Source organism: Rattus norvegicus, chromosome 1, assembly GCF_021556685.1.
Source record: "Rattus norvegicus strain SHRSP/BbbUtx chromosome 1, alternate assembly SHRSP_T2T, whole genome shotgun sequence".
NCBI lineage: Eukaryota > Metazoa > Chordata > Mammalia > Rodentia > Muridae > Rattus > Rattus norvegicus.
In genome coordinates this window covers 175,787,128-176,065,000 of record NC_141534.1, presented here as the reverse complement: position 1 = coordinate 176,065,000, position 277,873 = coordinate 175,787,128, and the positions used below count along the sequence as shown (strand labels likewise).

Below are 277,873 nucleotides of genomic sequence, written 5' to 3'. Positions count from 1 at the left end.
CTATATTCTAAGTCCTTTTCTGGAGTCTCTCAGGCCTGTCTACATTCAAGTTTTGCCTTCTGATGCTTGCAAACGAATGTTTGGGCAAGGAGGAAAACCTCTGTGTAAAGGAAGAAGCACCCATTTCAGAGCTGCCAAGTGTACATTTCAGGCTTCTGACCCCATATGGGTGACAGCCAGATGGCCACAACTCCTACCTCTGCCTAGTCTAAACACACCCCACTTCTCAGCGCCCTGCCTTCTGGTCCATCCAGTCAAGACTGCAGATTCCTTGTCTCCAGCTGCTGTATGTGCAAGGAGCAGCTTAATAGCCATCTCCTTGGGTATTTTCCACCACAGGAGCTAGCCCTTCTTCAGAATTCTCATGACATGATTCCCATTCCCCACTAGCAATACCAGTGGTCCACATCTGTATTGGTTACATTCCTGCCACCACGATCACAATGCCGCCAGAAACAACTAGAGGAAGGAAATACTTATTTCAGCCCATGGTTTCAGCCTATCACAGCAGCAAATGCAGTATTATTAAGAGAATGTGACAGTTCACACAGTCAGGAACCAGAGGCCAGGCATCACCTTCAAACAACCAACCCTAAGGACTTACTTACCATACAGATTCCACAGCCTAAAGGCTTCATAGCCTCCCCAATTAGTGCCATCTGAGAAACAGTCACCTAAAACATAAATCCATAAAGAATACTTCAGTTCTGAATGTACCTAATATGTCTGATATGTTTGGTATCATAACAACATCTAATATGCCACAGAGTCCTTCTTCCCAAGAAGCAAGAGAGCTGATGCCCATTCCTCCTAGGTACTACCTACCTACAGGGCACCCGTAGAGAGGGAAAGCATCCTCAGGAAGTGACCGAAGCAGAAAACAGTGAGGTGCTTTGATTCACCCTCCCACTGCTATCCATCCCTCCATCCTGCCTTCCATCCATCTAACCAGTATCTAACACGGATTAAGAGAGATTGCAAAAGATATGGAGCCAGTGAATGCCCTTCCCACAAAAACTGTCACAGAGAGGAGAGTCAGGAACCAGTCCATGGAAACATCATATAGCTCCTTGTTTCAAAACAGAAGCTGCAGGGAGGAGAAGAAGGAAACCAGCAGTCCAGGAGAAGAGAGTTTCTGAGCTCTCAACGCAGGTGGATAAGCATGTGAGGCAGCAGGTAGAGGCACAGAGATGGGGGAGGGGCCCACAGCGTGGCACTCGTGGATGCTGCTAACAGAAGCTCTCCCACCAGGCCAGGGGATAGACCTTCCTCCATCCGCAAGGCAACAGGGGATGTCAACGCTTTTTGTTTTTATTTTTAAATAGAACAGGGACATGATCAGATCTGCACTCTTTGAGAGATCATTCGTGAATGACATCAAGGGCCACTCAGAGGGAATCCAAGGGTGGGGACAGAGCAGACAGCAGCCTTAGAAATATTGCTTCTGCCATTGAAGTAAAGGTGGGAGTTTCATCAATTGCTCTTCATGAGCTCTTGGTGGACATTTTTGTGTTTTGTTTTTCAAAAATAAAATCTGAGGCAAGAGCTCTTCGAATAACTTAGGTGAGTCCAGAACTTGCTCTGTATTTCAGCCTGGCCTTGAACTTTCAACCCAGGGTCTGAGTTCTGGGACAATAAGATGTATCACTCTTTTTTAGAAGGGATGGGGATTTGAGACAAAGTCTCCTGTAGCCAAGACTGGCCTTTAACTAGTTATGTAGCCAAGGATGCTCTTCAACTCCTGATTCTATAGTTTCCACCTCTCAAGTACCAGGAATCTATTAATCTACCCCATGGCCACCTTGATGTACTTTTTTGGTCTTATTTCCATCAAAACCCCTGCTACAACCCTCTTGAGGTGTAGAGGTCAGGTGCTCCTATTCAACCAGAGTTCCCTAGGTCTACTTTGCCTCTGTTTAGATTACCCACCAGGGATTTCAGCCCCTTTTCACTCTTCAGTCACCTCTCACCCCAGAGAATAAAGTTGGGAAAGGTGTTCCTACTGGGCAGACGACTTTCATCAAATGAAATGAGCCATGGGTCTCTTTTCACGACTAAGCAGGGCTTTTAAGACTAAATGAATGTGAGTGGAGAGTGAGGTCAGTATCCCTAAGTGATGAAGATGGGCATCTTCTGGGGATAGCAGATCCAACTGCCATCAAAACAGGGGCAGAAATGAGGAAAATCTGGAGTGATAGCACCTACCTACAATCCTATCACTCAAGAGTCTAAGGCAGGAGGATCATATATTAAAAAAATCCTGGGCTATGCAGAGACACTCTATTGAAAAAAAAGGAAGAAGGGGAGGAGGGAAGGAAAAAAAGAAGGAAGGAAGGGAGGAAGGAAGGAGGGAAGAAAGGAAGGAGGAAGAAGGAAGGAAGCAAACAGTGTAACCATTCCAGGTGGTGTTTATAAGACAACTAGGAGGTCTAAGCATCTCTCTTGAGACCTCATTGCCTGAGAAGAGGAACCATAGATAGCTGGGGCTAGAACCCAGCTGTGGGCCCAGTGCAGTGATCCAGTGGGTCAATTACTAGCCAGAAACCATCTCTAGGCCTGAAGTATCAGTCAGGAGAGGGTGTCAAATGCAGGCCATGGACATGGTATGTCCATCAACTCTCTTTATTCCAAGGTATGGCGTGGCCATCTAGGGATATAGGAGCCATTACATCTGCTTTTACCACATCTTCTGCCTTGAATTCAGGTCCTCTCAATGGTGTTCGTAACCATCGAGCCATCATCTCTCAAGCCCCCACAACATGTTAAGTTTTATGTTCCGTCCTAAAAGTTTGCATACATCCTTATATTCCAGGTTATAATACATAATTTTGTAAGTATAACTTTTATTCAAGTATAACACAAATAAAAATGGTATAATCACCATAGTGATTTCCCAGAATGGCAATACTTAAAGCACCCCAGAAGTTTCCAATGACCACTCCTGGGCTCTACCCATTAAAGGTGACATATATCCTGCCACAATATATGTTGTTCGGAACCTTATGTTCCTTCCCCCTGAGTCAACTGTTGTTAGAGACATCTGTGCCCCTCCGAGCCACTGGCTCATCCCAGCATTGCAGGGCTACCCCAGCTGGAGTAGCACAGAACCTCCTTCTGTTCGGTCTTCTAACAGCTCCATCGAATAGGGGGACTGACATATTACTATCCACACATTACAGTCAAAAAAGTGACTTGTGAGTTGACACACCCCAGCCCCTGTGGGTGAACTGTAGATGTTAGACTTTCCCCAGGGCCTGGTGTTCCCAAGGGGGACAGAGATGTGCTTGCTGGAACCTAGGGTGCCCTCTCTGGGAGAACAATGATTCTAAGAACTGAACCAAAGGGATAAGCAGAGGACTCCAGGTAGCTGGGCTAGGGTGGCTAGTGATCAGTTGATGCCCTTTCCAGGAAGCCAGATCCTGAGAGTCCTCTGAACTGAATATGACTCTTGGCTTCTCAAGCCCATGACTGGACACTCTTCCCTTCTCTGCCCTGGAGGCAGAGACTGGGACAGTCAGATCTCTTAGCGTGGCAAAGTAACTCTGGGCAGGTATCTCTCCACTCTGAGCCCTCACTCTTCTAAGAAACTAGCAAGTCTGAAGATGTGGGTTATGACCCCCAGGAAAGCCAACAGGAGGCTTGACAAGAGGCCTCCTCCTACTGACCAGAGGATGGCTGTAGTTGGTAGCTCACTGTCATCTGAGAAGAGTCTCTCATATGGCCGGCGAGTTATTGATCTCAACTTGACACAAACTAGACTCAACTGGGAAGAGGGAATCTCAGCTCAGAAAATGCCTCCATCAGATTGGCCTGCTGGTAAGACTGTGGCACACTTTCTTGATTAATGATTGAGGTAGGAGCATCCAACCAGCCCTAAGCAGGTGGTCCTGGTTATTATAAGGAGCAAATTGAGGAAGCCATGGAGAGCAAGACAGTAAGCAACGTTCTTCCGTGGTCTCCGCTTTGGTTTCTTTTTCCAGGTTTCTGCTGGAGTTCCTGCCCTGATTTCCCCTCACCATGGACTGTAAGCTGTAAGATGTGGCCCATCAAGACACAAGCTCTTTCTTCCCACAAGTCACTTTTGGTCATGCATTTACCACAGCAATTGGGTGTAGACTAGCATACCTGAGCAGGTTCTGGAGCTGTGAGGAAGCCTACATCTTTGACACCTCAAGAAGGATCAAATTGAGTTATTCAAACATTCTAAGAGTTGGCAAAGAGGATTTGTTTTGCCTTCTTTTCTAAATAGCAAATCTGAAACTTGGGCAGTTTTTCCTGAGTGTGGGCATAAAGTATGGGTGGTCATGGGCTCCCACTGCTCTCCTGCGTAGATCACCCCAGGCCTCTGGAGAGATTCAGGACAGCGAAGATGCTGCATAAGTTCTATCTACTGTATCAGAGCTGCAGCTCCCGGAGGAATGCAGCCTTTGCCCATGGTTTTCCATCAAGGAGCAGAGGGGTCTAAAGTAGGAACTCTAGCATCTGGCAGTCTCTGGAGTGGCTGCTACGGTTTTACATCTTCAAGAGAGTGTCCCTACCTCAAAGAGACAGTAGGAGACTAAAGGAGGTAACAGATCAGAAGTGCCTAAGGCAATGTGTGCTACATAATAGGTTCAAAGTTAACACTCACCTATGTACTATTATCGTTATCACTATTATTAGCAGAGTGACATCACAGAGAGGGAGACTGGGGTTAGAGAAAGTGTGTTCAGGCTCTGTGTAAGGATCTTCAAGATGCTTGTTAGTGAGCAGCCCATTCCTTCAGGTGTTGAAATAGGCACCGAATGACCCTGGTCTCCATCTCTAAAGAACACCATTCGTTCTTAGCTAGATGTTTGATGTCCTTTCTACATCTTTGAAAAGTATAGACTAATAGATGAGAATGGTATTTATGTACCATGCATCACAATGTTTCTGAGGTACACACACGTTGTAAAAGGGAGAAATCCAGCTACTTAGCAAATGTATTACCTCACCTGGTCCCTACCATGCCTTTTGCATCTGGAGGGGGTGTCCACCACAGTCTGTTGGTCTGTTTGTGTGCAGAAAAGGGAGGGAGTGAAGGTAGTACCATGCGCCATCTGCAGTAGAGGACCCCAGAACTATTTCCTGACTCATGTCTCCATGCAGAAAAGCACCCCCTCCTTCCTTTTTTCTGTGCACAAACAGCAGGAGAGGGACCAAAATGGGGCCAGGAAGAGGTGGCTTAATAAAAAATCCCAATAAAGCTTTGCAGCCCCTGGTGGCCAGGGGCAAAGCCTGGGCACAGCCTTCCATAGACCCTCCCAGCAGGGGGCCCTAACTAATATTTCTGGAGCCTCTGCCTGCCCCTGGCTTCATTACCCATTCAGAAGGGACAAGAGGTCCAACAAGGCTCTCCAATGCTGCCTGACAATATTGCCAAGCTGCCCACCCCAGCCCCACCCCAGTATACCTAGCCTCCCACTCCAGACCTGAAGAATGGGCTTCATGCAATCAGCCATTTGCCTATGGGACCAACTGGGTCAACTTATTGTGGTCACATGCCAGCACCAGGGAGTCAGGCAACACTGGTGTGGAATTTGGAGGAAAGGCTTATTAAAGATCAATAGAGATGCACGGGGGTACTTGTTCCCTCCCCCAGAACAGAGAACCAAGATTGGTTCCAGTAGCCAAGGTTTGGGCAGATAGGGGCAGACTCACTCCCAGGCTAGAGTTGCTTGCTAAAACAGAGCGCCTCCTCTGGCAATCCAGAACTGGCCACAGGGCCAGCTCTTGTCTTGTTCCCTCCCTCTACCCTCTCATAGAAATCACAATGCCTTTAAGGAGTCCAGGCCAAGAAAAGCTAAGTCTGCCCAGCTTCGAGACAGCGAGACAAAAGGGCTGGTGCAAGATTGCCCTGAGTGCCTCGGCCCTCAGCTGCCTACAATAGGCAGGAAAAAGGAGTGCAGACTCTGCAGTTGAGCTTAAAAAACAAACCTGTGAAATAGAGAGAGGCCCCCCTGCTCCCCCTCTTCCAGTAGGTGCAGGAGGGGCTGAAAACATTTGTTCTGAGAGAGGGTGGGGGGGGGGAGAAAACCCTAAGTGCTTCTGCTTTTTTTTTTTTTTTTTTTTTTTTTTTTTGCCAAATCATGCAGAAGATGCTGGCAGCTGCGAAGATTCAATTATGCACAATGCGAAAAATCATTTACAAAAATAATGGCACTCGAAAAAAAATGGCCTCTCCAGAAATGGCGTGGAACAATAAATCCGTTAATTAGCTAATTAATATTCAATTGGGGTCAGTGGGCTTAATAGAACCTTTCTTGGAGACCCAAGAAATTCTAAACTGCCTCGAGGCGTCTGCCCACTGCCATTATCTCGGGCTAGCAGGCCCTTATCAGACTGCCAGCTGTCCCCAAACAATGCCGGTCCTTATCAGCTGGGGCAGCAGCCCTAGCTGCTCACTCTGGTTGCCTCCACCCAGAGGAGCACACAGCCTCTTGGTAATTGATATATGGCTCAGCTTTGTCTAAAGCTGTTTGCTCTGCTGGTATTTAAGGCAGCGCAGGACCCTCTGATTGATTGCCATTGGCCAAGTTTCTGCTGTCAATGACAACCTGTCAATGGGGGACCAGCCAATGACGGTGGCTAACATTCTTCGAGTCCCAACCATCTGGGCCAGGCCAGAGGCCTGACATGCAGCTTCGTGGCCCACTGGGTTTGGCCTGACTTCTGTTGTCTTCCTAAAGTAACTTGGGTTTGTGGGTGTGTGAGTAGAAGTCAGTGTCCCTTGCCTTGCTCCGTCATCCATTCAGTCTTTCAGGAAAGGAAAAGGTTGGAACAGACTCTTGCTACTCCAAACATGGCCTATGAGCTTGCAGTTGTCATTGCTTGAGAGCTTCAGAGAGGTTTCAGGCTCCTAGAACTGAAGCCTATGGAGTAGAGATCTGAGAGTCTATGTTTATTATACGGCTCTCTAGAAAACTGTCAAGCTGAAGGTTGAGAGGCAGTTGAAAAGTAGTTGAAAAGTTCAAACCCCTGGCTGTGTCTCAGGACCATTTGTGCATGAGGAGGTTACATGTACTCTTTCCTCCTGTCTTGGGGCTCCTCCTCCCCTCAGTTCTGAGCACTGGAGATGTAAGGTGCTCTGAGAGAAGTAGGATGACCAGCAGGAGGCGGCAACCACTGTCATGGCCGTGCCTGTGGGGTAAGAATACATATGACCAAGGGGTTGATAAGTTCTGGCTCTACAGAGCTAGAATGCAATTCTATAGAATATGTTTCCTGTGGGAAGGGCTTCCAAGGCTAGCCCCCAGATGCTTTCAGACCCACAGCAGGCTGAATCTCAGCTCACCTGCTCCATAGGATGGACCATGGGATCAGAAAGGGAAGGAAGCAGGGGAAGTCAGCGAAGAAGAGGGACTTACATCTTGCAAGGACTCAAAGCACGGGACAAATGTAACAGTTATTTTTCTTGTTGCTGTGAGCAAATACTTGACAAGAAGCAAATTAGGGAAGGAAGGGTTTGTTCTGACTCAGTTTGATGCTACAGCCCACCATGATGGGGGAAGGCATGGCTGCAGGAATGTGAAGCATTTGTTCACCTTGGATCTACAATCAGAAAATAGAAAGAGAAGGAAGCTGGCATTCTCCTTTTTATTCAATTAGAGACCCCAGTTCATGGGATGGTGCACCTACATTTAGGGTCTCCTTACTTCTGTGAACCCAGTTAAAGCTCTTACAGACATTTCCAGAGGTTGGTCTCCTAGGTTGATTTTTGATCTTGTAACGTTGACAATCAATATTGACCTTCATAGTTAGGTTTCAGCTGCTTTCCTCTCTAAGGAGGCAGTTTCTACAGTGGTCTGCATTCCCTCTGCACCCCATCTCTTTGTTTGCAACTTACCTATTCTCTATCAGTGCACCTTCCCAGGCCTGCTCTGAGCACAGGCACATGCCTGTCTCCCTTCTCCCTGCCCTCCTCGACCTGAAATCCACAAGTCTGGAGCTGCATGTAGTAGAGGCCAGGTTGTTCCTGATCTTCATATCAATAAGGGCACCTAATCACCGAGGGTGAAGGATTGTGGAGGTTTGGGCTTGAGTGTAGCCTAAGATGAAGTAGGTAAAGAGACCCCACTCCGTGTAGCTTACCTTTTCTCAGCTGCTGTGGGGAAGCCAGTCAAGCAACAAGGACAAGAAGGCAGTATAGAGCAAACACCAGCAAAACTAGCCCAGCTCACCTTCAATGCTCCTAATCTAACTCTGTCCAGGGAGGATGCTGCAGACCTCAGTAAAAGGAAAGGAGAACCATAATCCTCCTAGGGTCGTGGCCAAGCGCAAGGGAATATGGATAGCAACAGGTGGCAGGATCCAGCCATAGGAGCTATGGGAATTCAGTGGGGCAAAGGCAGCTCAGGTAAAGGACGGCTCTGATAAGAAAATGATAGCTTGGGCAGACCTGGCAGAGCCTTGAGTCTGAAAACAAATTCAAGGTGTTGGTCCTGGAGCCCAGAAGCTATGACAGTTGGTGAGATGGGAAGGTGAGGGTCAGGGTCCTGAAGTTCTTTTCCATCTCCAGGGACATCCCTATGTGGCTGACAATCTGAACAGCACTTTGTCCAATACGAAGCCACATCACAGGCTCAATGGGCTGCTTTAGGAACTGGTTTCCTTGCCTCCTGCCATGTAGAGTTTCTAAAAGGAATTTCCAGAGCTTCCCAGGCCCTTGGGGCAGGCTCGACCTCTTGTTTAGAGGGTGTGGGCTAGAAGAATGACCAGCAAAGAGCTTTGGGGAGGAATAGCTAATGTTCTGGGGGACAACTAAAACCATTTGGGGTTTGAGGGTGACACCAAGGCTGATAAAAATATCAAAAGCAGGTATCTATCCATCACTGCTCTTCCAGATCTGATGACTGCCATCTGATTATGATAAACTCTGGTGAGGAACGTAACTGTCTGCTAAGTAAATCACTTACTTAAGAACCATGGGTTGGCAGAGCCTGAATCCTAGCAAATGAGCACTGAGCTCTGAAGAGTGCAGGGCACCCACACCTTCCCTTTTCCCGCTCATACCTGCTCATACTCCGACCAGCCCTTCTGGACTCCTGGGTCCTTGAGCAAGTCTACTCCTTTGGACAATCTGGGTTTAGCTCATCTGACTGGGTGTTGGAACTGGATATCAGCATTTTTCCCATGTGGGTTTGAGATGTGATTGTATCCTCTTTCCAGAGGAATGGATAATCCTGGGCTGTGGATACTGACCCAGACAAGTGGGTGCAGAATTAAAACACCCAAGGCTCTTTTTTTTCAGGTCTAATCTGTCCTGCTCATGTTTTAGGAGGCTCATGGGCAAAGCGTAGGTGGGATAGACAGTGACAGAACCCATAGCAATGAAGCATCGAGACTCCCAAGAGTCAAATCTGAAAGAGGCATAGGACACCCTCAAGAGCTGCTGGCTGATGGTCACCACAGTGGAGAGGTTACTCTTGGCTAACACAGGCTTTCCAAGATGGTGGTGACAGTTACCAGTATGAAAATGGTGGTAGACAGGAGGTCTGCAGGTTTTCTAAATTCCTACCCTGACCTTGAGTCTCTGGTTTCCCTTATGCCCCAAGTGGCTTCTTCCTTGAGCAGGATAAGGGCTGAGGTTGCTCTTTTTGGGGGCCCTCAGACCAGTCCAGTTCCTTTTTATGGGTAAGGAATACTGAGGTTCAGAGCACAAGAGCTTTGCATGAGCACATGGGTGTGTGTGTGTGTGTGTGTGTGTGTGTGTGTGTGTGTGTGGTGTGTGGTGTGTGTGTGTGTGTGGTGTGTGTGTGTTTGTGTGTGTGACAACGTTGGTTGGCATCATCAGGCACAATACACATGTATATTTGTTTTACACAGGGTCTCTCATTGGCCTGGAACTTAGAAAATAGGCTAAGTTGGCTGGCTGGACAGCAAGCCCCAGAGTCTCCTTGCTCCCAGAACAGCTAGCTATTCTATCATACCTGTCTGCTTTGTTGTTTGTTTGTTGTTTTTAATTGTAGTTTCTGGGGATTGAATTCAGATCCTCATGCTTGCAAGGCAAGCACTTTACTGACTGAACCATCTCCCAGGGCTGCTTTCCAATTGTATACTATCCACGTTGGGTCAGGGACAGCACACATCTAGGGATAGCCCTAACTCTCCTACAGTCTGCCTGACATCTACCCCTCCACGCACACTCCCTTACTGGACTGACTCCACTGTGGGGGCATCCAAGCACTACCACCAGGGGAAAGAAAGTTTCTGTTAGCCTGAAAGCAAAGCTCAGGAGCAGGAGGCCCTGAGTGTGCCTGTGGAGTTTGGAGCTCCTTCAACTTCAGGACTAATTGCAGAGAGACGGTGGGCGGGCTCTTGGCAAGCGATTAGCTGTCCCACTGCATGAATAATTTGCATAGAAAATGCTTTATTTTGGCAATCTATTAAAGGGCCCACAGTGCTGGGGCTTATCGCAGCCTCGCAGCAAGGCAGAGGCTTGGCTATCTCGTTAAGTTCTGTTGATGCATAACAATTTGAAATGGGCACAAGCTAGTATGACATTTAAAGATGCCTTCACTTAATTATATTACACAAACATGGGGTTGTTTATCCTTGAGAATAAAGTCTTTTTGAAGTCAAAGTTGGCATGTGCATAAAGGAGGGCATTTTAACTGATTTTTCAAGAGGGGGCCTCCTCACTTCAGACTTTGGGGAGGGCGGTGCTCTGTTTCCTTAGGGCCTTGTAACACAGAGGGTTCTATGGCTGGGATGCAAGCTTTGAGATCCATTCTTTAGTTTTCCTTCTTTTGGGGTGGCCTACAGTTTGGTGCTGAGTACAGTATTGTGGAGAGAAAAGCTTATTAGAGCAAGGAAAAGAGACTGGCTGTGTGACCTTGGGTGAGCACATTCCCTTCTCGGAGCCACATTGCCTACTGTGTAGCACTTAGGCTAGCTTTTTCTCTTCAAAGGCAGCTGGCAAGCCTCAGCCTATTTTTGTTTCCCCTTCTCCACTCTCTTCACATTGAGTACGTCCGACAGATGCAGTCTTGGCTGACAACATGGCTCAATTGATAGTGTTGGCCTAGCATGCGCAAAGCCCTGGGTTCAGGTCCCTGCACTGCATAGACTAGGTTATGTGGCACATGTCTGTAATTTTAGTACTTGGGCAGGAGAATCAGGACTTCAAGGTTGGTCTCAGCTACACAGAGTTCAAGGTCAGCCTGGAATACATGAAACCTTGTCTTAAAAACAAAACAACAGCAACAAATGCAGCTTTTTGTTGAGAATCACAGGGAATTCAGGGAGCCCATTGTGCTTTCTGGGGACTGGGCTCATGCGGGAGGAGGGAAACGGAAGGGCACACAGCTATAGCAGGCATTGGTATGCTTTTGCTCTGCCAAGTCAGAAGACCCAGGAGACTGCAGAAACACAGCTTCGCCTCACTCCCATTAACACTAGGAATTAAGTCCTGATTGGAGAACACACAAGGAGAGCTCTAGGGGCGTTTAGAGAGCCATGAAGCTCTATGAAGCCTGCCTTTACCTTCTTGTGCTTTCGGCATAGCCATCTTAGAGTTAGCTGGGTCTTCACCTCCGGGCACTGGAGCAGATGCCAGTTCTGCTACAGAGGAGTTCTGGACCCAGGGTCCACTGGGCTGGCTTCTGGAAGGGCAGAGCTTTGGTGTTTTCAGCGACAGGGCTGCCTGTGGTTTCTTAACAGAACACACAGCAAGGAAGGCTGTACCTGGGTCCTGGCTTCCTGACATCATGTTCTGAATTCCAGCTTTCTAGAAAACAGGTTCTCTTCCCATTCTTTTCCTGTTCCTCTAGGACAGAGGACCACCCATTCTTCAGCTTAGAGACACATGTTCATCCTTCTGCCTCTGTCATTTGTGTGTGGGTGCATGGATGCAGGCATGGGTGTGTGTATGTGAATGTGTATTTATGTACAAATGTGTCCATGCATATGTTTATGTGTGTGCATATGTAGGCTAACATGTACATGTGAAGATATGAATAAGTGCCTCTGTGTGCTCATGTGTGCATTCATGTGAAGGAATGTGGGTATGTGCATACATGTGTGTATATCTGAATGCTTGTGCTTGAGCAAATGTATGTTTGTATGAATCAGTGTGCCCAAAAATATTTGTATGTGGGTTCATGTATATATATATATATAATATACATATAATATATATATATATGTTCACACATTTAAGTGCACGCATGCATGTGTATTAATATGTGTCTGTTCATGTCTCAACTTGTGTATATTTAAAGTTATATATGCATATGTGTGAGATCACAGGTGTTTTTGTCTTGGTCTATGTGCTCACTTGTGTGTATTGTGAATTTATGAAAGAATGGCAGTGTATGTTTTCATGTGGATAGTATATGTTTGCACATGTATATGCATTAGTGTATATATGCATGTGTCTGCAGTACATGTATATGTGTGCTTGTGTACACGCATGTGTGCATGTATATGTTTTCAGTAGTGTAGGCATGTGTTTACATGCATATAGGTATGTATCTACATATATTTGGTGGTGTGCACCCATGTTCATGAATGTGTGTATGTGTGCTGTGTGTGTATGTGCATATTTTCCTGGGAGTATTCATGTGTACACTCATGTATACATCTATTTGTGTGCATAGACATGTGCATGTATGTGTGCCTGTGCATGTTTGCATGGGAATTTGTTTATATATATGTGCTTTTTTATTTCCATGTGTATCTGTGTGTTGCATATGTATGTTTATGTATTTGTTCATGTATGTGTGCTCATGCTTACATGTGTTTGCTTATGTGTTTATGTATACATGTTTGTGTCTATGTGTATGTGTGTATGTGTGTGTGTGTGCGTGTGTATATGTGGTCTGTGCTTGTGTGTGGAATGGTCTATTTGTGTGTGTTAGTGCTTGTGTGCTCAGGTATAAGTTTGTGCATGTGTGTGCTTCTTCAGGTCTGTTCCCTGCACTCAAGTGAAATGTGTCCCCTTGGCTACCCAAAACCCATAATGTCTTCTCTTTACCTTTACATTGCCCTAGCAGTGCTCAGCGCAGAGACATCACCAGTGGCCAAAAGTGGGAGGAGGGAAGGCATGAGAAATACCCCCAGAAGGGCACCTGATACAGTTTATCTTCATTGTCAGCATAACTGGACTTAGAATCACCTAGGAAATATAGTTCTAGTCTTGAATAGGAAGGTGTTCCTAGAGAGTTCAAAGTGAGGGGTGACTACACTCACCCTGAATGCAGGTGGCACATCCCATGGTCAGAGAGCCTGAGTTAAATAAAAAGGAAAAAAGGAAAAGCTGAGTCTTTGGCTTGATGTAATTAAGAAATTTAAATCCATAAAATGACAGGTAGAGGCATAGAAACGTAACCGCCCTGTTGGATAAAGTCCAACAACAAGAATGTGATGTAGGTTGCCTAAGTGTCATTTTCAGTCTTGAATCAAGTAGTATTTCAAAGCGGTTCTTGATAAGCAAAGGCTGATGCTGGGCATCTTCCTCCCGTGGGTGGCCAAGCCTCTGCACATGGCAATTATAATAGCAGTCCACTGTGAGAGGAGTATAGAGGAAACAGTTAGTCAGTTTGGAGACTTCAGACCTCAGGGTTTCTTTAAAGCTTGAGGGGTGGATGGACGTGTACAAGAGGAGGTGAAGCTGGCCCCCAGGGAAAGGTGGAGATCAAGAGCTGAACTTTCTTTGGGTCCTTGCCCAGTTCCTGGAGGAGAAGAACTGATGGAACATGTATGGCTAAGGGGATTTATTAGACTGGCTTTCACAATAGGGCTGAAGCACTGAATGCCTGCTTGCTAAAGAGGCTGAGCACATGGTAGATGGATACCTTGGCAGTCCCAATCTGTTGCCGTAGGCCTCAGGGATTCTTGGAGAGCCACAGGTCTTCCATCTACATAGGAAAGCCTCAGAGGCTGAGTTCTGATGGCAGGAAAGATGATAAAAGAGGCAGCAAGAGGTGGAAGTGGGTGTGGAGATGGCTTAGTAGTTAAAAGCACTTGTAGATCTTCCTCCAGAGAACCTGAGTTTGGTTCCCATTCCCAGTTACCCACATCGAGTAGCTTAGAATTATCTGTAATTCCAGCTCCGGGATGCATATACCCATATGCAGATATACACCTACACATAATAGAAATATTAAAATAAATCCCTTTCTTTTTTTTTTAAAAGGTGGAAGTGAAGGCAAGTAAACATGCCTGCCCTTCTGAGGAAAAGGAAATGTCTGAGCCACTGCCAGCAGGCTCTGCCCACTGTGAAGGGCAGTCTTTTCCATTCTGTTAATCCTTACTGGAAATGCTCACACATACCCATCCACAGGTGGCTCTAAAATGGTCTATTTCGGATCTGATCATATTAACAGTCAAGATTACCTATCAAAGGGATGAAGAGATTGCTTAGTGGTGCTCTGCAGAGGACTCAACTTGTGGTTCCTGTTCAGGGTATCTGACACCCCTTTCTGGCCTCTGTAGGCAATAAAACATTTTAAAATGATTACCCATAATACCCAGTGTGCCTGTACAGAAGGCTCAGTGGCAAAGAGCCCTTGCTGTGCAAGCACAAGGGCCTGAGTTTGAATCCCTGTCTCCTATTTAAAAAGATTGGTGTGACTGTATATATTCCTATAACCTTGGTACTTGGTGTGGGGCACAGCTAAGGTTGTGGAGTCTTGCTATCTGACAGTGTAGCTCCAGGTTTCGTGAGAGATCTTTCCTCAAGGGAATAAGGCAGAAATTGATAGAGTGTGACACCCAACACCTTCCTCTGACTTCTGTTCATGCATGTGTGCATGTGTGCATATACACACACACACAAAGAGAGGGGGCAGGGAGAGGGGAGAGGGGAAGAGAGAAGGAGGTACACCTCCACCAAAAATTACTCTCACACCCTAAATAAATTAAATGATAAATAATAAACTATAATCCCCAGTAAAGTCCTATCCCAAGCAACATATAGGCGCTGTATGATCTGAAACTATTGTGACTCAATAGGTCATTTAACTTTGCAACAGTTTCACTTAAAAAAAAAAGAGGGGCTGGGGATTTAGCTCAGTGGTAGAGCGCTTACCTAGGAAGCGCAAGGCCCTGGGTTCAGTCCCCAGCTCCGAAAAAAAGAACCAAAAAAAAAAAAAAGATAATCTCTGGCTCATGGGGCATGTGCTTCTGTCAAATACTTCAGACCATTGTCTTCTGGCATCATGATCAAATATCTTTAGCAATGAGGCCACTTGGTTAAAAAAATGGAATCTCCAAAATTTAGAAGTAAATACAAAATTTAGAAGTTTTATACATTGATAATCTCAGGTCTTTTAGTAGAGTGACAGAAGTGTGGTTCATATTGCCATTCCACGAGGAAACTGAAGCCTCATGGGTAGATGATCCTCCCAATTTTATTCAATGAGTCATTGATAGTGAAAGGACCAGGACCCCTTGTTTAATTCCTAGTCCAGAAACTTCCCATCAAAGAATTCCATCTAATTGGATGGGGTGAAGGGACAGGAGAACTATGACCCTGACACTGGGGACCACTCATCTGGCTTTTAGTATCTATTCAAAGAGCCAGAGTACAAGACAAGAGTTCCCTGTGTGGAAGAAAGTAACACATGGATTCAGTGTCTTCCAGGCCAAATATTGACTGAAGTCCTGACATGTGCCAAGACTTGTTCTGGGGGGACAGTCCAGACAGTCCATCACAGTACCCAGTCTCAGTCCTTAAAACTCAGAACAAGATTGTAGAATCTTGGTACCACAAACAACTCAGTACAGGCCATCAAGAAATACATTAAGCCTGCAAAGAAGGCAGGAGACCCTACCCTACCTACCTCCACCCACACACTCTCTCTTTTCTCTAGAAGAACTTCACGTGCTCTTAGAAAATCTGCTTTCCCCCATAAAGAAGGCTTGTGGCTTCAATTCTTCACACATTTAAGACAATCTATAGCTCATTCTTTTGGCAAGCAAGATTATCTGTACATTTCAAGGCTCCTTACAGAAATTGCCTGGATATTCTCTTCCTGTTCTTCCTCTCTCCTCACTTCCTGACACCATCTCCGGTGACCCAGCTCTTGTCTCACAACCCCGACTCTGATCCCTCCACTATTCTCTCAGACTTTAAGCACCAGTCTTATAACTTTGATTATTCCTAAAATGAATTCTGATTTAACTTGCCCTTGTCTTTCCTTGATCAGAGCCCCTGCTATGGCACCCAGACCTCCACGTACCCCAGGTAGCAGCTCCATCTTCTTCTAGGCTGAACCTAGACAGAGAGTTGGTGCGGTGTAACTTTGAAGTGGCTCACCCAGGAGAGAAAGAAAAAGCTACTGTTTGAGGACTATTTGGTGTCAGCGCCATAGCCAGGGAGAGGCTGCCTTGTGCTCCTGACAGAGGAGGGCATGAAACAGTTTCCTACAGACAGGTTTCTATTTCTTAGGGTTTCTTTTTAATAATGAGTAGAGTGGCAGGCGATGCTGCAGGAGACAAAAGCAGAGGGGATGCATTCTGAAATAGTCTCTTTGGAAAGGAGGATACAGAGATGGGGGGATCAAGGGAGGGAGCAGTGGGCAGTGTCAAGGACCTGACAGAAATGGCGCCAAAGTTTGTAGGATGCTGGCTCTCGTGCCTGAGCGACAATTGTCCTTAGTAGCACTCAGGTCCCCATATGCAGAGACAGAAAAAAACAAGTTGTAGGGGTTTGGTGTGTTGTTATGTTTTGTAATGGTAAATTCTATATCCCAAGGTCCAGTTACCTCAAAAAGAGCCGATTCTTACATATGCCAGCTTTTGTTGGGCAAACCTTGTTCCTTAACTTAAAAATATGTGTTGAATAAAAAATGGCTACAGCCAGTTACTGAAGGGAGTAGAGGTAGGTGGATTTTCAGTTACCTGGTTGAGGGTCACAGGTGTGGAAGAGAGAGGAGAAAGCCGCCATAAGAGGAGATGGACCTCGAGCACATGGCCAGGAGAAACCGTGAGTGTTTAGGATACACTGCTGGAGAAGTAGCCAGGCCAACAGTTACAAAAGTAGATTAGGGGTTACCCCCCAGTAATTGTCAAAGCCAAATAAAATAACCATAGTCTGAGTCTCATTCATTTGTAAACTAGATGGGGGATAAGCTTAAATCGGATAACTACAAAAAATGGCTGCTGGAAGTTTGCTAATAGTAGAATGGAAAACGGAGGTCGGTGGAGTTGAGTGCTTTGGCAAACACGAGGAAATGTAGCAGATTAGGGAAGGGGAGAGAGTAGAAACTAATGCCAGGAGAAGGCTGAAAGACTTCCAGAGGAAAGGGGATGTGAGAAGCTGCCAGATACAATTAGGGCAAAACCAATAGAATCAGAAGGACTTAAGTGTGGGTACCCTTAGAAGGGAACTCTGAGCATCCCAGGAAATAATAGAAAGTAAGGATTTACAGGTAACACAGCTCGGATGAGGTCATGGCCAAGGCTGTTTTTATCATCAAAGTTTGCCAGGCAGTGTGAGAGTTGTACTGGTTAGTTTTGTGTGGTCAAATTAACACAAGCTAGCATCATCTGGAAAGAGGGAGTCTCAGTTGAGGGGTTATCTCCATTGGACTGCCTGTAGGAAAGTCTGTAGCAGCATTCATTGTCTTGATAATGATGACATGGGAAGGTCCAGTCAACCTTAAGCGGTACCACCCTGGGCATGTTGTTCGGAGTTGTCTAGAAAAAGAAACTGAGACGGGAGAGCAAGCCAGTAAACAGTGCTTCTCCTGGCTTCTGCTTCAGTTCCTGCCTCCAGGTTCCTGCCGTGGGTTGCTGCTCTGACTTTCTTCACCAATGGAAGGTAAGGTATAGTAAGAAATGAACCCTTTCCTTCCCAAGTTGCATTTGGTTATTTTCTTTAAATCACAGCAACAGGAAGCAAACCAGGACAAGGATACAGATCAGAGTCATGTGCACATGGAAGGAGGCTGAGAAGCTGGGAGTTCAGAGCATGGAGTGGTCCCTTTCCATGGCTATCTGCACCTTCTGTCTCTGCCCTGATGCTGGCTAAGAGGTGACATAGGGAACACAAGTTTCAGGGTGGGGTTCTAATGATGGGGATTTGTGTTCTATAAATCATGAGGGCAAAGACAGGGACATTTAGAGAAAATGATCTCCACGATGTCTTTCCACAACTCCGTATCCAGCTGAGATCTCAACTCAGAATAGCAGATCTACGTACAAAGATTAGAAACACCCCACCCCCACCCCCACATAGGTCCTGCTCCCTTGACCTATGCTCAAGGGCCCTCAGCCATGATGTTGCAATGGGACAACATGAACAAGTTGGTGGTGTGGCAGATGGCAGATGTGACTGAAGTTCATCTTTTCCCTTCTGTAGCATGTCTTGGAACACCTAGTCAGGATTCCTAACCTTTGAATCTAGAGTGGTTTGAAGACTTATCCAAAAGACAAGAAACGTTATACAAGTTTTTGACCTTGGCTTATCCAAGAGACTGTTTGTAAGTACAAGTTAGGTTGCTAATTGGTGGGGCAATCTGTAGTCTCCAACTTAAATTCGCCTCACTTCTAGAACTTTGAGCCATTGGATGGTATTATCCTGGATCATTCTGCCCCTAGTTGAGTCCCCACGAAATACCAAGGATAGATCAACCAAACATACCTCAAATTATCAGAGCCATCCAGCCGGCCCAAAGACACATGAGAAATAGTAGTTATCATTAGAAGGCACAACTTTAGTGGAGACTTGGTTTATTATGCAGCAAAAGCTAGCAGAGACAGGCTGGAATGGAGAAGACATAAGGTGCACTATCCTAAGTAATAAAAGATTATGATCAGTAGTTGACGTATAACGGGACCATTTCTCTTCTGCAAAATGCTGCCCCTCTCTCCTTCTGGGCTGATAGAGTCCTACACAAAAGAGCATGACTTGACAAGGCATTGCAAATAGGACACAGCCCCGTTTGTCCCCTTAGATTCCCCTGTACAGGTACCTGTTGCTCAAGTTGTAGGAGCCTCCTTGTGTCATCACGGAGCCTAATGTCCTCCTCAGACAGCATGTGCACTATGTTGTCTCCTAGCACAGCTAACAGGATGGGAATCTGGTACCTGACTGGAGATGGTGGGTTATTGTCTTTCTCTTGGAAATGATGATTTGTGAGTAATACAAATTTTACAGGTGGATTAGATGGTTAAAAGATGCGTCTACCGAGGTCTTACAGAAAAGGTCTGGGTTTGAGTCCTAATGGACCTTGGTAAGGTATGGCAAGCGGACACCCAGCAGTTGTGAGCACTCGTGACTAGCAGATGAGTATCAGCCACCAAGACCAGAAACCAGCTCTCACCCGAGCTACCGGGAGTCAGCCGGAGTTCTGTCCTCGGGTTTGTAAATGTTCAGACTCCCTCGTACTTCACCTCTTGTGCTTGAGTTGGTCCAAATAATACGACTCCTTGTATGCTGAAGTTCCTCAGGTAACGTAGAACCATATCTCCTCACAGATCCAAAGGCAGATGAACCCCAGCACTGCCTATCCATGAAGCTTCTCTATCTCCTCCCCAGGTAGGATAGACCTGGGAACAAATATCTCCAGGGCCAGCAGGAAACAGCTACACACCACATTCACTCCTCAGCGTGCACGGTCACTTCTGAGCCTGTCCATGACATCTCTCTTCTTCCCACTGTGAAAAACTGTGAACATCTGCTGTCAATTCTCACCAGGAGGCACTGTGGCCGCCTACAAAGGCCTACATTTTATACCAGGAGGGAAGATGCATGGTCTCAGCTTCTCCTAACTTCTCCCGTTAGGACCCAGCGGTCTCAGAGCGAGAGAACCCTATAAAGTTCACCCTATCCCAGTTCTAACAGAGAAATCAGGGCTCACTAAAGGGAGTATCTCAGTCACAGATGCGGGACGGAATCAGGAAATAAGATGTGTAAGAACTGGATCCCGTATCACTTGCCTCCTTTCTACTTCAAAAGACTCCCAACCAGTTGATGAGGCCTATAAGACAAGTACAGCCACTCAAACATTCACATACTAATTTTTAAAATAACTTATTTAAATTATTTTTTGTCCATTGGTGTTTTTCCTACATGTATTTCTGTATAAGGGTGTCAGATCCCCTGCAACTGGAGTTACAGAAAGTTGTGAGCTATTGTGTAGGTGCAGGTCCTTATACCCAGGACTCTTTTTTTTTTCTTTTTTCTATTTTTCGGGGCTGGGGATTGAACCTAGGACCTTGCGCTTCCTAGGCAAGCGCTCTACCACTGAGCCAAATTCCCAACCCCCATACCCAGGACTCCTAACCACTAAGCCATTGTTTCAGCCCACCCATACACTATTTTTGATCATTCATCTGTCAATCCTTACTTCAATCACAGATCCTTTAAGTGATATAATTTTCAATGTTCCCTCTGAACCAACTCAACCCAGAGTCTTTCTCAGGGCCAATGGCAGAACCAGAACTCACACAGTCTAAAATGCCAGTTCTCAGAGGTCCCTAAAGGGTGACCTAGGAACAGCTACCGTGATCACCCTTCTGTTTTCCACACTGGTGGTGCTGGTGGACTACTGCCCCAGAGTCCCACCTTCTGCCTGTTCAGGAGTAAGAGGCCTGAAACAGACAGACCTAGGACTCTACCCTTCTCCCTTCACGAGTTTTTGTGAGTCAACATTCACTAAGAGTAGAGTGGCTTCCCTGTGCAGTGCCTCACAACCTTTGTGGTATATACTTCTAGGTTTCTCATCCTATGGAAGAGGACTCTGAGGCTCACAGAAAAAAAAATCGTTTATGCTACACAGAGGCCAGCAAATTGAGGGCGAGAAGCTGTCTGACTCCATAGCTGCACTACCTCTATGATGCTAGGACGGGCATCTGAGAAATGCAAAGGAGCCATGCTCCGTGGCAACGGCGAGAGTGGCACGAGCTGGAATATCCCTCTTTGGTCCAGGCTAGTTGAAGATCTGGAATCCCACAGGCTGCTTCCTTCTGGATTAAATAGAGCTGTTGATTCAACCTGAACCTGACATCCTGACTCCCAGACTTGGGTGGGGGTGGAGGTCGTATTAGTTAACTTTTCTCACTGCTGTGTAAGCATGTGGCAAAACCAGCTTGAAGAAAATTGTTATCCTCTCTCCCAGTCTGGATTAGTTTAGGGAATACAGTCCACAGTGGTGGACAAAATATGGCAGTTGGAGTATTCGATGTCCAGTCACCTTGTATCCGCACTCAGGAAGCAGGGAGAGAGAGATGGAGGGGCTCAGCTAGCTTTCGCCTTACCTGCTCTGTATCCAGTTCCATGGGATGGTATTGTCTCAGGTGGGTCTTCCCTCCTCAATTAAACTTGTTTGGAAATGCTGTCACAGACATAACCAGAGGTGTGTCTCATAAAGAGGTCTAAATCAGTCAAGTTGACAATGAAGGTTAAGTATCCTAGGACATTTGTGGAAGTTCATATTTCATCAGGGATGGGAGGATCCAGGACTCAGCAGGTGGGGGTGAACAAGAGCTGTCCTTCTAGCTGCTATTCTTCCGGGAACAATTGTGGACCCAGGGTGTGTTCTAGTTTCATTTTGTTGTTGGGGTAAAAAAGGAAACATCCTGACAAAAGCAACTTTAAGGGGAGCAAGGGTTATTCAGCTCACAATGTCAGATTGCAGTCTATCACTCTGGGGAAGTCATGGCAGGGTCTTGAAGCAGGTATCACATCCAGTGAAGAACAGAGAGAAATAGGGGTGTGTGCTTCCCACTCAGATCTCCACCTCTACTCTTACATGGTAAAGGACCCAAACTCAGGGTCCACTTTTAGGCTGGGTCTCCCCACAATCATAATGGAATGAAGATGCTCACCCACAGGCCAAGGTGATCTAGGAAGTCCACAACTGAAACTCTCTTGTCAGATGATTCTGGAGTGTTACAAGTTGACAATTCAAACTAACCACTGGAGTCGGTTTTGCCTTTTCTACAGGATCACCACACGGAATTGAATGTATGGGGGAGAGCTATCTCAAAGCAATTTTAACTTTGAGAGAGTTGTAGCAGCAGAGATGGCCAAGTAACGGTGGGCTCCCCTGGTATGTGGGGATCATGAGGACTTGGGGTAAAGTCTGACCCCCATCCAGACCTTCATGAATCTGAGCACAAGGCACAGAGGGGTGAACAGGAACATCTGGAGCAAGGGAAGGGGCTTGCCCTGTGGGCCACATTGCTCCTGGATAAGCCTCTTTTCAGCAGAGCACACACAGAGGGTGACTGTATAAGAGGACAAATGACCTCTATACGACTGCTGCCCTGTGGGCAGTGACTACTCTATGGCCAGCAAAATTCTTATCCAGAGATCCCGAATCCACTATACAAACACTGCCATCTGCTGGAGGACAAGAGGACTTGATTCCAAAGCCTCGGTGAGATTAGACCCAAGGCAGAATTTACCTCTCACTAGCTGCCTTGCCTGCCTGCCTCTTCTGGCTTTCCAAGTACTCCCCCACACCTCCTGCGGGAACCAATCCCTTTATCTCTTGGGTTCTACTCCCTGACCCCCAAGCCCCTTTAGGTTATTACTCTTAAGGACAAACCACAGGATTGCTGAGGGATGCACCAGGGAGGCTTTGGGTATATATGTCTGTGAAGTAGGGGCAGTGCCCTCCATCAGGCAGAGAGCATGAGAAAGGGGAGGCCACAGAGCCCAACCTGTTGTAGGTCTGAAGTGGACCTATCTGCATGCACTGCCTCTAGTTTACCTCAGGGGTTGCAGGCCCAGAGGACTAGGGTGGACAAGTCCAGAGCTGCCTTGAAGCAAGGAGTGGGGTTAGAGTCCTGTATCTCTGTTTGCAAACGTAGAGAACAAATTAGGGAAGTCAAAGCCACCTGGTAGATGGCTAGGTTAGCAAATGTTTCCTGCACAAGCACAAGGATGTGAGTTCAAACCCCCCAGCACCCATAAAAGAGACAGGTAAAGTGGCACGTGACTGTAATTCCAATGCTGTAGGGGATGGATCCAGGAGGACCACCGGAGCTCACTGGCCAGACAGTCTAGATGAACCAGAGAGTTCTAGGTTCAGAGAGAGACCTTGTCTCCATAAAATAAAATAAAATAAAATAAAATAAAATAAAATAAAATATACGGGGCTGGGGATTTAGCTCAGTGGTAGAGCGCTTACCTAGGAAGCGCAAGGCCCTGGGTTTGGTCCCCAGCTCCAAAAAAAAAAAAAAAAAAAAAAAAAAAAAAAAAAAAGAAAGAAAAGAAAAAGAAAAAAAGAAAATATACAATGTAGAAACTAATTGAAGAAGATGTTGCTATTGACTTCTGGCTTCCACACATACAAGCATACATGGTCATGCATTTCCATACTCACATGATCACACATGAACATGTACAGACAGGTATATACCACACATCAACACAGACATACCTAGTGAGATGGGGGGAAACAGCCTGAGACTTCCCATCAGAAGTGCGCATTTCATACATAAGAAAACAGGGTCAGACGTGTGACACATTTCTGACAGGAAGGACCTTAGAAACTCTGTGAAAGGATTCAAGTGTATCTAGTCTGATCCCCTCACCTGTACAAGGGAAACTGAGCTTCAAGGTGACAGCAGAGAGGAAGGTTGCCACACTATCTCACAATGTCTGTCCTGCTTTTCTCGGGCACCAGACTGTTATAGCATGAAGGGGTCAGTGCCAAAAATAGGGTCTGATGAAGGCAGTGGACTCTAGGGGTGAGGGCTGGAGGGTAGAAGGCTGTGCAGGCCTCTGAGAGGAGGAGTCAGCAGCCACTGTGTCCTCCTGTCCTGCTGGGACTCTGCTTAGAACAGGGCCGAGATGGGAGGCTTATTTATTCCCATGCCTTTGTTTACTCCTCTTTTATTCACTCACCTCCTGTCACTGTATATTGTTTACATTATAAATCATATGGATCCCACACTCCCTCTTAAGGAAGAAGCCCCAGAGTCCAGATTGTTCTGAAGTTGTGAAAATGGTGGTGGTGATGGCAGCATCTTGTCTCCATCTTCCCTGAACCTCCCAGCAGGATGCAGAAACTCCTCATTGTGCTGAGCTCAGGGCTGAGACCACCTAGACACCCCACCCCCATTCCTAGTACGTGCATCTGATCCTTCAGATCTTCAGAGGGGCACAAAAGGGGAGGTAATAGCTCAGTTGGTTAAAGTGCTATACACACACACACACACACACACACACACACACGAGGTCCTGAGTTCAATCCCCACCATCTGCCTTTTTTGTTTTGTTTTGTTTTAAGTTAGCATGATGTGCTGATACTGGCTTGTTATCCCAGCTCTGGAGACCAGATAAAAGCCTATTTAGCAAGCGTTGGGCCAATGAGAGAAGCTGTCACAATTAGAAAATAAAGGTAGCCAGTGCCTTAAGAACAATACCAAGGGTGTCCTTTGGCCTCCACATGCATACACATGTACATGGACACCTGCACATACATGAACATGCCAACACACATAAGCACACTCAAAAAGAAGGAAAAAAAAACTACAGTGGAATCTGCAGGGAAACCTCACCTCCTTGTCCTGAGCTAACCATGATAGGTTAGACTGTAGCAGCAGCTACTTCAGACTGTCTGAGGAGAATCCAAGGTAGTCTGGAGGAAAGCCTCAAGCAGCTGCAGATGCGGAGAACACAGAAGTTCACAGGCAAAGGATCCGTGGAACCAACAGGTAACCCTGTGGGGTGTGATGTGTGAAGCGAATCAAGTCAGGAATGAATGCAGCACACCCTGGTGGGGCCCAGCGGGTGGGCACCTCTCATGTTTATAGATTTGCACCTAAGTGGGCTTGGAAGGCTTAGAGTTCTGACCAGATCCTGATTTTAAAAACTGGGCTGAGAAGATGTGAGAATGAACAAGGGGGAAATCAATACCAACACGCTCAAGGAGGTCAGAGGCACAAAACACTGCTTTATTTGGTGTGTGTGTGTGCACACATGTGTACACATTCATGTATGTGTGGCTGCACATCTGAGTATAGTTGCACAGGACTTGTGTGTGAACAGGAATAAGTGGTGGCCAGAGAACAACCTTGGCAACCTTAGGTTCCAGGCCTAAGGTTTTGTTTGCTCAGAGACAGAGTCAATCATTGTGCTGGAGCTCACCAAGTAGGCTAGGCTGGCAAGCAGCAGACCCTAAGGACAGGCCTGGCTCTTTCCACAGCCCTGGGATCACAAGAGAACAGCACCATGCCTAGACATCCAGTCTATGTAGTGGGTTCTAGGCTTATCCAAACTACAGAGTGCAACCCTGTCTCAAAACAGAAAAGAAGAAGGAAAGGAGTGAGAGGAAGAAGAAAGGAAATAGACAACTGGTGTGTTTTTGTTTCTTTCTGTTTTTACAACAGAGCATCACTCTATCTAACTGCTTGCATTCCTTGTCACAAATAAAAGTGACAAACAAGGGCTGCCACCTTACAGCAACCCTTTATGAACTCTAAGAAACCCAAAGAGCTTCAAAGAATGGCAAAAGTCTTTGCTCTCAGGCTCTGCTTTTAAAACGGGAGTTAACCTGACAGCACCAGACATTAGAACTTGCTAATATATTCAAATTTAATATATCCTATATCTGCGTATGTTTTATTCTTAAAATATTTGAAGATAAGATGAAGAAGAGACATTGAAGGAAGGCCTGTAGTCTCCATGTTGCTATGAAACACCATTTTAAAAACAACCAGGTACATGTAACTTGATAAATACGGTCCAAGTCCAACACGGGAACATGGGTGATCCATCACTCACTGCAAACCTGTTCTCACTTCATTTACCCAGTTGTGGTTCTCAGTTGCTGTGTAATGTACATATAAGCTAATTTCCAGGCAGGATGGGGGTTTGCTCAAAGCACTTTATCTATAGACTCTGCATATTGTCGTCTCCACTCATGCACCTGACAGATATTTATTGGCGCCCACATGCCAGGAAGTGCTCTTGCTGTTGGGGAAGCAAAAGTAACCCAAACTGACAGGGCCTCTTGTTCTCGTGAAGCTTATACTCTGGAGAAGAGGGTCAGGTGACCATTGAAACTGATATGTATTGAAAGGTGGGAAGGACAATGGGGGAGACAGAACAGGACAGGAGAATGGGTATTGTGTTTGTGGGAGTGGGATGGGTGTAGATACACATGTATGTACATGTGTATGGAGGCCAGGGAACAACCTCAAGTGTCACTCCTTAGGTGCCTTCCACTTGCCTCTGCCCCCCTCCTCTTCAACCCTGGAATTAAGGAGACAAGCACCTGTGCCAAGATTTTTACATGGGTTCCGTGGATCCAAACTCAGATCTTCATGTTTGCAAGGGCAGTGCCTTGCTGGCTGAGTCATCTCCCCAGCCCTGACTGTGATCTTGGTTAGTCAGTGAAGGACTCACTAAGGAAAGTGCTCTTTGAACAAAGTCTTGGGGGGGGGGGGAGGGAGGTATTGAGCCAGGTAGATATTTAAGGACAGAGGATTCCAGGAAGAGGGCACAATCTAGAGGCTCAGGGTGAGTACTCTCCAGGAAAGTTTTGAGTGGGGCTGAGGGTGGGGCTGGAAATAAAGACTGAAATCTCAGAGAGATGAGGGCGTCTATTAATATCACCTAACTGCATCACTGGGGATCCAATCCCCCTCTTTCCATTGAAGGATCACAGTCTGCCAGTATCCTGGGGAAAAACATCCAGTGTTTCAAGGGCATCGTTGACCTTGGTGGCTAGTGATCCTATGCTTACATCTGCTATGCCTCAGCCCTTCACTCGAGGTTTTCTGTCACCATGGCAGTCAGGATTAGGATAAGCCGGTCATTCAATATCACTGTTACTGCTGTAGCTTTCTGTATGGTTACTGTGACCAAATGCCTGTAAAAGTAACCCTAAGAAGAAACAGTTTATTTTATCTTATGTTTAAAATGGGACACAATCCATCATGACAGGGGAGGCTTGGTAGCAGGAACATCAAGCAGGTAACTGGTCACATTGTTTCTGCAGCCATGAAGCCCGAGGAGGTGAATGCTGGTACCCAACTTGTTTTTTTCTTTTTTATTCAGTCCAGGATCTCAGCTCATAGAATATGGCCACCCACATTCAGAGTGTCTCAGTTAAACCTCTTTGGAGACTCCCTCCCGTATACTATGATCAGAGGTCTGTCTCATAGGTGAGTCTAAATCCAGTTCGTTTGGTAATGATTACCCGTCACACCCTTAATACAGGGGCAGAGGTTGGGGAACAAACCCACCCCTTATTCCTGGGGCCATTGTCATGATCACAGGCTCGAGGAAAACACGCAGAAAGCAAATGTGGATATCAGCTTGCTGAAACCTAGTCCAACGCAACGGCGATCTCCCTGCACGGGACCTCAACCCAACTCTGTGACAAACCACATGTCTTTAAACAGTTTTCTCCTCCCCAGTACCCAAGCTGACACATTCCTGGGCCACCAGAGCACTCACAGATTTCACATTACAGAAGGGAAGCACTCATTTATTTGGAAAAACCCCTTTGTCCTCGTTGTTGCTATCCCTGCTCCAACTCAATCCAGGATGAGCCTGAGCCTTACATGTGCAGAACCAGAAAACTCTTGGGAGAGCTAAGTAAGCCTCCTGCAGTCCTAGAACATGAAAGTATCTGCTGGGAACTTTTCTAAAAACTCCGACTTTTAACTCCTCTGATGTGCTTGATGAAATTAAAACGATGGGGCTGGGGAAATGACTCAACCAGCAATGGCTTTTGCAGTGCAAACAGGAGGACCTGTGTCACATCCCGTAGAATTGTGCCTTTGATCCACGTGCTGGTGGTTGGGAGTAGGTTGAGAACAGGAGGATCCCTGCCGCTTGCTGTCTATCCACTCTAAGCCAAACCTGTGAATGGTACAGAGAAGAACCCTCCCTCACAAAGTAGACAATGGTAGAGGAAGACATCCAACTCCTCTGGCCTCACACACAAGCATGTACTCCAGGTGTATAACACACACACACACACACACACACACACACACACACACACACGCACACACACACGCCTACGGTATGGCAACATACGTTGGGAACCATATTACTTCACTACACACTGGACTCCTTGGAGAAGAGGCTGTGACCAAGCATTGGCTATGCATTCAACCAGGCAGGGCATCTCAAAACACTAGGCATGCTGGACCCTAAAATGCATTCCTTTCTTTTAAAATCAGAAGAAAAAAAAGTTTTTCGGTCAAAAACTATGTACTACATAAATATTAACTTCTTAAATCTTTGTATCCACGCAGGCATAAGGAATAATTTTAAATGTTTTTAACAGGTCGAATTCGAATGTAATGTAACTAAGGTGCCATCCCTAATAAGTCCTTGGAGCCAGGCAGGATCTTCCAGGAATCGAACCTGACTGGGTCACTCACGCTGGGTGGTTTGTCTCTCAGATCCTTGTGACCTAATTGCATTTAAACCCCTCAAGTAAACTAGAATGACATTTAATTGTCTATTGTTAGCCATAAGAAGATAGCATGGCCACAGTTATTTTTATAAATACCTCTAACTGGGAGAGTCGCTAGATATCAAACAGCTCATGTTATGACAAAGACAAAAAGGTAGAGGCAGAACTCAACTGACTTTTTGTAGATCTTTTCTAGGCTTTATTTAGGTGCTTGATCCATAGACCCTTCTGGAAACAGGTCAGGCATTAAGTACAGATAACATCCACCTAAGAGTTCCAGTAGCATTTAATGGAGGCATGCTCTATTTAAATTGCTCGGCAGGAAAACGTATTCTTTGCACCAAACTTTGAGTTGCTAGAGATGAAGATGAAACTCCGGCAAACTTAACAATGACCCCAAAATGGAAGGGATGTATTGCTTGAGTGGAGAAAGTACGGGGCGGGAGGTGGGGGCTGGAGGGAGGGGCAACCTAGGGAAAGCAGAGTGTTGGAAGCTGAGGTGGAGTTCAGCACCCAAGTGCTTGGGCTCACTGCTTCCACGGTCTGCTGTGCAAGTTGCCTTCCGGTCTTCTTCAGGCAGGCCTGCTCCACCTGGTGGCGAAAAGGGTTGTCTGGAAAGTTCATTGTATCTATCTCTGTGTAGGCTCCCAAAGCTGGCTCTGAGGCGAGGATTCAACTACACTACTTTATTTGGAAGGTGATCTCAAAACTGTTTGGACAAAACAGGTAGTGAGGGAGTAGGAAAGTGAGGCACAGGGGTCGGGCGTAGGGGTAGGAACACACACACTCTCTCTCTCTCTCTCTCTCTCTCTCTCTCTCTCTCTCTCTCTCTGTGTGTGTGTGTGTGTGTGTGTGTGTGTGTGTGTGTGTGTTGCCACAGAAAGAATGTTTGGAACAGCCCTCAGACTTTCTCGTCCATGAAGTAGGAAGGCTTGTTCTCTTCTTCACTGAGAGTTGGTCTAAGGGTGATGACCCAGGCTTACTTCCCAGGCCAGGGAATGACCTATGTTGAAAGACCCAAGAATCCCCTACCCCGTAAACAGAAATCAAGTACCCGCGTAATTAGACCACACCTACAATGACTACACAACTCCTTCCAACACTGTAGTTAACAAAGCAGCCTGGCACTGTCCCGTTCCTACTCAAGAAAGCCCAGCAAGCAAGCGCAGGTTCTGCGAGGATAGGGCTAAGGTCATATGACCGCCATCGACCAATCACAGGTCCAGAGTAGCAGGAGGCCTCTTCATAGGAAGGAAGGCGACTCATTTGTTTGAATAGAAAAACCAGTTTCTCCTATTTTTTCCCTTACGCTTTTATGTTCCTAAAGCCACATTCACCCTTAAGTACTGAGTTATGAGAAGGGCTGGCTTCGCTCTGCCCAGGAGCTAGGGCAGAACTTGCCTGCTTCTCCAGCTTTCAGCAACTTGATCCCCTTGCAGAAAGAAAACAGTCATTATCAAAAAGCCAATTGTCGTTACGCCTCTTTAGAAAAATTTCCATTAAAGATAAAGCAAATTTTAATTAGATTAAGTATCCAATTACTGTAATTACATTTTTTAAAAATTCACATCAGGAAGATGACCCTTTTTAAAAGGGTTACAGGAATAATTAGTGTATTCATATTAACCAAAATGTATTGGGTAATATTTATACCCAGAAGACAAAGCACATTCTACACATCTCACCTTTGGGGAAAGCTTGCAAATGTTTTGGCAGCAGCATGAATATTTATAGGCCAGAGTGTGCTTTAGCGAGATTATGTGAGGAAGCATTTAAATGCTCACCCATTTTTACCCAGGGGTAAAGTATACCGAAAATGTAGTTCGGAGATTATGGATATGCAAAGTGTGACTTAAGCGGGGAATTTCTATTAGTTTGCTTAATTAATTGGCGCCAAAGACTATTTCTCCTTATTTGGGGCAGAAAGAAGGTATTTGGCTGTGACTTCTCTTTGGAAGCAGAGAGGTCATTGTCCCTTTGCCCATTAGCAACCAGGAAGTCTCTGTCTTCATCTTCCTTACCTTTGCCTATCCTGCCCCATTGAGGAGGGAGTCTGGGCCTTCTAGACGCTTTCTCCCAACAGTCTTTTCTTTTTCTTTAGGCTCCCTTTTGAGGGGCAGCTACTATGGCTGTTTCCGTCATGCATGTGCAAGTTCCCTCAAGCCCAGTGGGAGGGAAGCCCACAGTTTCCATTTTACAGATGAGAAACTCAGTGGTTCTCTAGAGCTTGGATGGCCTCTGGGTGCTGGACTACAGAACTGGTCTTCCGGGAGGCTCTGCGACTGATCCCAGACCTGTGTGGCCTCTACTCGACCTGTCAGGAAGGTGCCCTGTGCATGCTAGTCAGCACGAGATGTCCCAGCTTTGCTGCCACTGATACTCATCAAAACAGGGCTTCCTTCTGCTGGTAGAGCTTATAATACCTTTCAACCCCAAATCCGAGTGGGAAGCAGCTAGACATCTGCATCCTGGTGCTAAATGAAATCAGGAGATGGGCTTTGTTGGATCCTGCAGTGGAAACAAGAGATTCTCAGTGTAGATAACATCGAGAAATGGTATGCAGTGACTTTGGGTATCTACAGTTGTCTGGTGCTTGACACTCTCCTTTTAACTTCATCTCTCAAAGTTCGAGTCCAGTACAGTGTCTTCTATGCGTCCCACTTGCTCGCTCGTTTGTTTTTTAATTTCCCTTCTCAGAGACTTTGTAGTTAGAAGTCTCTCCCTTCTCCTTTATATTCTGGCTACTCAGACACCGTTTCTTTAATGGCTATGCCAATTTCTTGTCTGTAGTAAGGACTATTACTCTTCACAGTGGCACTACCATCATTCCTTATTCTTTAAAGTATTTTTTTGGCAGATCAGAAGTTTAAGTTCAAAGCCCACAGTTGCCAGAGATTGTAATTTTTTTAAAAATCAAGCATCAATCCAGGTGTGTTAGCTTATGCTTTTAATCCTAGCACTTAAGAGGCAGAAGCAGGCAGATATTTGTGTTTTTTTTTTTTTCAAGACCATCCTGGTTTATACATCGAGTTCTAGGACAGCCATGACTATGTAGTGAGGCCACATTTCAAAGAAGAAAACACCATCAGCGTGTGAAATCTGTGAGATCAGTAGTCTAGGGTTCTAAGATACCCTCTATAAAAGCCAGTTCTCACTCAGCCATGCCACGGGAGGAGATGCAAACTTGTGACTCTGGGGCTCCCATCTAGGTGAGAAATCCTAACAACCTCCAGAGGAATATTACCCAGGGCCCATCCAAAGGAAGAGTCAGCATGAGCCAGAGTCCATGAGAACCTTCCAGAAGTTGTTCATACTGGTGCCGGGCCTGTATTTAAGGGAAGATTGGAAGACAGGGCATGGGTGAGGGAAATTGGGTCAACGAGCATTCTGGAATTGCCATAAACAGAGAGAGCTCCTGCCGACTTATAGAGGAGGTGATCTTTTAGGCAAAGGGATGAGTTATACAGGTCCTTAAGGGGAGACCAACCGGATGGGAAGGATATGGCATCCAGTAGGAACAGAAGAGGGCCAGGAGTTCTCGCTGCACCCTGGTGTGAGGCAGATAAGACCTTGCTTTGTAGCAGGATCTGCATTTTTTCTAGAAAATTTTGTTACAGTATACTTCTGGATCCAGGATACCATAAACCACCACAGAGCACAGCCAGTCATGACTTCACTGCAGCAGCCAATCCTCTCTGCTCCCTGAGCAGGCTGCTGTCCCTTTCAGGACTACACTTCACCTGGCTGCAGTACGGACGATGAACCCAGCTCGGTAATAGGTCCTCTAGACTATAACTTTGTGTTTTCAGTTTTCACTAGGCGACTTCCCAGGTCTGACGTGATCATGTAGCTGATCATGTGATCATGTGATCATGTGATTACTGTAGCTGAGATCTAAGCCACCTGTTCATTCATCTTCACACGGTCCTCCATCCCCACATTACTGTAACACATGGACTCTCTTACCCACCCTTCTCTCTTTCCCGCACTTCTCTTATCTTTCTTGCTCTGACGGATACTTGGATACTTCCTCTCGGATGGTCATTGGCATTTTTTTCCCATAAAGAAGATCTATTTGTCTTCTGTGGCTCAGAGCCTGGGAATGTAGTAGGTGTACAAGTCAACCTTCCTCTGTGCTCTCAAATAGCTGCTCCTTTATACACAGACAGACCATGACCACCAGCAAAAACACAGTTCCAGGGGCTCGGGAGATGACTCAGTCAGTAAAGCACTTTCTCTTACAAGTGTGAAGAGCCAGGCTCAATTCCCAGAACTTGTTTAAAACAAAACAAATACAATAAACAAACAAACAGGCACAGTGGACCATGGTTTCAGCCCAGAGCTGGGATGTGGAAATAGGCGGATTCCTAGGGCTTGTTAGCCATCTACCCTTCCTAATCTACTTAGTGACTCCCAAGGACAGTGAGAGGCCTTGCCTCAAAATACAATGTGGACGATGTTCCTGTGACACTTGAAGTTTCCTGAGGTTGTCTTTTTGGTCTCCATATGCATTTGATCATACCACCACACAAGCATGTACACCTGTACACACACACACGCACATACACACACACACACACACACACGCACACCCTTAAAAGAACTTATGTCAAGTTGTTTGTCATATCTGTATACATATTACCTTCAAATCTTCTGTCCCTCAAGATTTCTCCCCTGGGTCATTGTTTTCATCTGTCCATCTCTATCCACACTTCGGCATAGCATTGTCATCTAGATTTCCACTGTTACCATCTTACTTTCCACAAACACTTTTGCTAATGTCATCTTCTCCCTGACTTAATTACTACTAATTATGTTTCCAGTTGACTTCAACCTACACCTCTCTTCTAAGTCAGGCACATGCTCTAGATATTTTTATGTGTTTTATAGAACATCAGATTCAAAACTTGAACTCATGATCTTCTTACCAACTTCATTCTGTCTCTGTTCTGAATTTTTTTGTAACATAGGATTACTGCCTGCCAGTCATACAATGCTAGAATTTGAGAGCATATATCAGATTCTTCTGTGTCTCTTGGTGGCCATATTTCCCTCAGTAATTTCTTCCTAACATGTCCCATGTTATTCCTGAGCTCAGAGCTTCTCTGGTCCAACATCTTCAGAGATTAAAACTGGTAGTTCTAGGATAAGTGTCCCTGGGTTCAAATCACAGATTCCAATTTATACCAGGTAGTTGTTGGCAACGTTCTTAAGCTTTTTTTGTGCCTTGTTTTTTATCATCTCTCAAATGGTCATAAAATGGTACTTCCTTCACATGGTTACTAGGACAACCAACTGAGTGTTTGAGAGAGGAACCTCAATTACAGAATTGCCTCCGTCAGTTTTTCCTGTGGGTGTGTCCATGGGAGGATTCTCTTGATTGCTGGCTGACGTAAAAGAGCCCAGCCATTGTGGGTGGTGCCATCCCTGGGCATATGGGCTAGAGTTATAAGAACAGAAGCTGAGCAAGCTGGAGGACCAAGCCAGCGCTCCTCTATGGTCTCAGCTTCAGGTGCTGCTTAGGCTTCCCTTGATGACGGACTGGGCATTGTAAGCCAAATAAACTGTTTCCTAGTCCAGGTTAATTTTAGTCATGGAGTTTATCCCAGCAAGAGAAAAGCAACTAGGGCAACATGTGCCATTCTGAGAACATTGTAGGGACTTAATAGCCTTTAGTGGCATGGGGGACACAAATGGTAAGGCTGTCTGAAGGGTTCCAGCAGGGCTAAACCTCTGTAGGAAAGATATTTGGAGGATGTTTATCCTTTTTTGGTTTGTTTATCATTGGAGACAGGGTTTCTATGTAGTTTCGGGTGTTCTAGAACTCGCTGTGTAGACTAGGCTGGCCTTGAACTCACAGATAACCACCTGCCACTGCCTCCCGAGAGCTGGGGTTGGAAGTGTGCACCACCACGCCTAGCTTGGGTATCTACTTACCTAGACCTCATCCAGTTCTTTATTCAGCTGCATGCCTCATCCCGACTTTCAAAGGTGCCTGGTGCTTCTAACTACTAGAATTTATAGGTTCTGAGGAACAAATTAGTCTGCTTCCTAGAGGCTTTCCTCTTGTAACCAATTAACTTTTTATGTTGTGTACCTGCACTGCCCAATTTGTAGCTGTAAATGTGGCTACTGGGTCACTAAAGTGTGACTGACTAGTACTACACAATCTGAAATAATATGTTGGGTATACCAAATTATATAAAACTTATTTAAAAATTTCACGTCTTTATTTTAACCCTTTATATCGATTATTAGGAAACTAGACATTGTGTTTCTATTGGGTGATGTTGCTATATACCCAACGGAGTTTTGATCTTTCTTACCTGATATCCCTTTCTCAGCAGATATCTTGTTTCCTACCATTCTCTTTAGTCTTGTAGGTGTGTGTACTTTTTCATTTCATGAGGTGTCTACGGGAGGCAAAGACAAATACACATGTTCCATCCCCCCATGCTTAACTGAAAGTTCTCCCTACCCTTTTCAAAAATCTACTTTTGAGATCTACCGTCTCACCGCTTTATGTCTGGTCACCAATGGAAGGTTCAGCTAAAATAAATTACTGGTAGTTCTCTGAACATGGTGGGAAGCTTTGCATTCCCCTCCCCTAGCTTTCTTTACTTGCTTTTCCAGGAATATCCTACCCCTCCCCACCACACATGCACACACACACACACATCCCCAGCCTCTCTCGCTTGCCCGCCTATTAAATAAAAAGAGCTCAAAGTTTGCTTCGGCAGAGCCTTTCCTGACTGACTCCCTTTTGCAGTTGAGCTAGCTGTCCAGAATTTTATTTAGATACCAACCTGTTTCTCAGTGGAACCCATTTGATCCATCACACTCTGTAATGCTAACTTCAGAGTTTGGTGAGTAGATTAAGACAAACTAAAAGAACATTTGTTAAAGGAATAGAAATAGGTGGCAGGGAGCCAAGGTTTTTTAACAGATGAAGAGACGGGCTGAAAACGTTTCTTAAGGATAGTTGTTCTAAGCTGTTTCTTCTGGTGAACTTTTGACAGGTGAGGATGACTACAGGAATTATCCAGGTAGAGGGAACAGGGTGAGTAAACGTCCACTTGAAACAAGAAAATTGGTAGCAAATAATGTGTCCTCCAGTTTCTAAAGAACATTGGTAAGAGTAGCGCACGCAGGGTCTTGAGGTCAGGGAAAGACCTTCGATGTTGTTCCGAAGGTTATGGTAGGTCCTAGAAGGCTTTAAGCTATGGCAATAGCTCAATAGTTCTGAGTTTGGGAAGTGCATGAATGGAAGTTAGAAAAGTGAGTTTCTTCCACAAAGAAGGAAAGGGTTTAGGGTTGGGTGGTGAGCAGGAATGGAGAGAAGTGCAAAACTGCCAGGTTTAGGTGCTAGGATGCCCGGGCCTGGATGACAGCTGGATGACGTAGGCAAACTAGGAGACAGAAGCTTGCTGTTGGCTTACACCGCATCGCCCTGGGGCACTTTGGCAGAGTGGAGGGAGCTCTCTTCTTGTCCCTCGCGCGCCGCCGTCCGCTCAGCCTGCGGGTCGGGTGTGAGCCGGCTTGGGCGTTGCGGTTCCGGTTCCGGTTCGGCCCCGCCGTACGCAGCCATGGCGTACTCCACAGTACAGAGAGTGGCGCTGGCCTCTGGGCTCGTCCTGGCCGTGTCGCTGCTGCTGCCCAAGGCCTTCTTGTCCCGCGGGAAGCGGCCAGAGCCGCCACCGGGCCCGGAAGGTGAGCGCCGACTGGGCAGCCGCGGAGCTCTCCGGCGGTCATGGCCTCCCAGGCCCACACTCTTCCCCTCAGTGGCTTGCCTTACATCTTGTCACCTGTGCCTGAACTTAGAGTTAGTAGGTTTCCCCGTTCTGCCATGTATCTGTAGTAATCTTAGTTGATAGTGGAGTTTCATCTTGGTTTTGGGCGCTCACTGGTTCAGACTCTTGTTGCCTCTTACAGTACAACTTGAGCTGGGGTGGTAAACGCCTACAGTGCTACTGTTCTAGAGTCAGGAGGACCACTAAGTCCAAGGCCAGCCTGGTCTGCTTAATGAATTACAGGCCAGCTAGGGCTACATAGTAAAACTCAGTTTCAAAACAACAAAACCACATTTTAAAACATTTTTGTTCCTGAGGTGGAAATAAACAAGTTACTGCTCTCCTCATGGCTGTTATTCTTGGTTTTTTACAAGAGAATGTTTCAAAGTCAGCCCCTTTGACTACTACATCCTAGCAGTTTTACAGAATCTGTAAATGCCTGGACCTGGGAGAAGGGACTGGAACAATTTGCTGTTGTTCACTAAGTTCTGCTGGTAACTTTGCCTTGTGAATAATCCGCGCAATGTCCTTGAGCCATGCGAACTGTTTGTGAGCCGTCTCCTCTGATTTCAGCCTGTTGGTTGCTGGACAGCTCCCTTTGAACTGTAATCCTCTTTGAATTTGTGCATATTGGCTGTCCTTCCATCCTCCGGAGCATTAGAGATTAAAAGTACTATAAATGCAGAGCGCCATGCTCTAGGGGCTGAAGGCAGGTTGAGCACATTATTCTGCCTGCAGAATGCGTTTGATGAGCTGTGCTTGTTAAGCTGCACTTTCCGTCATTCCAAAATTCAAAAAGTTTTGCTCATTTTTTTTCCTTTCCGTGGTTTTTGTCTTGAAAAAGAGTAAATCTGAGGTAATCCTAATCAGTGAAGAGTTCTAAAACCCCCTTTCGCCTAATTGAAATATCTTAAAGAAATGCTATTGTACGTGAGTAGAAGATGCCCCTCCTGAGTGCTCTGGAGAGTATAAACTACGTTGTAGGTGTGACTCCGTACCTTGACAGCCCAGGTACTGGTGGCCAGTGTTCCCGCCTTGAGGTCCTTGCCTTGTCTGTTTTCTTCATTACTGAAATGCTCATCTCTTGCTTTCCTCTCATCATTCAAGTTTCTGCTCTGATATACCTTAGACCTTGCCTGCTGACCCCAATTGAGGTAAAGCTTCCCTCAGGGCCATTTAAGGGTAGTGTTGACTAACAGTAATGGTACATCCTGTCACATGTCATACAAAGTGTGTAGACTTGGACTGAATTCCAAGGAGCAGGAGTTAAATCCCCGACTAGGAGGACTCCTGGTTTAGTAGAGGAAAACAGATATGCTACCATGTCTTGACAGCCACCAAGGTGTTTGTTGCTGGTATTCATTCTGGTCTACACTGGGAACACTGAAGATGTGCATATGCAGCAGTCTGGTTTTTTCTCCCCTCCCCCCCCCCAATCTGATACATATAACATGTAATTTGTCTATTTAAGCACACAAATCAATTTTATTTTTGTATATCTACAGGTGTGTAGCCACCAGCCTAATAAGTTTTAAAACATTTCATCATCTCCCAAAGGTAGTCTCCTCATTTCTCCATCTTTAGCAAGGGCAACCAGTCTTCTCTTTCTATGTCTGGAAGATCACCTATGCACTTTCTGACTGGCTTTACACAAGCATACAGTCTCAAGGTCTATTTATCTTCTAGTTTGTACTGTATCCCTTTTAGTGGCTGAATAGTAGCTTGTGTTGATGGGCCACATTTTTCTGATCTCTTTGTTAGTTGATGGACATCTGGGTTGTTTTGCCTTTCAGCTCTTAGGAATAAGGCTACCATTTGTTTAAAGATTTCTGTGTGGTACATTTGTGATTAGAACTAAGCATGATTTCTTAGTCATATAGTTACATTTCACTTTTTGAGAAACTGCCAGACAGTGAACAAAGCAACTCTTCCACTTTATAGGCCTACCAGCAGTATGTGAAAGTTTTGATTTCCCTACATCTTACCAGTTGCAGTGGCAAGGTTGAAATGACTGTGTCCATCTTGGGTCCCAACCACATGATCGCCCTTGAGTAAGCCTGGTGGGCTTCCTGGCATAGTTTGTAGAGAAAATCTTTAGAGTGTGCGATTGTACGAGCAGAGTCTGGCGCGCTATGTGAATGTGCCTGCCATTTCTGGCATTAGCCTGAGACAAGCATCGCATGTTCCTGAATTTGGAGAAAACATGTCTTAATGGTTAAAAAAAGCCCCCTTCTGGGCTGGAGAGATGGCTCAATAGTTAAGAGTACTGACTGCTCTTCAAGAGGTCCCAAGTTCAAATCCCAGCAACCACACGGTGGCTCACAGCCATCTGTAATGGTATCCAATGCCCTCTTCTGGTGTGTCTGAAGACAGCTACAGTGTTCTCACATAAAATATAAATAAATAAGGCTTTTTTTTTAAAAGCCACCTTCTTCTGACCCAGATAATGGAGAGGCACCAGGCTTTTTGCTGTTTTGGCCACCAAACTTCTGTTAGTAAGTCCCAGATAAAGGACTCTGCAGTTCTGGATCTGTGAGTCTTTCTTTGGTCTCATGTTTCCTTGCAGCTGGTGTAGATACACAGGGCTAGTTTTTTGTTTTTGTTTTGTTTTGTTTTGTTTTTGTTTTGTTTTGTTTTCCCTTCAGGGCATTGATTACCTGTCATTCTGATTACAGCCATCCAAATGAGTCAAAAGTGGTGTCTCCTTGTGATTGTATTTTGATCTCTCTGGTGACAGATGGCAGATGGCATTAAGAAATGTGTGTGTGTGTGTGTGTGTGTGTGTGTGTATTTGCTTTTTGCTTTTTTGCATTTCTCCCTGCTGTAGAGAAAAGTTTGTTTAAATCGTTTAAGAATGGAGAACTTGTTTTTTTTTTTTTTTTTTTTTTTGGTTCGTTGACATGGTGCACACTCCACTCAGTAGTGCATTGTCCTCCCCTAATCAGGGTGTCACGCTCACTCTCTTCAAAAGAAGAAAGTTTTAAATTTTGCTGAAGTTCTTTTTTTTTTCTATTATTGCCTTTAGCTTCAGAGACAAGACAAATCTTTGTCGCATATAAAGATTTATTCCTATGTGTGTAAGTTCTATTGTTTATGATCCTGTATTTATATCTTTGAGCCTTTGAGGTTATTTTTTTTGACATATGATAAGAGGAAATAGTCCGACTCCATATTGGGGTGTGTAGCTGTTCTGGCACCATTTATTAAAAAGCAGCTCTTTCTCTCTGAATTAGTTTTGACATCCTTGTGAAAACTCAGTTAGCTATAAACATGAGGTCATGCTTATATTCTTTGTTCTGTTCCAGTAGGCTACACATGGTTCTTTTGAAACCATGACGTTGCAATCTCCTAAGTTTTTCCTTTTGTAAAACAGTTTAGGATTTTCTGTGTCCTGTGACTAGCATTTCTTTGGTAATTTTATGATCATTTCATTGTTTCCTGAAAGGAAACAATAGCAACGAAGAGTTTGCTGGGACTTTGCTTGATTGTTTCGAGTCAGTTTTGAGAATATTGCTGCCTTACCAGTGTTAAGCTTTCACTCTGTAAACACAGGGTTTTTAATTATCTAAATCTTTTTCTTTTGAGGAACTTTTGATTTTTGGTGTTTAAACCTTATTTTGTTAAACGGATCCTTATTTTCTCTTTATGCTATATTATGAATTGAATTAATAGTTTTATTTTGAGGCTTTTCTTTGCTAGACCACGGATACATGACACTTATGAATTGATCCTGTATTCTGACCTTGCTGAACTAGTTTATTAGATTTTTGAACATAATCGTGTTCTCTTCAAATGACATGGCTTTACATTTTGTTCTGGTCAGCATCCCTTTTGTTCCTTTTTTTTTTTTTTTTTTTTTTTTTTTTTGGTTAACTTGAGTCTCTAATACAAGTGTAGAATAGATGGGATAAAAGCCAATATTTTATCTTATTTCTGATCTTAAGATATTTCTTATACCTGTAAGTATAGTGTGGGTAGGGGTGACTTAGCTGTCTTTTATCAGACTAAGAAAATTTCCTTCTGTTTATAGTTTGTTGACTGTTTTGATCATATATTGGTTATTGATTTTTACCAAATGCTTTTCTACTATCAAGATGATTGTGTGGTTTGCTTTTAATTCCATTGATATTATATTTACATTAATTGATTTATAGATATTAAATCAACCTTGCATTCTTTGGCTGAAATGAAGAAGCAACTCTAAACACACCCCCCACCCCCATGTGTGTATGTTTGTTTCACACACACACCCTTTTTTTTTTTTAACTTTTGAGGACTAGGACCTGACCTGAGATTCCCCTAGGCCCTGAGGAGGAATATGGCACCTTCTCTAAAACAGGAATATACTTGGCAGAATCATAATAGCTGTGGTTTAATATCCTGAGAACCCAACTCTTCCCATCCTAAGGGGCTATGGTGTCTGTCCCAAATTGCTAGATTAGCTTCCTGCTGACTATTTCTCATTGCATGATATCTCTTGCTGACATCATTCCCAATTCCCTTTCAAGAAAAACTGTATATAAGATATTGTATTTCCTAATATGCTTCCTTGGCATAAGACATTGCAAGACCTCCTGACCCCAGCTTTCGTATCTTTTTTTATCTTCTCATCTCCTGGCCCTCACCCTTAAGACCCTGTAATTAAAGAATGACATGCAGGTTGAGGTCATTAACCATCCAGTGGGAGGAAGTTTCAGGTAGAGAAAACATAGTGTTGAAAAAGGCGTAAGAGTTTTAAGATCTGAGACCAAAGATGTTGAGACCAAATTGTGGAAATATTTCTCTGCTATAGTTGAGGAATCTGGATTTTACCCTACTCATCATAAGTTAGAAGACAGACAGTCGGTTTCAGGATGAGAGTGGTGTGGAGGCTCCATGGAGAATGTTCTTCAGGCAGGAGGTTGTTGTCACCTCTAGGTGAGATACCATGAGCATCACTAAGTCAGTGTCCTTGAGGTCATTTAAGTGGGAGAAGGTTTAGCCTGAGTTGTCTGACAGGAAGGGATTTATTGTACTGTGTAAGTGAAAAGATGGTTAGAACTGGTGTCCAGGGAGGTTTGAGCCATAGATTGTCTCATCAGAACTCAGCTTTGTACTGTGCCCTTCTCACAGTGACTCATCCATCTCCACCCTCCATCTCTGGGTATGAACAATGGCTGCAGCACTTCAAGGTGTTGCATGCTCACATCCTACCGTCCATAGAAGCAGAGGGTCTTCCACACTACTCAGGCCTAATCCCAACTCCGCTTTACAGAAAAACTAGCCTTTTGCCTTAATGTGTTGCATTAAGTTACTTTGGTGCTGTGAGGAGAAAAGAGATGCTAGATACCCTGGTCTCAAAGGAAAACGTGTCACCAGGGCAAGGAAGGCTGTCACCATTGTGAGGGAGGAGAAAGCAGTCACGAGGGATGCTTTTCTATAGATGCGACAGGAGAGGGAGAGGGGAGCATTATGGACTGTTCTCAGCCTTAGGTGAGTGGGCAAGTGGTAATATCTTTACCTCAGTGGGAATGGAGAAGGAAGAAGAAAGACCACTAGATTTTACTACTTGTTTCTCCAGCATTTATTTCTTCCTGCTATGGCATCTCTAGCTCCCTAATCCACTCCTTAGATAATGTAGTTGGAGATGGCTGAACACAGGCTGCATTGGAACGGGCTTCTAGAACTGCAGATAGTAGCAGGTATCAGCAGCCTGTGCCTGAAACAATCACCTCCCTCCATTTTCCTTCCTAAGCCTTAGGAACTGAGTTTGCTGTAAGTCTTTGGCAGTCTCACCACTGACTTTGCTGTAGTGTATTAAAACTCCAGGCTGTTCACTCCTTGTGATGGTCATCTAGGGTTGGTCTATTTTGTACTGTTCACTTGGCATTTTGGAACCAAATATGGGACTTGGTAGTTTTTTCCTGTTGTTTTGCTATAGCACTTCAGCTTCTTGGACTTTTTTAAAAGTAATTCCTTGTTGAATTCAGTGTCTCTATCATGTATCTTGAAAAAAAAAAAACTTTGTTAAAATGCTTCAAGCACAAGGGGGAAAAAAAAAAAAGAGTAGACTAATGCAGTCTACACCATCCTCCTTTGCCCTGGCCTGTGAGCAGGGTGCCTCTGTGCTGGAGCCATCAAGTTATTTTAAAATGTATCCGTTATTAGCAACTGCCTTTAAGATTGAAGAAACATTTTGTGTGAAGGCTTTCACGCATTTATTAGCCTTTGATTGCTATGGTCCATCTTCCTCTGCTTGCTCTCTCCGCTTCAGTCTGTTCTCTGTTGGGGAACCATAATGATCTTGTTTATGCCTACATTAATGCACAGCTCTCCCGTCCTCAGAACCCTCCAGTGGCTTCCAGGCTCACTGGGATAAAGGGGCAGAGTCTTATGTGACCCAAAGCCTTTTGGAAGCCTTCCATTCTTCTAGTTCCTTCTGCTTCCCCCTTCCTCCCATGCTGTTCTGGTCACACTGGCCATCTCCTGTTTCTTTAACACTCTGGGCATGCTCCCTCCTCAAGGGCCTTATATGTGGCTCTCTCTGCCTGAGAAGCTTTTCTTTCGTCTGTCCATATGCTTTTCCTCCCTCTTCGTGTCTTCACTGAGATGAATCTGATATCTTCTCTGGAGGGGTCAGAGTGAAGTGTGCTGTGGACCTCTGGTTACCTCTGTTAAAGTCTCAGCATCTCAAATCACTACCTATACTCTTTCCTCTTGATTTTTCTTCTTAGTGTTTATCATTATTTTTATTGTCTCTTTTCCCATTTAGAGGTGAGGCCCAACAGGGCAGGGGCATATACTACTCATGGCTGTATGCCCAGCAGTAGGCCAGGTGTATACACTGTAGACAGGAAGTATTTATTCACGCACGGAAGGAGTAAATTAGTGCACGCTGCTTGGTTGCTTTCCACTGTTAGATTTCATGCGCTATAACCATCACCATCAACTGTGTCATTCTTATATATTTGGTTGTGAGCCTAGCCTTAAAGGCTGAGCCATCTCTCCAGCCCACTTGTGTCATTCTTTTTTTTTCTTTTCTTTTTTTCTCTATATTTATCAAATTGGGTATTTCTTATTTACATTTTAATTGTTATTACCTTTCCCGGTTTCCAGGCCAACATCCTCCTAACCCCTCCCCCTCCACTTGTGTCATTCTTTATGGTTACATAATTGCTCTTGCCTCCATGTGTTAAACCACTGTGGAACTTGTAAATTATATTCACAAAGAGCTTTAACTGAGATGAGAATGCTGTATGATACAAATGTATCAAATGTATGTATTTATTAGAAGTATGTACAAATTTTAAGTTATTCTTTACATATTTCTGTGCTTTTTTTTGATATGGGTATACAGTTCTCTTATGATCAGGCTCTTTTTTTCCTCCATACCCCTAAGAGTTCTTTTCAAAATCTGTTGGAGAGCGACAGCAGGCCTGTAGTGGTAGAGTCCACGAATCACTCTGCATTCTGCAGAGTGCAGCAGTAATTATCTCCATTCTTTCAGACTTCATCTCGTGTAATTCATAAAATTCACTTTAGTTCAGAGACTTTATTTCCCAATTCTATTGGTAGAAATTACTTGATGAATAGACAGACTTGAATGAATTAAGTATTGTTAGTTGTCCATTTAACCTGAAGGTTGTCCCTGTTGCTAGAACTAAGGGCCAAGATGTTCTGCTTTCTGTGAATCACCCTTTATCACCTAGCAAGTTCCCTTTCTGCTGTAAACCTCACCACGAAGCCATTCCTTTTGCTGGCATTTTTGCAGGTCTTGACTTGTCTCCTCGACCAGCTTTTTGAAGTCTGAGTCACTTGTGCTGATTACTTCTGTGCTGGTTCATCGTTCTGACCTTTCACAAGACCTGATTTGCTCACTTTTACTTCCCATTTATATTTACCTTTCCACCTTGCTTTTCCACCTGCTGAGACTTTCTGAAATGTCCAGCTTTAGAGCTTTCCTCTTAGGGTCTCATGCTGTGAAATTGAGTCTCTGTTTAAAAAACAAAAAACACACCAAACAATCAACAAACAAAACACCAACTTCTCAACCCTGTCTTCCTGAGCTTGTGCCACATAGCTCCTACTCCTGTTGCTACAGCCACCAAAAGGGTATACATTTCTTCTTGGTCATAGTAGTGATCCCTCAGCTTACCTGGTACTTACCTTTAGTGGAACATTAACAACACACTGGATCAAGGTAACACTCTGTAGTGTTAGCCAAATCAGACTTTGAATGACATCAAGATAGTTGAATCCTCTAAGATACTAGAACTGGCATTAGCAGTGCCTTGTCCACCATCTGCACTGGCTGGTAGCCTTTGCTGCTGCCACAGTCACATACCTGAATGTGCCTGCCGTGCTGTCTGATAAGCCCCTCACTTTAGTACTTAAGCAGGGCAGTTTCTTCCTGGCCACTTCCCAGGAAACTCATTCCCTGGAATCCTAGCCCAGTCTCCTGTTTTTGTGTATTTGAGTGGTGCAGAGCTCACTGAGTCTTGGTTTCTCTGTGCTACAGAAATGCATACATATAGGTTAGATGCATGTGTTGCTTTGCTACCCCTCGTATTGGTGTATAAGTGTGCAAGGATGGGCATCTCATTATATCTATTCTCCTTATGAAACTGGAAACCTGCACCGAAGGAAATAGGAGACTGCTGAGGAAGAATCAGTCGGAGCCGTTCCAGCTCCACATTAAGTCATGTGGAGTAAGTAATGTTGCTACAGCTGCAGTGTTCATGGAGAAGCTTCTGCATCTTAAGAACCTGGCATTAAGACCGTTCTTAAATTGTGGTTAGCAGACATGCAAACACATCTCATCTTTTATTGATTTATTTGCCCCATTAAGACCTTTCATGAACTGCTCTAATGAAAAATATAAACACATCCAGCTCTTTATTGATTTATTTGTTCAAGAATGAAATGCTACAGATGGTTAATGCTACTTTCAGAAAGCTCTTTTGTTAATAGTGTAAGAGTTTGTCTCATGAGCAGCAGTAGGGTGGTTATTAACAAGCAAAAGTAAAACTCCGGAAAGCCATTAAGGTTTTAGTCAAATCTAAATGATATGCTAAAGGAAAACTTAAGAGTCAAATAAACCTAGATGTGGGGAAAGCTTTCAATAGACCATTTGGATTGGGTTAAGTCACATTTTATTGAAGATTTAAGTACTTTCTGAGATTACTGCACAGATAGTTTCTTCATTGGAAAAATATAAATTTTAATGTCTTTAGTAATTTTATTCTGGTCTTTTCATCTGTTTAGTTACAGGTTTTTATTATATATTTTCTTTGGAGGGTTAGTAAGAAGGTGTGTGCCAAAATACAGGAGCCAGTTCACTTCTTTCACTGTGTGGATCCTGAGGATCAAAACTCCAGCATCAGATCTGTCAGCAAGGACCTTCCCCACTGAGCCCTTACTGGCCCTCATCCATTTCCTTTATTTGTGCATGATGCATGCATGTAGCGTATGTGCACATGTATACACACACACACACACACACACACACACACACACACACACACACACACACACTCACACTCACACATGTGTGCAGGTCAGAGGACTTGAAGTCCTTGGTTTCCATCTTGTTTGAGATGTGGTCTCTGTTTGTAGCTGGGTTCCCAGCTCATCGAGGGAGCGCTGTTTTACAGTCACAGGCTGGCTGTCGAGTCCAAACTTAGGCCCTCATCTTGTATGGTAAGTGTTTTTACAGCTGAGCCATCCACAAACCACATTAAAGCAAATCTTTAAAAAGGCCCACAAGTCCTAATCGTAACAGAAAACTTTGCAGTACTAAAAGATCAGAAGTTCTCTAAATGATCTCTGTCTGGAGACTAGGTAGATAGCTTGAAAGTTTGTTTAAGATGCTGGTCAGTAGTATTGGTGAACTGAGCTACACATCACCATGGCACCGTGGCTATATTTCTGGGCCAAGGTATTGATCACTCCCAGATAAAAAGGTAAAACAAAACAAAACAAACAAACAAACAAACAAAACAGGTGGGGAGTTGAGTAGCATGGGCATAGTATAATGTCATGCCAGATTTTTTTTTAAAATGTTATACAAAATATTGGGGACAGTCAGTTCATAAAGAGGTTTATTTTTAGCTCTTAGTTTTGGAGGTTCTGGATTGGTTTGGCCTGCTTATTTTGGGCCTGTGGTGAGGCAAGAACAAAACCTCTTACATTAGGATCCAGAAAGCCAAAGAGTGAGCGGGGAGCTGGGTTCATTCCCACAATCACCCTTAAAGGCATAACCGCCAGTGACCTAAAGACCTGCCACTAGGCCCCTCTTGAAGGTCCCTTCAGTCCCCAGCAGCAGAACCCTGAACGCCAAGGTTTTTTAACACTGGCCTTTGGGAGGTATTAAGGATCCAAAACAATAGTGCTCTTCAGTGGTCAAGACTTTAGGTTCTGCTTCATGGCACGGATTTCTAACCCCAAGCGAAAGTACTGACTCTGCTCTGTCCAAAAGCCTTGGTAGCTTACTACGGGGAAGGCCAGAGTTCTTAATGCCAAGCAGTTTTTTCTCCAGCAGCAAGTACTGTGGCCAAGAAGTATTAAAATGGTGCTGGTGATATGATATGCTGCCTGGAACCAAAGCAGGAAGAACTCAGAAGAGGGGAGGAGCCATCTCATTGACAGCCAGTTAGTACCGAGTAAAGCAGAGCATTTGCTCTTGTACTCTAAGAGTAATGTTTGCACTTTGAGATGTGTAAAATATTTAAGACAAGAAGAAATGAAATAAATGGCAACCAGTTAAGGTCATATATTTATAGCAAAAATGATGAGATATTAACATGAAAGACAAATCTTTTGACTAAAAACTGTGGTAGGCTATATGTACAACAAAACTTATAATTTAAACAAGTTTAGGTAACAGTTCAGTATCATTAAGGACATTTGAACAACTATAACCACCGTTTACTTATAAAGTTTCAAACATTCAAGGCAATATTGAATGTATATTTATAAGTTATTTCATGTATGTGAGTGTATGCAGTACTCATGGAAGCCAGAAAAGGGTGCTCCATCTCCTAGAATTGGAGTTACAGATTTATGAGCCGTCAAAACCCTGGTCCTCTGCAAGAGAAGCAAATGCTCTTAACTACTGAGCCATCTCTCCAGCCCCAGTATTACATGTGTTTTATGCTTACTTAATCATTACAAACCATGATTACTGCAATGAAATGTAAAAGCACACTAATGCAGTCACGTACTAGGTGTTCGTATGCTGGTATTATATACCCTGGGTACATGAGACCTGCACCAACCAACTTGGACACATAATAATTTGTTAGGGGACTTGGTTAAAAGATGAGAGAGAGAGAGAAAGATGAGAGAGAGAGAGAGAGAGAGAGAGAGAGAGAGAGAGAGAGAGAGAAACACACAGAGAGAAACAGATGGCCAAATAGCAGAAAACATTCAAGTAGTAGAGACCAAACAAGTTAAATGGAGGGGAATACAAGAAGTGGGGCCCATGATGGCTGCATAAAGTATGCTCCCATAAGACTGCATTGCCTAGCCATGGCGTCACATCTTAACTGTGGGTTTACGTTGATGTTCACACAGCAGAGTTGCTGGCACTGCAGTTTCAGGGCGTACTCCTGTTGTTAAGTGAAATGACTGTATGAACACACAACTCTGAGAGTGACGGCAGGAGCACTGGGTGCTAGGTGTGAACATGTGACATGTTATCCATACTTTTGTGGTATGTCAGCCATACCTGAATATTGCATAGTTGAAATTTTTCTCTTAAAAATCACTCTAAGTAGTAGTTTCCACATGTTTTACTGTTGTTGACTTTTAAAGCATTTGAGATTATTCTGTTGTTTACCAAGCTCTGAGAGGTGCGGCTTCCCTGTGGAGGCCGTCTATCTGTATAAAGAGAAGAGTCCCTTTGTCTCCACATTCTGACCCTACTGGCTCAACTACATCCTTGGGTTTAGAGGTTTTAGGTCAAAGCCAAAGTTTGAGAGAATGAGTCTACAAAGGCAGGGTGTGGAAGGTGAAAATGAGTTTCATTTTCAGGTTTGAGGTGATAAACGTAAAAAAGAAATAAACAGCTGGTGTTGGGGATAAGACAAAGAGTTTAGGGGAAAAGTTAGGATTATGGCTTTACATTTTGGAATTCATAGTGAATTCCTTCAGAATAAACACATTTGCAAAAGGGAAAGAAAGAGGTTGAGACAGAATCTTGGAGGATAAAGGAACTATGTAAGAGACAGGGAAGGGCTTGGGAGAGTAATGTCCTATACAGATCACGGTAGGACAATTTGACAGAGCTCTGTTCAAGGTAATGTTCATCGAGCAACTAATATGTCAACATTGATACCCACTTTCTTGCAGAGAAACGAAGTAAGAGAACAAGAAAGGCCACTGACTTGGTTGAGGCAGTGGGAACCTGCTGCAGTAGCTGTCATCTGCAAATGTGTTGGCTTGTTTTAAGTTTGGTCTGTGTCTGCTATGGTGCCAGGCATGCTGTAAAGTGTTCACTAGTGAATACATGAACTGTTAGAGTGAAGAATTCCTTCTAGGTTATAAAACTTGTTTTTACCATCTAGCCTATCTGATGGATATGTTCAGTTCTTGCCTCCTCAGGATTCACTCAGTGTTGGTTTTGAAACTCCTGCTCTGTTCTTAGTCCCATGAGCCACTTCTCCATGTACAAAGGTTCTGGGGGGCTGGGGAAATGACTGAAGGGTTAAGGCACTGGGGCATTTCTACAGCGATGTCTCCAGTCAGACCTTTTGTCTGTTTTGTGTTAGGTTGTCTTTTACCATTCAGTGCTAAGAATTTAAGAGTAGTTTGGATACCAGCCCTCATCAGGTAAATGATTTGCTAGTCTTTTCCTCATTCACTTGGTTATATTTATTTCCTTGATGGTGTCTTTTACAGGCAAAAGTTTGTGTCAGAATTACTTCCTTTTTATTACTTTGGTTTTACATTTGAGAAATCGCTACCTAATTCAGAGTCATAAAGACTTACATCACTAATTAAGATCTTTTACCTATTATATTTAAGCCTTTCGTCTATTTCAGGTTAATTTCAGTATAGTGTGGAATATAGGTCCATTTTGTTATTTTTACACATGACTGTGGAATATGGTGTCTCTTTTACACATTTGTTGAATGGCTACACTCTTTTCTCTCCCTACTCCTTCTAGGTATGTTTATGTATGCATGCGTGTATATTTTCCCTGCACATACATAGCTATGAGGAAGTTTAATTCATAAATACATACCAGGAACTGATACTAGAGTAGAACGGTCGCAACAATGTTACAATAGGACTGGTGGCATCATCACTTTTCAGATTGGTGGTCATCACTTGAGCAGGGCTGCCACAGCCACCCTGGTAACTGAGGGAGCACTCACTGATGAGCAAGCAGGTAGCTACTCCTCGTGGGTGCTGTGGGTGGAGGGGTAATTTATGCACTAGGCAGGATGGGGTGACATGGCATAACTTTTATCACACTATGCAGGATGGCGTGTATTTTTTCTTAACTGCTTATTTTGGAATTTTCCACTTACTATTTTTAGATCATGGCTGTGGGTAACTGAACCTATGGAAAGAGAGACCATGTATAAAGGAAGTAGGCTGCTATACTTTGGTTTCTGTTACTGTCAAAAATGGCCAATAGTCAGAATTTCATGTGGCATTCCGTCTGTTTCTCAAAAATATGTTGTACCTGAAAACCTTTCTGATACTAGTCTTAAACCAGGTGGTTTGGTTTTGTGTTTTTTTTTGTTTTTTTTTTTTATTAACTTGAATATTTTTTATTTACATTTCGAATGTTATTCCCTTTCCCGGTTTCCGGGCAAACATCCCCCTAATCCCTCCCCCTCCCCTTCCTTATGGGTGTTCCCATCCCCACCCTCCCCCCCCTTGCCGCCCTCCCCCCCACAGTCTAGTTCACTGGGGGTTCAGTCTTAGCAGGACCCAGGGCTTCCCCTTCCACTGGTGCTCTTACTAGGATATTCATTGCTACCTATGAGGTCAGAGTCCAGGGTCAGTCCATGTATAGTCTTTGGGTAGTGGCTTAGTCCCTGGAAGCTCTGGTTGGTTGACATTGTTGTTCATAAGGGGTCTCGAGCCCCTTCAAGCTCTTCCAGTCCTTTCTCTGATTCCTTCAACGGGGGTCCTATTCTCAGTTCAGTGGTTTGCTGCTGGCATTCGCCTCTGTATTTGCAGTATTCTGGCTGTGTCTCTCAGGAGCGATCTACATCCGGCTCCTGTCGGTCTGCACTTCTTTGCTTCATCTATCTTGTCTAATTGGGTGGCCGTATATATATGGGCCACATGTGGGGCAGACTCTGAATGGGTGTTCCTTCAGTCTCTGTTTTAATCTTTGCCTCTCTATTCCCTGCCAAGGGTATTCTTGCTCACCTTTTAAAGAAGGAGTGAAGCATTCACATTTTGATAATTTGTCTTGAGTTTCATGTGTTCTATGCATCTAGGGTACTTCTAGCATTTGGGCTAATAGCCACTTATCAATGAGTGCATACCATGTGTGTTTTTCTGTGATTAGGTTACCTCACTCAGGATGATATTTTCCAGTTTCAACCATTTGTCTATGAATTTCATAAAGTCATTGTTTTGATAGCTGAATAATATTCCATTGTGTAGATGTACCACATTTTCTGTATCCATTCCTCTGTTGAAGGGCATCTGGGTTCTTTCCAGCTTCTGACTATTATAAATAAGGCTGCTATGAACATAGTGGAGCACGTGTCTTTTTTATATGTTGGGGCATCTTTTGGGTATATGCCCAAGAGAGGTATAGCTGGATCCTCAGGTAGTGGAATGTCCAATTTTCTGAGGAACCTCCAGACTGATTTCCAGAATGGTTTTACCAGTCTGCAATCCCACCAACAATGGAGGAGTGTTCCTCTTTCTCCATATCCTCGCCAGCATTTGTTGTCACCTGAGTTTTTGATCTTAGCCATTCTCACTGGTGTGAGGTGAAATCTCAGGGTTGTTTTGATTTGCATTTCCCTTATGACTAAAGATGTTGAACATTTCTTTAGGTGTTTCTCAGCCATTCGGCATTCCTCACTGTGAATTCTTTATTTAGTTCTGAACCCCAATTTTTTAATAGGGTTATTTGTCTCCCTGCGGTCTAACTTCTTGAGTTCTTTGTATATTTTGGATATAAGGCCTCTATCTGTTGTAGGATTGGTAAAGATCTTTTCCCAATCTGTTGGTTGCCGTTTTGTCCTAACCACAGTGTCCTTTGCCTTACAGAAGCTTTGCAGTTTTATGAGATTCCATTTGTCGATTCTTGATCTTAGAGCATAAGCCATTGGTGTTTTGTTCAGGAAATTTTTTCCAGTGCCCATGTGTTCGAGATGCTGCCCTAGTTTTTCTTCTATTAGTTTGAGTGTATCTGGTTTGATGTGGAGGCCCTTGATCCACTTGGACTTAAGCTTTGTACAGGGTGATAAGCATGGATCGATTTGCATTCTTCTACATGTTGACCTCCAGTTGAACCAGCACCATTTGCTGAAAATGCTATCTTTTTTCCATTGAATGGTTTTGGCTCCTTTGTCAAAAATCAGGTGCCCATAGGTGTGTGGGTTCATTTCTGGGTCTTCAATTCTGTTCCATTGGTCTATCTGTCTGTCTCTGTACCAATACCATGCAGTTTTTATCACTATTGCTCTGTAATATTGCTTGAGTTCAGGGGTAGTGATTCCCTCTGAAGTCCTTTTATTGTTGAGGATAGTTTTAGCTATCCTGGGTTTTTTGTTATTCCAGATGAATTTGCAAATTGTTCTGTCTAGCTCTTTGAAGAATTGGATTGGTATTTTGATGGGGATTGCATTGAATCTGTAGATCGCTTTTGGTAAAATGGCCATTTTTACTATATTAATCCTGCCAACCCATGAGCATGGGAGATCTTTCCATCTTCTGAGGTCTTCTTCAATTTCGTTCTTCAGAGTCTTGAAGTTCTTATTATACAGATCTTTTACTTGCTTGGTTAAAGTCACACTGAGGTACTTTATATTGTTTGGGTCTATTATGAAGGGTGTCGTTTCCCTAATTTCTTTCTCGGCTTGTTTCTCTTTTGTGTAGAGGAAGGCTACTGATTTATTTGAGTTGATTTTATACCCAGCCACTTTGCTGAAGTTGTTTATCAGCTTTAGTAGATCTCTGGTGGAACTTTTGGGATCACTTAAATATACTATCATATCATCTGCAAATAGTGATATTTTTGACTTCTTCTATACCAATCTGAATCCCCTTGATTTCCCTTTGTTGTCTGATTGCTCTGGCTAGAACTTCAAGAACTATATTAAATAAGTAGGGAGAGAGTGGGCAGCCTTGTTTAGTCCCTGATTTTAGTGGGATTGCTTCAAGTTTCTCTCCATTTAGTTTAATGTTAGCAACTGGTTTGCTGTATATGGCTTTTACTATGTTTAGGTATGGGCCTTGAATTCCTATTCTTTCCAGGACTTTTATCATGAAGGGGTGTTGAATTTTGTCAAATTCTTTCTCAGCATCTAATGAAATGATCATGTGGTTTTGTTCTTTCAGTTTGTTTATATAATGGATCACGTTGATGGTTTTCCGTATATTAAACCATCCCTGCATGCCTGGGATGAAGCCTACTTGATCATGGTGGATGATTGTTTTGATGTGCTCTTGGATTCGGTTTGCCAGAATCTTATTGAGTACTTTTGCGTCGATATTCATAAGGGAAATTGGTCTGAAGTTCTCTTTCTTTGTTGGGTCTTTGTGTGGTTTAGGTATAAGAGTAATTGTGGCTTCATAGAAGGAATTCGGTAGTGATCCACCTGTTTCAATTTTGTGGAATAGTTTGGATAATATTGGTATGAGGTCTTCTATGAAGGTCTGATAGAATTCTGCACTAAACCCGTATGGACCTGGGCTCCTTTTGGTTGGGAGACCTTTAATGACTGCTTCTATTTCCTTAGGAGTTATGGGGTTGTTTAACTGGTTTATCTGTTCCTGATTTAACTTCGGTACCTGGTATCTGTCTAGGAAATTGTCCATTTCCTGCAGATTTTCAAGTTTTGTTGAATATAGGCTTTTATAGTAAGATCTGATGATTTTTTGAACTTCCTCTGAATCTGTAGTTATGTCTCCCTTTTCATTTCTGATTTTGTTAATTTGGACACACTCTCTGTGTCCTCTCGTTAGTCTGGCTAAGGGTTTATCTATCTTCTTGATTTTCTCAAAGAACCAACTTTTGGTTCTGTTGATTCTTCCTATGGTCCTTTTTGTTTCTACTTGGCTGATTTCAGCTTTGAGTTTGATTATTTCCTGTCTTCTACTCCTCCTGGGTGTATTTGCTTCTTTTTGTTCTAGAGCTTTTAGGTGTGCTGTCAAGCTGCTGACATATGCTCTCTCCCGTTTCTTTCTGCAGGCACTCAGAGCTATGAGTTGTCCTCTTAGCACAGCTTTCATTGTGTCCCATAAGTTTGGGTATGTTGTACCTTCATTTTCATTAAATTCTAAAAAGTCTTTAATTTCTTTCTTTATTTCTTCCTTGACCAGGTTATCGTTGAGTAGAGCATTGTTCAACTTCCACGTATATGTGGGCGTTCTTCCCTTATTGTTATTGAAGACCAGTTTTAGGCCGTGGTGGTCTGATAGCACGCATGGGATTATTTCTATCTTTCTGTACCTGTTGAGGCCCGTTCTTTGACCAATTATATGGTCAATTTTGGAGAAAGTACCATGAGGAGCTGAGAAGAAGGTATATCCTTTTGCTTTAGGATAGAATGTTCTATAAATATCTGTTAAATCCATTTTGTTCATGACTTCTCTTAGTCTGTCTATGTCTCTTTAATTTCTGTTTCCATGATCTGTCCATTGATGAGAGTGGGGTGTTGAAATCTCCTACTATTAGTTTGTGAGGTTCAATGTGTGTTTTGAGCTTTAGTAAAGTTTCTTTTACGTATGTAGGTGCCCTTGTATTTGGGGCAGAGATATTTAGGATTGAGAGTTCATCTTGGTGGATTTTTCCTTTGATGAATATGAAGTGTCCTTCCTTATCTTTTTTGATGACTTTTAGTTGAAAATTGATTTTATTTGATATTAGAATGGCTACTCCAGCTTGCTTCTTCTGACCATTTGCTTGGAAAGTTGTTTTCCAGCCTTTCACTCTGAGGTAGTGTCTGTCTTTGTCTCTGAGGTGTGTTTCCTGTAGGCAGCAGAATGCAGGGTCCTCATTGTGTATCCAGTTTGTTAATCTATGTCTTTTTATTGGGGAGTTGAGACCATTGATATTGAGAAATATTAAGGAATAGTGATTATTGCTTCCTGTTATATTCATATTTGGATGTGAGGTTATGTTTGTGTGCTTTTCTTCTCTTCGTTTTGTTGCCAAGACGATTAGTTTCTTGCTTTTTCTAGGGTGTAGCTTGCCTCCTTATGTTGGGTTTTACCATTTATTATCCTTTGTAGTGCTGGATTTGTAGAAAGATATTGTGTAAATTTGGTTTTGTCATGGAATATCTTGGTTTCTCCATCTATGTTAATTGAGAGTTTTGCTGGATACAGTAACCTGGGCTGGCATTTGTGTTCTCTTAGGGTCTGTATGACATCTGTCCAGGATCTTCTGGCTTTCATAGTCTGTGGCGAAAAGTCTGGTGTGATTCTGATAGGTCTGCCTTTATATGTTACTGGACCTTTTTCCCTTACTGCTTTTAATATTCTTTCTTTATTTTGTGCATTTGGTGTTTTGACTATTATGTGATGGGAGGTGTTTCTTTTCTGGTCCAATCTATTTGGAGTTCTGTAGGCTTCTTGTATGCCTATGGATATCTCTTTGTTTAGGTTAGGGAAGTTTTCTTCTATGATTTTGTTGAAGATATTTACTGGTCCTTTGAGCTGGGTGTCTTCACTCTCTTCTATACCTATTATCCTTAGGTTTGATCTTCTCATTGAGTCCTGGATTTCCTATATGTTTTGGACCAGTAGCTTTTTCCGCTTTACATTATCTTTGACTGTTGAGTTGATGATTTCTATGAAATCTTCTGTTCCTGAGATTCTCTCTTCTATCTCTTGTATTCTTTTGGTGAAGCTTGTATCTACGGGTCCTTGTCTCTTCTTTTGGTTTTCTATATCCAGGGTTGTTTCCATGTGTTCTTTCTTGATTGCTTCTATTTCCATTTTTAATTCCTTCAACTGTTTGATTGTGTTTTCCTGGAATTCTTTCAGGGATTTTTGTGATTCCTCTCTGTAGGCTTCTACTTGTTTATTTAAGTATTCCTGTGTTTCTCTAAGGGAGTTCTTCCCGTCTTTCTTGAAGTCCTCCAGCATCATGATCAAATATGATTTTGAAACTAGATCTTGCTTTTCTGGTGTGTTTGGATATTCCGTGTTTGCTTTGGTGGGAGAATTGGGCTCCAATGATGCCATGTAGTCTTGGTTTCTGTTGCTTGGATTCCTGCGTTTGCCTCTCGCGATCAGATTATCTCTAGTGTTACTTTGTTCTGCTATTTCTGACAGTGGCTAGACTGTCCTATAAGCCTGTGTGTCACGAGTGCTGTAGACCTGTTTTCCTGTTTTCTTTCAGCCAGTTATGGGGACAGAGTGTTCTGCTTTTGGGCGTGTAGTTTTTCCTATCTACAGGTCTTCAGCTGTTCCAGTGGGCCTGTGTTTTGAGTTCACCAGGCAGGTTGCTTGCAGCAGAAAAGTTGGTCTTACCTGCGGTCCCGTGGCTCAAGTTTGCTCGTGGGGTGTTGCTGATGAGCTCTCCGCAGAAGCAGCAACCAGGAAGATCTGCGCCACCCTTTCTGGGAGCTTCCGTGCACCAGGGTTCCAGATGGCGTTTGGTGTTTTCCTCTTGAGACAGAGATGTGGGCCGAGTGTAGACTTTTCTGGTTTCCCAGGCGTGTCTGCCTCTCTGAAGGTTTAGCTCTCCCTCCCACAGGATTTGGGTGCAGAGAACTGTTTATCCGGTCGGTCCCTTCAGGTTCCGGCGGTGTCTCAGACACAGCGGATTTCCTGCTCCTGTGCCCTTATCCAAGGGAACCCAGAGGCCGTATACAGTTTCCTCTTGGGCCAGGGATGTGGGCAGGAGTGGGCAGTGTTGGTGGTCTCTTCCGCTCTGCAGTCTCAGGAGTGCCCACCTGTCTCGCAGTGAACTCTCTCTCCCTCGGGGTTTGGGAGCAGTGAGCTGGAGGCAGGGAGCGAGAGATTGGGACTCCAGCTAAAAACTGGAAGTGTCCGGTCCTAGAGGAATTTTGCCTCTGTGTGTCCCAAGGACATCAGGCAGGTCGGTTGCAGCAGAAAAGTTGGTCTTACCTGCGGTCCCGAAGCTCAAGTTTGCTTGTGGGGTGTTGCTTATGAGCTCTCCGTGGCGGCAGCAACCAGGAAGCTTGGTTTTGTTTTTGAAACTGTCTCACTGCACAGCCCACAGTGGCAGGACAGGACAGTTCCCCTGGGACTCTCCATCCCCCTGCCTCTATGAGGACTGAGATTGTAAGTACATTCACACCCCACTTTCAATCAGTTTATTCTTCTAGTCTTTTCAGTAGCCTTTTCTCTGACTTTTATGACATTGGTTTGCTTTTGTTTGTCTTTGATCATTTAGTTTTCTTTTTCTCTCCATCCCCTTTTGTGTAAGGATACATGTTCCTCCAGGCTTTTGGGGACTGAGAAGAGTTCATCCAGTTTTCCAGCTTTGCCACTTAGGTTGAACAGAGTTACTGCTCAATTTGATTGCAGTCAAACATTTCTAGCTATATCCCACCAATGCCTCAGATACAAGTGAACTCAGCTTTAACCTAACCATGAGCCTCTCAGTCCTTCATTTTCTTCTCCTAGAAAACTAAATCTTTCCCAGATCTCTGGTAGGTTTGATATTAAATGCTTCTGCTGATTACATGGTGATAGTCTTGGGCCTGTCCTTGTTTACAGCTCCAGCCATCGCCTCTGGCACCTCTGGTACCGCTAACTTACTGTAATGCCTTTCTGCTATTTCCCCCAGATCCTACTTTCTCTTTTATATCCCTATATTCAGCTGCTAGATTAATTCCCCTCAAGTGCCTTTCTCATTATGTGGTTTCCTGACCTAAGATCCAGGGTACTGCACAGTGGTGTGCAAAGTCTTCCAATATCTACCACCCTTTCCTTAACTTCTGTTTCTTCCTTAATGGTGTCAAACTCACCTGGCAGGGTTCTTAGTCTTTCATTTCCTTCAGCAGTGACCCCATTTGATGGCGCTCTCTTCTTTTTGAAATGTTTGTATCCTTTAGTGTTTAAAGGTGGAATCCTGTAGTAATGAAAACCATGGTGATTGCTTGCTTGTTGTCTCTTTGTTGTGGACATGGTGCCCTTTATCAACATTGTTCCACAAGGGAAGTTCATGCTATTTTGTTTATGGCTCTTTTCCTTTCTACCTAGGGAGACTCTTAAACAAAGTGCATGTCTAATAAGTTTTCATGGCCAAGAGAGCTTAATAGCATCATTAGTTTGCAGTTTAAAATAATATAAAGCAATGTCTTTAACCTCATTATCTGATTTTAATTTTTATGTCATTTTAAAAGGCCTATAGAGCAGTAAAAGAGTTTAAAAGCACGTTGCTACATACATTAAATCTAGTCTATTTGTATCAAGAGAAAGAATGCTTTTCTATATACTGTCTTTACATTTTTGCATTGTATAATTTTGGGATAGAGATTTTTAACTAAACAGAAACCATTATCAATATAGAAAGTTAAAATCGTAATAATTGTTTTTTAGCTTTAAATAAATAACAAGGAAGACCGTATGTATAATAAAATAGTAAAATATCACATATAAAAATATACTAGCATTTTTAGTCTAAGGAAAAAATCTTATTATGGTGCTTTGTGCATGCTATAGTTTACCTGTACAAATTTAAGAGAAAAATCTCAATGCAATTTAAAAGTAAAATGTTTACAAATCTTATTTTGTATTGAATTAGCACAAGAAAATTCGAAACAACAATAAAAGGATTAACAACCCCTAATAGCAATAGGGGGAAAAAGGTCTATTAGAAATGAAAGCTGGTCTGCTTAAATACTGGAGAGCAAACTATAAATGAAGATATTGATGATTTATCAAGATCAGCCACACCCCTGTGTGTGAACCCATATAGTCTTTTGTGGCGCGAAATTAGAGAATTCTTGGTAAATTTAAATGTGTGCCTTAACCCAGGAGAACAAGTCCTTGAAATCTCTCATAGATAAATACCTAACACATGCAGGCAAGGATGTAGCCTGAAAAGGGACATTTCAGTCTTCAGAAATGTAGCGTGTATTGATATGTTTAAAAATAACTGAAAGGAGGGGGCTGGAGAGATGGCTCAGTGATTAAGAGCACTGACTGCTCTTCCAGAGGTCCTGAGTTCAATTCCCAGCAACCACATGGTGGCTTACCTGAAGTAGGATCTGATGCCCTCTTCTGGTGTGTCTGAAGACAGCTACAGTGTACTCATATACAGAAAATAAATAATTCTTTAAAAAAATATATGAAAGAATAGGCTATTGCTAGGTAGCATTGTAGAATTGGCTACAGATATGGTTGAGAAGAGAATTTAGTTACATAAGCTTGTACTGCTTGAAATTTTATAATGAATAAAAAGCAATAAAATAATATGTTCAAATTTAAAGCATCTAAGAAACAAAATTTCATTTTGAAAAGTAGCCAAAGATCTATTAACACAGCAATCTAAGTCCTTGAATGCTAACATTATACTAGAAAGAATAAATATAAGTGAATAAAATACTCATTGGTAGAAATTATGTACATACAGTAGGTCTGAGAAAGACAAAAATCCCGTGAATGTTAAAACTAGAGTTAAAGATTTAGCAAGCATATACAAGAGCTGAATTTTTTGATAGAAAATCCCTGGGGAAGCTAAAGACAATGTAAATACCCAGAATTAGTAATGAAATAATTTGAAAAAATGTAGAGAAAAACTACATAACCTTTGAGCTACTTCTATATGTTTTGATGAAATGTATAAAATATTCTAAGGAAGAATACATTTATAAGACTGATATTTTTAATATAAAATTCAAAATTAACCAAGAAATATAGTTTATTAAAAGTGCTAGGACCTAGTAAAACAAAATATTTTTCAAACTTTCTTTTTAAAGGTTTATTTATTTACTGTGTACGAATACACTGTAGCTGACTTCAGACACACCAGAGGAGGGCATTGGATCCCGTTGCAGATGGTTGTGAGCAATTTTTCAAACTTTTAAGGAGCAGACGCAGTTCATAAAATTATCAGGACAACAGGTAAATGGGAGAATTTATTATCATTTTTATTTTTTATATCATTTTTTTTGGAGCTGAGGACCGAACCCAGTTTTATATCATTTTAAACTTAGTTGTATGTGAGTGTGTGTATATGTGTGTGCACATGAAAGAGAGAGAGAGAGAAACAGAGAGAGAGAGACAAAGACAGAGACAGAGACAGAGACAGAGACAGAGAAACAGAAAGAGCAAGAAAGAAACAGAAAGAGGTGGGACTCTCTCATGCCTAGCAAGTATGAAAGGTCAGAGAAAAACTTTGTGGTGTCAGGTATCTCCTTACGTCTTTTCCATGGGTTCTGGGGGCTAATCTCAGTGGCTAGGCGCTTTAACAAAATGCATAGCTGGGCAGTGGTGGCACACACCTTTAATCCCAGCACTCAGGAGGCAGAGGCATGTGAATCTGAGTTTGAGGGCAGCCTGGTCTAAAGAGTGAGTTCCAGACTGTCAGGGCTACACAGAGAAACCCTGTCTGGAGGTGGGGGGCATTGTCTAATAACCTTGAAACCAACAATCATCATTAATATGATTCTTCAGTGTAAAAGAGATAGTCATCAGCACCCAAAACAAGAGCTCATGGCTTGGTCATTTCTTTACCCAACGTTGTGCTTCCTTTGCTCTCTCAGTCAGTGTGCTAGTGCTGTGAGGAGACACCACCACCATGGCAACTCATAAAAGAAGGTATTTAACCAAGGCTTACTTACAGTTTCAGAAGCTTAGTTCATTGTCACCATGATGGTGGGAAGCATGGTGGCATGCTGGTAGACATGGTGTTAGAGAAGCAGCTGAAAACTCTACATCCCAGATCTGTAGACAGCAGAGAGGGAGACTAGGTCTGGCATGGGCTTTTCAAACCTCAAAGCATACCCCTAGTGACACACTTCCTTCAACAAGGCCATACCTCCTAATCCTTCTAATCCTGTAAGAGTTCCCCTCCCTGGTAACAAAGCATCAACTCAATAGCCCGTGGGAGGCATTCTCACTCAACCCTGGCACTGATGTACTCCTATTTGAATCATTTCAGTTTTCTCCTGCTTTGAGATAGACTCACTTTACAGCCCAGGCTAGCCTGGAACCCACTAGGGTATCCAGGCTGCCCTCAAACTCATGGCAATCTTGCTGCCTTGGCCTCTCAGATGTTGGAATTACAGATGTAAGGCACCATTCTTGGGTTGACCCACTCTGGAGATGAAGAGTTTCCTTCATAGCTTCCATGGCATGCACAGTCAGTATTGGGAGGGAAAGGAAGATTATTAAAGAGAGCATGAGTAAGAAAGGATAGAAGGCAGAAGGCAGTTTCCATGCCCCATAGCTAATGATCTAACCTCCTTGTTCCCCCTTCCTTCTACCTAAGGACAGAGTCCACTTAAAGATAGCTCTCAGTTCATAGCACTTCATGGTCTGTTTTTCAAGCACAAAAGATTCTTTTCTTTTAAGGCCATATATTTGTGTGCACATGTATATGGATACATATTTGGAGGCCATTGGAAATCTCAGCTGTCTTCCTTGGGCTCTATCTATCTATCTATCTATCTATCTATCTATCTATCTATCTATCTATCTATCTATCTATCCCTTCTTCCTTCTCTCTGAGATAAGGTACTTGACTGGCCTAGAACATGTCAAGTAGGCTTAGCTGGCTGGCCATCACGCTCCAGGGATCCTCCTGTCTCCACTTCCCCATCACTAAGATTACAGATGCACATCACCATGCCTGGCTTTTAAATACATGTTTTAGGGATCAAACTCCAGCCTCAAGCTTGCAAAGCAAGCACTTTACCTACTGAGCCTCAAGCCACATGCCCTTCCCTTACTTGGGTCATATGTACCTTCTCTGATGTCTTTATTTTAAATCTTTATACTTTTGTATTTGCTTGAAAGAAGTACAAAGTAATTATGTGTGTGCTCAACTTATATGACATTATCATTCACAGCAGGAAATGACAATGCAGAATTGCTGTGGTCAGTCAGTGCTTAGCCTGAGAAGCTCCCTCACAGATACTCTCACATTGGGTGTAGCCAGGATCCTATAAAGCAAAAGGGAGTCTATTAAGAAAAGATACTCATAAGCCCAGTGTGTGGCCCGGCTTCTTAAGAAAGTCACATTTAAGTGCTTTACTTCTGTGTGCCTGTGTAGTGTGTTGTTTTGTGGCTTTTGAAGTTACTTTGTTCAAATGATGTCATTGATATCTAAGTTTAAAAGATTAAGCAGAAATATTCTGGTATACTTTTGGGGGGAATAGTGCTGGGGAGCCTTGTGCGGCTAGGCAGCTGCTTTGCCAAATGAACTACACCCCTAGTCCTGACTTCTTGTCCAAAGGAATTTTATTCAAAGGTGTCTTATTAGGTAGGTGGTACATATTTACAAATTATAAAAAAAGAGTGCTTTTAAGATGAAGACATAGGTCAAAAAAAAAAAAAGGTCAAAATAGTTCTTACTGTACAGTGAGGGTTGAGGCTTGTGTTTTTATCATAAGTATGCTCCACAAACCTGCGTGTATGATTTTCTCAGAAAATACAGTTCAGAGATGAGAAAGGAGCAGTGATAAAGTTAAATTTAAAATTTGGGACTTAAAGGGTTGGGGATTTAGCTCAGTGGTAGAGCGCTTGCCTAGCAAGCACAAGGCCATGGGTTCAGTCCCCAGCTCCAAAAAAAAAAAAGAAAAAAAAAAAAAAGAAAAAAAATTTGGGACTTAAGCATGGTTATTAGTTCTGTCTGTCTATTACTATCTCTCTTTCTGTCCCTCCTATTTTATTTTGCTTTTTTGTTTGTTTGTTTTTGAGACTGTATCTCCTGTAACCCAAGCTGGTTATTTACCCAAGGATGACTTTGAATTCCTGCTCCCCCTGCCTCCACCTCTCTAGTGCTGGAATTAAAGGGATATCTGCCCATGCATGGCTCATTAGCTTGTTTAACACTCTTATTTGAGAAATCTCTCAAAAGAGCAAATTTTTTTCTCTGCAGGCCATCTCTCAGCCAGCAAGAAAGGCAAGGCAGGGGGGCAGGGAGGCATTCTTTGCCTTCCTGTCCCCTTTCTTTGCTCTGTCTTTCCATCTTGCCTCTGTTTGCCTGTTTCCATGCTGGGGATCTAGTCTAGAGCCTTGGGTATGGCAGGCCAGCTCTTTACCAATGAACAATTTCTGTCCTCAGCTCCCTTTCCCACTTTTGAGGCAGGATCTTGCTATGTTGCCCAGGGTAGCCTTACCCACACTCCTCTGCCCCATTTTCCAAGTGCTGGATTTATAGATGTATGCTACCTGTCTGTATAGACACTCTTACAACACAGTTTCTAAAAACATGAAGTCAGTATTTGCATCAATTCCATTTCAGTTTTTCATTTCCAGTTATGGAGGTCAGATGCTTGAAGTACCTTGCTATATCTTCACAGACCTATAGTGTGTAAGTTAGCCTACCTACATAACCATATTTGACAACATCTCCCAGATTTACCCACCAGAGAGGGGCCAATGGACCGTCCAGCCTATGTATATAGTATCACAGAATACAGGCAAGGCACTTAGCAGGGTGGCTGTGTGTTTGCACTCTTACCTCAGTGTTCGAAAATTCTTGCCTTCCCATATCTTGGCCAGCTTTTGCTACTTTCCACCATCCTGCTGGGTAGAAAGTCCTGTCTCACTAATTGAGCATTTTGGTCACTGTTGTAGTTTGCACACCCGTTAGTACTGATAACTCACTACTGACCAGGAACTGTCTTACTTTGAGTTTCATCATTGTATGTGTTGGCAGCCACTTAAGCCTCCCTTTCTGTAAGTCCCTTCCTCATGTCTTTGGTTCCTTTTGCTGTGAATTTTACATGATGTCATTAAGTGGCAGACTCTTCTATGTTATAGATATTTAGTCCTTTATCAGTTTTATATGTTAGAGTTTTTTTTCCTTGATTTCATTCTTCCAGATTCTGTTCATGGTCTTCTGTATTGAATGGAAATCCTTAATTTTGTTGTAGTCAAATTCAGTAAATTTGTAGTTTTAGAATTTCTTTAAGGTTGTTCTGTTCTCTGGTGTTCTATACTTTAGTGTGTTACCTCTGTTAGAGATGGTTCAGTAGTTAAGCACACTGGCTGATCTCCCCGAGGCTCTGCGTTTCATTCCCAGCATTTTCTGCATACATACGTAAATAAGTGTAGGAGGAAGAGGACGAGGAAGAGGAAGGAGAAGTAGGAAGAGGAAAAATGCAGAACAGTGGATGACAAACCTCCTCTTCTCTCAGTTCTTCTAAGGTTGGGCCTTTGACCCTGTTTCTACTCTATGAATCTTGGAGGCTCAGCTGTAGCTAATTCAAAAAGGGATGCTTGCCTCCTCCCCAAGCTGTGTGCTCCATCTTCCTCTAAGGAATTTGGAATTAGGCCCAGTCTTAGCTATTTCTTGAAGGAGTTGCAAATTGAGAGGCTTGGAATGACTCTCTTCTATTATAGGCACAAAGAAATTAGAGGAGTTATCTGAAGAAAGAGATTGAAGATGTGAGCAAAGAAACAAAGGGAAAGGCTATGGTCCCATAGAGAGGAGAGAGTTTGAGCTGGAATGTGAAAATAGCCAGCCTGAATCCTGATGGCTTTCCAGCTTCTGGTTCTGTTCTCTCCCGAGAACATTACATTTCCTTTTGTATTAGATAGGGGTGGCTAACCACTGTAACAGATAGACTCCAACGTATATAATGGCTCTCACACAATAGAAGCTTGTTTCTCACTTCCACAAACAGGACCAGATGGTTCCACGTTATCAGGGTAGCAGCAGTGGAGGCCTGTGCCACAGTTACTTAGGAACCAAGGGTAATGGAGGCTCTGGCATTTCCAACATATGACTTTCAAGGTCTCCCTGGACATTAGTATCCATCCTACAGAAGGAAAATGGCCATGTAGTTGAGCCTATGGGAAGCTTTATAGGCCAAGTTTCTTTGACTGGAACTCTGTCACAGGGCCACATTTAACTCTACAGGAGGCTGGGAAGTGAAGTTTAGTTATGGACCCAGAAGGAAGAGACAAATAGAGATTATCACAACATGGTCTGTATCCATATGAAACCCAGATCTTTCTAATCAATGTCCTGGTTTTCCTTAAACATGTTTGTTATTTGAACTTCAATGCATATATAAAACAGAAGAGATAAAAACCAATTAATTAATTTTCTCAGGAAAATTGGGCCGCTTTCCACCTATGATGCATCACCACACGGCACCCTCAGATGGTCAGACACCAGGGGCTCATTTCCAGAGGTCTCATCTTGCAGAGGCCTTTGCAAAGGCCAAGGGAGCAGGAGGCGGTGCTGGAGGAGGGGGTAGTGGACGAGGACTGATGGGCCAGATCATTCCAATCTATGGCTTCGGGATTTTTTTGTACATCCTGTACATTTTGTTTAAGGTAAGTGAAATTGTCTTACATGTGCATCTTATATGTGTATATCAGTGAAAATCTAATGTCATTGTAATAAAACCATTGCCTCTGGTAAATCCCTGCTAGGGTCACGCAGCCCTTTCAAATCCACTATTTCTTTGAAAGCCTCATCGTCTCCTTGTGAACTAGCTAGGATTGCTGCCATCTCAGTTTTACAGAGAGAAATCTTAGGATTGGTTTACAAGTAAAATGTAGGTCCAAGATTAGAACTTGGATCTTCTAGTTCATAATCCAAACAGCACTCTAATTCAGAGAAAAAGAATAAGAGACTAGGCATCTTTGCAAGCTGATAGACCATTAAGATGCTCTAAGAAGCAGCTTGTTCATAGGATGGGCACCAATGTTTCCAAGTAGCCACTGTGAGGCCATATTTAATGGTGCCAGTGTGTGGGATACTGTGTCTGGTGTCATCTCTGTAATTAGTCATGTCAAGACACTAAGCCCAACATTTCCTGGTTGTGGGAAGTCATGCTGGGTCCTTTAAGGGAGACAACCAAATAAGTCCCACCTTTAGGCAGGTTTTGAGGTTATAGGTTTGTTCTCTGTGTTAAGGTATAGAAGCCTCACCTTACACTCATGCCTCAGTATAAGTGAGGGGAGGTTAGTTTCTTCTTGCCCAGGAACTCTGCAGGCCGTCTGCGTGGAGATGAGACTGTCCTCCGGTGCCCTGTACCTGCCGCTGGATGAGCATGGTATGGCAGGTGACTGAGGGGACTTTGCTTTCCGTGTGCTGTAATCTTTGCGTCAATCATTTTTACCTTCTTGACTCTTTCAGTGGCTTTAAAAAGACAGTTCTCTAATGTTGATACTTGGTTTGATTTCTGACTTAATTTTTGTCTCCTAGCTTTTTTTGTTTTTTCATTTAACATGAGGTGTTCCGTGACTTTGAGGTTCTGAGCTGCTGTTGATGTGCTCTGCCTCCTTCATCCTCAGCTTTCAAAGGGGAAAACTGCAGAGGACCGGAACTGCTCCACTGCCCCACCCGGAAACACCCACCGGAAGATCAGTAAGTGCTCCACCCCTTGTCTTCAGTGGTAGTGAGTTGGAGTGGGATACAAGCAGGGAAGAGTATGTGGGTGTGTCCCAAAAGCGTTTCCCAAATGTGAATGGATGTTGGGCCTTAAAGGGCTAATGCTGCTTGTGCTTTAGCACAAGGCTGCTAGTTCACTTGGGTACGTATTAGGAATTTAACGTCAACATTTGCAGCATTTCCCTTTCCTATGATCTGAAAGTTCACTTCATATTTGGAGTATTATTTGCTGTGTTTTTAGTATCTTAGTGTTTCAGTGTAGGGCATGCGCGTGTGTGTACTTTATACTGACACTGTTTAAAGGCATTGAGGTCCCAACCACAGTTTGGGACTTTCTTTTACAGAAATGTAACACTGACACTCTTAATTCCTAGATACTTCCAGACCTTATGTACAGGAAACAGGGATCACCTAAGAGCCCTGATCCTTTACTTGTAGTCCTGTGTAGGCTTAGTATCTTACCCAGGAGCATTGTTTGGATCACAAGCCATTGTCTACCTTCTGCGATTACTCTGGGGTAATAGCAGGGTGCTTTTGGTGCTGGATGTTTTCTTTAGTTGGCTCTGCTGGATTACCGTGTGGAAGGGGAGTAATTTGTTTATCATCCCCTAAATGAATATATATCCTGTTGCACCTGCTCCTCAGACCTCTGTACCTTGTTTGTGCTGATTGTATTAGCAAGGGAAGCCCTGTCTGAATCTCTGAGCAAGTCTGGATTACCTCAGATCATTTCAGCTAGCCATTTCTTGGAAGGGTTTAGGGGATTGCCCATGATGGTTCTTAGACTCATACTTGTTTTTTTCAGCCAACTTTGAGCTTGTTCAACTACAAGAAAAACTAAAAGAGACAGAGGAAGCCATGGAAAAATTAATCAACAGAGTGGGACCTAATGGTGAGAGGTAAGTTTCCATCAAATAGGACTCAGACAATTTCATATTTATAGATTATACTTTGGCTGTTGATGTATAGACCACATGTTTTTATCTTATGTAATTGTCAGTTTAGGTACACTATATGTATTCTTTCTAAATTAACATTTCATTTTCATATCATTTAGAAACTTGGTTTTTTTAAACATTTTTTTTCTTTTTTCTTTTTTCTTTTTTTTTTTTCCCGGAGCTGAGGACCGAACCCAGGGCCTTGCGCTTGCTAGGCAAGTGCTCTACTACTGAGCTAAATCCCCAACCCCTTAAACATTTTTTAATTGGATTTTTTAATTTACATTTCAAATGTTGTCCCCTATTCCAGTTTCCCATCCATAAAGCCCCTACATAATCCCCACTCCCCCTTCTTCTATGAGTGTGTTCCCCCACCCATCTACCTACCCCTTCCTGCCTCCCTACTCTGACATTCCCCTACACTGGGGGATTTAGCCTTGGCAGGACTAAGGGCTTCTCCTTTCATTGGTACCCAACAAGGCCATCCTCTGCTACATATGAAGCTGGAGCCATAGGTATGTCCATGTATATTCTTTGGATGTTGTTTTAGTCCCTGTTTAGCTCTGTACCCCATTTTTAATTAGGGTTATTTGATTCTCTGGAGTCTAACTTCTTGAGTTCTTTGTATATATTGGATATTATCCCTCTATTGGATGTAGGACTTTTCCATTTTTAATTAGGGTTATTTGATTCTCTGGAGTCTAACTTCTTGAGTTCTTTGTATATATTGGATATTATCCCTCTATTGGATGTAGGACTTTTCCCAATCTGTTGGTTGCCATTTTGTTTTAATGACAGTGTTCTTTGTCTTATAGAAACTTTGCAATTTTGTGAAGTCCCATTTGTTTATTCTTGACCTTAGGCCATAAGCCATTGGTGTTCTTTTCAGGAAATTTTCTCCAGTGCCCATGTGTTTGAGGCTCTTTCCCACTTTTTCTTCTATTAGTTTGAGTGTATCTGGTTTGATGTGGAGGTCCTTGATCCACTTGGACTTAACCTTTGTACATGGTGATAAGAATGGGTCAATCTGCATTCTTCTACATGCTGACCTCCAGTTGAACCAGCACCATTTGTTGAAAATGCTATCTTTTTTTCCACTGGATGGTTTTAGCTCCTTTGTCAAAGATCAAGGGACCATAGGTGTGTGGGTTCAGTTCTGGGTCTTCAGTTCTATTCCATTGATCTACCTGCCTGTCTCTGTACCAATACCATACACTTTTTTTTTCTATCTCTATTGCTCTGTAATACTGCTTGAGGTCAGGGATGGTGATTGCCCTAGAAGTTCTTTTATTGTTGAGGATAGATTTCTCTATCCTGGGCTTTTGTTATTCCAAATGAATTTGCTAATTGCTCTTTCTAATTCTATGAAGAATTGAGTTGGAATTTTGATGGGGATTGCATTGAATCTGTAGATTGCTTTTAGCAAAATGGCCATTTTTACTATATTAATCCTGCCAATCCATGAGCATGGGAGGCCTTTCCATCTTCTGAGATCTTCAATTTCTTTCTTCAGAGATTTGAAGTTCTTGTCATACAGATCTTTCACTTGCTTGGTTAGAGTTACACCAAGGTATTTTATGTTATTTGTAACTATTGCGAAGGGTGTCATTTCCCTAATTTCTTTCTCAGCCTGTTTATCCTTTGGGTAGAGGAAGTCTACTGATTTGTTTGAGTTAATTTTATATCCAGCCACTTTGCTGAAGTTGTTTAATCAGGCTTAGTAGTTCTCTGGTGGAACTTTTGAGGTCACTTAAGTATATTATATCATCTGCAAATAATGATACTTTGACTTCTTCCTTTCCAATTTGTATCCCTTTTACCTCCTTTTGTTGTCTGATTGCACTGGTTAGGACATCGAGTACTATACTGAATAGGTAGGAGAGAGTGGGCAGCCTTGTCTATCCCTGATTTTAGTGGGATTGCTTCAAGTTTCTCTCCATTTAATTTGATGCTGGCTATCAGTTTGCTGTATATTGCTTTTACTGTATTTAGTTATGGGCCTTGAATTTCTGATCTTTCCAAGACTTTTAGCATGAAGAGGTATTGAATTTTGTCAAATTCTTTCTCAGCATCTAATGAGGTGATCATGTGGTTTTTTTTCTTTGAGTTTGTTTATATAGTGGATTATATTGGTGGATTTCTGTATATTGAACCATCCCTACATCCCTGGGATTAAGCTTACTTGATCATGATGGATGATTGTTTTGATGTGTTCTTGGATTTGGTTTGTGAGAATTTTATTGAGTATTTTTATATTGTTATTCATAAGGAAAATTGGTCTGAAGTTCTCTTTGTTGGGTCTTGCTGTGGTGTAGGTATAAGCATAATTGAGGCTTCATGAAAGGAATTGGGTAGTGTTCCTTCTGTTTCTATTTTGTGTAATAGTTTGGAGAGTATTGGTATTCCCAATTTTGTTGAATATAGGCTTTTGTAGTAGGATCTGATGGTTTTTTGTATGTCCTCAGATTCTGTTGTTATGCCTCCCTTTTCATATCTGATTTTGTTAATTTGGATACTCTTTCTGTGCCCTCTGGCTAGTCTGGCTAAGGGTTTATCTATCTTGTTGTCTTTCTCAAAGAACCAGCTTCTGGTTTTGTTAATTCTTTGTATAGTCCCTTTTGTTTCTATTTGGTTGATTTCAGCTCTGAGTTTGATTATTTCCTGCCATAGACTCCTCTTGGGTGTATTTGCTTCTTTTTGTTCTAGAGCTTTTAGGTGTGCTGTCATGCTGCTAGTATATGGTCTCTCTAGTTTCTTTCTGCAGACACTCAGAGCTATGAGTTTTCCTCTTAGCACTGCTTTCATTGTGTCCCATAAGTTTGGGTATGTTGTGTCTTCATTTTCATTAAATTCTAAAAAGTATTTAATTTCTTTCTTTATTCCTTTCTTAACCAAGTTATCATTGAGTAGAGCATTGTTCAACTTCCACGTATATGTGGTCTTTTGTCGTTTTTGTTGTTATTGAAGACTAGCGTTAGTCCATGGTGATCTGATAGGATGCATGGGATTATTTCTATCTTCCTGTATCTGTTGAGGCCTGTTTTGTCACCAATTATATGGTCAATTTTGGAGAAGGTACCATGAAGTGCTGAGAAGAAGGTATATTCTTTTGTTTTAGGATGAAATGTTCTATAGATATCTGTTAAATCCATTTGGTTCATAACTTCTGTTAGTTTCCCTGTGTCTCTGTTTAGTATCTGTTTCCATGATCTGTCCATTGTCGAGAATGGGATATTGAAACCTCCCACTATTATTGTGTGAGGTACAATGTATACTTTGAACTTCAGTAAAATTTCTTTTATGAATGTAGATACCCTTGCATTTGGAGCATAGATATTCAAGATGAGAGTTCATCTTGGTGGATTTTTCCTTTGATGAATATGAAGTGTCCTTCCTTACCTTTTTTGATAACTTTTGGTTGAAAGTTGATTTTATTGGATATTAGAATGGCTATTCTAGCTTGTTTCTTGAGACCATTTGCTTGGAAAATTGTTTTCCAGCCTTTTACTTTGAGGTAGTGTCTGTCTTTGTCACTGAGATGTGTTTTCTGTATGCGACAAAATGCGGGGTCCTCTTTACCTATCCAGTCTGTTATTCTATGTGTTTTTATTCTACTTATGATAGGATATTAAGGAATTAAGGATATTAAGGAATAGTGATTCTTGTTTCCTGTTATTTTTGTTGTTAGAGGTGGAATTATGTTTGTATGGCTCTCTTCTTTTGGTTTTGTTGCAAGAAGATTGCCATGGAATATCTTGTTTTCTCCTCTATATTAATTGTGAGTTTTGCTGGATATAGTAGCCTGGACTGGCATTTGTGTTCTCTTAGGGTCTGTATGACATCTGTCCAGGATCTTCTGGCTTTCATAGTCTCTGGTGAAAAGTCTGGTGTAATTCTGAGTGGTCTACCTTTATATGTTCCTTGACTTTTTCTCTTACTGTATGTAATATTCTTTCTTTGTTTTGTGCGTTTGGTATTTTGATTATTATGTGACAGGAGGAATTTCTTTTCTGATCCAATCTGTTTGGAGTTCTATAGGCTTCTTGTATGTTTATGGGCATCTCTTTCTTTAGGTTAGGGAAGTTTTCTTCTATAATTTTGTTGAAGATATTTACTTGCCCTTTAAGTCGGGAATCTTCACTCTCTTCTATACCTATTATCCTTAGGTTTGATCTTCTCATTGTGTCCTGGATTTTTTTGGATGTTTTGCTCTTTGCGTTTTACATTGTCTTTGATGGTTGTGTCATCGTCTTCTGTGGTATCTTCTGCCCCTGAAATTCTCTCTTCTACCTCTTGTATTCTGTTGGTAATGCTTGTGTCTTTGATTCTTTTTTTTTTAATAAGAAAAATTGTATTTACTTAGAAGCATTCAGAATGTCAACAAAACAGCCGCCATTTTTTTGCAATTACAGAGTGGTATTCAGTTAACAGAACAACAATTACCTTCTTATAAGCTGCATCAGAGACAACTGAAGATGGAAAAAAAAAACCAAAAGGAAAAAAAACAAAAACAAAAACAAAAAAAAGAAACCAAAAACCAAACTACTGTCCCCATATATAACTAATTTGTGCTGTGCACCAACAAGAACCTGCTTTAATTTCCATGCCAATTTACAACCCCCAGACTGTACCAGGCAAGGTTAGTGGCTATTGAAAATACCACCAGGACAGGGCTAGCTAAAGACATATTCAGTAGTGTGTTAACTATACAAAAAAAGACACTGTACAGTTTAAAAACAAATCTTACACAGCCTTACATTTCAATTTTTTTCTTTAAAAGGAGTGAGTTGTGTACAGGGGGGTTAAATGCTTTATAGACAAGAAAAAAAACTGCGCTAGAACCAACTTATTCATCATCATCATCTTCTTCTTCATCTTCATCTTCATCTTCTTCCTCCTCTTCCTCATCCTCTTCATCCTCCTCGTCGTCTTCCTCTTCCTTCTTTTTCTTGCTCTTCTCAGCCTTGACCACCCCCTTTTTCGCTGCATTCCTTTAGCTCTGTAGGCAGCAATATCCTTCTCATACTTCTCCTTCAGCTTGGCGGCCTTCTTTTCATAGGGCTGCTTGTCATCCGCGGCAGTGTTGTTCCACATCTCTCCTAGTTTCTTCACAACATCACCAATGGATAAGCCAGGATGCTCGCCTTTGATTTTTGGGCGGTACTCAGAACAGAACAAGAAGAAGGCCGAAGGAGGCCTCTTGGGGGCATTGGGGTCCTTGAACTTCTTTTTGGTCTCCCCTTTGGGGGGGATGTAGGTTTTCATTTCTCTTTCATAACGAGCCTTGTCAGCCTTTGCCATATCTTCAAATTTCCCCTTTTCTTTAGCAGACATGGTCTTCCACCTCTCTGAGCACTTCTTGGAGAACTCTGAGAAGTTGACAGAAGCATCCGGGTGCTTCTTTTTGTGCTCCTCCCGGCAGGTTTGCACAAAGAATGCATATGAGGACATTTTGCCTCTCGGCTTCTTAGGATCTCCTTTGCCCATGTTTAGTTGATTTTCCTCCGCGAGGCACAGAGTCGCCCAGTGCCCGTCCGGCTCTCGCTTGCCCCGGCGCTGTCTCTATGGAGCTCAATGTACTGCAATGGCTGTGAGAGCGGGAGCCAGACGCAGCCTCCTCACTCTCTCCGCTCTGTACGTGTCTTTGATTCTTGATCTCTTTCCTGGTTTTTCTATCTCCAGGGTTGTCTCCCTTTGTGATTTCTTTATTGTTTCTATTTTTCATTTTTAGATTCTGAATGGTTTTGTTCATTTTTTTTCACCTGTTTGGTTGTGTTTTCCTATAATTCTTTAAGGAATTTTTGTGTTTCCTCTTTAAGGGCTTCTCTTTGTTTTCCTGTGTTATCTTGTATTTGTTTAAGCTAGTTCTTTATGTCCTTCTTAAAGTCCTCCATCATCATCATGAGATGTGATTTTTAATCCAAATCTTGCTTTTCCAGTGTGTTGGGATATCCAGTATTTGCTTTGGTGGGAGATCTGGGCTCTGATGATGCCATGTAGCCTTGGTTTCTGTTGCTTAGGTTCCTGTGTTTGCCTCTCACCATCTGGTTATCCCTGGTGTTAGCTGGTCTTGCTGTTTCTGACAGTGGCTTGACCGTCCTGTAAGCCTGTGTGTCAGCACTCCTGGAGACTGGCTTTCTCCCAGCATGATCTCAGTACAGAGAGCTGTGTCACAGGGCCAACTCCTTGGTTCCTGTGTCCAGAGGGCTCCAGGCAGGTTCCTCTTGGGCCAGGAATGTGAGCAGAAATAGTGGTCTCCCCTGTGCTCTCATGATTGTCCACACTTCTGAGAGTCCAGCTCTCTCCTCCACAGGATCTGGGTACAGAGACTGGGTCAGCTCCAAGCGCAGGCAGAAACTGGAAGAATCCTTGAGAAACTTGTTTTCAAGTGTTAAATATGGTACAAAATATTGTAAGAGTTTGTAAAATTTGTAAATCTTGCTGGGTCAAATAACTTAGTTTTAGGAAGGATCTTCTATTTGTCTAATAAAAATTTTAAGTGAAATCTGGTTATTGAAAATTTTATTTTCTGATATCAAATAAGAAAAAAAAAGCAAGGGCCTGAAAAGATGACTCGGTGGTTAAGATCACTTGCTCTTCCCGAGTACCTGGGTTCAATTTTTAGTACCTACTTGGCAGCTCACAATTGTCTTTAACACCAATCCCAGGGGAGAAGACCCTTTGGTCTCTTTTTGCCTCTGTAGGTACTGTATATATGTGGTACACAGACACACATCCAGGCAATACTCACACCCATTAGAACAACAGCCTCACATAAAGCAGCTGTCATCACAGCAGGAATTTGTGTTCTGTGTTGACTACTCCTAGTGCAGAATTAAACATGCAAAGTAGGTATCAAGGGCCAGTTTAATCCTGTAGGAAGATACACTTCTATTTTGCCATACTGGCTAAGAATCTGAAAAGGTAGGTGCAGAAGGATTATGGAAACTGGAACAACTAAGAAAACTAAGGTACCTAAAAAAGCCAGGAAAGAACACCAAAATGTGATACTGAGTACTAAGACAGAGTCCGTCTCAACTGAGCCTTCTCACAGAGAGGAGGGAGAACTTCACAGCGGGCCATAAAATCACATGCAGTATATTGAGGAGTATCACCCTTACTTTCATGGACAGCTGTGGAGTCTTTGATGCAAGGAGCAGAGGGTGTTTGCCCTCTTTCAACTACTCATGCTCCATATCTCATCTTTTGCTCACTGACATCTAGTTTATCTCTCCTTTGTTGCAAGCAAAAAGACATCCTCAAATTGTGGTTTCCTGTCTATGTGTGAATAGAAACATGGAAATGATTCCTGATATGACCAGTAAAATTGTTTTAGACATCTTTCACATGAACATGTAGCTTATACACGTTCAGTGTCCTCTGTGTTATGTCCAATATAAAATACAATATCAAACTCAAATACACAGGTTAAGGGACTCAGGTGAAATGTTCTAATTTCTGCCTTCAGAATTAGCAAGATTTCCTTCTGAGAGTGGTATGTCTGGTGACTTACCTGCTAGAAACCCGGAGTGGCCTGAGGAAGCACTGATTAGCAAAGAGCCTGCTTCTGGGTAGCCTGGACTTGCAGATGTTCTTATGTGCTCCCTTGTAGCCCTCAACCCACACAATGACTCTTTTCTTCTAAAGCATCCGTTCACTTTTTCATCTAGGAACTTGCAAGAATTTCCTTCATCTTCCTTTGCTAAGGCATTGACCTCCCACCCCACCATACACTCATTTTGACTTTGGATTGTCATAGAGTCCTCAACAAGGGCATAATTTTCCCTGAGAGTCCTTATCTGAAACTACAGAATCTGCCTGGGTGTTCCTTTGTACTCACACCTCCTGGGCTTATTGAGTGATATATACAGCTTACTGTCACCAAAGCATGTCTTCCCTGATGTCCTATAACCTGTTCAGTCTTAATCCTTGTGCTGGATTACTGATGACCTCTGTACACCCTGAAATAAAGAGTATTTTAAAGCAGGGTCTTCAGCAACAATTGTGTCTTCTTTGGAACCTCTTTTCATTTGTTCTGCACAGCCCTGTGTGGTTGCTAATGGCGGCCTTAGTTCCTCGAGAAGTAACCATATCTGAGAGCATGAAGTACACTGCTATAGCAAATAAACTCAAATCTAGTGGCTTAAATAATGCAGATTTATTATGCTTGAGTTCTGTGGGTTAGTGGTCCTATGTTGAGTGAGAATTGTTGGTGTTGGCAGGATTCCCTTTGCAGGGCCCTGTGGCAGTTACTCTCAAGGTGACTTGAACTCTCAGCTTCTAGAAGTTGTTCACCTTCCTTGGCTTATAGCCCCTTCTTTATCTTCAAAGCCATCAATACTGGATTGAGACCTATTCGGATTCTATTACTTTGACTTCTGCTGCCTCCTTTTCCCATTTTTAAAGAATACTTCCAACCACATTGCACATTCTCAGATAACCCAGGATAACCTCCCATTATAACGTCAGCTGATTTTAGAAACCTCAAGTCCACCTACAGCCACAGTCCCCTTAGAGGGGAGTTTATGGATTCTCTATGGGGGTGAGTGAGATCTTAAGGTCTGATGGAAAGGGGAGACCTTGAACAAGCTTTTCAAGATAGAAGTTTCTTCAGACAGAGTTCAGAAAAAGAATGTTTCAGAAGGAGGCAGTAATGGTGAGAGAAGAAGGCAAGCACTTGGAATAGCATTCAGTTGGGAGCTGGTGTAGTATTTACAGTAGGGTAGGATAAGTGGCTAGAGAGGTGGGTAACGGGAGATAGCTAGGCAACGAAGACCCGTGTCTGAATGATGATGGGCTGCATTCGGCATTTACTGTTTTCATGAAGGTTTTCAGAAGAAGTGTCATGTTGTCCTACATTTAATATATACATTTAATGCATTTAATATAGCAGTCATATGCCAGAAGCCTACTGGGAATGTTCCATCAGAAGGCAATGGGAAGTGTTGGTGTGGTGGACACTCGAGGGCGGCCGCGGGAATATGGCAGGGACCCAGCCAGCCAGCCATTCAGGGGGTTCTAAGACAACCAGGCTGTGTAGACAAATTTTGTTAAAAACAGAACCAACAAACAAAGTGGTAGGCAGTGAAAATAGAAAAGAGGGGCACAGATTGTAGGAATTTATGTTTATTGGAAGCAAACCAGTACTAGTTAGCAGAAATTTGAACTTAGAAGAATATGAGGTATCTCAAGCTATCAAAGTTTTGAACCTCCAGCTTCTAGGAAGAGAGGCAATCACAGTGGCTCTGAGTCTCTCTGAGGATTTGGGAATAGGAGCAAAGGCACCGCTCCAGAATGAATTATCATCAGAGGTGTCCACGCCAAGATTTACTCACTCAAGATCCAGTTGGTGAGAAAGTACACTTGGTCCAGCTTAGATCATGCAGCTATCAATGAACCACTCAAGTTTTGGTAACTGATACAGTGGAGGCCCCATTTCAGAGATGTAGAGGAAAGCAGGTGGTGAGGGAATGAGACCGGGCAGCAGACACAGTCATTACAGATGATGAGGCCGTGGCTGTGCTGCCATGGGTGTACATGACTGCCCTGACGGTGAGAATTCCATAGAAACATCCATTGTAGTAAATCTGAAGATGTGCTCGTGTGGACCCTGCCTCTGTGTTTAATGGGCAGTGCAGACACACTTTTTCCAAGTTAAAAAGGTGTTTTAGTTTGAAATTTTGTCTGTTGGTGCTTCTCTAAGCCTGGTTATTGTAGTTAAGGGCTTCCATTTTACCCTGAGTTAGGAAGCAGAGGCTCAAATTTGTTTCATTTGGTGTCAGAACACTCTGTGTACAGTTACAGAAATGGTTTGTAAAGACTGTGGGCCAGAGCTTTGTGGAAGCAGGCAGGTTTCCTCTTCTGCCCTTGCATTCTCCCACAGAACAGTCATCTTCATTAGAGGAACTTGGGTAACTGGGCAGGTTTTGTTTTCTTCCCAGTGAAGGTGGTGGAAATGGCACACTCCTTTTCCTCAGTTACAATTGATGGAGAAACCTGTTTTTCCTGTGAGGTGAACTTTGTTGGTCTGAACACAGAGGGACACAGCGAACATCTGCACTGAGTAGGGTGCCTCCATTACTGGTACAAGGCTTTTTGCATGACGCACTGCTGATGGATGCTTTGGGCTCTAAGGAGATAAAGAGCAGTTCTCTTAAATGCTCCACTAGATGGTCTCTGTTTCCTGTCCAGGACGCTGCCTTTCTGTGTGATACAGTGCTTTCCTCTTAGCTGTGTGGTTATCCTCACATCTCATGCTGCGCTCGCAGGTATTTCCCAGAACCACAGCTCCTCTGGTAGTCTCACGAGGTTTCTAAACTGGAAATTGAGTACTGTGGTGGGCTCATTGGTAGTACTTGCTTGGTAGGGATTCCAAAAGAAAGGAGAAGAGGAAAAAGAAAAGGCACCAATCATCGTGTGTATATTTCAGTTTGTGAACCTCAGTTCCCCAGTTTCTCCAATTTACATGATTTTGTGTTGTGAATTATGTACCTTTGAGATTTCAGACTGTATCCTTACTCTTGTACAAATGGAAAAAGCCTTGTGGTTCCAGTCTAGTGTTTTTCTATGGTTGAGTCTAATAGCCTAGAATAATTTCTTTCACAACTTGCTTCAAAGAAAGTGTCTCACAGTGAAGGGAATTGACTTAGAGTTTTACTACTGTGAACAGACACCATGACCAAGGCAAGTCTTATAAAGGACAGCATTTAATTGGAGCTGGCTTATGGGTTCATTTAATTGGGGTTGGCTTATAGGTTCAGGCCATTATCATCAAGGTGGGAACATGGCAGCATCCAGGCAGGCATGGTGCAAGAGGAGCTGAGAGGTCTACATCTTCATCTGAAGGCTGCTAGCAGAATACTGACTTCCAGGCAACTAGGGTGAGGGTCTTAAAGCCCACACCCACAGTGACACACTTCCTCCAACAAGGCCACACCTTTTAATAGTGCCATTCCCTGGGCCAAGCATATACAAACCATGGCAGGAATAATCTAAGAATCAGAGGGAAATTGCAGGAGACTGGGGAATCAGGCTGCTGAGGAGTGAGGGTGAAACCACCAGGATTTTGTTTCCATGTTAATTCATCTTGGAACCTCAAGCAGCTACTTGATTGCAATATTCTGGAGATTAGATTTTCCATTTATAAAATCACAACAATGAACTAACATCTCTGGTTACAGCCATGACATCCCAGAAATCACCTGCTGTTAGACCTCTTCTTTGAGGATCAAACAGATCAATCATGGTGAAGTGTCTCCGTTACCTTGGAGTGCTGGCCACTAAATGGCTGGATTGTCTGTTTCTCAGCAGAGCACAGACTGTGACTTCTGACCAAGAGAAACGATTACTGCATCAGCTCCGAGAAATCACCAGAGTCATGAAAGAAGGCAAGTTCATTGACACATCTCCAGAGAAGGAAGCTGAGGAAGCCCCGTACATGGAGGACTGGGAAGGTAAAATGCCCCCTTGCTTCCTTATTAGCTGTCACCCAGAAAGGAGATCTTGCCAGTTTTCTTAAAAATCAATTTTGTATAGAGACATGACATCTGTATAATGTTTACCTAATTTAAAAGTGCAGTTGGAAAAGTTTGGCAAATGTGCAATGATAATCACACTGTAGTGTCAGAAAAGGACACTTTCACTACCCTAGGAAGTTCCACCCTCCTGCCTCCTGCAGCACCTGAACTGCTTTCTGCCTCTTAATTTGGCTTGCTGTATATAAATGGATTATATTGCAGATGCGCTGTGATGGCGATCTTCTGCTTAGAGGAATGCCTTTGAGATTCCTGTTTGGTGTCGAGTGTAGCACAAGTCCAATCCTGCTGAGCAGGATTATATAAATATACCACAATTTGTTAATCCACTCACTAGTTGATTAACACTGGGCTCTTTCTAGCTTTGAACTGTAGGATCCAAGCCATTGTGAAGTTTGCATGAAAGGCTTTTTGGACTCACTGCTTCTCGTTCGGTGTGTGTTTAGGAGTGGGGTTTCGGGTTTTATAGCGGGTGCACGTTTAGATTTATTAGACACTTTAAAGGGGCTGTACATTCCCACCATAGCTTATGAGTCGATTTCCCCATATCCTCGCTAATGTGCCATTTTTGTAAATGTTAGCCATTCTAATGAGTTTACAGTGGCATTGCAATCATAACTCAAGCTTGCGTTTCTCCAGGGACTACGATGCTGAACATTGTTTCATGTCCTATTTTCAAACCCTATGTCTTTGTTGAAGAGTCTGTTCAAATCATCATTGTCGAATATTGGGTTGAATGTGTTTTTATTAAGTTGCAACATATTTCTTTATTGTGCAGGTGGGTCTTTTGAGTGGGGGAGGTTTTGTGATACAGTACCCCAGCTGGCCTGATTCCCACCTGTAGCACCCAAGCTAGTCTTCACTCATCAGCCTCCCTGGTACTGGCAATAATGTGCCTCACCCGTGCCCAGCAGCAGGAATTTTCATGCACCTTGGAGACAAGCACTTTACCATTTAGGTATTTTATATGCATTTTCTTAGAACCTGCAACCTGCCTGTTTATTTGCTTAATAGCATATTTGCTAGAGAAGTGTTAAATTTTAATGAAGTCATACTAATCATTTTTCTTTTGCATCACAGTTTTGTGTGTTCTCTTTAAGTTATCTTTACCTAATCCAGATGTTTTCATCTAGAAGATATATATGGCTTTAGTATTTACATTTAGGCTTATTTTAAGAATTAATTTTTTTAAATTAAAATATAATTGCATCATTCCCCCACCCACCCTTCCTCCTTCCAATTCCTTCCTTGAGTTAACCTTTATAGATCGTAAGGCATCAGGACTTAAATTTGCTTTGCATCTCTCGGTACTGTGTCACTCTCCATTAATTTGATTTAATTAATAACTTTAGCACACTGGTTGAAAATCAGTTGATTCTGGTGTGTGTGTGTGTGTGTGTGAGTGTGTGTGTGAAACCTAGAGTTTGCACATTGTGGGTACATGCTCTAACACTGAGTTCCAAAACACACACGCACGCACACACACACACACACACACACACACACACACACACCATTTAGAGCTGTGTGTTCCAAGGACTCTCTGTATAATGTCTAGTTGTGGGTTTCTGTATTTGTTTGTAAAGGATTATTTTTTTAATGTTGTGTTTATAAAAGCTACTTACTAGTGATTTTCTTTTACCCTATACTGAGTTTGGAGTAATTCCGAGTAATGTTGGTCACAGCCTCATAAAATGTACTGGGGTTGCAGTCTTTTCCAGAAGAGTTTGTGTAGAATTGTTGTTAATTTATAGTCATTAGTGAAGCTTTTCAGTGCCAACCTGGGGGATTTTTTTGTGTTTGGACAGTGCATGTGCACGCCTCTGTGTGTGTGTGTGTGTGTGTGTGTGTGTGTGTGTGTGTGTAGAATTACAAAAATAAATTCAATTTCTTTAATACTTTCTTAAATGTGCTTTGAAAGTAGTTTTAAAAATTTACATACTTCATCCAAACGTCTACTCTGGGTAGGAGAGCACAGCTGCTCTTGGGTGCTCTTACGTCCTGTTCCTTCCATCTCAGTACTCATTAGAGTACCTAAGACACTGTAGACCTCAGTAAACTCCTCTTCCTTCTCTGAACTCTAGTGTCTGTTCCGATTAACTCTAGGAGCTCAGTGAGCCCTCTTTCCCTTCCTTGGAATTACTGTGTACCACTTGTTTTGTAGGACTTGAAGATTTGCAAAAGATATAAACAGACATTTTAGCAAAGAGGATATACAGATTGCAAAAATGGACATTAAAGCATGTTCAACATAATCTTTCTCTAAAAAAATACAAATTAAAATTAGAATAAGATAGCTGGGTATAATAGTGCACACCTTTAACCTGAGCAGAGGCAGAAGCAGATGGATGGATTTCTGTGAGTTCAGGGTCAGCCTGGCCTATATAGCAACAGGGTTACATAGTCAGACACTGTCTCAAAAGAAAAAAAAAGTTAGAATAGGATGCTTCTCCATACCTTTTAGAATGACTGAAATAAGAAATTACAGCACCAGATTGAGATGCAAAGAAACTGTCCTGCATACCTTACTAGTGACATAAACAGAATGTATATGTATTAGTTGCTTCTCTGTCTCCGTGACCAAATTACCTGCTTTGCTGATGGCAGGACAGGTGGGACATCCCATTTCATAACAAGGAAGGGCCAGAGACAGGGAAGTGGTCAGGGATACCATACACCCAAGAATCCATCCCCAGTAATCTATGCTCCTCCAGCAAGGCTTCACCTCCTCCGCAGCCCCCTAAAATAGAACTTCCAGCTGGGAAGCAAGCATTCAAAATATAGCATGTAGGGGCATTTCATATTCAATCCACAGTAGGATGTTTTAGAAAATGATGCAGTAGTTTGTTTAAAAACCTGAGCATGCCAATTCTGTGCACTCTAGCACAGAATAGCTTTGATATTTGTCCCCGAGAAATTAAGACGTAGAACTTGCACATGAATATCTATAGCAGGCCTATCTATCCAGATCTGCCTGTTAGTGGGTGAATGGGTTAAATGATAGTATATGTATTCCATAGAATACCACAGAGCAATAAGGAGTGGATTATTGGTACATGCGGAGAATTTTGCTGAGCAAAGGGTAGAAGATTATTTAAAAAGTTAGGATTCGGGGCTGGAGAGATGGCTCAGTGGTTAAGAGCACCGGCTGCTCTTCCAGAGGTCCTGAGTTCAATTCCCATTAACCACATGGTGGCTCACAACCATCTGTAATGGGATCTGATGTGTCTGAAGACACCTACAGTGTACTCATATACATAAAATAAATAAAAGTTAGGATTCTATATGTATTATCTTCAAATGGCAAAGTTGTGGGGAAAGATAACAGACTAGTAGTTGCTAGGGTTTAAGGGTTGACATGCCAGTAGGAAGGGATGGGTGTGGTCATGGAGGGCAACATCATTGAGGCAGCCTTGTGGATGGATGCATTCTCTGCTATATTTTCTTTTTATCCATGCTTAATGCATGCATATGAATGGGGTATCTGTGTATGTATGCACATTCACATGTGCAGGTGACAGGTTGAGGTCAGGTGTTTTTATATATGGAGGCAGGAACTCTTGTTTAAACCTTGCCAATTTCTCTAGTCTAGGTAGCCACCTCACTAGGATCTTGAGGAGCCTGTTTCTGCTTCTCAAGCAGAAATGGGCAGGTCTTTCACGCCCAACTGTTATGTATGTGGGTGCTGGGGGTTTAATTCCAGGCCTTCCCACTGAGTCACCTCTCAACACCTGTTCTGCTCATGTAGGTATCTTGGTTATGATCGTAAGCTATAGTTTTCTTCATGCCACTATTGGAAGAAACTGGAATAACCTGAAGTTTCTGCTTCTTCTGCTTCTTCTGCTTCTTCTGCTTCTTCTGCTTCTTCTGCTGCTTCTTCTTTTTTTTTTCCAGAGCTGGGGACCGAACCCAGGGCCTTGCGCTTCCTAGGTAAGCGCTCTACCACTGAGCTAAATCCCCAGCCCCAGTTTCTGTGCTTCTTATAACTACATGTTGACCTATAATTATCTCAAGATAAAAAGGTTAACTTATTGAAAGTAACACAAGAAGTTATAACAGAAATGTTAATAAGATAGTTTTCCACAAAGAAAACCTTCACCTTTTGTAGTTAAGACAGTGTAAGAGTTTAAAATAGCTATAGCAAATATGGTGAAAACAAGTTGATGGGTTTAATATATAAAACATTCTATGACTAATGCAGGAGTCACTAAAATGTTCACAAAGGAAAAACTGTTGCCAGCTATGCAACCTGTGAAAAAAGTATTTCAATCTCACTAATCATCAATGAAAGAATCTTTTTCTTCCAGCTTGTAAATCTGTATTATACAACTGTATTCCCAGCATTACTCCTTCCCCATTACTTTCCACCTGCCTTGTAGGTCATGTTGAGGTCACATGGGCCGTTAGCTAACTTGTAAAGGCACTTGTAAAGGCTTTTTCTGCTTTAAGTAGTATTTAGCCATGGTATTACATTTCCTGCATATTACCAATGATTGATTACTTTACCTTGGTAAGTCACCCTCTCCCTTTTTCTTCCTCTCTTACACCACTCTCCCCTCCTTTCTTTTTCAGAGAAAAACTCTTACCATGCAGCCCAGACTTGCCAGTGCCTCCTGAGTGCTGGGATTTTAGTACCATAAATTCAGAATAATTAGATATGTATGTGGAGTTTTCATCTTGCTAGAATATTCACAACCACGCCTTTCCTTAAAAATCTGAAAATCTGGAGCTGGAGACCCAACTCAGTGGGTCAGAGCAGTCATTAGTCAATGACTAATACCAGACCTGGGTATTAGAGTGCCTGGGTTCAATCCCCAGAACCCACATGGTTACTCACAACCATCTGTGACTCCAGTCTCAAGGGACCCTTCTAGCCTCCTTGGGCACCAGGCATGTGCCTGACACACAGCCATATGTGCAGGAAAAACACCCATGCATTTTTAAAAAAAATCTGGAAACCCTTCTTCATTCTGTATTTTTCATTTGACTGAAAATAAGAAGTATTGTTTTGGTCTGGTCTCTTCTCGGTAGGCAGCCTGGTTTTAGGTAGCTATGTGTTTCTGTCTGAGATTTATTTTCATCTTATATTTAAAATCTGAATTTGGTCACAGACATTGGTTCTGTCTGTGTAAATGTGAATGCGTTTTTATGCGACTTTTGCCCAGCAGTTTGTGAACCTACTTCAGTGAGTTTCCTTTCACCCTTTTTTATTAATGCTTTAATATATTTTTTTGAATTTCATAGTCTAGTAATTAAAAATCAGGTATACTGATCAACCTCCACAATTTCTCAGAATTTTCATTTGTCATTTATATGTTGTCACAGAATTCTTCAATGTGAACTTCTAATATGTGGATTTTATTTTCACACATACTCATCTTGATCTTGAGACCTGTATTCATGGATGTACATTTTTCATCTTGTGATCATGCCTTCCTGTTTGCAGTAGTTCTGTTTTCTGTTTGCTCCGTATCCTCTTGAATAGGCATAAGTTGTTAGTCCTATCTCCTTTGCTGACTGTTTTATTAGTGGCTGCTGTGTGGTTTGCTTAGCTTGGTTCTCACGTTTTGAATTGCCGTGTTTTTCATAAAAGTCATGAATCTTTGTCGTTTGCTTATATTTCTTAAAGATGTCTCAAAGTATTAAGTGAAGTCATTTGACATGAGCTACTTCAGCATTCAGGTGGGTCATTAGTGATGGTTTTGGATTTAACATTAGTTTTACTTATATATAAATATTGTTTTTTACTTTTCAATTTATATGGGTATCTTGTTTCTGCCCTTTCTCCTTCACTCTTCGTATGCCCTTAGAGCTGAAATGAATCTCATAGTTAGCATAGAGTTGGGCCTTTTTATTTTTTAAATATTTTCATCATTATGTTGATTAGAGAACTTAACCCATTTATATTCAGTGTAACAATTGATAGGTAAGGACTTATTTAGTGTCATTTAAGATTGCTATTACATTTATTTATTTATGTTTATGTTTGTATGTGTGTTCATATGCATGTGGATTTACACCATCGTGTGCATGTGAAGATCAGACACCCTGTCAAAGTTGGTTGGTCCTGGGATGGAACCCCAGGTTGTTAGGCTTGGTGGTAAGGTAAGGTAAGGTAAGGTAAGTGATTCTGCCCCACGGAGCCATTTCACTGTTACTTTGATAGATTCTTTTGTAGATTCTTTGTTCTTTTCCTCTCTGTCTTTCTTTATGATTAGATTTTGTTGCTTTATCTGTAGCGTTAGGTAGTTTGTTTAAAGCTTGGATCCCTCAGGGGATGACCTAGAGGGTCTGCAGAGGCTGAGCATTGAGATGAGCCTGGAAACATGAGTCTAAAAGGTCTGGCATCTGAGGGCCTATTCTGTATTAGAAAGTCTTGTAGACCGTCTTTTAGGTCTAGTGACTGTGGAATCCAGAGGTAATCTAGAAGTTTGGTGTCATGTATTGTCTAGTACTCATATACCTTGCATGGATCCTGAATCCACCAGACTGTGGAAATTAGCTTTAGGTCTGCACCATCAGTAGGCAAGTCTGGATCCTATGTCTACATTTAACAGCTTGGTTTCTGATTCTAGATGTATCTTGATTCTGGACAGATGTAGACACTATGGCTTGGTCTGTAGTCTAAAGCTCACTTGTTGATGGGTAGGCCTGGACCCTGTTTCTGTGGGGGCTAGTATAGTGATTGCTAAGTATAGGCCTAAGTAGGGTCTGAGGGCTACCCTGGGACTTTGTGCCTACTTGGCCTGATGCCTGGGGTCATGGAGGTCAGGATGACTGACTTCTGGCGCTGTTAGACTGGGCCTAGAGCTTGAGTCCAATTGCTTTCCTTCTGACACCAAAGCAGGTAACAATCAAAATGCAAAGGTAAGCTTTGCTCTTTATATAGTGAAGGCAAGCACGTGGAGTTCTCTTGAGAAGTCAGTGGTTGAGATCTAAGTACCCAGCTCCTTCCGTGAGGTTGTGAAGGCCTTCGGTAACTATCACTGTCTGTTTTCTATTGCTATAACTGAGTACCAGGTGAGGTTACTCAGAAGGGATGGGGGTTTATTTAGATGAAAGTCTAAGAACATGGTGTCAGTATCCACTTGGCATCTGGTAGAGACTTCCGGCTGAGTCACTGTATGGCAGAGGTCGCATGGCCAGACACAGCAGGCTTGATGTCTTCAGTTTTTCTTCTTACAAAGACATGAATGTCATCATGTGGAACCTACCTTTAGATTTAATCCTACCTTCTGACTTAAACCCCCTCTAAAGACCTGCCCTCAGAACACCATTAACATATAACTCTGAGAATTGAGCTTCAGCAGGGTTTTGGAAAGAGACACTCAAACCACAGTGATAGCTGCACTCTTGTTTTACCTAGCACTTCATCCACAGGTATCCTGGGAGTGCAGGCTGGACGGCCGAGATTCTCATACTGTGACAGTGCTGGTGAGGGTTTAGTAAGGGGTGCCTTGTGTAAGAATGGTAAATCACACGTGTTGTGTAAGAATGGTAAATCACACGTGTTGCATGACACAGAGAATGCCAATGACACATATTAAAGGAAAAATACAGGGCAGTGGTGCATATTGAACATAATCCTTCTGTATTAAAAAAGCAGGAAATACTATGCATATATGATTTTAAAAGCCAGAGATAAGTAAATTACCAGTGGTAGGATTCTGGGTGAATTGTGTTTTCTTCTAAAACTTGTTTGTAATTAAAACTAGTAGGAAAAATCTAACAAAATAGAGGCTATGAAACCCTCCTAAAACTCTGCAAAGTTTGAATAGTTTTATAAATGTGGTAATATTTTTATGTTTGGATACTTTTATAATAATGTTGTAAAAATGTCTCTGGATACCTCACATGTACCAAAAGATTGCCATTTCTCACAATTGATGGGCAAAAAGTAGTTGGAGCTGAATGTGCAGTTATCATCTGCAGTTTTCCACGGTGTAGCAAGCACCGCAGTTGCCAGCACTGCCATACGAGCTCCCGCATGGCCCATCTGTGCTCTGGCTTGCCTGGCTCGCATGGACTTATTTTATTTCATTCCTTACTTGGCAGCACGGTCTCTTTCTCATTATCATAGCTGAGGCTTGGTGCAGTGTTACTCATTTTGCTTACCTGTTTGTTGTTTTTGTCCTTTTGTCCATTTTGTCAAAATGAAGATGCTAGCAATGGAAGTTCTGCCTCTGAAAATGCAGTTCTTGCCCTGCAGGGTCTTAGTCATGTCTTGCTAAGTTGCCCCTGCTTCTGACAATACAGACTATTTTGGCTGTTTTTATAAGTAGAAAGCACTATGGTTTGTTTTTCAAAAGTCTTAGCATTCCTTTTCCCAGCCCCACCCCCACCAGAAGATTTGGAACTGGTTCCAAATAGAAATTGTAAATACTAGCCTTACACTAAGCCCTCTCCATCTGGTAATGCTGAAGGCCCGTGCTGTTTGCATAATCTTCATCAGTGCAGCAGACACGAGGGTGAGACTTACCTCGACCCGGAGCATCTTACTTACAAAGGATTTTCCTCCGCCTTGGTTTGTATTTCAGAGCGCTGAGACAGTCAGCCAGACTGCTCGGAATTTGTTCAAGTGAAACTTGAGGACTATTAGCACCATCTTAGAGATTTATTGAGTGGATTTGTTAGGATAGGATGACTGTTGCCAGAGAATCCTCTCTGATCCTGACACTATTTATTTTCAAAGATGCTCTTTTTAAGACTTTGTGCTACTTTCCTCTTTAGGTTACCCAGAAGAGACTTATCCAATATATGACCTTTCGGATGGTATCAAGCGTAGGCAAGAAACTATCCTGGTGGATTACCCAGATCCAAAAGAGCCCTCTGCTGAAGAAACAGCTGAACAAATGGGAGCGTTAGACGAGGAGAGCTCAGAGCACTTGAGCTGGGATCGTCTGCCCACTGACCCCGGAGTCCAGAGAGATAATTCTGTGACCCTGTGTGACCCTAAACCCGAATCATGCTCCTGCTGTTTTCATGAAGACGAGGACCCTGCTGTCTTGGCAGAGAATGCTGGTTTCAGTGCAGATGGCTACAGTGAGCAAGAGGAAGCCACCAAGGAAAACTTGCCCCAAGACTTTACAGACGAAGGGCTGGGGACCAGCACTGATAACACACATGTGGGCGGCATGTTGAGGAAGCGCAGCCCCCAGGGTTTTGAGTGAAAGCAGCCTGCTTGGAAAGTATCCATTACTCTGTCACCATGGTACCTTTCCTCAGTTCATCCATGGCCTGTGCCATCTGCATCCTTCTGTGTTCAGAATCACAGTTCTTGGGCCACTACCATGGATACAGTCTATCCTTCCTGGTGCTTGCACACCTGTCACTTTGTAAAGTAGCCTTTAGTGTGAACACGGGACAGAATCACCTCTCTCTTCTTTCTTTTCCCTGTCAGAGACGCTAACCCATTCAGTAATTGTATTTGGTTGTTTGTGCTTGCAGGTGGCAGCACCTAGGCAAACATCTGATCCCTCCTCATAGGAGCAACAGATGATTTACCTGTGAGTGAGTTATTGAATGGGTTTGTTAGGGTAGGACAGTTGTGAATGAGGACTGGGTTCGCAGATATTGAGGACTTAAGTTTTAAAAGTGAAGATTTTAGATTCCCAAATGCCTTATTCTTTGGGCTTTCAGCTGGTTAGTGGTCTCCTGAGAAGAGTGTGCTTGATTCTGAGGCTAGGGGTCCAGAGCACAGTGAAATAGCTGAGCTACGATCTCTCCTCATGGCCTTCTAAGATACCCTGACTCCTCCAGAGCAGCAGGCCATGAACACATGGGCCCCTTTGGAGACCATTTCACTTGCATATTCCCTCCATCCCTAGCTTCCTTTGTCCTTATTCTGTTGAACAGAATTGCCAAATCTAGAAGTACCTTTGAATGTCTTCTGTGGCTAGAGGGAGTTTGTGTCCCCAGAGATGAAGTTTGAGGTTGCTTGGATATGGTGGTCCTTCCATGAGGCGCTCAGGTAGCCAGGAAGCCATGTCTTTGTGAAACAAGATGGAACCTAAGAATCCTAGCAAGGGTGAGTCAGTTCAGTTACATGAATTGAAAGTGAAAGGCCGTGTGTCTCCACCAGCATTCCCACTCAGGAAATGGGAGACTCAAAATTTAAGGAATTCTGTGACGCTGGATACAGTCTTTAGAATTCTATTGTACCTGGCGAGAATATGATGCCAGAAGGTAGTTTGGACCACTCAGGAGCATACTGCACCGCCTGTCATCAGAAGGTCTGAGACCACACTAAGATACTGTCAGCCAGTAGAAAGCTTTACATCTTAGCTGGGGTAGAGAAGACCCTGAGTGAGTCTAAAACCGAGCTGCACTGTATCAATCTGTGTAGAATGGTTGATTGAACTTGTGCAGAATGCAGTTAAACATGGACCGAAGATGGTCTTGGCATAACTAAGTATAAAAAGCAGTGTAGGCATTCTTGTTTGGGCAAATTGTTTTCTGGATGGTTCTGGCATCCACCATGAGAAGTTGATTTAGGATAGCCCTGAGTCACTGGTTCCAGTGTTTGTTCATAGGATACAGTTCTGTTATGAGGTAAGGACTTGTTTCCTTCTCATTAGTTAGACAACTGCTCTGTGCTGAGTACTATGGAGACTGAATTTGTACCTTGAAGAGTTTCAGTTTAATGTATGAGTCTGACAGATGCACTGTGGACCACAGGAAGGCTTGGGATTGTGAATTCTTCAGGCAGATTTCCCTGTGCCTCAGGCTGTGGAATTTTAGATCGGCTCCTTAGGCAGTCTGGGCCTGGTTTGGGCAAAGTGAGGGTAGTAAAAACACAGGTCTTTCAGGGCTGTAAGCTGTAAATGAGGTAGTCAGTGCGCATAGGGTGGCATGCTTAATTATGTTGTTAGCTCATGCAGATCATGTGGTAGCTGTTTTATTAATCACAGTGTGGACCATAAACCATAGGAGCAAAAAAGAACAGGAATGTTTTTGCCAAAGTACCAGAAAATTTCAGAAGACACTTTATGGCAAGCTAAGAACATGGCAAGGAAGAGAAGGACATTTGGGCAGAAAGAGTAGGCTAGCAAAAGTGGGGTGTGTAGATGGATAATCAGCTGGGAAAGGTTTAGAGTCGCTCTGTTACTATTGGGGATGAGCTATGGAAACAGTTCCCACCAAAAGGACCAATCCTTCGTGGTTCTTGCCACTCTAGATGTTAGTTTGCACATAGGAATATATTTATTTGTATATACTGGAAACTTTGAAGTACCTATTAGTAATTTGGCATATAGGCTTTTTTGTTTATTTTTCAGAATTGTATCTTTTGGATATGATGATTTTACATGTATATCCAATCCAGGGTGGCCAACATCAAGGGACTGTTTTGTTGTTGTGATCTTTATTTCTCAGTATTAAGGGCTTTATCAAGGCTCTGCCATTACGTCTGCAGTGACCTCTGGGCACCGTAGCCACTGCACATCACCTAGGAGCATGCTCGGTAAGTCAGGTGGGTGATCAGCCAGAAGATCCCTTAACTAGGTTATACAGGAACATGACTGTGCCTCATTATCTCAGGGACTAGGCCTGGGAGGTACGCTGAGATGTAGGGATGGATTTAGCCTGTAAAAGTACTGGCCTGCGAGAACTATGTTCTTTGTATTTAGACTTAGGTGATAAAATAACATGGTCTACACTCAGACACTCTGACAAAAGGAACCTAATACTCATTGCATAATTAAATTTTCTCATTGCTATGTCGAACAATGCACGAGGAACGTATAGTTGAGGGCAGTCCTTCAGGGCAGCAGGAGTCAGAGGACTGGTTCACAGGGAGCAGAGAAAGATGATGGATGATAGCACTTGACTTGGTTTGCCCCTTTTATTCAGTCTGGGACCCCAGCTAAAGGGACAGTGCTATCCAGAGTAAGGATGGGTCTTCCTCCTCAGCTAGACTTTCTTGTAAAGATCTTCATAGACAAGCATGTTTCCATGGTGATTCTGAGTCCCATAAAGTTGGCAATAAAGTGTAAACACCAGAGGTAATAGGTATAAAACAAGATTTTCCTGGTCATGCATTCTACACATTTATGATTTTTCTTCAATCTGATGACGAAACAAATGAAACCTCTCTCCCTTGTAGAACACCCAGTGTATGATCTCACAAATGCAGCTGCTACAGGACCGCCACGGTCAGGTAGGGAATGCTTCTGACCCACATCCAAACCAAGCCGAGTAAATAAACCCTAATTATAGACCTGCTCTTCAATTCCCCTTCTTACTTAGACAATTTGTATCTTCAAAGAACATTTCGTCACTTAGTGGGCAGTGATCAGGAACGATACAAACCAACTATTCTGTAACCTCTTTAACCATTAGCATGTCTAAAACACTTTCTAGTATCAAGAAAACAGGCTATTCCCTCACTTTCCTTGTGGATGGACCAGGAATCATGTCCACCTTACAGGATTGATTATGGAGTGTCTGTCCCAGAGTGAAGTGTGCAGTGGGTGTTTGGCATCGTCACTGGGGTGAATCTCCTGCTGCTGGACTATCCGACTTGATACCTCTCTATGGCCACTCTGTGTGCCAAGAATGGTCCAGAGCCACTCTGGGGTTTGTGTGACTTTGTGATGACTCCCTTTAAGAACAACCACAGGCTTGCATCATGTTGGCTTCAAACCCACCACAGACTAGAATGGTTCTCACGCATGTAAGAGTCCTGTTTAAATAGACCCCGCTCCAAGCAAGGCCTTTCCCACCCCTGAGTACTACAGCCCAGTTCTGTCCACAAGGGCCATGCCCACCAAGCATACTTAGGAATCCCAGCCAGTTCTTCAGTGACCTAGATGACCTGGAAGTGTCTCCCTGCTATCAATGTGACACCACAGGAGAAGGCAGTGCTGGTCCGTATGTCACTGCACAGGAGAAGGCAGTGCTGGTCTGTTTGTCACTGCACAGGAGAAGGCAGTGCTGGTCTGTTTGTCACTGCACAGAAGAAGGCAGTGCTGGTCCTTATGTCACTGCACAGGAGAAGGCAGTGCTGGTCCATATGTCACTGCACAGAAGAAGGCAGTGCTGGTCTGTTTGTCACTGCACAGGAGAAGGCAGTGCTGGTCCATATGTCACTGGTTCTAAACATGCTCTGGGCCCTCTTTGCTACTCTTACCCACCTGACCCTTTGGCGCCTAGAAAGGGATGGAATGGAGAACATTTTAGGAGAGACGGGTTTTTCTCTCCATGAAAAACAAGGACACACAGTCAAACAGTTCAAGTTTAATTTGCTGATACACGTCTGTACTTAGACAAACACTAAATTCTACAACATACATAATGTCATTATGGGAAAATACCAAGTTTGTCATTGCACATACCAATAAATAAATACATTTGCTTCAGAATACCAAAAAGTTTATTCAAAAAGTCACTTAATAAAAGCACAGTTTTGCAAGTTTGTCTAAAACTCCAGATAATTTTGAACAAAAATAAAATGTCTGACCACTCCAAAATAGGAAAAGACAATCATGTGTAAATCGACATACATGTTCTAGGTGTGAAAACTGGCTAAGTGTGCTCTCAGCTAGAGAAATTTTGCCTGTCCTCACCAAGCCGGTCACCAGTATGGGGTCCAGGAGGCTGGAGCTGGGCTTCTCTTTCTATGCTACTCTGAGATGCTCTATAGAACACTGTACATTTCAGCCTCATTCCCACTCTATCTGGACCTCATTGGGAGAGGAGGGGCAGGAGAACAGAGGAGAGGGGTGCAGTGTCTTTCTTAGGGAAGAAAGAAGGCACGGTGATGAGCTAGGAAAGGTAGAGACGAGAGCCAGGATTTGCTTTCACTCACCCTCGCTCCTACAGCTGGCTCTGACAGGCCTGTCTGCAGGGAGGGAAACACACAGAGATCACGTGGTCTGCTCAAAGGCTCTAGCTGCTCCTCTGTACAGTCGTATGCTCCTGGATCCACTCGCCTCTGTGTTGAAAATGCAAACCTATCCCAGTACTTCCTAAGATCGTGAAATGACAGAAGACTGCAAGCTGCAAGTGAGTTAGGGCATGTGGCCATAAACTGAAATAAAAATCTATCCCATAGCCTGTTCTGGAGACTAAAGAAGGTCAATAAGCCAGGGCCTAGGGCAGTATAAGGTCCCAACTCTGCAGGGCAGTTGGGCTCCAGTCACAGTGCTAGGCACCACAAGAAAGCATGTTTTGATGGCACCTGGCAACCTGAAATCCCATGAGGATATTGTAGCTGGGGGAAGGAATACAGAGAAGGGGAGGTGAGGACTGCTGATAAAGGAAACCAGGCTGCCCACCTATGAGACGGGTATTGTGCTTACAGAGCAGAGCTCCCTGCAGACCCCATCTAAGCTGTCATCTCTATTGCTTGTTAAACTTAGAACTACTTCTACATAACATTTGGGGGCAAACAGACCTGCCACTTCAAGACAGGAGAAAGAAAAACCAACAAACAAAACCCAAAGGAACCCACTTTACAGCATAGTTGCCTTGTCACTGAAGAAGGTAGGATTACCAGGTTCTCTTTCAGCCTGTTGCCACACACCTTGGCTTCCAACACCTCTCTTCCCTTGCGCATGCACCTTGCTTGCTTGACCTTAGTATCAAGATTGTTAAGGCACCATCACCACACCATGTCCATTTAATAGGATGCACATCTCAGCTCCTCCTCCAGTGAAACCAACACTACACTTCCTTGACAGTCGTCTGCTCAGAACCATGGGAGAAAAAGCATGGAATGACGGGGCACCATCCATAGTGGTCACCGCTGCCTTATTCTTTGCCGCCTCTGATGAGATCTTCAACTTCTGTTCATTGTTCGCAGATTGCCCTTTCCTCTGGACACACAGACACACACACATGGGAACACACACAGATACACAAACACACACACACACAGAGCACCTTGGAGCCAGAGGGACAAAAAAGCTAGACGTGGAGAGGAGATGGGGGAGCTAACATCACCACTCTGCAGAGAAACTGTTTTGGAACAGAGGGTGGGGGTTTTAGGGTGTGGAGCCAGTAGCATACAGAGGAGCTGCCTAGATTCCTGCTGCCCTGCACTCTTACAGACTAAACTACTCATCTCATCAAGGACCAACGAGAAGAGGGTGCAAAGGATAAGAAATCTTACAGTGGGAGAGGCTGAACCCAGGTGATCCCTGGGGCCCTGGTATCTGAAGTCCATGGGCCTGTGTTCACAGGGCCAGTGGTCAAGAAAAGGCATGATCACCAGGAGCCGAGTCTTAAGTCTGACCTGTGAGGCTGGCCTTGTCACTCAGTGCCCAACAGAGGCTTTGTGCTGAGGCTGCTCCTTCACAGTGGGCTACGACGTTCAGCCTTTTTCCTGGTGCTACCAATTTTATATTCAAATAGCCAAGATACGCCCCCACCCCCCTTTTGTGTGGTAAAGCAGAGAGCAGAGGCCAGGAGTTTTCCATTGTGCTTCCAGTTTCACTCTTCCCACCAGGGGCCCTCCACTCACAAGGTTCCAGAAATCAGCCTGTTCAACCATAAAATTGTCAACCCAGAGAAACAGCCTGACCAGACTAAAGACCTGGTTCCTATCACCTCTAATGTCAGGAGACTTCTCCTTATAAAGTCAGGGAGGGAGGGTGGGAGGGAGGGGGGAGGGCAAACACAGGACTATGGGAAGGAGATGGCACTGTAATCTTTCATCAGGAGATAGGCCAGCCCCAGCATGGAAGTCCTACTGCCCTCCAGAAACTAGACTGTAAACAAAGGCTACCTCACTGAGGGTTCTCTGATGGAGATGTATGGCTCAGGTGTGTCAGACCCTGCACGAGCAGGTGTGCCTTGCTCAGAGCAGAGCGTCCAGCCTAGGAAATCTAGATCTTTTTTAAAGTACTACTCCGCTGACATCAATCCAGCCCCCTTACCCGCAGAGCCTCATATTCAAAGCATGACTCTACTTTTTTAAGTTTCTACTTAGCCTTTCCAAGCATATCTATTTCAGAGCAGAAAGCAATGTCTGAATGCTTGTTGCTTCCCACTGGCTTCTCATCTCCATCTAGGCAAGAAGCTTCTCACAAATGGCACGTGGGCAAGGGCAAGGAGTTCCCGAGCCCACCAGATGACTGGTGCCATCCAAGTGGAGGGGTGTCCAGGCCCAGGCCTAGAGCCCTCGAGCTGCCTGTCACACATACACAAAGTGCCATGGTCCTGCTGAGGTCTGTGCACAGCTCGAAGTCCTCATGGAGGAGCCAGGGACAAGCCACATCAGATCAGAATGGTGTGCAAAAACTCAGACAACTTTCAACAGGGAACTGCCTGATTCCCTACTGAAAGGTTTTCAACCTTTTAACTCTGAGGGTCTTAATCTCTGGGACTGGGAAGGGAAAGGGTTTGCCAAACAGACCCCACCAGAAGGTCGGAGAGTCTAGATTCTGGGCAACAGTAGGAACAAAGGAACTTGGGGTGCTCAACTCTGCCATTTAACCAGTTAGGTAACCAAGAGACAAATGCCCTCTACTCAGGGATCAGCACTGCTTTTGGTGAACCATACAGAGTACTACCACCTCTCAGCTCTTGAGGCCCTAAAATATTCTCTGCTCCCCTAACCCCACTCCATTCCCCTAAGAATGGCATACAGCCCTCACTGATCATGGCTGCTGGCAGCAACGGGAGCTGAGTCTTCCCAGAGAGGACATTCTTCCTGAAGTACGCCATTACTTGAATGGTGACCTAGACCTCATGTGTGTGTCATAGGTGTTGTGCTGGGGCTGCTCAGAGCCCTGATGTGGGGAGTCTACTGGATGACTCCTTGAGTCCCCATCCACTCAGATATTTGGCCTTGAGAGCTGGGTTCTTACTTGTGCAAGCACTGGGCAAGTCTGAAGCAACAGATGAGCTAGCATTCTAAGCCACCAGCTAATACACATAGCCAGGCTGCTGCAACAATGGCAGGGCCCTGCCATGCACCTAGCCCTACCACCCCCAAATCCCTTTGGGCCTAATGGGCCCTTCTGGAGTGGGAGTGCTTTCTGCTGACCACCAGAGCCTTTGCTACACAAAGCCCAAGTGCCTATGCATACACATACACCACTCACTGTACCCCGACCTCCTGGGACATCCACTGTCCTCTGACTTGTCGGCTGAGTGGACGGCTGAGCCACGGCAGCCCTGCTTGTACTTCCTCTCCCTCTGAGCTCCAGTTGAAGAGGCTTCCCAGTGTGGAAAGCACTGCAGCAGGGGACTGACCCAGGATGGGTATGTGTGTTGACCTTGGGGCACAGGAACTCTCCTCCTGTCATACCCGTTTGCTGTTCCCTGCTTCAGCAGCAGAGGCAGAGCGGCCAGTTTCTGGTTGGTAAGGCCAGAAAGCCCACTGAGGGCCTGTGGACAGGGTAGGCAGGGCTGTCTTGGCAGGCAGGCAGGCTCCACTCCAGACGGGGCCGCCCTAAAGGCAGTGGAAGCCTCTACTCGCAGGCCAGCTTGCTGTCAAAGCTGGACAGAGCGATGGCAAAGGCCTGCAGTGCACACAGCGGGTAGTTGTAATCCATGGTGAACACATCTTCTGCTACCCGGCCAAACTGCATGACGATGTAGTCCGCTGCAGCATGTACGAGCAAGAATGGTGGAGACAGGAAGACCAGGTAAGACGCAGGCCGCAGAGGGAAGGGAAAAGAGCCAAAGGATAAAAAAACAAAGGTTCAAGAGAAGTGAAAGGAGCAACAGGGTAATGGGGTGGGGTGGGGAATGTATACAGACAACAGGGCACGGGAAAGCAAACACATCCACTTACAGAGTATTCCCAAACCCCGGGCACACTGGGCACAGAGAATCTAGGGGCAGGGCGCTACATCACTACACTTAGAAAGTTCTAACAAAAGCCATACACCCACATTGGCCAATATGGACCAGATGGGGGCTGGGGAGGGGGCTGGGCGCCATGTGTACAGCATCAAAAACAAGCGGCAACACTCACGGTCATTGCCGTGGATGATCTGGAAGTTCTTCACGGAAGCCTGTGTGACGCGCCCATGGAAATTAAGAACATAGGACTGCGTGTCATCATTCCAGACTGGCGTCTTATTCTGCAGCTCAATGATGCTCTCCGTGTTCTTGTTCTGCCAGCGTGCTAACAGCGTCTCGTGTTCCTGGGGGGTGGGAGTCTCACTTGAGCCAGACCCAAGATGTGGCATCGCAACCACCCCAAAAGGATCTTTCCCGGGAACGCGGCTTCTTTGGGTTCCCTGGACTTCCAGGGTTTCTCAGACTGTACCCCGTACACATACACCTTGATGAAATTCCTAGAGGCTCACACAGAGGCTGGAGCCTGGGAAAGCATTAGACAGAGACTCACATTTCGGGGCCGGATACAGACTCTCTCATGAACCATGTTCATGCCTGGGACGATCACACTCATCTTCCGGGGTCCCTTGAAGCCTAGGACATTTGTCTCCTGGGAAAACAAGAGAATTCAGCACTGGCTACCTAGGAGCGCATACCCAGGGAGACTGAGCCAGGGAGGTAAAGATGAGGAAGAATACAATGTCTGCGACGTCTACATTTGATGGTCTAATGGTCACCTCTAAGTCTAGCACAGCCCACACTGCTCCCGCGTCCAGGTCAGCAGGTCAGGTCAGGGTGAGTGCAGAGAGTCCTCTCTTAATGCACTGGAGTCACTAACGTCACTCTCACACCTATTCCTCACCTGGCCACAGTTTCTGTCAGCTACCCACTCAGACTACATCAGGATCTAAGACCACCAGACAGCCACTAATGCAACTCCTTGTCACTGTCCTGGGCTCTCCACACCATCTCTTCTCAACCCAGCACCCTTGCTGTGTTAAAGGACGTTTTCTTCCCTCGCTGGAACTGGTGTTCTACTGTTGGGGCCTTAAGTGCTCCCTACTCCTTAGTTTTCTTGCTATCTTGACTCTCTTCTGCAAGCACTCTGCCCTCCACAGACACATACACAGCTGATTTTCACTTCTAGTTGTTTCTCAGGAGTTACCTTGGTAAGACCCTCTCTGCCATCACTCCTCCAGGTCCACACATGCCTTTACATATACCTGTGCCTCTACTCGCTGTTTAATTCTGAGCATCGATCAAGAACGTGCCTATTTCATTTACAGCCGTTCTACGGCTTGTCTCTCACTAATTTAAATTTATTTAAATGCCATAGGGTTTTTCTGTTTCTATTTACTATGTCCTAAGTCCCTCCAACAGGACCATGAATTTAGATGGTCTCAGGCTGCTTCTCTAAAACTGACCAGCAGGTGGCACTATGGAACCATCCAAAATAGCCGAGGAGTCCTAATTGTCCCTAAGATGTGTCCCCAGGACACGGTCCTTTACTTTTAAAAATGAAGAAACCAAGTGTGCCACAGACAATGCTCTTATATTTATACCCCATCTTGTTCTTGTTGGTACAGTGTTAGTAAGTGTCCCAACTCCAAGCCTCGGTTTCCAGACCACAGAGGGAACAGAATCTGCCAATACGGCTGCAGCTGCGATGCAGCGGTGAGATGTGGGTGAAGTACAGAAAGGAACTCAAGCCTCTACCTTCTCCTGTCCAGCAGCCTCCTGGGTCTGGCCACAAGGATGGTTCCCAGAGCTCCCTAGGCAGTTAAGCCTACTGTGGCCTGAACCCTGAAGACAGGTAAGGTCTAGACTGTCCCACACAGGGTCACTCTATAGAAGACAGCCCTTTTAGACACAGCCTTGACTACCCATGAAGGTGAATGGGGCAGCCCCCAGTCAGGCACCTTGACTGGGGCTCATGCCTGCCTGGGAACTGAGGACTCACATAGCACACGGCTGCCAGCTCCTGGCGCAGGGTTCCACTTTCCAGTGTAGAAGATGATGCCTTCTGAGGGTTGACGCCATTGTCATAAACGGTGAACTTAGTGCCCATCAGGTTGGACCTGAAGGAAATACACACCCAACAGCCTTACATACCTCTTCTCACGGCACAGGATAGCCCATTCTCTTATAAGGAGCCTACAGAGCATTCATGGGATGGGCCAGGGCAGACCTGGGGACACAGTGGAAGTACTCCACAAGCTGTCAACTCAACTCAAAGGGCTGACTTTCATTTCAGTGAAGGAAATTCAGGGAGCCAGTGTTCATAGGTTTCTTGGAGGGGACAATGGCACTACTTTTTCAAGGAAAGTAAGCAGAGTGGCATCTAGGAGGCCTGAGAGCATTCTGCACCTCACAGAGAATGGCTGTGTCTGTCCTGTCCAGGGCAGTGTCCAGCTTAAGCTACTCATGTCTTTACTTATTCATCCTCAATGAGACCTCACCTCAGGGCTTCTTTGCAGGCCTGTCCCTTGGCTCTGACAAGGAATCTGAAGCAACTCTTCCACTGTGGCCTGTATCACTGGCAACATCCTGGCTTGACCTGTCACTCATGCTGGGCCTATTACCTAATACCCTGGAGCAGCCTAGGCCTGTCTGACTCAAGGCTGGGCAGACTTCTTCAGAGATATCAGAAGACTTGCCAGTCCCCTCCCTCCCTCGCCTTCCTGGGAGAACACTGGTACCGCAATTTCCCGATATAGCTATCGCCTCCCCGAGACAAGTCTGTCGGGTCCACAGAGATGAGGTAATTGGAAGTTTTACTCTTCTTTCTCTTCCTGCCCGCCAAGAGGAACACCTTAAAGAGTAAAGCAAAATAACATTACCGATTCAGCCTCTGTCCCCTGCCACCCTGCCCCCAACTCCGTGTGCACTCACAAGCACTACAAGTCCCTGAGTCCATACAAGACACTTAGTTCTCTGGAGAACCCAGAGGTCAGTCTCAGAGCTGAGCTTCCCTCATATTCTAGTCTTTAGGCCTTCAGACTGAAAATACACGCCCAGAGGAACCTCACCTTCTTGCCATCTTCACGGTCTAGGTGCAGAAAGTAGGTGGGGTACATGCCCCGGTCCATGCCCTTCTTGTCCCGAGTGATTCGGCATTTGATGGTGATCCCTTGTGGAGCTGGCCTCAGGGCAAACTCCTCTAGATCCTGGACCTCAATATCCACTGGTGGCTCTGGGGCTGCTGGGCTGGGGGCTGATGCTGCCTCCTGTGGATAGAGGAAGTAGATACCCGAGTAACAGGACTCTGTTTGAGATGAGTGGTCTAGGACAGAGTCTGTCTCCAGATTCGGTGAGCGGAAGGGAAGGATCAGGTCAGGGTCCCTGGGGTGTGGATGTGGCCATCTTGCTCAGTGTCGAGAGCTATGTTCTAGCTGTCCCTTTCCTCAGCAGTTCCTGGAGGTGGAATCAGGGATAAGGGCAGGTTCTCAGGAGGTCATCCTGCCCGAGTTCAGCTCTTCCCACAGCCTAGCTCCTTGACCTTGCTGAAGTGACAGGAAGTGCAGCAGAGAAGCAGAAGAGCCCAGCTAGGGAAGCTTCACATAGACACCAAGCCCAAGGAGACCCAGCACCTCATGATGCTGTCACATACACCATACCACCTCACGTCCTAGTTTATTGACTTGACACAGCAGAGCCAGTGGTGGCGAAGGGGTTGGGGGTGAGGGCAGGGAAAAGGGTGCATGCCCAGATCCAACTGATCTGTGGCCATGTTTATCATGGATGGTCTTGATATGAGAGGGTCCAGCCCACTGCGGGTGGCACCATTCTTACGTGGGTGGGTTTGGGCTAAGAGCATGGGTCTGAGCTAGCAAGCAGTGTTCCTACACAGGTCCTGCGTGAGCTCCCTCAATGATTGACTGTGATCTGACAGTTCAAGCTTAGGAACCCTTTCCTCTCCAAGATGCTTCTAGTGCTTTATCACAACAGAAAACAAACTAGGATGCCACCCATAGGCAGAGCTAACTATGGACTGTGGGACCCAACCGGGGATGAAGGTCCTCCTCACTCACCCTGGTGGACTTCCTGCTCGTGGCAGAACTAGGGCGGGTGTTGCTGTTCAGCTGGGAGGAGCTAGAGCTGTTTTCATCCTCATCCTCTTCCTCATCAAAGCTCATGCTGCTGGAGATGCCTACAGTGAGCAGAGAGCGGGCGGGATGAGCACGCGGATGGGTTTAGAGTGAGGATACAGGATCCCATGTGGATGCACACTCAGCCACTGACTCGCCTACATCCAGACACTCACGCCGCTCTCAGTACTGCCACTCATCCAGACACATACGAGGACACGGGTTCTCTGGTGCATACATGAACTGGGGCTCATCACGATTCTCCTAGGGATACATCCCCACCACCCAATTTCAGCTCAGCCCCTGCCTCACACTTCTTCTTCACCTGCAGGTACATCATCCCTATCTCTTGAGTGTCAAAGCCTAGGGTGAGCTGAGCCTGCACAGGAACTCTCCACTTCCGACTAAAGGCAGAAGCCACAGACTCGAACTCGGTTCTCTTACATCTGTGGGCGGAACTGACTGCTTTCCCCAGCTTGCCCTGAGCCTGTCCCAGCTGTCCTGCCTGACCCAGAATGCCGCTCTGAGTGGCCTTAAAAGTTCTTTCCCCCGAAGCAGCAGTTTAGTAGGTACCTTATCAAGGGTGTGGACCTGCAAGACTATACCCAGGATTCCCTAGGGTTAGGGTTCATGACAGAGAAATTGGGCAGTGGGTTTCCAGGGAGGACCTGCCCTGCTTCCTATCAGACAAATGGACAGCTTCTTTCAAAGGGTGAAAGTAAAAGAAATCTGCGTGTAAACCTGGCCCTCATGGGAGCTCAAGACAGGTTAGGCTGCTGGCAGGCTACCCCAGTTCATACTTCCCTTAACTTGGCCTTATCAGGGGTCCTGGCCCCAAACACTTCATCTGATTCCAAGAATGCTCCTCCCCCACATCCAGGGACGGGCTGGACCAAATGTAAGGAGGCTGTGTTCCTGGAGAAGAGAACCTGGGACTGAGCTCTGGTCCCAGCTGGGCCCCCATGGGGCTCACCCTTCCTCTGCATCGTGGCTCGGAGGTCCTGCCCGCTGGGCTGTGCGCCCCCGCCGGCTGCTGTCTCCCCTGCATCCTTGGCGTGGTCTGACTGTCCCACAGTCAAGATCTGCACTGGGCCTTGGGCCTCAGACTTGTCTTCTGCCAGAGTTGCTGGCCCGCTGGTGCCTGCAGGCCAGATACTCCTGAGTCACATCCAGGGGGAGGAGAGAGCCTGGATTCTCAGGTGACCATGAAGGGGAAGGCACGGGTGACAGGACCCTCTGTGAAAACTAATGACTGCTGTCATCCTGTCAATATTTGGCAAACTGTAAAAGGACATGGGTGTTGTTTCTTCTGTTCTTTCCCCCCAGATAACTGCCAAGGGTTGGTGTGAAAGACAGACAGCAACTACCTACAGAGTCAACTGCACAGTGGAAAGAACAAGACAGAAAACAAGATCAATCCAGACCATAGTTGAAAGCAGCAGTCCTTCCTGGACACAGCCAGGTACACACTGCACATGCTGGTGTTCTCTTTACACACCCACACTCGTACAGCACACACACATACATCACTGAAATGGGGTCCTCCCTCGAAGGCTGTGGGTCACTCATCCCATGTGCCCTGTCTTCTTCCTCACATTTTCTGCCCAAGGGACCACAGCTTTAGTAGCAGAAACATGACTTGGCCCATAGGTGGCAGCCTCTCTGCCTGGCTGAGCTTTGCTCAGTGTTATAGCCCAGCTCCCGAAGCCCAGGGATCCTAACACCCCACTGTCCAACCTTGACACAGTAGCCTAGAAATCAATGGTTATGGACAAGGACTGAAGAGTCAGGTGCCAGGAAACAGGACTTGGGGAAGTGGCCACCATCACTGCCATTGATCTCTGGGGATCTGTTATACTGAGGAGCAGAGGGTCTGAGAGTCCCCGGAGACAGGGAAGGACACTGGGAGAAATCTACATAAGGTAGAGCTGGCAGCACATGCTGGGAGCAGAGAGCTTCTGACAAAGGGAGTACCCTGGCTGGAGACTGGATGGATGGCGCTCAGGCTGAGGTAGGCTGGGAGGATGTGGGTGGTCCTGAGCCATAGCTTAGTACCTTCACTTCCTGGCGGTCTAGCAAGGCCTTCCCCACCCACACACTAGCCAAGGTACTCATGAACTAGACAAGGCCCCCTGATGGGCGCCCCGAGGTCAGGAGGCTATGTTCTCCCCCACCCCAACCCCTGTGAGGTCAGGCTCTGGGAGGTGTGGGGAGCCAGGCTAACCTTTATGCTTCCCCTTCTTCTCCTTCCTGGGGGCCCCACCCTGGCCCCCGGATGCAGCTGCTCCCTTGGTCTTCTTGGCTGAGGCTGGTGCTGGTGGGCGGGTGGCTCCCGGCTGTACACTGGCAAGTGAGTCGGCCTCCTGAACTGCTCAGGAGAGAACCCAGGGGGAAAAAAGAATGGGTGTTGGGTGAGATCAGAGCTCCCACTTGACCACAGTTCCCACCTCAGCCCTTGTGTGCTCTTCACCCACGGCATCAACCTGCTCATCTCAACCAGGCAATGGTCAAGCATGGGGAGCGGGGAGTGGGAGGGTCTGCCTACTACAGTGAAGCTGACAGCTAGAAACTGAGGCTCCGGGTTCTGCCAACTGTTCTGAGCCTGGGCACGTACTGTGTGTGTGTGTGTGTGTGTGTGTGTGTGTGTGTGTGTAGGATGAGTGTGTAGGATGTGTGTGTGCATGCGCGTGTGTGTGTGTAGGATGTGTGTGTGCGAGTGTGTGTGTGTGCGTGCGTGCGTGCGTGCTTGTAGGATGTGTGTGTGGTGTGTGTGTATGAGTGTGGGGGTGTGTGTGTTGAGGATGTGCCATGGAGGAGGGGAAGAACTTCTGAAAGAGACTGCAGCCAATACAGGTACTCCAGAAAAACTGCTGTGGCCTTGGGTGCCGAGCTCATGGGACCCACTGTGAGGGGGAAGGGCTCTGTAAGACAAAGAGCTAGGTACACCAACAGGAAAGTAGAGATGGTCCCTGCCATGTTCTTCACATAGTGAGACCAGTAGCCTCCCTCCTGGTAGGCTTCCCCATCTCCTTCCTCAACTTCAACACACTGCTACCCAGCATGTATCCAGCTGCACCAGGCTGGCCTAGTGCCCTGTATGAACCACACTCCTTTCATGTTACTGCGTGTTTGCCTGCACTGTCCTTCCCAACTGATTAATTCTTACTTCAGATTTCCTGAAAATTCCAATGAGAGCCAGGACCCTGCTCTCCCGACACAGCCTGTTTATAACTGTAACGACCTGCCAGCATTCTCTCCCACCTAGACAAGAAGCTCCATGGGAATGGAGAGCACACCCGGATGCTCACTCAGACCCAGAGCCACAGGAGATTCGAGGTTGTGTATCACAGATGAGCTTTGCAACAGGTCAAACATCTCCAGAGAGTGTCAGTTCTAATGTCACACACACCCTTACCTCTTCTGGGAGTGAGCTCCTGCACTAACACCAAGAGCCAGCAGAGGGCAGCAAAAACCATCTACTATCTCCTCTCTCCTGCCCTCTCCCAAACCTTGTGGTGCAGAACCTAAGGAGAAAATCCTGGACAGCCAGCTGCAAGAGAACCACGCCTGGGTAGATGAATTTCCACAGACTGGGCTCTGCTGAAAACTGAGTGGAAGTGGAAGTGGAAGTGGAAGTGGAGGTGGAAGTGGAAGTGGAAGTGGAGGTGGAAGTGGAAGTGGAAGTGGAAGTGGAGGTGGAAGTGGAGGTGGAAGTGGAAGTGGAAGTGGAGGTGGAAGTGGAGGTGGAAGTGGAGGTGGAAGTGGAGGTGGAAGTGGAAGTGGAAGTGGAAGTGGAAGTGGAAGTGGAGGTGGAAGTGGAAGTGGAAGTGGAAGTGGAGGTGGAAGTGGAGGTGGAAGTGGAGGTGGAAGTGGAGGTGGAGGTGGAGGTGGAAGTGGAAGTGGAGGTGGAAGTGGAAGTGGAAGTGGAAGTGGAAGTGGAGGAGTCCTCAGCCAGAAACAGTGACCTACAGGTCAGAAGCCAGACATACTGAGTATGTAAGAACTAAGAGAGCAAGGGAGCAGGTGACCTAGGAGCTCCTAGGCAATGTAAGGCAGGAAGACAGGAGAGGAAATCCTCTCAGGAGAGCATGCCGGTGGGTGCAGGATCTCAGGGACATGTATCAGACCAGAAACCTGGACCCCGGAGCTTCCTGATCCAACACTAACCACCTGGCAATCTGAACATAAACAGGATTCCGAGGCTAAAGATGTCTCTCTGCCTGCCTCACTCAACCTGAACCAGGTACAACATTCAGCCTGGGAAAAACCTACAGGACGAGTCCCTTAGTCCCCCCCGCTTCCCCCCAGTCCCCTAGCATCCCGAGCCCCATGCTGGGGATTTCCTAGGCTGGCTGTCTCCAGGGCAGAGAAGGAATGTACCTTGGTAGCTGGTGCTGCCGCTGCTGCTGAGGTAGGACTCGACCAGGGGGGCTTGCTCCTCTGACTGCCTGGCACGCCGGCTCCGAGGCCGCCCATCTGCATTGGCCTGTACCATCAGCGGCTCTTGGCGCTTCTTCTTCTGCTTCTGCTCCAACAGGGCCCGCTACAGAGGCACATGGTAGACACACAGGTGGACTGGCCCACTACCTCCTCTAGAAGGAAGGGGGTTCCCACAGTAGGGCCAAAAGGAGCCCCCTGGTCACCAGGCTGGGTTCCAGGAGTTGTATCAGGATTTCTGGCCCTGCCTGGGTCGGGACTCATGTTGTTGGCATCCTCTGATTAGCTGCCAGCCTGACAGAAGAGGCAAGGCCTGGCATAGGGTTAAGGTAACACAGGACAGGTAAAGGAGAGGAGGGCTCGCTCTCTACCCCACCAGACAGGGCATCCAAAGAAGAGGGACTCACTGCTCCTCACATCCCAGCTGAGACTCTGCCTCCCACCAGCCCCAGTCTCACTTACCTGCCGGTCGAGCTTCTGCTGCCTCAGGTTGCTGCCCTCATCATCTAGGACACTGCAGAGGGAGAAAAAAGTATTCAGGGCTGCCCAGGGACGCTCTAGGGGGTGGTCCATAACCCAGCCCCATCCTTTAAACTCTAGCATGGTTCCCTGAATTCATGTGGTGGATGGAGAAGAATGGAGGCTGCCACCTAGAAGCTAATTCAAGGAAAGAAGGGAGAGGTGCCATTCAGTGGGAAAGCACTTGTTTAGTGTGCAGAAGACCCTGGTCTGATCCCCAGCACAAATAAAACATAGCCTTCAAGACTGGATGTGGTACATCACTCCTATAATCCCAGCCCTAGGGAGATTGAGATAGGAGGATGGCAGTTCAGGGTCAGCCTGGACTATGTGAGACCCCGTCTTAAAACAAAACAAAACAGAACAGAAAATGAACAGCCAAGAAGCTCTGTTAGAAGCTTCTTCTCTTCCATTACTCTGAGAACATCTGAGCTAGCCTGTCCCTGGTATGAAGAGGATGAAACCCCTTCAGATCCCTGAGCAGGGCCAGGCCTAACTGACAACCAGAGGAGCCTAAGCAGGGGCATCAGTCAGTACTTGCCAATCCCAAGAAGGCCAGCCTTTACGCCTGGGCTTGTTTCTTCCAGTTCCCTACCCTCATCTGAGTCTCCTGCCTTTCCATCCCTTTTGGGAAAAGCTGAGTACTCTGGGGCAGACCATCCCCCTATCCTAAATTCCTGGCTCCCAGGCAAGACTAGGGGATATACTGACATAGTTCCTGCTCCCCTGCATTCCAACCAGGCCCAGGCCCGGGCTAGGTAAGAATAACTGCAGGGTAGAGGCAACGCACAGCCCAGCAGATGACTGTGAGCCTTGCCTGGCCACTGGCACAGCAGAGGTTGTACTGAGGGCATCAGTTCCTTGAGACCCACCAGTCTTAGGTCAGGCAGCCTCTTTTCACAAATGCTATTCCTGCCCCTTAAAGAAGGCAGACCATGTAACAGGGAAGTGGTAGCTTAAGTCACTTAGTCTTCTTGCTAGATCGAGATACCTCTAGCCCAAATTCTATGAAGTGCCAACTCAGGATGCTGCCAGGGAGAACCTGAGGCCCAGAGTTCCGGAAGCCCCAGGCTGCTTCTCATGTTAGAGACTAGCTGAACCAGACCCAGCAGGCGGGGACATGTCCAAGTAGGCGTGAGTGCATAGGATTTGAGGGGGGCTGTAAGGAAGTGTATGGATGGCTTCTATGTATGTGCACAAGAGTGTGCAGACCCCTGTGTTAAGAAGTAGGCTTGCTTGTGTAAAGGTGAGTATGGTATATATGTGGATGGTCTGAATATGTGTGTGGTGGTTTGAATATCGTTGGCCAGGAAGTGGCACTATTAGGAGGTATGGTGGCCTTGCTGGAAGAAGTGTGTCACTGTGGAGGTGGGCATTGAGACCCTGCTCCTAGATGCCTGGAAGACAGTCTTCTCCTCACTGCCTTCTGAACAAGATGTAGAACTCTCAGCTCCTCCAGCGCCATGCCTGCCTGGATGCTGCCATGTTCTCTGCCTTGACAATAATGGACTGAACCTCTGAACCAGCTATGCTGTCCTTTATAAGAGTTGCCTTGGTCACGGTATCTCTTCACAGCAATGCAAACCCTAACCAAAACAGACGGCAAAAGACAAGGTCAAAAAGACTCCAAAAATGAGGTGAAGCCCTGCTTACCTTCTGACAGCTGAACCGATATCTCCATTAAAATACTTGTGAAGCTAATCATCCACTGCCACTTGCCTTCATGGTCACCCAGGACTATTATGAACCTTTTTACCTGATGGCTGTCCAAATACATTACACCTGAGTAGAAGGCCTTCTCTTGGCACCCCTGAATTGATCTGTGAGGAGTCCCAACTGTGATGTGGGACTGTGTGCAAAATGGCCTCATTTATCAAACCCTCAGCTGCTAGAAGACAGGAGAGAACGGCACAAAGACAAGCCTCTAAGCCTCAATCTTCCCCAGACAGCCTGCCTGCTTGCCCAGGAACACGGCTGGATCCAGTGCTCCTAGATGCATTACCATGACCCAAGGCCACAACAAGCTGCCTAAAGCTTTGTTGTGGCTGACCTTGCCACGGAAAGCACGCTGACCCTGTGTTGTAGCCACTCTGGAGACCTAAGTCTCTTGGGTCTCTAGAAAGAGCAGAGGTGTCAGGAAATCAAGACACCAAGGGTATCAAAAGATCTGGGAGGCCACAGCTGTCCCCTGCTCTGCTATTTACATCAGAGACACAAGGACAGAGCACTCCCGACAATGGATACCCAAGCTCGCTGACCACCAAGGTCCACAGCAGCACACACTCACTGCTTGTAGAATACAGGTGAAAAATGCTCACTAGATCCAGTGACCCCCATTGGCAGGAGCCGAAGGGTCTGAAACCCTGAGATGCTCTGGTTAGGCCTGGCAGCCTGATCCTTGCATCTGTGTGCTGGTAACCTGGCCTCAGAAGTTCCTGTGGGATCTCCACAGGTCAGTATTCACCTCTGTGCCAGTGGGAGAGGATATTTACCTCTTACTAGTATGTCACAGGCTGCATTCTTTCCAAGCGCAGTGCTGGGGACAGAGGCAGCCACCTGGTATCATTCCAGGTACTGGTCTTGGCTAAGCATAACAACAAATATGCTTTCCTGGGAGCCAATGAAAATTTCTAGAGACATCTAGGAAAAGAAAGGTGCACATGGGCAAAGCCATCTGCTGAAAGAGAGGCTCCCGGGCAGCTTGGTAACAAAACATGTTTCTGGAGGTGGTGTTCTCACTGCCCGGTACCACACAGGGAGGTGCTTTCCTGTCACAGGAACTGTCACTCAGCCTTGGACTTTCCATACAGTTGTGTCTGGGGCCAGAGGCTGTTTTCCAGGAGCTCAGTCCTTCCTCTCCCACTATTTCCACATTTCCTGGTTGGGAAGAGGGACACTGAGCCTCAGGTTTTAGTACCATTGGTTGGCCGATAAGATACAGGTAGTGATAAACCAGCCGGCCTTCATCTTGGGCTGAAAAGCCATCTTATATTAAAGACAAACTAGGTTTATTCCTGTATGATGAAATTTGTTTAGCAAGAATTGGGCTATGCCTCACTTGTAACCTTAACCACAAATGCCTTTGTTTCAAGAGGTTGTTACAACCACCTCATTACTACAGCCTTGCGACCATGCCTTTGTTACCGACGGTTGAGGTGACCACCTGGTTATGTGCTATGTGCTGATTCTGCGGTTCCCCACTTGTTTGCCTGCCATATCCCCCATCTGGAAACTCCCTACTCCTGGGATATAAAAAACTTATCTCCCCTACACCCAATGAGAATCTCTTGAATCCTGCCTCCGGGAGAGACAGCCCCGTACACGAATAAAGCTTGCTTTAACTAATTGGCCATGATTTGCATCCTCACATCTGTAGTAGGAACTTAACGGTGACTTTCAGAGAAAGGCGAGCACAAGGGAACAGGGTCTGAGAGATTCTAGAAGTCACAGATATACAGAAGGGCCCAGAGAGCCACCCACCACTTCACTCCCCCTCTAGGTCCAGCAAGATGCATGGAGGAGGTCCTATCATAACCCTTCCACACAACACAGAGAGAAAGCCAGATCTCTAGGAGAGCTTCGAGGATACTGAGATCAGAGTCACAGGGCAGTGACAGACAAGCTTGTGCTAGAAGGGTATTCTAGTAAGGACAAAGCATCTGGGTACAGACAAGCTCCCTGGTGAATAACAAAAGAATCTCCAGCACAGCAGCTTGTACTGAGGAGCAGTGACAATAATGACAGTTGTCTCAAGGGGGAGCAGAACCCCAGCTCCCTCCCCGTGCCCTGCCTCTTCATCTCCACCGCAGCACCATTCCTGGGGTTTATCTTCCTCACAGCACCTCCCAGGCCTGCCTCTCTGATGGGCACCATTCTAGGCTGCACTAAATGATAACCATTCAAGGAGACATTGATGGCTTTTTAATGACGCTGGTTCCAATTATAGAATCACTGCCAAGCCCAGGCTGCCAGCTGCAGCCCCGCCAGGAGGCTCAGATGGAGACAGGACACTGATGGGTGGGTCTCCCAGTTGACCCTGGCGGCTCCTTCATTATGGTCACCTCCTACTGGCAGCCAGAGCTAGAAGGCCAAGGAATGTTTCAGTCGTGGTTCCGGTTTTCAGAATCCCCCAGTTTGGCTGCTCTACCCAGGGCCAAAAAGGTGGCAACTTCAACTCCCATGGAGTCGAGCTATCTACAGCCACTTACGCTCCTGAAGGGATCAGACTAGGGACTTCTCCTGTAGGCTGGGAAAGCCTAGTATGGCCACTAGGAGACCTGTTTCCATCCTTCTCTACATTCTACATTGCACTGTGTAACCTCCAGCTGATCCACCGTTACTACCAGAGGCACAGGCACAGGGCAGTGCAGAGACAAGGCCCAGCCATCTGTGTCCAAGCCCACTTTACAGCCTGTAACCCTTTCTATCTACATCATTCCTTCCCTCAGTCACAGGAGAAGCTGCTCTGAACCCAGGAACCGGAGCTACGTACGGGCTGTAAGGACAAGCATGAGTATGAGGGTGCAAGTCTGTGTCAAATGCCAGAGTGAGGGAGGTCCACATCGTGGCTCCCACTGCCTAGCAGCTGCTTGGCACACGGCTGGAAATGGGGACAGTTTCATAAATGAAGAGAGCTCTCACCTCTGAGGAGGAGCCTTCTCCTTTCCGGCCAGGGGTTCCCAAACACACTGGGTAAATTAAGGCTGCTGGTGGCTCTGGCCTTGGCTCTGTAATTCAGAACTACAGGGGAGGGGGGCGCATGCTCCAGAAACAATTTTGTTCTCTAATAATCAGCCATGCAGATGACTTTCTGTAACCACAGCTAGTAATCTTCAAAGAATTAAAAAAAAAAAAAAAGCCCTGTAGTTTCCAGAAGGAATTGCTGCAGATTGTCCAAACGAGGCACCTGAGACTGAATCTGGCAGCGGAACTGAAGAGGTGTGTGTTTGGGGGGTGGGGTGGGGTCTAACAAGATGCAAAAGAACAGGAAACCCAAAGCGTTGCTTAGACTCGACCCAAGGAAGAACTTTCTATTCACAAGTGGTTGATGGAAGATGTCTGGCAGGAATGCTACACAGTAGACAAAACTTGGGAGGGCCTGGGAGGGCCATGCGGCCTGAGATTCTGTAGGGCTGGAGCTGTGCCTTTCAGGGGTTCAGAGGGCCTCACTGTGGTGGGACCAGGGAGTTGAGGAACCCCTGAAAGTTGTCTGAAGTTTGACAGCACTCTGGTTTGTAGAGGTAACATTTTCTCTATGCTGGGTAGAGCTGGAGGCTCCGCTAGGCGTCACTCGAGGTTCTTGCTCCCAAGAGGTTCGTGATTTGGTTCAATGCACTGCCGGCAAGAACACTGACGATGGGCATAAAGGGCAGGCCCTGCATTTGAAAGTGCTCACTGCTCTTGCAGAGAACCTGAGTTCAGCTCCCAGCACCCACATGGCAGTTGACAACTGCCCGTAACTCCAGGGATCTCACGCCCTCTACTGATTTCCATGGACTCCTGAATGCACGTGTTACACATAAACTTACACAGGCACACACGTGCACATGTACACACACACACACACACACACACACCAACTGCACAGGTCTACCACATACCTGAAGCTACAGTCCTTCCTTGGAACTCCACCCACCTACAACTTATAAAAAGTTGCAGAGTCATACATTACAGGCATCTAATACTCTTCAGGACTACAGGTAGAGAGAAAGGGGGAAAATGACCCCAGTTGTTGATCTTTACAAATGGAATGGCTCCCTTTTAATTCAGTATGTGAGCTTAATCCATGATCATTAGAAACTGAGCCAAAATTACCCCTAAGAAGATTAGCACCAACTATCACTGCTTTAAGGAAAATGAGCTGAGCCCAGGGAATGCAGGATGCAACCATTAGAGAGGGAGGGAGGGAGGGAGGGGGGAGGAGGGAGGCAAGGAGGGAGGGAAGGAAGGAGGGGGGAGGAGGGAGGCAAGGAGGGAGGGAGGGAAGGAGGGAGGGAGAGAGAGAGAGAGAGAGAGGGAGAGAGAGGGAGAGAGGGAGAGAGAGAGAGAGAGAGAGGGGGGGAGGAGGGAGGGAAGAGAGAAAGAGAGAGAGAGAGGAGAGAGAGAGAGAGAGCCTTTCAGAAGAGTTAACACGTAAGTCTCTCTCCCCCATATGCCACATTCCAGTCCGATGTGCCGTGGCATCAGGGAAACCTCATAGTCAAAGCACGTGTACACATGCTGCCCCCTGCCCAGCTGCCAAGAAATATGCTTTGTCTTCTGTCCCAGTTTTCTGCCACAAGACAGACCAGTGGCTTTGCCTGCAACCAACAGCCTAGTGATGCAAAGGGCCTTTTGGATGGGCTCTCAGCACAGGTCTTCCCCACTAGGCAGTCTGTTTCTCAATCCCAGTGTTTTCCCAGGCTTTGCGCATGCCCGGAATGACTGAACAGGGCAGAGGAGGATCCTTCTGATGACATCCCACCCCCAGCTGAATAACCACCCTCCCCACTGTACAGAACAAGAAGGCAGGTGACAGGAATGGAGAAAGGAAGCAGGGTGGGCCACAGGGTGCCAAGCTCTTTCAGGGCTAGGCTTCCAGGGTGGCAGGATTCTGTGTTCTCAGCTGAGTGTGGGAGGGAGAATGGGGGGGGGGTTAGGCTTGGGCTGGGTTCAGTGCCAATCACCCATTTCAGGTTACCAATGCCCTGGGCACTTGCAACAGATTTCTCAGAGACAATCCTACCTCCCAGAGGTCTCTTTTCCCAGGAGCAGACTGACCCTCCTTAGCTTGAGATAGCTTGCTCTTTCTTCCTTTCTCTCTCTCTCTCTCTCTCTCTCTCTCTCTCTCTCTCTCTCTCTCTCTTTCTTTCTTTTTCTTTCTTTCTTTTTCTTTCTTTCTTTTTTCTACAAGCTTTGCAAGTTGCTTCAGTCCTTGGGTCCCTGGTAGAATCAGTCTTGAACCATAACCAGCCAAGCCTTCCATTTTGCAAAACCTAAGCATGGTCACATGTCACAGTCACCGTGTAGCCTGTGGCTGGCCACTACCCAACAACTGATCCCCTTGAAGATACTTCCATAGCCCTGTTGTCTGTTCAGTCCACAGCACTGCCTTCCACCTCTGCTGGCAGACAAATGGTGAGAGATACTCTGCAGGGCTGCACCAACTTCTAGAAGGTCCTTGGCACAGGTGAATCAAGAGAATACCAGAATGGCCCCAACACTACCTGCACCTCCATTCTGGACATATGTCAAGGGCACATAGTCTTTTAGAGTTAGTACAACCCAGGCCCCTGTTCCCAATCAGTTTTCTCCCTTATCCATGTGAGACTGAGGCGTGGGCTCACATGTCTGCTGGAGCCTGTGTATGACTCTCTGTCTACATGTGTCTGTGTGTGTGTTGGTGGGAAGACAGAAAATAACTCGAAAAGCCCCCACAGAAGCTAAGCTCAGAGGCAGTAATTATTCTCGAGAAAATCCCTGAATTCCCAGGCCTATGACAGGTGCCTGTTGGTAGAAAGACCCGATTTTAACAAGCTTCAGGCAGTTTGAGGTGGTTTCTAATTGGTGTTCTAGCTGGACAGACTCTTTGGAAGGGTTCTGTCAGAATCACTTTTCTTCAGTGACTGGACTCAGCATCTTTGCCTGGGCTATGTGGGTCCTGAGTGTCTGATTCTGCAACCCAACGAATGTGCACCAGGTCAGCAATAAAAAGTGGGTCTTAGCAGTCCAGCACCCTTTTTTACACACATGCCTCTTCAGGAGGCTTTAGAGACAGCCCGGTAGCCCATGGCAACTAGAGAGCCAATGAGTGGCTACGGATGTGGCGCTGCTATGGCAATGAGCTCTTTTCCCTGGTAATAGAATTGAGTAGAGTGGATGGAGAAAGGCCTGCACCTGTGTGAGGCTGGAGACCACCCCTCCCCCACCACCCACACGAGAAAACCCGGGCCTCTCTTAGGTCAGCCCAACCAAGTATCCAGGATCAGGAGGTGGGTCAGTGCTCTCGAGTGCACATGAGCATGTGAGAGCAATTCTCTGTGTTGTGAGTTAGTCCCGCTAACAAGCAGGTTACTACTGAATCTCTGAAAGATACTGAATAGCACTTATGAGTAGGTAATATGGTGTATTCATATACGCACAGATTTGAATGTATGCACCCGTGCAGCCCCCAAATCAAGGTCTACTGAGATATATGAGCACATGTAAGCTGACATGTGGCCTGGGTTCTAACCGTCTCGCCGAATCCATGCTTTGGGGATATGAACTGAACAGCAGGGGCATATTTGGCCCAGCGCGCAGATGCTCTGTGTGTGCAAGCGTGAAGATGCAGGGATGTGTGCGCACAAGCTATCCAGACGCATGTCCTGGGTGCTGGGCCTAGGAGGTGGCTCACAACAGTTCCTTTCTCCATGTGCCACCCTACTCAACAAGGCCAGAGATCTTTTCAGATGTACAGGAGGTGGAACAGGGCAGGTGGCTTCGAGGCCCTCAAAGTTGGGATGAAAAAGCCGGGCACCTCTAACCTGCGCTCTGGGTGTTGGAAAGGATACGGAGGGAGCAGTGCCCTGTCTCCAGGCCAGATGGCCCCTACCGACGCTGCATCCTGACTCGTGGGGTGGGGGCATGCCCTGGCCGCGCGCTCCCGCCCTCCCCCGGCCCTCAACATTGGAATGGGGGTCCGAACGTGCCCAGAAGCCGGGCCGCGTACCTGTAGGGAATCCAGTCGGAATGCGGCTTGGAAGTCATGTCTCCCGGGGGCGGGGCGGCGGCTGCGGCTCCGGTGGCCCGGACCGCTCCGGGCTGGCGCGGGGACCCTGCTCAACTCTCGGGCTGCCCCGGGCCGCATCCTCCCGGGCCCGGCCGCTGGGCCCCGCGGAGGCCCTCTCTGCACGCCAGGGCCCCGGCCACGGGCTCCCAGAGCGGTTGTCTGCGCGGTGCAGCGCAGAGGGAGAAGCGGCGGGAGTGCGCGGGGCCGCGGGAGCGCGCGGGCTGGAGCGCGCCTGAGGCGGGAGAGGCAGTCCGCACCGCAGGCGCCGGCTCTCGAGCCCCAGACTGAGTCCTGCGTGGCAGCCGCCGCCCCGCCCCCGGCCCCGCCCCGCCGGAGACCCCACCCCAGTCCGTGGATGCAGACTGCGCGGGATGACCACCTTCTGACAGAAGGATGCTGTCACCTAGCCCCGGTTTTTCTTTCTAGGACCTCGGCTATCTCTCAATCCTTGACTATCTCAGATTTACCCAGGATAGGGCAGAGTAGGAGGACTCAACTCGGAGGGACTCTGGTAGCCTCTACTCTGAGTACTAAGTCCCTGGTTCCTTCTCAACTTCCCGTTTCATGTGTCTGCCTCCAGAACCTTCTGATCTTCAGTTTAGTAAACGTGTTTCCTCTGCCTGGGTTATTCTTTTGGACCTACATTTCCCGTTATATATGCTTCTACAACCAAGGGAAGAGTCCTGTTTACTGTTGCACTCCAGGCACTTAGAAACTCGGAGTATGAGTGGCAACAAGAACTGTGAGAAGCAAATACTTTATCCCCGTTTCCCAGAGAATGAAGTCTGAGAAATACTTGAGCTAAGGGGCAAGGAGCAAGGAAGTGCTGGAGCTGAAATTGAACCAGGATCTCTCATTCCTCAAAGCCCTTTTAGAAAGAGCAGCAAAATCTCAAGAACAATCCTCTTAACCTTGAATGCTGATGAGATCCTGGCCATGCCCAGGACCCACATCTAATAACAGGCATGGGAGGGAAGGGTGGACGATCCAAATAGGAAGCAGGGAGAGGCTGGGTACCCAGCAATGTAGGAGGCTGAGAGGCCAGCCTGAACCTCATGATGGGATCAGGGAAGGAACTACTAATGAACACAGACCCTATTCACTCCTCAAGTGTTCCTTGGGCAGCACCAGAGAGCCAGAAGAGCCTCCGTGGAGAGAGATTTTTGGCAGAACTGGGAGGAGTGTGGTAATGATTCTCATGCTTAGTTAGGGTGGGTCCCATCTTGCTGCCCTTCAGCCAAGTCAGAACCTGCCCCTGGGGCTTATTCCAGCCCCTCAGCCTTGTCTGCCCCATAAAGTACAAACACAATAATGGTGATAAATAGTCTGCTTGGTGAGCTATCAGGAGTTGGGGCTTTGTTAGGGGAGGTTTGAATAACTTCATTAACAACCGGCCTAGGAACTGCATTATATATATGTCAGAGGAACTGAAGCATGGAGAAGACAAGCATAATGCTCAAGGCTTCGTACGTAGTCCTTGGTGAGGCCAGCATTCACATACTAGCCCTCAGTCCATGTTCTTCACCCTCTGCTTCCCGGTAGCACATGTGGTATGCATGTGTTCTTTTTCAAATCCCTCTCTGTCTAGAGCAAGACCTCAGCTCCCTAAACACTGTTAACTTTGATTATCTTTCAACCTCTTAAGGGCTATTACTGCCACATTGGACCTCCAGAAAAAGAAAACCACCCGAGAGTGGGGTGCAGGGCAGAGCTGCTGCCTTGCCTTCAGAGCAGCAGGTGAGGACTGGTTGGTCCCTCCTTCCCTGGCAGCCTGAGCACAGTAGCAAAGCTGCTCCTCTAGGGTCTGCCGTCCTTTAGCCCAGAGACCCTCATAAACGGTGTGTGAGAGGCGCTGACCCCTGAACTCCCTGTTGTCCATTCCACCTCTGCCAAAGTTATATCATTTGCTAGCTCCACTGTAGAATGACAAGCGTCTGGAGGACTTCCCGTCAAGACTTTGAAGCTGTCTTTTCCCCCCTTTCTTCCCAAATTATCTGACACCTTAATGCAATCAGAATTAAGTTGGAAGGTCTCTGGAGCCTGAAGTAATTGAATCTATTAAACAGACACTCCTGGCTCTGTCCTAAGGGAGCAAGATCAGAGGTGGAGTGAGGTACAGAAAGGAGATGCTTTCTGTGGCTTTTCTTTCTTCATGGGCTGTGGGTGCACGTGGGATTCAGAAAGCCACGAAGACTGCCAGTGCATGTATGAGTGTGTGTGTACCTAAGAACATGTATGTACATGAGATGTGGGAGGACCAAGAACCTGGTGCTATTGCATGTTAGGGTGTGTGTGCACATGTATGTGAATTTGTCCATGAGTGTGCTTGCACATCATTTAGGGAGAAGCCAAGGATCCGTGTGCCAGTGCATAGTGTGTGTGTGTGTGTGTGTGTGTGTGTGTGAGTGCCAGCACACAGTGTGTGTGTGTGCCAGTGCATAGTGTGTGTGTGTATGTGCCAGCACACAGTGTGTGCCAGTGCATAGTGTGTGTGTGTGCGTGTGTGTGAGTGCCAGCACACAGTGTGTGTGTGTGCCAGTGCATAGTGTGTGTGTGTATGTGCCAGCACACAGTGTGTGCCAGTGCATAGTGTGTGTGTGTGCCAGCACAGTGTGTGTGTGTGCCAGCGCATAGTGTGTGTGCATGTGTGTGTGCGCGCCAGTGTATAGTGTGTGTGTGTGTGTGTGTGTGTGTGTGTGTGATATTCAAGAGAAAGGGGGACTGCATGAGTAAGTATCTATACATGAGATATGAAAAGCTATTGGGGACTGTCAGAGAGAGAGAGAGAGAGAGAGAGAGAGAGAGAGAGAGAGAAAGAGAGCGCCTGTGAGTCCCTCTATAGACAAAGCAGATCTGCATGAGAAAGTGGTCGAGATGTGTGTGTGTTTTTTTTAAACTGGTGGCAGGGTAGGATGTGGGTGTTCTACAGGGTCTGTAGTGGTCACACTCAACTCACAACTCATGGAAAGTTTTCCCACTTGAATGACATAACTGGTTCACCTATTAAGTTATCCCCAGTGGTCGAATCAAAAGGACACTCTGGAAAGCTGCATACAGAATTTTATACTAGGCTGCAGACTAAACATTATATACACTTTTACGGTTGTGCTATATAAGTGACTTTGAAGAAGGGCATAAGCTTTTCAAAGCTTTCCCCAGGAACAAGGTCATAGCAAGCCCAAGATGCCTTTCTCATCACTGGTCTAAATACTGTTAGCATAGGATATTTCCCAATAATTTAAATTCTTCTTGTTATACTTTAGGCATTAAAACAAGCAAACCTGAGACAGTCTGAAGGGCTGTGCTGTCTAAGCGTGAGGACCCTGGAGCCAGCTCTCCTCAGCAAAGTCAGTTCACCTAGAGGAGGTGGTCTGCACTGGGCACTGGTTACTGCCATGTAGAGTCCGTCCTACATCATCTACGTTCAGTCCAACAGTTTACTGACGAGGCCACCTCTTTCAACTGCGGAAGCAAAGGGGTATGAATAATAAATGAGTATGTGCACAGACTGAGCCCTGCCTCGTGGCCTGGCATTGTGATCCTGCAGTCTGGCAAAAGCAAGTCAAATCAATCAGATGTCTGCTAGACATTACCGGATCTACGGCTGATGCAGGGTTTGGTGGCTGTGGCAGGGATAAAGGGCAATTGTCACTCTGGCAGTAGAAATGGGAAGAAATGATGGCTATACGGCAACCAAGGGAGACCAGAGGAGGAAGAGCACAGAAAGATCTTCCATGAATAGAAAAGGGTGATGGTTGACTTGGGCCTTGAAGAGTGAGAAAGATTTTTTATTACAGATAGGTGAGAAAGGAAAGGGAGAGATTAATAGTTACCAAGAGACTATAAATACCATCCAGATACTATATTCACTCCAAACTAGATGTCATGAGCAAAGTCACAGACACAGAGGAGTGCACAGGATGTGCTTGAAACCCAAGGTGCCAACCACTGTGCTGAGTGGTCCTGGTGGCAGCGGATGGGCCTGGAAAGTTGAGTTAAGTTAGATTATCTGCTAGTGTGTTTCAGTTTTTATCCTATAGCCAATGGAGAACTACTAAAGGTCTCTAATCGAAGAAGAAACTGCTTAGGAGTAAGTGTGAGATAGCACAAGATAACCAAAAGGAATCAGGGCTAATAAGGAAATCGTACAGAACACAACTAGTAGGAGAAGAGAGGAAGTAGGGTGAGGACAGAGTGTGTATCAGTAAGTACACAGTTCTACTGGAGATATTAAGTATCCGAGCTTAGAATGAGAACTGGTTTATGAGTGGGGTGCCCTTTGGAGCAACCCAGTATGTTCCCGTGCTTTCAAAGCTGTAGTGTAGATAGTAGCATGTCGATGGCCGGGCAGTACCCTGTGGAAGTCCTACTTGCAGAGCAACAAAGACTGTGAGCTCCACTGTGGATGACGAAAGTGAGGGTAAACAGGTGTGTGGCTGGCTTTGAAAACACATAGGTTGGGGTTGGGGATTTAGCTCAGTGGTAGAGCGCTTGCCTGGCAAGCACAAGGCCCTGGGTTCGGTCCCCAGCTCCGAAAAAAAAAAAAAAAAAAGAAAGAAAAGAAAAGAAAACACATAGGTTAACAGTAGACAAACAATCCATTTTCCAAAGCACTGCACGCCTAACACAATAGCAAATAATTACACACGCACGAGCATAGTGTTCAAGGTTCTAAGCTCTGAAGGCATTTAAAAACAGAGCAAATATAACAGCTACGAAATCAATGTGTGATAACAGAGAGCCACTGGGTTTGGGTCCTACAGGATTGTCATTGGCTGAGTGTGTCTTCTACGCTAGGCAGTCCTCTGTGTGGTTCGTAAAGACAAATCTGGGTGACACATGATAAAATGGAATTCTTCTGCTCAGGTTCCAGTCAAAGATCTGAATTAATAGATCACGTATTTGCTGGGCGGTTGTGGCCCATGCCTTTAATCCCAGCACTTGGAAGGCAGAGGCATGTGGATCTCTGAGTTTGACAGCCTGGGCTTCAGAGTCAGTTCCAGGACAGCCAGGGTTACACAGAGAAACCTTGTCTCAATAAAGAAAAGCAGGACTTTGAAGAACCTGGATCTGTGCCCCAGCTAACACCCATCTTGGCACATACAAGAGATGCCTCGAAGGAGGTCTGGGGGAAGTTTAGAAGGAATTTTAGAGCAAGCCTTAGAGCCTAAGTGATTCCTAATAATTGGAAAGTGTGGGGTAAGCTACTGTCTTCATCTTAAACCCAGGGAGTAAGGCTTTCAGAGACCCATAGTGGAGTTTAGTGTGGGGCCATAATGGTCTTGAGGCACCACTCATGACAAATACACAGAGTCAGGAACAACCTGCCTCTTCCCTAATGGCAGGGAGGTTGTGAGGACTCAGTACAGGCTTGTGCCCCAGGTTTGCAAGGCAAAGGAACAGGAGTGGTTCCTCTGGATCCTGACTGGGGGGATATCCAAGCATGAGTGGTTTAGTTGCAGGCCAAGAAGTCTCCGCTGTAGGAGGTGATGACAGCGGGGGCGGGGAGCGAGGCTGAGCTTTCCAGGGCCTGAGAAAGGAGCTTGGAAAGGAGATCCAGGGAGGAATCTGCTAGAAGGAACATCAGTGATGGTGTGGTCTCCAGGATCCCACAACAGCACTCTAAAGGGAGGGAAGGCCAGGAAAAAATACAGCAGCTCCTCAGAGTAGTCATGGGAGAACCCTGACTCCCTCTTCTCCCATCCCCCTCCTTCCATCAAGAAACCAGGAGAGGGGTCAGACAACTCTTTGTAAGCTCACCCTCTCCCCTCAGGACGAGGTTCTATGTGTGACTGTACTGGGAAGGCATTGTTGAAGTAACTGAAGTCTTTTGGGGGAGAGGGATGCAGGTCTATGGTAGAAACGTTCCCTACCATGCACAAGGTCCCGGGCTTGACCCCCGGCCTCACATCACACACAGATCTGTGGTTATTTTTAGTCTAACAGGACAGATGACAGATCAGACAACTTTGTGTTGCCTGAAATGGCCCTAAAAGCCCAAAAGGTTTAGTCTTAGGACTGAATTTCATCTAATTCTAGGGAGAAAGAGGCTACATGGACTAATGCAAAGCGATCAAAAGAGACAGAAATATATTGGTTTTATGATGTCTCCTGAGTCACTCTCATTCAACTTGGTTACACATGGCTCCCCTCGTCCTCCCCATGTCACTTGAGATAACTACTGCTGTGACCCTCATTTTACAGATGAAGAAATAAAAGGGTACAAAATTTGCTCAGGGCTGTGCACACAATAAACAATAAGAGTTCAAGTTCAAATTTAGGCAGCGGAGAGTTTTAGAGCCCACAGGCTTAACTGTCATCCTCTAGAGAAAACCAAGCAAGAGGTGGAGCTTTTGACGCAGAATTGTTCCAGAATTCTAGCCAAAGGAAACATGCCTATTGACGCAGAAATGTATTCATTAACATTTTATTTTAGAATAGAGGAAATCAGTTGAGGTGGGGATGAATGTCTATTGATTGGGATTCGGTTAAATAAATAATTCTGTGTTCACAGATGGACCACAAAGCATCTTTTATGGGAAGCATTTAAAGACAGAGGAGCAGATTAATGTGATGGTGCACTGGCGATAAGTGAATGGTCTCATTAAAAGTAAAACTGCCCAGTGTGAGAAAGGCACAGTCTAGTGCCATTGGCTATGCCACCCCAGGGACCACATCCTCCATTACTTTTGGTTCCTCCTTCCAGAAGCTCCCAGCTTCTTGGCACCTGAACCCTAGTGATCCATGAATAGCAGACAACATCCCAACTCCCAGGGCTAGGGAGATAAATCAACACTGTCTATGCACAATGCATGCATTTATTTAAACGACAACAAAAAGGCAGTTTGAAGCTATGTAGGCTGATACACCCTGAGTCACCGTGGGCGATATGACACGGCACTGGGATGACAGTGCAAGTAGTTCTACTAAGACGATTAGTGTCCCCAATTCTTAGTCTGTTACTCCTTTATTGTATGTACATGTGCGTGTGCACACTTATGCATGTGGAGGCCAGAGGTCACCCTCTGGCTGTTTTTCAGGAGTCGTATTTTATGTTTTGAGCTGATCTATTGATGGGACCTGGGTTCTGTGTTTTTAGGCTAAGACTGGCTGGGGTTGCTTCTATCTCTACTTCCCCAGCACTGGGGTTACAGTGCAGGCTTCTGCACCCCACTTTTGACATGGACGCTGGGTATGGAGTGCAGAGTCTCTCACTTGTGCAGCCTGTGGTTATTTCACTCAAGTTCAGAGGTGCAGGAAGGATGCTAAACCGTCTGCCCTTCATCTAACACAGCCTTGCTCCATCTTGAGGCACTGCCTGAGCATCACCTGGGCAAGGACACCCCTCGCGGAGGCACCGTGTCCCTAGTTCTAAGGTTTTTGCTTTTTGTTTTCTCCCATAAGCAGACTGGTCCAGCTCTCCCAGGAACTGAGGCTTCAAGATGAAAGATAAGAGGTGCAGGCCCCTGTGCCCAGACTCCAGGAGTGCTTGTTTTACTGGCATTATTGGATTTGTGGATAAGCATCAGGGAATTAAGTTGCTCGGGGGATGGAGGGAGGGAGGGAGCCTTCATTTGTCCATAAGGCAGGGTTTATCTGGAGGAGCCCTCTCCTTTGTCAGAGAACCATTTCCTTTGTATCCTCCAGCAAAGGACGTTTTATTCCATAACCTTTCTGCTGCAAAGCCCATGAGTGTGGATTTTTGACCTGTTTTTTTTCCCTCATCTAAGAAAACCAAGGTTATTTAAAGGTTGAAATGCATTTTTAAACAGTCCTCTCCTGAATCCACAAGCTAACCAGAGGAATCAGTCTCTGAAATATAATGTCAACTATTTGCTAAATTTAGTACCCCTAATACTCTGCTATGCATTTTCCCTGAGAGGTCAGGTATGGCTACTGCTGATTCATAAATATCAGACTCCAAAGCTACCGGGTCACTGAAGATGCTGCGTCTCACAGGGTAGCACTGTGTTTCCTTGATGCCTCTGTCTTCCCATCTGTGGAATGGGGATGAATGTTTTTATAAGAGGCCTACAGATACTGAGGGCATGGGGAGAAAACAGTCTGGGGTTCTGTCATGACTCTGTCATTCATGGGCTATGTCCTTGAGGAATCCTCTCTGCCTCTTGAAAATCTGGTTGATTCCAAAGGTTTTATCCAGAACTGGGTTTCTCAGACATTTTGGCTTTTTACAGTGTGACTGTTAGGAGATGGAGGATGGATGTAGTTGGCTCAACTCTGCACTAAGGATAGAAAGAATCCTCATGTTCCACAGAAGGAACACTAGTATCAAACACAGGCAGGATTTAGGGAAAAGGTGGGTTTTCTTGTCCTCTTGGTACTGCTATTTCATGGGCTCAAGGGGCCACTCTTTTGGTGTCACCTAGGTTTCCACCTGTGGTGGGGTTTGAACAGGTTTGGCCCCCATAGATTCATGTGTTTGAATGCTTGGCCACAGAGAGAGCCACTATTAAGAGGTGTGGCCTTATTGAAGGAGGTGTGATTTTGTTGAAGGAAGTGCATCATTGTGTAGGTGGACTTTGAGGCCTCCTATGGTCAGGCTCAGTCCAGTGCAGAAGGCAGTCTCCTTCTGGCTGCCTTTGGATCAAAATACAGAACACTGGCTCCTCCAGCACCAAGTTTGCCTGAGCGATGTCATGTTTCCCCACCATGGTGATAATGGACTGAGTCTCTGAAACTGTAAGCCAGCCACATTTAAATATTTGACTTTATAAGAGTTGCCTTGGTCATGGTGTCTGTTCACAGCAATAAAACCCAAGCTAAGGCACTATCTGTTAAGTGGGGCACTGTGAACGCACTTACTGTGCTGTGTGTGAGGCTGACGTGAGACAGGATGAAGGGGAACCTGGGAATATTAATCTCCAAGCTCCAGAGTGAGGCAATGCCAGGTGGTCATTAGAGTTTCCGTTTGCTGAGCCCTAACTGAAGGGCAGCAAAGCACTAGCAAGAACAATCTCATTGACTGCTCACAGCAACCTGAGGTACTCTTAGACAGGAAGGAGCAGATGTGCTGTGTGGACAGAGTACAGGGGTTTACTCAGCCTCAGCCAAGGTCTGGGCCATAGGGCTGCTGCCCACAGAGGAGCTAGGGATGAACAGAGGTAATCCTAGCTAATGGCACTGGCCTGGCACTAGGAGGGAGTGGGTCAGGTTCCTTTTCCTTTCATGTGTCTGGCCTGGGATGACGCGATGTGTAGCTGCTTTCCAGACCTTCTTCAAGTGAGATCATGCCCAGGGCGGTGAGGCCAGATGGGGCAGCACACTCCTCAGGCTTGTCTACTAGCCTTAAGTCTCTTCTGATTCCTGCTCCTTATTATGGTCTACCTTCTCTCCATGTCCGTGTTTACTCTAAAGCCACTATGTTCCCATTTCTGGTCCTGCTGCCCTGAGCCTAAAGGGGTGCAGGTTGAGGACTACATAGTCAGCAAGACAAAGCCCCTTCCTCAGAGCTAGACACCTCAGGCTAGTGGGCCATAGCCCAATCCTCTCAGGGGTCAGAACTTCTGGAGGTCTCCCTTGGAGACAGATGAGCTAAGACACCCTCAGAATGAACTACAGAGGTTTCAGACCGTTCACTGTGTCAGAGCCCTCTCCTCTAGCTCAGAACATACTTTGCTCCACGACCTCGGGGCTTCCCCAGGGCTCTGCCCTGTGACTTAGTTCCCATACTTGTGTTTAGGTCCATCTACTTTCTGTGGGCTAATGCCATTCATTTATCTTGCCAATCTAATGTCTAACCCTAATGTCTTCACTCCAGTGGACTTTAGGATCCTCGTTTGGCCCCTTGCAGGTGCCTAGACATTTGCTAATGTCATTGCCTGATATCCTCAAGTGCTATGAAAGTGCAACCAGTGTCGTATACATCAGGAAGCATAAGTCTAGGCCCGAGTTCCTGACCTCCTCTGTGCCCATAGGAACCTCTCTTCCCAGATTCCTTGGCCTCAGTGTATGGATCTGCGGGGAGGGGATTAGAATTCTAAGTCTCCAGAGTTGTGTGAGTTCCCACCTGAAGTTTAAGACAAACATTTTCCCTTCAGCCTTCAACTGCTGTAGAAAGACAGAGCAGGAAGCTCAGACCCAGCAAGGTGCCCCTCAGCCCACCCTGCATGCAGAAGACAGGTAGGTGGGAAGGGCAAAAAGCATCTAGGCAACTGGGATCCATTTCCTCCCTCCCTGTGGAAAAGGAACAGAGGAGACAAATGCTCTAGGACAAAGCACTAGGAAAATTCCAGTGCTCAATGTATACATGGGAAACCTGCTGTCTCCCCTCCTCTGCCATCTTCCTTTGACAATCAGTGTGTCGCCAGGTCCTGTTATGTTTAATCCTGTTCACCATGCCCAGTGCAACTACTATCTTAGTCCATGATAATCTGTGCTGGTTTTAAAGCAGACTCGGCCATTAGCTCCCTCGGTGTGCCCCAGGAACTGAAGAGTTAATACAGGAAAGCCACTAGGCCTTGTGAGTTGTTATATAAGGAACTGCACCCCCTTTCCCTCTGGCCCCCCTGCAGTCTGTTCTCACACGGCAGAGAGTGATCTTTGCAGAATGCAAATCCATCCTTGCACCTGCTGTTTAAAATCCTTTGCCGACTTCCAGGCTCCAAGGCCAACATTTTTTTTTAAGTGCCTGCAAAGTGGATGGCTTCTGATCCCCGTTCATACTGGTCTTCACATGTGCTAGGTTCTTGGTCTGTTTGCACTTTCCACTGTCTTTTAATGAGTCTGGAGTCCACCTACCATCCCCACACTCCCAGGTCCAGGCCCCTTGCTCCAGGTTGAGTTCAGTGGAAACAGCCCACCAAGGACTGCAGGGCCAGATTACCCGCATTTCTCTAAAGTTCCTGAGGGGGCACTGATGGGCACTCAGTAGCCTACCATATTAGAAAGGCAGACACTTTACATGAAGGCAAATGTAAACTGGGGTCTCAGGAGGACCTGAAGAAATCAACCAGAAAACTACAAGAAAGGGGGTTAGTCAAAGGTGTCAGATAAAAAGAAAATAGTCAATACTATTCTGATACAGAGAAATATTACAAAGTGAAAAATGTCTCATACAGAATGGCAGGACTATGAAGAAAACAGTTTAAAATAATATAAATGAAGCTCATTACGATCCATAGGAAGAAACCCATAAGATGTAAGTGAGATTTATATGAACAACGCAAGAGAGATTCCTGAACTGACTGTTTTAAAGACAATAATTCTTACTAATGAGACTGTTCTACTCAGAGAACAGTTCCAAGGGAGATTCTGAAGCTCCACAGTGTGCAGGGAGTTCTTTAGCCTGGCTTTGGTAATGAGAGAGGGGAGGAGGGGGAGGAGGAGGAAGAGGAAGAAGAGGAGGAAGAGGAAGAGGAAGAAAGGGAGGGAGGGAGGCAGAGGGGAGAGGGAGGAGAGACTGCTATATATGTGTTCATCTGTGCACACGCTCATGTCTCACAGGTCAATGTTGGGTGCCTTTCTAGAGAGATTCAACTAAAAAGGGAAGACCCCACAAATGGGGGCAGCAGCTGCAGCTTTCCATGGGCGGGCCCTTGACTAAATGAAAAGAAAAAACTGATCAACCATTGCCAACACTCTGCTTCCTTACTCTACGTGGCCAGCCGCCTCCTGTTCCTGCCACTGTGCTGTCCCTGCCATGTGCACTGACTCGGCCATGTGCACTGTATGCCTTCTTAAATTCTGTCCCAAATTAAATTTTTCCTTAATATATTCTCTCTCTCTCTCTCTCTCTCTCTCTCTCTCTCTCTCTCTCTCTCTCACACACACACACACACACACACATGCACACACACACACACACACACACCATTTCACCCGATCACTGGGCCTCTTTGTCATGTTGAGAGCCATTGACCTGTATTACAGTAGTCTGGGATAGACCCCTCCCCTCCCCTTAATTCCTCTAGACAACCAAAAATAATATCCGAAAGGGGGGGAAAAGTGAGTTAAAACTAAAGGACATCGACAAAGAAAATTTGATAATGATTAATGAGAGGAACACCAGTTCTGCCAGTTATCAGAACAGAGTTACGATAACTGAAACATTTTAGTGGTGGACATAGGATTTAGTGGTGTATCTTCTAGCAGTGGGGGAGGGGAGACTAGGGTAGTCACTAGAAAGTCCCAGATGTCAGGATCCAAGAGGTTCCCAGGTCCCAACAGGTAGGAATTTAGCCAAAATACCCAACAAAGGGAGATGGCACCCGTAGAGACCATAGCCAATGGATAGGCATGGCCCCCGGTTGAGGGATGGGGCCACCCACCACCTCAAAAATACTAATCCAGAATACCTCCTGTCAAAAGGAAATGCAGGGACAAAGAATAGAGCAGAGACTGAAGGAAAGGTCACCTAGAGACTGCCCCACCTAGGGATCCACCCCATCTGCTGACACCAAACCCAGACACTATTGCTGATGCCAAGAGGTGCTTATTGTTGACAGAAGCCTGGTATGGCTGTCCCCTGAGAGGCTCTGCCAGAGCTGGACCATGCCGGGACCCCAATGGGGAAGTTAGGGCAAGGGCTGTAGGAGCTGAAAGGGTTTGCAACCTCATAGGAAGAACAACAATATCAACCAAGCAGACCTCCCAGAGCTCCCAGGGACTAAACCACCCACCAAAGAGAACACGGGGCTCAGGGGGGCGGGGAGACCCATGGCTCCAGCCGCATTTGTAGCATTACCTTATCTGGCAGCACTGGGAGGGGAGCCCTTGGTCCTGTAGAGGCTTGATGACCCAGGATAGGGAAATGCTAGGGCCACTGAGACTGGAGTAGGTGGGAGGGTGGGGTGGCACCCTCAAAGAGGTAGGGGGAGGGATAAAAGGGATAGGTGGCTTGTAGAAGGGAAACCAGGAAGGGGGATAACATCTGAAATTTAAATAAATAAAATAACAAATAAAAAAAGAAAATAAGAAACCTTGGGGCTGGAACATTGGCACAGTGGTTAAGAGCACTGGCTGCTCTTCCAGAAGACCCAGGTTTACTTCCTGTACCCACACGACAACTAAATAGTCTGTACCTGCAGTCCCAAGTGATATGATGCCCTCTTCTGCCCCATGGGCACCAAGCACACACAGGGTGCACAGACATATATCCATACACATAGAAACAAGCAATAATAAATAAATAAATAAATAATAAAACAACAAAAACTAGAAAGCTATGCTTTTAATATTCATCACCCATAAGGATTTAATCATTAATCAGCATCATACTCAGAACGCTAGTAAAATGTCAAAAGTGTACACGAATTTATGGTTGTTATTTGCAGAGCAACAAAGAAAGGTTTAGAACTACGAGATCAGGGCCTGATTTTTCCCATTGTGGTAAGGTTTGTCCAGGGAAAGAAGACAAGATAGAATGGTTAGAGGAGGAAGAACCCTGGGCTTCAAGCCAGGGGTCTGAATTCCAGCCACAACTCCTCCCTGCTGAGCAATCTCGGGCTAGGCCTTCCTCCTTTCTGGGCCTCAGTCCAACGTCTGGAAGATAAAGGATTAATACGGTGACCTCAGGGCCTTTCTGGCTCGGCTGTCTCAGAGGCGGTTTCTACAGCAGGTCTAGAAAGTAGCGCAGGAAGACATTTGGCTTTCCTCTGAATCGCCAAGGGACCTCAGGCTACTTCTGTTTGGTGAGGCTCACTGCACGCCCAGCCCTGTTTTCCTACGGATTTAGAAATGAGTGGGACATGGCTCAGGCTTGGGCCGTGAGGGCCAAGGTCAATGAAGGTCACTGATAGATGTGGACACAACAAACAGTAGTCTCAGCTGAGCCCAACAAGAAGGTATGGTGGGAGGAACAGGCCGAGGACTGAAGACGATAAAGTTCAGTGAATGTGGGAGGCAAGGAAGAGAGCACTGGGATGGGTGTTGGAGCGAGCCTTTTGGGCAGGGATGCATAGAAGGAAAAGGACCTTAAGAAGTATTTAAGGCTAAGGAAGTCGGCCGTGTGTGTGAGTGTGTGTGTGTGTGTGTGTGTGTGTGTGTGTGTGTGCTTGCGTATGTGCGGGCGCGTGCACAGATGGCACTTGTCATGACACATGTGTGGAAGTCAGAGGATGACCTTGGATATCGGTCTTTGCCTTCTCCCCTGTCTGAGACAGTGTCTCTCTTTTGCTGTGGACATCAAGGTAGCTGGTACGTGAGCTTCAGGGAATTTTACCTCTGCCTCCAATCTTGCTATAAATGCCTAGATTATGACCTGTGCCAAATGGACTTGGCTTTACACGGGTTCTGGAGATTTGAACTCAAGTCTTCACTCTTGCATGGCGAGTGTTTTATCCACTGTGCCATCTCCCCAACCTTTGAATCTCTTAATAGTGGGAAATGATAGGGGTTTGCTAGTGCTTGGGAAATGACATGATCTGAAGCTAGGCATGACGGTGCCTGCGTGCAGCCCCAGCACTCAAGGGGCTGAGAAAGGAAGAGAAGGAAGAGTGCTGTGAGTCTGAGTCATCCTGGGCTGCATAGCGAGGCATTGTCCCAAATAAACAGAAAGAAGGAAAGAAAAAGAGAAACAAACAGAACTTTTTTGTTAAAGACACCATAAGCAAAGCAATGTTATCACTGAGCTGAAAGCTTCCTCCCTGCCGGCTAGCCTTCAGTGCCAGAGGTTGCTATAGAGGTAGTTGAGGCAAAAAGTCAGCACTGATCTTCCCCAGCTTTTTAGACCTTGTGTGCCACCACACCAACATGTCACATACAGAGTGCTCATGGCGCAATAGTGGCGTGAGCATTAGAGGAGGTAACCAACTCCTCTCTGATGAAATCTGAGGCCTGCTTTGTAGCAGGGAGCTCAGGCCCAGTATAGAGGCCTGGTCAAAGGTTTATTGCTGAGGTAAACTCTACTACTTTTGTGCCCTTAATTGAACATATCAAACTGTCTCTTAAATATTTTTGTTTATACCCATAGACCAGTGTTGTCCTTGGCCTTGATCAAAGAAGCATCTCTTTGCAGCAAATGGTGGTTAAGACAGATTCAAGGCTGGTCGAGGTGTAGAAAACAAATGCTTGTTGAGTACTCAGCACTAACCAGGATCCCCATAGCAGCCTCTCCAAGGCTAAGAGATACTGTGGAAAGAGGGAGCAGGGAGCAGGAGGAGCTAACTGTGGAAAGCAGGCCTGTAAAATGCTGTCTTTTGAGCGTAAGATAGCCATGACATTAGGGAACTCATAACAGCTGTGCGCAGACCCCACACAAAACTGAAGCAGTAAATATTCAGTCATAGATAGGAGAGGGGTCCACTGCGCCCCCTGCCCCTCAACCAGGGGAGCTAACACAACCGAGGGCTGCTGTAGATGAAGAAGTCACTATCCACAGCGATGTGGCCACTGAAGTTATCCACACTCCAGTGGATACCACAACGCCCATGCTCTTACAGGAAGGAGGCCCTGGTTAGGCCAGAGAGTCACAAAGTAAAAGAGGGAAAGCCAAGAAAGTGGGTTGGAGAGTTGGTGGTCAGCATGGGAGGAGGATAAGAGAGGAGGTATGAGTGTGATCAGAAGTTATTACATGCGCGCGAGGACCTGCCAGAGAATAAATTAAAGTGCCGTAAGAAAAATTAATGACATAATGAAAAACCAAAGGGGAAGAGAAATGCAGTGATCTGAAGGGAGATCGCAGGAAGCCATCGGAGCAGCTCTGAGAGAAGCAGAGACACCTGTGAGCTTTTCTGGGGGGCGGGCACTTGAGGTGCCCAGGACTCCAGGCGGGAGGGCACGTCCTTTGGAGACAGCTGCTGCAGCCAGGCTGCCTGGTTTGGTGTCCTAACCATGGCTCCCGCACTGATTCACTCTGTCACCTTAAATCATTTCTCATCTGTAGACGACTGCAATTATTTCTTAGGGCATATCAAGGGGTTATGGGATGTGATGAATGAAAGTCATTAGATGAGACTTGCATGTCTGTCAGACTCCAAATCAGACACTCCGAAGTCTATGGTTTGTAGGGCAATGGAAGTATCTACAGCCACAGAAACATCCTACTGTGTGCCTGCCTAGTTTTAGGTGCTTTCCATCACAGGCGCCAACCCACATACAGCTCTACTTTTTTGAGAATGAAGCCAAGAGTCCACATTTTGCCAGGCGTTTGCTCCTTCTTATGTGGTATATCCACCCAGCTAAATTCACTGGCCCCCCAGGCTAGACTGCCCCAGAAGCTCGTCTGTTCTGTGCTTGCTTGGGGCCTCCCCAAGAGCACGCTGCCCCTTCCTGTGTTTCGTGTTCACTCCCCCACTCCATGCTCACAGTTTTGTCCTTGTTTTCTTCTTTTGCCTAAGATGGACGTGACCTGGGCTTTCGGTCAGGCCCAACCTTCCTTTAGGCAAAAGAAAGGGAACTGGTATTAACTGATGAGGAAAGCCAGGCATGGTGGTGCATGCCTATCTATAATACCAGCATTTAAAAAGCTGAGGCAGGAGAAGAGCAAATTTGAAGCCATACTGGGCTATATACCAAGACCCTGCCTCAAAAAAAAAAATTAACAGATCTGCAGAGTATTCCCACGCACTCATCTCATTTACTCTTCACAGTTACGGATACCTATATTTTCCAACCAAGGAAGCCGGACCCAGAAACATTACCCAGAAGTCACACCACAGAGTGCAGTGTCAGAGTCAGACTCTATGACCTACACATCTGCACCAATCCAGTTCTTAACTGTCAGGCTGCCATTCTGAGGCACCTGCCACAACTCTTCTGCCCAGCCCCACCCAAGCCCAGGTTCTATAAGCAACAGGCCAGGAGAGAATGGGAAGAAAAAATGAGGATTTTCTTTTGCTCAAGGTCCGACATCTGTGAGCCCAAGACATCTGTCACTAAAGCAATATGCAGTGTTTCCCTTAGTCTGATGTCCATGATCCTACCCTGCCCTCTACAGACAACTCTGCCCATTTCGGTAGTGGCTGGGAACGTTGATCTGGTGGCTAGCTTCCACCATTTCTTATAGGCTGGGCCCCACTGTCTATATATGCTGACGCTTGTCCTCCCCATGCTCCCACCATATTGCCTCAAATTGGAGGAGCCCCGGCACTGGTCTTGTAAGGTCCCTTGTTCACACACATCATTTTACTGCTCCTCTCTGCCTCAAATACCCTCAAGGATCTTCATCTGTCTACTCGATCTCAAAACTGCTGAGTCCCATCGAGCCAGGATTTAAGCTGTCATCTCTCATTCTCTGCTAGTTCCTCCCACTCTACCTGCCATGACTGCCCTGACTTCTCTCCTCCCTCATCTGGCCTGTCTGTCCTGATGATATTCCAGGAAGCCCCCACTGCCTGCAGCATTGTGCCATGCATCCATCCCCAGGTACCGGGTCTTTCGGTCTCATTGTTTTGAGCCAAATTGTCTCTGATGAGCCGTCCCTGCCATTACCTGAGGGTAATATTGGGCTCTTAATTAGACCAGTTTTTCCTAATCCTCTTACCTACAATTCTCATAGTTAGTCCTTAACCAAGACATCAGGGCTTAGACACCCAACCAATGCTATGACCTTACCCAGACTGTTTTCTCTGCCCAATGTCAGAGTCAATGATTTGACAAGCACTGGCTACACTCTTGGTACTGACACATGATGGCCATTAGCAAGGGTGGACAAGTGCACTCCAAGTCTCCACAGACACAGCTGTAAACACAACTTGCATCCAGGAGGCCACAGCTGCTCGAGTGATTTCTGCAGGTCCCAGTGGAGCTCAGGCGCGGTCCGCCAAGCTGGGAACAGGCGGAGGGGCATGGCTCTCCACCCTCCCCTTCACGTCAGTCTTCTGCCAGGAACAAGTGGTGCTGTTTGAGAACCACATTCACCGCTTTGTCTCCGTGCATTTAAAATGTGGTCTCGGAGTGCAGCTTGGCCTTCCATGAGAGGACCGAAGCCCGAATACTAGCCAAGGTCAGCACACTTTGGTTTGGGAATTGGGGTCTCTCCATATGTTGTCCGAGTGAGTTTGATTCTCCAGCCTTAGCATCTTAAGAAGCTGAGACTACAGGGATACACCACCGTGCCCAGTTGGTCCTGGTCCAGCTCTTTGACTCAGAACAGATTCCCATCAGGTCAATGCCATAATTGCTACAAGGCAAATGGTACCCATCAGCCTCTCAAAGTCCTCATAATGTCCAACTTTATGTATCCGTACATTAGCACATGCATAAATTCTTTACAGCACTGCTCCTAACCAATATGGCAAAAAAAGGGGGAAACCCATAAATGAAATTGCTGCCAATACCCCAAAATATGAGGTTTGATATACCGGAGTGCCATAGGGACAGTCATATGTAAATGGTGCCATGGCAAATGGCTTCAATATATCTGAGGAACTGTCTAGTAACGTGTGACAAGAACTATAACATTTTTCATGCCCTTTGACCTAGCAATGCCACTTGGGGGAATGCTTCCCAGTAAAACACTAAGAAAGTAATTTGTACAGAGATATTCATAGCTGTGATATTTATAATAGCAAAACGCTGGAAGGAACCCAAAGGCCTAGCCCTCGGGGATTGACTAAGCAAACTGGGTCGGGTGAACACTTCAGAAGCTCTCCAGCCAGGAGGTGTGGACATGTGCAGTCTCAAGTGGAATGAATGCTCAATGCTAGGCTGTGAGATGGGACATAAGCCAACCCAGCCTGCCTCTGACTCTAGCTTCCACCAGGGGAAATGTATAGCAAATGTGTGCTGCCTTCGGGCTAATTCAGCCAAGCAGTAGCCAGCATGTCAGCTACGGGGGCTTTAAAGGTCATTAATTTTATCTTTCAGAAAGGTCACTTTGAATTAACTAGGCAACTTACAAAACACTACTTAAAATATTGAAAGGAATTCCACCAAGATTTCCCAATGATCCTTGGTAGATTCAACTCCAGGAGTCCTCTCCAAACTCTGTCTTGGTTCTGTAAGAGGTTCCAGGCTCATCCCATGACACAAGCAATGTGGGAAGTTGTGTGGTCCTCAGGGTCTTGGGAAAGCCGTGAGGACCACACCTCTGGGCTGTCCAAACTTCAGCCATGATGGTTTCCTTCAACCATCAGCTCTCTCTCTCCTGAGCCTCAGGAAGAGATTATTGAAGAGCCCCTGGGTCTCTCTCCTATGCAAGAGTTCAACTGACCAGAACAACTTCTGGAGACAGAAGAGGAATGCCCCAAACCCAGGGCAGGTGGCCTCCTAGAGGTCTACAGACGCTTTGAAAAGCAGACTCCTGGACTCTGGTAGCAAGACTGGAAATGTGCATTTTAAAAGCTCTTCCAGTGTTTTGTTTTTTGTTTTTTGTTTTTTTTTAATGGTGCAAACCATCGTTGAAGAGCTTGGTTACTGAAGGAGGGTATGAGCCTATTCTGCTGTATTGTTAAGCTCTGAGGGCGCTTAACCTTTGGAGACACCCCAGTCACACAGGTAACACAAGCACCCTATAGGGATGTCTCAGCCAGTGATCTGAAACATGCCTCAGAGAGCACCTTCATAGGCCCAGAGAAAAAGAGCCAGTTTCTGCCTCTGCCAGAGCCCAAGCCTTGGAGTCCCCCACTGCAAGGTCTCTTGTCCATGCCCTTGTCCCATGTGGAGAGTGGGGGCCCTATGACCCCACTCACCCCAGACATACTTACGGAGTCATTTTATAAAGCTGGGTCCTCCTCTCAAACAGCGACCCTCCCCAGGCCCAGGGCCACAACCCGCCCACTGGTGTGGCCTGGGCAGACTCGGTCTCACCGACCCCTGTCTCCAGGACTCTCTTCAGCTTCACATTGGTGCTTGCGTCCCCCGGCCTGTTGTCAGGAAACACCATGAGTCGTCACCCTGTCCCCATCCAACCTCCCTGCCAAGTGAGAGCCGGGGCGGACTCCTCATGGTCTGGGATATAAAGAACAGGAGAAGGTAAGAAGGGACTGCATGGACAGGGTCTCCCAGGGTTCCTAGACTGATTTTCTGAGTCCTGGAGAAGGTAGGAAGGGACTGCATGGACAGGGTCTCCCAGGGTTCCTAGACTGATTTTCTGAGTCCTGGAGAAGGTAAGAAGGGACTGCATGGACAGGGTCTCCCAGGGTTCCTAGACTGATTTTCTGAGCCCTGTCTGAGGTGCTGATGAAGGTACAGGAAGGAGACCACTTGGTTCTGAGCCCTCCCTCTAAACCAATCCCAACGGAGCAAGAAAAGTAGGGGGACCTGGAGCTTCCCAAAGTACTTCCTTGGAGCCTGAAACTTGGAGTCCTAGACATCTGGACCCCCAGAAAGCAGGACTAAGATGGAATTGTCTTCCAGGCAATAGGATATGACCTGTGGCTGAAAGGACACAAGGCAAGGGACGTGATCCCTTGTCCCTCAAGCTGATCCCCATCTTCCTCCTCCCTCACAGAACCCAGGGAAAGGATAGGGGTCTGCAGCCTGTTCCAAATTCTGAGGCCACACCAGAGGACGACAAGCCAGGTACTGGCTTCCCCGATCCATCATGAGGTGTTCCCCATAACCCTCCCGCCACTCAACACAGGTCCTCACATACTGGTCAGGGCCCACCTGGTCTCGTTCTATCAGCAAGGCTTGAAGAAAGCTTCACGGGGCTGAAGGGGAACCAGGACACCTTCTGTGGATCCCTCCCACACATGGGCCAGGCCTGAAAACTCAGTTTTGGTTTCCTGTACCAGGAACCTCTGCTGTGCGTTTGCAGAGACAAGGGGGTGGAGGTGTTAAAGCACAGGGAGTCGGATGGGCTGCTTCCGGCGTTCTGCCGCAGTCTGCCTCGAGCACAGGAGTGGGGCCTCCCTGCACAGGGAACGGGGCACTGCTCTGATATATACACTGCGACCCACCAGTCAAGGCAAGAGACGGGCTCCTATATCCTAGACAGAGCACAGAGCTGAAGAACTGGAGCTATTACTGCAACCGTGCCGTGCTGGAAACGGGCACCGGAAGCCAGGGTAGCCGACTTTTCTTTTTGTGTTTTGCTCCTTCCTCATCTCCATCAGTATCTTTGCTAACGGAGATTCACAGACCTGCTCTATGTGCCAAAATGTCTGGGTGCTTCAGACCCATGGTTTTCGGCTGGTGTACGCCCTTTCATAGCCAGAACAAAAGAAAACAATCATCGGACAGCTCTGCATGAAGCTGGGGGTGGGGTAGCAGTGGACATTCCACATCTCCTTCTCCCACACAACACCTCCTTAGAGATTCCTCCTGAGGACCCTCGGGGCTCCAAATGTCACTTGAATGTCATTGGTCCAATCCAACCTTATTTTCAGATGAAGCTGAGGCTCAGAGTAGGCAGAGATTGGCTGAAGGTCACACGACAAGTTCGTAGCAGAGTTAGGACTGGTCTAACCGCTGTGGCCTCCACGCCCTGCTCAAAGGCAGCCATCAGCTTCTCCCAGGGCTCTGAACTCCCCTGACCCTCTCCTCTTATCCATTCTCTGGTTCTTCAGCACGGAGGGCCCTACTGTCCATAATGCATCTCCCAGGAATGAGGTCTATGGGGGCTCCTGAACTGGCCTTGCAGCATTTGGTCTTGAAGCTTCTTTTGAGGCTCTTTGCATCCTGTGATTTCCCTTCTCATCCTTGTGGTCTTGCAATCCATGGCTCTCCCCGCCTATCCCCTTGCTCTAGTCTACTTCCCAATATACCTGCAACTCCAAAATGTCTCTCAGCCCTTCAGAAACACTCTCAAATATCAAGGGCCAATCTAACCTTAGGTTTCAGGCCTTCTTCTTTCTGCTCTCTGTCATGCAACCCCTCATCACCCCAGAAAGCTAGATGGCACTGCAAACCAATCTCCCAGAGCTCCCATGTGCTCTCCCCGAGAGTCTTCTATGGGCCTCCCCACCACCACCCCCACCACCCTGTGTGAGAGCTGCCACTTGGCTATAGGGCTCACATGCCTCAGCCTCCTTCCACCTCCCTTGACTTGGTTATACCTGCTCCAGGGACATTGGCTTTGAAGAAAAATCAGTCTAAACATATCACTTGTTGGTGAGGCTCCTCTCTCAGCCACGGACCCCCCTCAGCCATGGATCCCCCATGGCTGGTGAGGTCATAGACCCATCCCACCTCCTGCCTCTATTGCTCTCTCTCCTCCAGACTGTCCCACCTCAGCTGTGCTCCAGCTTTTCAAATGCCCAACTCAGATCTCAGAGTCCCCTCGGTCTCCACCCCTAGCCTATAATCCATGTTCCTGAGCACTACCCCGCCTGGACTCTGGAGAGAGGATGGATACATTTTCAATTTGGATCCCAGGGGTGTTTTGCTCTTAATATAAAATGCACACACTGGCTCCATCAAGCTGGAGACTCCTATCACCCCACCCCCACTGCATCAGCTGGGTCTTTTTCTGCCTGCATACTCTGAAGGGAGAAACAGGCAGTAACCTGGTATCTCCTGCCGGGCTGTGAGCCCTCTGCAGGCACTGAGCCTGTCTTCTATATGTAACTCCCACCTGGTGCCTGGCCCCATGACTAGGATCCCCAAGTGAGCTCCTCCTCTTATGACTAGAAGGTGGCCACAGCTGATTCAGTGACAGGTCACAGCTTGGCACTGGTACCTGCCTCCCCAAACCCCTTCACTCTATCTGTGCTCCATAAAGGAGGCATGTAGAAGGTGAGGCTAATGCCAGGCTCATAAAGTGCTACAGGACAACTTCAAATAGTGACACTTACTGTCTAGCTCTTCAGAAAGTGTTTACATGCATGCACGTCTAAGGTGCACACTTTGCTGACATAAATGATGGGCAGTGGACAGTTTATAAATATGGATTAAAAACCCAATTCTTAGGAGAGCAAGATGGCTCCGTGGATAAGGGTACTTGTCAGCAAGCCTGATGACAAGTGTTTAAGTCCCAGAACTCCCATGATTTTAGAAGAGAACTGACTCCTGCAAGTTGTCCTCTGACCTCCAGATACATAACACACACACACACACACACACACACACACACACACACACACACACACGCATGCACACACGCACACGCACATACATACACACAAACGGGGGAAGGGGGAAAAAGGGAAGCTGTAAGGGAGAAAACCCCATACTCTTTGCTGTTATCCCATATAGCCAGACAATTAATTGTCCCATAAATCAATGTGTTTGTGGATTCACCTCATTTTTACCGTGCTGATCTGTGGCTGAAATGATAAATGGATTTAGTTCTAACTCAAATGCTGCTTGATATTTTCACTTAGTTTAGCAGGCAAGATGAGAGTAAATGGACAAATAGCACACCTTCCCCCGAGCTGTGAGTGACTTCCCTGCTGAACCGGCTGACAGCTCCCAGCACTGCAGAGTGTTCTCCAGTGCTCAGCGTTGCTCATAATGTGGCACTACAAATGTGGCAGCACTGTAGAATTTAATCTGCATTGTGACATTCATCCTCATCACCTTTTTAAGTCTAGACATGCAATAAAAGGACAGGTCCATTCTTTGTGGGAACCTGCTGATTCCTTGCTCTGAAACCTCTCTCCTGCGCTGATCTGTAACACACTGAGGCCCAAGGTTAGGAAGAGATACTGAGCAACTCATCCTAGCAGCAAGGCCATCACCCAGCACAGCAGGCTTGGCCCTGACAGCACAGATGGAGCTAAAACAAGGAGGGAGCAGAGTGTGTGTATTTGTTTGACTTTAAATTATAATTTCATTTTTAAGTTTATACAGTTTCAAAGTCTTAGTAATATCTAGGTCTAACAGCTTTGCACTTTCCTTTATTGTATACAAAAGCCTTTTAAAAATAAAATAAATACAAAAGTAAGGCTAGGTGTGGTAGAATGCACCTTTAATAAATCCCAGCACGTGAGAGGCAGAGGCAGGTGTCTGTCTACATAGTGAGATCCAGCCCAGTCAGGACCCCGCAGTGAGACCCCCGTACAAGTGAGAGAATGCTTTCCTCTACTGTGCAAATGAATCCTACTTGTCAATATGAACCGACTTTAGTACATCGACCCTGAAGAATTGACTGTAACTCACTCTCCCGCGTGGACAGTCCTCTCCACTCACCCTCCAGCACCCGGGGGGTTAGCTGCTACAGTGCACACCGTGTGCATGCATGGGGCTGTCACATGGAACTCTATTAATATGGACAACTAATGTGTGCTATTTTTACAAAGTCAAACAGTCCCTTCCGTGTCACCCGGGTCAGGCTCAGGTTCTTCAACTTTAAGAGGAAATACATGCACCTTGTGAGATAGAAGGAGGCCATCACTTATAACTTACACACACACACACACACACACACACACACACACACACACACACACTATACTATACCACACACACACACGCCCACACACTCACACACACTCATGCACTCACACACACATGTGCACACTCACACACACACTCACACAGGCACACACACACACACACACTCACAAACACACACGTTTTCCTGTCTGTGCCTCATCCCTCCTTCCCCAACCCTACCACGTTACGGGGGATACAGCATGCAGCATGTATTTTTGGTGCATGTACACGTCTGATGCTCTCAATATACATCATACACAACAGCGTGCTGTGCTTTGTATACCCAGCAGAGAAAACTGACTTGCAGACAGTGGTCTCCCACATATCACCTTCATCATTCCAAGTCTTCCTAATACACATAGACAAAATTACATACTCCAAATAAACATGCAAAGTACCTGTAACTTACAGGCTTAACAGACACATATCACCCACTAAATAATTTCACCTTCCCAGATAGTCTGCATGTGTGCACAATGCTTCCTACTCCCAGCACATATAACACACACACATGCTTACACCTACTTGTGTTTCTCCACACACACATACATATCCCAGGCATCTATGTAAGCCACCCTTACTCTGAATCCATACTTCGGGTCTTCCTGTTCCAGGATGGGATTTCCCTCTGCCAGCCCTCTGAGACTATACTCTGTATCAAGGAACAGTGAGGGGGAACCCTTACAACTGATGGTAGGTAAAGTGGGATACACTTCCATGGAGGTCAGGCCTGGGCCTAAGACGCACGGTAACTACAGAAGACTTGGAAAGGGATTGAATAAGGATTCCTGGGTGATCAAACACCTTTCTTTGCTTCAGATCCAAACTCAGACACCACAGGTGGCTCCTGTAGCCCTCTTCTCTTCAGCACTGTTTCCTTGGAGAAAGAAGTCATCTGTAACCGAAAGCTTTCCCACAAGAAAGCCCTGGGTGGTGTGAGTGCCTTGCTCAGCCAGCAGTGAATGCTGACTTTAGCCCTCCTGCTCACCGGAGGCTTGAAATCCTGTAGGGAAGAGCCTGCTTGAGAAGAGCGGAGGCCTTGCTCTCACAAGCCTAGTAGGTGTCCTTACCCTTCAGCTCAGCAAACCGTGACATACCCCGTCCTTCTCTGACCCAGTCCTCTGCTCTGCTTAAGGTCAGGCCCTACTAAGCCATCATCTGGGACCATCATCCTGTCCTCTTGACCTGTCTTTGCCTGCCCCAGTGCCAGAACCCCTCCATGGAAGTGGGAAGTCTCTCTCTGTTCCCATAGCCTAGTATCTGGCCTGGGTAGGGGTCTTTCCTGAGCTACTCCTTATCTAACAAAGGAGACAGTTTGGAGTAGATGCTCGCTGGGTCCTGAGCCATGACAGAGAGATACCAGCATATCTACTGGAATGGTCCAAGACCACTTAACAGTAGCCTCCAACTAGGCTGTGATGAGCACAAGGCCACCCTCTCCACATCAACCCTTCCTGCACGGCTGACAGCAGCAACATGAAATGTGCCTAAGGCCTTAGATGATGATATTGGCTTCCCTTTTTAAAGTCCTTTCTCTTTTCTTTTATCCTCTATGCACATGTGTTTGCTCACACACATGCACACACACACACACACACACACACACACACACAGAGACATTCACACGAGAGGGGGGAGGGAGAGGGAGAGAGAAAAAGAAAAAGAGAGAGAGAAAACTAGCTCTTCCTTACCCCAGCCTGTCATCTATGTACTCTACATCCTGCTGCTCCAAAAACAAATACTTATTTCAGATTGCCATAGCAACAATAGCTTCCCTGAGTCTAGCCTTGGGGGTTTTTAGTAGACATAAGCTCAGCATCTGGGCCTAGGTTCCAGGCTTGGAATGGTCAAGACTCATCTTAGGGTGCAGAACACAACCCCAACTCTTTGGTCACAGTGAAGACCCAGTGAGGATGAGGTCTCCTCACCTTGTAGCTCATACACTAGGATTCTAGGTCAAGGTTGCCTCTCTTCAGATTTCTAAATGGAACCACAATTAGCAAGAAGAGTCTCCTTGCCTACAGGACTTCTACCTCACCTTTTAACAGCTTGTTTATAATAACAGAAAGCAAGTCACAAAAGCACCAAGGCTCGGCGGAATAACCCTGCCATTCCCTTAGCCAGGTATGTGTAAGGTGTGCTTTCCAGTGGTGTTCACACAGACAGGTGCACCCATGTTGGGGTAATCCTTTGTACACTGTGTGAAGGTGTGTCTGTCCTTCCTCATCTGCTTCAGACATTCTCTGATTGGCTTTAATAAAGAGCTGATGGCCAATAGCTGGGTAGAATAGGGAAGGCGGGACTTCCAGGCAGTAAGAGGGTCTCTGGGAAAGGAATTTAGAGGCAGGAGATTTGCCAGCTAGAGGTGGAGGAAGTCGAGCATACCAGGACTTAGTGAGTGGTAATGGACCACGTGGCAAACAAGGAATAGAATGGGTTAATAAGTTACCCAAGATAGTTGGGAAGCAGCCTAAGCTAAGGCCCAAGCTTCCATAAATAAATGTAAGTCTCTATGTCATTATTTGGGATCCGGCAGGACAGGGACAGTACAGTTGTACCCATGCATGTGCACAAAGGTATGAAGCATTATATGCATGTACACAATGTACACATAAGGCAGAGATAGCTTTAGATATTAGTCGTGTATACATGCTGGCACAGCTTCTGAGGGACATAGATGAATGTGTATACATGGAACGCCAGATGTGCACACAGAGATACATGCTTTACATAGGAAGGCACAGGGTTACAGATCAATACATGCATCCCAGTTTGTGAGTTACAGATGGGGTAGTCTTCATAACTACTCCCTGCTTCACATGCATACACATACACATGTCCACACATGCACGCACGCACACACACATGCCACAGACACGCATGCATACACACACATGCACATACATGCACACACGCACACACACACGCCACACACACACACGCCCTATATCTGCTTAGACTGATGGAAGGGCATGTGGAATGTCATCAAAAACCTGGAAGCCCCCAGAAAAGAATTTCTTAACAGAAAGAGTTGGAGCATAACTGAACATCTGCTAGGCTTTGAAACTGGCATCTCAATAAAATGAACTATAAATGTCTAAGTCTTTATGATGGCTATGGCTGTCACCATAGTGATCATTAAGTATATGTGTGTCTTGCATTGTAAGATCTGTTTTTTCACAAAGAAAAATAGGTAAATCTCTAAACTTCATGTGCTATACAATGAGTTAGGCCAGCCTAGGCTACACTGTGAAATCCTGGGGAAAGGGGCAGGGAGAGAAGAACAGATAGAGACAGAAAGACAGACAGACAGACAGATGGACGAACCCTCCCCCATACACATGTGGCGGGGATGGATGTAAACCAAGAACAGCATTATATTCAAGACAAAGTATCTTAGATACAACTAAACCTTGTCCTGTTAGGTCTAGCCAGTGCAACACTTTGTGGGGTATTTTGATGTAATTCAAAATTAGATGAACTGATTATTCTTTACATAAGTCTCCAAAGCCATTAAAACTGACAAACAATCCAGTGACGTTAATAGCCAGCCGTAGGATAGCTCTTCATAAATGATTGCTTCCCCCACATAGCAGAAACATCTAGTAAAAATAAAACAAGAAGAGACTACATTCAAATGACCTTTAAGAATAGCTATAAAACTTCACATAAAATGCCTTAGTCGTGTGTGAAAACAATGAAAAAAATCTTACTAACACCCCGCCTGTCACTTGCACAAACAGCCTAGTTGACAGCCAACACCTCCTTCCCCCTACCTGCCATTGGAACTTCATTGTTCTAGTAACAACTGCAGTGTGGTTTTCCAACCAATGGATTTACTGCAATGTTCATCTGGAAGAGTAAGCTAATTTTCCAAGACAACCCAAGAAATCTGCGAAAGGACAGCATGAAGGCCCTGGCCATCAAACTACACTGTGCACTTCCCACCTTCTTCATGCACAACGCAAACTGGTGCACCAAGTGGAAACACCAACATGAGAATGACCGGCTGCAGCAACGTAGTAGAGAGACAGGCTGAGTACAAAGTATACAGGGGTGTGTGTGTGTGTGTGTGTGTGTGTGTGTGTGTGTGTGTGTATGTCAGGTGTGTGTGTGTGTGTGTGAATGTCAGGTGTGTGTGTGTGTATGTCAGGTGTGTGTGTATGTCAGAGGTGTGTGTGTGTGTGTGTGTCAGGTGTGTGTGTGTATGTCAGGTGTGTGTGTGTGTGTGTGTGTGTGTATACATACACATATATACAAATATATAAATGGCTCAGGACACAGATGGTCTTTCAAACATACTCACGGAATTTGGTTATTTAGCAAATGGTTTGGAGAACAATTTGCCACCACTGGGGAGAACAAAAGCCTGTCCCTACTTCCTACACACTGACACGAATAACAGGTGGGTTAAAACTTCATTTACAAAGGAAACAGACAGGAAGGCAAAAGCATCAGAGGACACACTTTGCATCATCTTCAGGGAGCCAGATATCCTGAAATTAGAAACACTAAATCCAGAGGCCGTGTTTTGTAAGGGAAAAACAAATAGAGTTTTTAATAGGTTAAACATTTTAAAATCCTGTCTTGTAGGTTGCGAACACTCCAACTGAGTATATGCAAATTTGGTAGCTATGCTGTGAGGGAGCCATTTCCTGTCTTCAGGGAGAGTCGACGGATAACCTTCTGGAAGCTAGTATGAGAAAATAAACTCTGTCAAAGACCTTTAAAGACGTTCGCTCTTTGTGAACCATTAATTTTCTTTCTCTGAAGCCATTCTAAGAAAATAACCACAAAAGCATGGGCATTTATAGACTATGTCCATCACAGATTTAGGAATTATGGGAAATAACCAAATAAGAGGATGCTTACATTCTGCAAAACCATCACATGACCATTAAAATAATACTCCTGGAGAATATATTACATGAAAACTTTATACGGCAAAACCTTTTCACTAGACTGTATGCACACACAAACGAAACTTCTCACTTACAAACTCCGACAGTGTATTCTTAGCGATAATGTCCAAGATATTCCACTAACAAGTTTAAAATGGAAACTAATCACCATCGACAAGCTTCACCTCCGAGTGCTGGGAGTACAGGGAGTTTAAGTTGCTGTTAGACCACTGTAATGTCTGTGCTGAAGCTAAGGCTCAGAGACTTAAGCCTTGAAGCCACAGATCTGAGCACAAAGCAAGACTCTGCACTCCGGTATACACACATACACATAATTAAAAATAAAATAAGAATTTTATTCTTATTTTAAGAATAAGATGTTCACTAGGGTGAACATCTGAGAGGGAAGTGCAATGGAGAAGGCACAAAGGTTATCTCCACACCTCGCCTGTGCATCTCTTCTATTTGTTCCCAAGTTTTGACCTTTATAATAAATTGGTAAGAAAAAAAAAAGCAGCTTTCCTGGGCTCCACCAAGCTTTCTGGCAAATTACCAGAGGATAATGGGAGTGTCTAAATTATAGCTTAGCTGGTTGGTAGGCAACTGGGGACTTCTTAGCCTGTGAGATGGGAACAGCATTGTGGGACTGAGGTCTTAACCTGTGGGGAACAAACTGACTCCAGGTAACAGCAGAGCTGAACTGTAAGACATCTGGTTGACATCCAGAGAGTTGTCAAAGTGGTTGGTGTAGGAAAAGAAACAAATAAATTTGAAAAAAATCTAACCAACAAACAAGTAAAACCAAACTAAAAACAAAGGAAAAACCCTTAAGACATTTGACACTTGTGTTGAGGGTAAACACGACAGAGTAGAAGCATACTGGTGAGATGGGGGTTCAAATCCAGGAAAGATGATAAAAACACTTGTGCGAATTTACTCACGTAAACAAAGTCAGGGAAACTGCAAACACGGCAGGGGAACGGCATCTATACTCAGTACCTAAAGTGTGCTGCTGGTGTTGACACTCCAAAGAAAAGGTTACTGAATTCAAAACCACAGATAGACATATTCCAAAGCAGGGTCAGTCATACTGCTCACACCTTCAGTTCCATTCCTAGGGAGTGGGGACAGAAAGATCTCAAGTTTGAGGCCCGCCTGGTCTGCACGGATGCCTTTTCTCAAAAAGAAACTATAATTAGTATGTGTGTGTGTGTGTGTGTGTGTGTGTGTGTGTGTGTATACATTTATATATATATTTTTGCGCACGCAAAAATAAACAGAAAAAACCCACAGTATCAGTGAAAATCACTTTAAAAAAAAACCCTAGCAACTTGAATCTAGTAACATCAAGATTATACATCTTGACTACCTGGAAGTTATTCCAGGGATATAAATTAACTTATCTTGCAAAAATCAATTAACAGAAACTACAGTATAAATACAATGAAGAGTAAAGCCCACATTATCACTTCAGGAGATACGAAACAAAAGCACCTCACCAAATTTAATACCTTTTCATGATAAAGGGCCATTCAACAGAGTAGGAACAGAAAGGACATTCCTTCTAATAATTTACAAGGAAACTGTATGAAAAAAAAAGCTGCCCCCAGAGATTAAGACAAAGATACCTACCCCCTTGAGGTTCTACCCAGGATGCGTAGGGAAAAGGTGAAAGAGAAGGTACTCAGACTAGAGAGGAGGAAGGAGAGCTGTCTTCTACTTGTACATGACATGATACTGTTTTAAGAAAATTGATTGTGTCCTCTAAAATACTCTAGAATTGATAAACAATTACAAAACTATCTCAGGAAACAAGATCAACATAGGAAGTTAGTTTTATTCTTATACACATTCAATAAACAACCTAAAATGAAACAATGTAATTTATCAGCATCGAAAAATAGAATACCAAGAAATCATTTTTAAAAAGAAGCTCAATGCTGTACATTGAAAACTACAAACTTGGGCAGGGGAGATGGCTTAGTATATAATTCAGTTTGTTGTGCAAGCATGAGGACCTGAGTTCAAATCCCTAGCACCATTATAAAGGTAAGGCCGTGCATATGCCTGTAACCCTAGGGCTATGAAAGGTAGAGACAAGAAGGCTCACTGGGGCCCACTAACTGCCATCTTGGCTGCAGGTTCAGTGAGAGACTCTAGCTCAAAGTGATAAAGTAGAAAACAATATAGAAGGATATTCATCCTCCTCCTCTGTGCAGCCTCTCACACGTGTATGACACATATAAACACACACACACACACACACACACACACATACACACACACACCCCTCCCTCTCTCTCACACACACACCAATAATAAATTAAGAAAAAAATTAAATTAAGGAATGGGCAGACAAATGTTGTACCAATAGCAAAAAGGTAGGTTGGAATTCAATGATATAAATAACACAATAAACGTAAATGGTCTAAATACCCCAAATAACAGCTACATTTGTTAGGCTGGATAAAGAAGGCACAGTTATAGCACTTCAAGTATAAAATTGGTGAGGTTAAAACTAAAAAGCATGGGTAAAGATGCCAGGCAAAAATTAATGAAAACTAAGCTGGAGTGATGATAACAGACTAAGTAGACTTTTAAGCAGCACATTCTGGAATCAACATGGATATCCACACTGATACAAGTGAACTTGTTGAGTGCTCACAGCAATTCCAAATGTTTATAGTCCTAAGAAGGAAACTTCAACATACAGGAAGCAAGAAGTGACCCACCAGAAAATGCAAAAGAAATGAAAGGTTCTTGGGTATGGTGTTGTTCTCAACATGAAGTGGAAGCAAAAGTCATTTTCACTAAAAACAAGGGGAAGGGAGAAAAAAAAGACAGAAGTTCTCATATCAGAGATGAAGCAATAATCAGAAAGTTGGACAGCAAACAGGGAATGTAGGGTCACATTCAGCAGAGGAAAAGGGTCCAGAGATGTGGAGTGAGACATCTTGGTTATATCCAGGAGGCAGACAGGATGTAGGAGTGGGGGCAGAAGCCAGTGAGGTAAGGGAGCTGACAGGTCTTGACTTTCACTTTAATAAACAGAGGAAAAGAGCAATGGAACTTTATAAAATTGAGCTCCCAGGAGCCATCTTTTAACTGGGTTACAATGGAAGGTGCCAGGAAAATGGAGTGTGAACAGGCACTGGAAGTGTGGGTAGGAAATGAAACAGGGTATCTGGGGTTCCAGGGGACATGAAAAGGGTTATCAGACCTCTGGTGGTGAGGTTAACAGGAAGAGTGACACCTATTCCTCAGTGTGTCTGGGACTAGAGGCATTGACTGCCATGGATGCAGAGAAGTTGGAGGTCTAAGACAGAGTGTAGAGAAGTTACCTCCTGATGAGCATTCTTCTCTCTTCAAAGTCATGGTCTACTGGCAGTGAGGATGAGGAAGGAAGTGAAGTAATGAAAGCAAGCAGCGTTCTGTGAGAGCTTTGAAACAGCTGTAGGAGACAGGAGTGCTGGTGGGCACTACTGGAAACTTGGAGAAAGCTGTGGGCTCCTTGGAATTAGTACTACGAAAGGCAGGCGATTACCTTCCAAGGATGGTGAATTGCTATACCAGTAAGCTAGAATATCCACACAGGAGAGGAGCAAGAGTTGACTCAGAGTGAACATTTAAACTAAGAGTTCAGGGAGCTGGGGAGATGGCTCAGTAGTTATAACTGACTGCTCTTCCTGAGGACCTGGGTTTAATTTCCAGTACTCACAGTCATTAGTAACTCTAGTTCCATAGGATCTGATGCCCTCTTCAGGCCTCAGTGTGCACCAGGCATGCAAGTGGTACACAGACATGCATGCGTGTCAAACACCCATACACATAGCAGCAGCAACAACAGCAGCAGCAGCAGCAGCAACAACAACAACAACAACATAGGAGTTTGGAGGCTGGAGGTCTCTAAGAACTGATACAGCGTCAGTGAGGAAGTGAGACTACAAGGAAACTAAGGTTTCGGAGATATATAATAAAAGCGAGTACAGAGCTGGAAGGCGCTGTAGCAGGGTCTGAGAGAAGTTGGAAATGAGGGTGGATATGATCAAAATACATTGTATATACACATGAAACTCTCGAATAATAGATAAATAAAATAAAAATTAAAGATGTATTTACTTTATGCATATGAATATTCTGTCTGCATGTATGTACATGTATTTCATGCATGTTTCCAGAGGACAGAAGAGGGCACCGGATTCTCTGGAATGGAGTTACAGATGGCTATAAGTCCTCATTTGCCAGGAATGAAACATGGGTCCTCTGCATATTTTTCCATGCTTTACTTTTAACTTCGGTGATATATATCTGGAATGGTTTTCTTTTAGGCAGTGTATTATGCTATTTTGAGCCAATTTAGTAAATCTAGCCATTAAGTGGGGGTGTTTAGACCATTTACATTTATTGTTGTTATTAATATCACTGAGTTCCATCTACCCTGTTATTACTAGTCCATTTGCCCATCGTGCTCTCTTAAAATCATCATCACCATCATCATTGCATGTAGATCTTAGGTACTTTTATCAAATGATCTTGAGATGCTAGTATGAGTGGATGAAATGGACATTCAAGGAGTTAAAGATTAAAATAAAACTTCAAAGGTCATGATATAAATGCCCTATGCTCATGGTATTAGAAACTTCTAGTACAGTGGTAAAACCTAAAATGGAACACTATAGGTCAAGAACCTAATGTCTATTGTTTTCTTATACCATTGACTGGCTCTAAGGATGCCTGACCTGTGATCTACAGGTTGCCTGTGGCCCAGGATAGCTAGTGCTGTCACAATGTCATACAAGATAGATATAGATATATTCTCTTGCAATGTATGGTCCATGGGTTAAACATCCCTGGGTTTAATGTGTGGCTCAAGACAATTCTCCATTGTCTATTGTTGTCCAGAGAAGCCTAAGGGTTGGACGCCCTTTGTTAACTGTTCCTAACCTATAAATATGTGCTCCTATAACACAGTCCCTGCTCCTGAGGCTGCCTAGCTTCTTAACTCCCTGTCTGTGTATGGTCATGCATGTTCATGTAGGACTGGTCATTCATTGTTGGTGAAATGTGGATTCCATTATGAAGTTTAGCCCAACCTGAAGGGATATTGAAAGAGTCAGAGTGGTACTAGTTGCCCTGAATAAAACAGAGATGTAGAAAATTCCAGAACCCAGCTAGCCTAGAAAAATATTATGTTCAAGAATCCTTGATAATTCACCATCAGCTATAGGCATTGACATCTTATTCAGGGTCTCAAGCTAAGGCAGGATTGCAGTCACAAGATCACTGTCGCTCCCAGTAAAACATGTCTCTCACATAGTAAATCTTGTTCCCTCATCTTTAGGGTCTAGAAGGAGCCCTGGGTAGAGAGCCTGGGTTCCAGTTCTGACTCTCCATGAACTTGCAGTGTGACCTTGCCCCAAAGTCCCAGTTTTTCCTGTTAAATAATGGGTTGGATATAGGATCTCAAAGACACCAGTAGATCTACGATCTATCGTGTGTTAGATGCAGGAAGAAGACTCATTAGCTTGTGTCACACAAAATACAGGAGCTGCAGAAAACAAATGAGCCAAGTCCTGCAGGCTGCATCAGACATCATAGCAGAGCCATCCCTTTGCACCCTTGCCCGTCTCTCCTCCCTAAGAGCCTACAGGCCAGGTTCAAGGGACACCCTTCTCTTGATGAGATCTTCTCTGGGCTACCCACTATGAGGCTGTGTGGATGGGAGGTCTCTGCCACAGGATCATACCTGAGATCCCAGGTTTTGTACAGAATGTGTCTTTAGCGTATTATTGCCATGTAGTCTAACAGTGTTCTATGACCAACATCGATGGGAGGCAAAAGAAAGCCTCAGGTACCCCCATTTCTCTAGGTTTGTTCCTTGGAAGAACAAGCAGATTCCTCAGGTACATGGTTCACCTGGAAGGCCCTCCTTAGCTGGGGAGGGAATCCTATCCTTTTGCTTAGTTTGTACAGAGCTCAGCTCTCTCCTTTGCAGGCAGTTATTTCTGACCACCCTTCTGGCTAAGAAATGAATCCTAGGGATCCCAGCACCAGTAAGCTACAAACGATGCGCCGATCAGGAGTCGTGGGCAAGACTTGTTTCCTGTTTGCAAAGGATAGGTGTAGAGAGGCCAGCCTGGGGTAGGGGGCCATGCATGTGAACAGTGAAGAGTGGGAACTTTGGCATCATGGTCCAGTCAGTAGTGGCTACAATGCTGGTGACAACTCATCCCTGGAGAGGTCTAGTTGAAAGCTACAGGGAAAGCTGGTAAATGGCTAGGCCTCTGGGTCTTTCACCAGTGCTACCTGGATGGACAGGGGGCAAAACGACCACAGAAGATCTGACAGGAACAAATGAAGCTCAAGATAGCCAAAGTAATATAGACTTTACCTAGTGGCCACACTCTTCTCTAAACTCCAGCTCACACAGTACACATACCACAGCATGATCAGTGAGCCACCCAGACCTTCCCACCTCCCCACACAGTCTCTCCTGTAGATGGCCTTCTCCAGAGCCAGCTCTCCCTCCTCCCCAGTCAGCTCACCCAGCAATTTCCCTTCCTTCCTTCCAGTACTTCCTCCGGGACGTTCTCCTGAGAAGGAAAAGAACAGGTGACTCTCCACGCCCTTGCCGGCTCGGGGAATTATTCCCAGTTGCTGCCTGGCCACGCCGTGGTCACTCGAGGCCTCCTTTAGTGTCCGGGTTTCAGTAGTCTCAGGGAGTAGATTGCATGACAGATTGGGTGAAGGTATTTCTACGGGGTTGCTCGCTCTGTGGGCAGTGACTGGCTGCCAGTGAAGCTGGGCTAGGGTGATGGAGAACAGGCAGAAGCTGGATAGAGGAGCCCAGCAGGAGAGACAGAAGGCAGAACGTGGAGCAACCTGAAGGTTTAGGCACAGGGCAGTTGGTCCTCACTTGAGGTGTGGAGAATCCCTGAGGTGCTAGGCATACCCTACAGCATGGACCTCCTTGATGGCATGTTTAGAGACTACTGGGCTTTGTGGTAAGGGTCTGGGGGACCCCATGTGTTAAGGGAGACACATCTAGGAAGAAGGGGAGAACTCAGAACTCTTAAGGAGTGAAGGGGTAGAGGGCAGTGATTAGAATGTAAAAAAACTAACGTGAGGCCAGCGAGTGGTGGGTGGAACTGACAGTGGGTGGAGCTCACACAGGGGCAGGACCATGGGCCAAGTGCAGGGTGTTCAAGTGCTTACCTATCTCTTCGGTGGCCCCGTTTCAGGGGCCCGGGTCTCCTGTTCTGCTTTGAATGCCGAGATCCCATGGGCCGGGGAGTGCCTCCTGGGAACAAAATTCTTGTCTGGGCGAAGGAGTGCAAACCCAGAGAGAAAGAAAAGATATCCTGGTCCCATGACAGCCAGAGAATGGAGTGAGTTTGGGGGATGGTCCTGGCATCAGACTATATACAAAGCCCTGGAGTCTGTTGACAATTGTGTCTTCCTTCATCACCAAGGCAACAGTGAAGCTAACAATTATGAACAGTGGTTAATCGGGACACAGAAACCCTCCGTCTCCTCTCCTTTCTAAGCTCTTCGAGATCAGACTAAATTTTCAAGGTCTCAGGGCTATGTCACATAGGGATAGCCAACTGCTGGTTTCCATGGCAACAGAGAAGCCATATATCCCTGTTTGTAGGTTACTATGGCAAACCAGGCTGCACCAAGTGCACTGAAGGTCCACAGGCAGATGGCACGGGCACTGCCGCCCTCTCTGTGGGCAGCTCTGTGCCAGAGGGCAGACTCCGGGGTGGGAGTACACACAGCGTGCCTTTCAGAGGCCATTGAGAACCAGAGTCTCTTGTCAGTCTTCAGTCTCTTGTCTCCTCGCTCCTTTGAAAGTACACACAGCAGAGCACACATCCTCACACGGCTTCACGTCCACTAACCCCCTACACTGAGAACACCTGAGCCTACAGGCTGCAGGTCTCTCCCTATCTCTAAACTCTTTCCTGCTTTCCAGACCTAGCAGCGGGATGTTGCATAGCACTTCTCACTAGAAGGAGCCCTTGTTGGTCTCCTATGTGCCTAACCATTCATTCGGTCAGGCCACCTTAGCACCATCTTGGCTTCCTGCTTTGCTCTATCCATGGCACATTCTGATGCTCTCTACGGAGCATCTCTGAACTCCACCCACCTCTCCTCAAAACCACTGAATTAGGGTCTCTTCTCCGGTTGACCAGCATCAGGATAATGTCTGTTGCCAATTTGCTCCTCTCAATCCCATCCTCCAGTGGCACCTGGGAAAGGGGTCTGAGGCTGATCTGTCTTATCTGTTCAGGTACCCTCCGTGTCCGGCTGAACCCCTCCAACACATCCACTGCCTCAGGACAGATCGCACACGTGTCCAATGTCTCAGATGCTACTGGGAACTCTCCAGCTCCTCCCGGGACACTGCCTCCTGTCGTTACCTTACCCAGCTGCTTTCCTAACTCCCAGCTTCCTTCCTTCCTGCCTCCTATTCCCCCTCACCCACCCTGTACATACCACACACTGATTTCCACAAGGGTTAGGAACAATAACTAAGAATTTCTAATATAAATGTCTGAACCTATCTTTGGGGGCTAACCTCACATTTGGGGTGAAAAAGTGATCCCTGGGTATGAAGCCAGATGTTGCTGACTCCATGCCAAAGGAACTCTGGAGATCCAGGTCTCTAGTCTCAAAGCAAACAGATAAAGACTTAGAGAAACATGTCCAGGGGAGGGGTGCAAAAAGGGGGACACGTTCTATTAGCTCTCACCCACCCCAGAACACAAAAGCATCACAGACGTCAACTGAGGTGACTTCTCACCCACCCCAGGTGTCATAGACAGAATGTAAGGCCAGAAAAGGGAGGAAAGGCCAGAGCCAGCCTCCTGGTACTGCACTGTGTATGGGCACTTACCAGGTGGGGACTGTGAATGATACAAATCAGTCCACTAAGGCACCTGCCAGTGCTCCAGCTTTTCCTATTTACCTTCCTCTACCACTGAGCACACAGTGCTTGTATCAGAAAGGGGCAATTGCATCTCTCATAACCTTCCCGCGATTCCAGACGCCTTCTGTCCTGTCTCGGCAGAATGGAAACTTCTAGTTAGAATCAACAAGCTCTCTGAACCAAGCTCAGACCAGCTTTTTTCAATTTCTCCCTGGTCCCTTCCTGCCCAGTCCACGGGGTTAAGACAGGAGAAGTAGGCCACACCGAAAGGGTGAGCTTATCAACGGAAGTCAGTTCCCTGGAGGGGTGCTTCTCCTCCTCACCTTGAGGCTGCTCTGTAGGTTCAGCTGCTACTGAGGCTTCTGCCCATGACACCCTGGGGAGGATTAGGGAAGGATGGTCAAAAGGAATCTTGGGGCTAGATATCCACAGACCTCCAGGATCACACCTCCCAGAGGCTAGGTAAACTGCAGACCTCCCAGGGTCACACCTCCCAGGCACAGGGGGTTCCCCTGTCCTTGAGGTGATGGACAGTGGTTCTAAAACCTCACACTTGCATAACTCAGTATCTAGGTCTGTACTCTGCAAAGTCTTCAAGCCCAGGGAAGACCTTTGGTTCTACTTCTGTCCTCCTGGGTCCCACAGAACTTGGGTCTTTGAGCTGTTACACTATTCTGCATTTCTTTCTTCAGTGGGGAGCGCAGCCCTCTACAGTGGGCACTAGTAACATTTCACAGAAAGCCGAGACCACACAGAAAGTGTGGCAGAGTGGGCTGGCAGGACATGATGCTCTGCTCCATGTAAGGGACAAGATGACCTTCTACCACCAAGAGGGGGGAGGAGCCAGCTCTGTAGTACAGCGGATACTCAAGGCAGATCACGGAATACGAAGGCAAGACACAGAGGCTTCTCTGTGTGCTCACTTCCCCTCACAGGCATCCTGATATTGAATGGTCAAATGACCCAGGCAATGACAAGGCCAGTTTTAGCATCTTGGCAACACATTGACACTGATCTTTCAGGAATGTTGTTCAGTCCTTAGATGCATTTAGTACACCCTGGCCATGGCAGAGAGAGGGTGTTCTCTAGTGACAGGGGTTCCTCTTTGACAGAGCCCTTCAACAAACAAGACCTACCCTCCGCAGAAGGCTGGTTAGCGGGCATCCATGTGTGCTCCAGTGGTTCACCTCTCTGTCACAACGAGATCCTCATTGTCTTCTGTCAGCCACATGCTGTCCTCTCCCTGGGAGGAATTCAGGCAAGTGTAATTTTCTCTACTTCTGCACACTCACAGGGACACTTTTGTCGCCCTTTAGAGCCCCATGCCAGGGATGCCGAATGCTCACCTGCACTGCCCTGTCTGGACACGCTTACAGGAAGGGCAAAAACCAGCATGGTCTGTCTCCTAGTTACCAGGGCAACCTGCAGACCTTCTCTGAGGTGTCTCAAGGCTGAAGCAGGGTCCAGATGGACGGATGGAGGATGGGGACACAAGGACAGTTACAGGGGTGGGGCAGGAGGGTTTCCCTGGGTCCTTGCTACCCAGGGCCCTCACTCAGAAGAGAAGTTGAGCCATTCTACACAAGGTAGTAGACGTGAGTGCTGAAGGAAGCAAGGGTGAGTTCCCAGAGTGAGGGTGGCAAGGGCAGGGCCACGCAGAATTTAAGGACATGCTTTAAAAAAAAAAAAAAAAAAAAAAACCAAAAACCAAAACTTCACTCTACAAAGAAATGTACCACTTAAATAGAAAAAATACAAACATGTCCATGACTAAAGAGTAACATTTTAAACCACGGTCTATAAATGGTGGAGTTAGGTAAGCAAGGCCAAATCCTGGGCTTTACTTACTTGGAGATGTTTGTGTATTTGTTTTGTTGTGATATTTTAAAACGATTAATTAATACGTGGGTGCACTTGTGCTGCAGCATGCACGCGGAAGCCAGCAGAGCACTCCGGAGGTCATGACTTTTCTCCCACAACACAGGACATTCGGCTCAGGTTATCAGGCTTCAGGCTTCCCAGAAATTTGACCAGCTCAGCTACCTCACTGGGTCTTGATTATTTTTCAGAGATGGTATTAAAATATTAATTTGATGTATTTTTTTTTGAGATAGAGTCTTACTATCTAGCATGGCCTAACTTGGAACTCACTGTATGTACCAGGTTGGCCTTGAACTTGTGACGATCCTCTTGCATCAGTGAGTGCTGTGATTACAGACATTTGAGTCCCCATGCTTGGTTAATGGGCTTTCTCGAGATCCTTTAATTATGCACTAGAGATAAATGCCTCTCTTCCTTCATCTTTCTGGGGCCTGAAGGAGTGGGGCAGTCTGAGTCTTCTCAGGGGACTCCGACTCTGATGAAAATGTATCAGGTGACAAAGCTACCGACCATCTGCCAGGTGCACAGATTCATCTCAGTTCTGAGTGTACTGCATGTGGATTCACACGACTCTGACATAAAGAGGGCTTCTGGGACAAACAGGTGCCGGGCAGGCACGCACATGGCCCCTTACACACAGGGTGGGAGTGACTCATAAGGTAGCTTCTGCTTCCTGCCCTCCCTCAGGTTGGCTGCTAAGAGGAGGGGAGGGGAAACAGGGAGGAGCAATGGGGTGGGCAGGGAAGAGGCTGCAGTCTTTCATGACTTCCCGGGAATGGCAGCTTAGCTGTAATTGCTCGGAGCTGAGAGGCTGTTGATGAATGTTCGTAATAATCAGCCTTCAGATCTGACACCAGCTCAGGCTGGGATGTCTGTTTTGAATGGAAATCGAACCCAAACTAGTAATTACCCAGGTGAGCGATGCCAGTCTTCTCCTGGAGCCCTGTTCCAGACAGAGAAATGGTGCCTGAATGTCAACTCTTTCCTGGGGCCACTCTCAAGAGAACAAGCTGGCCCGAACTCTGCCAACATGATGGGAAACAGTGGACGGGATTACCCACCTTTCTTCCTAGGGACTGATGCTCCCGAGGGACTCACCATTGTCCCTAGCCTCTGAGCAGAGTCCTATGTCAGGCCTCACTCCCAGTATCCTTTCCCCTACCTCTTGGTCTAGCATTTCTGCTGACATTTTTCCTCCATGTCCAAAGCAAGTGCCTTCCTCACCCGACACACAACACAAGTGCAGTCTTCCAAGGTGGTGCCCAGGACCCATGGACACTTATAGAGGGGAAGCCTCTTGTCCTGGCTTGACCTGTGGCCAGCTGAGAGGAGTGGAACATGACAGACCCTAGTATCCATCCTAGCTTATGCTCCTGGCCCCAGACAGAGGCCAGAAAACTCTACCTGGAAATAAGCAGCCCTTTATGGCCCACCCTGTGGTGCCTCTGAGCTTTTCTTTTCATATCTGGCACCACCTAGACCCCAAGCCAAAGAGGAAAACATTACTCTTGTGTCTGGTGTTCTTGTCCTGATTCTCCCAGGGCTGCTGGATGCTAAGAAAGCATATGCCAGACAGCTTAGATGAAGTGAATGGCGGTTTATTCACCGGGCACACCAAACTTCCACTCTCTACACTGTGCCTGGCCGAGGCCAGTTGAGAGGCCCAGAGGAGGTCATGCCTTTGGGAATTCCAAGGGAAGATAGAGAAGCAGACAGAAATTACAACTACAGATGGGCCCTAATGGACTCCACCCAAAGAGACACTCTGAGCCACAAGTCTACAGGTGTTTTCGAGAAGTCTCAGGAGAGACGGTGCTCGTCAGGCCAGTGGGATTCAGAAGGTGTGAGCACTTCAGGCTGGTGGCAAGCATCAGAAAGAGGAAGGAGCTGGCATCTTGAGTGCCACCTAGTGGTGTCAGAGCAGGAAAGCAGCTTCAGGTCAAGTGATGTTTCCCTCCCCATCTGTCCCTGCCCCTGAATCAAATGTGAACAGAAAGCCTAGGAAATGGATTTTGTTTCGCTCCCAAAGGCTTGGGGCTTTGAAGATAGGGCACAGCATGGGTCCCGTGGTACGGAAACAGCAGACCAGCAGGTAGGGGGTGCTGGATCCCAGGTTCCCTTTCAGGACATACTGCAGCCTTCTAGATATGTCTCCACTCTCCAGTGCGTCCTACTCCTTCAGCGAGACTTCAGCTGTCACCAGCTCCTGGTCTAGCCCACAGGAAGTGACCAGAGCCCATCTCAGCCTGTCTGACCACCTTTACAAGTACCAACATTGACTTGGGGGGTCCAGAGAAGCTACACTCAGCACCTTCAAATCATCTGGCTTCTGTGGCCTAGGAATGAGCTCCCTTACAACCTGGGACCAGGACAGGGAAAGGGTTCTGCTTCAGACCTCAGTTACCCGCTGGGTTCCAGAATGCTCAGTGCCTGTACACTTTCACTTCTTCCCAGGGAAAAGTTATCACCAGAGCTGATCAGTCCCTGAGGTAACATTCTGAGGAGTGGTGACTACCCAGCACAGGGTATATCCGGTGTGTGGGTGGGGTGGGGATTGCCCAGGGCAGAGGGAGGAAGCTGTGGGAAGACACTAGAGAATGGCCGCCATGGGGTAAAGCAGGGCAGCCTTGGGGAATAGCTCACAGGGTTGCAAGGGTTTTCTTAAAGGGCCAAGGAATAAATATTTTAGACTTGCAAGCCAGATTCGCCCACAATTGCAGGGTGAAGGTGCCTTGACAGTATCTGAAAACATAGGTTTAGCCGTGTGCCAATCAACTGCTAACAAAAGTAGGCCCTTGTATGCTGGCCATGATGCCCTGATTCAGTACATCTGGAGGACACAGCCTCTTGCTACACAGTGTGCCCTCAGACTACCACCACACTCACTGAGATCTCAGAAGACACAGTATAAGGTCATGGTTAAAGCAGGGACAGTCCCAGTGTCAGGGGCTGTGCTCCTAACCCTTGCCCACAGCACTCAGGTAGGGGGACACTCACCTGCTGTGAAGGTTTTGTTGTTGCTGTTATTCCACTTTCTTCCTCTAGGGGGGTCTCTCTCGGTCTGGCAGCTGCCCCTCCAACCCCTTCTCCAGTAGGAAACCCCCCAGAGCAAGGGGTGGGGATAGGGGTGAATGGGGCTGAAGTGCCCCAGGGACAAATCAACAGACAGATGACACCAGGGGAAGGTGAGGTGGCCAGAGGCAGGAGGAGGAGGTGTAACCCAGCACCTAGAGCCAGGGGCCAAAAAGAGGCCAGACTGGCCCTATTAGTTGTGTGAGGCTGCGCCCTACTAGACCCCCACCACTCACTAGAGACTCACACAGCTAGCAGAGGGCCTGTCCAGCTTCTCCATCCACCCCAGCCCCTGATCCTTTGTAGGTGTCGCTGGGCAATAAGATCACAAGTCCTGGATGGGGTTGGTACGCTTGTTCTCACGTTACACTAAAAGTGAGACTGACAAAGATGGTATCGAGACTATGCAGACACAGCACGGGCTCATCCAACATTGATGTGGGCCCTGGATTGCCCCAGAGCCCCTCTGGGCAGATGTGGGATCGTAGGTCTCAGCTTCCAGTGATGGACTGCCAAGCAGGGAAGGGTCCTCTGCCCTCCAGATCACGGTCCAAGGTCACATGGGGTCTTGTTCCAGGCTTTCTGATTAAATCAGACCCCTCTGGTGGAGGCCCCTAGCAGTGCAGGACCTTACTTCCTAGGCCACTGTTTTTCAGACATTACCAGTTGGCAGAAACTCCCATGAAAAGCCAGCTCTTCAGGGGGACCTCATCACACCAAGTCGTGGGTTTGGAGAAAGGGAACTGTTTCCACCCTGTCCCCCTCCCCAGATCTATGCCTTGCTCCCTCCTCTTCAGTTTTCCTATACATGATTTCCACTCAGATACATAACACTTGCACATGTGGCCTTCCTGGTGGCACATGCACGAACATACACCGGTCTCCAAGGATGCACAGACTTACCGGTCTGCATTCATTGCATGCGCATACCTCAGATATGCTAACTGGTGTCCACTCAGTGCATGCACATATGCACACACCCATAAACCTTTTTTTCCAGGGGAGCCCAACCCTCACAGCTCTGTTCTGTGACTACTGGTCATGGGTTAGAAGCTGTCATGCAGGATGTCAGCCTGTGGAGAAAGGGATGTAAGCCCACTAGCAAGCCCTGGCTTTCCTGGGATGGTGTGGCACTGATCGGCAGGAGTACAGAAGCAGGGCCACGTTGGAATCCAGTCTTTGCTGCAGAATGGAAACTTGTAAGGAGTTAATCCTGGGCAACTGTCACCCTGATTCCCTGACTATAAAGATGTCCTCAGACAATGACTTCATTACCTGACCTGAACTCTGTGCCTAACACTCTTCTATATTGGTTCTGATCTGCTGGCATAATTCTCCAGAAGGATTCACATTCTGTCATCTTCCTTTTGTGGCAACAGCCCTAACAGGTTGGGTACCAAAGCCTGCTCACTACCACCCCAAAACCAACACACTCGCACGCGTGCGCGCACACACACACACACACACACACACACACACACACACACACACATGCACATACAAATGCATGCATGCACACATCTAGAATTTTCTTTGTTCACCATTTAAGACACCAGAATATCTGCCTGACACTGCAGAGGGAGGCTGACTGGGAACATGTTCCTGAACCCCAATTTGGCTGCTATGACTTCAAGAGAACCCTTACCACTCAGGATAGAGAGAAAACAGATCTCTCTCAACTCACTGCCTTTTAAGCTAGATCCCCACTGGCTAACCAAAAGCTGTTGCCTGTCCGTGAGATTTCTAGCTGGGCTGCCTTGTCTGGCCTCAGAGGGAGAAGCTGTGCCTAGCCTTGCAGAGACTTGAAGTGCCAGGGTGGTGGGATACTAGGGCAGGGCGGGGGTTGCCTTCTCAGAGGAGAAGCAGAAGGGGCTGGGGGAAGGATTGTAGGAGGGGGTGACCAAGAAGGAGGCAGTAAGCAGGGTGTAAAGTAAATAAAATTTAAAAAATTAAAGAAAAAAAGATAGATCCCCACTGACCTGTCAGAGGGCTGGGTCCTGCCCTGCTAAGTATGCATTAGAAGAGAAGCTTCTGGAACGCAGTGATCCCAGACCACCTGCCCCTGGAGGCCTGCCCTGCCCTGAGACAGCACTGTCACAGTGTGGTCTCAATCCTGCCTTCCTAGACTTCATCCCACCAGCCACAGAGACAGGAGAGAGCAGGACGGAGGGTGATGTCGGGGAAGGGGCATCGGAGTATATTTGTGCTAAACTGTTCTCTAATGAGGCAGTCAGTCTCAGTCCCAACAATAAACAGGGCAGGAGGGTTCTATTGTCCCCACAGTGTCCCCCTGTCAATACCATCCCAGCACCTTGTTGTCACTGGTCATGTGTACAAATCAACCTCTTACTGCTGTTGTCCCATGTCAACATGCTATTAACTTCCTACTCACTCCTCTGGGCCTCCCATATAAGACCCATGTCCTTTCCCTAACTCCTGAGAAAAATAAACTGTGAAAATTACAAAAAGAGAAAAAATATGGTAGGAAAGAGACCAATGACAGAGAGAAAGACTGGATTGCTCCCTGCCAAGGGTTGCAAATTACCTATGTGCCGAATTGTGTGGGACATAAATGACCCACAAAAGGTTACAAAACCAGTCCAGAGGTGGTGGTGCCCACCTTTAATCACAGCACTCAGGACGCAGAGGCAGGCAGATCTGTGAGTTCGAGGTCAGCCTTTTCTACAGAGTGAGTTCCAGGACATTCAGGGCTTCACAAAAACCCTGTCTTGAAAAATAAAGCAGGGAGGGGAGAGAGGAAGGGAGGGAGGGGGGAAGAGAGAGAGAGAGAGAGAAGAGAAGAGAGAAGAGAGAGGGGGGGAGGTGTGAAAAAAAGAAAAAGAAAAGGACAGAAAAAAAGTTACAAGACTGGGGGCCAAGGGCCATTATGCCTTTTCCTTTCTCAAGCTAAAGTACTCTAATTAACTCTTTCTTCTGTTACCATCTGTGCGTCTCTCCAAATCTTTTCTCAGGGACACACAAACCCAAATCCCTTTGAGTGCTCTCTGGGACCCTTACCCACCTCTAACGAGGGCTATGATACTGACCTAACCAGCCCAGCTCCTTCTGCTTCAGTGGACATAGGTGACCACAGCCAGCATGGACTCTAAGTAAGGGCCCTAGGTGGGGGCCATTAGTAACCCCTGGACTGCTGGATCTTTCTTGATCTTTCACCACATCTTCCTACATCATAAACCAAGTGAAGACAGTGAGCTCGAGTGCTTGGTGTGGCTGCCCACCGCTGCTGCTTCAGCCCTCCTCTGCTTCTGTGTGGATTCTGACCCGCCAGCAGTGATGGGTGGGGGTGGTTAGTTGGGCTCTCCATTGGGTCCCCCTGTAGTGATCATTCAAATTATGAATAGGCCTGAGTCCTAGGGTAGGACTCTGTTTCAGTGTCTGATGTGCTTGTGACTTTTTTCCCCATCCTTCCTTTGATGAGTTAAGCCTTGTTATCCATGACTCAGACATTGGAGGATCCGGATAGCGGAGGTCCCATGTGATTTCGTTCCTTTCTGCCCAAGGCCCCATGACTGTGCCCTGCTCACACCACTAGTGCCAACTGGTGAAGTCTTGGTCTTCGTTCACCGCGCAGCTGCATGTTCTGGGCTGCCTCCTCCTTCTACGTGTCCCCAGCCTTCCCTTCCCTTCCCACCCACCCTTCCAACAGCTCCCAAGCACCTGTGGTGGGGGCCTCCCTGAGTCCTCACACCTATCCCTGTACCTGGAAACCGCCTGCCTTACAGATTCAATGGGACAGACAAGTCCTGATGTCAGTGACCGTGGCTCTGCCATACGCCAGGTCACAGTCACACCAGCTAACAATTAAACTGCAGTCAGTGCCGGACACTGACCTAGCCATGCTGCATTTAGTTATTAAGCCTTAGACACGGTAATACATCTAGTCCACACAGCCATCCCTGGAGACGGGCAGGATCACTGTGGTCTGGTTCTGCACAGGTGAGACATCATAGCAGGCTAATAGTTCCCCCAACGTCACCATTTCTGTGAAAGCTCTGTGAATAGTCTGAATGAACATTCTCTGAAACATGAGAAAGCAGAAGCCAGAACCATTGTGGAAACATGGCTGAAACATGGTTTCTCTTTTCCCCACACACTGACCCCTGGCCAAATACATATGGGTTTGCTAGTGGAGAGCCAGCCTCAAGTATCCAATCGAAAAACTAAAATATTTATTTTCAACAGTGCATATGTGTGTATGTGTGTAGGCTATGTATACACGAGTGCAGGTTACAGTGGACGCCATGAAATGATGTCGGATTCCCTGGAATTGGAGCTACAGAAGGTTGTGAGTCACCATGTGGGTGCTGGGAATTGAGCTTGGACCCTTTGAAGAGCAGCCAGTGTTCTTAACAACCAAGCCACCTCTCCAGCCCCCAAGAACCCAATTTTTGAAAACAGTACACATCTTGTTAGTGTTCAGTATTTCTGATAAAGTGAGGCTTGGTGCAGAGATGCAACTTCCACAACAAGAATTTAACTACTTCCTCTGGGAATGTACCTCAGATTGTAGACAACTTGTCCAGCAAGCACAAAGCCCTGGGTTCCCTCCCCAGCACTGCATAGACCAAGTATGGTCCCCTGTGACTCCATTACTTGAGAGATGGAGACTGGCAGATCAGAAGGTCATTGTAGGCTACCATAGTCAGTTCAACTGGGATACATGAGAGCCTGTCTAAAAACAAAACAAAACACCAACCAAACAACAAACAACCCCCCCCCCCGAAAAAAACCCCAACAAATAGAGTACCACAGTAACTCGACAGAAACCTGTCTACATAGAGAACAGGACAAGCAGCGGCACTCTGAAAACCAAGAGACGAAAGAAAGCCACAGCTACACACAAAGTAAGGAGCCAGTCCTCTCCTCTTGTCCTCTGTAGGCTTTGGGTCACCCAGGAGCTTCATTTGGCCTAGTCCTACAGAGGGCATACGTGATCTTTGTCTGCTCATCCATAGCCCACCTGACAAGGTGGACAAACAGTATCTCACTAGAGTCCCGCAATGGCTCATCCATGTCAGTAAAGTCACCACTCCCCGTTTATAGATGGGGAAACTGAGGCGAAGAGGATCATCTATCCAGTAGATAGACCTCTTTGTTGTTTAAAAGTTTATTTTATTTTAGTGTGTGTGTGTGTGTGTGTGTGTGTGTGTGTGTGTGTGTGTCGCTCATGAGTGTAAGTGCCAGTGGAGACCAGAAAAGGAAGTTGGATCTTCAACTGGAGTTGGAGGTGGTTGTGCACTGCCTGACATGGGTGCTGAGAACCGAACTCGGGACCTCTGAAAGAGCAGCAAGTACTCTTTACCACTGAGCCATCTCTCCAGTCCCCTTGCTTCTTTTTACGAATATATGTGATTTTTAAATCAATAAAGTGATAAGGATTTCCCTTCACTGGGCTGTATTTACAGCATAAGGGGCAACTGCCATAGGAACCAGATAGGGTGACTAGATTGAAGCCTAGCGCCCTTTGGAGCCATCTCAGGGATCTGGTCTCTTGGGAGCCTCAGCTGCTCCTAGACATGTGATTTGCTATGTTCCTGTTTTCTAATCCTTTATTCAAAATTACACAGAGCTACATAATTGAATCATTGAGGCGTGTGCATGGGGACATGCGAATGGTGGAAATGAATAGAGTTCAGAAATTAAATTATTCTGCAAAGGTGAAAGGAACAACAACAAAAAATAGATAAACAGAATGTTATTAAAACTGACTTAAACAGCCATATTAAGGAAGTGGGAAGACAAGCCCCAGAATGGGAAAATATTTGTAATTACCCATATGAAAGCGTTCAGTGTCCAGAATATGTAAATAACATCTACAATTGAACAATATAAAGAAGAACTGCTATAAAAATGGGCAGTGGATAGACTTGTCTCTAAGATACGTGAATGGCCAAGGAGCACATGCGGTGTTGTTACTGAAGCCCAGTCTCATCTGTCTTTTGGAAACACAAATTGAAGCCATAATTGGATCATTTAGAGCAGACAGGGATGGTGGTAATAACACAGAAGGGAACAGGAGTTTGTGAAAATGTAGAGAAGTAGAAACACGTTCTATGTTGCTGGTGGAAATAGAAAACAGTATAGCTTCAGCAGAAGACAGCCCTGCTTCTTTAAAAAACAAGCTGAGACTTAACAAACAGCAAGTGCACTCTAAATATCAGACTTGGGCATGTGCAGAACAATGTTCGAACCCGTGCTTCACAGCAGTCAGAAGACCAGAACGACGCCACAAGCTCCAGAGACAGACGAACGGATAACCAAAATGGATATGTATACAATCGAATAGTGTCCTGTCAAAAACAGGAATGAAGGTCTCATACGTGCAACAACGCAGATGACCTTCACAAACACGACACTAAGGGGAAAAGCCAGGCACAGGGAAATACCATGCTATTCAATCTTATGGGATGTTTAGCATTCATAGAAATAAAACATAGATTAGAGGTACCAAGGACTATAGGGAAGACTTATTCCTTAACGGACAGTTTCTCTTTAGGATGCTGTGTTTTAGGGATAGTGATGATGATTACTGATGGATGTAACTGATGGTTGGCTCTGAACTGAACTTAGAAAGCCCAGGGATCGCTCATTTTGTGTTACGTGCATTTCCCCACTGCTAAACACTACAGCTGTGTTGCTAGACAAAGCAACAATGAACCGGAAACGAGAATATTAATATATATTAACTGTGTGTAGGTGTGCCACGCGTGCATATGGAGGTCAAAGGACAAGCTTCGGTCTGCTCTCTCCTTTTACCTCGACATGGGTTTGAGAGATGGGACCCAGGTCATCAGGATTGTGCCACAGGCTGTGGGACATCCCAAGAGCTGGGAAGTTGGAGTTCTTAAAAAGACAATTTATAAAACTGAGTGGAAATATACAAACTTAAGGATAAATCTTACAAGAGTTATGGCCTATACCTTGAAAACTACAGAACATGAGAGGAGATGACAGTCTGAATAAACAGACACACATGCTCTTGGACTACAAAGACTGTCAGTTTGTCGCCTGAATCCAGCTTGTCCTATAACCCCAAAACTCCCAACCCAGATCTAAGCTAGTCTGACTGATGTTTGCTTGCATTAAACATTAAAAGGTATCAGATTAATATGAAATTGAAAAGTACCTATCAAACTTAAAATGGCTTTAGTAAAAAAACCAAGTTAAAATTTCTTGAACCATCTGACTTAAAAACGAATAAAGCTAGAGAAATCAAGACAGTGTGCTATGAGCAGCAAAAATAATCAAATCAGTGGGCCAGACTAGACATAACTTACACTAAAGACACATGACTTGGTGACTGACTGTCCTCCGGTCTCTCGCTCCCCTCCCTCCCCTTTGAGACTAGATCTCACCATGTAGTCCAGGCTGTCCTTGAATGCCTGGGCTGAAATGACCTCCTTTCTAGGTCTTTGAGCCTCTGGCTAATACCACCATGCTCACCCTGATTTCTCAATACAGGCTCAAAGTAGAAAGTGGAAAAGTCTTTTTTTAAGAAGTGATATCAGGGATGGAGGGATGGTTCAGCAGTTTAGAGCACAGCCTGCTTTTGTACAGGACCCAGGTTCAATTCCCGACTCTCATATGGTAGTTAACGAGCATCTATAATTCCACATCCAAAGAATCTGATATGCCTTTCTGCTCTTGGTGGCACCAGGCATACATGTACATGGAAAATACACACATAAAACAAAAAATAAATAACCTGTTTTTAAAAAGTGGTACTGGAACAATTGGATCTCTTTGAAACTTTTAAACATTGTTTCTTGTTTGTGTGTGTGTGTGTGTGTGTGTGTGTGTGTGTGTGTGTAGTGGGTGCTGTGAATCAAACTCGGGTCTTCTGGAAGAGTAGCAGGTGCCTTATACCTGAGTAATCGTTTCAGCTCCATCTGGGTTTTTTGTTTTTAATCTATATAGCCAAGCATGACATCATGTATCGTGATGCCAGCACAAGGGAGGGGAAGGCACGATGACTGCCAAGATTCAAGGCCATCCTGGTCTATGTGGGAGTTCTAGGCCAGTTAGGGCTACACGGGGATAGCCTGTCTCAAACAAAACAAAACAAAACAAAACAAAACAAAACAAAACAAAACAATCCAACAAAAACCATCACCTCACACTCGAAAGTAGGATAGACCTAAATTTAACACAGAGAAGGAGATGTTTCCAGAAACACTCTTGTCTTCCTCGTTTATTTAAATCAGGAAAATCTTTCACTGTGGTTTTGCTGGCCTTAGGTCCCTGGAGGCCTGCAAGCCTCTGAACCATGGTCCAAACAGGGAAGGGAAGGGACGGTGCAGCCTAGGGCTGGGGAATGGGTCTAGTTGCTTTTCATTTTTTTTTTAGTTAGGCAATGAGTCCTTAACAGTTAGGGGACAGTCCCTAAAAGAAAAAAAAATGATAAACTGGATTTCACCACAAGCAAAAATGTATGCTTTAGAAAACACCTCAGAGGGTAGAAAGGAAGCAAGGGGACTGAGAGACACGCTGCCAGCTACAAGACAACTGATGAGGAACAGCAATCCAGCAGGTATGGTGCATATGTTCATCAGGGGTGGAGGCAGGAGGATTAGGAGGTGGAGGCCAGCCTCGGCTACATAGATCCTGAGGTTATATGAGATTCTGTTTGAAAACACACACACACACACACACACACACACACACACACACACACACACACACACACGATATAGCCAAAACAAGCAAAAGGACTCATAAATTCCAACAAGTGTTGATACTCGGTTTGAAAATAGGGAAAACCCTTAAACAACATACTTCCTCCCAAAGACATACAGATGGTAGATAAGTTCATGAAAATTGGCTTAACATCATTAGTTACCAGGGAAATGCAAAATAAAGTCACAACATACCATTACATACCTATAGGAATACTTCAAGGTAAAATTTTTCCTTATAACGACCGGTTTGTCCCAAGGATGTGAAGGAGCTGGGAATCCCAACCACTGCTCCTAAGTGTCCAATGGTTCACCCACTTTGGAAACTTTATTAAAACGTGAAATGTACAACAACCATATAATCCAGACAGTCCTCTGCTAAATGTTTGCCCATGAAAAATAAAATCCCACACTCATACATAGACTTGTGCTTGATAGTCACAAAGGCTATATTTATAATAGCCCCAAACCAACAGCAACCCAGAAGTCTGCCAGGAGGTGACCAGATAAACTGCAGCATATCCCTGTAATGAAAAAATCCTCAGCAATAAAATGATATGGTCTACTGACTCAGGCAACCAGGAAGAACACCGAACAGCTCTGTGTTAAAGAAGACATGTATGATGGCATATACTGAGTGATAGCATTTATATAAAATTCTAGGACATATCATTCAAATCAAATTGATGGTTCTCTGAAGATGATGTATGAGATACAGAATTTGGGAGGAATGGGAAAGAATTGTTACAAAGATGAGCAAGGACACTCTGCCTGCTTGCTCTGCAACACTCAAGATCATTCGGACCTTCTGACCTTTCTTTCAGTGCTGCCCCCTAGGGGACACTCTTCCCCATTCACCCAAGGATTTATTCTCAGGCTCTTCCCCAGGCGGGTGTCAATCACCTCGCCAGGAAGCTGCCCCACACAGCGTGGTGGAACATTTCCCTTCCCCGCCTGCCTGAGCAATCAGCCTCCGTCCACATTTTTCTTCTCTGCACTTACACAAGCTGCGTGGTGTTTGTCCACGTCTATCTCAGTCCCACTAGTCGGCTAGAACTATGAGACTGGGGCTCTGTTTTGTTGGCTGTGTTATCTCCAGTTTCTAGGACTGCCTGGCATTAGTGCTAAAAAATTATTTAACGAATGGATTGATTTAAAAGACTGATACCATTATCTATTCTGTAAGTGGGGGCTACACCACCTGTCACACAACTAGTAATTGGTGGAGCTAGGCTTTTCAGCCAGATCATGCTGACTTCAGAAAACCAAAGTTCTCTGTAGTTATGTCACTTTGACTCAGAGTCTTAGAGGCTGAACTGGTGAACAGCTTACTGTCAAAGCAGGCATTCAAAGGGATCGGTGAGAACAGGAAACAATTCATTTCTCTGTAGACAACCTGGCAATAGCCAGAGGGTAAAGCTGGCAACCCTCCTTCAAGGTGTCTGTGCTAATCAAATAATCAGACATGAGACACGAGGGAAAGTTCTACGCAAACATGGATGTTTATAATAGCAAAGATTAAAAAGGAAACAATACCAACAAAAGTCTCCCAAATGGAGTGACTTTTGGGATTGGAAATGACACGAAATCAGAAAGTGACAGGAGGTCTTATGTGGTGGGATCAGTTTCTCTAAGGAGCTGGAAGAGACAAGGCCATTTGCTTAGCATCTGGGGTTAGGGATGAGGGTCACCTAGAAAAGGCTTCCCTCCCCATCTGGTCAGGGGACACAGGACAGCAATCATAGCTACTCAGGAAGCTGAGGCAGGAGAACGGAAAAATGTGAGGCTGGCACAGTGAACTACATAGTGAATTCAAGGGCAGCCTTGTGAGACCCTGACTCAGAGTAAACTTAAAAGGAGGTCTGGAGTACCTCAGTGGTACAGCACTTGCCTGGCACACGTGCGGCCCTGGGTTCAATCCCTAGTTACTGCAGTATCCCAAACAAATGAGTGGAGAGGTCTTGAGTATAATGTAGGCTTCAAGAATTGTCATGGCCAACGGAAGTGAGGCTAACCACGGAGAAGTAAAATAGACCTACAGACGCTGTAGGGGTCCCACCTGAGAACCCTTTTGTTGCAATATGAACAAGTCTGAGAAAACACATGGAGAGAGAGGGACATAGCCGTTCTGGCTTTCCCAGCCTTGGTACCAGTTGAGTAGCAGGCCTGGCCGGGAAAAGCTGAGCCCAAACCAAAGCACAAGAACTGTCCACTAAGTACAGTTTACTCATGGAGGTCAGGGTGAGACAGCTGAATGACGGAATTCCCACTTCCCCCTTTCTCAGGGCCGACAAAGCACAAGAACTGTCCACTAAGTACAGTTTACTCATGGAGGTCAGGGTGAGGCAGCTGAATGACGGAATTCCCACTGCCCCTTTTCTCAGGGCCATCTGGAGCATAGACTAACCCAGAACTCTTGATCACCCTGTGTCCTCCCCACCCCCTGAGTACTATGACTAATGAATGTGCTACCATGCTTGCTTTATGTAGTGCTGGGATTGAACCAGGGCCTCCTGCATGACTGGTAAATACTCTAACAACTGAATTGCATCCTCAGCCCAGAGCTTGATTTTTAATGTCTGCATGCTTTGCACACATGTTGTTTAATATTTTGTCAGGTTCTTGAGGCTGTGTGAGTTTTTGCATTTAATACATATGTTTTGGAAGGCCAGCAGAGGTGGTTGCTACAGACCAGCGGCTCCAGAGAGCAGCCCAACCAGTGATTTCACACCTGGGAACTCTGACACAAACAAAGTCCATCGTCCTAATATCCTTATCAAGGTGGTTTGGACATGGGCCAGGGATTCTATTTACAGAACTCCCAAGAGATTGAGAATGGGTGACAGGAAAAGATGCTTGGAGACAGGACCCCAGAAATGTTTTCATTTCATGGCTCCAAAAGGAGACTAACAATCTCCTTCTCAGCTCCTGGAAAATCAGGGGCCCCAAGAACAGTTACGTGCTAACTAATAAAAGAGCAAAGGCAGTGACTACTATGTCCCAGAGAAGTTTTTTGACGTTAGCTAGCTGGGGTCATGATTTGAATCCTGGCTGTCTAACTCCAGGGTCTCTGATTTGTTGGTATAGGAGCAAAACTCCACCTAGCTACCACTAAAGGTCAGCATAGCTTTAAACTCTTCTCTTATAGTCATTAGGCACTTGGCATGCGCTACTACCTGTTTCTACCCAACTGCAGACAGTGGAGCCATTGGGGGATGGGTCTGTCTTTTATGTCCTTACTCTCAGGGCACTAGTTTTCTCTAGACAGAACACTGCTGTTCAGAAGAGCAATTTCACTGGAACTGAGAGGTTGCTAGGGCTGTGCTGAGGACAGGGAATTACAAGTCTCCTTGTCCCAGAGGAGGCCTACAGTGCAAAAAAAAAAGGGATGCATCAGGCGCAACCACCAAGAGAGGAGAGAACGTGGGCAAACCTGTAGGTCTGCTGGCTAAGAGGGGACAAACAGGATTATCATGCCAAGGGAAACCTGGGAGAGTGAGGAAGGAGGAGAGTTCCTCAGGGAATTAGCCTTGGGAAGGAGAGACAGCGGTTCCTGTGAATCTTGGAAAAACAAACATTGTCAAAGATGCAGCAAGGGTTTCTCAGAGGGAAGCAAAGCAGGCAGAAGGAAGAGCAAGGGGGCGGGGAAATCAGTGAATGAAGTTTCTTCCATCCTTGACTGCTGAAAGCCAGGATTCTGAAAAGTCACTCCAGGATTCTGGAGATTTACACAGGTTCGAGAACTTAAAATCCGAAAACAACACCACCACCACCACCACCACCACCACCACCACCACCACCACCACCACCACCACCACCACCACCACCACCACCACCACCATCATCTGCCTGGTTTCCTTTTTAACTGGGGAGTGGGGCTCATTTAACACGCAAAAAGGAAAACAAAATGCTAGAACGGATATAGTCTGAGTAAATCTACTCTGCTTTATCACTACCTAACTCATTTTGCTGTCCTTATTTTCCTCATTTCGACAGGAAGGATGATTCCTTCCTCCAGGACCAGTGCGTGGGGAGCGCGGCTCCAAGCCGCCCACGCTGGCAGTCGCTTGCCTTCACAGCGGGGTGTGCGCGAAGCCTGACGCCCCCACTGGTGCTTAGAGTCTCTCCTGAGCCCAGACAACCTGCTCCGGGCTACGGTCCCGCCAGCGGGGCAGAGCAGGGACCGACTTCCAGGTGCAAGCCTGCCAGTCCGCTTCGGGACAAACCAGGTCACCCACTGAGGGTCGGCTGGGCACACCGCGGCAGTGCGGGACCCGCACGGCCTTTCCCGGGTTCTAGCGCCCACCTGCACCGCGAGGTGACAGTCGGAGGATCTCGGTACCCACACACCCTCCTCTCATCGCTCTGTCCCGCAGGTGTTAGCATGCCCGCGCCTGAGCTCTGACTCTGGATATCCGAGGCCACGGGTACCCCGGGTCCCGGATGCCTGCGAATACCGGTGCGGGAATCCATGCTGGTAGCTCTGGGAGCTCACGCCCGCATCCGCCTCGAGCACGCGCGTCAGCGGCGCCCACGCGGGGCCACCTCGAGGTACCGGGAGAAGCTCATCTTCTCACGCGCCCTACCTGTCGTAGCTCCAGCGGCTGTAGGACAGGGTGCGGTGGCTGCTCACTCCCTCCATCTCCGTCCTGGACTGGGCTTGGGGCTCCACGGTCGGCGGCGGCTGCGCGGGGCTCGGTGCTCGCTCTCTCGCCGCGGGCCCGGCTGGGGCGCGGGCGGAGGACTGTACCATTCGCCCCCCGGGGGTGACCCCCCCTCTGTCTCCGCCAATAGCGAGGGCGCACGGGCTGCGGGGACCGGGACCCGAGGGGTCCCCTCCCCTGCGCGCCTGTCCCGCGGGGGCGCGGCTGCGGCAACTGGACTGCTTATTTACTTATTTCCGATGTGTGCTCCACGTTGCCATGGCAACCGCCCCATCTTTTCCGGCGTCGGTAGAGCGCCGCTGGTTTTAAACCTTGCCGGGACAGATATGGCTAAGAGGGTGCGCTTTCTGCTTGCTTGGGGAATCCCAGATGCGCTCTTACTCTTCAGGTCCCTTCTGCAGAGATGTCCCCGCCTTACCAGCGGAGGGATGGTCTTCCACCCTTGACAGGGAAGAGGAATGCCCACCCCTCTGTGATTTCCTTGATCCTGAGTTCCCCTGGTCCCTGTCTTCCCAGCACAGAGTTACACTTCAATCACAGTCTCTCTTTGCTTGCGGGGGGGGGGGGGGGGATGGAAATCTACATCTTCCCTCACTGTATTTCCTAGGCCCACAATCTAGTTCTTCTGGCTCTCACCAGAGCCTGTAAACACTCCCATTTCTAGGCCATCTCATCCTGTTTATGTTCCTTTATACCACAAATCATTTGGAAAATAATTTTCTAGCCTAGCTGTCTTGGCTCATCCAGACAGATTCAAGGGGAGTTCACACAGATCTTCCTTCTCAACAAGGGGAACATTTGAGATTTTATAACTGTCTTCAGAACTGTCAGGTTCATCCTCTCGCAGAAAGCTGACACACTGATAAAGGTTAAGGATCCTTTCGTGGGGGCCTTGCTAGACAATCCCACTGGCCTGGCTCAGAACTCTGTGCTGATGTCTAGGGTACAGCCTTCCCTAGAACTTTTAGCTCTTGGTCAGGATACTTGGCTTTAAACTTTTTCCCAAGATCTACCAGACTTACAGCCAGGGAAGGTTAAGTGGAGGGACCACCAAGATAGAGCAGGTGCAACCGGGGTGACTAGGGCCTGCCTGTCTTCCAGGCTACTTTCCCTTCCCCCACCTCGGGCTGCTGGCTACTGGGGTTTACAGGTATAATCTTCTTGCCGAGGTCATAGAGGCCTAAGAAGGACTTTTCAGTGCAGCTGTTGTGGGAAGTCTGAGCCAACTTCCCATCCAGGTCAGGGTCGGGGAGGGGCCCACATTCATTCTCTGCGGGCAGAGTGCAGTAAGGCAGGGTTTGAGTGAGCTCTGCTAATGTTTGGAGACTTAGCCCGGTGTCCTTCAGGAGCGGCGCCAGCAGTGCACCTGTTGCATTCAGCCTGCATGTGTGGTTTTCCTGAACACCACATTTACATTCAGTTTTACACTGAATAAATTGTCATCACTTAAATACCCGGATAGGGCTGGGGAGCTGTCAGTCAAGTGCTTGCAGTACAAGTGCAGAGACGTGAGTTCAATCCTGAGAATGAAGGCATGACCACTCTAAGGTATGGTAGAGGAGGTTTTTATTATAGATATGAGAGCAAGTACAGCCAGAGGCCAGAGGCTAGAGGGGGCAAATGGGACAAGTGAGGCGAGAGCAAAAGAATGCGCCACAAAGGGCAGGATTATGACAGAACAAGAAGCTGAGGGAAGGGAAATCCTTGAGTTGAATTCAGAGATTTAGGGTAGGGAGGTGGGATGAGAAGAGCTGACAGGAGCCACAGTACTCTGTGAGTCTAGTGTGTGCTTTGGTATGCTAATAAGCACCACAAGCAGCCATTTGTCCCAATGTTTCTTTGGGATCTATGCAGGCTGGTCTAGTAGTCTTGCTTATAATTCCAGCTCTGGGGAAGAAGAGGCCTGTGTGGTCAGTGAGAGACACTGTCTCAAAATCCATGGTGGATGGCTCACCAGGAAGCACACTCAAGGTTGATCTCTGGCCTGTGGATGCATGCACACATACATGTAACTGGGAGATATGACATGATTTATCCTGCTTTTGTCTCTTGAATACTAAGAGAATGTGAGAAATCTGGGGCTGAAGAGAAATGGCTACTTCTCGTACCAGGATCAGGGAGCACACCACTCTCCTATAGACCTCAGGCCACATCCAGGTTCTCAGTACCAACTTACTCTCCTATAGACCTCAGGCCACATCCAGGTTCTCAGTACCAACTTACTCTCCTATAGACCTCAGGCCACATCCAGGTTCTCAGTACCAACTTACTCTCCTATAGACCTCAGGCCACATCCAGGTTCTCAGTACCAACTTACTTGGTCCCTGTTGCTTTTGTGGTTGCCACCCCTGTTCAATTAAGTTCATGACTTCAACCATTGACATTTCTAAGCTGTCTACCAGAGGGTTTACCAAGGCCAGGTGCTTACCATGCACTGCACATATCAAGCAAACATGGCCCCTGCAGAACTCAGACATTTGAAGACTGAGTCCTGTGGAGGATGCCCTTTTGAACTACCTCTTGATGTTGAGACTCTTGATGGGCTCATGACTTCAGAAACAGTGTATTAAGGTTCTAAAATGAATTCATTACACCACGTGAGGTCTTGCTTCATTATTTGGGCAGAAGTGAGCTCATTTATCTGGGATCTGTGAGCTCTCCCACATACACTGCATGACCTTTGCCCTTGTGTGTTGTAAGACAAGCCCCAAAGAAGTCCTTTTCTTCCAAATAGAATGATGGAGTGGTATTAGGACTGTGAAGGGATCTCCCTCAAGGGAGGGGTCCTGCCCCATACTGCACCATCACCTCACTGAAAACCAGATTGGATCAGAAACAGCAGACACAGGCTTCCTGAGACTCTCACTGGTCATTGTATAGGAGCCAACTATCTGGCACTGAGTTCCATAGCTGGGGACTATAGCAGATGTACTGAGCTCCCAGACCTGACACTTCAAGAAACAGAACCAAGCTCAAGGCTAGCTGTTCTGACATATTCTAGACATCACTAGTCTATTCTAGTCTATATTCTAGACATCACTAAGAGATTTCTAGACTAGCCTGGTGGAACTGCCTAGCAAGGACAAGAAAGGATCTTTTTGACGTCTGCAGGAAGGGAATGAGGTAGTTTTGAAGTATAGTTGTCAAACCTTGGCTATTTCTCTTGTTCAGAGGAAGTTCTATGTGAACTCCCTTTGAGTTTATAGGCCACATGACTTTCGAGGTGAAGAATGTAAGACCCTTTGGTATTCCTAGCGCTTGTTTGCTCACCGGAGCCCTGAGCCACCATGTTGGAAGCCCAACCGCTGAGACCTCTATGCTTTGAGGACACCTAGAAATACAAGGGTAAGGAGAGGGAATAGGCACATGCTTTACTTGACAGTCCCAGCTGAGCCCAGACTTTAACCTACTACAGCCAGGCACTAGACAGAAGAGTGAAAAGGCTTTCACTAAATTACAGCCCTTGTCCTTAGATCATCCCAGCTGCCAAGTCTTCCCGGCTGAATACTAGATTTCACAGAAAGACCAGGCACCCTTGCTTCAGGGCATCTTGCCTTGCCTCGACCCAGAGAATCGTGAGCATTATGAAATGGTGGTTATTTTATGCCACAGACAGCTGGGCTAACCCTTCACCCAGGGGAACTGATGGGCATGCTGGCTACAGCACAGTCTGTGTAGAAAAGCTGCCACAAGGACACAGATTGCTTTGCCTTAATAAGACATTAGGAAGTCACAAGTTGTTCTCCAGCAGCTAAACAATGAGTGGCAAGGATAAAGCCGGAGCTGGAGCAGAACGAATGCAGAGGTAAGGAGGAGATAAAACAGTAGAAGACTCAATTCCCAGATGGAAAAGTACCTGGCGAAGCTTTCCTAGGAAGGATGCCCAGGAGTCTTAAGGATGAAATTGTCTATTTTTTCTGTTTTGTTTTTGCCTTGGCTATCCTGGACCTCATTATGTAGACCAGTCTGGCCTCTAATTCACAGATTAGCCTGCCTCTGCCTCCGGAGTGCTGGGATTAAGGGCAGGCACCACCACCCCACTTCCATCATATTTTAAGTTGGTTGTACTTGTTGTTGCCTTGCTGTAGACACTGTCTTCTTTGAACAGTGCTGTGGCCATTTCAGAAGGTAGGGCACTGGCTATACGAGACTAGGTATAGTGGGAGGAGGGCGACTATCCTAGCAAGCAGTTGGAGATTGAGAATAAGTTAGGAGCAGGACCACAGTGGCAAAGGTGTTCAGGAGAGAGTCACTCCCGCCAAGTCCTTGGATGTGACAGAGTAGGGCTAGACTTCCTTAACTAGGAGGCAGGCTGGAGATTCTACTAGGATGTTAGGGGCAGCGTAACTGGGAAGGCCAGAGGCTGGAATAAATTTGGCATATGATTCCGGAGAACCTTAAACCTATTTAATGTCTAATTTTTTGGGTGGGGAAGGGTGTTACTGGAGACTGAACCCAGAGTTTTGTGCATGTTAGGAATATGCTTGATCATTAAGCTACATCCCCAGCCCTCTGTTTGACTTCTAAATGTAGACTTAAGCAAGAAAATGATCTTTAATAAGTTCCAACTCAGGTGCCAGCTGTTCTAGTTCGATAAGTTGACAGGCTAATAGTGCCTGAGGGATCTATATTAGATAAGAACAGATAAGCTCTGGAAAGCTGTGTCAACCCTTAGGAGGCTAGGCCTTACCTTGTGTAGTAGAGAAGTAGCTGGCCTTGGAAACAGGAGTTCATGGTTGAATCACTAGACCCCAGAAAGCATAACACTGAGATATCAAGACAGGAGGAACACTGCCTGCTGTAATTTCGGATACACAGCCATGACCTCAGCGATGTATGCTCGCCAGCTCATCAGCCACAGACCACTAATTCACCGCATGACAAAGGTGATGTCTACGTGAACAGGCAGTTGAGGATCCATGGCATATATTCTGATTCTTAGCTCAGATTTTCAACTATAACTATGTGGGGCTGTTTCCTACAACTGCCTATAGGAAGAAAAAATCTGACTCTGGTATATGAATAGGTTATCTGATATTGTAGTATGAACCAAAAACTAAACTATAACTACACTGCTCTCAATTGTAGCAGGTTCCTTAAGCTCTTAGGTGAGTAGGGAGGGACATTCTCTCAGGATTAGTACATTTATCCATCAACTTTGTAGGTAGGGAAACAATCTGAGCTAAGGATCCACATATTGGGTTGGAGAAAATGCTCAGCGGTTAAGAGCACTGACTGCTCTTCCAGAGGTCCTGAGTTCAATTCCCAGCACCCACATGGTGGCTCACAACCATCTGTGATGGGATTTGATGCCCTCTTCTGGTGTGTCTGATGACAGCTGTAGTGTACTCATATGCATAAAATCAGTAATTGAAAAATCCACATGTTAAATTGGGCAAGGGAGGATGATTTGACTGGCTGATGAGAGGCCTGCATACAGCAAGACTTGGTAAGTCTGGGGAAAAGGAACGGGGGCGGAGTACTGGGACTGGTACCAGGTGGGATCGATCGGTCTTTGATTCTCATGTTAGTGGCCACAGATACTTGGTGACCTGTTTTTTGGATGCAAGCTTGTGGCAACCTCAGAGATCTCCTTGCACATGCAACTTTGCTCAAGGCTCTGTTGCATGTGTTTTGTCAGTGGTCCCAAAGTATGACCTCCACTCAGATGAATTTTTATATCCAAACTGGTGGCTTATATTTCCAGCTAACTCTAACCTCAATCTATCCCTTTATTCTCAATAAAGCAATTTTATCAAGATCTCTAGACAAAGACCTCAGACTTCCAGTCTCCAGGATGTGGCAAAAGCCTCATACTTACTGTCCCAAACTCTAGTGTCACCAGGGAGGGCTAGGTTCTTTAGGAAGGGTTCCAAAGCCATGTGCTAGCTCTGCACTTCTTGCTCAGACGTTTCTCACTGGCGTAGTCAGGGCCAGGCTGGAGACACCGCTGCACACATCAGCCTCGGGATTTTCTATACGGAGGGGGCCTGGGTTGTGATACACATTGTGGTCTGGTTGGAAGAGGAGAGGGGCTTAGATTTACTTCCATTTCAATTCAAGTGTTTAAAAAGTCACTTACATGTCTACTTGGAGTGTTTTAGGGGTGAGGATAAGCGAACGTTCTTTGGTGTCGTCCCTCTATGGCTCCCAGGTAGCTAAAGGAAGCATGTCCTGAAGCCTTGGCCACTTATTTTGCACTGTGTTGGTGAATTTTTTCTGGGCAACCTTATATTTTCGGTTATGAGCCTAGCCTTTAATGGCTGAGTCATCTTTCCAGCCCCTGGGCAACCTTAGAACACTGCTTGGGCACTGAGGGAGGCTTCTGAATTATGTAAGCATGCCCTCTAGTGGTCACGATGGAGAAAGCCCAATAAAACAATACAGCTGGTCATAGGCAGGACTAGTGTCATGGGGACCAGAGACTAGGAGATGACAATCACTACCTGGGCACAGATGCAAGCAGATAGGAGAGAAAAGATCGTTTTGAGACATATGGACTAAGATGAATCCTGCTAATCAAGAAACAAGCAGGTATACATAATTCATAGCCTAGATGCCACCACTGTAACTGCTTTCCCTCCTGGGAGAGAGCACACCGGGCCAGAGCATGCAGTACTGAGTGTGGTCCAATACAAGAGAGCAGCCTTTCCCCTATATCCTGGGCATCATCGTTTATTTCTGTGCACAGCATGACAATGATCACAGAGCCCACCTGGTCTTTTTTTCATTTTATCTTTTAGACCTTCTCTATCACTACACAGGGAACTGTCTGGTTAACTGCATACTATTGCACTTCATGAGCATGTCATAAAATATGCTAATAGTCGGGTGTAATTATACATGTACTACTTTGTTAAAATCAAGTCAGTCCTTCTACAGGATGTATGTGAGCTTTCACATGCACACCCATGAACTCAGAAGTTGAGAATACTTGTGATGTTGATAAATACAGACTCAGTGCTGCAGCACAAGGCTATCCTGCTAGAGAGGAATGCTGTTTCTTTCTCCCACCATCACAGCAAGCCAGTCACAGAAGAGGAAATGTGGTAATGGCATCTATGAGGCCAGGCATATTGAAATGTTTATCATTTTGTGTGGCCAAGTGAACTATTTGTATCCCTATACCTAGCAGATAATTAGTCTTCACAAAACAGGTTATGGGGCCAGGTGTGGTGGTGCATGCCTTTGATCCCAGCATTTTTCTACGGCTGAGGCACAGGTGTGTGTGTGTGTGTGTGTGTGTGTGTGTGTGTTTGTGGCCAACCCAGTCTACATAGTGAGTTCCAAGACAGCCAGAGCAAAAAGTAATACCTTGTCTTGAAAACTCAAAATCAAACAAAAAACCCCGAAACCAAAACAAACTGGCAGGGGTTGGGGATTTGGCTCAGAGGTAGAGCGCTTGCCTAGCAACCGCAAGGCCCTGGGTTCGATCCCCAGCTCCGGGAAAAAAAAAAAAAAAAAAAAAAAAAAAAAAAAAAAAACTGGCTCTGGGAATTCTATGACAAGAATAGTAGGTCTTTGGTAGGAATTTCAAATATTTCCCCAGATTTATACTTGTACTGCTTATGTATGTATTTTACCAGTCAAAAATGTATAGGTTCTAGGACCTCACTCTCTGAAAAGATTAGCTCATGGACTCTCAGTGCTTGGGACTCCTTGCGGATCAAGAGCACGCCACTGTAAAGTCTTGTTTTTGAGTCAGTACATCTGCGGTGGTCACAGTTCTGAGACAGGGGTAGTACTCTCTGCAGAAACTGTTTTGGAAGAAATTTTTATTTTTCCAGATAAAGATTTAGAAACAGCTTGCCTGTATCAAAGTATCTTTGCATTTGACCAATACGAAGTTACCTTAGGAAACGTTACACTCTCGCCTGGGCATATGATCTTTCAGTAAGTGCTGCCTGTATTTTTCATGAGCACTCTCTTTGCTGTTGGGTTTTTGAATAGGGTCTGAGGTGGTTGAGGCAGGTGTCATGCTTACACACAGGTGAGGATAAGCTTCACTTTCTGACTCTCTGGCTCCCTGCCCTGGTTGGGATTTTAGGTATGCTATCATACCCAACCTTATGGGTCACTAACCTCCCACCTCCCAGAGCCCATGCACCCTAGGCATTCTACAGTTACAACCCCAGATGTCTTGGCATATTAGTATTCTTCCAAACGGTCAACTAGACAACACTAAAAAACAAAAGCCTCTGTTCCACATTATTTTCAATGTATTTTTCTCATTTAAAAGTCTGTTAATTCTGGAGTCAAGCTGGGTGACAATGAAGAATACCACAGGAATGTCATCAATCCACACCCATTAACCTGCCGCCTACCTTCATACTAGACCAGGCACCAACACGCACTGCTTCCACTTGCCAGCCTCCCTGTACCTCTAAGGTGACCAGCCACTGACTGCTTGACTTCTTTAAGTTCTCCATTCTCTGGCTTTTGGTCTGTTCAGGCACATGCACATCAGACACGTGTGTCTGTACTGGGATACCTTTCCAGGTCGAACGGGCTGGTGAAGCGGCTACTCCTCACCGTGAAGGTTTTCTGCTCCTGTGGATTCATGGGTCCCAGGACTGAGGTGTGTGCCCATCCTTTCTCCTGTTCCAGCTCACTAGCACATTTCTAGATCCTTCCACACTGTGCACAAGGCAACTCTCTTGATTGCCAGGTAAGATGTTATGGAAGAAAAAAATGAAAAGAGAAAAAAAAAAACAAACCCAAATAAACCAAGCCAAAAACTAAAACAATCTTGGAGATTCCATTTGCCATTATCCTAAGAGGAGAAGAAAAAAGTATCATTGTAAAGCAGCTGCCTGGCATGGGGCTGGGTGACGCTACCACAGCCTAGGCCGTGGGCGCAACCACTGTGGGTGAGTCATGCCAACACGTAACCAGCTTCTCCCTGCAGTGCCCACTCCTGGCTTCTATATGAGCTCAAGAACATGCTGCCCCTCTCAGCCAACAATAAACTCACGTCAGATGAAGTTCATTTACAAAAGGTTAAGCTCTGTTTATTTGGAGTCACAAGGAGCTGATTGAGTCACTGTGACTCAAGACCACAAAGAAACCCTTTGCCTCCACTTCAGTCTCAAGCCTGTGGTGAAAACCTCGACCAGCACAAGTGCTCTTGGGGCCCATTCACAGGTTTACAAGTTTCTCGTTGAGGGCAATCTGTGACTGGGTGAGATTGGCCAGGTAGGTCACCATCAGCAGGTCCTGGAAGACAAAAGGAGAAGCAATGATGAGAGGCTACATGGAACGGTGACAGAAGGCAGCTCCATCATGGACCCTGGCTGTGAAGAGTCCTGGATAAATGCCAGTGGGGGGAGACTGAGTCGGGGTTGAAGGCAGAAGCCAGGAAGGAAATGTGCATGAACGCTATCCTCTCTGATACTTATAGATGGGGGACTGCAGTGTAGCCCTGTGGAGTATAGGGGGTGTGGCCTATGAATACAGATGGAGAAGTAGGAAATGTCTTTGTTACACTGGGTTTTAGCAAGTCTTCTGAGTCTAGTTAACAAGTTATTCAATATGAATAGTACTTTAGACAAGCTTAGGGGACTGGAGACTCCCTGAACATACTGTACTGCCTCCAACCTGGACAAGGCAGCTGCAGTCCCTCTCCCCAGCTCCCGGGCTCAGCCACAGAACTCACGTTGATGTTGCTGTTGAGCATGGTTTCAAAGTCATCAGGAACTATCTTGGGTACTTGGTTGACAAGGCTCATCAAGAAGCGGCCTACTGTGTTGTCAGCAGACACTTTCCCAGACTGAGCACAAAACAAAGACACAATGAGGTGCTGTCCTGTCAGGGACTGTCATGTCAGCATCAGACCGGGGGGGATGCCCACCATCCCTTGCTCTTCCCTTCCTATTTCTCACCAGCACATCCTCAGCATACTGCAATACAGTGCTTAGAGCATCCTGGATCCGGGCTGAGGCCCCTCCCACTTGCTGTAAGTCACTCGAGAGTCCAATCACCCGGTTGGGGCTAAAACATGTCTTCATGATGAGGTCAACTGTGAGAGTATGGGACAGGCAGTAAAGAGGTAACAGAGAATACCTGTCATCACAAGAGGAAAGAGGTCTCTAACCACCTACTAACTCCCTCCATGCCTTCTGGAAGCAGTCAGCCCCCAAATCCCTGCTCTTCCCCTCACTGCACCTGCTTGCTAACTACTGCTTCTGGCCTTGTAAGGATGACTGTGTGGACCACGACACTGACAATTTCCCACCCTGAATAAACCTTCAACTTTCAGTCAACATGATCATTGGATCTGTTCTTTAAGCTACCCAAGGCCTCCATCTTTGTCACAGAGAAACAGCTCCTCCCTTGAATAATCCTAGGATCTCCAAGTATGCACGGGGGGGGGGGGGGGGGGGGACACTCACCTCCAATGCGCTCAGTGTCATAATACGCATACTTCACTGTGAGAGGGGTGAACATCACTCCCATGGTCCTCCCAGGGACGCCCATTAAAGTGCTGGGGAAGAAGGAGAAAAGGTAAATCCATGCCCTTAGGAGTGGTTTCCGTGTGTAGACCAGGCTGGGAAAGTAGTCACAAAGTTAGTATCTTCCACTTGAGAAAGGCAGGACTGGCCCAGAAATATCTTGTGAGCAAACTTTCCTTTTCTCTTTGGCCTAGAGAGGCATAGGATGATGTCATACACCACAGTTCCAGTGAGGATGGCAGGACTCTGCATGTTCCTGGCTGGCCAGACACACCCATTTCCAGGGAAACTAGACATACTGGACCAATCTTTTCTGGGCCTGTAATTTTCATTATCAATAAAAGACCAAACTGATTCATGCCCCAAGCCACTAGATTGGGTGCTAGAAGTAACTTCACTAGAATTGTTGTGCCTATTTCAACTCTGCCTTTTTAGCTGGATTTTGAAGAAGATGAATTTGTAGACTAGCAAGGAGGTGAAGGGAAGGGCCCAGTTACAGTAATAAGCGCTTTCCTCAGATGCTTTAAAGCTTCCCTGGCAAGCCCTGACAAATGGTACTGTAGCTGCCAGCAAGTTTTACGTGTTAATACTGCTATGTTATTGTTCAAAGGTATACTCAATCCTAGCTTAAAGGATGTGCTCCAAACAATGCCAGCATCCTCTAGTCTATGAATACTGTGCTAAGTTCTAGGAATATGTACTGGTTAGGGTTTTGTAACTTGACCTAAGCAGGTGATTCCCCATTAGACTGGCCTGCAGGCAAGTCTGTGAGGCATTTTCTTGTTGATGTGGGTGGTACCACCTCTGGGCAGGTGGTCCTCAGTGTAATTAGCAGTCTCAGCAAGCCAGGGGAACACAGAAATATGTGGCATTACTCCATGGATCTGCTCCAGGTTCCCACCCTGACTTCCCTCAATGACGGACTGGGACCTGTAGGGTGACATAAGCCCTCTCCTTCCCAAGTTGGTGTTAGTCAGTGTTTTATCACAGCAATAGAAAGCAGACGAAGACAATGCAGAACTAAGGATAATTCAGAAAAGCAGTAAGTACAGGCACAGAAGGACCATGATAAACATCATGTGAGGGTTATCTGTCCCAGACGATGGCAACAGTAGTTTTCTCATTAGGAATGGTTACAAGCAACAGATACTCCAGTGTAAGTAGGACCAGTGAGTGTAATTATGGAGTCCGACCACTTCAGAAACTTCTCTAACGACAGCTGTTAAAAGAGGAATACAGTTCCTGAAGAGAAGACAGTCACAGAACCAGACCTGCGTGTAGGGGTGGGATGCCATCCAGGCACGATGGGTCACTTTAGATGCCTGCACTGCCCAGGACTCACCTGACATAGGCCTTGATGCTCATGCGCCCATTCTGAAGACCCGTGTCCACTGTGAGGTGAATGGGGTTCGGGGCCTCCCTGCTGTAGTACTCATGGATCAGCACCGAGTGCTCTGTGATGTCGTGCCCTGTGGCATACCTAGAAACAGCAATTGTAGACACGTGACAGCTGATACCAACCGAAGACAACAGTGCTGTGGGTGTTGCTGGGGTTCTGACACCCGTTTAGCAGTAATTAACAATATGACAGAACTCTGCACAACCAAAGCTGTAACTGAAAGTAAATATTCTTGACTTTATAAGATCAAATTATCATCAAATTACTGAATTTATAGGCTCTCAAGACCACATGCTTTGTGTGTTCTATGTCTGAAAGGGGAGACAAGATCTAGTCTGGTGACAATGGCCTGGCCCTCAATGAGACTTTCCATCCACTCCCACCGTCCCCATCTTACCAGCCTAGGATGAGCTCATTTGGGGAGACTTTCTTATGCAATTCATACATATTCTTGGCAAATTCCATGTCAACAGCCACCTAAGGGGGAAGGCAGGAGAGGAGGTTAAGAAGCTAGAAGTATATGCTGACTAGGAAAAACTGTCAAGCCCACCATCTGAGGGGGCCCAATGTGGACAGGGAAAGCAGAGCTTCAGCTGCAGCTCTGGTTACAGACAGCACAGTGGGACCTTCGGGGAAGCCAGTAGTCAAATGGCTGTGATCTACAAAGGGGCCGCTTAAATCCACACAACTCACTTCATCTTCTGACTCATTGTGTGGCACTGAAAAGCAGTTGGTGACTTCTACCGAGTGCTTGTCAACAGTTCCTGGTAAAGAGAGAAGGGCCAGGTGTTACATAACCCCAAGACCCCAAAGCCCCTGACTACCCCCTCCCCACACCCCAGGGTCAGGGGCCTTTTGAACTAAAGATGAACAAGACCTCCTGGGCCTCATGTCTCCAGCAGCCAATGCTAGGATCACAGGCATGCTTCACCACACCTGGTTTATGTGGTGCTGGAGCTTCATGCACGATAGGCAAGTGCTCTGTTAACTGAGTTGTTTCTACAGCTCCTGCTTTTGGAGATGGCCTCAAAGCCAGCAAACATGAAGCCAACACATTAGCCCCAAGTTCCGCATCAACAGAACCAGTATTTCCCAGAGAACTCAAACTCAGGATCCCCAACCCTTCTTTCTATCACCAGACTGGATTAAGTGTCCCTTCTCAAGGTCTCCTTTGCCTGTTATTTTCCCACTACCAGCCCTTCCCCACAATTCTCTGTACTCTCCAGAGTAGTGGTTTTCAACCTTCCTAAAGCTGTGACCTTCATGTTGTGGTGACCCTTAATCATAAAGTTATTTTCATTGCTAATTCATAACTAATTTTGCTACTGTTATAAATGTAATCTAAATACACATGTTTTTTGATAATCTTAGGAGACTCCTGTGAAAGAGTCATTCCACCCCCACAGGGGTCCTTACCATAGACCCTTAACTCTCATACTAGTTCCTGGATCTCACTGAGCCATGGGTCCCAACCTCACTCTCTTCTGATGTCCTGGTACCTTCCCTTAAATTCTTTACTCCTACCCCTTCTAACATGTCTCTGCTAGTAGCTAGTGCTATGGTTTCATTTTCTGAACTGTGTTTGTGGTGGTTTGAATATGCTTGGCCCAGAGAGTGCTGCTATTAGGAAGTGTGGCCTTGCTGGACTAGGCGAGCCATTGTGGGGGTGGGGGGTGGGCTTTGAGACCTTCCTTCTAGCCACAAGGGAGGGAAGCCCAGTCTTCTCCTGGGTTCCCTTGAACAAGATGTAGAACTCTCGGCTCCTTCTCCAGTGCCATGCCCGCCTGGATGCTGCCGTGCTTCCCACCCTGATGATAATGGACTGAACCTCAGAACCAGTAAGTCAGCCCCAATGAAATGTTGTCCTTTCTAAGAGTAGCCTTGGTTATAGTGTCTGCTCACAGTAATGGAACCCTAAGACAGCGTTCTTAATCCACGGGCATACATTCTCTAACTACTCACCAACTTCTGACCGCTGTGACTGCTTCCCCCATTTCAGAGCCTCTTCTCCTAGGGCCCCCAGGACACCAGTCTGTTCTAGCTTTCTCCCTCCTCTTCCTAATCTGTTGGCTGCCCTGACACCTCGGTATTTCAGCACTGTTAGCATTCCTAGTTTTTGGTCTATGCTCCTTTTCTAGGTCAAGTCTTGACCCAGAAACATTTCAGTTCTTGTTTATGTGCCTAATCTCTTTTGCATCATTTATGCCTTTTTTTTCTAGCTACAAAGGCAGAGTCGAGTAGCTGTGACAGACTACACACAAAGCTGAAAATATTTCCTGACTTTTTTTTTTTTTTTTTTAATAACACAGCTAACAATCCCTGTGGTAGGTGAGTTCATCTACCTCTTTATTTCAGTTACTTCTTATCTTCTGGTGGCTAGGACATACTTGCCCACACCTCTCTACATTTGCTTCTTCATACTTATTGCTAAATTTTGCCTTTCTTTCCCACTGATTAATTATGGGTTGCCCACAGAGGTCAGAGGACAATCTGCAGGAGGTTTTCTCCTTCCATCATGTGGGTTCTGGGAACTGAACTAAGGGCAGGCTTGTGACCTACCCTGCAGCCCTGCTTACTCAATCTGCTACTTGAAAAATCCATTGACACACTCAGTGGCACCTCAGAAGGAATATCTACCAGGACCAAGTCAAACTCTGTCTCTCCTTTCTTCTGTGCACAACTGCAGGTCTAGAACTCACCCACCCATCCTCTAATGCTGCACTTCTGATCACACCATGTCCTGTCATCTCTATTTCCCATCTTTCACTCTCCTACATCTCTCTCTGCCTCCGCTTCACAAGTGCGTCTGCTTTACCAGAATGCCCTCAATCTGCTGTCCAGGCCCAACTCAGGTCTACTACTCTCCACAAAGTAGCCATATTCTCTAATTTCTTCTGGTCTCAGCTTTGGAATGAGCACAAGGGCCTCATGCAGAGATGAGCATGGTGGAGTCTTCTTAGCCCCAAGGGCAGGTAGGTGTCCAAACCACCAAGGGCTGATGACGACCTCTTCAGACAGCAGAGTTGCCAAGGGCTTTATTTTTAAAATCTTGTTTCATTCTTAAATTAAAAAAATGTTTATTTCTCAATAGTGATACATTTTGGAACTACTACATAAAGTGAAAGCAAATACGTTTTTCAGCTTTCAATTTCCTGTCATGCTATTTTTTGAGATTCAGGGATTAAAAAAAAAGCATTCCTGGGTATTCTCAGAGTTTTCAAAACTATGATATTTAGAACACACTTCTAGTAATCTTTATATCCTATAATTTGAATAGCTAAGGTTTTTATTTAAAGGATAAAGGACACTAGGCTTAGTAGTGCTAGTGCTTACAAAGAACTTTAACCTATGGGCATAGTCATTGAAAATTATTTAAAAGTCCTACAGCAACACGCAAGATTTTAAATCCAGGTCTTGCTCCTTTTGGAATCACATGTGGATACTGTCCATTTAAGGACTTACTTCACGTTGAAAATGTGTTACACCTTACCATGACCTTGTACATCTTGCTATGTACAACTCCTTCATAACCTTCTAAGTAGTTACATCTACGTTTCCACAGGTACCTGCAAGCAGAATGCTTATCCTGTGTACAGTAGTTACTTACAGGGACTGTGTTTCCATCTTGAGTTTAAGGTTACAGCAGTATTCCTTTGACTAATTTTAAATTCTAAGTACCTAACAACTCTATGACGCATGAAACTCAACGATGATTTCATTTAACCACACAAAATCTTTTACAAATTAAGAACCAAGAAAGTCTAAGCTTCTACCAAGCACATACGGCTTCATTTGTTTTTCTACCAGTAACTGTTCTGTAACAGTGGGAGCAGTGAGTGGGTCTCAGCCTGATAGAGAACCATACACTACAGCCGTCCTACGATAAAACAGGGTCAACATAAACCTTGGGTAGACATTTATTTCTTTAATTAAACAGCTCCAGAGACTGGAAATTAGATAGCAAATTCAAAGTATTTGTTATGTGGCAAGTCCCCGATACAAAATTCTTTTGTTACAGAAGCTCACAGTAGGGCAGTTACAGAATGCCAATATACGGTTAAAGTTTACAACTACAGAGACACTGAGATTAGAGTTCTGGACTGAAATAAAATGAAGAGCATGAAAGATATGTGGCAAAGAAAATGCAAGTGTGTTCTGATAAAAAGACAAGGTATTAACTCTAAGTTCCTGTAAACGCCTACTCTGTCAAAGACAAGGGAATGTATGGTATGGTCTCCTATGTGACAGAGGATGACCAACAGTTCCTGTACCTGAGGTATGCCAGCCATTAACTACTTGCTATAATATTTCATTCTCACAAAAACTGTCTGCTGGGGCTGGAGCGATGGCTCAGTGGTGGAAAGCACTGGCTGCTCTTCCAGAGGACCTGGGTTCAATTCCCAACACCCACATGGTGGCTCGTAACTGTCTGTAGCTCCAGTTCTAGGGGATCTGGCACCTTTAGGCATACATGCAAGCAAAACACCAATGAACATAAAATAAAAATTTTAAAAAATGTCTGCTGCCCTTGGAAAACAAAACAAAAACAAGCAAAAACCTGCCTGCTAAACAAGGCTCTGACGGTGATTTGTCAGGGGACACAAAGCTAGTAACTGCTGGAGTGTGACTACAACCCCTGTCCTCCCTACAGTTCTTGGATCATCTTCTACGGTGCATGGCCTGCTAGAAGACCACCAGTAAGAGATGATGGGTACAACTAGAGTGGACTGCAATGTCTAAAAGCTGTCACCGAGGCAGAGAGGAAACAAGGCTGATAGGCTCAGAAGTCCCCAGAGAATGATATTCAACAGTGTTTAGTGCTTTTCAAGTTTACAAGCTACTTAAACATAAACCACTTCCCCAAATCTGTAATACAGGCAAAGAAAAGATTACTCTTCATCTTGAAGGTTAGCAATGATTGTAAACATGGAATCATGATTGTAAACACAACAGTTTGTGTCCAAATGGAAATCAAAGGAGAGTGAGAGGGAGGTAGTGTGTGTGTGTGTGTGCTCGCGTGTGCATGAGCAGGAACTTGGAGCTGAGCATATATAGGTCCCCCCATCTTTATTAAATTGGGTATTTCTTATTTACATTTCAAATGTTATTCCCTTTCCTGGTTTCCAGGTCAATATCCCCCTAATGCATATATAGGATTTTCTCTAGGAACCAGTATGTGAGAAGACCTTGGGACAAGCGTTTGTCTGAAAAGTTCAGGAAAACAAGCTATATATCCAGAATATGTTTCGAAATAACCTGTTTTTTTTGGTGAACTGGAGGAAGCTTTTGACACATCCTCTTCCCTAACGTGGGTGGTGGGTACGATCTGTGTGTGTTGGGGTGGCGGTAGGTCAGTGGATAAGAGGGAAATGTGGGTTCTGTGTTTAAACAGGTCAAGGGCTTTGAATTTGCTGGCATTTGGGCCTTCGTTTTTGGCAGCATGCCCTCTCTTTATCTCACTCTTGGGAATATAAAATAATATGTAGCTCAATTATCGCAAACTATGCAATCGCTCATACGTATTCCTTGCACATGCCTGTGGCTTAACTGAAATTCGGCAGGATTCAAATCATTTGGGAAGGCAAGCCACAGCAAGAAGGTGCAACAAGATAAACAGGATAAGAATTCAAGGACGATGAACGAGAATAGGAGGAAGATGGACTGAAGAAAATATTAATTTCTCCAGAACTTACCCAGCAGGGTTCCGATAACTCGGGCAGCTCCCTCGTTGCGGCGTTCATAGCTGTCCACGATCGAGGCCAAAATGACTGGATGTAGCCTGACCACGCGGCCGCCAGGAAAAGGCCCCGGGAGGGCCGGCCCGGGCTGCGAGGGCGCCGGCGTCTGCGCAGGGGCTGGCGTGGAGGTTGAGGTCTGGCCCGGAGCTGCAGGCGTAGCTACAGCAGGATCAGACGAGACGGGAGCCGGTGCCGCAGCGGGAGTCGCAGCCTGTGCTGGAGCTGGCGTGGGTGGGGTCGGGGCTGAAGCCGGGGCTGAGGTGACGGCCGGCGCCGGGGCTGCGGCTGCAGTGGCGGGAGGGACACTAGCCGGTACGGCTGGGGATGCCATCTTGCCGAGAAAGAGAGAGGCTAGAACGGAAGGGCGTGAGTTGGTAGTATTAGAACCTTGATTGGCTAAATTTGTACCACGTGACCCATATCTTGCTCACTATTGGGCATTGGAATTTCCGGCTGGTTGTAAAGTTTAGTGATCTGTGTGCGCTTTAATTTCTGTCCGATGCGCACTCAGTATGTAGTAGGCTAAAGTAGTTCCTAGTAACTTTGGGACCTCCTGGGGGTGGGGAGGAAGCAACTAGCAATCTACACAATTGCCACCAGGTGGCGGAACAGAGTAGTGTAAAAGTCTCAATTCTTGTTTTAGGCTTAAATTGGATATTAAATATCAGTCTTAAAGGAGATTCATTGTTGCATCCATTTAACTTATTAGTCAATCAGTCAATTGAATTTTGGATTCATAATTTACTCCGCAGTCCACGCTGGCTGGAGCTCTCCTTATCTCTGCTTCCTGAATGCCCGTGCATAGTGCTTTCTTTGTGATGGCTTCATAAGGTATCACTAGGAAGGCATATTCATTCAACAATTTAAATGTTTAGTATGCACCAGGCTCTTTTTTAGGTACTTGGGTATACAGGTGAACTAAACAACAAAGGGTTGCATTCTCTTGGGGGAAAGAAAAGGATAAAGTAAATCCTATGTTAGAAAATGCTATGATAGTAATCATCGTATTCCTTGCCACCACCACCACCACCACCACCACCACCACCACCACCACCACCACCACCACCACCACCACCACCATCATCATCATTATTTAACCGTGCTATGAGAAAGAAATGATCAGTGGAGGTTATGAAGGCAGAAAAGTTGTGAAAGTTTAGGTTAGGTCACAGTGAAGGTATCAAGCTGGGGTGGAGACTTGAAGAAAGCAGGCAGCCAGCTATTATTTGCGGTTTTGGAGGGAGAGCCCTTCTGGTGGAGTGAACAGTTAGTGCAGAGGACTTAAAGTGAATGAGAGCAAGCCTAGTACATTTAAGGAAAGGATTTGGTGGCTAGATAGCATGATCAAAAGAAAGGATAGATCTGTAAGCAGGGGCAGGAACTGATTATTAAGATGCCTCTGCTGGAGCTGGAGAGATGGCTCAGTGGTTAAGAACACTGACTGCTCTTCCAAAGGTCCTGAGTTCAATTCCCAGCATCCACATGATGTCCCCTTCTGGTGTGTCTGAAGAGAGTGAGAATGTATTCATAGTCAGTGAATGAATGAATGAATAAGTAATAAACACATCTTTAAAAAAAAGACCTTTATGCTATAAAAAATTTTGGCAGTGGAGGGATGGCTCTGAGAGAGAGAGAGAGAGAGAGAGAGAGAGAGAGAGAGAGAGAGAGAGAGAGAGAGCTATCCACGTACCCACGACTCTAGTTCCAGAGGAACCTATGCCCTCTTCTGACCTCTACAGGAATTGCACTCACGTGTACGTACATTCCTAATCATAGATACACGCATACACAATTAAGAAAATAAAAAAAAGCATTTGTGATTATGAAAAATGAGTGTTTTATGATCTTCAGGCAGCAAGTATTGGTTCAATTCTGAGAGCCAGCAGACTCAAACCCTGTGAACCAATGTTTTAATTTTATTCAGAAGACCAGAGGAAACTCATGATCCTTCTCAGAGTAAGAAGTATAGAGGTTCTTTTTACTTTCTTTCTTTCTTTTTTTTTGAGACAAGGTTTCTGTGTGTGGCCCTGACTGCCCTAGAACTCAGAGATCTGCTTGGCTCTGCCCCTCTGAATGCTGGGACTAAAGGCAAGTGCCACCACTGCCCAGCATTCTTTTTTTTAAAGTTTTTTTTAATGTGTGCTATATGCACAGGTGTGTGTGTGTGTGTGTGTGTGTGTGTGTGTGTGTGTGTGTACTCATGAGTGTGTGTATGAAGGCCAGACATGAAGGACATTGAGTGTCCTGCTCTATTCCCTAGAGACTGTGTCTCTCACTGAGCCTGGAGCTAGGCTGTCAGTCAGCAAACCCCAGTGATCCTTCCGTCTCACCATCTACAATGCTGGGGTGACAGGCTCACGAGCTAAGTCCTGACTTTTTATGTGGGTGCTGGGGATTCTAACTCAGGTCTTCATGCTTGCATAGCAAGTGCTCTTAACCTGGCGAGGCTCTCCTCAGCTCCTTTGAGAAGTTTTCTTGTTGGCATAGATTCTTTGTCCTCAGATGGATATTCTCACCTATTCTTCTCTCTCTCTTTTTAAAGATTTATTTATTTTATGTAGATGAGTATACTGTCTTCATGCACACCAGAAGAGGGCATCAGATCCCATTACAGATGGTTGTGAGCCACCATGTGGTTGCTGGGAATTGAACTCAGGATTTAAGCACTGAGCTGTCTCTCCAGCCCCAACCTATTCCTCTTTTCAGTCCTCCCCCATTAGTATTTTTCCTTCCCCTAGTTTTCTTTCTGCTTTCATGTCATATATGTATGTGCATAATGTAGATTATGTTATATATAAAAATAAAATTCTAGGATCTTCAAATGAGGGAAACATGGTCCATCTAAATGGTAAGCAGAGACCTCCTTTTAAAAATTTTATTTATTTATTTATTACTTATTCACTTTACATCCTGCTCACTGCTCCTCCCAGTCACCCCCTCCTACAATCATTCCCTCATTTTTTCCCTCTTCTCCTCTGAGTGGCTGGGGGCCCCCTGGGAATGCCCCCACCCTGGCACTTCAAGTCTTTGCAAAGCTAGGAGCTTCCTCTCCCACTGAGGCCAGACCAGGCAGCTCAGCTAGAACACATCCCATGTACAGGCAGCAGCTGTCAGGATAGCTCCTGCTCCAATTGTTCAGGACCCACATGAAGACCAAGCTGCCCATCTGCTACACATGTGCAGGGAGGTCTAGGTCCAGCCCATGAATGTTCTTTGGTTGGTGGTTCAGTCTCTGAGAGCGACAAGGATCCAAGTTAGTTGCTTCTGTTGGTCTTCCTGTGGAGTTCCTATCCTCTTAGGAGCCTGCAATCCTTCCTCCTATTCTTCCATAAGAGTCCCCAAGCTTCATCCACTGTTGGACTGTAGGTGTGTGTATCTGTCTGGGTCAGCTGCTGGGTGGAGCCTCTCAGAGGACAGCCATGCTAGACTCCTGTCTGCTAGCATAACAGAGTATCATTAATAGTGTCAGGGATTGGTATTTGCCCATGGGATGGGAAGAGGAGATCTTTCTTATTCATGAGAGGACCAGGCCTTTCCTTTGTTCAGGCCTCATCTGGTGGGATAAGGGGCACAGTTGGCTTTTGTCAGCTACTGATTCAAATGATAGTCTCATCCCAAGGACAGTCTTACAGAAACTCTCAGTGATGCGTGGACAAAATTAGCCCTATCACATGTCACTTTCTAGTTGCTCTGGGAAGTGTGTTTGAAAAGTTATACCTGAAAAAAAAAAAACAAACCAAACCAAACCAGACCAGACCAGACCAGACCAGACCAGACCAGATCAGACCAAACCAAACCAAACCAAATCAAACCAAACCAAACCAGGATCTTCTCTACCAGGGAGTCATATGACGGTTGGCCTGTAGGCTATTTACCTAGCCCACCTCAAGGACTGAAAGGAAGCCTCTTGCAGTCTCTTTGTCTCTGTCTCAGTCTGTCTTTCTGTCTGTCCGTCTGTCTCTCTCCAGCTCTCTGCTCTTGCTTCTCCCTTCTGTTTTGTTTTCTGCTCAGTTTATGTGTTTTATGTCTCCCTCTATTTCTTCTCTCACTTTTTCTATTTGTATCCTTGACCCTGTCTTCCCCATGTTTATCTTCTTTTTTTGGATACTCAGTTTCTCTTGTCCTCACCTCTGTCTCTAGCCAGGGCAGGGTTAACATCATCTCATTTCTTGCCTCCGCCCCTCCAATTAGACTCAGTTCCTGTTTCTATAAATACTGAGGTGTTACTAAGAATCTCTGGCACAGTGACTTGGGCCTTGAGATCTGTCATCTGTACAGTAAGTAGCCTCGGCTGGTTGTTGTCTAGAAAGCCATGTCTCATTCTTTTGTTTTCTCATGTGGGCTTCTTGGTCTCGATCTCCGGTACTTTGGTTTTTAATTTCTAGCCTGAGCTTGCCTAAGGCTTTGAGCAAGTCAGATCCCATTCCTGATGTTTCCCCTGGACTCCGGAGTTCTCACAGAGCACTGTGACCTGGGGCTTGGGGAAAGGTGCACAGGTGAGAGGGCTGGCAGTGTTCACATCCTGGCTTCTCCTCTTTCCTGCTACCATCACAGCCAAGCTGTTTGGGAATTCTGTTAGCCATTCATCAGATAGACTAGAGCATCTGTCAGACATGCCCACAAGCATATTCATAACAGGAAACCCACACAACTGCCTCTCTGTCTAACAAACTTTCTCATTGAAAAGCTGATTTTCTTCCTTTTCTCAGGATCCTGGTCCAGTCCCCGTTCTCAACCCCCACCTTTGGTATTTCTAGCCTGATGCCTCCTTTAGATGCTTTTTGTTGGCATTTAAAAATACCCCACCCTTTCCACGTGAGGGTAAAGACTGCTTGGGCCAGTGCTTCCTCACCTCTGCAGATTCCCTGCATTGTCTAGTTTCCTGAAGAACATTTCTACCACTTCTTTGCCTCCTAGATTTTTTTTTCTGGGATGATCTATGACTTAGTTTTACCACAGTGATGCACGTGTTTGTATCAGAAACTCAACATATTACAAAGTCTGTGTCTTCGGTTTTTATCTTTCTCACTATCCTTATCATCTTCCTAAGACAAATACTTTAGATTTTTAAATGTCTTTGTGTACACACACACACACACACACACACACACACACACAATTCTTTTTGACTCAAAGCTTTTGGTATCATCCATTGACCTTTTATTCTAACTATCCCCTTATCATTCTTTTTAATTAAAACTTCCTACTCTATGTGTATGGAAGTTGCGGCTGTATCTATATCTCACCATATCATGTGCACACCTGATGTCCTCGGAGGCCGGAAGTAGATATTGGCTCCTCTGGGACTGGAGTTACAGAGATGGTTGTGAGCTGCCATGTTGGTGCTAGGAATTGAACTCAGGTCCTCTGGCAGAGCAGCCAGAGAGAGCTCTTAACCATGAAGCCTTCTCTGCAGTGACCTGTCCACTATCCCTTCATTGTGATTATATTACAGATTTTAGTAATCCGGTGGTTACACTACTATTTGTATGCACACATTTTCCCCAAGTGCTGCAGTTTGTCTTATTCTTTTGTTTGTCCCAAAATATTTACTTTTCTTTCGTTTCTAGTTTTCTGGTAACTTACTGCTGGGTTTTGCACTTTTGGTTGTCTCTCCAGAGCTAATGCAGAGAGACAGAGGCACTGGTTAAAGTGCAATCCATTGCTCTTTTCATCTTGAGGATCGTTTTGGAGAAACCACTCCAGATTTAGGGAGACTTAGAGACTCTCTGCTCTCTAGGCCAACTGAGCAGCTGCCTGTTAGGGACATTAGGACCGTGTTTATACTCCTAGTTCACAGAATTCCTCTTTTCTTCCTTTATTGTTTTGCCAGAACACATTCTTCAGTGGCTTCGCCAATTTGAAGAAATGGGACAGTGTCAGAGGAGACAGTGACAGAGCCCCAATTCCTTTGTCTCTAGTCAAACTGTCCCAGTCTGGCCTGGGGTCAAGTTGTAAAGAGGACAAATGGCTTCAGGGAGGGATGCGGATCATCTCTGTGCTGTGCTGTTCTTTTGGCAATAGAATGGTTCATGCCTTTGGTCTCTTCCTTGCTTCTCAAGTGTAACATTTGACAAATGAGGTTAAGCTGCTCATGCCAACTGACGGAGTTGATGGGTGGGCTCTGCTTCCCGGATCATTGAGGTCTTTCCTGGGTTACACGCCACCCCCAACACCAAGCCTGTAGATAGACAGTAGGTGTCTGAGAATTCACGCCTTTACTCTTAATTCTAACCCCACCAGCAGGTAACATGTCTCCTGGACAGCTAACTTTGGTGTCTTCTTGCCCCATGGAGCTGACTCACCCTCCCGCTTCAGCACTTCAAGCCTGAGCTTGACTGGCCCAGAGCTCTGCTGTTGTCTTCTTGTCCTTCTGAAATTAGATGCCTTAGAGTCAGAGCTTTTTATCCTTGACACTTTGGGGGTAATGTGTCCCTGCTTCTGCAGTCCCATAGTCTAAGACCTATGGCAAGAGTCCCTGGGTCCTGTTGTGTCTCTGAGAGGTTTCTTCCTTTCACTGGAATTCAATTATAGTACTGATGTTTGAGCAGTGCCAAGACTATTACTAAAGACTATTTTGAGCATCCCCAGACATGCAATGGATTCCTCGTGACTTTAGATAATGAGTTTTCCAAGATTCTGAAGTCCTCTTGCCATCACTGTCATTCTCCTTCCCTTAAGTAAATGCTGAGTTGAAGAAGTATCCTGGCACAAACTAAGCACTAATAGTGCCTGTTTCCTTCTTAGCCTAATTTGAACTTGTCTCCTTACCTAAACTAGAGACCAACTTTGGATCCTATGAGTGGCTGAGCTCATGATGCTGGTATAAGAGGCAGTGGACTGAGAGTTGAGATTTTTAATCTCCCTATCTTTGTGGTCTTAGCAGACATGTATAAGTTCTGTAAACATTCACAATCAAAGGAAGACTCACTTTTTGAAACGTAAAAATCTCAAACATTTTTTTCTTAATGCTAGTTTAAGACTTAATGCTTGAGTCTAATTTGAGAGTGCCTATGGACCTCTGGGGACATTGTCCAGTTGGTAGAATGGATACCCAACACACACGGTTCCCTAGTTCAATCCCTTGCACTGCATAGAACCAGGTGTGATGACACATGGCAGTCATCACAGTACCCAGGGGGTAAAGGCAGGAGGATCAGGAATTTAAGATCATCCTCAGCTATAAAAAATATTTGAGGCTGCCGGGAATACACACACACACACACACACACACACACACACACACACACACACACACACACTCACACACACACACACACACACACACGTACATAAGAAAGAAAGCAGGCAGGCAGGCAGCAAGGAAGGAGGAAGGAAGGGAGGAAGGGAGGGAGGGAAGAAGAAAGGAAGGAAGGAAGAAAGGAAGGAAGGAAGGAAGGCAGGAAGGAAGGGGGACCTCTCTGCTCGAGTTACCCAGCCCGTCACACATGTTATCTGATACAGCAGGAATGATTAAGGCAATTTCCCCTGCTGTCTCATCTACTTGCCCTTCTTGGAGCTTTGCACTCATCTGGTCTTGCTCAGGGCTTCTGCTCCACAGGCTGCCAAGAACCCAGAAGGGAGGGCAGTTGGGGAGTCTCCAGCTGTTCCCCACTCATCATTTCTCATTACTTCTCATTTCCAGGTGGCTGGACTGAACTCTGACCACCATGGCCTTGGCAAGGGCCAACAGCCCCCAGGAGGCGTTGCTTTGGGCCTTGAATGACCTTGAGGAGAACAGTTTCAAGACGCTGAAGTTCCACTTACGGGATGTGACCCAATTTCATCTGGCCCGAGGGGAACTGGAGGGTCTGAGTCAGGTGGACCTGGCATCAAAACTGATTTCAATGTATGGAGCACAGGAAGCTGTGAGAGTGGTGGGCAGGAGCTTGCATGCCATGAACTTGATGGAACTTGTAGACTATCTCAACCAGGTTTGTCTGAATGGTGAGTGTAACCTGAGAGAGGGAAGTGATGGTAGCACCAAAGACACCCCCAGGTACTCCACAGACTAGTCTGTGATTTATGCCTTTCCTTACACTGCCCTCTCCTTGGGGATCCCCAGAGCCCCAAAGTCTAAGGTAGTCTCCAGATAAGGGGTCCGAAGAATGTTAAGTACAGATCCTGGGCTGAAGGTAGGGGTTTATGTTACCTTTTGAGCAAAGCAGCCCACCTCCTACCTGTAGTTGCTATGTTGGAGAAGGGGTGGGGACGCAGAAGGGCATGTGGATGGGGCACAGTACTGGTAGAGCGATTCCCGCTAAGTAGAAAGAACAGCATCAGGGTGCGTGGCTCACAACTCCCAGCTTCGTGACAGGCGGCAACACTGCTTTGCATGGAGGAGTCAGTGGACTAATGTGAATCTCGTCAGCAACAGAGACTAAATAGCCACCTGTTTCTTATTTCGGGATACAGGTCCGGGGGCTCTGTGGACACCTGTGATCTTTCTCAGTTTTCTTTCATCCCCAAGTCCTCCTGTGCTGTAGAAACAGGAGTGGACAAGCTGGGATGGTGAGGTGACAGTTGCCCATAAGGGGCTTGCAGCATGGGTGTGAGAACTTTAGTTCAAACATCAGAATTGATTGTTTTGTTTTTGTTTTTGGTTTTTAAGCTGGGCATGTGCACTTATTGTGGTTTTGTTTTTTTTTTGCTTTTCATGATGGAGTTTCTCTATGTAACAGAGCCCTGGCTGTCCTGGAACTCTCTTTGTAGACCACGCTGGCCTCAAATTCACAGAGACCCTCCTCCTTCTGCCTCCCAAGTGCTGGGGTTGAAGACATGCACCCCATTTATAATCCTGGTGTTGGGAAGGCAGAACCAGGAGGCTCTAGTATGCTTACTGGGTAGTCGCATAGTCTACTTGGTGAGCTCTTGACTCAATGAGAAACCCTGACTCAAAAACTAAGGGCAGCACCTGAAGAACCTTGTCTGAGGTTGTCTCTCTGGCTCTACATGCATTCCTGTACCCACATACACATTGTGCACAGATATACACAAGTGGCAGTAGGGAGAGGGGGAGAAAGGGAAAAGGAGGGTTGGGAGGGCAGAGGGAGGGAGGGGAAGGGAGGGGAGAAAGTGAGGCCCAGGAAGTTATGGCTCCTGTTTATCTGCTGGGTAGTCTTTAGCTCTGACCCCTCCCCCTTTCCCAAGAACAGATTCCAGTTACTTCACCAGCTTTTTAGCTTCCTTTCTCTCTCCTCTCTCTGTCCTCAACTCACCCATGACAAAATTTCACAGGTCTTCGAAGGTAGTTATGTATAGTCACACACGCTGACACTGAGATGTGCACACCCTTTCCCTCACACAGTGCATACCCTCCGACAGCACATTCTCACGAGTAGATACAAAGAGTCTCACATACAAAACATCCCCCCGACCCAATAGTTTCACTTCAGGAAGCCACAACTACAATCTTCGAAGCAATACAAGTTAGGGAGGGTAGAAGATGAGACTAAAGGGCAATCTGAGGGTTTGAAGGGTTGATTTTTGCCTTTTGTTGTTCACACTCAACACCCGAAACCCCATTTGTGTTACTCAGATTACAGAGAAATCTACCGGGAGCACGTGCTCTGCTTGGAGGAGAGGCAAGATTGGGGTGTAAACAGCAGTCACAACAAGCTGCTCCTGGTGGCCACATCTAGTTCAGGGAGTCTCAGATCACCTTCCTGTTCTGACCTGGAACAGGAGTTGGATCCTGTCCATGTGGAGACATTATTTGCTCCGGAGGCGGAGTCCTACTCAACACCGCCCATAGTGGTGATGCAAGGATCCGCGGGCACTGGAAAGACAACCCTGGTCAAAAAACTGGTGCAGGACTGGGCCAAAGGTAAGCTGTACCCGGGCCAGTTTGATTACGTTTTCTACGTGAGCTGCAGAGAAGTGGTCCTGTTACCCAAGTGTGACCTGCCCAACCTCATCTGCTGGTGTTGTGGGGATGATCAAGCCCCAGTCACAGAGATTCTGAGGCAGCCTGAGCGGCTCCTGTTCATCCTGGATGGCTATGATGAGTTACAGAAGTCCAGCCGTGCCGAGCGCGTACTACACATTCTGATGAGGAGAAGGGAGGTACCATGCTCTCTTCTCATCACTACACGGCCTCCAGCTTTGCAGAGTCTGGAGCCCATGCTGGGTGAACGGCGACATGTCCATGTCTTAGGCTTCTCTGAGGAGGAGAGGGAGACATATTTCAGCTCCTATTTTACGGATAAGGAGCAGTTGAGAAACGCCCTTGAGTTTGTGCAAAACAATGCTGTTCTCTATAAAGCATGCCAGGTTCCAGGCATTTGCTGGGTGGTCTGCTCCTGGCTGAAGGGGAAGATGGCGAGAGGCCAGGAAGTCTCTGAGACACCTAGCAACAGTACAGACATCTTCACTGCATATGTGTCCACCTTTCTGCCCACTGATGGCAATGGGGACAGCTCTGAGCTTACCAGGCACAAGGTACTGCGGGGTCTGTGCTCCTTAGCAGCGGAGGGGATGCGGCACCAGAGGCTGCTATTTGAAGAGGACGTCCTCAGAAAGCACAGCTTAGATGGCCCCAGCCTTACTGCTTTCCTGAACTGCACTGACTACCGAGAGGGGCTCGGCATCAAGAAACTCTACAGCTTTTGCCACATTAGCTTCCAGGAATTTTTCTATGCCATGTCCTTCCTTGTGAAGGAGGACCAGGGTCAGCTAGGAGAGGCCACACACAAAGAAGTGGCAAAGCTGGTAGATCAGGAGAACTATGAAGAGGTGACTCTCAGTTTGCAGTTCTTATTTGACATGTTGAAAACAGACAACACCTTGAGCTTGGGGCTAAAGTTCTGCTTCAAAATCGCCCCTTCGGTGAGGCAGGATCTGAAGCATTTTAAGGAACAAATAGTGGCCATAAAGTACAACAGGTCATGGGATTTGGAATTCTCTCTCTATGATTCTAAAATAAAGAAGCTCAAACAAGGTATCCAGATGAAAGATGTCATTTTCAATGTGCAACATTCAGATGAAAAGAAATCTGGTAAGAAGAAGCCATTTTCAGTGACAAGCAGGTTTGGTAAGGGTCCTATCTCGGAAACTGGTAAAAGCACAAGGAAACAAAAGAAGGCTTCTAATGGGAAAAGCAGAGAGACAGAGGAACCACCAGCCCAGGACGGAGGAAAGAGTAGGCTGGCAAGCAGAGGAAAGGGTAACAAGGAGATAAATGATAAGGATGGTGGGGTGTACGGACAGGAGGATGGGGAAGGACAGGAAGTCAAAAAGGGTGGAGAGATACTAGATGAGATGAATGGGTAGTAGAGAGAGGGAAGGACAAAGAGACAAATAGAAAAGAGAATTACATAATCAAGACCAGGAGACTTAGCATAGCATCTGTAATGAACGACTCATTGGAAGCAGCCAGCTCTTACCACAGATATCTGAAGTTTAACTAGTTAGCATCCCTCCCTCTAGTAGCTGTTCAATATCTCCTGTGGTGTGAAGTCACTTTGAGTAGCCCCTTCGGTGCTAACATCCAATGACTAAGACTTTAATTATGACATTAGATTCTTTTCTAAATAAAACAAACTGTTTAAAATAAGAAAGTGAGAATCACATACATTCTGTAAAATATAGGCACATATGGAACACATTATGGGCCAATGTGTAAAGGAAACATGCTTTGGTATAATGGAAAGTCCTGTTGACTCTGTATTTGTATTCAAGTGTTGCTTAAATAAAGAGTAGCTTCCCATTCTTTCTAGAAACTTCTACCCATTGTCTTGTTAAAAGTGGGTCATGGGTGGTCACAGCCCTAAGCGCTGGTCTGGGAAATTCTTCTTTGTTTTAACCTGACTTAATTATGTACTAATATTGATCATATTAGTACTGTAAGCTCCAGCTATGCCATCAACTGACTTTTCTTCATGAAAAGATGATGCAGTTCCAAGAATGAGCACATCCTTTTCTACTCTGGGTCTCTCTACATAGACAGAAAAGGATTCTTGTAGGCATAATGGAACTTAAGGTATGAGCAAGAGCCCCTTCTAGTTCTTAGATTCCTCAGAATGTTCTTGGACCTCACATCACAGCAAACCATGTAGAGGCCTGCAGAGACAGCCAGCATGGCACTCAGTCCTGCTCAGTGGCTATTGCTGGCTCTAGTGCAGCCGAGTATGGGTCCCTTGGCCCCACAGAAAAAGCTACAGACAGGAATCTTGCTTTTCTCATTTTCCCCCATGAGTTGATCCCACAGGTAGCAATTCTATCCGTCTGCTGGACATGCCCAGATGTTGCAAGGAGCTCAGCCTTGAACAGTGAGCTTAGGACACGGTAGCCCTGGTAACTAGTTTCCACATGTAAATGTGGTGGCCTGCCATTTGACAATCATGTCCACCGTAAGTTGAACCCACAGATTGTGTGCATATAGAGAATATGCTAAGAAGCAGTCTGCACACAGCTTATTAAGAGAGCAGTTGATAACTGGACAGCTGGGTGCTGTTTATTGTTACCCGCTGAACTGGGCTGTGTTGTCTCAGAAGACCAACTCCTGAGTGCCAGGGCTAATTTGGGAATAATAAGACAGGTGTACAGCCATATCCCTGTGTGTTCTTCGTGCCAAGGAAGCCTGTTTAAACAATGTGAATTTAACACACGATTATGACTGTAGACATGTTCAAAGATTTCACATTCAATTCAAACTGGCTTGAACAAAAGATTAAATGACCCAATAGTTTTACAAAACCCCAGAAAACAGTAAGAAGAAATACTACTTGGTTTTTAGTTTTGAGCATTACTGGCTCTATTGTTTTTGTTTTAAATCAGGGTCTCTATGAACATGGTGGAGCATGTGTCTTTGTTATATGTTGGGGCATCTTTTGGGTATATACCCAAGAGAGGTATAGCTGGGTCCTCAGGTAGTTCAATGTCCACTGATTTCCAGCATGGTTGTAACAGTCTGCAATCCCACCAACAGTGGAGGAGTGTTCCTCTTTCTCTACATCTTCGCCAGCGTCTGCTGTCACCTGAGTTTTTTTAATCTTAGCCATTCTCACTGGTGTGAGGTGAAATCTCAGGGTTGTTTTGATTTGCATTTCCCTTATGACTAAAGATGTTGAACATTTCTTTAGGTGTTTCTCAGCCATATGACATTCCTCAGCTGTGAATTCGTTGTTTAGCTCTGAACCCCATTTTTTAATAGGATTATTTGTCTCCCTGCAGTCTAACTTCTTGTGTTCTTTGTATATTTTGGATATAAGCCCTCTATGAGTTGTAGGATTGGTAAAGATCTTTTCCCAATCTGTTGGTTGCCGTTTTGTCCTAACCACAGTGTCCTTTGCTTTACAGAAGCTTTGCAGTTTTATGAGATCCCATTTGTCGATTCTTGATCTTAGAGCATAAGCCATTGGTGTTTTGTTCAGGAAATTTTCTCCAGTGCCCATATGTTCGAGATGCTTCCCCACTTTTTCTTCTATTAGTTTGAGTGTATCTGGTTTGATGTGGAGGTCCTTGATCCACTTGAACTTAAGCTTTGTACAGGGTAGTAAGCATGGATTGATCTGCATTCTTCTACATGCTGACCTCCAGTTGAACCAGCACCATTTGCTGAAAATGCTATCTTTTTTCCATTTGATGGTTTTGGCTCCTTTGTCAAAAATCAAGTGCCCATAGGTGTGTGGGTTCATTTCTGGGTCTTCAATTCTATTCCACTGGTCTATCTGTCTGTCTCTGTACCAATACCATGCAGTTTTTATCACTATTGCTCTGTAATACTGCTGGAGTTCAGGGATAGTGATTCCTCTGGAAGTCCTTTTATTGTTGAGGATAGTTTTAGTATCTTGGGTTTTTTGTCATTCCAGATGAATTTGCAAATTGTTCTGTCTAACTCTCTGAAGAATTGGGTTGGAATTTTGATGGGGATTGCATCTGTAGATTGCTTTTGGTAAAATGGCCATTTTTACTATATTAATCCTGCCAATCCATGAGCATGGGAGATCTTTCCATCTTCTGAGATCTTCTTCAATTTCTTTCTTCAGAGGCTTGTTCATAGAAGCCTTATTTATAATAGCCAGAAGCTGGAAAGAACCCAGATGCCCTTCAACAGAGGAATGGATGCAGAAAAATGTAGTATATCTACACAATGGAATACTACTCAGTTATCAAAAACAATGACTTTATGAAATTCTTAGGCAAATGGATGGAACTGGAAAATACCATCCTGAGTGAGGTAACCCAATCACAGAAAAACACACATGGTATGCACTCATTGATAAGTGGATATTAGCCCAAATGCTCAAATTACCCTAGATGCACAGAACACATGAAACTCAAGAAGGATGACCACAATGCAAATGCTTCACTCCTTCTTTTAAAGGGGAACAAGAATACCCTTGGCAGGGAATAAGGAGGCAAAGTTTAGAACAGAGGCAGAAGGAACACCCATTCAGAGCCTGCCACACATGTGGCCCATACATATACAGCTACCAAACTAGATAAGATGGATGAAGCAAAGAAGTGCAGGCTGACAGGAACTGGATGTAGATCTCTCCTGAGAGACACAGCCAGAATACAGCAAATACAGAGGCGAATGCCAGCAGCAAACCACTGAACTGAGAACGGGACCCCTGTTGAAGGAATCAGAGAAAGGACTGAAAGACCTTGAAGGGGCTTGAGACCCTATATGAACAACAATGCCAACCAACCAGAGCTTCTAGGGACTAAGCCATTACCCAAAGACTATATACATGGACTGACCCTGGGCTCCAACCTCATAGGTAGCAATGAATAGCCTAGTAAGAGCACCAGTGGAAGGGGAAGCCCTTGGTCCTGCCAAGACTGAACCCCCAGTGAACATGATTGTTGGGGCAAGGGTGGTAATGGGGAGAGGATGGGGAGGGGAACACCCATATAGAGGGGGAGTGGGAGGGGTTAGGGGAATGTTGGCCCAGAAACCGGGAAAGGGAATACAAATCGAAATGTAAATAAGAAATACCCAAGTTAATAAAGACAGAGAAAAAAATGTATAAAACAAAACAAAACAAACAAACAAACAAACAAACAACAACAACAACAACAACAACAACAACAATAAAACAGGGTCTCAGGTAGTCCAGGCTGGTCTCAAACTTGCTATGTAGTCTAGAATGACCTTGAACTTCTGTCCCTTGTACCTGAATCTCCCAGGCGTGGGGATCATAGTTATGTTGCTCTTTCTACTAGTGTCATTGTGCGTATTCCCCTCTTCCCCATTGCTACTGATTCTAACTAACATACATCAGAGAATTAGCTGAAGAAGCAGAGTTAAAAGTTCTAACCATCTCGTTAGGCCCTATTTTTTGAAGGAGAACACTTTCTATCTTGTTCTTCAGCTTATTTCACAGAGGGCTCCTGGAAATATTTGCAGTTTCTTTCAGCCTTGAGCTGTAGGGTGCAGCTATATAAGTGAGGCAGGGACCTTCCATGTGGACTTTACCATGATGAAAATCCTACATAGAATAAAAGGACATAGGTTTACCAAGACAGATGACACTGTCCTCCCATCCTTTCTACCCCTTAGAAAAATTAACCATTGGACATGAGAAATCCTGTGAGCCTAGAGATTATGTAGTCCCAGGGAGATCTGCATTTACAGGCTTCTATAACTAGTTGGCCACTCAGGACTGGGGAGTGAACCTACAGCCTCATGTGGGCTAGGCCAGTAAGTTATACCTGTATTGATCTTTCTCTCCCACAGTCACCCTTTCAAGAGAGACTTTCCCTAAGTTGCACAGGTTATCCTAGAACTCATTCTGTAGCTTCAAGAGGCCTTTAATTCATGATCTTCCTGCCTCGGTATCCAGAGTAGCTTGGGTTGCAGGCACAGATGACCAGGCCCACCTCCCAACTAATCTTTTTTTTTTCTTTTTTTTTTTTTTTTTTTTTTTATTAACTTGAGTATTTCTTATATACATTTCGAGTGTTATTCCCTTTCCCGGTTTCCGGGCAAACATCCCCCTCCCCCCTCCCCTTCCTTATGGGTGTTCCCCTCCCAACCCTCCCACCATTGCCGCCCTCCCCCCATAGACTAGTTCACTGGGGGTTCAGTCTTAGCAGGACCCAGGGCTTCCCCTTCCACTGGTGCTCTTACTAGGATATTCATTGCTACCTATGGGGTCAGAGTCCAGGGTCAGTCCATGTATAGTCTTTAGGTAGTGGCTTAGTCCCTGGAAGCTCTGGTTGCTTGGCATTGTTGTACTTTTGGGGTCTCGAGCCCCTTCAAGCTCTTCCAGTTCTTTCTCTGATTCCTTCAATAGGGGACCTATTCTCAGTTCAGTGGTTTGCTGCTGGCATTCGCCTCTGTATTTGCTGTATTCTGGCTGTGTCTCTCAGGAGCGATCTACATCCGGCTCCTGTCGGTCTGCACTTCTTTGCTTCATCCATCTAGTCCAATTGGGTGGCTGTATATGTATGGGCCAAATGTGGGACAGGCTCTGAATGGGTGTTCCTTCAGTCTCTGTTTTAATCTTTGCCTCTCCCTTCCCTGCCAAGGGTATTCTTTTTCCTCATTTAAAGAAGGAGTGAAGCATTCACATTTTGATCATCCGTCTTGAGTTTCGTTTGTTCTAGGGATCTAGGGTAATTCAAGCATTTGGGCTAATAGCCACTTATCAATGAGTGCATACCATGTATGTCTTTCTGTGATTGGGTTAGTTCACTCAGGATGATATTTTCCAGTTCCAACCATTTGCCTACGAATTTCATAAACTCGTTGTTTTTGATAGCTGAGTAGTATTCCATTGTGTAGATGTACCACATTTTCTGTATCCATTCCTCTGTTGAAGGGCATCTGGGTTCTTTCCATTTTCTGGCTATTATAAATAAGGCTGCGATGAACATAGTGGAGCACGTGTCTCTTTTATATGTTGAGGCATCTTTTGGGTATATGCCCAAGAGAGGTATAGCTGGATCCTCAGGCAGTTCAATGTCCAATTTTCTGAGGAACCTCCAGACTGATTTCCAGAATGGTTTTACCAGTCTGCAATCCCACCAACAATGGAGGAGTGTTCCTCTTTCTCCACAACCTCGCCAGCATCTGCTGTCACCTGAGTTTTTGATCTTAGCCAATCGCACTGGTGTGAGGTGAAATCTCAGGGTTGTTTTGATTTGCATTTCCCTTATGACTAAAGATGTTGAACATTTCTTTAGGTGTTTCTCAGCCATTCGGCATTCCTCAGCTGTGAATTCTTTGTTTAGCTCTGAACCCCATTTTTTAATAGGGTTATTTGTTTCCCTGCGGTCTAACTTCTTGAGTTCTTTGTATATTTTGGATATAAGGCCTCTATCTGTTGTAGGGTTGGTAAAGATCTTTTCCCAATCTGTTGGTTGCCATTTTGTCCTAACCACAGTGTCCTTTGCCTTACAGAAGCTTTGCAGTTTTATGAGATCCCATTTGTCAATTCTTGATCTTAGAGCATAAGCCATTGGTGTTTTGTTCAGGAAATTTTTTCCAGTGCCCATGTGTTCCAGATGCTTCCCTAGTTTTTCTTCTATTAGTTTGAGTGTGTCTGGTTTGATGTGGAGGTCCTTGATCCACTTCGACTTAAGCTTTGTACAGGGTGATAAGCATGGATCGATCTGCATTCTTCTACATGTTGCCCTCCAGTTGAACCAGCACCATTTGCTGAAAATGCTATCTTTTTTCCATTGGATGGTTTTGGCTCCTTTGTCAAAAATCAAGTGACCATAGGTGTGTGGGTTCATTTCTGGGTCTTCAATTCTATTCCATTGGTCTATCTGTCTGTCTCTGTACCAATACCATGCAGTTTTTATCACTATTGCTCTGTAATACTGCTTGAGTTCAGGGATAGTGATTCCCCCTGAAGTCCTTTTATTGTTGAGGATAGCTTTAGCTATCCTGGGTTTTTTGTTATTCCAGATGAATTTGCAAATTGTTCTGTCTAACTCTTTGAAGAATTGGATTGGTATTTTGATGGGGATTGCATTGAATCTGTAGATTGCTTTTGGTAAAATGGCCATTTTTACTATATTAATCCTGCCAATCCATGAGCATGGGAGATCTTTCCATCTTCTGAGGTCTTCTTCAATTTCTTTCTTCAGTGACTTGAAGCTCTTATTGTACAGATCTTTTACTTGCTTGGTTAAAGTCACACCGAGGTACTTTATATTATTTGGGTCTATTATGAAGGGTGTCGTTTCCCTAATTTCTTTCTCGGCTTGTTTCTCTTTTGTATAGAGGAAGGCAACTGATTTATTTGAGTTAATTTTATACCCAGCCACTTTGCTGAAGTTGTTTATCAGCTTTAGGAGTTCTCTGGTGGAACTTTTGGGATCACTTAAATATACTATCATATCATCTGCAAATAGTGATATTTTGACCTCTTCTTTTCCGATCTGTATCCCTTTGATCTCCTTTTGTTGTCTGATTGCTCTGGCTAGAACTTCAAGAACTATATTGAATAAGTAGGGAGAGAGTGGGCAGCCTTGTCTAGTCCCTGATTTTAGTGGGATTGCTTCAAGTTTCTCTCCATTTAGTTTAATGTTAGCAACTGGTTTGCTGTATATGGCTTTTACTATGTTTAGGTATGGGCCTTGAATTCCTATTCTTTCCAGGACTTTTATCATGAAGGGGTGTTGAATTTTGTCAAATGCTTTCTCAGCATCTAATGAAATGATCATGTGGTTCTGTTCTTTCAGTTTGTTTATATAATGGATCACGTTGATGGTTTTCCGTATATTAAACCATCCCTGCATGCCTGGGATGAAGCCTACTTGATCATGGTGGATGATTGTTTTGATGTGCTCTTGAATTCGGTTTGCCAGAATTTTATTGAGTATTTTTGCGTCGATATTCATAAGGGAAATTGGTCTGAAGTTCTCTTTCTTTGTTGTGTCTTTGTGTGGTTTAGGTATAAGAGTAATTGTAGATTCGTAGAAGGAATTCGGTAGGGCTCCATCTGTTTCAATTTTGTGGAATAGTTTGGATAATATTGGTATGAGGTCTTCTATGAAGGTTTGATAGAATTCTGCACTAAACCCATCTGGACCTGGGCTCTTTTTGGTTGGGAGACCTTTAATGACTGCTTCTATTTCCTTAGGAGTTATGGGGTTGTTTAACTGGTTTATCTGTTCCTGATTTAACTTTGATACCTGGTATCTGTCTAGGAAATAGTCCATTTCCTGAAGATTTTCAAATTTTGTTGAATATAGGTTTTTATAGTAAGATCTGATGATTTTTTGAATTTCCTCTGAATCTGTAGTTATGTCTCCCTTTTCATTTCTGATTTTGTTAATTTGGACGCACTCTCTGTGTCCTCTCGTTAGTCTGGCTAAGGGTTTATCTATCTTGTTGATTTTCTCAAAGAACCAACTTTTGGTCCTGTTGATTCTTTCTATGGTCCTTTTTGTTTCTACTTGGTTGATTTCAGCTCTGAGTTTGATTATTTCCTGCCTTCTACTCCTCCTGGGTGTATTTGCTTCTTTTTGTTCTAGAGCTTTTAGGTGTGCTGTCAAGCTGCTGACATATGCTCTTTCCTGTTTCTTTCTGCAGGCACTCAGCGCTATGAGTTTTCCTCTTAGCACAGCTTTCATTGTGTCCCATAAGTTTGAGTATGTTGTATCTTCATTTTCATTAAATTCTAAGAAGTTTTTAATTTCTTTCTTTATTTCTTCCTTGACCAGGTTATCATTGAGTAGAGCATTGTTCAATTTCCACGTATATGTGCGCATTCTTCCCTTATTGTTATTGAAGACCAGTTTTAGGCCGTGGTGGTCCGATAGCACGCATGGGATTATTTCTATCTTTCTGTACCTGTTGAGGCCCGTTTTTTGACCAATTATATGGTCAATTTTGGAGAAAGTACCATGAGGAGCTGAGAAGAAGGTATATCCTTTTGCTTTAGGATAGAATGTTCTATAAATATCCGTTAAGTCCATTTGGCTCATGACTTCTCTTAGTCTGTCGACATCACTGTTTAATTTCTGTTTCCATGATCTGTCCATTGATGAGAGTGGGGTGTTGAAATCTCCCACTATTATTGTGTGAGGTGCAATGTGTGTTTTGAGCTTTAGTAAGGTTTCTTTTACTTATGTAGGTGCCCTTGTATTTGGGGCATAGATATTTAGGATTGAGAGTTCATCTTGGTGGATTTTTCCTTTGATGAATATGAAGTGTCCTTCCTTATCTTTTTTGATGACTTTTAGTTGGAAATTGATTTTATTTGATATTAGAATGGCTACTCCAGCTTGCTTCTTCTGACCATTTGCTTGGAAAGTTGTTTTCCAGCCTTTCACTCTGAGGTAGTGTCTGTCTTTGTCTCTGAGGTGTGTTTCCTGTAGGCAGCAGAATGCAGGGTCCTCGTTGCGTATCCAGTTTGTTAATCTATGTCTTTTTATTGGGGAGTTGAGGCCATTGATATTGAGAGATATTAAGGAATAGTGATTATTGTTTCCCTTTATATTCATATTTGGATGTGAGGTTATGTTTGTGTGCTTTCATTCTCTTTGTTTTGTTGCCAAGACGATTAGTTTCTTGCTTCTTCTAGGGTATAGCTTGCCTCCTTATGTTGGGCTTTACCATTTATTATCCTTTGTAGTGCTGGATTTGTAGAAAGATATTGTGTAAATTTGGTTTTGTCATGGAATATCTTGGTTTCTCCATCAATGTTAATTGAGAGTTTTGCTGGATACAGTAACCTGGGCTGGCATTTGTGTTCTCTTAGGGTCTGTATGACATCTGTCCAGGATCTTCTGGCCTTCATAGTTTCTGGCGAGAAGTCTGGTGTGATTCTGATAGGTCTCCCTTTATATGTTACTTGACCTTTTTCCCTTACTGCTTTTAATATTCTTTCTTTATTTTGTGCGTTTGGTGTTTTGACAATTATGTGACGGGAGGTGTTTCTTTTCTGGTCCAATCTATTTGGAGTTCTGTAGGCTTCTTGTATGCCTATGGGTATCTCTTTTTTTAGGTTAGGGAAGTTTTCTTCTATGATTTTGTTGAAGATATTTACTGGTCCTTTGAGCTGGGAGTCTTCACTCTCTTCTATACCTATTATCCTTAGGTTTGATCTTCTCATTGAGTCCTGGATTTCCTGTATGTTTTGGACCAGTAGCTTTTTCTGCTTTACATTATCTTTGACAGTTGAGTCAATGATTTCTATGGAATCTTCCGCTCCTGAGATTCTCTCTTCCATCTCTTGTATTCTGTTGGTGAAGCTTGTATCTACAGCTCCTTGTCTCTTCTTTTGGTTTTCTATATCCATGGTTGTTTCCATGTGTTCTTTCTTGATTGCTTCTATTTCCATTTTTAATTCCTTCATCTGTTTGATTGTGTTTTCCTGGAATTCTTTCAGGGATTTTTGCCATTCCTCTCTGTAGGCCTCTACTTGTTTATTAATGATTTCCTGTGTTTCCCTAAGTGTGTTCATGTCTTTGTTGAAGTCCTCCAGCATCATGATCAAATATGATTTTGAAACTAGATCTTGCTTTTCTGGTGTGTTTGGATATTCCATGTTTGTTTTGGCGGGAGAATTGGGCTCCGATGATGGCATGCAGTCTTGGTTTCTGTTGCTTGGGTTCCTGCGCTTGCCTCTCGCCATCAGATTATCTCTAGTGTTACTTTGTTCTGCTATTTCTGACAGTGGCTAGACTGACCTATAAGCCTGTGTGTCAGGAGTGCTGTAGACCTGTTTTCCTCTCTTTCAGTCAGTTATGGGGACAGTGTGTTCTGCTTTCCGGCGTGTAGTTTTTCCTCTCTACAGGTCTTCAGCTGTTCTTGTGGGCCTGTGTCTTGAGTTCACCAGGCAGCTTTCTTGCAGCAGAAAATTTGGTCTTACCTGTGGTCCCGAGGCTCAGGTTCGCTCGTGGGGTGCTGCCCAGGGGCTCTCTGCAGCGGCAGCAACCAGGAAGACCTGTGCCGCCCCTTCCGGGAGCTTCAGTGCACCAGGGTTCCAGATGGTCTTTGGCTTTTTCCTCTGGCGTCCGAGATGTGTGTGCAGGGAGCAGTCTCTTCTGGTTTCCCAGGCTTGTCTGCCTCTCTGAAGGTTTAGCTCTCCCTCCCACGGGATTTGGGTGCAGAGAACTGTTTATCCGGTCTGTTTCTTTCAGGTTCCGGCGGCGGTGTCTCAGGCGCAGAAGTCCTGCCGCTCCTGGGCCCTCCCCCACGGGAGCCCAGAGGCCTTATACAGTTTCCTCTTGGGCCAGGGATGTGGGCAGGGGTGAGCAGTGTTGGTGGTCTCTTCCGCTCTGCAGCCTCAGGAGTGCCCACCTGACCAGGCGGTTGGGTCTCTCTCTCACCGGGTCTGGGAGCAGAGAGCTGCTGCGGGCCGGGATCCGCGGGTGTGGGCCCAACTAATCTTTATTGGATGTTTCTTTGCCTTTAATTTGTTGCTCATAGAGACCCAAAATGCTTTGAGTTTTGCCATTTTTCTTTTTAAAATAAAATTTGTTTTAAAAAGTCTTATGTGTATGAATATGTGTATTTGATTGTATGTGCATATGTTTGCCTGGTGCCTGAATAGGCCAGTAGAGGACACTGGACCCCATGGAGCTAGAGTTACAGTTGGTTGTGAGCCACAGTGTGGATGGGTGCTGGGAACTCAGGTCTTCTGCAAGAGCGGAAGTCCTCTTATCCACTAAGCCACCTCCTCTCCAGTTCTGTCCTGTCATTTCTTTAAATCTTTATGCTTCATTGTCAAAAGCATCCCTAAACTGGAATTCAGAGCCACCTCACTCCTCACGAGCCTCCTGTATATATAACGAACGATTCACATTAATATGCTGGTCCCCTTTCTCACTCACCCACCCTTTTGCTACCCGGGTTCATTCTAACTAAAAACCTACTGGATTAAAAAAAATCATCCCTTTCTATGTTACACTAGCAGTTTGTAACTATGGACAATATTTTCTGAAAAATAACAAGCAGTGAAAAAGTTAGAAGATTTGGTAAGTTTTTGTTTTATTTTATTTCTGATACAGGGTTTAACATAGTGCAGATTGGCCTCCAAATAACTCACTCTGTAGCCCATACCTGGTGAAAAAACGACTCTCTTCCTCTGAGTCCTACTTTCAACTGTTTCTTGCCAGACCTGCACAGTCCAGTTTCATCAAGGATCCTATTACGATGCCTTATAGAAACCCCGCCCTTTGAATCTGATTGCCCTAGATGTCTGGTTAGGTTCTTCACCCTCTATGGCCCTCGGGTGATGTCTCATTACCCAAGTCTGCTTGAGGAAGAATCTGGTTAGGTTGCTTGGGCTAGCATCTCCACTAACCCTAGAGAGTTCCTTTTAGTGACTTTTCTGTCCACAGAAGCTACCTCTTCCATCTCTGTAAATCACCAGTGACCCATCATGAATTTGCTTCTGTTTTGGTAACTTTCCTGGTATTGTAGTGATTCCTGAATAAATCCATCTCTTGTTGTGTGGTTGTTGGTCTCTCCACCATAATTCATAATCTATCCCTTTTGTGTAGTTTGGTGGCCTCTCAACCACAGTGCATGGATCAGGCTTATTCCTCCATGGCAGAGATCAGGCTATGCCGTTTTTAAATGCAGTAAAACTGTGCCTTGCTTTGTCCCAGGTGAGTTCTTTGTATGGAGGTGCACTTGGCTCCACTTCTAGTTTGACTGCAGCGGCAGGATGACTATATGCCACTGTGCATAAACACCACCTGTCTGGCACCATCATGTGAGGCACAGACTGACAAACATGTTGTTTTTAAGAGCAAAATAAGTAATGAGGCAGGGCAGAAATACAGGGAAGTGTAGGGGCACAAAAGGGGAGGGGAACTCTTCCCTTGGAATCTGGTTTAAGCCTCTTGCCCCTGAAAAGCAAGAATCTTGGTTCAGCTCAGTCCTCCCTGAAGATGCAGTGTATTCTATTCTATTCTATTCTATTCTATTCTATTCTATTCTATTCTATTCTATTCCATTCTATTCTATTTATCAGTTTTATTTGTTTATATTTCAAATGATATTCCCCTTCCCAGTTTCCCCTCCACAAATCTCCCATCCCCTTTCCCTTTTGCCTCTATGAGGGTGCTCCTCCAACCACTCACCCATTCCTGCCTCACTGCTCTAGCATCCCCCTATGCTGGGGCATCAAGCCTCCACAGGACTGAGGGCTTCCCTTCCAACTGATGCCAGATAAGGCCATCTTTTGCTACATATGTATCTGGAGCCATGGCTCCCTTCATGTATACTCTTTGGTTGATGGTTTAGTCTCTGGAAGCTCTGGGTGTTCTGGTTAGTTGATACTGTTCTTCCTGTGGGGTTGCAATATCCTTCAGGTCCTTCAGTCCTTCCCCTAGCTCTTCCAATGGGGTTCCTGGGCTCAGTCCAATGGTTGGCTGTGAATATCTGCATCTGTATTTGTCAGGTGCTGGCAGAACCTCTCGGGGAACAGCCTTTCAGGTTCCTGTCAGCAAGCACTTCTTGGCATCAGCAATAGTGTCTGGGTTTGGTGTCTGCATGTGGGATGGATCCCTAGGTGGGATCGTCAGTCTCTGGATGACCTTTCCTTCAGTCTTGGCTCCATTTTTGTCCCTGTCTTTCCTCTGGACAGGAACACATCTGGGTTAAAAATTTTGAGATGTGTGAGTGGCCCCATCTCTCAACTGGGGGCTGTGCCTATCTACTGGAGGTGGTCTCTACAGGTTCTATCTCCCCTTTGTTGGGTATGTCAGCTAAAGTCATCCCCATTGGGTCCTTCCTAGGAGCCTCTCACTTCCCTGGCATCTGGGACTTTCTAGTGACTACCCCCAGTTCCCCATCCCCCAGTGCTACATATTTCTATATCCTGACCCCCTGTACTTCTCTTCTGTCTTTTCCCATACCTGATCCTGCCACACTTTTCCTCTTCCCCCTCTAATGGGAATCTACCTGTCTGTTCACCCCTGTGGATCTAGTCTTACACATAGCTTCCATGATCCTTTGGTCTCTCACCTTACCTGTAGACCTCTAGAGTCCTGTAGCTCATTTTTGCAGCTCTACTCAAAACTAAGGCCTGGATTAAAGCTGTGGCCCTGTGGCTTGTGTCTGCCTTGTCTCTAGTTTTCTCCAACTGAGTTCCTTAATATCTATCTACCCACTGCAGTAGCTATCTTTGCACTTTTAGCAACTTTCTGCATCTACTAAGGCTTCTTTGAACTTACTGGACTATCCTGTGGTCTCTTAAATGCTTGGGTAGTTATTCTGTATCATTCACACACACACACACACACACACACACACACACACACACACACCTCACACACACAGTGAGTATGTGACTTGAGAGTTAATATTAGTATGTTGATGCAGAAACACAAATCTCATCTCAAGGGGGGAGAAAACAATACAGTTAATTCTGAAGCCAAACATGAGAGACTAGTCCATGAACATATATTCACATTTCCATAAATACCATTCCAACCTGGTAACCGTTTCATGGTAACAAAACAAAGAACATCATAAATCAAGACACTTTCCAAATACAGTGGTGTAAACACCAGCTAGGCCAGTTCTAGCAGGATGGGTGGGGAAATCTGGGCTGCAGGCCTCAGATACATATTGTCTGGTGGAAACTAGTGATCTGTAACATTAATGTTTCCCCAAAGGTTTCTTGTGATGGTCACAAGAACATTATTAGGTCACACATAGAGGAGGACAATGATTATTCAAAGGTCCAAGATAGTCCCAGATTATTTTTCACTGGATATTTTATGGATTTACATTTCCAATGTTACCCCCTTTCCTGGTTTCCCCTCTGGAACCCCCTATCTCATCCCTCCTGCCCCTGCTTCTGTGAGAGTGCTCCCTTTCCCACTGACTGACTCCTACCTCACTGCCCTGGCATTCCCCTACACTGGGACATCGAGCCTTCATAGGACCAAGGGCCTCTACTCCTACTGATGCCAGATGATGCCATCCTCTGCTACATATGTGGCTGGAGCATGAGTCCCTCCATGTGCACTCTTTGGTTGGTGGTTTAGTCCTTGGGAGCTCTGGTGGGGTCTGGTTGTTTGATATTGTTGTTCTTCCGATGGGGTTGCAAACCCCTCCAGCTCCTTCAGTCCTGTCTCTAACTTTTTCATTGGGGTCTCTGTGCTCAGTTCGATGGTTGGCAGGAACATCCACCTCAGTATTTGTCAGGTTTTGGCACAGTCTCTCAGGAGACAGCTATATCAGGCTTCTGTCAGCATTCACTTCTTGGCATCTGAAATAGTGTATGGGTTGGGTGTCTGTATATAGGATGCATCCCCAGTAGGGCAGTCACTGGATGGCCTTTCCTTCAGTCTCTGTCCAAACTTTGTCCCAGTATTTCCTTTAGACAGGAGCCATTCTGGGATAAAAATTTGGAGATGAGTGGGTGGTCCCATTCCCCTACCTGGGGCCTTGCCTAACCTCTGGATATGGTCTCTACATGTTCTTTGGCATTTTAGCTAATCTCATGCCTGTTGGGTCCTGGGAGCCTCTAGCTTTCCAGGCTTGTGGGACTTGCTAGTGGTTAACTCCTGTTCTTCATCCCCCATTGCTACAAACCTCTGTTCAAATTCCTGACCCTCTGTACATCATCACAGTCTCCTCCCATACCTGTCTCTGTTTTCCTTTCCTCCCCTCCCCCTCCTTTCTTTCTCCTAACTCCCTCCCACGCTCTACCTCATGTGAGTATTTTGTTCCCCCTTCTTAGAAGGACTGAAGCATTCACACTTTGGTCCTCCTTTGTCTTGAGCTTGATATTGTCTGAGAATTGTATCTTGGGTATTCTGAGCTTTTGGGCTAATATCCACTTAACAGTTAGTGCATACATGTGTATTCTTTTGTGACTGGGTTACCTCACTCAGGATATTTTCTAGTTTCATCCATTTGCCTATGAATTTCATGAAGTCATTGTTTTTAATAGCGGAGTAGTACTCCATTGTGTAGATGTACCACATTTTCTGTATCCATTCCTCTGTTGAAGGACATCTGGGTTCTTTCCAGCTTCTGGCTATTATAAATAAGGTTGCTATGAACATAATGAGCAGGTGTCCTTGTTATATGTTGGAGCATCTTTTGGGTATATGCCCAAGAGAGGTATAGCTGGGTCCTCAGGTAGTACTATGTCCAATTTTCTGAGGAACCTTCAGACTGATTTCCACATTGGTCAAAATAAGGTTATTTGGTTTTCTGGAGTCTAAGTTCTTGAATCCGTTCTATATATTGGATATTAGCCCTTTATCAGATTTAGGATTGGTAAAGATCCTTTCCCAATATGTTGGTTGCCGTTTTGTCCTATTGACAGTGTCCTTTGCCTTACAGAAGCTTTGCAATTTTATGAAGCCCCATTTGTTGATTTTTGATCTTAGAGCATAAGCCATTGGTGTTCTGTTTGGGAAAATTTCCCTTGTATCCATATGTTCAAGGCTCTTCCCACTTTCTTCTCTACGAGTTTCAGTATATCTGCTTTTATGTGGAGATCTTTGACCCACTTAAACTTGAGCTTAGTACAAGGAGATAAGAATGAATAGATTTCCATTCTTCTACATGCTGGCTTCCAGTTTAACCAGCACCATTTGTTAAGAATGCTGTCTTTTCAAAACGGCAACCAACAGATTGGGAAAAGATCTTTACCAATCCTACAACAGATAGAGGCCTTATATCCAAAATATACAAAGAACTCAAGAAGTTAGACCGCAGGGAAACAAATAACCCTATTAAAAATGGGGTTCAGAGCTAAACAAAGAATTCACAGCTGAGGAATGCCGAATGGCTGAGAAACACCTAAAGAAATGTTCAACATCTTTAGTCATAAGGGAAATGCAAATCAAAACAACCCTGAGATTTCACCTCACACCAGTGAGAATGGCTAAGATCAAAAACTCAGGTGACAGCAGATGCTGGCGAGGTTGTGGAGAAAGAGGAACACTCCTCCATTGTTGGTGGGATTGCAGACTGGTAAAACCATTCTGGAAATCAGTCTGGAGGTTCCTCAGAAAATTGGACATTGAACTGCCTGAGGATCCAGCTATACCTCTCTTGGGCATATACCCAAAAGATGCCCCAACATATAAAAGAGACACGTGCTCCACTATGTTCATCGCAGCCTTATTTATAATAGCCAGAAGCTGGAAAGAACCCAGATGCCCTTCAACAGAGGAATGGATACAGAAAATGTGGTACATCTACACAATGGAATATTACTCAGCTATCAAAAACAATGACTTTATGAAATTCGTAGGCAAATGGTTGGAACTGGAAAATATCATCCTGAGTGAGCTAACCCAATCACAGAAAAACACACATGGTATGCACTCATTGATAAGTGGCTATTAGCGCAAATGTTTGAATTACCCTAGATGCATAGAACACATGAAACTCAAGAGGGATGATCAAAATGTGAATGCTTCACTCCTTCTTTAAATGAGGAAAAAGAATACCCTTGGCAGGGAAGGGAGAGGCAAAGATTAAAACAGAGACTGAAGGAACACCCATTCAGAGCCTGTCCCACATGTGGCCCATACATATATAGCCACCCAATTAGACAAGATGGATGAAGCAAAGAAGTGCAGACCGACAGGAGCCGGATGTAGATCGCTCCTGAGAGACACAACCAGAATACAGCAAATACAGAGGCGAATGCCAGCAGCAAACCACTGAGCTGAGAATAGGCCCCCGTTGAAGGAATCAGAGAAAGAACTGGAAGAGCTTGAAGGGGCTCGAGACCCCATATGTACAACAATGCCAAGCAACCAGAGCTTCCAGGGACTAAGCCACTACCTAAAGACTATACATGGACTGACCCTGGACTCTGACCCCATAGGTAGCAATGAATATCCTAGTAAGAGCACCAGTGGAAGGGGAAGCCCTGGGTCCTGCTAAGACTGAACCCCCAGTGAACTAGACAATGGGGGGAGGGCGGCAATGGGGGGAGGGTTGGGAGGGGAACACCCATAAGGAAGGGGAGGGGGGAGGGGGATGTTTGCCCGGAAACCGGGAAAGGGAATAACACTCGAAATGTATGTAAGAAATACTCAAGTTAATAAAAAAAAATGCTGTCTTTTTTTCCATTGGATGGTTTTAGATCCTTTCTCAAAGATCAAGTGATCATAGGTGTGTGGGTTCATTTCTGGGTCTTCAATTCTATTCCATTGATCTACCTGCCTGTCTTTGTATCAATGGCATGTGGTTTTTATCACTATTGGTCTGTAATACAGCTTGAGGTCAGGGATGGTGATTCCCCCAGAAGTTTTTTATTGTTGAGGGTAGTTTTCATTATCCTGGGTTTTGGGTTATTCCAAATGAATTTGCAAATTGCTCTTTCTAACTCTAAGAAGAACTGAGTGGGAAATTTGATGGGGATTGTATTGAATCTGTAGATTGATTTTGGGAAGATGGCCATTTTTACTATCCTGCTAATCCACGAGTATGAGAGTTTCCCCCAATCTTTTGAGATCTTCTTCAATTTCTTTCTTTAGGGACTCGAAGTGCTGTTATACAGGTCTTTCACTTGTTAGAGTCACACCAAGGTATTTTATATTGTTTGTGAGTACTGTGAAGGGTGTCATTTCCCTCATATCTTTCTCAGCATGTTTATTCTTTGAGTAGAGGAAGGCTACCAATTTGTTTGAGTTAATGTTATAGCCAGCCACACTGCTGAAGTTGTTTATCAGGTTTAGGAGTTCTCTGTTGGAATACTTGGGGTAACTTAGGTATACTACCATATTATCTGCAAGTAGTGATATTTTTGCTTCTTCCTTTCCAATTTGTATCCTTTGACCGCCTTCTGCTGTCTAATTGCACTGGCTAGTAGTTTGGGTATTATATTGAACAGATAGGGAGAGAGTGGGCCACCTTGTCTAGTCCCTGATTTTGGTAGAATTACTTCAGGTTTCTCTCCATTTAGTTTGAAGTTGACTACTTATTTACTGTATATTGCTTTTACCATGTTTAGGTATGGGACTTGAATTCCTGATCTTTCCAAGACTTATCATGAAGGGTGTTGAATTTTGTCAAATGCCTTTTCAGCATCTAATCAAATGATCATGTCATTTTTTTGAGTTTGTTTATATAATGGATTATGTTGACAAATTTCCGAATATTGAACCATTCCTGAATTCCTGGGATGAAGCCTACTTGATCATGGTGAATGATCTTTTTGATGTCTTTATTGTATTCAGTTTGTGAGAATTTTATTATTTTTGAATCTATATTCATAGGGGAAATTGATCTGAAGTTCTTTTTCTGTGTTGTGTCTTTGTGTGGTTTAGGTATAAACATAATTGTGGCTTCATAGAAGGAATTGGCTAGTGTTCCTGTTTCTATTTTGTGGGATAGTTTGAAGAGTGTTGGTATTAGGTCTTCTTTGAAGGTCTCATAGAATTATGCACTAAATCCGTCTGGTCCTGGGCTTTTTTGGTTGGGAGATTTTTTAATGACTGCCTCTATTTCTTTAGGAATTATGGAACTGTTTAGATGGTTTATCTGAACCTGATTTAACTTTTGTGCCTTGTATCTATCTGAAAATTTGTCCATTTCATCCAGAGTTTTCAGTTTTGTTGAGTATAGCCTTTCTAGTAGGATGTGATAATTTTTTTTTTAATTTCCTTGGTGTCTGTTGTTATCTCTCCCCCTTCATTTCTGATTTTCGTAGATTGAATACTGTCTCTGTGCCCTCCGGTTAATTTGGCTAAGAATTTATCTATCTTGTTGGTTTTCTCAAAGAACCAGTGCCTGATTTTATTGATTCTTTGTATAGTTCTTTTTGATTCTCCTTGATTGATTTCAGCCCTGAGTTTAATTATTTCCTGTGGTGTGCCCCTCTTGGGTGTATTTGCTTCTTTTTGTTCTTGAGCTTTCAGGTGTGCTATCATGCTGCTAGTGTATCCTTTCTCCAGTTTCTTTCTGGAGGCACTCAGGGCTATAAGTTTTACTCTTAGCACTGCTTTCATTGTGTCCCATAAGTTTGGGTATGTTGTGCTTTCATTTTCATTAAATTCTAAAAAGTCTTTAATTTCTTTCTTATATTTTTCTTGACCAAGTTATCATTGAGTAGAGTGTTGTTCAGCTTCCACGTGTATGTTGGTTTTCTGTTGTTTTTGTTGTTATTAAAGGCCAGCCTTTGTCCTTGGTGATCTGATAGGATGTGTGGGATTATTTCAGTCTTCATGTATCTGTTGAGGCCTGTTTTGTGACCAATTATATGATCAATTTTGGAGAAGGCAACTTGAGATGCTGAGAATAAGGTATATTCTTTTGTTTGAGGATGAATTGTCCTATAGATTTCTGTTAAATCTATTTGGTTAATAACTTCTGTTAGCTTTACTGTGTCTCTGTTTGTTTCTGATTCCACGATCTGTCCATTGATGAGAGCACTAATATTGTGTGTTGTGCAATATGCGCTTTGAGCTTCAGTAAAGTTTCTTTTATGAATTTGGGTGCCCTTGCATTTTGAGCATAGATGTTCAGAATTGAAAGTACATCTTGATAGATTTTCCTTTGACAAGTATAAAGTGTCTTTCCTTGTCTTTTTTGATAACTTTTGGTTGAAAGTAGATTTTATTGGATATTAGAATGCCTACTCCAGCTCTTTTCTTGGGACCATTTCCTTGGAAATTTTTTCCCAGCCTTTTTCATTGAGGTAGTATCTGTTTTTGTCAATGATTTATGTTTCCTGTATGAGGCAAAATGCTGGGGCCTGTTTATATATCCAGTCTGTTATCTGTGTCTTTTTATTGAAGAATTAAGTTCACTGATGTTAAGAGATATTAAGGAAAAGTGATTATTGCTTCCTGTTGTTTTGTTGTTAGAGGTGGAATTGTATTTGTGGGCTATTTTCTGTTGGGCTTGTTCAAAGAAGATTACTTTCTTGCTTTTTCTAGGGTACAGTTTCCCTCCTTGTGTGGCTTCTGGGTCACATATAGGATAAGACTATACCCTGCCTTTTAGAAACTGCCAAGCCATCTTCCTGGGCACATATATCTCACTACCAGGATTTAATTGTCCATCATTTATATTTTAACCACACTTACAGGCACATCAAAATATTTTATTATGAAGGTGCTTAACATGAAGTTGAGCATCTTCAAATAACCACTTACCATCTTTTTTTTTTATTAACTTGAGTATTTCTTATATACATTTCGAGTGTTATTCCCTTTCCCGGTTTCCAGGCCAACAACCCCCTAATCCCTCCCCCTCCCCTTCTCTATGGGTGTTCCCCTCCCCATCCTCCCCCCATTGCCGCCCTTCCCCCAACAATCTAGTTCACTGGGGGTTCAGTCTTAGCAGGACCCAGGGCTTCCCCTTCCACTGATGCTCTTACTAGGATATTCATTGCTACCTATGAGGTCAGAGTTCAGGGTCAGTCCATGTATAGTCTTTAGGTAGTGGCTTAGTCCCTGGAAGCTCTGGTTGCTTGGCATTGTTGTACATATGGGGTCTCGAGCCCCTTCAAGCTCTTCCAGTTCTTTCTCTGATTCCTTCAACGGGGCTCCTATTCTCAGTTCAGTAGTTTGCTGCTGGCATTCGCCTCTGTATTTGCTGTATTCTGGCTGTGTCTCTCAGGAGCGATCTACATCCGGCTCCTGTCGGCCTGCCTTTTTGCTTCATCCATCTTGTCTAATTGGATGGCTGTATATGTATGGGCCACATGTGGGGCAGGCTCTGAATGGGTGTTCCTTCAGTCTCTGTTCTAAACTTTGCCTCCCAATTCCCTGCCAAGGGTATTCTTGTTCCCATTTTAAAGAAGGAGTGAAGCATTCACATTTTGGTCATCCCTCTTGATTTTCATGTGTTCTATGCATCTAGGGTAATTCAAACATTTGCGCTAATAGCCACTTATCAATGAGTGCATACCATGTGTGTTTTTCTGTGATTGGGTTAGCTCACTCAGGATGATATTTTCCAGTTCCAACCATTTGCCTACGAATCTCATAAAGTCATTGTTTTTGATAGCTGAGTAATATTCCATTGTGTAGATGTACCACATTTTCTGTATCCATTCCTCTGTTGAAGGGCATCTGGGTTCTTTCCAGCTTCTGGCTATTATAAATAAGGCTGCGATGAACATAGTGGAGCACGTGTCTTTTTTTATATGTTGAGGCATCTTGTGGGTATATGCCCAAGAGAGGTATAGCTGAGTCTTCAATTGAGCTGGGCAGTTCAATGTCCAATTTTCTGAGGAACCTCCAGACTGATTTCCAGAATGGTTTTACCAGTCTGCAATCCCACCAACAATGGAGGAGTGTTCCTCTTTCTCCGCATCCTTGCCAGCATCTGCTGTCACCTGAGTTTTTGATCTTAGCCATTCTCACTGGTGTGAGGTGAAATCTCAGGGCTGTTTTGATTTGCATTTCCCTTATGACTAAAGATGTTGAACATTTCTTTAGGTGTTTCTCAGCCACTCGGCATTCCTCAGCTGTGAATTCTTTGTTTAGCTCTGAACCCCATTTTTTAATAGGGTTATTTGTCTCCCTCCGGTCTAACTTCTTGAGTTCTTTGTATATTTTGGATATAAGGCCTCTATCTGTTGTAGGATTGGTGAAGACCTTTTCCCAATCTGTTGGTTGCCATTTTGTCCTAACCACAGTGTCCTTTGCCTTTGCAGTTTTATGAAATCCCATTTGTTGATTCTTGATCTTAGAGCATAATCCATTGGTGTTTTGTTCAGGAAATTTTTTCCAGTGCCCATGTGTTCGAGATGCTACCCTAGTTTTTCTTCTATTAGTTTGAGTGTATCTGGTTTGATGTGGCGGTCCTTCATCCACTTGGACTTAAGCTTTGTACAGGGTGATAAGCATGGATTGATCTGCATTCTTCTACATGTTGACCTCCAGTTGAACCAGCACCATTTGCTGAAAATGCTATCTTTTTTCCATTTGATGGTTTTGGCTCCTTTGTCAAAAATCAAGTGCCCATAGGTGTGTGGGTTCATTTCTGGGTCTTCAATTCTGTTCCATTGGTCTATCTGTCTGTCTCTGTACCAATACCATGCAGTTTTTATCACTATTGCTCTGTAATACTGCTTGAGTTCAGGGAAAGTGATTCCCCCTGAAGTCCTTTTATTGTTGAGGATAGTTTTAGCTATCCTGGGTTTTTTGTTATTCCAGATGAATTTGCAAATTGTTCTGTCTAACTCTTTGAAGAATTGGATTGGTATTTTGATGGGGATTGCATTGAATCTGTAGATCGCTTTTGGTAAAATGGCCATTTTTACTATATTAATCCTGCCAATCCATGAGCATGGGAGATCTTTCCATCTTCTGAGATCTTCTTCAATTTCTTTCTTCAGAGTCTTGAAGTTCTTATTGTACAAATCTTTTACTTGCTTGGTTAAAGTCACACCGAGGTACTTTATATTATTTGGGTCTATTATGAAGGGTGTCGTTTCCCTAATTTCTTTCTTGGCTTGTTTCTCTTTTGTGTAGAGGAAGGCTACTGATTTATTTGAGTTAATTTTATACCCAGCCACTTTGCTGAAGTTGTTTATCAGCTTTAGTAGTTCTCTGGTGGAACTTTTGGGATCACTTAAATATACTATCATATCATCTGCAAATAGTGAAACTTTGACTTCTTCTTTACCTTGACCTCCTTTTGTTGTCTGATTGCTCTGGCTAGAACTTCAAGAACTATATTGAATAAGTAGGGAGAGAGTGGGCAGCCTTGTCTAGTCCCTGATTTTAGTGGGATTGCTTCAAGTTTCTCTCCATTTAGTTTAATGTTAGCAACTGGTTTGCTGTATATGGCTTTTACTATGTTCAGGTATGGGTCTTGAGTTCCTATTCTTTCCAGGACTTTTATCATGAAGGGGTGTTGAATTTTGTCAAATGCTTTCTCAGCATCTAATGAAATGATCATGTGGTTTTGTTCTTTCAGTTTGTTTATATAATGGATCACGTTGATGGTTTTCCGTATATTAAACCATCCCTGCATGCCTGGGATGAAGCCTACTTGATCATGGTGGATGATTGTTGTGATGTGTTCTTGGATTCGGTTTGCAAGAATTTTATTGAGTATTTTTGCGTCGATATTCATAAGGGAAATTGGTCTGAAGTTCTCTTTCTTTGTTGGGTCTTTGTGTGGTTTAGGTATAAGAGTAATTGTGGTTTCATAGAAGGAATTCGGTAGTGCTCCATCTGTTTCAATTTTGTGGAATAGTTTGGATAATATTGGTATGAGGTCTTCTATGAAGGTCTGATAGAATTCTGCACTAAACCCGTCTGGACCTGGGCTCTTTTTGGTTGGGAGACCTTTAATGACTGCTTCTATTTCCTTAGGAGTTATGGGGTTGTTTAACTGGTTTATCTGTTCCTGATTTAACTTCGGTACCTTGTATCTGTCTAGGAAATTGTCCATTTCCTGCAGATTTTCAAGTTTTGTTGAATATAGGCTTTTATAGTAAGATCTGATGATTTTTTGAATTTCCTCTGAATCTGTAGTTATGTCTCCCTTTTCATTTCTGATTTTGTTAATTTGGACACACTCTCTGTGTCCTCTCGTTAGTTTGCCTAAGGGTTTATCTATCTTGTTGATTTTCTCAAAGAACCAACTTTTGGTTTTGTTGATTCTTTCTATGGTCCTTTTTGTTTCTACTTGGTTGATTTCAGCTCTGAGTTTGATTATTTCCTGCCTTCTACTCCTCCTGGATGTATTTGCTTCTTTTTGTTCTAGAGCTTTTAGGTGTTCTGTCAAGCTGCTGACATATGCTCTTTCCTGTTTCTTTCAGCAGGCACTCAGAGCTATGAGTTTTCCTCTTAGCACAGCTTTCATCGTGTCCCATAAGTTTGGGTATGTTGTACCTTCATTTTCATTAAACTCTAAAAAGTCTTTAATTTCTTTCTTTATTTCTTCCTTGACCAGGTTATCATTGAGTAGAGCATTGTTCAATTTCCACGTATATGTGGGCATTCTTCCCTTATTGTTATTGAAGAGCAGCTTTAGGCCGTGGTGGTCTGATAGCACGCATGGGATTATTTCTATCTTTCTGTACCTGTTGATGCCCGTTTTTTGACCAATTATATAGTCAATTTTGGAGAAAGTACCATGAGGAGCTGAGAAGAAGGTATATCCTTTTGCTTTAGGATAGAATATTCTATAAATATCTGTTAAGTCCATTTGGCTCATGACTTCTCTTAGTCTGTCTACATCTCTGTTTAATTTCTGTTTCCATGATCTGTCCATTGATGAGAGTGGGGTGTTGAAGTCTCCTACTATTATTGTGTGAGGTGCAATGTGTGTTTTGAGCTTTAGTAAGGTTTCTTTTACGTATGTAGGTGCCCTTGTATTTGGGGCATAGATATTTAGGATTGAGAGTTCATCTTGGTGGATTTTTCCTTTGATGAATATGAAGTGTCCTTCCTTATCTTTTTTGATGACTTTTAGTTGAAAATTGATTTTATTTGATATTAGAATGGCTACTCCAGCTTGCTTCTTCTGACCATTTGCTTGGAAAGTTGTTTTCCAGCTTTTCACTCTGAGGTAATGTCTGTCTTTGTCTCTGAGGTGTGTTTCCTGTAGGCAGCAGAATGCAGGGTCCTTGTTGCGTATCCAGTTTGTTAATCTATGTCTTTTTATTGGGGAGTTGAGGCCATTGATGTTGAGAGATATTAAGGAATAGTGATTATTGCTTCCTGTTACATTCATATATGGATATGAGGTTATGTTTGTGTGCTTTTCTTCTCTTTGTTTTGTTGCCAAGACGATTAGTTTCTTGCTTCTTCTAGGGTATAGCTTGCCTCCTTATGTTGGGCTTTACCATTTATTATCCTTTGTAGTGCTGGATTTGTAGAAAGATATTGTGTAAATTTGGTTTTGTCATGGAATATCTTCGTTTCTCCATCTATGTTAATTGAGAGGTTTGCAGGATACAGTAACCTGGGCTGGCATTTGTGTTGTCTTAGGGTCTGTATGACATCTGTCCAGGATCTTCTAGCTTTCATAGTTTCTGGCGAAAAGTCTGGTGTGATTCTGATAGGTCTGCCTTTATATGTTACTTGACCTTTTTCCCTTACTGCTTTTAATATTCTTTCTTTATTTTGTGCGTTTGGTGTTTTGACTATTATGTGACGGGAGGTGTTTCTTTTCTGGTCCAATCTATTTGGAGTTCTGTAAGCTTCTTGTATGCCTATGGGTATCTCTTTTTTTAGGTTAGGGAAGTTTTCCTGTATGATTTTGCTGAAGATATTTACTGGTCCTTTGAGCTGGGAGTCTTCACTCTCTTCTTCCTATTATCCTTAGGTTTGATCTTCTCATTGAGTCCTGGATTTCCTGTATGTTTTGGACCAGTAGCTTTTTCTGCTTTACATTATCTTTGACAGTTGAGTCAATGATTTCTATGGAATCTTCTGCTCCTGAGATTCTCTCTTCCATCTCTTGTATTCTGTTGGTGAAGCTTGTATCTACAGCTCCTTGTCTCTTCTTTTGGTTTTCTATATCCAGGGTCGTTTCCATGTGTTCTTTTTTGATTGCTTCTATTTCCATTTTTAAATCCATCAACTGTTTGATTGTGTTTTCCTGGAATTCTTTCAGGGATTTTTGCGATTCCTCTCTGTAGGCTTCTACTTGTTTAGTAATGTTTTCCTGTTTTTCTCTAAGGGAGTTCTTCACGTCTTTCTTGAAGTCCTCCAGCATCATGATCAAATGTGATTTTGAAATTAGATCTTGCTGTTCTGGTGTGTTTGGATATTCCTTGTTTGCTTTGGTGGGAGAATTGGGCTCCGATGATGCCATGTAGTCTTGGTTTCTGTTGCTTGGGTTCCTGCGCTTGCCTCTCGCCATCAGATTATCTCTAGTGTTACTTTGTTCTGCTATTTCTGACAGTGACTAGACTGTCCTATAAGCCTGTGTGTCAGGAGTGCTGTAGACCTGTTTTCCTGTTTTCTTTCAGCCTGTTATGGGGACAGAGTGTTCTGCTTTCAGACGTGTAGTTTTTCCTATCTACAGGTCTTCAGCTGTTCCTGTAGGCCTGTGTCTGGAGTTCACCAGGCAGGTCACTTGCAGCAGAAAAGTTGGTCTTACCTGTGGTCCCGAGGCTCAAGTTTGCTCGTGGGGTGTTGCTTATGAGCTCTCCGTGGTGGCAGCAACCAGGAGGATCTGCTCTGCCCTTTCCGGGAGCTTCCATGCACCAGGGTTCCAGTTGGCGTTTGGTGTTTTCCTCTGGCGACAGAGATGTGTGCAGAGTGCAGTTTCTTCTGGTTTCCCAGGTGTGTCTGCCTCTCTGAAGGTTTAACTCTCCCTCCCATGGGATTTGGGTGCAGAGAACTGTTTATCCGGTAGGTCTCTTCAGGTTCTGGCAGTGTCTCAGATGCAGCGGTCCTGCTGCTCCTGGGCCCTCCTCTACGGGAACCCAGAGGCCGTATATAGTTTCTTCTTGGGCCAGGGATGTGGGCAGGAGTGGGCAATGTTGGTGGTCTCTTCTGCTCTGTAGCCTCAGTAGTGCCCACCTGACCAGGCCACCTCTCTCACGGGGTTTGGGAGCAGAGAGCTGCTGCGGGCCGGGATCTGCGGGCTTGGGACTCCTGGTAAACACCGGAAGTGCCTGGTCCTAGAGGAATTTTGCCTCTGTGTGTCCTGAGTTCAGCAGGCAGGTCTCTTGCAGCAGAAAAGTTGGTCTTACCTGTGGTCCCGAGGCTCAAGTTTGCTCGTGGGGTGTTGCTTATGAGCTCTCCGTGGTGGCAGCAACCAGGAAGATCACCACTTACCATCTTTAAACCTTAATAAAATGTCTACTCAAGTATTTTTGCCCACTTTTCCAATTTTTTTCCAGTGCCAGGATCCATCGATTTTGTGTACTTTTAATTAGGTAATTTTTCCTTATTATTGAGCCATTTACCCCATCTTCCTCTCCCTATATTCAGGCACCCCTTCAACTACTAAGCCCTAGGATTGAGACCACAGCATGACCCTGAACCCCACTCAGAAACTTCCAAAGTAAATCTCCTCCCCTGCCTGCCCACCTTTCAGCCACCTCACCTGCCACAGCGACTGTTTGGAGTCTAATCCCCCAATTCCAATCAGAACTTCAGCTTGGAATGCAAACTCAGAGGAACTCCCAGAATTAGTCCTTCAGCTCGACAGACTCAGCCTCCCTCCCCATTGCTTATTCCTGGGATGTCATGGAGCCAAACCCAGACTCCAATTAGAGGTATCCAAGTCAGTTGTTCCCTCCCTTACCTGCTCGAGATCAGTCACCCTACTACACACCGATCTTGGACCAGTTGGAATCTGAGCCCTGGCAGCCCGAAGACTAATTCGGTTTTCAAGGATCATAAGTTTTATATTATATTTAAAAAGTCATCACTAAACACAAGATCGTCTAGATTTCTTTCTATATTTTCTTTTTTAAATATTTTATTAGATATATTTCTTTACTTACATTTCAAACGTTATTTCCCTTCCTGGTTTCCTGTCCATAAGTGCCCATTCCCTACCCTTCCACACTCCCATACAGGTATTCCCCCTATACATCCCCCTTATTGCCTCCCCCCCCATATTTCCCTGCACTGGCGGGGGGGTCCAACCTTGGCAGGACCAAAGGCTTCCCCTTCCACTGGTGCCCCAACAAGGCTATTCTCTGCTACATATGGAGTTGGAGCCCTTGGTCAGTACATGTATAGTCTGGAAGCTATGGTTGGTTGGCATTGTTTTTTTTTTTTTTTTTTTTTTTTTTTTTTTTTTTTTTTTTTTTGGTTCTTTTTTTGGAGCTGGGGACCGAACCCAGGGCCTTGCGCTTCCTAGGTAAGCGCTCTACCACTGAGCTAAATCCCCAGCCCCGGCATTGTTGTTTTTATGGGGTTGCAAGCTCCTTCACCTCTTTCAATACTTCCTCTAATTCCCCCCAAGGGGGTCCTATTCTCAGTTCAGTGGTTTGCTGCAAGCATTGACCTCTGTATTGGACATACTCTGGATGTTTCTCTCAGGAGAGATCTATATCTGGTCCCTTTCAGCATGCATCTTTTAGCTTCATCAATCTTATTTAGTTTTGGTGGATATATATATATATATATATATATATATATATATATATGTATATATATATATCCTTGAGTTGTTGCTCTAAACTATATCCCCTCCTATGGATCTTTCCCCCTTTTAAGAAGGAGTGGGAGCATCTGCATTTTGGTCATCCTTCTTGAGCTTCCTGTGGTCTGTGGATAGCATCTTGGGTAATTCCAGCTTTTTGGCTAATATCCACTTATCAATGAGTGCATACCAAGTGTGTTTTTCTAACCTCACTCAGGATGATATTTTCTAGTTCATTCCATTTGCCTATGAATTTCATGAAGTCATTGTTTTTGATAGCTGAGTAGTACTCCATTGTGTAGATGTACCACATTTTTTAATCCATTCCTCTGTTGAAGGGCATCTGGCTTCTTTCCAGCTTCTGGCTATTGTAAATAAGGCTGCTATGAACATAGTGGAGCACGTGTCTTTATTGTATGTTGGAGTATCTTTTGGGTATATGCCCAAGAGAGGTATAGCTGGGTCCTCAGGTAGTGGAATGTCCAATTTTCTGAGGAATCTCCAGACTGATTTCCAGAGCGGTTGTACCAGTCTGCAATCCCACCAACAATGGAGGAGTGTTCCTCTTTCTCCACATCCTCGATAGCTTCTGTTGTCACCTGAGTTTTTTTTATCTTAGCCATTCTGACTGATGTGAGGTGGAATCTCAGGGTTGTTTTGATTTGCATTTCCCTGATGACTAAGGATGTTGAACATTTCTTTAGGTGCTTTTTGGCCATTTGATAATCCTCAGCTGAGAATGTTTTGTGTGGCTCTGTGCCCCATTTTTTAAATAGGGTTATCTGGCTCTCTGGAGTCTAACTTCCTGAGTTCTTTGTATATTTTAGATATTAGCCCTCTATCTGTTGTAGGATTGGTAAAGATTTTTTCTCAATCTGTTGGTTGCCATTTTGTCCTAACCACAGTGTCTTTTGCATTACAGAAGCTTTGCAGTTTTTTTTTTATTAACTTGAGTATTTCTTTTGTTTTTTTTTAATTAACTTGAGTATTTCTTATATACATTTCAAGTGTTATTCCCTTTCCCGGTTTCCGGGCAAACATCCCCCTCCCCCCTCCCTTTCCTTATGGGTGTTCCCCTCCCAATCCTCCCCCCATTGCCGCCCTCCCCCCATAGTCTAGTTCACTGGGGGTTCAGTCTTAGCAGGACCCAGGGCTTCCCCTTCCACTGGTGCTCTTACTAGGATATTCATTGCTACCTATGGGGTCAGAGTCCAGGGTCAGTCCATGTATAGTCTTTAGGTAGTGGCTTAGTCCCTGGAAGCTCTGGTTGGGTGACATTGTTGTACTTTTGGGGTCTCGAGCCCCTTCAAGCTCTTCCAGTTCTTTCTCTGATTCCTTCAACGGGGGCCTATTCTCAGTTCAGTGGTTTGCTGCTGGCATTCGCCTCTGTATTTGCTGTATTCTGGCTGTGTCTCTCAGGAGAGATCTACATCCGGTTCCTGTAGGCCTGCACTTCTTTGCTTCGTCCATCTTCTCTAATTGGGTGGCTGTATATGTATGGGTCATATGTGGGGCAGGCTCTGAATGGGTGTTCCTTCAGTCTCTGTTTTAATCTTTGCCTCTCCCTTCCCTGCCAAGGGTATTCTTTTTCCTCATTTAAAGAAGGAGTGAAGCATTCACATTTTGATCATCCGTCTTGAGTTTCGTTTGTTCTAGGGATCTAGGGTAATTCAAGCATTTGGGCTAATAGCCACTTATCAATGAGTGCATACCATGTATGTCTTTCTGTGAATGGGTTAGCTCACTCAGGATGATATTTTCCAGTTCCAACCATTTGCCTACGAATTTCATAAACTCGTTGTTTTTGATAGCTGAGTAATATTCCATTGTGTAGATGTACCACATTTTCTGAATCCATTCCTCTGTTGAAGGGCATCTGGGTTCTTTCCAGTTTCTGGCTATTATAAATAAGGCTGCGATGAACATAGTGGAGCACGTGTCTCTTTTGTATGTTGAGGAATCTTTTGGGTATATGCCCAAGAGAGGTATAGCTGGATCCTCAGGCAGTTCAATGTCCAATTTTCTGAGGAACCTCCAGACTGATTTCCAGAATGGTTTTACCAGTCTGCAATCCCACCAACAATGGAGGAGTGTTCCTCTTTCTCCACATCCTCGCCAGCATCTGCTGTCACCTGAGTTTTTGATCTTAGCCACTCTCACTGGTGTGAGGTGAAATCTCAGGGTTGTTTTGATTTGCATTTCCCTTATGACTAAAGATGTTGAACATTTCTTTAGGTGTTTCTCAGCCATTCGGCATTCCTCAGCTGTGAATTCTTTGTTTAGCTCTGAACCCCATTTTTTAATAGGGTTATTTGTTTCCCTGCGGTCTAACTTCTTGAGTTCTTTGTATATTTTGGATATAAGGCCTCTATCTGTTGTAGGATTGGTAAAGATCTTTTCCCAATCTGTTGGTTGCCGTTTTGTCCTAACCACAGTGTCCTTTGCCTTACAGAAGCTTTGCAGTTTTATGAGATCCCATTTGTCGATTCTTGATCTTAGAGAGTAAGCCATTGGTGTTTTGTTCAGGAAATTTTTTCTAGTGCCCATGTGTTCCAGATGCTTCCCTAGTTTTTCTTCTATTAGTTTGAGTGTGTCTGGTTTGATGTGGAGGTCCTTGATCCACTTGGACTTAAGCTTTGTACAGGGTGATAAGGATGGATCGATCTGCATTCTTCTACATGTTGCCCTCCAGTTGAACCAGCACCATTTGCTGAAAATGCTATCTTTTTTCCATTTGATGGTTTTGGCTCCTTTGTCAAAAATCAAGTGACCATAGGTGTGTGCGTTCATTTCTGGGTCTTCAATTCTATTCCATTGGTCTATCTGTCTGTCTCTGTACCAATACCATGCAGTTTTTATCACTATTGCTCTGTAATACTGCTTGAGTTCAGGGATAGTGATTCCCCCTGAAGTCCTTTTATTGTTGAGGATAGCTTTAGCTATCCTGGGTTTTTTGTTATTCCAGATGAATTTGCACATTGTTCTGTCTAACTCTTTGAAGAATTAGATTGGCATTTTGATGGGGATTGCATTGAATCTGTAGATCGCTTTTGGTAAAATGGCCATTTTTACAATATTAATCCTGCCAATCCATGAGCATGGGAGATCTTTCCATCTTCTGAGGTATTCTTCAATTTCCTTCTTCAGTGTCTTGAAGTTCTTATTGTACAGATCTTTTACTTGCTTGGTTAAAGTCACACCGAGGTACTTTATATTATTTGGGTCTATTATGAAGGGTGTCGTTTCCCTAATTTCTTTCTCGGCTTGTTTCTCTTTTGTATAGAGGAAGGCAACTGATTTATTTGAGTTAATTTTATACCCAGCCACTTTGCTGAAGTTGTTTATCAGCTTTAGTAGTTCTCTGGTGGAACTTTTGGGATCACTTAAATATATTATCATGTCATCTGCAAATAGTGATATTTTGACCTCTTCTTTTCCGATCTGTATCCCCTTGATCTCCTTTTGTTGTCTGATTGCTCTGGCTAGAACTTCAAGAACTATATTGAATAAGTAGGGAGAGAGTGGGCAGCCTTGTCTAGTCCCTGATTTTAGTGGGATTGCTTCAAGTTTCTCTCCATTTAGTTTAATGTTAGCAACTGGTTTGCTGTATATGGCTTTTACTATGTTCAGGTATGGGCCTTGAGTTCCTATTCTTTCCAGGACTTTTATCATGAAGGGGTGTTGAATTTTGTCAAATGCTTTCTCAGCATCTAATGAAATGATCATGTGGTTCTGTTCTTTCAGTTTGTTTATATAATGGATCACGTTGATCGTTTTCCGTATATTAAACCATCCCTGCATGCCTGGGATGAAGCCTACTTGATCATGGTGGATGATTGTTTTGATGTGCTCTTGAATTCGGTTTGCCAGAATTTTATTGAGTATTTTTGCGTCGATATTCATAAGGGAAATTGGTCTGAAGTTCTCTTTCTTTGTTGTGTCTTTGTGTGGTTTAGGAATAAGAGTAATTGTGGCTTCATAGAAGGAATTCCGTAGTGCTCCATCTGTTTCAATTTTGTGGAATAGTTTGGATAATATTGGTTTGAGGTCTTCTATGAAGGTTTGATAGAATTCTGCACTAAACCCGTCTGGACCTGGGCTCTTTTTTTTGGGAGACCTTTAATGACTGCTTCTATTTCCTTAGGAGTTATGGGGTTGTTTAACTGGTTTATCTGTTCCTGATTTAACTTCGATACCTGGTATCTGTCTAGGAAATTGTCCATTTCCTGAAGATTTTCAAGTTTTGTTGAATATAGGTTTTTATAGTAAGATCTGATGATTTTTTGAATTTCCTCTGAATCTGTAGTTATGTCTCCCTTTTCATTTCTGATTTTGTTAATTTGGACGCACTCTCTGTGTCCTCTCGTTAGTCTGGCTAAGGGTTTATCTATCTTGTTGATTTTCTCAAAGAACCAGCTTTTGGTTCTGTTGATTCTTTCTATGGTCCTTTTTGTTTCTACTTGGTTGATTTCAGCTCTGAGTTTGATTATTTCCTGCCTTCTACTCCTCCTGGGTGTATTTGCTTCTTTTTGTTCTAGAGCTTTTAGGTGTGCTGTCAAGCTGCTGACATATGCTCTTTCCTGTTTATTTCTGCAGGCACTCAGCGCTATGAGTTTTCCTCTTAGCACAGCTTTCATTGTGTCCCATAAGTTTGGGTATGTTGTACCTTCATTTTCATTAAATTCTAAAAAGTTTTTAATTTCTTTCTTTATTTCTTCCTTGACCAGGTTATCATTGAGTAGAGCATTGTTCAATTTCCACGTATATGTGGGCATTTTTCTCTTATTGTTATTGAAGACCAGTTTTAGGCCGTGGTGGTCCGATAGCACGCATGGGATTATTTCTATCTTTCTGTACCTGTTGAGGCCCGTTTTTTGACCAATTATATGGTCAATTTTGGAGAAAGTGCCATGAGGAGCTGAGAAGAAGGTATATCCTTTTGCTTTAGGATAGAATGTTCTATAAATATCCGTTAAGTCCATTTGGCTCATGACTTCTCTTAGTCTGTCGACATCACTGTTTAATTTCTGTTTCCATGATCTGTCCATTGATGAGAGTGGGGTGTTGAAATCTCCCACTATTATTGTGTGAGGTGCAATGTGTGTTTTGAGCTTTAGTAAGGTTTCTTTTACGTATGTAGGTGCCCTTGTATTTGGGGCATAGATATTTAGGATTGAGAGTTCATCTTGGTGGATTTTTCCTTTGATGAATATGAAGTGTCCTTCCTTATCTTTTTTGATGACTTTTAGTTGAAAATTGATTTTATTTGATATTAGAATGGCTACTCCAGCTTGCTTCTTCTGACCATTTGCTTGGAAAGTTGTTTTCCAGCCTTTCACTCTGAGGTAGTGTCTGTCTTTGTCTCTGAGGTGTGTTTCCTGTAGGCAGCAGAATGCAGGGTCCTCGTTGCATATCCAGTTTGTTAATCTATGTCTTTTTATTGGGGAGTTGAGGCCACTGATATTGAGAGATATTAAGGAATAGTGATTATTGCTTCCCGTTATATTCATATTTGGATGTAAGGTTATGTTTGTGTGCTTTCATTCTCTTTGTTTTGTTGCCAAGACGATTAGTTTCTTGCTTCTCCTAGGGTATAGCTTGCCTCCTTATGTTGGGCTTTACCATTTATTATCCTTTGTAGTGGTAGATTTGTAGAAAGATATTTTGTAAATTTGGTTTTGTCTTGGAATATCTTGGTTTCTCCATCAATGTTAATTGAGAGTTTTGCTGGATACAGTAACCTGGGCTGGCATTTGTGTTCTCTTAGGGTCTGTATGACATCAGTCCAGGATCTTCTGGCCTTCATAGTTTCTGGCGAGAAGTCTGGTGTGATTCTGATAGGTCTGCCTTTATATGTTACTTGACCTTTTTCCCTTACTGCTTTTAATATTCTTTCTTTATTTTGTGCGTTTGGTGTTTTGACAATTATGTGACGGGAGGTGTTTCTTTTCTGGTCCAATCTATTTGGAGTTCTGTAGGCTTCTTGTATGCCTATGGGTATCTCTTTTTTTAGGTTAGGGAAGTTTTCTTCTATGATTTTGTTGAAGATATTTACTGGTCCTTTGAGCTGGGAGTCTTCACTCTCTTCTATACCTATTATCCTTAGGTTTGATCTTCTCATTGAGTCCTGGATTTCCTGTATGTTTTGGACCAGTAGCTTTTTCCGCTTTACATTATCTTTGACAGTTGAGTCAATGATTTCTATGGAATCTTCTGCTCCCGAGATTCTCTCTTCCATCTCTTGTATTCTGTTGGTGAAGCTTGTATCTACAGCTCCTTGTCTCTTCTTTTGGTTTTCTATATCCATGGTTGTTTCCATGTGTTCTTTCTTGATTGCTTCTATTTCCATTTTTAATTCCTTCAACTGTTTGATTGTGTTTTCCTGGAATTCTTTCAGGGATTTTTGTGACTCCTCTCTATGGGCTTCTACTTGTTTATTGATGATTTCCTGATATTCTTTCAGGGATTTTTGTGTCTCCTCTCTATGGGCTTCTACTTGTTTATTTATGTTTTCCTGGAATTCTTTCAGGCATTTTTGCGATTCCTCTCTGTAGGCTTCTACTTGTTTATTAATGTTTTCCTGTGTTTCTCTAAGGGAGTTGTTCACGTCTTTCTTGAAGTCCTCCAGCATCATGCTCAAATATGATTTTGAAACTAGATCTTGCTTTTCTGGTGTGTTTGGACATTCCATGTTTGTTTTGGTGGGAGAATTGGGTTCCGATGATGCCATGTAGTCTTGGTTTCTGTTGCTTGGGTTCCTGCGCTTGCCTCTCGCCATCAGATTATCTCTAGTGTTACTTTGTTCTGCTATTTCTGAACGTGACTAGACTGTCCTATAAGCCTGTGTGTCAGGAGTGCTGTAGACCTGTTTTACTGTTTTCTTTCAGCCAGTTGTGGGGACAGAGTGTTCTGCTTTCGTGCGTGTAGTTTTTCCTCTGTACAGGTCTTCAGCTGTTCCTGTGGGCCTGTGTCTTGAGTTCACCAGGCAGCTTTCTTGCAGCAGAAAATTTGGTCTTACCGGTGGTCCCGAGGCTCAGGTTCGCTCGTGGAGTGCTGCCCACGGGCTCTCTGCAGCGGCAGCAACCAGGAAGACCTGTGCCGCCCCTTCCGGGAGCTTCAGTGCACCAGGGTTCCAGATGGTCTTTGGCTTTTTCCTCTGGCGTCCGAGATGTGTGTGCAGGGAGCAGTCTCTTCTGGTTTCCCAGGCTTGTCTGCCTCTCTGAAGGTTTAGCTCTCCCTCCCACGGGATTTGGGTACAGAGAACTGTTTATCCGGTCTGTTTCCTTCAGGTTCCGGCGGTGTCTCAGGCAGGGGTCCTGCCACTCCTGGGCCCTCCCCCACGGGAACCCAGAGGCCTTATACAGTTTCCTCTTGGGCCAGGGATGTGGGCAGGGGTGGGCAGTGTTGGTGGTCTCTTCCGCTCTGCAGCCTCAGGAGTGCCCACCTGACCAGGCGGTGAGGTCTCTTTCCCACAGGGTCTGGGAGCAGAGCAAGCTTTGCAGTTTTATGAGGTCCCATTTGTTGATTCTTGATCTTAGAGCATGAGTCATTGGTGTTTTGTTCAGGAAATTTCCCCAGTGCCCATGTGTTCGAGACTCTTTCCCACTTTTTCTTCTATTAGTTTGAGTGTATCTGGTTTGATGTGGAGGTCCTTGATTCACTTAGACTTAAGCTTTGTACAGCTTAAGCTTTGATTTGCATTCTTCTACAGGCTGACCTTCAGTTGAACCAGCACCATTTTTTGAAAATGCTATCTTTCTTCTATTGGATGGTTTTAACTCCTTTGTCAAAGATCAAGTGACCATAGGTGTGTGGGTTCATTTCTGGGTCTTCAATTCTGTTCCACTGCTATGTCTGCCTGTCTCTGTACCAACACCATACATTTTTTATGACTATTGCTCTGTAACACTGCTTGAAGTCAGGGATAGTGATTCTCCCACAAGTTTTTTTTATTGTTGAGTATAGTTATTGCTATCTTGGTTTTTTTTTTGTTATTCCAAATGAATTTGAAAATTGCTCTTTCTATCTCTATAAAGAATTAAGTAGGAATTTTGATGGGGATTGCATTGAATCTGTAGATTGCTTTTGGTAAAATGGTCATTTTTACTATACTAATCCTGCCAAATCCGTGAGCATGGGAGATCTTTCCATCTTCTGAGGTCTTCTTCAATTTCTTTCTTCAGAGACTTGAAATTCTTGTCATACACTTGCTTGGATAAAGTCACACCAAGATATTTTATATTATTTGGGACTATTGTGAAGGGTGTCATTTCCTTAATTTCTTTCTCAGCCTGTTTATCCTTTGACTAGAGGAAGGCTACTGATTTGTTTGAGTTAATATTATAACCAGTCACTTTGCTGAAGGTATTTATCAGATTTAGTAGTTCTCTGGTGGAACTTTTGGGATCACTTAAATATACTATCATATCATCTGCAAGTAGTGATATTTTGACTTCTTCCTTTCCAATCTGTATCCCTTTCATCTCCTTTTGTTGTCTGATTGCTCTGGCTAGGACTTCGAGTACTATATTGAATAAGTAGGGAGAGAGTGGGCAGCCTTGTCTAGTCCCTGTTTTTATTGGGATTGCTTCAAGTTTCTCTCCATTTAGTTTGATGTTAGCTACTGGTGTGCTGTATATTGCTTTTACTATGTTTAGATATGGGCCTTGAATTTCTGTTCTTTCCAGGACTTTTATCACGAAGGGGTGTTGAATTTTGTCAAATGCTTTCTTAGCATCTAATGAAATGATCATGTGGTTCTTATCTTTGAGTTTGTTTATATAGTGGATTACATTGATGGATTTTCATATATTAAGCCATCCATGCATCCCTGGGATGAAGCCTACTTGGTCATTAATTATGATTATCATTTTGATGTGTTCTTGGATTTGGTTAGCAAGAATTTTACTGAGTATTCGTAAGGGAATTTGGTCTGAAGTTCTCTTTCTTTGTTGGGTCTTTGTGTGGTTTAGGTATAAGAGTAATTGTGGCTTCATAGAAGGAATTTGGTAGTGCTCCGTATGTTTCAATTTTGTGGAATAGTTTGGATAGTATTGGTATGAAGTCTTTTTTATTTTATTTTATTTTATTTTTTTATCTTTATTAACTTGAGTATTTCTTATTGACATTTCGATTGTTATTCCCCTTCCCAGTTTCCGGTCCAACATCCCCCTAACCCCTTCCCTTTCCCTTCTATGTGGGTGTTCCCCTTCCCATCCTCCCCATTACCGACTTCCCCCCAAAAATCACGTTCACTGGGGGTTCAGTCTTGGCAGGACCAAGGGCTTCCCCTTCCACTGGTGCTCTTACTAGACTATTCATTGCTAACTATGAGGTTGGAGCCCAGGGTCAGTCCATGTATAGTCTTTGGGTAGTGACTTAGTCCCTGGAAGCTCTGGTTGGTTGGCATTGTTGTTCATATGGGGTCTCGAGCCCCTTCAAGCTCTTCCAATCCTTTCTCTGATTCCTTCAACGGGGTCCCGTTCTCAGTTCAGTGGTTTGCTGCTGGCATTCGCCTCTGCATTTGCTGTATTCTGACTGTGTCTCTCAGGAGAGATCTACATCCGGCTCCTGTCGGCCTACACTTCTTTGCTTCATTCATCTTATTTAATTGGGTGGCTGTATATGTATGGGACACATGTGGGGCAGGCTCTGAATGGGTGTTCCTTCTGCCTCTGTTCTAAACTTTGCCTCCCTATTCCCTGCCTAGGGTATTATTGTTCCCCTTTTAAAGAAGGAGTGAAGCATTCACATTTTGGTCATCCCTCTTGAGTTTCATGTGTTCTATGCATCTAGGGTAATTCAAACATTTGGGCTAATAGCACTTATCAATGAGTGCATACCATGTGTGTTTTTCTGTGATTGGGTTACCTCACTCAGGATGATATTTTCCAGTTTCATCCATTTGCTTATGAATTTCATTAAGTCATTGTTTTTAATAGCTGAGTAATATTACATTGTGTAGATAGATGTACCACATTTTCTGTATCCATTATGAGGTCTTTTATGACGGTCTGATAGAATTCTGCACTGAACCCATCTGGATCTGGGCTCTTTTTTGGTTGTGAGACTTTTAATAACTGCTTCTATTTCTTTAGGAGTTACGGGGTTGTTTAGATGGTTTATCTGTTCCTGATTTAACTTTGGTACCTGGTATCTGTCTAGGAAATTGTCCTAACAGCTTTACACATTTGCATTTTACACTTAGGTTCATTTTTAAATGATTTATATTATTTTTGCAATTATGATATAGTTATCTAAGTTTATGTCTTTGGCATGTGCATATCTAGTCACTGCTGCACTATTTATTAAAAATACTATTTTTCCTCAAGTAAATGGCTTTTGATCCATTGTTAAAAAGCAATTGACTTGTTTCCTAGGCTTCTTTCTTTTTTTCTTTTTTCGGAGCTGGGGACCGAACCCAGGGCCTTGCGCTTGCTAGGCAAGCGCTCTACCACTGAGCTAAATCCCCAACCCCCCTAGGCTTATTTCTAACCTCTGTCCTCCTTCATTAATTTATCTACTGTTTCACTACTACCACACTGTCTTGGTTACTGAGATGTAATAGCAAGACTTGAAGTCAGTCCTCCAGCTTTGTTCTTAAATATTTTCTTGCTGATCCTGGACTTTCTGTTTTTCCATATTAACTTTAGAATTCGTCATTCAGTGTCTACAAAATTGCTTAAGTACATTTTAATTGAGATTGCATTAAGGTAATTGACCAAGTTTGAGAAACTGACATCATCACAGCATTTACTTTTCCCATTATGAATATGGAATAGCCCTCCATTTATTTAGATCTTTCATTTTAGCATTGTTTTTGTACATTTTCTCTCTGAGATCTCATATATCTATTTCACTAAATCTATGCTTAGGTGATTCTATTCTTCGTGTTCAGGTGAATGTTGCTGTCGGTCTCTTGTTTTGATTTTTGAGACAAGGGTTCTATGTGTCAACCACGATGACCTCATACCCTTAGGCACTGATGATCCTTCCACGTCAGCCTCCCACATAGCTGGCCCTACAGTTATGAAATACCTTGCCTGGCTTGTTGTTGTGTTTAATTCCAAATTCCAAGTGCGTACATAAGAAAGCAATGGACTCTTGCTTATTAAGCTCGCATCCTTTGACTTAACTTATTAGTCATTTATTATACAATATCACATATAATTAACATAAACAAATCACTTAGTCACTTTAGAGAGAAGTATTTCAAAACAAATTCTTTAGAATTGTCTGCATAGACAAACATCATCTGTGAACAAATAGTTTCACTTCTTTTTTATCTCCTTGTTTTTTTATTGGATTTTTAAAAATTTCCATTTCAAATGTTATACATTTCCTGGTTTCCCCGTCCAGGATCACTGGGGGTTCAGTCTTGGCAGGACTCTTTTTTTTGCATTTTTATTGATGATTTATTTACATTTCAAATGTTATCCCCCTTCCCAGTTTCCCCTCCACAAACGCCCATTCCCTTCTCCTCCCCCTGCTTCTATGAGGGTGCTCCCCCACTGTCCCACCCATTCCTGCATCAGTGCCCTAGCATTCCCCTATGCTGGGTCATCAAGCTTCCACAGGACCAAGAGGCACCCCTCCCACTGATGCAAGACTAGGCCATCCTCTGCTACCTATGCAGCTGGAGCCACGGTTCCCCCCATGTGTACTCTTTGGTTGGTGGTTCAGTCTGGGGGTCAGGTTGGTTGATAGTGTTCTTCCTATGGGGTTGCAAACCCCTTCAGCTCCTTCAGTCCTTCCCTAACTCCTCCGTTGGGGTCCCCGTGCTCAGTCTGATGGTTGACTGCATGCATCACATCTGTATTTTAGTGGCTCTTATATTGTGGGATAAGTGATAACACCTGTTAGAAATTGTTTGCCTTCTAGCTGTTCTCAGGCACAGTGTTTTATCCCTTGACTTGTTTTGACCTCCATTCCTCAGAGTTAGGAAGACCAGCCTGTCTCTAAACAAGTGGCTTTGAGCACATTTCAAAGCAAGCATACTTAGCTCTGGGAAGTGGTGGGCATAGTTCTACTTTCAGAGTTGGCTTCTCAGTGAGTTTAAAAGACTATGACCACAGAGCGACACAATGTAGACTATAGGCTGACTTACTGGTCCATGGAAAGTCATCCCTTTGAAGAAATGGCAGAGGGTGGTTTCCAGGGTCACAGTCCTGAGTCTATTATGCTCCAAAATAACTGACATGCTTGGAATTTATTATCTTTCCACGACATTGAAATTTATTGAATAACAATAAATGTATACATTACATAAGTTTAGTTGGCTACAATTTACCAAGCCACCCAGGTTTGCCTTGACAGTGCTAATTGATAAACACAGCGACTTTCATTCTAGTCTTTGCTTCTGTAAAGGAGAGTTCTAGGAAAGCTATAATTATAAAGGTTGATTGACTGGGTAGAACATCAGTGATTATGAGACGTAAACGAAGCAGTCTGGAATGTGGCATTTCCAGAGCCTAAATAAAATTAACCTGGGGGTACCCAAATCCTGCCCAGAGAGAGCTGGACTCCCAAGAGTGCTGACACACCTAAGATCACAGATCTCTGCACCTCATTACTGCCCAGAGAGAGTTGGTCTCCCAGGAATTCTGACATACCTGTGTGTGCTCACAGGCCCACAGGAAGGACAAGCTCCAGTCAGAGACAGCAAGACCAGCTAACACCAGAGATAACCAGATGGCAAGAGGCCAGCTCAAGAACCTAAGCAAAAGAAACCAAGGCCACTTAGCATCATCAGAACCCAGTTCTCCCACCACAGCAAGTCCTGGATATGCAACACACAGGAAAACCAAACTCAGATTTAAAATCACATCTCATGATGATGACAAAGGACTTTAAGAGGGACATAGATAATTGAAGAAATACAGGAGAACACCTTTAGAAGCCTGTAAAGAGAAAACACAGACATTCCTTAAAGAATTACAGAAAACCACAACCAAACAGGTGAAGGAATTGAACAAAACCATTCAAGATCTAAAAATCGAAATAGAAACAATAAAGAAATCACAAAGGGAGACAGCCCTGGAGATAGAAAACCTAGGAAAGACATCAGAAGTCACAGATGCAAGCATCACCAACAGAATGCAAGAGATAGAGGAGAAAATCTTGGGTGCAGAAGAAACCTTAGAAACCATTGACACAACAGTCAAAGAAAATGCAAAATACAAAATGCCCCCAAACCAAAACATTGAGGATATCCAGGATACAATGAGAGGATGAAACATAAGAATAATAGGTATAACAGAGGGAAGATTTCTAACTTAAAGGGCCAGTAAATATCTTCAACAACACTATAGAAGGAAACTTCCCTAACCTAAAGAAAGAGATGCCCATGAACATACAAGAAGCCTATAGAACTCCAAATAGATTGAACCAGAAAAGAAATTGCTTCTGTCACATAATAATCAAAATACCAAATGCACAAAACAAAGAAAGAATATTAAAAGCAGTTAGGGGAAAAGGTCAAGTAACATATGAAGGCAGACCTATCAGAATTACACCAGACTTCACAACAGAGACTATGAAAGCCAGAAGATCCTACGTAGATGTCATACAGACCCTAAGAAAACACAAATGCCAGTCCAGGCTACCATACTAAGCAAAACTCTCAGTTAACATAGATGTAGAAAGCAAGATATTCCACGACAAAACCTAATTTACATAATATCTTTCCACAAATCCAGCCATACAAATGATAATAGATGGAAAACTCCAACATAAGGAGGGAAACTACACCCTAGAAAAAGCAAGAAAGTAATATTCTCTGAACACCCAAAAGAAGATAGCCAAAAATATAATTCCACCTCTAACAACAAAAATAACAATCAACAATAAAAAGCAACAATCAAATTTCCTTAATATCTCTTTGCCGCCCCACCTTTATTAAATTGGGTATTTCTTGTTTACATTTCAAATGTTATTCCTTTTCCCAGTTTCCAGGCCAACATGCCCCAACCCCTCTCCCTCCCCTTCTATATGGGTGTTCCCCTCCCCATCCTCCCCCAACTACCACCCTCCCCCCCAAGAATCCTGTTCACTGGGGCTCCAGCCTTGACAGGACCAAGGGCTTCCCCGTCCACTGGTGCCCTTACTAGGCTATTCATTGCTACCTATGAGATTGGAGCCCAGGGTCAGTCCATGTATAGTCTTTGGGAAGTGGCTTAGTCCCTGGAAGCTCTGGTTGCTTGGCATTGTTGTTCAAATGGGAGCTCAAGCCCCTTCAAGCTCTTTCAGTCCTTTCTCTGATTCCTTCAACGTGGGTCCCATTCTCAGTTCAGTGGTTTGCTGCTGGCATTCGCCTATGTATTTGCTGTATTCTGACTGTGTCTCTCAGGAGAGATCTACATCTGGTTCCTGTCAGCCTGCACTTCTTTGCTTCATCCATCTTATCTAGTTTGGTGGCTGTATATGTATGGGACACATATGGGGCAGGCTCTGAATGGGTGTTCCTTCAGCCTCTGTTCTAGACTTTGCCTCCCTATCCCTTCCCAAGGGTATTCTTGTTCTCCTTTTAAAGAAGGAGTGAAGCATCTGTATTTTGGTCATCCTTCTTTAGTCTCATGTGTTCTGTGCATCTAGGGTAATTTGAGCATTTGGGCTAATAGCACTTATCAATGAGTGCATACCATGTGCATTTTTCTGTGATTGGGTTACCTCACTCAGGATGATATTTTTCAGTTCCTTCCATTTGCCTATGAATTTCATAAAGTCACTGCTTTTGATACCTGAGTAGTATTCCATTGTCTACAAGTACAACATTTTCTGTATCCATTCCTTTGTTTAAGGACATCTGGGTTCTTTCCAGCTTCTGGCTATTATAAATAAGGCTGATGGTTTTTTAAATTTCCTCTGATTCTGTAGTTATGTCTACCTTTTTATTTCTGATTTTGTTCATTTGGACAATTTCTTTGTATCCTCTGGTTAGTTTGGCTAAGGGTTTATCTATCTTGTTGATTTTCTTAAAGAACCAGCTTTTGGTTCTGTTGATTCTTTGTAAAGTACTTTTTGTTTCTACTTGGTTGGTTTCAACTATGAGTTTGATTATTTCCTGTCTTCTACTCTTCCTCAGTGTATTTGTTTCTTCTTGTTCTAGAGCTTTTAGGTGTGTTGTCAAACTGCTGATATATACTCTCTCCTGTTTCTTTCTGCAGGCACTCAGAGCTATGAGTTTTCCTCTTAACACAGCTTTCATTGTGTCCCATAAGTTTGGGTATGTTGTACCTTCATTTTCATTAAATTCTAAGAAGTCTTTAATTTCTTTCTTTATTTCTTCCTTGACCAGGTTATCATTGAGTAGAGCATTGTTCAACTTCCACGTATATGTGGGCGTTCTTCCCTTATTGTTATTGAAGACCAGCTTTAGTCCGTGGTGGTCTAATAGGACAAATGGTATTATTTCTATCTTTCTGTATCTGTTGATGCCCGTTTTTTGACCAATTATATGGTCAATTTTGGAGAAAGTACCATGAGGAGCTGAGAAGAAGGTATATCCTTTTGCTTTAGGATAGAATGTTCTATAAATATCCGTTAAGTCCATTTGGCTCATGACTTCTCTTAGTCTGTCTACATCTCTGTTTAATTTCTGTTTCCATGATCTGTCCATTGATGAGAGTGGGGTGTTGAAATCGCCTACTATTATTGTGTGAGGTGCAATGTGTGTTTTGAGCTTTAGTAAGGTTTCTTTTATGTATGTAGGTGCCCTTGTATTTGGGGCATAGATATTTAGGATTGAGAGTTCATCTTGGTGGATTTTTCCTTTAATGAATATTAAGTGTCTTTCCTTATCTTTTTTGATGACTTTTGGTTGAAAATCGATTTTATTCGATATTAGAATGGCTACTCCAGCTTGCTTCTTCAGACTGTTTGCTTGGAAAGTTGTTTTCCAGCCTTTTACTCTGAGGTAGTGTTTGTCTTTGTCTCTGTCATGTGTTTCTTGTAGGCAGCAAAATGCTGGGTCCTCATTATGTATCCAGTTTGTTAATATGTGTCTTTTTATTGGGGAATTGAGTCAATTGATGTTGAGAGATATTAAGGCGTAGTGATTGTTGCTTCCTGTTGTCTTTGTATTTGGAGGTGAGATTATGTTTGTGTGCTTGTCTTATCTTTGTTTTGTTGCAAAATGATTAGTTTCTTGCTTTTTCTAGGGTATAGCTTGCCTCCTTGTGTTGGGCTTTACCATTTATTATCCTTTGTAGGGCTGGATTTGTAGAAAGATATTGTGTAAATTTGGTTTTGTCATGGAATATCTTGGTTTCTCCATCTATGTTAATTGAGAGTTTTGCTGGATATAGTAACCTGGGCTGGCATTTGTGTTCTCTTAGGGTCTGTATGCTATCTGTCCAGGATCTTCTGGCTTTCATGGTCTCTGGTGAGAAGTCCGGTGTTATTCAGAAAGGTCTGCCTTCATATGTTACTTGACCTTTTCCCTTACTCCTTTTAATATTCTTTCTTTGTTTTGTGCATTTGGTGTTTTGATTATTATGTGATAGGAGGAGTTTCTGTTCTGGGCCAATCTATTTGGAGTTCTGTAGGCTTCTGGTATGTTTATGGGCATCTCTTTCTTTAGGTTAGGGAAGTTTTCTTCTATGATTTTGTTGAAGATATTTACTGGCCCTTTGAGCTGGGAGTCTTCCCTCTCTTCTATACCTATTATCTTTAGGTTTGATCTTTTCATTGTGTCCTGGATTTCCTGTATGTTTTGGGCCAGTCGATTTTTCTGTTTTACCTTATCTTTGACAGCTGTGTCGATGATTTCTATGCAATCTTCTGCTCCTGAGATTCTCTCTTCTATCTCTTGTATTCTGTTAGTGATGCCTGTATCTATGGCTCCTTGTCTCTTCCTTTGGTTTTCTATATCCAGGGTTGTCTCCCTTTGTGCCTTCTTTATTGTTTCTATTTCCATTTTCAATTCCTTCACCTGTTTGATTGTGTTTTCCTGTAATTCTTTCAGGGATTTTTGTGTTTCCTCTCTTAGGACTTCTACTCATTTACTTGTGTTTCTCTGCATTTCTCAAAGGGAGTTCTTTATGTATTTGACAAAGTCCTCCATCATCACAATCAAATGTGATTTTAAATCTAGATATTGCTTTTCTGGTGTGTTTGGATATTCATTGTTTGCTTTGTTGGAAGAATTGTGCTCTGATTATGCCATGTAGTCTTGATTTCTGTTGCTTGGGTTCCTGCGCTTGACTCTCGCCATCAGGTTGTCTCTGGTGTTACCTTGTTCTGTTATTTCTGACAGTGGCTTGACCTTCCTATACTCCTGTGTATCAGGAGTGCTGTAATCCTGTTTTCCTGTTTTCTTTCAGCCAGTTATGGGAACAGAGTGTTCTGCTTTTAGGCGTATAGTCATTTCTGTCCACTGGCTTTCAGCTGTTCCTGTGGGCGTGTGTCCTGAGTCCACCAGGCTGGTCACTTGCAACAGAAAAGTGAGTCTTACCTCTGGTCTAGGGCCTGAATTCGCTCCTTGGGGCTTGGTTTCAGCTCTCCGTGAGGGCAGCAACCAGAAGGGCCTGCCCCTCCCTCTCTTGTGTTCCTGTGCACAGGGGTCCTAGATGGCATTAAGCATTTTCCTCTAGATTCAGAAATGTTGGCTGAGGGTAGCCTTCTCTGGTTTCCCAGGAGGGTTTGCCACTCTGAAGGTCTAGCTCTTCCTCCCCAGGGATTTGTGTACAGGGAGCTGTTTGACTGTGTCCAGTCAGATCCACAGGGCTCCTTTAGCTTGACTGCTGCTATCTTCCTGTTCCCAGAGGCCCTATACAGTTTCCTCTTGGGCCAGGGATGTGGGGAAAGGTGGGCAGAAGTGGCGGTCTCTCCTGCCTTGCAGTCTCAGGATTGCCCATGCGTCTTGGCAATGAGCTCTCTCTCCCATGGGGTTTGGGAGAAGGGAGCTGTGCACCAGGATCAGCGAGGTTCGGGCCCCAACTAGAAACCGGAAGTATCCTTAATATCTCTTAACATCAATGGTCTCAATTCCCCAACCAAAAAACATAGACTAACAGACTGGATATATAAACTGTATCCAGCATTTTGCTGCATATGGAAAACACACCTCAAAGACACACTCAGAGACAGACACTACCTCAGCAAAAAAGGATGGGAAAAAATTTTCCAAGCAAATGGTCCCAAGAAAAAAATCTGGAGTAGACATTCTAATACCCAATAAAATCGACTTTCAACCAAAAGTTATCAAAAAAGACAAGCAAAGACACTTTATACTTGTCAAAGGAAAAATCTATCTAGATGTGCTTTCAATTCTGAACATCTATGCTCAAAATTCAAGGGCACCCAAATTCATAAAAGAAACTTTAATAAAGCTGAAAGCATACATTGCACCTCACACAATAATAGTGGGAAATTTCAACACCCCATTCTCATCAATGGACAGATCATGAATTAGAAACTGAACAGAGACATAGTAAAGCTAGCAGAAGTTATGAACCAAATGGATTTAACAGAAATCTATAGAACAACTCATCCTCAAACAAAAGAATCTACCTCCTTCTCAGCACCACCTTCTCCAAAATTGATCGTATAATTGGTCACAAAACAGGCCTCAACAGATACATGGAGTTTGATATAATCCCACACATCTTTTTTTTCTATAAAACATGTAATTTAATGTCTTCATTATGAATTGATGAACTACCTTAGGTAAATGTGTTAGGAGTAGGTAATATCTCATTAGTTACAGATCCTCAAATCACATATTATTTATTTTTTTTCAGTTTTTTTATTTATTTAATACTTAATAATAATTCTTTGGTTTCCAGGCAAACATCCCCCTCCCCCCTCCCTTTCCTTATGGGTGTTCCCCTCCCAACCCTCCCCCCATTGCCGCCCTCCCCCCAACAGTCTAGTTCACTGGGGGTTCAGTCTTAGCAGGACCCAGGGCTTCCCCTTCCACTGGTGCTCTTACTAGGATATTCATTGCTACCTATGAGGTCAGAGTCCAGGGTCAGTCCATGTATAGTCTTTAGGTAGTGGCTTAGTCCCTGGAAGCTCTGTTTGCTTGGCATTGTTGTACATATGGGGTCTCGAGCCCCTTCAAGCTCTTCCAGTTCTTTCTCTGATTCCTTCAACGAATCCCACACATCTTATCAGATCACCAAGGACAAAGGCTGGTCTTTAATAACAACAAAAACAACGGAAATTCCACACACATGGAAGCTGAACAATGCTCTACTCAATGATAACTTGGTCAAGAAAGAAATAAGAAAGAAACTAAAGACTTCTGAGAATTTAATGAAAATGAAGGCAAAACAAACCCAAAGTTATGGGACACAATGAAAGCCATGCTAAGAGGAAAACTCATAGCTCTGAGTGCCTTCAAAAGAAACTGGAGAGAGCATATGTCAGCAGCTTGACAGCATACCTGAAAGATTAAGAACAAAAAGAAGGAAATTCACCCAAGATAAGTAGATGGCAGGAAATAATCAAACTCAAGGCTGAAATCAACCAAGTAGAAACAAAAAGAACTAAACAAAGAATCAATAAAACCAGGAGCTGGTTCTTTGAGCAAATCAATAAGATAGATCAATTCTTAGCCAGACTGACCAGAGGGCACAGAGACTGTATCCAAATTAACAAAATCAGAAATGAAAAGGGAGACATAACAACAGATAAACCTGACAAAAACTGCATGGCATTAGTACAGAGACAGGCAGGTAGATCAATGGAAATGAACTGAAGACCCAGAAATGAACCCACACACCATGGTCACTTGATCTTTGAGAAACAATCTAAAACCATCAAATGGAAAAAAGACAGCATTTTCAACAAATGGTGCTGGTTAAACTGGAGGTCAGCATGTGGAAGAATGGAAATCAATTCATTCTTATCACCTTGTACAAAGCTCAAGTCCAAGTGGATCAAGGACTTCCATATAAAACCAGATACACTGAAACTGATAGAAGAGAAAGTGGGGAAGATCCTTGGACACATGGGCACAGGGAAAAATTACCTGAACAGAACACCAATCGCTTATGCTCTAAAATCAAGAATCGAAAAATGGGACCTCATAAAATTGCAAAGCTTCTATAAGGCAAAGGACACTGTTAATAGGACAAAATAGCAGCAACAGATTGGGAAAAGTTCTTTATCAATCCTACATCTGATAGAAGGCTAATATCCAACAGATATACAAAAACTCAAAAGTTAGAGTCCCAAGAATCAAATATCCCTATTAATAAATGAGGTACAGAGATAAAAAAGAGTTCTCAACTGAGGAATATCAAATGGCTGAGAAGCACCTAAAGAAATGTTCAACATCCTTATTCATCAGGGAAATGCAAATCAAAACAACCCTGAGATTCTACCTCACACCATTCAAAATAGCTAAGATCAAAATCTCAGGTGACAGCAGATGCTGCCAAGGATGTGGAGAAAGAGGAACACTCCTCCATTGTTGGTGGGATTGTAGGCTGGCACAAACGCTGTGGATATCAGTCTGGCAGTTCCTCAGAGAATTGGGCATAGTATTATCTGAGTACCCAGTTATACCACTCCTGGGCATATAATCAAAAGATTCTCCAACATATAACAAGGATGCATGCTCCATTATGTTCATAGCAGCCTTATTTATAATATCCAGAAGTTGAAAAGAACCCAGATGTCCTTCGACAGAGGAATGGATACAGAAAATGTGGTATATTTACCCAGTGGAGTACTACTCAACTATTAAAAACAATGACTTCATGAAATTCTTAGGCCAATGAATGGAAGTAGAAAATGTCTTCCTGAGTGAGGTAACCCAGTCACAAAAGAACACACATGGAAAGCACTCACTTATAAATGGATATTAGCCCAAAATCTTGGAATACCGAAGCTCTAATTCTCAGACAATGTGAAGCTGAGAAAGGAAGACCAAAGTGTGGATGTGTCAGTCCTTCTAGAAGGGGGAACAAAATACTCACAGAAGGCAGAGGGTGGGTGGGATTTGGGAGGAAGAGAGGAGGGGGAGGGGGAAAATGGGGGCAGATTCAGGTCTGGGAGGAGACTGGGAATACAGATGGCCGGGAATTTGAACAGAGGTGTGTAGCAACGGGGGATGGAGAACTGGGAGTAGCCACCAGCACGTTCCGTATGCCAGAAAAGCAAGAGGCTCCCAGGACCCAATAGGCATGAGGTTAGCTGAAATGCCCAACAAAGGGGAGGGAGAACCTGTAGAGACTGGGGGATGGGACCACTCACCCATCTCCAAATTTTTAACCCAGATGGACTCCTGTTTAAAGGAAATATGGTGACAAAGTGTGGAGCAGAGACAGAAGGAAAGGCCATCCAGGGGCTGCTCCACCTGGGGATCCATCCTATATACAAACACCAAATTCAGACAGTATTGTGGATGCCAAGAAGTGTTTGCTGACAGAAGCCTGATATAGCTGTCTCTTGAGAGGCTATGCAAGAGCCTGACAAATACAGAGGCAGATGCTCACAGCCATCCACTGGACTGCATATGTGGACCCATTAGAGGAGTTAGAGAAAGGACTGAAGGAGCTGAAGGGGTTTGCAACCCCATAGGAAGAAGAGCAATGTCAACCAACCAGAGCTCCCAGAGTTCCCAGGAACTAAACCACCAACCAAAGAGTATATATGGAGAGACCCTTGCTTTCAGCTACATATGTAGCAGTGGATGGCATGGTGGCATTGGTAGGAGGAGAAGCCCTTGCTCCTGTGGGGGCTTGATATCCCCAGTGTACGGGAATTCCTGGGCAGTGAGGTTGAATTGGTTGGGTGGGAGGGGGAGCACCCTCATAGAAACAGGGAGAAGGGGTATGGGAGAGTAGCATTCCAGAGGGAAAATCGGGAAAGGGTATAATATTTGAAATGTAAATACAGAAAAGATATCCAACAAAAAGGAAAATAACCAGAAACATATTTTTATTATTACTTATTTCATTTATTTATACCCAAAATGTTGTCCCCCTCCTTGTTCCACCTTGCAATGTTCTTACTCCCTTCCCTCTCCCCTTTGCCTCTGAGAGGGTCCCTCCTCTCTCTCCCCCGACCCTGGGGCATCAGGTCTCTACATGATTAGGTGCATCCTCTCCCACTGAGGTCAGACAAGGCTAGGCTACGTAAGTCCAGGTCCATGGACCAAGCTCATGTATGTTCTCTGGGTAGCTCAGTCTCTGGGCACTCCCAGGCATCCAGGTTAGTTGAAGCTGTTGGTCTTCCTGTGGGGTTACCATCCCCTTCATTTCCTTCAATCCTTTCCCTAACTCTTCCACAGAGGTCCTCTACTTCCATCAAGCGGTAAGTCTGCATCGGTCTTAGCTGCTGGTTGAACCTCTCAGAGGCTAGCCATGCTAGGCTCCTGTCTGCAAGCACAACATAGCATCAGTAATAGTGCTAGGGTTTGGTGCCTGTGCATGGGATGATCACTAGTCAGCCATTCCTCCAGTCTCTGCTCCACTTTTGTCCTTGTGTGTCTTTCAGACACTAGCAATTTTGGGTAGAAAATTTTGTAGGTGGGTTGGTGTCTCTGCCCTTCCACTGGGGGCCCTGTCTGGCTACTGGATGAGGTCTCTTCAGGTTCCACATCCCCACTGCTAGGCATTTTGGGTAAGGTCACCCACATTGAGCCCTGGGAGCCTTCCCCACCTCAGGCCTCTGGGATTTTTTTTGAGGTTATCCCCCCCCGCCCCCGCCAGCCTCCAGCAGCTGCACATTTCCATTCATCCTCCAGTCCCTCTGGGCCTCTCTCCTGTCTTCCCCCAAATGTGATGTGATCCTGTCTCCTTTATCTCCTCCCTCTCACCTCTCCCATGCAGGTTGCTTGCTCCCTCTGCCTCCCATGATTATTTTGTTCCCCTTTCTAAGTGGGATTGAGGAATCCTCACTTAGGCCTTCCTCCTTGTTTAACTTCTTAGAGTCTGTGGTTTATATATTGTGTATTCTGTACTTCTTGGCCAGGATCCACTTATCAGTGAGTACATACCATGCATGTCCTTTTGGGTCTAGGTTATGTCACTCAGAATGATATTTTTTAGTTCCATCCACTTGCTTGCATAATTCATGGTGTCTTCATTTGTAATAGCTGAATAGTATTTCATTGTTTAAATGAACTACATTTTCTGTATCCATTCTTCAGTTGAGGGACATCTGAGTTCCTCCTAGTTTTGTGCTGTTATGAATAAGGCTGCTATGAACATACTGGAGCGTGTGTCCTTGTGATATGATAGAGCATCTTTTGGGTATATGCCCAGTAGTGGTTATCACTGGGTCTTCAGGTAGAACTATTTCCAATTTTCTGAGGAATTTCCAGAAAGTATTTCCAAACTGAACTATTTTTTTTTTACACTTCAGAGAATGTTATATTTCATGTAGCTCTTAGGCATTGAGAGTTTCTTTCTTTCTTTTTTTTTTTTTTATTAACTTGAGTATTTCTTATTTACATTTCGAATGTTATTCCCTTTCCCGGTTTCTGGGCAAACATCTCCCTAACCCCTCCCCTCCCCCTCTATGTGGGTGTTCCCCTCCCCATCTTCCCCCCATTGCCGCCCTCCCCCCAACAATTACATTCACTTGGGGTTCAGTCTTGGCAGGACCCAGGGCTTCCCCTTCCACTGGTGCTCTTACTGGGCCATTCATTGCTACCTATGAGGTCAGAGTCCAGGGTCAGTCCATGTATAGTGTTTAGGTAGTGGCTTAGTCCCTGGAAGCTCTGGTTGGTTGGCATTGTTGTTCATATGGGGTCTCGAACCCCCAAACTGAACTATTTTTAAATGTTCTTATTTTTGAGAATTACACACACACACACACACACACACACACACACACACACACACACACAGAAATATTATCATATCTATCTCAATTTACCCTTTTAACACTCACCATATCCCTTCATACCTCTTTCAAATTCATATCTGATATTGTTTTCTTTTTTTTTGTTTGTTTGTTTGTTTTGGTCTTTCACTAAGTTCTGCTAGTGATGCCATGTATGCATGGTGTGGGGCCATCCACTAGATCATTAAGACATACGAGTTGTTATATTCTCAATAAAGAGTGATTCTCCCTCCTCTAGCAATTATTCTGGTTAAAAGTCCATGGCTGGGAAAATCATAGACCCTCCAGAAGATCCTGCTATTGTTATTTTGCTAAATGGTTATTCTGTCCTTTTGTCTTTAAAATTTTATGTTCATATTTATTAGCCTGGGCTGTGCTTGACTTGCTCAATGAAGCTTGTTGTTCTGCAGTGGGCAGCAGTCAATGGAGAGAATCAGAACTGGTCAGAGTATTGAGAATGAGGTTGAATGCAAAACCCATTTTTAAAAGTTATTTTAAATCTTTTTTTATTTTACAGTCCAGTCATTATCCTCTCCTCACCCCTAACCCCTGTCTGCCCTCAGAAAATTTCTCATCCCATTCCTCTTTCCTTGTCTCCAAAAGAATGTCCTCCCTCCCCAGTCTTCCCCACTCCCTGGGGCCTCAATTCTCTGGAGGATTAGGTGCATCTTCTCTCACTGAGGCCACACCAGGCAGTCCTCTGCTGTATATGTGTCAGAGGCCTCCTATCAGCTGTATGCTGCCTGTTTGGTGGTTTGTGTTTGAGATATCTCAGGGGTCCATATTAGTTGAGACTGCTGGCCTTCCTATGGGGTTGCTATCTTTCTCAACATCTTCCAGCCTTTCCCTAATTCAACCACAGGGGTCCCTGGCTTCTGTTCATTGGCTGGGTATAAGTATCTGCATCTGTTTTGGTTAGCTGGTGGTCTGGCCTCTCAGAGAGCAGCCATGCTAGGTTCCTGTCTGTAAGCACACCATAGCATCAGTAATAGTGTCAGACCTTGGAGCCTCCCCTTGAGATGGATCCCAATTTGGGCCTGTCACTAGCCCTCATTTCCCTCAGTCTCTTCTCCATTTTTGTCCCTGAAGTTTTTTAAGACAGGAACAATTCTGGGTAATAGTTTTTGACTGTGGGATGGCAACCACATCCTTCCACTTGATGCATTGTCTTTTTACTGAGGTGGACTCTACACAAATTCCCTCTCCCCACTGTTGGACATTTCTCACCTCCCATGTCTCTGATACATTTTAGAGGGTCCCCCCACCTCTTGCCTACTGAGGTTGCCTGTTTCTATTTGTTCTGCTAACCTTCAGGGCTTCACTTCTGTCCCCCCTACAATACCTGACCATGTTCTCCTTTTCCCCTCCCTGTTCCCTCTCCCACCTAAGTTCCTCCCTCCCTCCCTCTGTCTTCTGTGATTGCTTTCTTCTCCTTCTCAAGTGGGATCAAGGCATCCTCACTTGGGCCCTTTGTGTTGTTAACCTTCTCGTGTCCTGTGGGTTGTGTCCTGAGTATTTTGTACATTTTTGGCTAATATCCACTTATTACTGAGTTCATACCATGCATGTACTTCTGCTTCTAAGTTGCCTCATTCAGGATGTTATTTTCTAGTTCCACCCATTTGCTTGAAAAACTCAGGATGTCCTCATTCTCAATACCTAATAGTATTCCATTGTGTACATGAATCACATTTTCTGTATCCATTCTTCTGTTGTGGGACATCTGAATTGTTTCCAGCATCTGGCTATCCCAGTATGTTCTGCTATGAACATAGTAGAGTATGTGGCTCTGAGGTATGGTAGGACATCTTTTGAAATTATTTATTTATTTTACATATTTACTTTACATCCCATGTACTGCACCCCCATTCGCTGCTCCCACAATCCTTCCTCCTCTGCCTCTGGTTCTTCTCTGAGCAAGTGTGGATATCCCCAGAGTATCCCTCCTCCCCTGACCTTGGCATTTCAAGTCTCTGTTAGGCTAGGCACTTCCTCTCACACTGAAGCCAGATAGGGCAGCCTGCTTAGTAGAGCATATCCCAACAGGCTACAGCTATTGGGATAACAGCCATTCCAGTTGTTCTGGACCCACATGAAGTCCAAGTTGCACATCTGCCACATGTGTGTGGAGAGGCCTTGGTCCAGCCACTGTATGTTCTTTGGTTGGTGGTTCAGGCTCTGAGAGCCCCAAGGGTCAGGTTTGTTGACTCTACAGCCCATGTTTTTTTTAAAAAATTTTTTATTTATTTTATGTATGTGAATATACTGTTAATGTCTTCATATACACCAGGAGTAGACATCAGATGCATTTACAGATGGTTGTGAGCCAACATGTGTGGTTACTGGGAATTGAACTTAAGACTTCTAGGGGTTGGGGATTTAGCTCAGTGGTAGAGCGCTTGCCTAGGAAGCGCAAGGCCCTGGGTTCGGTCCCCAGCTCCGAAAAAAGAACCCCCCCAAAAAAAGACTTCTAAAGGAGTATCAGTGCTCTTAACTGCTGAGCCATCTCTCCAGCCCACGCAACCCAAATTTTGATGCTCTGAAACTATTTCTTGAAAATTAGATGATGATAAAACCAGGCTTTCCACAAAGTAACTTCACACATTTCATAACAGTGTACAGGATGTTCACCTCTGAAGAGCTCTTCCCTTGGGTCAGCTTGCTCTCACTGTGGCCTGCACCTCCCTATCTTCTCAGGTCTTATTGATAGCATCCGTTCAACCTCCACTTCCATTTCCTTAAGGTCAGGCAAGTCAGCTCCTCACCTTCACAGTTTCATCTTCATAACTGGGGACACAATGGGGAAATCAAATCTCTTGTGTGAGGACATGGATATTCCCTGTAGAAGCCTGAAGTAGAGGTGCACCTAGTTAGTATCATGGTGTTTCCTGATCTCCACAGAGGAAAGTCTGTATACACGGAGTATAAGGTCTCCAGAGAGAAGGCTTCTCCCAGAGCATACAATGTTATAAAATCAGTGCACTCATGCACCAAGTTGTATGGATGGGAATGATTTTTAAATAGGAGGTCAAATATCTGACCCAGTAGGTTAAGCATCAGTTCACAGCTAAAGATTATGCTTGAGATTTTGTCAGTGGCTTCCACCCTATCCATCCTGTCAGGGGATCTGATTTCAATTCTACTGGCATTTGAGGGGACTTGGCAAGTGATTGCTCTGCTCAGGTAAGAAAACCAGTTGCTTCAGTTGCCCACCTTTCCTCTTCACACAAAGGCTGGATAACAGCTGGAGCTCTAAACTTGCACAACTCATCAGTTCACAGAGGGATCAGAGTGAGGGTGGTCAATAACAATTCTGTAGAAAGGAAACCCTGAGGAGAGAGCAGTTTCATCAGCATGAAAAGGAAAGTCAATGCTGCAACCAGTCAACCATGCTGGTGAATTAGAAGTTAGCACCAGGCACTCCACATTAGAGCAAGAGGGTCCAGTCAGATCCAGTTCTTATAAAACATTCACAAAAGTATCACTTAGATTTATTTAATAATTTTTTATTAGCCCACTCATTTGTCTATTTAAATAAGATCCTCTCTGTATTATCTCATATTAACTTCATTTGTTTTGTACATTAAAATTGAATATATCATTTTGTATTCTATTTAAGTTTTTATTTTTCTTCAGAGATTATTTTAGTTATTTTATGAAACTTTTGACATCAATATCATATTTTTGTAGTTAGCATAGTCAACATTCAGTATTGGTTTGTGTGTGTGTGTGTGTGTGTGTGTGTGTGTGTGTGTGTGTGTGTGTGTGGTGTTGGCCCTCATATGTTGAGACCAAAAGTCGACAATAGGTGGCTTCTTCTATAATTCCCCACCTTCTTTTTATTCTTTGAGACAGGATCTCACAGTGTAGCCCTGATTGACCTAGAACTCACCTGTATCTGCTACCTGAGTGCTGAGATTGAAGGCATATAGCATCATGTCACGATATCTATCTCATTTTTTTATGACAGTGTCTGGTGGAACTTGAGCTTGTCATTTCAGCTCTGCTGACTGAGCAGTGAGTCCTGGAATCTGCCTGTCTCCACCCTGCCCGGTGCTGGGGTAACAGATGCATATCACTATGTAGACTCAGGTATTTCAAGTGGTTTCTGGGATCCAACCTCAGGTCGTTATGCTTGAACATGAATAGCAATCAAGCTGTCTACTAAGCCATCTCCCTAGTCCTAGGTATTTGCTTTTAGGATATCACCAGAGTCATATTTAGTAAATCAATTTTTATTTTTTCTCTGTTAATGTCCTAATGATCTGAACCACATGTATTGTGTCTTCAGTTTGTTCAATTCTGTCTTCTAACTTTCCTGTGCCATGTCCCATATTACAATTTTGCTTTGTCTCCCTAAAGTTTTATATAAAGGCTGGCATCCTCTGCTCTACTACTCAGGTGTCTCTAGAGCTCATTCCCCTTACCTGTGCTTCTAAAACAGTCATTTCCACTCTGGTTTTCTTACATGGCTGCCAGAGAAATGAACATTTTACTCTGTGAGTCAGAGGATGTCTGAAGGATTTGGGAGGAATCATGGGATTTTTTGATGGAGTCATAGGAAACAGATGGGAAGAGAAGGTGTAAGAAATGGGAAGTCATCAGGGCTTCATATGCTAATGAGAAGGAACTTGAATGGAGGTCAGGATCTGGTAAGGTTTGTGGGTTTCTGGTTCTAAGGATGTGTGAGTAGTGACAATGGGGAGAGATCTGGAAATGGGGAATTGGTCTGGGAGGTGCAGGGAGAGTGGGGAGCTTTGTCCAAATTGGGGCTATAAAGGGGAGTTGGACAAGGAGGTAAACAGCTGTATGTAAGACTGGAAAATGGCAGAGAATCAGGAATTTCATGCTTGTTTACTGCCTAACTGCTGAAGTCCCATCTCCCTCAGCCTAGCCCTCTTAATGCAGTTTTCTACTGATGAATAAGATGCCTGAGTCAAAGCCAGAAATGCTGTCCAGAGGAATTCCTGACCATACAGTTAGGGTTCCACATGCAGGGAGGAGCACAGGCTCAAGCCTGGGATTTTGGCAGGGTCAGGACCAATTCCTAAACCAGTGGTGCTCACACCCCACAGCAGCCTCAAGCTCCTAGAAAAGTCAGACAGTAAATGCAGCTCTTCTTTGCTCTCCTGTTGTTGATTATTTCCCTTCAGACACAGTAGTCAACTGAGGGAAGAGTCCAGGTTTTCCTAATTTAAATAATTATCCCTCCATAGATTTATTAAATATTGATTAATCACTTTTATCTATTATGTATATAGATATCTGTTTTCACTTCTGGGAACAACACAAAATCTAGGACAAAGTTACTGTCACCCTGCAGTTTATATTCTCGAGGGAGAATTAGGCATTAAACATAAAAACCCAACAGACTGGATTATTTATTTCCATTGGTAGTGAGTGCTCTGGCAAATGACAAGGCAGGTGATAGGAGTTAGAGACCTGGGTGTTAGGGATGCACAAAGTGGCTCAGATGTCTTCTGTGGAGTGTATGGCTCAGGTTTAGCTGAAAGGGTGCAAACATTCCTTGGTGATGGTTGCTCAGACAGCGAGTGGGGGACACAAACTCCAAGTATAGCTGTATTTTCCTTTAAAGGGAGCAAGTGAGCCATAGATGCAGAATGGTCCTACATGGTGTTTTCTGAAGTCATCCCAAGAACCAATGGTAGAAAATTGGTTTCTAAAATTTCTCACTGGGGCAAATTTCAGTGAATTTGGTTTATCTGAACCAGAAACCAAAAAATATCCTGGAAGCCATTTGACTTATGTTCATTTGTGATCACTTTATCTACAGTAAATCAACCGTTTGTGATATGGTACATTTATTCAGGTATATATATGGTTTATTTCTTAGTCTTAACAAAATAATAGAATATGTGCTTTAGTCTTTAGTATTCATAAAAAACATTTACCAAATATATTTACATTTAAAATTATCATAGTTTCAATTAGCTTGTATTGTTTTACTACTTGTCTAATTTGAAATTCTTTATTTAAAATTTATGTACAAGTATATAATTAAAAATAACATAAAGATGCATGCATCAGAGTAATGGAAAGTGGATTCTAAATATCACAATGCTTGTTTATGTTCTGAGAATGGGTTTGGTTAATTTTTTGCTTCATAGAAAAATGTTGCCACAGATAAGTATTCTACTAGTTAATGTTTTAGCTTTAAATTATTATTATTATTATTATTATTATTATTATTATTATTATTATTATCGTGTGCATGTGTGTGTGTGTTTGTGTGTGTGTGTGTGTGTCTGTGTGTGTGTGTGTTTATACATTTGCCATGGAGCGCTTGTGGAGGTCAGGTGACTTTTAGGAATTGCTTCTTCTGTCTTCCATAATAAGGATGGTCTATTTTGATTCTGTTGCACCATACTCTTCAGACTAACCTCGAGGTTATGGGTATTTCACTTGGCTTTGCCTCTCAGTCACATCTTGTCATAGGAGCACTGGGATTAAAGATTACTATACCATTCATATAAAAACCTTTTTAATTGTGGGTTCAAGGGATGGAACTGAAGTCAGGGTGTGAGGCAAGTGCTTTCATTAGCTGAATCATTTTGTCAGCCTTATTTTATAATTGTTAAATGATTTCTAAGCCAACATTATAACTTGTCCATTTGTGTTTTAAAGATTCATTGTTACAATTTACTGACTGTTCTTCAAAGATCGTAGTCTGAATCTCTGTCAAAATGAGCAGGTCTTTACAGTTTCTGCCAAGATCTTCAAATTTGAACTCGGCTCCTAATCTGTGACTTCATCTAATATGTACTATGTCCCTAAGACCAACACAGGGTTCCACTATTGAAATGAGGAGGCAAAATCACAGCTCTACAGTTGACTTCATCCTCTTGGGATTTTCTAACTATCCTGAACTTCAAAGGCAGATGTTTGGGGCTTTCCTAGTTATTTATCTGGTGACTGTGTTGGGAAATGCCATCATTATCACGATCATCTTCCTGGACCAGAGCCTGCACATCCCCATGTACCTGTTCCTGCAGAACTTATCCTTAGTGGACCTCTGTTTTAGCACAGTCATCACACCTAAAATACTTGTGGTCCTGACTAGTGAGAAAGCTACTATCACCTTTGGGGGCTGTTTTGCACAGATGTACTTCATTCTTCTCTTTGGTGGAACTGAGTGTTTTCTCCTTGGTGCAATGGCTTATGACCGATTTGCTGCAATCTGCCATCCTCTATCCTACCCAGTGATTATGAACAAAAGGGTCTTTGTAAAATTAGCCATGTTCTCATGGGTTTCAGGTACCATGATGACTACTCTGCAGACCACATGGGTGTTTAGCTTCCCCTACTGTGGCCACAAGGAAATTAACCATCTCTTCTGTGAGACTCCTCCTGTGCTGGAACTCGCATGTGCAGACACCTTCCTGTTTGAAGTCTATGCTTTCACGGGCACCATTTTGATTGTCATGGTTCCCTTCCTGTTGATACTCTTGTCTTATACTCGAATTCTCTTTGCCATCCTGAGGATGCCATCCACTACAGGGAGGCAGAAGGCCTTTTCCACATGTGCCTCTCATCTCACCTCTGTCACCCTCTTCTATGGCACAGCCAGTATAACTTATCTGCAGCCCAAATCCAGGTATTCACCAGACACCAAGAAACTGATGTCATTGGCATACACACTGCTCACCCCTCTGCTGAATCCACTAATCTACAGCCTGAGGAACAAGGAGATGAAAAGGGCTGTGTTGAAATTATGGCAAAGAAAAGTGGCTTTACACACAGGTTGATTTGTCGATGAACTTGGTGTTTTTCTATCATGCGCTTGATGTCTATGGATTTTGAAGGTGATGAGAACAGAGTACATTTCTTGGTTAGATTATGTCTTTCATAATATCTCCACATTTTAAAACATATCATATTAATCTTCTTAATACTTTAGACAATTGTTTTTAAGATATATATATGGTTATGAAACACAATTCACAGTTTATTGATCTACTTTCTGTTATTGACATACAGATCATTGCTATAGCATTGCCATTAAGATGGTGTTCCAATAAACATTTAGTTTTTTATGTTCATATGTTTGGTGATTTTGTTTCTTTTTCCATTCATTCATTAATTAATTTTACTTTGCATTCCAATCACTGTCCCCCCATCCCTGAGTTCCTTCCCATTCTTCCCTCTCCTTTTCCTGTGAGAGGGCCATACCTCCCCTGGGTATGCCCAACCCTGGCACATCAAGATTCACCAGGGTTAGGTGAATCCTCTCCCACTGAAGGCCAGAAGACAGTGCAGCCCAGTTAGAGGAATGGGGTCCACAGACAAGCAACAGTATTAGGAACAGCAGTTGTTGGAGGACCCACATGAGGAACAAGCTGCACAATGCCTCCATATGTGTGGGGGGCCCCAGGTCCAGCCCATGTATGATCTTCTGCTGGTGTTTACGTCTTCAAGGGCACCAAAGGGTCCTGGTTGGTTGACTCTGTTGGCTTTCCTGTGGAGTTCCTATCTCCTCCAGGGCTCTAAATCCTTCCCCTAACTCTTCTACATGGCTTGCCAAGCTCCATCCAATGTTTGGCTGTGATTCTCTGTATTTGTTTCAATCAGCAGCTGGGTGGAACGTATCAGAAGATAGTTATGCCAGGCTCCTGTTTTCAAGCATAACACAGTATTAGTGCTTGCTCTTGGGATGGGTTTCAAGCTGGGCAGGTTGGTTATTAGTTAGCCATTCTCTCAGAATCTGCTCCATCTTTGTCCCTTCCTTCCTTCCTTCCTTCCTTCCTTCCTTCCTTCCTTCCTTCCTTCCTTCCTTCCTTCCTTCCTCCCTCCCTCCCTCCCTCCCTTCCTTCTTTTCTTCCTTGCCACACCTATTCCAGTAGAGTCTGTATGACATGAAGCTCTTGTGCTTCGTTTCTATCCAGAACAGAGGCCTGTGCCTGGAATGGCTCGGCCTCCTGGAGGTCCCTGGCCGTCTCCCTACAAATAGATGACGACTAGGGTCTATGCTTGCGGTGGAGGTGCCTTCTGTGTTCTAGCCTTGGTGATCGTAGCAACTTTAAGCCTGTCAAAAATATCTGATTTTAAGAATATAGCAGTGCGGGAAGATTGTCATGTACCTTTAGATGTCTCAGGAACTGAAAGTTCAGAGACGGAAATGTCTCACCATCATGATCCTGATGAACGCAACGGCTGTGATGAATTCAACTGCTGCACCCCTTAGCTCCCAGCAAATAGGAGAGAAATTAATTGCAGCTATTAAGAACATGACTGTTCCAGAAAAGTCTTTTCCCCCTTTTGAAAAAGTTTTGTTTAGCATGATTCAAAACAGTAACAGTTCTTTTAGAAAGATCATAGGCAAGTTCCAACAAATTGAACAAGCTTTTCAAGAGTTAACTATGGTTACAAAGTTTCCTTACTATTCTGAGGGGTCATAAATTTAAACTTTATTAAAGTTTAAACTTTATTAAAACAAAGGTAAATGACGAATGCATACCTGGTGCCCACAAATCTGGCAGTATAACTGCAGTTTTTTAAACTATTGTTTGCGGCTGAGAATTGTTCCTAGACTGTACGTTCTGCTTTCCTCCTTGCAAGGGACATTCGGTGGGGTGATGAATAAGAGCTGGATGACTGCCAATTATGATGTACCTGTTCTAACTGTTTAAATCTATGCTAAGAAGTAAAGTTTTTTTTGCAGCAGCGCACACCTCAAGTTTGTGTCTGTCTGTCACGCTGAATCTGTTCTCTACCTGAAATCCAAGCCCTGGTCCCTCTGCTGACACACTCCCCTGGGTGGTCTGCAGCACTTCTTCCTCCCTTCCTCCCTTCCTTCCTTCCTTCCTTCCTTCCTTCCTTCCTTCCTTCCTTCCTCTTTCTTTCTTTCTTTCTTTCTTTCTTTCTTTCTTTCTTTCTTTCTTTCTTTCTTTCCTTCTTGTATTACTCAACTTTTTTTGGTTATCTTAATTATTTATATTTCAGATGTTGTCCCCCTTCCCAGTTTCCCCTCCACAAATCCCCCATCCCTTCTCCTCTTTGCCTCTATGAGTGTGCTCCTTCCACCCACTGACCCACTCCTGTCTCACCGTTCTGGAATCCCCTTAAGCTGGGGCATCAAGCTTCCACAGGACCAAGGGCCTTCCCTATCATTGATGCCAGATTTATTCATCCTCTGCTACATATGTAGCTGGAGCCATGGATTCTTCCAGGTACACACTGTGGTTGGTGGTTTAGTCCCTTGGAGCTCTGGGTGTTCTGGTTAGTTGATATTGTTCTTCCTATGAGATTGCACTCCCCTTCTGTTCCTTCAGTCCTTCCCCTAGCTCTTCCATTGGAGTCTCCAGGTTCAGTCCAATGGTTGGCTGTGAGTATCTGCATCTGTATTAGTGAGATGCTGGAAGAGCCTCTCAGGGAACAGCCATACCAAGCTCCTGTCAACAAGCACTTCTTGGCATCAGTATCAGCTCTCACCTGAGTTTTTGATCTTAGTCATTCTTATTGGAGTGAGGTGGAATCTCAGGGCCATTTTGATTTGCATTTCCCTGATGACTAAGGATGTTGAACATTTCTTTAGGTGCTTCTCGGTCATTCTATATTCCTCAGTTGAGAATTCTCTATGTAGCTCTGTACCCCATTTTAAAAAATAGGGTTATTTGGTTCCCTGGAGTCTAACTTCTTGAGTTCTTTGTATATTTTCAACATTAGTTATCTATAGGATGTAGGGTTGGTAAAGATCTTCCCCTAATTCTTTAGGTTGCCATTTATTCCTATTGACAGTGTCCTTTGCCTTACATTAGTTTTTCAATTTTATGGAGTCCCATTTGCCAATTGTTGATCTTAGAGGTTGGGCCATTGTGTTCTGTCCAGGAAATTTTCCCCTATGCTGATGTGTTCAAGGCCCTGTCCCATTTTCTCTTCTATTAGATTCATCATATCTGGTTTTATGTGAGGCCCTTGAGTTCCTTGGACTTGAGCTTTGTACACAGAAATAAGAATGGATCAACTGTATCCTTCTACATGCCAACCGCCAGTTGATGCTCATGGATTTGTAGGATCAACATAGTAAAAATGGCCATCTCACCAAAAGCAATCTACAGATTCAATGCAATTCCTATCAAATTCCAGCTCAATTCTTCAGAGAGAGCAGGAGCAATTCTCAAATTCATCTGGAATAACAAAAACCCCAGGATAGCAAAGACTATTCTCAACAAGAAAAGAATTTCTGGGACAAATCACTATTTCTGACCTCAAGCTGTGCTATAGAGCAATAGTGACAAAAACAGCATGGTATTGGTACAGAGACAGGCAGGAAGATGACTAGAATGGAATTCAAGACCCTTCCTTTCTTATAGACAGGACAAAATTTTCTTCAAGAATTTTGAGGGTGGGTTGGAGTCCTTATCTCTCCATTGGTGTCTTGCCTGACTATAGGAGGTGGTCTCATTAGGTACCATATGTTCACTGCTTGAAAACTCAGCTAAAGTCACCCCTTTAGACTCTGGTGCTTCTCAAATCCTAAGTCTTTGGAATATCCTAAAGACACCCCCACCCTGAGTCATGCCAGCCACCAATTTCCATTCATCCTTGATGATTTCATTTTTATGTGATACATTACTCAAAGATGACTGAATAAATTTTATTTACATACTTAAGTAGGTGTTATAGATGCTGACTGAAGTGGTGCATGCTTTTAATCCCCGCATTGTCATGGACAATGCAGGAAAACTCAGAATTCAAGATCTTCCTGGGGTACATGTGTTTTACAGTACTGTGAGATGTATACAAAATGAGACTCATCCCAAGAATACAAAGGCTGAGGATGTCACTTAATGAGAGGATGTTTGTCCCTTAATGATAGAATCCTTGTTTAACATGCACTAGTCTGAAGGTTTAATTGCAATACCACAAAGCAAGCAATAAACATCATAGCAGAAACACTGTGCACATGTATCTGTTTACTTCAGGCTGATGTAGAGCCCACTGAGCACCACTCCTGTCTAGAGCATCAGAAGACCAATAGAATGGTGAGATTTATCTAGAGAGAAAATCCATTCCAAGAAGGAGCCAAAAAATCCATTTGAATTCCTAGATTCTCACATTATAATCATAGACTAGGTTACTTTTCGTATTTAAAAATATATTAATATAGTATATATATCTTAAGTTTGGACTTTGATAATTTAATATATTGGTACTAGAGTATGTGATCTCTTTGGGTCAGCTCCCATGTTTTTCCTTAAGCATTTGCTTATCTCTGGTGTCTGTCTGGAAAAGGGAACCCACATTTCCCTGTAAGCAGGAATGACTCAGGACCTGTAGAAATGTTCCCCACCAACTTGTCACTCAGTGTTGTGCCAGGCAAATTTCATGATTCCAATCTTTACCGTATTAGGAGCTCAGGGGGATGTGCACACAATTTGAAGCTTGAAATTTGCTGCCCTATGATTCAGATTTCATCTTTAGTTTTTGTAATGTCAGAACACTGGAGTTCACAGAACACAAGAGCTCACTCATCCAGGCTTCCCTGAAATTATAGTAGTTGAGTGATCTGTAGTCATCCACACCTACTTTCTCTCTTCTGTCAAAACAGGTCCAGGAAACCTTTATTATAATCTTCCCACACAGCTCTCCTCACTGGAAGAAGAGGACCATGATGTCTGCCCCTGCAGGGCATGATGTTGCCATGGTTTGGTGTACATGAGATGTAGGAGTTGAAGGTTCTGCTGGCATCCCCACAGGGATTTCCCAGACCTAAGAGTTAGCCTGACACAATTTAGATTTTTAGGGGGAAGAAATGAAGACATAGGAAGCACAGTCAGCCCCTTACTTACTGCAGTCACTTACTTCTTAGAGTCTGTATTTATTTCTCCACGTCTTGGCTATTGTCATATAAATGATATTTTTGGTTGATTAATAATTGATGTTATTATTACTCACCATTGTGCTTTACAACGTACCTGGAATTAGCTCATTTTCACCGAGGTATCACATAGTTGTGGAAAGGGCACACACCATAATTCTACACAACTATGACCTGCAGACATAATGTTGGGTTCGGAGTGGAAGCAGGAAAAACTCACTTCAGATATGGAAGCTCAAAAACCAAAAGCTTTAGTTTCTGAGCCCTCAGGGAGGCAGCCAGCTTGGGATCTGAACCGAGTCCTTGAAGGGAGAAGGACATTGTACAACATTTTTAAAGGGTAGGAGCAGAAAGTGAGGGGGTGGGGTGGGGAGCTCTGCATTGTTATCCAATTTATTTTCACATCATGGGTTAATTGAAGGAGTGCTTATTGGAGACTTGGCTGTAGCTGGAGCACCTTCGAGGCTTCGAGGTCCTTAATTCATTCTCTTAGACATTAGGTCCAGAGCTCAGAGTGACAAGGGGTCAAAGGAGTGGGTCAGCTGCATGTAGTTAATTAGGGCAAAACTTACATATGGTGGGTAATAATAGTAACATCAATTATTAATCAAACAAAACATCATTTATACTATTTATATACCAATATTGTATTTATATACCAGTACATTGGTTATATACTTTTATAAATTATGCACCTTGGTTTAGGTAATGGCAATTTCTATATTCTCTATTGGTTAACAGCCAATTAAGAAACTGTTTGGAGGGTTGGGATAGGTATTTCCTGGGAACATAAACTTGCTTGACCCTGCCAGCAAGAAGGAGAAATTGTCCTTGAGATGACTGGTTTCCAACAACTGTCTCCTTTCACATTGTCTCAGAGATGGCTTGCCTCAGACAACTGTTTATGACAGAAGCTGTTTAGCTATAGGGAAATCCCCAGTTGCCCTAGGGCCTGGATCCTTGGACTTAATTTCTCCCTATGATTAAATGGAGTCCCAAAACGAAATGGCAGTATTTAGGGTAAGTTTCCTTTGCTTGTTTCCAACAGTAGAAGGTCCTAGGGAATACATGTTCCCATGGAAAAATTCAGTGTAGGAATAGTGGAAATCTTGAAGGCATGGTGTGTGCCTGGGCATGCCACCCTACCTCAGTGAGTGATTTTGGAAGGGACCCTGGATTGAACTATGAGATTGAAAACCTCTTTGCTCAGGATGTGCGGTCCGCTTCACATGGAGCATAGGTCAGGGAGAATATATCTCTGTCATCCCCAGCTATAGTTGCAAGCTTAGGGAACCTGAGAATCTTTCTGCTAGAAATCTGTAGAAAAGGGCAGCCTTGATAAGGACATCATTACAAGTCTGTAAAGACTGCACCAGAAAGTCAGTGGAGCCCAAGCTTTTCTGGGCAGAGTGAATGATCTATTACTCTTCAGGTCAGAATAGACTATAACCCAAGATCCTGATTCACATACATGCTTATGTGATTATTAACACTTTTCTTTTTTTGTATATTTTTTTCATTTACATTTCAAATGTTACCCTCTTTCCCTGTTTCCCCTCAGGGAAAACCTATCCCATCTTCCCTCCCCCTGCATCTATGAGGGTGCTCCCCATCCCCACCACACACTCCCTCCTGCTCCCTTGCCCTGGTATTTTCCTAGACTGGGTCCTCAAGCTTTCATAGGACCAAGAGCCTCTCCTTCCACTGATGCTGGACAAGGCCATCCTCTGCTCATATGCAGCTGGAGTCATGGGTCGCTCCAAGTGTACTCTTTGGTTTGGTGTTTTAGTCTCTGGGAGCTCTGGGAGCTCTGGGAGGTCTGGTTGATATTGTTATTTTTCCTATGGGGCCGCAAAGCCCTTCACCTTCTTTCAGTCTTTTCTCTAACTCCTCCATCAGGGACCCAGTTCTCAGTCCAATGGTTGGCTGTGAGCATCTGCCTCTGTATTTGTCAGGCTCTGACAGAGCCTCTAAGAAGCCAGCTATATCAGGCTCCTGTCAGCCTCTCTCCCTCATGGGAGTGTGGACAGGGCGACAGAGCCCTCCATTCCTGCTTTGCTGGGTGCACAGATCAGCAGGTGCCTCTTCAATGAATGAATGTGTGATGGAATAGCATAGCAGTGTGTGGGCTGAGGAGAGAGGTGGAACTAGAGGTGAGTCATGATGGAGGTGATAGGTGTGAGAGAGGGCTGAAGTCAGCGGTGGAACATCTTGCCTAATGGGGTTAGTGGAGTGACGTGTAGCGAACTAGGTCTTAGGAAGATTCACACTCATCTCCTGAACACTCATCTCCTGAACACGTTGCTTGGCCAGATCACTCTGGTTCTGGATGGAGGTCAAAGATAAGGAGTGGTTCACTTTCAGGATCGGACATCCTTGGAGGACCACTGTGGTCCATGTTGCCACTGAGGGCCCTGTATGGGTGAGTGATCGTGATGTGACTAGGGGCATAGTTGATGTCCATAGCCCATATTCTCACCCAATACCATGCAGATGTCTGTGACCTCTGCCGCAGCCGTGTTGATGTTCCTGGGTCATGGCTTGTATTACCACTGAAGGTTGTGCAGAAGGATGTCTGCAGTCTGTTCTGCATCCTGAAAAATTTTGATGTCTGTGGGCCATGCTGTTTCCAACGGCCATATTGATGTGAAGGGCCTGTGTTACCACCTGAAGCCATGGTGATGCCTGTGGTCTGGGCTGCCTCTGAGGATCTTATTTGTGGTCTTACTATAGCAAGGGACCATGTTTGTGGTCTGTGTTCTCCTCAGAAACCATGAGGAAGCCCCTGATCTGAGCTCCAGCTGAGTGTAAAGAGCAAGAAGGCTACTACAGCAGTCATATTGACTGCAGATATACAGTTGAGAAAGGGGGACATGGAAGGCTTCTGGGACAAACCCCTAGCCTAACTCCACCCCAACCCCCAAAATAACAGCCTAAAAAGGAAGCCATTAAGGAGAACTCCTAAATACTTGTGATAAAGATGCTGAAGTTTAGCTCTCCCTCAACAAATGATGGCTTCTGGTGGAGTTACAGGTGGAGAAAGACTCAGTTTTCTTTAAAGAGAGGCCGCTGGGAGTCTGACCATGCTCCAGAAAGTATTGCAGTTAAAATAAAGTTCATTGGTGGTGGGAAGTCACAGGGATGAGGAGAGGGCGGACATGAAAGGACTGAGGAAATGTGTGTGACTGAGGTGTATGATGTGAAATTCCCAAAGAATCAATAAAAATACTATTTTTAAAAAAATTTCTGAGATCAAGTGTAATGATGTACTTTTTTTTTTCATTTTTAATTTTAATGATTCTGTTTTCTTTCTAGAAAAAGGAATGTTCTGGGCATGGGAGCCTGAATGCTTTTTATACAGAGTCTTAAATTTACCTGGTTTGTTGCCCAAACTGTTCTTTCATCAAATTCCCTCCCTCTAGAGCACACTCTCATCCTGCCCCTAACTGTTTTCCTGTTTACAGTATCATCCAGTCTTTGCTCTCATCTCTTTCTGAGAGTGCTAGTGTGAATTCAGATCTCTCCTGTAAGGGGAGTTTATTCCTCACAGACACTCAAGGGAGTGATGCTCCACATCTGTTCTCCAGAGTGTTCCCCTTGGAGGGCCAACTCACAGCCCCTTGAGTCATTATATCAAATATGAGGTTGATTCCAAGTTGTTCAGGGACTGTCTCTCTAAGGCACAGAACTGGTATCATCTAATGTTATAAAATCAGCACTGAATCACTAAACCATGAATCAGTGGGTTTTGATTACTATTAAAACAGTTGATAATGTATGAAAATCCTAGAGTCAGTCATGAGGTAAGAAAGTACAGCCTCTGCTTGCATTGTGTGACTGTTAGAAAGTTCACAGTTCATATCACCAATGGCTGGAGATGCTGTGGAAGGGCCACCCCAGTGCTCAGGGGTCACAATGTAGAGCTCAGTTGTTTACATCATCAGTAGAATTTTGTTTTCGTGTCTGCTCATGTCTTCTTTGTTTTGTGACAGGCAAGTAGACAACAATTTAAGGAATAAGTACTTTGTGCATAACTAAACATCAAATCCTAAAAGTTTGTGACTAAGTTGCTTGGTCTAATATTTACTTTTCTCAGTGGGCTGGCTGAAGTATAAGGCAAGATCTACCTGCCTATTACCTGTTGGAGAGTTATTTAAGAACACTAGAGTCTTTTAATAATTGAGTGGCCATTCCTAGTTATTTTTTGGCCACTTGTGTTGTGGGTTTCACTGATGCTGTTTGTATTCTGATGTTAATTCTGCTTCCTCCAGAGGGGTTGACTCCATCAATCAGGTGATATCCTGTGAAACTTCTCCCCATTCTATCTGGTCAATAAAGGCTAGAGCCTGTGATTGGGCAGTGGAGGGGAAAAGTGGGACTGGAGGTTTGGGAGAGTGAGGGAGGAGAGGGAGTAGGAGATAAGGAGACAGAAGAGGAGAAGCAAGCCATGATGGAGCCATATGGCCAGGAAAAACTGCAAATAACAAATGGTCTCAGACCTGGGGAATAAGTTAACATAGTGCTAGATCTGCCCAATTTAGGCACACAGCTTATGATTGTAACTGGAATGTGTGTTCTTTATACAGGCTTCTTGGGGTTAGAAATTCCCACAACTTTTATGATAGTTTTTTTCCCTTGTGGAAACTTTGGCCTTTTAGTGTGTGTTTGTTTGTCTTTCATTTTTCACAATTATTTCACATCTATGAGGTACAGAGTCATATTTCTATAGTTGTATGCAATGTATAATGATTAGATTAGGACAGTTGGCATTCATGTTGCCTCATATATTTATATCTTTTTAGAAAAAAATTTAATTTTTATATATGAATGCATATTTGCATGTGTGTGTGCATATACATGTGTGTGAGTATATGTGTGTGTGTGTCTGTGTGTGTATGTGTGTTTGTGTTTTTGTGCCTATGAGTGTAGGAGCCCATGGAGGACAGAAGGCATTTGTTCTCCTGGAACTGGAGTTATAGGTGTCTGTGACCCTTTTATTGTGGATGCTGGTGACCAAACCTGGAAGTGTTGCTTCTCTGGAAGAGGGGCAAGTACTCTTAACCATTGAGGCATCTCTCCAGCCCTCAGACACTTATCTTGCTCTGGAACATCTCAAATCTTTATTAGTTGTTTTGAAATATACACTGAGTTGTTGGCAGTTATAGGCTTCCTAAGGTTATTAAAGATAATTTTATTTCATGAAGAATTTTTCTGAGTCCCATAAATGTTTCCTATTTTTTTATTTTTTTACCCTTTGAGATCGTAATATGATCACATAATGTCTCCTTTCCCCTTACCCTCTCACCTTCTTCCCCTCTTTAACATCCATGGCCTCTTTTTCTTTTACTGCTGTTGCACACATGCACACACATGTGTAATCCTAAACACATTAAATACAACCTGCTCAGTCTGTGTAATGTTAAAACCTGGTCAGTTTGATATGTTTAAAGTTGAGTATGCATTGCTATATTTGTGCTGTTGGAAAGAAATTTGAGTCTTGGTCAGTAGAGTCTATTTTTCCAATTTGAAGAGACAAATTTTCAAAGCCAAGTATGTGTGAGCATTGGGGTTGCTTCAGGCTTAGATATGTAAATATGGTCCAAATTAATAATAAATGAACTTTGTTTCCTAATGCTTTTCAGATCTGCAGTGATGTTGTGTTAGTCTACTGCTAATGCTGTCTGTCTGTGCTCCTGATCTCCTCATCTCTCCTGAATGACTTTGCTCTGGATTTCAGAACATTCCACACAGGTCTGTGGGCTCCATTCTCGTCCTATGGCATGATCAGGATCTGTGAGTAGGGGACGTCAGTCTTGCACCTTTGTCTTTCTGAATCAGGGGTTCTTCCATTGCAGCATCCTGAGGTTAGAACCATTACTTTCGCTCTGCTCCGTCCCCCGTTCCATACCTCGAAACTTCCCAATTGTTTTCCCACTGTAATATATTCTGGCTGGCTTCCCTTTTATGCATATTATGAATTAAAGATAAAGTCTAGATGTTTCTAAGTCTTGTATTATCAAAATATTGTATTAATGACTCTTATGAACCAAGAATGGTTGTAGGCACTGTGTGTAGGATGAACATAGCCCTTGCTCTCTGTTTATTCTGCTCTAGAAGTTAGGATTTTACATATGAAAATAAATGTCAGTTGGTAATACCAGGGTCAAATAGAGGTGAGTGTATGAGGTAGCGGTATGGTCTGTAGGAGGCAGTGTTTGCTCTTGCATTTGGTCAGGGGCATGCCAATTTTATGCAGCACACTTAGCTTCTCTTGACCTTGGGGTTCTGTGTTTGTGGCCACACAAAACCTTGGAAATGGTAGTTAATCCGAACTTGCAGAGCAATTAATATTTTTTTATGGACTTCTGCATGAATAGCGGCCTGGAGAGAAGGAAGAACATGACAAAGAGGGTTGAGTAGAAACTCTCAAATCAATCCAAAGTGACCTTAATGGACTTAGAAATATCTACAAGGGTCACAAGGAAGATACTTGGACATCTATCCCTAAAAGTGCAGTATCCAGGCTCATTCTAATAGAGCCTAGTTGCTCTAAGTTAGGAAGAAATCTGAAACCAATTCAAATATATGTGAATGTCACCTAATAAAGTTACATTTGACAAATACCTGCTTTGTTTGTTCCTATAAAATATGGAAAAATTTAACTGTTTAAACTACTTCATTCATTTTTACTTTGAATGTAATAAATATTTTCAATACATATTTAATTTTAAAACATGCATATTAGGTTATAAACATTTTGTGGATAACTTTTAAAGTCTATTTGATTTCTTACATTTTAATTTTGAGGGCTTTAAATTTTGTATTTAACTGAAGTAAATTTAAGTGAAATAAATAATACCTATTGTGAAAACACCTAGAAACATGTAATTTATCTTTACTTTAGATTATATTTAATTGTCATACTACTGTATAACTTGCAATAGAAAATGACAGTATTTTATATATTTCAGAATATATTTTTAATATAGAATTCTTCGTTTCTTTTATATTTGAAAGATTAATTTGTGCAAATGTATAACTGTTATCCAAATTGACAATGAGTGTTTTTGAGGGGATGGTCTCCTTTTATTATAATCTGCTATAACTCCTGGGGTGAATGCAGGCTGGACCTGAGATCAAGACTCCTTTCTTATATTTTATGCCTCTAAAAACAGCACAGGGCTCCATTATTGCATCAAGGGGGCAGAATGACAGCTCCGTGGCTGAGTTTATCCTCTTGGGCTTCTCTGCCTTTCCTGAACTCCAAGGGCAGATGTTTGGGGCTTTCCTAGTTATTTATCTGGTAACCCTGGTGGGAAATGCCACCATTGTCACTGTCATCCTCCTGGACCAGAGCCTGCACATCCCCATGTACCTGTTCCTGCAGAACTTATCTGTGGTGGAAATGAGTTTCAGTGCAGCCATCACGCCTGAAATGTTGGTAGTACTGACCACCGAGAAAGCAACCATTTCTTTTGGGGGCTGTTTTGCACAGATGTACTTCATTCTTCTCTTTGGTGGGACTGAGTGTTTCCTCCTTGGAGCAATGGCCTATGATCGATTTGCTGCAATCTGCCATCCTCTATCCTACCCAGTGATTATGAGCAAAAGGGTCTTTGTAAAATTAGTTATGTTCTCATGGGTATCAGGGATCATGGTAGCTACTGTGCAGACCACATGGGTGTTTAGCTTCCCCTACTGTGGCCACAAGGAAATTAACCATCTCTTCTGTGAGACTCCTCCTGTACTGGAACTCGCATGTGCAGACACCTTCCTGTTTGAAGTCTATGCTTTCACGGGCACCATTTTGATTGTCATGGTTCCCTTCCTGTTAATACTCTTGTCTTATACTCGAATTCTCTTTGCCATCCTGAGGATGCCATCCACTACAGGGAGGCAGAAGGCCCTTTCCACATGTGCCTCTCATCTCACCTCTGTCACCCTCTTCTATGGCACAGCCAGTATAACTTATCTGCAGCCCAAATCCAGGTATTCACCAGACACCAAGAAACTGATGTCATTGGCATACACACTGCTCACCCCTCTGCTGAATCCACTAATCTACAGCCTGAGGAACAAGGAGATGAAAAGGGCTGTGTTGAAATTATGGCAAAGAAAAGTGGCTTTACACACAGGATGATTTGTCGATGAACTAGGTGTTTTTTTTCTTAATCATGCTTTTGATGTCTATGGATTTTGAAGGTGATGAAAACAGAGTACTTTTTTTTTGTTAGACATCTTGATACCTTTATGTTTGGAAACAAATTGCATTATTCTTTTTTAATATTGTAGTCAATTGTTTTGTAAAGAGGTATATTATTCTGAAACATATGATTCACAGTGTATTGATCCACTTTTTATTATTGACATACTGATCATTGTTACAGTGTTGCCAATAAGGCCATTCTTCAATAAACACCTAATTCTTTATGCTAATATGCTTGGCAATTTTATGTTGGTGTGTTAGACTCTTCAAAGAGTACCTGATAAAATGAGTGATCTTCTTATTATATATTTAAAATCTTAAAGTTGAATTTATTTATTATTTGTGTGTATGTAGACTTGTGGGCATGCCATGGTACATGTGAAGGCCACAGGTTCTTTGCTAGGAAGCAGCATTGACATGCAATCGTAAGTGGGACATAGTGGGAAACTGTGTCCATTTTGCAAGAGTTCTATTTGGATGTCCTAGCTGTTTTAAAGCACATGGTGTTGGTGTTGGCTTTGTGTGGCTTGTGCTCGATGGCATCCTCACTGGTTTCCCACGGCTTGCTGAGCTTCCTCTACATCACCAATGTGAATGTCTACCAGATGGCCTGATGAACATTCAAGGCTGCAACCTCTTCTGCATTCCAGAGAATTATTAGACTCTAGTAAGATACAAACAAACAAAAACAAAAAACCTACTATTCCTATCAGAACCTCTTTTATACCCCTGAGGGTAAGGAAGGGGCAATTGTGGGCCATGTCATTGCTGAAATGGAAGAGGACTCTGATGATATCCCCCATGGACAGACTGGTTGTAAAATGCTTGTACCAGGGCATTGGCTTGGCTCAGTAGATAGATCAGGCCTAATGGACCATGATTGAGAACTTCAGTGCTAAGTGTTTGTCCCTGCATGTCACAAAGATCAAGCAGAGAGCTTTGCACCTTTATTCTGACACATTTAACCTCCAGACTGGTGACATAGGACCCAATTAACTATGCAGATGGGAAGATACTTATGTTATGAAGTGGTGTGTGTATCTAAAGTTGAATGAGCTTGGTTAGCAGCTGATGATAATAAAGTATGTGGTATTAACCTTTAAGGAGAAACCAGAGATTCAGAGCGTCACAGTCCTTGGTTCTGATGAGGCTTGTCTGCAGGAGAATCTGACTGGAAAGAACAGTTGTGGGGCAGCAAGAACAACACTGATATCTAGGACAGTTCACAGGCTCTGAAGAGCCTGTTTGGGCACCAGAGGTTTCTGTTATATTTGCATTCTGGCTCCTAGCTGTCTGCTCTGCAGTATCTGAGATCATCTCCTAGTGATGTGAATGGCGTCAGATCTTAGCACCATCTTTTCCATGACCTACTTTCCTCATAAAGGCACGCTTGGACACAGAACCTATTGTGAAGCAGCCAAGGGAGGTGGAGACCTGCTGTGATGAACTTTCCTTGGTTGACTTATCCCATGCTGGGTCTGTTTGCTGTTTTCGGGGCTGGGTTTTGGTGATCCTATTGGTATCTCCTAGAATGTCATATAGGAAGCAGGGATAACTATGAAAGCATTTGACATTTTTTATGTTTATTTTTTTCATTCTGGGAGAGGTCAGGACCATCAAGTTAGATCTTATGCCCCACTCCATCTTTTCCAGTGTGTTAACTATTCTTTCCTGCCTTCTCTCAAAACTGCTCATGTGTTATCGTGCGTGCGTGTGTGTGTGTGTGTGTGTGTGTGTGTGTGTGTGTGTGTGTGTGTGTGTATTTCCTTTCCCAACAGAAGAAAGTGATAACTATTGGACTTCTAATACAGAGGCACGATTTGAAAATTTTAAGAAAGGTACTAAATTGGAATAGTGGGTGGGTGGGAGTGGGAACATCCTCATAGAAGCAGAGGGATGGGGAAAGGGATATGGAGAGGGGAGAAAGGGGATAACATTTGAAATGTAAATACATAAAATATCCAAGAAAAATAAAATAAAAAAGCAAATAGTACAAAGGTACTTTTCAAGCAAACAGAAAATGTATTATGCTCTAAAAAAGGAACCACAGCTTGAGCACATAGATATACAGCTTGTTCTGGAATGCACCACATAAACCCACTCTGGGAAAATGCACAGTCAGCTTCTATGCGAGTTGGATGCTTCTAGTATAAAATGTGACAGAGCAGAAATCAATTTTGTTTTGCAGCTATTGCAAAGGCCATAGATAAGGAATAGAGAGATGTGAACAACTACTGGGAAGTGTAAACACAAAGGACTAATAAAGAGACCCCATCCCACAGAGGGAAAAAAAGAAAAAATACATAAAAAATAAACTAGGACAAATTAAACAAATGAAGGAAACAAAACTAGCTGGCAATCATAGAAGTTAATAATCCTAGCACTTTGAAGGTCAAAATAGGAGAACCATAAATTCTAGATCAGTCTGGGCTACATAAAAATCAACTGGAACACCGATAAGGAAGGGGAGGGGGGAGGGGGATGTTTGCCCGGAAACCGGGAAAGGGAATAACACTCGAAATGTATATAAGAAATACTCAAGTTAATAAAAAAAATAAAAAAGAAATTGTATTAGAATTTCAAGTTTTTAAATAAATGATATTAATAAAGTTACATAGCACAAAAAAAATCAACTCCATTTTCAAAATCAAATGTTCAAACACAAATAGAACCAAACACACAAAATATAAAAACAAGAGAAAACATAAAGAAAATCCTAATTTTAATGCTGGTTCTGATGTCTTTTCATTCTTTGAAATTTACTTGTCTTTACTGAGAGAGAATAGGATTGTTCTGTATAAAAGGTCGGGGTGATGATGACTGTGTGTTGGCGGGAATGTTACTTCATTAGAGACAATCGAAGATCAGCTATAATGAGACTATTAGTGAGTTAACGCAGCGCTCAGCACCTTCCTCAAGATGAGGAAGGAGGGTTCCTTGAGCCCAGGATTTGGGGATGGTTTGATGAGAAACATAATTAGACACTGCTTTTGAAAAAGAAAAAGAATGAAAGAAAAAAGAAAAAGGGAAATAAAAATAAAAATAAAAATAAAATGTTCCCAGTACAGCCATCACAGTACCCTTGATGAAACGGTGTGTAAGTGTTAGGAACGCTTCTGTGCTGGGTGCCGTTTCAGGATCCTTACCTTTCTGTCTCCCTTCCCTCATATTATGTGAGACACTACTCAGATCCCATTATGAGTCAATCCTTCCATTACTTTCCCCTTTTCTAGGGATGTGCTGGACCCCTTTTGTAGTTCCAGAAGTCTGTAGTTTTAATTAAAACTTTATTATTAAAAAATGCAAGTAAAACTATCACTTGGTTAAATTCACAAGACCCAACATCTATGTAGCTCAATGAAATTCTACATGGTCAGCCATTCTGAAGCTGCTGAGCTGCCTGGGCATTTTACACTTTTACTCTCCAGTGTAGCTTTATGTATTACTCACCACCGAAACCAGAAAAATCCATGTCAGACTTAGAACTAGAAAAACAACGGCTTTCTATCCTCTGCGGTCTGTATCTTCTCTTCGCTCCTTTCTCTCATGGCTTTCCTGTAGCCCTGGCTGGCCTCAAATGTGATCAGCAGCTGCTTCTGACCCTTCCTCCTCCATCTCCATCACATTTGGCTGAGTGTATTTTTCACCTGAGTTATTTTAAGTTCTTTTGATTCTTGTTTAACTGAGTCTGACATTTCTGGTCTCTCTCTAGCTACACCTTCCCACAACTATTCTGCTAACCTGTCCTATGACACTGTATTTTGATTTTTAAAAATTAATTTCCTTTAAACCCCAATTTTGTTATTTTTATCTTTTTTATTGTTATGTAATATTGGCTATGAGCATTTATCTATTTTGTGATTGCCTTTTGTAAAATCATTGCTCCATAGCTTTTTAGATATTCTTAGACGTTGAGCCAGTAAGATGGCTCAGTGTGTAAAATGTATTGGCCATGAAGTGTGATAACCTACTTGAGTTTGGTCACCAAAACACACATGATGGAAGGAAAGAACCTCCTATAGCAAGTGTCCTCTTACCTTTCATATGCACAAAGTGGTATCATGTGCACACATACATGCACACACAAATACACAGATATGCATACATGTATGCATACGCACACATACTCACAGACACCCATGCATGCACAGGCACGTATACACACACACACATGAAATCATATTCTTAGCTCTATTTTTTGGTGACAGTTTATATCTGCTCTCTGTCACTTTCTTCAATAATCTTTATACATTGATTTTCTCATTTTTCATCAACTAGTGTTCAAATTACTGCGATGTGCAATCTCTATGGGACAGCTCCCATGCCTGTGAAGGATGTGTTCTTTATTGACCATTTGGTTTTTTAAAATTGGATATTTTATTTATTTATATTTCAAATGTTATTCCCTTTCCTGGTTTCCCCTCCTTAAACCCCCTATCCCATTTTCCCTTTCCCCTTCTTCTAGAGGTGCTCCCCCACCCACCCACTCCCAACTCACTGCCCTGGCATTCCCTTACACTGGGGCATCAAGCCTTCACAAGACTAAGGGACTCCCCTCCCATTGATGCCAGATAAGACCATCCTCTGCTACATATGTGGCTGGAGCCATGGATCCCTCCATGTGTACTCTTTGGTCAGTGGTTTAGTCCCTGGTAGCTCTGGTGGGGTCTGGTTGATTGATATTGTTGTTCTTCCTATGGGGTTGGAAACCCCTTTGGCTCCTTCAGTTCTTTCCCTAACTCCTCCATTGGGGACCTGGCACTCAGTCCAATGGTTGGCTGTGAGCATCTGCCTCTGTATTTGTCAGGCTCTGACAGAGCCTCTCAGGAGACAGCTATCTCAGGCTCCTGTTAGGAAGCACTTCTTGACATCTGCAATAGTGTCTGGGTTTGGTTTGATCATTTGTTTATCCATGGTGTTTGTCTGGAGAAGGACACCCACATTTCCCTGTGAGCAGAAATGACTCAGGGCATGCAGAAACACTCCCCACAAGCTTGTGCTGAGCAAGGCAGATTTCATGATTCCAATCTGTAGTTCATTAAGAGCTCAGGTGATATGCACACACTTCAAAGCTTGAAACTTGCTGCCCATGATACAGATTTTATCTTCAGACTGAAGGGGAGTTTTCTCTCCTCCTCTGCTCTTCTGCTGTCAGAACACTGGAGCTCACAGAACACAAGGTCTCACTCATCCGGGCTTCCCTGAAATTACAGTAGTTGAGTGATCTGTGGTCATCCACACCTACTTTCTCTCT

General features: G+C 44.6%; 6 protein-coding genes and 1 pseudogene across 12 annotated transcripts; 4 read left to right on the top strand and 3 right to left on the bottom strand.

Moving 5' to 3' along the window:
* The first annotated feature begins 35,945 nt into the window (after window positions 1-35,945).
* Window positions 35,946-91,676, top strand: Ric3 (RIC3 acetylcholine receptor chaperone). Of its 4 annotated transcripts, none has more exon segments than NM_001277069.1 (6): window positions 35,946-36,071; window positions 64,545-64,771; window positions 65,738-65,810; window positions 66,640-66,733; window positions 78,083-78,225; window positions 87,037-90,323. In NM_001277069.1, coding segments are annotated over 6 exon segments (1,101 nt in total). In that variant the 5' UTR covers window positions 35,946-35,947; the 3' UTR covers window positions 87,477-90,323.
* LOC108349532 (high mobility group protein B1 pseudogene) lies at window positions 71,465-72,383 on the bottom strand (annotated as a pseudogene).
* Tub (TUB bipartite transcription factor) lies at window positions 91,523-170,475 on the bottom strand. Of its 4 annotated transcripts, none has more exons than XM_087637574.1 (12): window positions 170,183-170,475; window positions 105,087-105,138; window positions 104,568-104,730; window positions 102,412-102,555; window positions 101,161-101,328; window positions 100,131-100,249; window positions 99,129-99,326; window positions 98,799-98,911; window positions 98,060-98,177; window positions 96,611-96,709; window positions 96,233-96,404; window positions 91,523-95,857 (listed from the first exon to the last, which is right to left on the bottom strand). In XM_087637574.1, the coding sequence occupies exons 1-12, from the start codon at window positions 170,347-170,349 to the stop codon at window positions 95,724-95,726; spliced, it is 1,647 nt and encodes a 548-aa protein (XP_087493700.1). In that variant the 5' UTR covers window positions 170,350-170,475; the 3' UTR covers window positions 91,523-95,723.
* Window positions 170,476-179,245: 8,770 nt separating this feature from the next.
* Window positions 179,246-188,203, bottom strand: Eif3f (eukaryotic translation initiation factor 3, subunit F). The gene is given in 8 exon segments (NM_001277302.1): window positions 179,246-179,476; window positions 179,916-180,029; window positions 180,142-180,278; window positions 180,652-180,743; window positions 182,054-182,191; window positions 182,508-182,587; window positions 182,804-182,874; window positions 187,804-188,203. Coding segments are annotated over 8 exon segments (1,086 nt in total). The 5' UTR covers window positions 188,180-188,203; the 3' UTR covers window positions 179,246-179,398.
* A 3,861-nt stretch (window positions 188,204-192,064) lies between these two features.
* Nlrp10 (NLR family, pyrin domain containing 10) lies at window positions 192,065-199,564 on the top strand. Its single transcript, NM_001106291.1, is given in 3 exon segments — window positions 192,065-192,125; window positions 195,494-195,795; window positions 197,387-199,564. Coding segments are annotated over 2 exon segments (2,010 nt in total). The 5' UTR covers window positions 192,065-192,125; window positions 195,494-195,518; the 3' UTR covers window positions 199,120-199,564.
* Window positions 199,565-258,396: 58,832 nt separating this feature from the next.
* Window positions 258,397-259,341, top strand: Or10a3c (olfactory receptor family 10 subfamily A member 3C). The gene is given in 1 exon segment (NM_001000225.1): window positions 258,397-259,341. A coding segment is annotated over 1 exon segment (945 nt).
* A 12,231-nt stretch (window positions 259,342-271,572) lies between these two features.
* On the top strand, window positions 271,573-272,553 carry Or10a3 (olfactory receptor family 10 subfamily A member 3). The gene has a single exon (NM_001000224.1). It carries the CDS (start codon window positions 271,573-271,575, stop codon window positions 272,551-272,553), a length of 981 nt encoding a protein of 326 aa, NP_001000224.1.
* The last annotated feature ends 5,320 nt before the right edge of the window (window positions 272,554-277,873 follow it).

What these genes read in the sequence shown, in the direction of transcription:
- Ric3 (XM_087591141.1), top strand. Translation starts at nt 64,568, where the DNA reads ATGATGCATCACCACACGGCACCCTCAGATGGTCAGACACCAGGGGCT. An exon ending in AAACACCCACCGGAAGATCA is followed by an intron (nt 65,811 to 66,639) that starts GTAAGTGCTCCA and finishes TGTTTTTTTCAG; the next exon opens with CCAACTTTGAGCTTGTTCAA. An exon ending in GTGGGACCTAATGGTGAGAG is followed by an intron (nt 66,734 to 78,079) that starts GTAAGTTTCCAT and finishes TCTGTTTCTCAG; the next exon opens with CAGAGCACAGACTGTGACTT.
- Tub (XM_087637574.1), bottom strand. Translation starts at nt 170,349, where the DNA reads ATGGTACAGTCCTCCGCCCGCGCCCCAGCCGGGCCCGCGGCGAGAGAG. An exon ending in AGCCACGATGCAGAGGAAGG is followed by an intron (nt 100,250 to 101,160) that starts GTGAGCCCCATG and finishes TGCTCACTGTAG; the next exon opens with GCATCTCCAGCAGCATGAGC. An exon ending in AGCTGGCAGCCGTGTGCTAT is followed by an intron (nt 96,710 to 98,059) that starts GTGAGTCCTCAG and finishes TTGTTTTCCCAG; the next exon opens with GAGACAAATGTCCTAGGCTT.
- Or10a3 (NM_001000224.1), top strand. Translation starts at nt 271,573, where the DNA reads ATGCCTCTAAAAACAGCACAGGGCTCCATTATTGCATCAAGGGGGCAG.